Consider the following 233,748-nt stretch of genomic DNA (forward strand, 5'->3'; position numbering starts at 1 on the left):
GTTTAGCGTTCAAACGCTTCATCGACGTAACGACCAAATCTTCAGAAGATTTGCGTTTACCTTTGTTTTGACGCATTTTGCAAGCAAAGTTCTCTTAAAAAGATGGCTTCGTTTGTAAAATACAACAAAATTTCAGGTGGGGTTAGTCTTGAAAAGACTGTTTAGAATTTTGGAAAAAAAACTCAGGTAGTCTTTAAAAAGACTGTGAATTTTGTTTTGAAATAACTCTGAGCTTAGGTAGTAAAAAATACCGCAGCTCTAGTGTCCGTTCACCACGAGATTCGCAAGACACTGATCTTTTTTCATGTTTGCGATTTTCAAACAATGTAGGCGTATCAGAGGTACAAATACGGCCATATCATTCTTTTTCTAATATAAAGATTTCCGGGGAGTAAGTGCTGATTTGATGTCACGGGTTTTTTAAACAGTATTGCTGTCATTGGTGTTCTACAATTAAATCTGCACCAATGTCGCAGAAATTTTCACCCAGCATTTGGGACGGTTTAGATCATAATTGCTAGTAACCCCTTAACACATTGTTGGATATATTCGGTATCTTGTTACTTTAACGTTTTTTGCGTTTAGCTACCCCTTGAGCATGGCGCATGCGCCGTACTGTTTCTTAAAAGTGTAAATCTTTATGGTTCACCTTTCGGAATCAAAATCAAACTTTCAGTAAAGTTAAAGTATATACAAACAGGATTACATTAAGTAAGTTTTGCTGTAAAACTTCAGTGTATGAGTGTTCTTTTGCAGATCTGTGATAACTGTTGCATACCTGTTTTTAATTTTTCTTCAGCGAAAATCTTTGGCTATTTTTAGTCGTCGTAAAAATTACTGCTATCCTAGTTTTATACTAAAGCTATCGATGTGGAGTGTTGTTTTATTATCTAGTTTAATTCGATTAATTTGTGTAAATAACTAGTGAGAACTATCTGTTGAGCATAATGTCGAAATTCTCCTCGAAACATTAGCTATTGAGTGCAATGATTAAGTATCTATTACTTAATCAAGAAATTTTTTGGGTGGTGGTGTGCGGTGGGAGGGCGGTGATGGAGAGCAGAAAAATTCTTCGAAGCGGCTGAGTTTATTCTAAAATGTGTAGTGAGGATGGCGAAAACACCTGCAGAGTGTGTAGTTTGTGTTGAACGATTATCATTGAAAAATAAAAGTTTTCTCTTCACATCGGATGCTTTTTTACCTTTAGAAGAATAAACGGAACACACAATTTTCGTTAGGGTAAGATAGAATGAGTGTTGTAGCCATTCAATTTTCTACACCCTTTTTTCTGACGAATAAGTAGTATTTTCTTTACCATATATTACCACTTAAAAGTTGCACTTTTTTATGACCTCTGATTTTAATTGGTTTAAGATGGAATAAAAACACATTTCTTTCTTCAAACTATTCATAAATTGGTGTTAACCTCAAACCTAAGTGACATACATAAATATTAGTAAAATTTAAAGGAAAATATACTCAACCGTCAACTGTGCTGAATCGTCTGTAATCTGGAGAGGGAGAGCAGTATTAGGGTACTTTGTAGCTTCAAAACTACATAAGTTATGATAAGTGACTTAGTTATCACCAACTTAAAATAAGGGAAAGTGGTTAGACCTGATCTCCTTTTTTTGTATCGCAGAAAAATTACTTTGAACTACTGATTGGGAAGCTTCAATATTCATCTAACAACGGCTGGGATTTATGATTAGAATTGTTATGTGAGCTATGCCGTTTATGTAATACTCTTTTTTGGATGATTTTTTGGGGATCACCTCTTCAATGATTTGTAGAAATCTTTAAAAAAAAATATTCAAATTTGACCAAATTATAGGTTCTCCAGAAGTATCATTTTCACAAATAACCTTTTTGGTTTTGTGAAAATTATTTAGTTTTTTTTAAAGTTATTTTTAATGTAAACGTTGAGTGTATCTCCCCCACACCGTAAACCTGAGGAAGACTTTCTTCAAATAATTAGATTATTATCGAACTATCAAAAATCTAGCAAATCATCTACCACATTGATCACACAAAAAACTGTGGTAGAAAAGTATTTACCGCGAACAATGTTTGACAATTCGACGCCAACGAAATGTTTCAAGAAATTCAACCGCGGATCTACAAAATCTTTGTAACAGTACGGCTTTTATGTCAATGTCCATCATTGTAAACGGAATATGGTTAATGTTTACATATTATAATAGGACGTCATGAAAAAAAGACCAGATTTATTCTAAAAAAATGTTCCTCAGATAAAACTCCTACAAGATCCTTAACTGTCTGGAGACGGTGCCTGCAGCTCCCTTTACAGTTTATACGCATTCCAATAAGAATGTAACAGAAAAATCAGACTTCGGGTCCAGACTGTTAAGAATGAAATCATTCGGTTGAAGTTTAAGAGTTTTCCTTGAAAAGAATCTAAAAGAGCATACTGAAGCAGATATTCAGACGAGACTGGCACTACTTATAAACCAGATAAGCTCACATTTTAGCTTTGTTTAGTAAGTTTACATTGAAAATTGGTTTTAATGTACTTTTTCAGGTAAAGCTTATCAAAACATTAGTTTATGAACAACTATTTTTATAAAATTGTTATTTTATATTTTAAGAGTGCTGTGAATTGTGTGGTTTCGGACAAATAATTGACTCGCTGTAAACCCGTCAAAAAAATATAACAAAAAAAAACCTCCATTTCGACCCTAACATCTTTGCGTGAGACATAACACTTAATGAAATTTGATATTTTCTGGAGGACTCATTTGCACTTGTAGTATTTCATATATTGTTTCAAAAGTTTTTTTGTCACCTTTATGTTTAGAAAAAATCATAACAATAGCATGTTGGCTGTGAAATATCTCTTAGAATTGGTAGAATGTTCGATAGTTCCGTTAAACTTTATTATTGCCTAATGCACAAGCTTACTTAGCTTATAGGCACTACTTTTTGATTGATAATAAGAACATGCTGTGCGTTTAGTTTTGTAATATTTTGTAATCAATTGCATGCTTCTACACATTGCATAGTTCATGTGTGTCATTTGTTTTACAACATTTTCAAACCCGTGTATTCATTTTCGTCTACAGTTCATCAAACTGGCTCATCAGTTTTGGTTTTCGTTCCCTCCGCCGGGAGCATCTGGTGGGAGTTCTTCAAGTAAGTTGGTTTCCTGGAATAAACTCTTCCCCCTGGTCACTCACAATAGTTCCCCGTTTATGTTTTAATACTATTAAAACCTTCACTTGTACTGATTATCCACTTGATGTGTTGTTACATGTGATAAGAAATGTGTTTACTCAACAGCATTCAATTGATGGAAAGCACCTAGTTCAGGTTCAACATCTTCTAGTTACATCAGATGAAAAGCATATTTTCGTAGGAAAATTTGGCATTACTGAATTTCCGAAATACTATCTGGGTAATTCTCCGCCAACTCACACAGCAGTTGCCCCGACCCCTCTTCGATTTGCGTGAAACTTTGTCCTAAGGGGTAACTTTTGTCCCTGATCACGAATCCGAGGTCCGTTTTTTGATATCTCGTGACGGAGGGGCGGTACGACCCCTTCCATTTTTGAACATGTGAAAAAAGAGGTGTTTTTCAATAATTTGCAGCCTGAAACGGTGATGAGATAGAAATTTGGTGTCAAAGGGACTTTTGTGTAAAATTAGACGCCCGATTTGATGGCGTACTCAGAATTCGAATAAACGTATTTTTATCGAAAAACACTAAAAACGTTTTAAAAATTCTCCCATTTTCCGTTACTCGACTGTAAAAATTTTGGAACATGTCATTTTATGGGAAATTTAATGTACTTTTCGAATCTACATTGTCCCAGAAGGGTCATTTTTCATTTAGAACAAAATTTTTCATTTTAAAATTTCGTGTTTTTCTAACTTTGCAGGGTTATTTTTAGAGTGTAACAATGTTCCACAAAGTTGTAGAGCAGACAATTGCAAAAATTTTGATATATAGACATAAGGGGTTTGCTTATAACCATCACGAGTTATCGCGATTTTACGAAAAAAAGTTTTGAAAAAGTTGGTCGTCATCGATCATGGCCATTCATGGTCACCCGCGACAGACACGGACGACGAAACAAAGAGAAACGCAAAAATTAACTTTTTCAAAACTTTTTTTCGTAAAATCGCGATAACTCGTGATGTTTATAAGCAAACCCCTTATGTCTATACATCAAAATTTTTGTAATTGTCTGCTCTACAACTTTGTAGAACATTGTTACACTCTAAAAAATAACCCTGCAAAGTTAGAAAAACACGAAATTTTAAAATGAAAAATTTTGTTCTAAATGAAAAATGACCCTTCTGGGACAATGTAGATTCGAAAAGTACATTAAATTTCCCATAAAATGACATGTTCCAAAATTTTTACAGTCGAGTAACGGAAAATGGGAGAATTTTTAAAACTTTTTAGTGTTTTTCGATGAAAATACGTTTTTTCGGAATTCTGAGTACGCCATCAAATCGGGCGTCTAATTTTACATAAAAGTCCCTTTGACACCAAATTTCTATCTCATCACCGTTTCAGGCTGCAAATTGTTGAAAAACACCTCTTTTTCGCATGTTCAAAAATGGAAGGGTCGTACCGCCCCTCCGTCACGAGATATCAAAAAACGGACCTCGGATTCGTGATCAGGGACAAAAGTTACCCCTTAGGACAAAGTTTCACGCAAATCGAAGAGGGGTCGGGGCAACTTTTCCCGATTTCGTGTGAGTTGGTAGAGAATTACCCATCTGCTAAATATTATCTTTTGAATACGGCGAAAATATACTCTTACCTCTTCAATATTCGTCCTGCCAAAGAAATCTAACGTCAACATTTTCATTTTTTATACAACACCAGATGGACAGGCAACAGATTTCATGATATGCGGATCAGGTTGGGATTAAAATAAATTTAAAGTTATCGGTTATAGGAATGTCTCTTCTCATTATTTATTTTTGGGATGTGTTCACGCAGACCATTCTAGTCATGCTAGTCAATGAAAGGTGATATATAAAAATCGCATTAATGTTCAATGGACTACATAATCCTACGAATTTATTTTCCTTCTTCCATATGTTTACCAGCATACGTATTTATCCGTATTCAAAGGTATGAGCTGCATTGTTTATTTGATTTTGATTGACCGCGGTAAATTTTCTTGAAATATTTCGAACTGTCAAAAATCCACCTAAGCATTTACCACATTGATCACACAAAAAACTGTGGTAGAAAAGTATCGACCGCGATCAATTCGACGCCAACGTCGAATTTTCAAGGAAATTTACCACGGTTCGCCAAAATCAAATTAACAATGCAACTATGGTGTCTATTTTCGAAGTACTAATTTCTTCAAACTATTGCTCTCTCATGTTATTGTTGTATAAGTTTAAGAAACGAAAAAAAAGATACGTGGTATTCGCTGACGTGACGTGTTTAATAAACTGATGCGTTAAGGTCTTATGGCTGAGTGGGGCCAGCTGTTTTAAACATGTTATGTTCAGTGTAAAGAATTGAATTGTTGACCAAGTGAATCATATAAAAAAATAATTGGCATGCTCACGTTGTTTGAGCTTAATGTTAAAATTCATCTCTCTATACCCAAGCAGCCACTTTTCGCTTCAGTTTACGGTATTAAAAAAAGACTTCTCCCGATCTGCGTTGCCAGGCCCTTGGGAGCGTTCATAACTATTCCATACATTGTTCACTATACATCTAACATACTAACACTTTCGAGTCAAGCTGCATGAAATTTCACAGCATTCTAGCCTGCAACAGCAAGCATTAGTTAATGGCCTGTAATATTATCCTTACGCCGATTTAAACACTTTTTTTTGATCTAATATAAGTTCACTGTATAACAATTTTGAAATAAGTTTCAGGCCTTAGAATAAGTTTGTGTATCGACTTTAGAACTCCTCAAATCACGTTTCTTTGATTTGCTGCAGATTTTAACTAAGTTTACCTTTGAAAAAAAAATCTTCAGAAACAAATCTAAATATCCGAATGTTAAAGCAGATTGTTTCCACAAAAGCATATTTGTCTCATGTGCATTTTTAAGTAAATGAAAAACAAAAAGTATTTTTTCAACTGTTATTTACAATAAACGCATACTTGTCCCACCGTTCCACTATTTACAATTTACTGTATGCAGTTGAACAATTTTGCAATTGTTTCAAACATATTGAACAATTTGGCTTCAACATCCTAAAATTTTATTGTTGACGCTTTTTTAACAAAACTTGACCACAAATTTCCCGTGGGGCAGCTATGCGTTTATAAGTAGTATATTTATCAAAATAAACGAAATAAACCGAACGTGATTCGGGGAGGTATGAAGTTTATAATTAAAATTGTAGAAACAGTTCCAGAGTTTTTTTTTTAAAAGGACCAATAAACTATTGTCTTTTATATGTTTATAGGACCTAATAAAAAAAACTCTAAAGTTATAAACGGTGTTATTGGGCGTGTTCCTAAAAAATGCACGCATACGGTAGATTGCACCCCAATTTCAAATAAATTAATTAAAAATATTTTACCATCTTCAATGATACATAACGACCATAACAGACCTGCAACTTGAATCGAACTGTGTATTTCATTGTTGCAATAAAAAAATCAGAACAAAAAATCACGTTGCTTTTGCAGCTGTGATCGTTGAAAAAACAGATTCGTGAAGAGTTCAAGTTCATGAGTGTTGCAAAATAAGAACCTGTTAGTGTTGTGGGATGTTGCACTTGTTTTAGTTTGCCAACATGATGTCGTAAAATTGCATCTGAGTGTTCAAACAATGGAGTATCACAATTTCAGTTGATGGAATACACACAAACATTGGCCCAGAGATGTACCAGTAATGATTTGTTTTGAGCAAAAACTTGTTCTACTATATTTTCCCCCTTATCGATCCCTTTTACCCTCAACCATACCGCTCCATTCGAAACATTCTAATCAGATACCAAAGCAGGACCTACCGAGGAGGAGAAACAAAAGGAGCGCCAGAAGAATGAAAACGCTGAACGAGAGCAACAAAAGCATCAGAAAATTGAAGCTGCTATATTCAAGGTAATGTTCTATTATAAAATTTATATGTTTTTATGTATTCATGGTTCTAACATATTTTTTACAAAAACTTAACATTACTTATCATATAGATCTAATGTCAATGTCATTTTTCTAGCAGATTTTGTCATTCTATCGTAGTTTGCATAATTGGGTTCATCCAAATTTAAAGATTCTTACAACTCTGATCGATTGATTCGGCTTGCAGTTGAATTGTTTTAAAACGAGTTTCGTAGAAAAGAAAAAATAGGCCCTTTAGTTTTTTGATAGAAAGGTATTGAAAAAATTATCACTTTTTACTGGATACCCGTTAACTTAAAAGATATTACATTTTATATTATTAAGAAACATTAAACCGATGATGATCACTTTTTGCGCAAATCGAGGGATTTTGTTACCCATTGATGTAAACTGTGGCGAGTCAAACAGTCAAAGTTTTATCTTAATCAAATTCTACAAAAGTATTCTTGATAAATCTAACTAAATTAAACCGGACTAATTTTCAATGTTTCACAAAAAAATCCAAATCTAAAAATATCTTGAGCACGAAGTCTCTTGGATGAGTTTTGTGATGTTTTTTCTGATATGATGTAATTAGTCTTGATTTCCTATGTTGAGAAATTCTAAAAGTTTGCATCAAAACTTTTTTTAGCGTGAAGCCCGCGAGGTTCGCCAGCTTGATAACGAACTACTGAATCAACGTCGTGCCCAGGAAAGGGAACGGCAAGCGCAGTTGGGAACAGATCGACAGACAGCACCGTTACCGCTTGTAACAACCGCAACCACTCCTGGTAAGGCAGAAGGACCCAATTTATTTGAGTTGGAAACAAAAAGTTCGGATGAAAAATCTCCCGGTACGAAAAATGAAACTGATGCCACCACTAAAATGTCATTCAACGAGCAGGAAGAACTCACTAAAGATCACTCTGAGGTATGCTTACATTGTGTTTCTAAGACCGAATTTGTACAATTCTTTATTCAAATTTGATCTACAGGAAGAATCACCTCAACAAGCACCAACAATAAATGCAGCTATGTTGAACAAGACATCTTTCGTAGAGTATCAAGAGACGACACCAGCAATACCATTTGAATTTATACAAAACCGACAAGATTCTACTGAAAGTGAATTGTCAACTACCTACTCGCATTCACAGTCAGAGGCATATCAAAAGTTAATGTAAGTGATCATTGTCGATTTATCAGTGGTCTACCTAAACTTGTTTTACTTAACCACTTTTTCTCTTAGCATATTTCTGGAGTTTTTTTTAAAAGGTCCAATAAACCAAATTTCCAGATTTTGCTTTTTGGGTATTTTTAAAACCGCCTTTAGTCAGGAGTATTAAAAAACACCCAAAAAGCAAAAACTGAAAATTTGGTTTATTGGACATTTTCAAAAAAAAAACTTTTACTGTTGTTTCACGCAGCCATAAAAGCCCCTCTCCCCTCCCTTTGAATTATAATTGTCAACAGGGACAAATCGGAGCTACATTATGAAAAAGGACAGCAGTTTAAGAGCACATGAAACTTCAAATTAGTAAATAGTTGTACACTAAAAACCCCGTTGGTTTGACACCAATTGTAGTCAAACGAACGGGGTCACTTTTTAAGTTTGACATTCCCTTTACACAAAGCTCACACACACTACCAATCGTTTAGTTTGACTTTGTCAAACTACTGTCACTTTTTAGTTTGACTTTGTCAAACCAACGGGGTACAAACTACACGAAGAGACTAGAGCGTCCAATTTCCCGGGGTTATAAATTTCCCGGGAAACGGGAAATTTTCAACCAATTTCCCGGCAAATCCCGGGAATTCCCGGGAAATTTTAAATATATTGAAAAAAGTTCAGAAACAATTTTCAATATATTTAAAATTGTTTCTGAACTTAAGTTTGTGTGCGAGCTTCGTCGGAGGATGACAGGATTAGGCCTGCGCATCCTTTGGTGAAAAAAAGTCGTGAAAAAGTGAAAAAAATAAGAAAATCCGACGAGTTGGTCGGGCGTCTGGGCCAGGTTGTGTGCGAGCTTCGTCGGAGGAGGGGAAAAAATAATGAAGTGTTATACAAATGCCATTTATTAATCATTATATACGCGCTGATCCCTGTTTTGCCTGATGGGATTGGAAGTTTAAAGATAGTTCGAGAACCCGTCTGGTTCTTGCTCTACGTTTAGGCCGCTAGGATCTCTGCCATTCTGAAATGGGTCATTGGAAGCAGCGCGAAGGGTTTTAACCACCTAATACCCGGGACTGAGATATGTTGTATCAGCATAAACCAAGTCTGATACAAACTATACTTTCCCATAATTTCGCTGCCGTCCAGCGGGTATTGGATTGGACCACACACACACATTGAAAATTGTTTCTGAACTTGTTTCTGATAAATATTAAGCAAAAATTATAAAGGAACGTAATTCAAATTGTACTTACATCTCATTTGATCATGGTAATCAAAAAATTGTTAAACAAACTCTCTATCTTACTTTGGCAGTAAGGGGTTTATATATTTTATTAACGAAATAACACCAGTAATTCTATTAAAAATCATATCTACATTATAGTAAATCATTTTCATTATGCAAGATCTTTTTCCAGTTGTTTCAAAAATCAATATCATCAGAAAATATTGTCAATATGAAAATTTCTTATAATCTGATTAGAGCGTCCAACTTCCCGTCCCGGGAATTCCCGGGATTTCCCAGAAAAAATATTTCCCGTTTTCCGGGAAATTTGTAAATTTCCCGGGAATTCCCGAAATTCAAGCGGAAGTATACAATTTCTTAACTTTTTGGAACCAATATTTTGAAAAGGCTCTTAAAAAAAATTATGAGAAAACTTATCATTATTTTGTTTAATTATATTCATTGTTAAGTTCATAAATGTATCAGATTATAAGAAATTTTCATATCGACAATATTTTCTGATGATATTGATTTTTGAAACAACTGGAAAAAGATCTTGCAAAATGATTTACTATAATGTAGATATGATTTTTAATAGAATTACTGGTGTTATTTCGTTAATAAAATATATAAACCCCTTACTGCCAAAGTAAGATAGAGAGTTTGTTTAACAATTTTTTGATTACCATGATCAAATGAGATGTAAGTACAATTTGAATTACGTTCCTTTATAATTTTTTGCTTAATATTTATCAGAAACAAGTTCAGAAACAATTTTCAATGTGTGTGTGGTCCAATCCAATACCCGCTGGACAGCGAAATTATGGGGAAGTATAGTTTGTATCAGACTTGGTTTATGCTGATACAACATATCTCAGTCCGGGTATTAGGTGGTTAAAACCCTTCGCGCTGCTTCCAATGACCCATTTCAGAATGGCAGAGATCCTAGCGGCCTAAACGTAGAGCAAGAACCAGACGGGTTCTCGAACTATCTTTAAACTTCCAATCCCATCAGGCAAAACAGGGATCAGCGCATATATAATGATTAATAAATGGCATTTGTATAACACTTCATTATTTTTTCCCCTCCTCCGACGAAGCTCGCACACAACCTGGCCCAGACGCCCGACCAACTCGTGCACGAAGGCCGACTTGCAAAAAATTTATTCTTAGAAATCATTAAAAGTAAAAGCAATGAAATAATGACTGAATATAATTTAAAATATAAACGGAATTTTAGGGTTTTTTGAGTTAAAACTCGTATTTTTTTTAAGGCAAACTCGTCAAGTTGATTCCGTGAACATGACAAAGTTTATTTTAAAATCTTTGAAATCGTTTATTTTTTATTTTTTTGAATATTTTAAGTTAAATTTCAAAATCCGACTTCGTCGTGCAGACATGATATCAAGCAAAACAATGTAAATGGATCAATGTGAGTTTGTACGCTGCTCACTCCTAATGTAAACATCGTGTATAGAATACATTCTTCGTTTCCACTCATTGTCCCATTCAAAGTGTTTTTCTAGATGACACATTCTCTTCGGCGACAAAAACGACACGTTTATTTCAGCCTAAACATTTTAAATATTCATTCGTTTGTTTTATTTGTCCAATCATCAATCGCAACTTGTTTATCCAGTACAAATGTAATTACTTGTAGAAAATTAAATTTCTAATCCGAATCAGTAATATACACATTCCGGCGTGACGTTGCAACGCATTGGCTTTTCTTTTTTCAGTATTTCGGCTATAACTCAAACCATATTTGACCGGCGCCGGTATTGATCAGCATGATAGGGGCCTTTGAGAAGTTGCGAAGCGAGGAAAGATAGCACCCACTCATCTTCCACGGCTCGTGGATGTAACTTCTGGAGGTCCTGGTCAATAACGGAGTAGCAACTGCGGGTGGGCACCTATGCTTATGCTTATGCTTATGCTTATGCTTTTATAACTCAAACCATATTTTGAAAAGGTACATATGTTATCACAGATTCGGAAAATACTTTAAGTTTCCTAAAAAAAAACGAAGTTGACTTAATAGCTGTCGGCCACCATTGCTGGTACTAGTGTCTTCCTTTTTATCTACAAGGACTTCGCCGCCCTGGGCTCCTAAGTGTATGAAAGAATGGCACGGAGCGACGGCGCCGAATACCCATATTTACACAAAGAATTTCCTATAAGAAACAATATTGAAACGTTATTTTGAGCAAGTATTCTTTATCGAAAGAGGAATATGTAGCGTGACTTTTTCTCAATCCTGACCCAATTCATGTTTCGCCATTAATTCTGCTCTCATTTTCAGTGTAAAATTGGCCAACAAATCGGATGCAAACGTCACGAAATTCTAGTTTCAACATAAATCATAGTTTTTGTTAGTTTGAACAACTATAGGTTTTGATTTTATTAACACTGGAACGCCCAACGAATGTCCAACTTACACGGACGCTCAAGCCTCACAAAAAAAATTGGAACGGTAATTACATTTCGCTGGTTCTTGGGCACAACTCAACCAATCGGGACGATTCTTGTTTCCAGGGATTTGTAAGAATGTTAAGATGATCCTAAAATTTTGCAGAACTTGATTTGAACAAATATGTGATTCCTGCGACCTTTTTTTTTAAAAAAAAAAAACTGCCTCCGTGGAATTTTCGGCGATTTTTTTTACAAGCAAAAAAAAAAGTTGGAACGATGTTTTTGATCGCAAAAATTACAGATTTGATCAAATTGAGTTCTGCAAAGTTTAAGCATAAGCATAGGTGCCCACCCGCAGTTGCTACTCCGTTATTGACCAGGACCTCCAGAAGTTACATCCACGAGCCGTGGAAGATGAGTGGGTGCTATCTTTCCTCGCTTCGCAACTTCTCAAAGGCCCCTATCATGCTGATCAATACCGGCGCCGGCCACCACCAGTGGTAGGGTCACGGGGAAGTGGATGTTAGTCCGATACTTGAGTGATAGAGACCGCCCAATCGACTGCATCTCCGACAAAGTATCACATGAGTTTTGAGGGGGTTAGTAGATGGGTATGAGGTCAGGATTCACGAGTGGCAGTAATGTGACCATGAGCATTTTGTTTATCGGTTGAAAATTTTAAATCTTAGGCAGTCGGTTGCGGAAAGATAGATAGTTGATTATTTAAAAAGTTTTTTTGATCGAACGCGTGCCAGCCGAGCAGTAGTGCTATGGGCTGGAATTATCAGTATATTTTTACTGTTTTAACAATTTAGATAACGCGAGCAAATTTCAAAAATAGTAAATAACTGACGCTTTACTTTTCATAAAGTCGATAGTTTGATGAGTTAATACTAAAACTGCCAGTTGGAATAAATTTTTACGATCATTTACGACGAAAATTATCGCGAAAAAACAGGACTGCGCGTCCCCAGAAGCACTGCATTTATGAAGGCATTATTCAATTATTATAACCAATCACCCCATGCACACAAACAGCGACACAAAAGAGACGAAAATGATTGCGCGTATTCCCGAAAAAGACACGTGGCATACCAGCCTCGAAACGACGCGCCGCACTTTCGGCAAATGCGCGCTGTCAAATCCCAGTCTGTGCGTTTTGTTTTTGTTGATCTTCTTCTTCGAATTGCATGGCATTGTTGCTGGGTATGTTTTTTATTGCACCAAAAGTGCAGAAAATCGCTGGCAACAGTGTCTGCGGCACATTCTGATATGCCGCGTGGCGTGTACCTTCGAGAGAAACGGACAATATTGCGAAAAAACAGGACTGCGCGTCTCCAGAAGTACTGCACTTATGAAGGCATTAATTGAGTTCTGCAAAGTTTTGAGATTATCTAGACATCCTAACAAATCACTGGAAAAAAGAATCGTCTTGAAAAAATTTATGGGAAGTGTATTAAAAGGTGGTGTTGGGGGTCTAAAAATATAAATGTTTTGTTACGTAATGCAAGTACGCTCCCTTAATATTTTAATGGTTTTAGGGGCAATTTACAAAACACGTGAACGTTTAAGAAGGGAGTTGAGAAGCTTCATGTTTCGCCATCGTGGTACTGTCAGTGGACTTTCTGCCCCAACATTCCGAGGAATGGAGGAGAACGAGCGCAAAAGGAAGAAAAAGGACGATATCAAAGTGGAGCAGAATCTGCTCAACAACAACAAGTTCAGCCCTCAAGCGGAAAACAAAAACAACAACAATGCCAGCCCAGCAGATCTGATTTACAAACTAACCCGATTTGGAACCAAGGAGACCTGCTTCTCTGTCAAAGATTTTGACAAGTTGCAGGAGCTCCTCCAAAGGAAGAAAGTGGAATTTTACACCCACGGCCGAAGAAGCGAACGATTTCACTGGGTCGTTGTTCGTGGTTTACCTGATCAACTGAAACCGGATGAGGTCAAGTACCTGCTGAAGAGGGATCTCAAGCTGGACGCGCTGGAGGTGCATGTCATCAAGCGGAAGGAAAAGTCCACGGACGAAACTCCGTACATTGTGGTCTTCCCCAGGTGTCGAAAAATCGATTATTGGTCATATTTTGAGTTGAAATGATAATTTTAAATGGAAAAAAATGTGGCAGTAGAGGATTAAGTTTTGGAATGGTTATGATATCATACGAGACAAATTTCGATAATAGTGAAAAAATGAGTGAGCTACCGCTAGGCTAGGTGGCTTGGTTCAAAATATTATCGTTTTTATTGATTTTCGCAAAAATTACATTTTTCAATAAATCATGACTTCACGCCATTTTAACCGATGGAAAATCAAACGGCAACTTCTGGTAAGGTCTGGCCTACACGGTGTAAAAGAGATCCCAAAATCGTGAACAAGCGTTCATGAAAATGAGAACCTCAAACAAAGTGTTCAAATCCCATGGTACGATTTTGAACACTTTGTTCGTGGTTTCCATTTTCATGAGCACTTGTTCTGAGTTGATTTGGGCCTTCGAGTTGGCCAGTCGATCGTCGGGTTCTCTCCGTCGCGCGCGCGTTTGTTAAAAAACTGGAATTAACTGAAAAAAATACGAACAGTTTCGCGGTGAAATTTGTTCTCGTTCGTCTTTCGATAGAAGTTTCTTGAATCGATTAAGCTGTTGGATACAATTCGAGTCGTATTCGTACTAACTTTAATAATCGTAGTCGCCGTTTGTTTCTTAAACAGGAAATAATGTATTCTTTGCGAAAATTTTCGAGACATTTAATTAAATTTGTGGTAATATTATATTCTACATTGTTTCAAGTTCAATCCCTTTCCATAGCACCGCCGCTCGGAAGGTTCGTCGTCGAATAGTTAGTAAAACATGCATTTTCATTCTCAAAGCATCGTTGCTCAGAAAGCACGCCGGCGGGAAGATACACGAATACGCGTTTGAGGATTAAATTAGTACTTGCGAGGAAGTAGTGGAAGATTCTTGAATTTATTGAAAGAAGGATTCGTGTCGTCGTGTGTATGTTGAATTTCTATAGTTGAGCCGGCTGTTCGCGGTCCAAACTGGGCAAATTCGTGGTAAAGTCTGTTGCAAAGAAGTTTACATGATAACGAATAATACGTGACTAAAAATTTCATTTCGTTTTGAAAGCCCTTCCCATAGCATCGTTGCTCGGATGGCACGCCGACGGTAGGAAGTAAAAAATACGCGATTGATAAGTCCTTCTCACTTTCCGATCATATCATCTACCAAGATGAATCCTGACCTTCCCTTTCCTTCCCCTACTAACACAATTCCCCCACTTCCCGTGATGCTTGAAGGAGATGCTGTGGATTCAACGGTCTCACGCGGTGTCAACAGGTATAGAGCGACAAACTCTGTGTCTGATGAGTCTGCAACTTCAACTATCGGACTAACATTCCTACCTTTGTTGAACTGCATCTCCTTGGGGGGCGCCGGTATTGACTAAAAGCAGAGATCTTCAGGGGTTATACAGTGAGGATGATTAGCTCCCACTACTCATCTGTTGGTTCATTGTGTAACTTCAGCTGATCCGTCAATAACGGAGTAGCAGCTCATTGGCAGTCAACCATGCTCATGCTCATGCTCATGCTCCATTTTCATGAGCACTTGTTCACAATTTTGGGAACTCTTTTTTCTCCGTATATGGGGAATGGTCTGGAGAACACTTTTCCCGAAGAGAGTATAATCAACGGTTTTACCTGAAAAAGTATCAAATTTTCCAGCATGCTATGAAAGCTTGATGACCAGCCTGAAAAGGCTATCAATAAAAAAAAACTCTGCAATGTATGTGCATACAAACATATCAAAAATCAACGAAGAAAAACATTAAACCAGAGAAGTTATGTTTTTCGTGGAACAAAAGTTGCTCAAAATCGATGCCAAACAGCTTCCTGAACACGGGAAGTGTAAATAAAAAATTAAATTAAATATCTGTCAGTCATTTAAAAACAAGTTTCTGTAAGTGTCACACTTGATTAGACATAACCCACATTATTCACATTCAAATTTGACTTGAATTTTGTGTCAAATGAAAAGTTTTGGGAAAACCACAAAATTCAAACCGGGGCATTCAAACGGATGCACCAAAAGTTGCTTTCTTACTCTAATTTCCGCCTCAGACTTGCGCACATGGTGCTTTCGCGAGCACGCGAGAGTGTTTGCCTCCGACGTGAGACCGAAAATCCATGTGTGCCGCAATTCGCTAGCAGAACGAACTGGGAGCAGAAAGGATCGAGCGAGAAATGTGACCCGGTGCGGGAGAGAGCGAGATTCGGGAATTGCAGTATTTTCGAGAGATAGTTGAAGCAAGCAAGCAAATTGGGATAAAATTTTCACTTATTGCATCGCACCGCAGCAGTAAAGGCAGAATCGTGGCCCAGTGTGTTATGTAAAATTGAACTATCCCCAGCTACACTGTTTCTTTGCCATTAATTTTCGGTTAGGTGTTCTAGTGAATTAGGAAACTAGGAAGAAATTGTTGTTGAACTATTTCCGGTTCCGGCCAGTGGTGAAAATCTTGCTTACGTAAAGAATGAAGTGTTTAATTGCTCTCTTTACGAAAATAAAGGCACTATTTGACATTAACAATGGATTATGAACCGTATTACGAAAACGATTATAGCCAAAAAGCCCAGACGGGTCAGTCGCTGTCGATGTTTGAATGTTAATCAGTAGTAAAAATGTTTTGTGTTTGATTTCGTGGCAAACTTCCAAAAACATATAATTATAATCCAAAAACCAGTGTGAGCCAACCCCTTCCCTTTTAGTAACTACTGAAAATACGAACCAGTTTTAGTGATTAAAAATACATTCTGCATGTGAAATACCGCATTGAAAATATTGATTGTGTAAATGTCCATTCTTGTATTCTATCTATTCTTTCATCTCTTCTATGCGTAGTGACAAAGAATGAAAATATCCCCCACAGAAAGCCAATATATTTAATGTATCTCTACCATTTAATTTCCTTTCGGTGTTAGTTGTAGTTGGTAGATGTTTTATTGAACATTGTCATAGCTAAATCATATTATCGATTGATTCAATTTTCCTTACTTTGATATGATAGCCACATACAAAATTAGATTCGATAAAATCTTATAATAAATTTGAAAAAAAAACTTTCTTTCTTTTAATGTACATACAACAAAGCGAAATCGATTTTGAGATTTTTGGTGTTGTTGCTGGAGAGACTACATGAATAGGCGCATGATCTTGCGTTAAAATCGAAACAAAATATGAAATGAAAAAAAAGTCATTGCTTGTTCGTACAAAGAAGTGTCATGAACATGAAATTTAATTGTTCAGCGTTTATATTCTATGCTTGAAACTGAGAGACGCAGTCTCCTCCTCTGCATGGATTAATTGCTGCAGTATTTGATGACGAAAATATTTTTTTTTGTTCTTGTGTCGTTTCCCTTGACATGCCTGACACAGAAATGTAAGAGTGCAGTGGTGTATTTTTAATCAATTTGTTATAAAGTTGTTCGATATTTACCTTGTGATGGAAAACGAAAGTGAATTGTGCAATACGATTTTAAAGACTATGGCAGGGAAATGTAAAGCAATTGGTTAAACATTATAGCAAGGAGTAGAAGAGTTATACAAATCGAAGGTGTTGAAAACTGTTGGCAGGAAAGACAATAAAATACAACAAAATAAGATAAAACAAAAGATCCAGGCAATACTCCTGGCGTCATCAAGTTGAGCCCGTAAAATGTCGGTTGTATTATGTAATGTTGCTTCGGCAACTGGCAATGACAATAACAATAATAACGACAATATTAGCGAGGATTCGAATCCAGTAACAATATACAGGTATCTATGCGTATAACTCAGACCTTAAGCAGCCGGCTTACATACGTTCATTTTTGGCAGTAATCTTTGTAATGTTTGAACTTTTATATCGCAACACCTTGATAGTTTTTGGCAATGTTTAATAAAAGCACTTTTTCACTTTACATAATTTTCTAGAAGAACGCCAGTTTTTCATCGAAGCAATAAATAAGCTTTTAACCATTATATCTCACTTTGAAACCCTATCTCGAAGCACGTTTTTAGATTACGCATCTGTACACATTATCATGCAAAGCAATATTTTCTCCAATATACATATAAAAATACCGTTACTTCTCAAAACACGGCGCTCAATTAAAAAAGCAAATAGAGCAAAACTTAGCTTTAATTGCATGTGATAAGTTGAATCCGTTTCTTCACTAAACTTTGATGATGCAGCGGATTTAATTTACCTTCCCTTGCCGTAACATGTTAATCGTAGAACGTAGTGAGGTAGATTTTACAAGGCAGTGTTTTATAATATTTTGTCTATTTAAATAATGGGCAATGATCTATTTAAATAATGGGCAAATGATTAACATAAAGAAGAAACAACTACTCAACCCTACAATTCGAACAAAAAAATCGGATTTAATCCCACCAGGGGTAAGATAGAGCCTTTCTTACTTAAGAATATAACTTCTTTCAATTCATAACATCGACTTGATACAAAAAATCTTATGATGAAAGCAAGGTATTATTAATGATGTGTTTTCTAAAAGAAATTTAAAACGCAATTTTCACCAATAGAATATTTTTAATCGTACAAATTCTTAATCAAACAAGCGTTTATAACAAACGCAAGCATGGCAAGCTTCCCATGCGCCAGTGACGACACACACCGCGGTTTTGGTGTTCTAGTTTTGGTACGAGCCCAAAAACCGAACAAAGCAGGCGCAAAGCAAAACCGCACAGTGGGAAGCTTGCCATTCAGCATCTACGTAAGTGAGAGTGTCAGAGATAACTATTTTTACAACCGCACCACTACACACTCAATCGCAATACCTTAGGTAGATAGCCATTGGCGTCGCGAGCATTGAAAACTTTGAAAACGATATAAAGCTTAGAAGCTTCGAAACCCAGACGGAAACGGGGGGCGCGCGTCTGGCGTTTGTCTTGGGCATTGCGCCAGATTTCTGGCGGATTTTCCCCCAGATTTTTCCCAGATTTCTGCCAGTAATTCTGGCGAATATGACACAAACCGGTCGGGCGTGGTCAACCGATTGAACCGATTAAATCGGTTATGCGGTTTGACAGATGGATTCGACCAGATTTTCGCCGGATATGACGGACGACCTGCGCCCGATTTCGGGCAAAATATCTGGGGGAAATTCTGGCGGATTTCGAGGCCACTTCTTCTTCTTTGTTTTTATATCGGATTGTTGAGGTTATGTTTACTATTTTTAAATAATGAAACAAAACAACCAATGAAGAGCATTTTATTCGCAAAAATGTAGAAGGTACAAATTCTGAATGAAACAATATGTTAGTCCTATCTTGCTGGTTCTTGTTGAACAGCGCTCTCGGTCCCAAACGCCCGACAAACCCATCGTTAGCCTGTGACAAATCCGTTGGCCTTTCTCGTTTCGCCTCTACCAAATCTTCTCACCCGGTACCAGCGCGTAATCGCTTCCTCCGTAGGTTCGACAGATTTTGATCCAAATGTTATCCGGGCACGTTCAGCAGTCGTTCCGGGTGGACCGAATGACTCTGTTGATCCTGTTTATTCTCCGACTTAGTTCCGTGATTGCCTTTACTTCGGACGCGTTTTTGTCGAAGTGCTTTTTCAGGGTTATCTGTTAGGAGGGAAAAGCAGGGTTAGAATCGTTTGTGTAGTATTCCGGGATGTGATCTTACCTGCGATACCAGATACGGGCTGGACTGGGCGTTGAAGAGCTGGATCTACAGCCAGTCATGCAGTTGTTGGTGTCTAACTGGAAGTTGCACAGCACACACCGTTCCAACATCCGGTGTAAAACCATTCAACCGAACTTGCGCGTACCGTTCCGCACCGGGAAGTGAATCCAATGTCTTCCAACCCGAGGAAGAGCCCAGCGTGGTCGCTTTGTTGATCAGTTCCTGCATGAGGGAGGAGACTACCTGGATGCCGCAGCGGTCGTAGATTCGCAGCTGCGGTCGCGGAACATCCCGTGGAATCGTCGGAACGCGACTTTCATTTGCTGCTGCTCTGGGATTTTTGCTTGGGTGAGACCTTGCGCTTCAGGATGTCCTACACCTTCAGTTGGCCCGGGCAGTGGGATCGTGTGTCGTGGTAAGACGCGGCAACGGCCGAAGTGGCCGTCAGCGTGGCCCAGGCACCGGACGGGACTGAGAGTGGAGTCGTCAGAATGCCAAGTGTTCGAAAAGTGGGGTGCGTCTGGTACAGATGGTACTGCTTGCTGGAACCGGCTTCCGGCGCTCCGACCACTATTCTGAGATCGTTGGATGCCATCATGCCGTCAATGCGCGAGAAACTAGCTTGTTCTTGAGCACTTCTCGCAAGAGCGCATCGTTCGCAAAGTACACCAACCACTGCAGGGCACGTAAGCATTTGTACCGCACAGAGGATCCTGCCGAAGAACTGTACACCTCGTACAGAACCGAGTACAAGTTCCGGATGAATTCGGCACCAGTCCGCGCTCCTCCATGAGGCACGCAATCCGTACTTCTCGAGTGGCGTTCGGAGGTCGCGTAGCTAGATTGACACAACTCGTTCGGACGGCGAAGGCGCTTGGATCGCCAGTTTCGCTCGAAAGAGACGCGGCCGTTGTGAGGGTTGCAAGCGTGCCTGCGGTTATGATCATTGTTCCGTGTGGTTGCGCGAGCAGTGATTGTTCTTCCACTGCACGGTCCTCGTCTTTCCGGTGTCCTCGTTGATCCACTGCATTGAGTGAAAATCGATCGTGCAGGTGCGTCCGAGGGTGCGTTGGCACACATGACGCTCAGCATTCGCACCACATTGGCAGTTCCTCGATCCGGCGTTGTGTTAAAGTTTTTTTTCGAGGTGCTTTTTCAAGATTTTCTGTTAAGAGGGAAAAGTAGGGTTAGAATCGTTTTGAGATTATTCCGGGATGTAATCTTACCTGCGATACCAGCCGGTAATGCACGAACTATTTCCGGCTGCAGGAGTGTTTCTAGAACATCTTGCAGTTGCCATGGAGGTACACGTACGGGCTGGACAGTCATGCAGGTGCCGAACTGATGTTGCACTCGCTTCCGCAGCACACACCGTTCCAACATCCGGTGTAAAACCAAGCAACCGAACTTACGCGTACCGTTCCGCACCGGGTGAATCCAATGTCTTCCGACCCGAGAAAGAGTCCAGCGTCGTCGCTTTGTTGATCAGTGTTTGCATGACGGACGACGAGGTGGATGAACCGGCGCGGATTCGTCGTGAAGCGACTTTGATTTGCTGCTACCAGCGTGGCACCGGCACGAGACGGGACTGAAGGGGGAGACGTTAGAATGCCCTGCTCGGCGTTGTACGCAAAGGTGTCCGAAATTAAGGGTGCATCTGGTACAGATGGGACAGCTAGCTGGAACCGGCTTCCGGCTGATGATGATTGGTGGCGTGGTGGTGATGATGACCCGGTTGATTGGTTGAAATCGCTGAATTGTAGACTGCGTTCAGCGTAATGTTTCCGTTGTCTGGGGTCAACGACTTCAGGTGGAGCTTGCTGGTAGACATCTGCTGTTGGTGGTCTTGTGGTGCAGCGCTGGTTTGGTGGAGGCATTTTGGTTGATTGCGGTGAAGCTCCCGGACGACGAAGCCGAAGGTCCTGGCATTACGTTGGTCGGCGAGTGGAGCAAGGTCGAGCTGATCGAAAGCATGGACATGCTCATCTTACTGGCCATCATCTCCGCCGAGTTGAGGTTGCGACTGACGAAGGGGCGCTCTGGGCGACTGGGCCGCGTAAACGGACAGCTGGTTGATTTGATGCATCACAGCTTTTCAACGGAAATGCATTCCAACACTTCCGGTAGCTTCTGCATCAGAATCTCTGCCATCTGCCAATGCTCCGACCACAATCCTGATTTGTACTGCACCGACGGTTCAGCCGGGACATCTCGTACAGGACCGAGAACAAGTTCCGGCCACCAATCCACGTTCCTCATCCGTGCGCCTCGAGTAACGCGGCCGTGGAATGTGTTGCCAGCGTTTTTGACCTCGGCGTCGTCGGTTCCCTGCTGTTGCGTGCACGGTCCGAGTCGTTCCGGCGCCGAAAATCGGAAAACTGAAAAAACTACTGCTTCGACCTAGCAAGTTAAAACGTGTTTGTTTTCTTTGAAGTGTTTGCCAGCTCTTTTCAAACTACACGACAAAGATGTTTCAAGCAGTTCGAGCTCGAATCGGGCAGTGAACCGCAAAGCGGGGACCACAACCATGATTTTCTTTTATTTGTGTCTAAGCTTACCCCCGACAATCGTCCGCCGTCGCCAGACACACCATCTACGCCAGATGTTCTTCCGTGTGGGAAGCTCCTATTGGAATCCAATGAACTCCCCAGACGGAAAAGGGGGGCGCCTGGCGGGCGTTTTGTCTTGGGCGCTGCACTTAGCTGCGCAAGACGTCTGGCAGATTTTCCCCCCGACTGGCCCAAGAATGTTGCCAGAATTCTGGCGAATATGCAACAAACCGGTCGTGCACGGTTCAACCGATTGAACCGATTCGTTTTTGTGCCAGACAGCTGTGTGTTATTCCGCCAGATTTTTGCCAGATTCGTCGGGCGTCACGCAAAACCTGGCTAAAAGAAATGTGCCAAGTGTGTCTGAACTGCACGACAAACGTCCGCCTGCGCCAGACACTCAAATTTACCAGATTTTTTTCCGACCGGGTCTGTTAAATAAACTTACGAAATCACGTCAAAATGAAGCATACTTAAAGGCGATTTTAGGAGCACACGGGAAACAAATTGTTCGTACCCGGATGAATGTTCGTACCCGCGTCCTATGTCACAAAAGTCTTTGCAAAAACATTGGACAGTTATGCAAAAACGGACAGAACTAAAGAAACCGAAAAACTACGATACCTTACATGTTGAAGGAAACATCGGTAGACAAGCTACTACAAACGAGTATAAGTCGAGCCAAAACATATATGCACCAGCATTCCCGCGCCAGTATTCGAAGCTCAACTTGACAACTTGTCGACTTGGCGACGAAGCGTCGAAAATCAATGCAGTGTGATTTTTTGGCTATTTTTCCGATTATTATTCATACTGTATCGTCTTATTTACGAAGATGAAAATGACGTCCAGCCATAAAGTAAAACCTATCGAGAAATTAAAAGTGAGAGTGTGTGCGTGCAACATGGAGTTAAACTTTTTGAAAAGCCTTGGTAAGCTTCACAGCAACTGCACAGAAAGTTTAACTCCATGTTGTGATTTGACAGCTCGATAAGCTTTCTTTAGTAAGAAAGGCAAAAAGTAAATCGTTCTAAAAGTTGTTCGGGATTGCCGATTGATGTCAAATTTGTTTCAGATGCTCACTCATGGTCTGTACTATGAATGTAGGAAGAAACTTCGGATAAAATTAGAAACGAAAAATGTTGGCGAAGGTCACCAGGTGGGCTTTTACCATTTTTTAGGGATTTTTTTTCTTATGGTAGGTTAATCAAACGGCTCTAACTCCAGAACCATATTATGAACCTGGATGAAAATTTGGGAGGTTGTAGAGCTCGAAAAATGCAATTTTTGAGATAAATAAAAGATATGAAAATGCATTTTTTTACCTTTTTTTGCATTAGAAAACTGTGTATTTTGTTGAAAAGTCTGGCCACAGCCGAAAACAGATGGATATTTCGAAATTTTAACGGCAACTCGCCCAGGTTCAGCACATTAGCTTTCATCTGCATCCAGAAGAATCAAAATCGGATTCAGGGGAGCTGAGAACGACGCGACACAAAATTTGGCAACATTTTACCACACACGAACATCACTCGATCTCCACGGAATTTATTTTCTCAAAATTCGGAGGTTGGAAATAGACGAGTTCTGTCAAGATGAATCGATAGAGCGTCGAAAATCAATGCAGTGTGATTTTTTGGCGATTTTTCCGATTAATATGCATGCTGTATCGTCTTATTTATGAAGTTGAAAATGACGTCCAGCCATAAAGTAAAACCTATACCTTTCTTTAGTAAGAAAGACAAAAACATTAAAATAAAACTTTCAGATTTATAGAATTTTGGTCAAAATTTCCAATTTTATCGAATTTGTCGATTGAGCTGTAGGTTTTCTGCATTGTTTAGTGGAATGGATTTATAGGGTGTATGAACCAAAACTAGAATAAAACTAAATCTCAAGGAACTTAATGTCTTCAGTATTTGCTTTGTAAACTTTTTTCTTATTCTTTATTATTTGAAATGAGTGTGAGCTTAAGCTTCAAACAAAAATTTATCTTACCACATGATTTTTTTAACACCGCGATTAAATCATTGATAAAAATGTCCAAATGTGTTTGACTCGTATGAAGTAGTATGACTCTCCATACAAATTTGAAAGAAGACCTTAAGTTTGATCTTAGGAATCATTCAAATGCGACGTGATCCATAAGTGTATTTTCCCCCGTAATAATTAATGTGTTTGTTACCTTTTTATATGTTTTAAGAAGGATCTACAGTTTTTTTTTTCGAAAAGGTCATAAACATATGAAAGACAATAGCTTATAGGTCCATTAAAAAAAACTCTAGAATTGAATGTCTTCATTTCATCGCATGTGTGCTTTTTTGTGACAACGACCCTTTTGGTCGAAAATGAGTAAACGATAACGTTTTGTCAAACTCAACAAACTCTTCAACCCGATTTCGGAAATTTGCTTCTGTTTCCCTGATTTCACGATGCACACTTGTGACCAGGGATGGAATAATAATAAAAAAAAACAATTTCGCTTGCGAGCTTCTTCAACCGCGAAATAGAGAGGAGGAAAATCAAACAAAAGAAAATTGCTCCCGAATTTCGCTAAGAAAATCATTCTGTTGATGATTTCTTTGTGAATTTCCTTGTCAGCAACTATTTATTTCGCTTTGTTTACACACATTGTCCATCTACAAATAGTGACAGGTCATTTTTCGACGTGTGACGTTACACTTGCAAGTGTAGTATTGAAAAAGATGTTCCACCGAATAATCAAGATGATGATTTTTCTAGATTTTTTACCGATTTTTCGTGCACGAGAAAGGAGAGCCATGTTCCCTTCGGATTTTTGCTCTTGTAAACGTTCAAAGATTTTCTTTTGATGATGATTCTTTATCGCAGCTTGTGACATGAGCATTTTCTCATTAAAATTACCGTTCTATCTTGTGTCACGTCATACAAATTGATGATTTTTTTTTCTTAAATTTATTTTGATTTACATTTTCAAGGCAATTACCATGTACATTTTTTAACTTTCAAAGCACATTTGTGACACATGCTTTTTTATATTTTTGTTTACATCAGTTTTGAAAATCTTTTAATTTTTCAAACTTAAAAATCGATTCTCTCGAAAAGTTCTAAATGTTCGTTTTCAGAATGTAGCACACAAATGACGATTTGGCAGAGTGGACTCTGCAAAACACGTCAATCACATCTATAATTTGTATTTTTTACAATTTTTTATTAACTCGAATGGGGCCAAAGTGAATGTGAATTTACATCTGAAAACTTAACAACAGTGCTGTAGCTGGCTAGGGAATCCATGAAACTGGAGTAAACCCGCATAGCAAGATACTTAATGAAACATGTCCTAGTACGACCATATGTGATATACCCAAACCTGACACGGAAATCAAATCCATTTAGAGTTATTTGGACATTTGACAACATTTTACGTAACATTTTCGGATATTTTTCAGATGATTAAAAATACAAGATGGATGCATTTTGCAGTGTACCCAATTTTTTAATAAAAATATTGAAGGGTGTCAAGAAAAATTACCTTATTAGGTTAGGAGAAATTTGGACAGCATAATAAAATAATTATATAAATATTCATATAAAACACTTGGGCATATTTAAGGAAAAGTTGAACTGACTAAATAGATTAGATTTTAATGTTTTTTTTTTTGCATTTTATTTTTCAAAAATTGTTGCAATAAAGTTTTGAAATAGTATTTCAATCGTTATGTTGTTCTATTGCAAATGTTACAATTGGCATCAATCAACGTGTTAAAATGAGCTCAAATTTTGAATGCGGTTATAATCGTTGTAATCATTGTAATCAAAGCATATTAATCTGTGCGTATTTTTGTAAAACTTTCAAATATTATTCTCTTTTTCTTTCCAGGTGTCGTGCGCCGATAGCATCACTTGATTGTATGGAGGAATTCAGTGGTACGACTGCTCAACTAGATTTCGGTATACATCTTTTCATCGATTGTTTATTGTATACAACCTAGCCATTAGAGTTGTTTTAAATTTGATTTGTTGTATTTGTGTCCTTTTTTCAACCTCTTTGTCGAGGAATTAGTTATATCATAGTTTAATGTACACACATTAAGGTCGTATTATTTGCATAAAACTATTGTTGATATTTTTATATATTATTTGAAAAATGATTTTCTAGAGATGCCTTTTCTGTTTATTTATAAATTATTTATACTTTTCTGTTTTATTATAAACTACGATTCAAAATAATTCCACAAGTGCTGAATACTCGTGTTTCATTTCACATAACACACAGTTACAAAAGAGATTTAAGATAAACCGTTACGCCCTCGATCGTCAAGATGGCAATGTACTTTTTTCAAAAAGGCACAATTTTGAATTCTTTTAATCAGTGTTATAATCAGTCACCCTGGAATATTATTTCTTAAATTTGTTGCAATTTTTAACAGGTCGCTCTATAAGCTTGGGCTCGAACCCGGCCATTCCTGTGCGCAATAATGCCACGGCCACGCCCGGATTGCGTTACAAAAATCTCGGCAAAAGTGGCCTCCGCGTTTCGAACGTCGGCCTTGGAACATGGCCCATATTTTCGCCCGGAGTTTCGGAGGAACAGGCGGAAGCCATCCTGCGTCTAGCCATCGACAGTGGCATCAATTTGTTCGATCTTTCCGAAGCTCACTCAGGTATTCGGTGCTTTAAAATTTATGTGTTCAATCATCTTCGAAGTTTGTGTTTATTTCAGGCACGAGAGCAGAACTTGAATTGGGTAAAATTATTCAAAAAGCCGGGTGGAAACGAACAAGCTTTGTTATCACGACCAAAATTTACTGGAGCACCAAGTATGTGAATTGACAAAGGTTAAAATTATATGTAAAAGCTACATTAAATTTTATTTATTTTTTTCAGATCCGATGAACGAGGATTATCCAGAAAACATATAATAGAGAGTGTTCAAGCCAGTCTACAACGATTGCAATTGTCGTACATAGATATCATATTAGTGCATAAAGCTGACTCCATGTGCCCGATGGAAGGTTAGTATTGAAATAGCAAGATCATTGATTTGCATGATAAAGCTTGATCTTTTAAACTGCAGAAATTGTTCGAGCCATGAATTATGTCATCTCTCAAGGATGGTCCATGTATTGGGGTACAGCCAGGTGGTCACCGGTTGAGGTAACTCTTCCTTCACTAAATATTGTCTTAAAAGTTTCTTTTCACGAGGATTAATTTCGTTACTCAGATCATGGAAGCCTACACAAACTGCAGACAGTTCAATTGTGTCACACCGATTGTGGAGCAAGCCGAGTATCACATGTTTTGCAGGGAAAAGGCCGAACTTTATCTTCCCGAAATGTACAACAAGATCGGCGTCGGTTTCATGGCCTGGGGTCCTTTATCGATGTGTCTGGGGGATACGCAGAATTCCGAACGTCTCTGGTTGCCAAAAGGATCGTTCAAAACCAAGAGTCAAAGCTATTCCTGGACAGAAGACGAAGTAAACAAAGAGGTTTCTGCCGTATGCCGTAGAAATTGTACAGAACAAGATCAAACTTTTCCTCCTCTCACTAGGAACGATTGGAGGAAACCCGCCGCATTTTCGACAAAGCGAGAGATATCAGCACGTTAGCGGAAAAACTTGGATGCAACGCAATGCAGCTGTCGATTGCCTGGTCGCTCAAGCACGAACCCGTGCAGTGCTTGCTGCTGGGAGCAACATCTCCGGAACAATTGCACCAAAGCTTGCAAGCCCTGCAGGTACGTTTGTTGTTATTTATAGTGGGAAACTTTATTAGTAGCATATACTATAGTATTTCCATTTCCATGAACTTCTATTTTTTTAATTTATTAATTTACTGGAAGGAAATGTAAAGTTTTAGGATGATGAAGGATTGATGGAAATTGTGAATCTGTAACTTCAGAGAAATCTTTTCAATCTTTCACGAATTTTACATTAACTATGCTTAATGTCGATATCCCAACACTCTACATTGGTTCATGAATAATTTTAACACATTGTTTTAGAAATTATGTAAGCTTCATATGACGTACCTACTCTTCAGGCTGAGATTAGTCTAACTTCCAAATGATTGCCATTAAAATATATCAAAATATTTGTTTTGATCTTTTATGAATTGAATTCTGAGCTCGATTGGACTCGATTTTCCAAACGTTTTGGTATAGAAAAAGTCAGTTCTTAAATCATGGTAATTTTTAAGCATATTGGCCATATAAGCCATTATTAGCGACTTATATCAACATCATAGGCATGTAGGCAAACTTCTTGTAATAAAGTTGGCCCTTTGAAGTTAAAAATTGCGACCCAAACAAAAAGATTAGGCATTGTCAGTTGATGCCTATCTCCTTTGATGAGACATATTTATTATTTTGCAGAGCCTTTTAAATTTGAAAACAAAATATGTGGCAACCATGAAAATTTTAATAATTCGTCATAGACACATGTTTGTTTGGACTGTAGAGCAGGGAAGCCAAATGATCAAAACGATCGCTGTAGTAAACTCCAGTTATTGATCGCTCTAGAAAGCAAACAACATGAGTCGTAGATGACAATCACCAATGATGATCATTTGAGGATCTCACCTTATTTGCTTTCTAGAGCGATCAGTAATCAATAGTTAGTATATAACTGAAGTCTACAACAACGATGAGCAGCCGTTTGGTCGTTTTGATCATTCCGCATTTAGAGCAGCTCTAGAGAATGACGAAAGGCCGCCAGGTTATGGCCATTTAATTAAGAATACGTCAACAGGGGTGACATTGGGTTTGGGGTGAGATTGGGTCATACAAATTTCAGCATTTTTGTATAACCCAATCTTACCCCCCAGACCCAATGTCACTTCTGATGATGGTAGTTAAGTATCATAGAATAGTTTAGCTGTTTAGAAAAAGTACGTAACTGACGGACGTTAACTGCAAGCAACATAAACAAATTACCATAAAAAAAGTAAACCTAATCGCAACGCCTATGATGTTAAAATAAATCTTAAAAATGGCCAGTGATGAAATTCGAGTGAGAAGAAAGAAAGCTTTGCTCGCTCGCGAGCAAGGGAGAGAACTTTCAATCTTTTCCTCTCCTCGCTCGCTCTCGCCTTTTTGTCGCGAGAGCAAAGAAGAGCACGGGCAATCGGCGAGTTGCTCTCGGCAGCTAGGCTTCTAGGCTTAGAACCCCATACAATTTAGTTTTACACTTAATTAGTACACATGAGAAATCATTCCTAAATTCGAAAATAAACGTAAACATTGACAGTTTTAAATGCAACCTTTAATACAAATTTGAATACTTTCCCCAGCTCCTGCCACGGCTGTCAACGGGCGTAATGTTGGAAATCGAACGCATCCTGGACAACAAGCCTGTTAGACCGCCCCCAATCTCAACCCTGGCGCTTCGGTGACAATCAGCCTGCCCTCCGGGGCCTCCTAGTTCAACGGGAGTTCCCTGCGGGGCAGAGTCACCAAAAGAAGAAGACATCAGCATGGGAGAGGATCAAAAAGAGTCTCAAAAAATCAGCTTTTGCGAAATTCAGTGACAACAGGGGAATTTAGACAGCAACAAATTTTCCTCCAAGTCCTCGAAATATTCCGAGAATCTCAAAACCAGCTGTAGAAAAAATACCATTAAATACGCGAAAGTGTCTGAGTCGACTAGCAATTTGGAAATTTCTCTTTTGTCCAGTACTCGCTTAGATAGTAATCCGACAATTACTAAAAACGATAATAATTCAACCAGAGATAATAACAATGCACGCCAATTAGATCATAAAAAGTCAATTGATACAATGATAGTCAGTGTCAATGAGCAAGAAGAGAATGTAAAAAATAGCAAAACAAAGATTCGCCGCAATTCAAGTTTAATTAGTTTTAAATCTTTGGACATGAGTCTTAAGTCGATCTTGTCCTTTAAAGGTCACAAAAGTAATAGCGACAAGTGTCGCAATGATTCAATATCAACTCAGAAAACTAATTGTATCCTTCGCGCACCGTATCTCAAAGTAGAACCGGTTTCTGATGAATCTCAGAAGTTGCTTCTAACTTATGCTCAATCACCGCAGCATCGTCGTAGTTTTGATACCAGCTCACAATATTTAAGCACTCAAACAAACTATCAGGAACTGGCACAATCTCCTCACAGCAGTTCACCGTATCTGTCGGTCAGCACCGGTAACATCCGGCGGTCGTCCACGTCTGACATCCTTGGTGGTGGGAGCGCTGGTGGCGTCGGTGGCAGTTGTAGCCGAAAAGGCAGCGCTCATCAATCTTCCTGTGGCTCCGTACTGGAGAGCCGCAAACCAAGCACATCGGACCTCCTCCGGAAGGCTCGGGAACGCAAGGGTAGCGAGGGTAAGATTGGTCGGAGCATGTCCCATGGTGGAATATCCCGAGGGATGAGGAACCGTCGCACCAGCATGGCATATTAGAAGGACGGCCGGTTTGGACAAAGTTACACACTGCCACATGGAAGCAGTCGAGGTCGAAATAACAATTTACATTTTTTCAACATTTTTTGTCATTTAAGCAACTTGATTATGATTGGTATTTATTTCTCGCAATTTAGAGAATCTTACAAAAAAATATCACTTTATTTATGTGAATCGGAAAAAAGGATCGTTGAAGGGTCACTGTACAAACAGGTTCAGTGATCGCAGGTGCGAACATTTGAACTAAATTGCCGTTAGCTTCTCCAGAAAGTTACAAGCTTATTTCATGTTTGTTGGTATTTGTAGATTTACCTCGATAGTAAGCAACCTTGATAATAAGCAACTGTGATATAAATTTTTTGTACTTTTTGTTACTGGTTTTCAGTTTCCTTAGTTAGAAGGTTAATCTACAAAGAAAAACGGCTACTTTGTTGGAGGAAACCTTTTCTAGACAAAGCAATGAACTAGATAAAAAAATTGCTTGCTATCGAGGTACTCTTGTTTCTACAAATTGTTGAATTATCGAAAACTTTTTCTTACGAAATTTGAAATATTTTTTCGACTCAGATTCATCTAAACTTTAATTGGCAATCATTTTATTATCATTTCGTTTTCGCGTATGAAAAGAATGAACCTACGTCAAAACGTATCACGCAATACCAAACACTTAAAGAAAGAAAAAGATTATATTTTTTATTTACACGACTAGTTAAAAATAAGCCAAAACATATAGATATTTATTAATTTCACATGGAGAATATTTAAATACAGCGTAATCGCAAAATTAGAACTTTGTTTCAGACGTAGCTAACTAAAAATTGTGAAATGGTTCTGCTAAAACAAATTTACATTTTTCATCTGCCGAAGCACTCTGCCTCTAAAACAGTTCAAGGTATCTTCAGTTGGGGTGAGAATAAGTAAGAAACGACACACTCAAACTAATAACCTTTTACCTATATTTTATATTTTCATCTTTTTTAGGTTTTAAAATTTCTATTCATCTCTTCTGTTTTCTAAACATAATTCGTTGTGACTGATCCAAAAATAATTGGAAGTTAAAAATGGTCAAATCAAGTGATTTGGTAATTGATTATGGTTCATGTACCTTTTAACGGTATCGTGTTTCTATGATAACATAATATTAAACAAAGTTTATTATCTGAACACTTTTTTTAATTTTCTGTTGCATTTTTACCTCCACTGGCAAATCTCGCTGACAATTTTTTTACACTAAGTAACTGTAACTTATTCAATGATTAAAAACCGAAACTGATTTGGTATACATTTAGTTTGTCAGTAGTAAAACGTGTAATGTTCACATTTTTAATCATTAATACAAAGTGTATTGCAACCAAAGTTCAGAGCCCAGTAGGCAAAAAGTGTAGTTTTGAGGCATTGTACCGTCCGTTTATCCACTTAGCGGATATCAGATTATTTATTTATAAATTAGAGAAATCTCGATAAGGTGTGACCGTGAATCAAAAAAACTATACATAGGTAAAATTTCAGCTAATCTTGTTAACGCGATAGTTTTAAAGCTAATTTATTCTGCAGAAAAGCTAGAAATCAGCAAAAACGTACTGTTTACTCGCCTTTACAAGCAATGCCTGCAGTGCCAAACATAGTTTGTTTTATGCTCTGTTAAACAAATTCGAAGTCATGCCACAAAAGGCTTAAAACTTGTTTCAACGTAGTTTTTTTTTAGAAATATTACGCTCAATGATTACGAAACGTTGCAAATTATTTCATAACAAAGCTTTCAAAACCGATTTCTGTGAGAATGTACTTGAAAAGTTCCAGGTGCAGCTGACAAACTATCCTGCATAAAATGAAGCAAAATAAATCATTAATAAACACCAAATTTACTTCTAAAATTGCTGAATGAACTGTAGCATCTATTGAAAGCACTGTCCTACAAGAAAAAGTTACCAAAACACAATACAAACGTTGCAATAATTAATCTAAAACTACAAATTATATACATTTATATTTGAAGAAAAGCAATTCACACTAAGACGACTAGCTTTTCACACTTGTTTTTTGAAACTTGATTTCAAGCCAACAATTGAAGGCACACAAACAGCCGTAAATATCCTTGACGATTTTTTTCGCTTTGTGAGATCTTGTGACACGGCTGTTGTAAAAAGATCGGATGTGTCACAAGATTGCATACAAGCGACGGTTTGAGAATACACATGGAATGAAGTTAATTGCAATTTGGATCTTAATTGTTACATTGGTTAGGTACTCTTAAATGTTTGATCACACTTCATTTCTTGTTAAGTATCTTCTCTACACTAAGAAAAAAGAGTTCCCAAAATCGTGAACAAGCGTTCATGAAAATGGGAACCTCGAACAAAGTGTTCAAATCCCATGGTACGATTTGGAAAAACGTACCATAAAATTTGAACACTTTGTTCGTGGTTTCCATTTTCATGAGCACTTGTTCACGATTTTGGGAACTCTTTTTTCTCCGTGTACCTTGGGGCCATTCGTTAAATTATTTGTTGATACAGTTGTGTTATGAAATTGAAAACAAGTTTTGTTTTGATACAAAAATCTTTTTCGAAGGAGCATATGCAACGAGATGTCGTCTTAGTGCCAATCGCCATCAGTTTAAATACATCGTTCTTCAACCTATTCTTATCCCCAGGAGGTATTATTGTATTAAAAGAAGATATAAAACATATTTGAATATATAGCACATTCACTCTCTTTTAGCTATGCCAAAAGTGCATCTTTTAGATTAAAAAAGGCATTGTAATGAAATAAATCATTAAACAAAAATCTATAAAACTAGAGTAGATATCACTTAAAAAATGAATACCTACACGGCTACAACGTTTGCAGTTATGAAAGAAGAGAAGATATTTTCACCAAAAAAATATACCTGTAGATAACACATAATTTTGCGACACCAATTTAGCAATGGATTTAGACTTCAATAAGCAGATCTGAAGGAAGGGTTAACACGAAAAGTGTATAAATTAAGCAAAACGGAATTTTTCGCGTGTGAATGAAAAAAATATAGCTATAATAATACTCTGGAAATACTATGTCTCAAACGACGCGAGTGCCACTGCAGTGGTCGATTGTTAATAATAAAGAAGAAAAGTAATAATACATTATGACATAAGAATTTTGCAGCAAGTTTCGGTAGGGAAGAGTTCGTCAGTTGTGTGACATTCTATCAGGATGTTTGGAGCAAATTTTTACTATCTCTGTTTATAGTTCTAAAAATTCATGATCAGAATGTGACCAACTTTTTCAAATAACTAGATATCAAAGAGCAGCTTCTATTGTTAGCATATTTTAAAAATCAACGAAAGTTTACCAATATCAAGAAAACCTTCTATTATTCAGTAAAGAAAAGCATCTCCAATATTTAACAATAATGGCCTTCTCGCCTTTATTCGATATTTATCGTATTTTATATACTCTCAACACTTCTAGTTCAGCTGATTGTTTCACAGTAAAATATTTCAGAAATCAATAGTCGCTTGCGCATCATAAAACAGAGCAGGCTGGGCGTTTAACAAAATTGAATTGATTTCCCTGTGCCTTTTAATGCTATTCAGGACTCAAGCCTAGTCATGTTAGGTCAATTATGATTTGATTGTTAGAATACGAATTCGAAATAATACGGGCCCTCAATAAACTACATCAGAATCAAACATTTTTTTCTACGCTGTAACATTCAGCCTTTTTTTGAACTCCAAACTATGCACCATTTTATTGACTGTGAAACAATTTGTTACTGTAGATACCGTCAACTGGGGCGAATTGGGATTACAGTCTGAAAAGGAACAGTTATATTAAAACGAGTACGATGCACTATTTTTGTGGTTCAGCTGTCCCGTTTCGTCCCAGATGGCGGTAAAGGCGATTGTTTACTACATAACATGATACTCTAGCATCTGAAGAGTCGGAATACGCTAGGCTTGGTAAGTATTGAGATCCTTTGGTATTTCATTAGATTACACTTTGCAGCAACATTAGCAAAAATAATTTACACTTCAAGTTTATCATTCCACTCAACAGAAAAAAGTTTACTTTGAGAGTGCTAATAAATAAACTTTTTATAAAAACCATATTTTTACAAACAGCGAATTTTATGCGGATTCACGGATCTATTTGAACATTTGGTGGTCGTTTCTCAAGCAGGACGAGGGCTGAAATTTGAGTTTTATTTTCAATTGTCGATCAAAACAGGCGTCTTTAGCAAACACGTGGTCCTGGTAAAATTTTCGACGGATTTTGTGTAGAACAAAATCACGTTTCTTCAAATACGACATTTTTATCAAAAAAAAAAAGAACATTTTGTTCAAAAAATCTCCAAATCAGCACAAATTTTGGTGAAAGACCCCCTTAAAAATCTACTTTGATTGAAAATGAAAAATAAACGATAAAAAATGTTATCGACTTTCATACAATTTAGGCCATTAGCCTCAGCATAAGCCTAGCGTGAAATGCGCTAATTGTGGCGGTAACTACACCGCCAACTTCCGTGGGTGCACGTCTCAGAAGTCGTACATTGAGCAGCAGGAGAATAAGAGCCGCCTGCCAGTTCATCTGCCAAACCCGCTGCTGACAACAGTTCTGCGTATCCATCCCAGATGGTCGCGAACGTACGCAAGCGTAGCAGCAGCCAGCATAGAACCCGCCCCGGCGCAGGTCGATTGTACCGATGGAGACCTGTTCTCGCTGTCGGAGTTCCTCATCCTACGCGGGAAATGTTTCACCGTCTGAGTAGCTGTCGTAATAAGCAGCAACAATTCATGGCCCTATCGGAGCTCATGATGACATATTCGTGCTTGCCATTTCATTAAGGCATATTACTTTAGTAAACAAGAGTGTGTCCCTTTCACACCTTATGTAAAGTGTCAATTGAGTGAAAGGAATACACTATTATTTACAAAAATTATGTGCCCTTTTTAAATGTTAGGCTCCATATGTCTGCATAGTTTGAGTCCTCAACGACACATCGATCCACGCCGCCAACATAAATCTGACTTAATTTACTATGATATAGTCGTAAGCTTTTCCTTCTCCTATCCCCCTTCTTCAGTAATTGTTGTAGTTTTTTTGTGAACTTTTTCTGCCCTTGCTGACCTCATTATCCTCGAGATAAAAGAAATCATTTGATTATTGGGGCTACAAGCCCCAACGGGGTAAAAAAGTTGAAAATGCAACTTCACCGGCATGCCCTTTTCTTAGTAACTTAGGGTAGACGCGTCTGTTTTGGATCTACCTTGTTGGAGGTGATTTTTGACATCCTTCCGGATCGAATGCAACAAGTTTGAGTTTTCGCCGAGATACAGCCGGTATAAGTTGCATTTCCAACTTGTTTGACCCCCTTGGTGCTTCGCGCATGTTTTGACTGCGATGAACAAGCCAGAGTATGAAACCAATCATGCTTGGACTTGGAGTTGGAGATAGGGACATGTAACTTTAAGGGTTCCATTTGATTGTTTTTAACAATTATTAGAGGAGATCGCTTCTATATTATATTAGAGTGTAACAAAAATAACGTCATTTTCCCATTTTTGCGCGTGGCGCGTCGAAAAACTCAGTTTTTTTTCAAAAATTGTATCTCAGAGTATTTTTTTGATATGTTATGTGAAATTTTCCGAGGAATCCGATAAAAATATTTTCAGACATAGGCTCTTTGGTCCCGAGACCTTCAAAACAGCATATCAGCAGGAAACCCACAGAAAAATTTTGAGCCCGATCCGAGCACTTTTGTTTTTTTCCATGCTGTTTATATATATATATATATATATATATATATATATATATATATAAAATAAATCAGGAATTCGTTACTCGGTAATTTTTTTACTGAGATTGCTCAGTAAAAGTCATATTTTACTGAGCTATCAGTAGTTTTTGTCAAAATTACCATGCTACAGTAAAATAATTACTGTAGTTCAGTATAAATTACCAAACTACGGTATTTCATTCTGCTGATTAACTCAGTAAACTCATGTGTTCGGTTATTTTTAACAGCTCGGTAATTGAAGTACTGATTGCTCGGTAAATTTTGGTGAATTTTACTGGGAACTCAGTAAATATTACTGAGCTCTACTGTTGAAACTTAGCTGTCATTTAATGTGTTTTGCTGACGCTTAGAAAACGGTTAAAAATTATCGGTGTGATGAAAATTTGCTTAAATAGTTATAAAAACAACACATTTATGAAAAACTTTGGATCTCGCTTTGGATATTATTTTAGAGGTAAGGTTATTTTCATTTAAAAACAAATTGATGTTCTGATTTAATATAAACTTTCTTTCAGGCAAGATAAAATGCAGAGATATTCTTCAGACGATATGATTCTGTTAAAAAGTATTGTTTATTAAGAACTTGGTTCCGGACTAACTTCAAAACTATTATTTTGGATCTCTGAAACATGCTTGCTTTTAAATTTGTGGAATATTCGTTAATTTTATTGTAAATAAATGTTTTTTTGTTATTCTAACCTTCAAAATCAATATGAACAAAAAGGGGAAAAGGCATTACTGTAAGCTCGGTAATTGTTCCGAAATTAAACTGAGTGCCCGTTAAAATTTTACCGAGCTCCTCGGTACAGATTAACCGGAGCTGTCAAAAGCAAGTTTACTGAGCACCCAGTAAATCTAATTTTTACCGGGCTGGCTACCGAGCGCTCGGCTGTGGAGATTTCGGTAAAAATTTTACCGAGTACGGTAAAAAAAATCTAAGTGTATATATATATATATATATATATATATATATATATATATATATACAGCAATTCCATTTGAAAAGAGCCTAAACCGAAAAAAAAGTTCACCGATCGGGCTCAAAATTTTTCTGGGGGTTCCTTGGCCAAAATAATTAGACCCGTATTTTTTTGTTTGGCCATCAGGGTGACCTACATCGTGCTAGGGTGGTTCAAAAAATGGCAATTTTCGTCATTTTTCGCAAAAACCACTTTTTTTGAAAAATCATATCTCCGCGCCATTTCATCCGATTTTAGCTGTCTTAGACGCAAAAGAAAGGTGATGAGTTTGGCTATTTGAAAAAAATAGTATATATACAGCAATTCCATTTGAAAAGAGCCTAAACCGAAAAAAAAGTTCACCGATCGGGCTCAAAATTTTTCTGGGGGTTCCTTGGCCAAAATAATTAGACCCGTATTTTTTTGTTTGGCCATCAGGGTGACCTACATCGTGCTAGGGTGGTTCAAAAAATGGCAATTTTCGTCATTTTTCGCAAAAACCACTTTTTTTGAAAAATCATATCTCCGCGCCATTTCATCCGATTTTAGCTGTCTTAGACGCAAAAGAAAGGTGATGAGTTTGGCTATTTGAAAAAAATAGTAAGGAGTTCCAAAATTCTAGCTTAACTATTGAAAAAGTCGTATGAAAACTTAAAATGGCGTTTTGACCGTGTCTGGACCAAAGAGCCTATGTCTGAAAATATTTTTATCAGTTTCCTCGGAAAATTTCACATAACATATCCAAAAATTGGCGATGTCGAACCGTACGTTTCGGAGATATGATTTTTTGAAAATAAAAACTACGTTTTTTGACGCGCCGCGCGTAAAAACAGGAAAATGACGAAATCGGCAAAAAATCAACTTTTTTCACTAAAACCTATACATGTCTGGGTACCAAAAGTTGCGTCTTTCAATGATAAAAATTTTGGTACCCAGACATGTATAGGTCATCGCTGAAATTTTAAAGTTATCGCAGTTTTAGTGAAAAAAGTTGATTTTTTGCAAATTTCGTCATTCTCCGGTTTTTGCGCGCGGCGCGTCAAAAAACACGGATTTTATTTTCAAAAAATCATATCTCGGAATCCTGTTAATGAGCTCCTCCAATTTTTTTGTATGTTATGTAAAAATGTCCGGGGAATCCGATAAAAATATTTCCAGACATAGGCTCTTTGGTCCAGACACCGTCGAAACGGCATTTTAGTTTCATACGCCCTTTTCATATGTTGTTAGGCTAGATTTTTGAAACTTGTTACTATTTTTCATTGAAAGGTCAACTTATCACCTTTCATTTGCGTATAAGACAATTGAAATCGGTTAAAATGGCGAGGAGTTATGACTTTTCAAAAAAAGTGGTTTTTGCGAAAATCGACGAAAATGGCCATTTTTCAGACCACCCTAAGACGGCGTAGGACACCCTAATGGCCAAACAAAAAAATACGGTTATTTCGGCCAGTTGAGCCCGATCCGAGAACTTTTGTTTTTTTCCATGCTGTTTTCGTGGGGAATTGCTGTATATATATTATATATAAAATCAATAATTGCTGTCTATATAATATATATACAGCAATTCCTCACGAAAACAGCTTGGAAAAAAACAAAAGTTCTCGGATCGGGCTCAACATTTTTCTGGGGGTTCCCTGGCCGAAATAATTAGACCCGTATTTTTTTGTTTGGCCATTAGGGTGTCCTACGCCGTCTTAGGGTGGTCTGAAAAATGGCCATTTTCGTCGATTTTCGCAAAAACCACTATTTTCAAAAAATCATAACTCCTCGGCATTTCAACCGATTTCAATTGTCTTATACGCAAATGAAAGGTGATAAGTTGGCTTTTCAAAGAAAAATAATAAGAAGTTTCAAAAATCTATCCTTACTTATGAAAAGGTCGAATGAAACTTTAAAATGCCGTTTTAATGGTGTCTGGACCAAAGAGCCCATGTCTGGAAATATTTTTATCGGATTCCCCGGACATTTTTACAAAACATACTAAAAAATGGGAGGAGTTCATTGACAGGATTCTGAGATATGATTTTTTGAAAATAAAATCCGTGTTTTTCGACGCGCCGCGCGCAAAAACACGAAAATGACAAAATCGGCAAAAAATCAACTTTTTCCACTAAAACTGCGATAACTTTAAAATTTCAGCGATGACCTATACATGTCTGGGTACCAAAAGTTGCGTCTTTCTTTCTTTGGCCGATTATTCGAAAAAAATGTTTTTTGAAGGTCTGTCCCGAACTCCTGGGTACTCCAAACTGCAATGTAACACAGAAATAAAAATCATGGTAATATTAAATCTTTACCACTAATCTTTTATGTCAGAAAAATGTGTAATTTTACCTCTGAAAATGTGTAATTTTATCACTTTTCTGTTGAAATGTCGCTTTTTCTGTCTAAATCGAGTTTAAATTTCATCATAAAAGAAGTAAGTACCAACCTTCCAAAATTCATATACTGTTTATATAAACCAAAAGATGCGCAAGGATCAGGAAACGCCAGTACTGTTGTAAACAAACGCTTAAGTGGCCAAAGTGCTTCAAAAATTGACATTTTTGAAAAAGTCTTTTTTACGAGTTAAATCCCATTTGAAATTCAAATACAAAGCGCCAGCTCCTGTTACGTCCAATCAAGCTCATATTTGGGATTTGGGCTCAATTCAATATGCCCACCGAAACTGTGGAAACTAGCCACCGTCAACAGGAATTGCCCCGAGCCGTCGAGAGAGCGAACGCTTACCTACGTCCGCTTCGTCCAAAGGCTGCCGACCGAAAGAGGCCGAGCTACCTCGGTAGACACACACGTTCGTGTTCCCTTACAGCTGTCATTGCTCTCGGCTACCCTGTTTGAAAAATGTCGCACGTCGTACGAGTTGTCGCACGGTTTTGATTTTACCGTTTCGATATCGATTGGTCGAAAGGACGACAAACGTACGACAAACACTCGACCTGCCCGACATTGTTTTTTCCATCGATTTACCTTCAATTCGACGTCAATTATCGTCGACGCAAACAGTTTGACAGTTCTCTTCAGTTGATCTTGTTCGGACTTGATTGCAACCGAGTCGAACCGAGTTGTTGGTTTTAGGCTTTGGGAGGATTTTGGACAGTTTAAAGGTAAGTTGCGTTCTAGGTAGAACTACTTTTTCAGCTGGAAAGTTCCGGACGGCGTGGGCGACCGACCGAATCAAAGTGTCTTGTATTCCAGATTTCGGTCTTCGTAGCGGTATAGGAGGAAGAGGAGGAGGAGGAGGACGGGAAATATGGTTTACTCGGCGGGCCATTCCAGTAGACGGGACGGGAAGGAACCAGTTTGCGATCGAGGAAGCGGTTGGTGAGTCATGTTTTAGAAACGATGGAGGAGGTGTGCTGAAAGTGCGATTAGACGATCGAAATTAAAAATAAGATGAATAGAACATCACAAATTCTTAACTTTTCAATCCAATAATTTCAAACAGAGAAATAAAGAAATCTAAAATGCTGAAACTTAAAAAAAACTTCAACGCTGATTTGACTTGATAATTGTAAATTAAATTATAAAGTTGTTTTTCCTTATTTAAAATTCTAGCATTTCAGAACTTAAAAATGCAAGAATTTGAAAATTCTAAATTTATTTAATTTATTAATATTATGCAAATTTTTATAAATTTTATTTTTTTGAATTTATTATTTCTTAAAATTCTCAAAGTCTTCAAATATTAAAAAAAATGAAATTCTAAAATATGAAAATTAAGAAATTGACAAAAAATTAAATACTAAAAATCCCTTATTCTTAAATACTAAAATTCTTAAATTCATAAATAATAAAAATCTAACATTATAAAGTTCTTAAATTCCCAAAACGTTAATCGCACGAGTTTAAATTTTGAATTCGAAAATTCTAAAAATTGTAAATTCTAAAAATACTAAAATTCAAATAATTCATAAATTTAAATAAAAAAATACAAATTCTAAAAATTATAAAAATTTGAAAAATGAAAAAAATACAAAGTACAAAAATTATAAAAATAAAAAACAAAATATATTTTTTTAAGTTTTAAAAATGTTAAAGTTTTTAATCTCTTTAAAATATTTTTAATATTTAAAAATTCTTAAATTTTAAATTGGAAAAAATCTACAATCTATCATTTTTGAAAATTTTCAAGGATTTTACAATGTAAAAATAAAAAAAATGTTCTAATAGAATTTTAGAGTTTTAGAATTTTAGAAATTTAGAATTTTAGAATTTAAGAATTTAAGAATTTTAGAATTTTAAAATTTTAGAATTTTAGAATTTTAGAATTTTAGAATTTTAGAATTTTAGAATTTTAGAATTTTAGAATTTTAGAATTTGATGATGAGATGATGAGATGATGATTTGATTAATGAGATTGGGTGATATAAAAATGCTGATATTTGTAAACGTTTGATCATTAAATGTTTTTAGCTTTCTCAAATTTGTTACAATTAAAAAAAAAAATAATATTTTCAGATTTTAAAACTGTTTGCAACAAACATATTCCAATCTGATCCTGCCGGAAACCATGCGTCCCCGTGTGGTCCCGCGTGGCTTTCGTAGAACCTACGGAAGCAGCCACGTTTTCTCGTACTCGTACTCCACAAACCCACGTTGTCTCGTACTCCGGTAAACATCAATCCGTCGGAGATCCAAGATTGGCGTCGCATCCGGGTTTCGATCAGCTCGTCGAGGAGCAAAAGTCCAACACGACCAAGACCAGAAGAACACCAACATCCAAGCCGGAAGCTGCGGTCAAGGCAAATCCCGAAGAAAGCCAAGTTGGAGAAGAATCGGCGATTCGCAATTGAAATTAGGTGAACAAATGAATATTTTTGTAAAATTTTTACAGATTGAATAAAAAAACAACAACAAAAACAAAACAACACTTTTTTCAACTGCAACATAACCTAAAAATACGAAATGACAGCACACGACAATAGCACGACATTCTAAATAACAAAACCGTGCGACGTCAGTCGAATGTCGTACGACAATGTCGTATAATTTCGATCATCGATCGCACGACAAATACGACATTTTGGTGCAAAAACGTATGACATTCGTGCGAAAGTCGCACGACATTGTCGTGTGACGTCGTACAATTGCACGGACGACAAACGACGGACGTCTGACGGACTTTTCAGTCAGGGTACAGTTGGTGTAAACCCGCCTGTTCGTCAACTGACAGGCGGGATTATTCAGGGTGCATTCATGAAGGCCCATACGGTGCCCCACCGAAACAAACCCCTGAATGCCCGCCAAAAAGTCATTTTTATTACATCCTAATAGTATATGCTTCTCCGTGAACTGAGAAGGCTCAAACACTGCTTGCTTAGAGTATTGTAAAACATTTAAAAAAAATATAAAAAAAAATGAAAGAAATTTCATTTCTCGCAATTTTTTTGGCTTAAATAAAAAAAAACTAACTTAATCCACCTATATGGTTGAAGCCTGTTGTACAAAAATTTCATCTATTTTTTAGATCCGGAATAAGTAGACAAAGTACATAAATATCACTTAAGTGGCCATACCTCGAGACAGGGTTACCGATCATCAATGTTTTGGTTTTTTGGAAAGGTCTTTTGAGAACCTAACCAACGATGGGTCGGATGATGGACCCGGACATATTTTACATACATTTAAGTGAGATCCGGATATATGTGAAAACACATTTTTTTACATAACTTTTGAACTACTTATCGAAACTCCAATCTGTATACATACATACACACTAGGGTGTTTCATCCAAATAAAAAAGTTCTCAGAATCAGGCAAACCGAGGTTCCCCTAGTAGAGGATACCCATAGGGACTCTCATGCCAAATATCAGCCCATTTGGTTGAGAATTGGCCTGTCCCCAGCGGTTCAAAGTGTACATGTAAATTACTATGGGATTTTTCTGCTTTTCGTTCAATCGTTCCTACAGGTCTGGGGACAACATGGATTCACTAGGAATAAAGACAGGTGTGTAGGGGATGGTCCAATGAACAAATTCCAGAAGAAATTAGGGTTGTCCATTCTGTCCTCAAGGTGCGCATTGGATCGACGTCCGGTGTCTCCAGAATCAACGATTCACCCTTCAAATGTACGCATTGTCCTTAGTATGCTATGACGGCTAGCTGAAAATTACGACGCCCCATGTCAGACGGTGAACACGTGGAGAAGCATCGATTGCATTATAATTACAAAATCATCATGTTACGTTATTTGAAATAGTTCAAATTGTTACAGGAACATCAAAAGTTATAATTTTATTACTTTAAAGTATGTTTCTGAGCCAAAACTTGAGTAAATGCTCTGCCACGTGCTCACCGTCTGACATGGGGCGTCGTTATTTTCACCTAGCCATCATAGCATACTAAGGACAATGCGTACATTTAAAGGGTGAATCGTTGATTCTGGAGACACCGGACGTCGATCCAATGCGCACCTTGGGGACAGAATGGACAACCCTAATTCCTTCTGGAATTTGTTCATTGGACCATCCCCTACACACCTGTCTTTATTCCTAGTGAATCCATGTTGTCCCCAGACCTGTAGGAACGATTGAACGAAAAGCAGAAAAATCCCATAGTAATTTACATGTAAACTTTGAACCGCTGGGGACAGGCTAATTCACAACCAAATGGGCTGATATTTGGCATGAGAGTTCCTATGGGTATCCTCTACTAGGGGAACCTCGGTTTGCCTGATTCTGAGAACTTTTTTGTTTGGATGAAACACCCTAATACACACAGACATTTGTTCAGTTTTCGATTCTGAGTCGATATGTATACATGAAGGTGGGTCTACGAAGTTTTTATACACAGTTCCTTTTTAGAGCAGGATTATAGCCTTACCTCAGTGAGTAGCTTTTCTGATAATTGTAGTTGAGTTTAAACATATTTACCGATGTATTACACATAGAAATAAACTATTGTATCAAGCAATTAGCTAAAAACCGGAAATTTTCTTTCAATTCGATTGAGGCATGACTCTTTTTTTCTACGTATTGCGCTTTATTATTTCTATTTCGATATATTAACACTGTTGTGCTTACTTGAGAAATGTTTCAGCCTTAGCATATTTCCGATAATGTTTCATAATAAGTACTATGTATGTAGACAATCGCTAGTCTCCTGCTAAAGTACTCTTAACTGGAGTGAAAAGGAACTAAGGAATGTGGGATTAAAAACAAAACAAAAAGATAGTAATTGACTTACAAAGTATTTTTCACATTAAATTTCAAAATTTTATGTGGACCTAATATGTTAGATATTTTAGATTTCATTAAATTCGAAAGCTGCATTACATTAACCTTGTTTAAGTTATAAGACACTTTAAATTTTGCAGAAATAAATAAAAATAAAAAGTTTTCTTAAAACATAGATTGATTGCATACAAATAGATTTTGATGCTCAAAAAGTTCCTCTAAACTCCAGTTTGAAGTAGTTTTATAACTGATTTGACCAGATTGACATGCAAATGAAATACTTTTTTAATTGATAACAGACATTTTTACTACGACAAGCGTTTACGCTTGTAACGGGTACCGGATATGAAATGCAATAATACATTATTTTCGCTAGTTTAATGTCAGTATACTATAACCATACATATTCTTTACCGAACTGTGAAGACTTATAATTTCGATTCTGTTGATATACTGTTGTGTTGGATCAAAAAATGTTCGTTGACTATTTATGAGAACAATGTATAGAAACTTGTTTCTATCCCAGGGATATGTATGTAAGATATAAGTTGTTCCACAAATTGATTATTCAACTAAAAGTTTAAGCAGTTGTTGTATAAGGAATGATGCCACTCTGCTTGTGAAAATATTGGAATCACAATACCAACCGACTTGTTTGGGGCTTGCCGGGAGCACGAGCAGTCTTTCCTTATACATTTGTTTTGCTTCAATGCCAAGGTACATTTTATTGATATGAATGCTGTACTAAATTCAATGGTTTATGACACTGTCTTCAAGAGTGTGTTATACTTAGTGATTGTATACAGCTTTTTAATATTATTTATTGGAAATGTTAGTATATCGTTAGAAAAGAAATTCTTTATTCATGTGGGCTTAATTTAGAATTATGGTATTGATTGCAGAATTCTTGGATTAACTATATTATACAGTACAGTTTTTAATTATAAAATAAACCACCGCTCAATTGAAGCCGCGTGAAAATTTTTACCATTCAAATGTGTTTGCGATAAGATATGTGAGAGTTAAGATTACGTTTCAAACATGCTTGATAATTTCCTAGAATTTATTTATGTTAACGTTTCACGATTAAAAAAAGAGTTTGATTATCATTTTTATTTTCAGGGTGATAATAGCAAAGATTTAGTAAACGATCGTTTACTGCCCATTGAGTGACAAAAAAAAACAAAATTATTTGAGGAAATTTCATATTGAACGTCATTTTTCTTCACAAAAAGAAAATTCTTGTTTGATTAAATATACATTTATGATGTGTTCTATTTGATAAAACGCAAACATGGTTGACTAGCCTTTTTCTGACAATTTCACCAAGAATTGAGCGGAGGTTTATATTTGGGCCATAGTTTGAATATGTACTAGGGATCATTCTAAAATCACGTAACGTTATGACTACACATTTTGTATCTCCACATAAAATCCGCATATTTCCCTGTAACTTTTATTTTAAAACGCTGTAATAAACACACATAAACTGATATTGACATATTATCCAGATTGTTTGCTGATATTAAAAATAAAAACATGATAAAATATAATCAAACTAAACTTAGGCCTATCTTTTCTATTCGCGTTACGCAATCTAGAATGCTCCATCATAAGATACCGAGAAACAATATGTTTCTAACGCTGCATATTTTAATATGTAATTATGTGTTGGAAAACTTTGTGACATCGCCTCGATTGACAATCAACGCCCGAACACTACTAATCAGTCAAATCGTGAACCCCGTTGTCATTTTGTTGTTCGATTTCCTGCTCCGTTATTACGTTAACGAGCTCTTCGACTGCTTTGTTCAAATCACCTGAAACAATAATTTTCAATGCATTTTAAAATCATAGTTCGATTGCAATATTTTCATCATGCATTATTATAATTTTAAGAGTTACATTCTGAAATGATTAATTACCTTTTGCGCACGCAAATACTTAAATCCGTCCTTTTAGTAATGAAGTAGGTTAGGCATTAAAACAATGTGTATGTTGTTAGTATTAGTAAAATTTCGAATTTCAGTAGCTACACACTCTACAAACTAAACATGATTTCAATTGTAGCTTCATAGTAATGGTCATCCCAAACATTCGGAACTTCCACAAACCCGATTTTTTTTTTTGTATTGGTTTGGTAGTGTCAAGCAAAAGTTGACCTTACTAGTTTAAGGGGCTTTTTGAGAACGTTCTCGAGCTATTTCAACAACAAAAATAAAATAAATTTAACAAATTAAAAAAGTCAAAAAATAAATCCAATTATTCGCTCAACCGCATTACCTTGGCGTTTTCTTTTGCGAGATTCCTACTCGATAAAGGTGTCCGAAGGCTTGAAACGATGAGGTTATCCATCCATCTCGGGATGCGAACTGACGACTTTTGGATTGTGAGTCCAACTGCCGATCAGCGAATCTACCGACTCATACACCTGGACTGAACTATACCGAAAAAAGGTTGAATTTTGGAAGGTTCAAAATTTGGTTAGATGAACATAACCACTTTTTGAATAATTGTGTGAATTCATCAGTCCCTGATGTAATATTACAATTTTTTGACACAAAATCTGTAAGCATTCTCTGATGAATGTTACCATATTTTTTTCTGTGTAACGACCTAACCTCTTCTAGGTTAGATCGGGACCAACATTGATCTCCCGATCGGACAGAAGGCGTGATCAGACGGATCAGCCAAATCTCGTCTCGAAAAAAACAACCGGGGTCGACTGGTCACAATTATGAAACACCAGAATTTAACTGTTATTTTTGCTGAAAAATGTTCGTTCTACTTACGCAACTAAATTTTAGAGTTAACCCAATTTGTTCATACAATTAAAATTAAATTCACGAGAAAAAGTGATCCAAATTTGTGGATCTCAGGGACACTGCCGGTACCAGACCTGGGGTTCTTCAATTTATTCGAAATTTTCATGAGAACCATTAAAATTGACAGCCGGTCGATACATTAATCGAAAGATAACGTGAAAAGCTTTGAAAAAATACATTTTGGACAAATTTCTATCTGTTCCGAATTTGTGGGATGACTTGGGGAAAAATCAAAGCAACCTGAAAATGAGCTGAACCAAAACCTAAAAGTACTGTTTAAAGGCACACAAAAAACCAACTATTGTATGAATGTGTTATATTCACCCGCCATGTGCAATAGACTTGTATGTGGAGGAGGCGGTGGTCTCGCATCCGAGGAGGCGAAGCTGACCCCAATGTTATTCTCATTTTTGCCGACACCAGGCTTGCTACGATCGTTATCACCACCACCACTACTCAGGCCTGATATACCGGCGTTGTTATGAAAAGATCCCGACGATGTGCCATTTTCTAGACCTGCAAAGGAGTTAAATGCTATCTCTAATGTGTACATAACAAGCTTGCTTAAATTTGGGGGAACCAAAATTAACAAATTATAATACACTCAACCCCCGGTGGTTGGTCACTTTTTCGTTTGACACTTTTTTAGTTTGTACCCCGTTGGTTGGTCAAAGTCAAACTAAAAAGTGACCCCGTTCGTTTGACAACAGTTGGTGTCAAACCATCGGGGTTTGAGTGTATCTGTTAAGTGTCACGTAAAGTGGCCGTTTGAAAGAGTGTTTTGATTGATTTGGAACAGTTTCTTTCAAAAGTTTATAAATGAAACTTTACGTTACACCAAACATTGAGGTTACGTAATGACTCACTGGCAAACTGTTAAGCACGGCATTTGCATAGTTTTCCATGAAAAATTAAATTTTGCAACCTCTAAAGGGGCATTTCAACGACGATCAGAAATAAAATGTTTACTCACTTGATTTTTGATCATGATGACCATTTTGCTGGAACTTGACGGGCGATTCCGTATTCAGCTGGGATGCCGTCACAGACCGTGTCTGCAGTGTCGAAGCTTTAGAATTGTTTGGCTGGAAAGAAATTAGATTTTTTTTTGTAAAAATATATTGACTATTGAATGCCTGGTGTCAAACCTCATCGAGCAGCTGGCGTAACCGTTGCAACTGCGCCTCCAGTTGCCTGTTGTGATCTTCCAAAATTTGCATTCTGGCTTCCAACCTTCCTTTGTGCTGGCGCAGCAGCTTGGCTTCGGCAACCATATCCTACAAATAATAAAGAATTTGAGAGGATGTTTCAGAGCCATACAAATAAATCATACATTTCCGCCGTTGGCTCCTGCTTGATTTTCATCTGGGGTGGTAATTGAAGTTTGCTTGGACTTGAGCCGTTCGTATTCCGCTTGCAGGGAAGAGTTTTCATCCTCCAAATCCTTGATCATGGCTTCCAGCTCTTCACGCTGTTCGGCATCCATTGCTGCCATAACTTGAATCGGTGATTTCGGGCCGCCATTGTTGGGCAGGGACTGGCAATATTGCGCAATCAGCTGGTGCTCATCGTCACTGTCCGGAGTGGAGCTGCTGCGTGTCCCGTACTCGACCTGGGCCAACCGCGAGGCGTACATTTCCAGTCGTGAGTGCATGTCATTTTGCAGCGTGTGCGCCCCGTGCTGTGGACTAGGAGCAGGGCTCTCCAGTGCGTCCCCTTCCAGGACACTTTGGACGGGGAGATATCCCACACGGGGATGTTTCTTAAAATATTTCCGACTTTTGAACTTATTACGCAAGGCTCGGGTAAAGTCACGGACGTCTTCCGTCGATGTAGTCTAAAGTGAGACAAAAGTGAAATTTAATAAAAGAAAATAAATTTTGGTATTATCAAAAAATGTACCGTTGTGCAATATTCATGCATAGGATGCGACAATTTATGGTTTTTGGCATTGCGACCCAGAAAGAAACATTTCTGGCACATGTCGAAGTTGAAACATTTCAGACATCGGTACCGGAAGCCAACAATCGGATACTCCTTACAGATATTACATTTTGCTTGATGTTTTGCTGCTTCAGCTGCTACCAGCCGGTGTAAAACGGGAAGCCAAACCAAGCTCTGGGGCTCGTGTTGAAGCCAGTTTAGGAAGTGTTGCGCCTCGATCGCGGTCTCAAGCGGCTCGCCGTTCTGGTTGACGCCGGCGCGCTCGAAGCACGAACGTACCGATGGTTCAATGTTCGAACCTCCGAATGCGGCCACTTCACCGAGCTGGCGTGGAACTTGTATACAATCGTGCAGTAGCAGTCCCAGCTTCCGCTGGTCCACCTTTTTCTCCAGGTCGGCAATCAAGCGGAACAAGTAGCGATACTTTTCTTCGAGATGTCCCTTGCACAGTAAAATCAAACCAACCTGAAAAAGGGAACACAAATATGAATGACTTCATCAATTCAGTACAAGAAACAACCTACCTTAAAGCTAAGAACACGAATCTGGCCAGTACGTTGAGAATCATACACGTTCAAAATCCAATTTATTGCTAAATCTAACATCAACGGCATGTCAATAGGTTCAATGGTCACGTACAGCGAGTGCAACACTGTGGTCATGTCCGGGATGTCAATCAGCTTGTCATTCTGCGCCCGCAATCCGTGCCGGTCAAACGACTCTATTGCAACGTTCATGGTCAGCCGATCAAATGCTGGAATACACAAAAAATAGTGTCAAATGAAAATTGACCTAACTGTGCCAAACATTCTTACCCAATCTTTTCTGGACTGTGCGCAGCTTAAGCGCTGTTCTGTACGCAGAAAATCTCACATCGTTCAAATCTGCCAACGATTTCATCAACTCAATCATTTCCGGATGATCCCAATGCGTGTTTTCTCTCTCGTGGCTGAAAACGGAAGAAAATGTTTTTGTAGTGAGGTCAGGAATAATAGAGAGACGTTCATTCGCGATCGCCTTACTTGATGTAGTAAGGCACATTGGCTGGTGTGATAGCTCTCTCCCATGGTGGTTTTACACTCGTCGCTAAATTTGGAATGGGGCCAATGGTACCGGTACTAATGCCATGCGTCGATTTGTTACCATCTGGATCCGCTGTCGAGGATTGATTGGCTCCGTTTGCTATTAGAATTTTGTGTCGTTCATCCATAGCAATGTGTAGCAATTTCATTCTGTTGATAGAATAACAAAAAAACAAGTTTTAGTAAAACTAACACTATTAAATCGCCACATTGTACCTCGTATTCAAATCCTCTAGTTTGGCAAGACACTGATTCGGTACAAGCACGTGATTGGCCGTGAAGAAACCTTGCTGTTCGTTGCAGTCATCCAGCAGAGCCCCGGCAGTCTGGAAGTGGAAGAAATTTAGAGTATTAATTGAAAATTAATTGAAAACCGCAAAAAAAAACTAACGGTCATTTTGTCTTTCAAACGCTGCAGGTGTTGCATTTGCTCGGCCGAATCGGCAGTCGTGACCGGCGTGGTCCAGGATTGTGTCAACGTTTCGGCCGAAGCCACGCGGGAACTCAAATCGTCCAAAACCTTCTGAAACTGGCGCATTTTCTGTAATTGATGAAACGGAAAAAAATAGATCGTTAATCAGTGCAACGCGTACAGTGTAATAGTTTAAAAATATCCCAGAAAATAAAATCATAAAATCGATCAGCTAAATATACACAGAACGACGCGAAGAATGACAAACCTCCTCGGTGCGCAAAACTCCGACCACCTGAAGCAGCATCTGTTCCGCTTCGTTATTTGGCTGGTGGAAGCTGGCGTCGATATCGTCCATTAGGGTGAAATTGGTTTTATCGTACTCGATATCCGTGTCGGATCCCGCGCTCATTCTGTAACTCTCTCGCGAACAGCTGACATCCATTATATTGGCGGTTCGATATTCGGCCAACTGGTCAAGTTCCATTCTATTTATGTCCCGTTGGCGTAATTAAAAGCACGTGCGAGTGTTTTTTTTTCTCAAAAAGGTGCTGTCATGGGCAAAATTTACAACAATTCAACCACTGGCATGAATGTTGTCACACTAGCGTTTTTCGCAATAAAAGTGTTTTCATTAAGCCAACATTATTCAAGTGAAATACATTATGAGAGCAAACAATACGGTCTGACAAGAACTTGTTTTACCAACTTTGGGAAGCGTTTAATTGTATTTTAAATATAGAGTAGGTAGTAAGAAATTTGACTGTATGGTGGGAATTCATATACACTCAAACCCCGATGGTTTGACACCAACTGTTGTCATACGTGACCCCGTTCGTTTGACAACAGTTTAACGTTTTAGTTTGACACCCCTTTTACACGGAGTTCACACACACTACCAAACGTTTGTTTTGATAGTATGCGTGAGCGCAGTGTAAAAAGTGACAGTTCGAGACATTAAAAAGAGATATGTGAGCCATGGAGTTAAACTTTCTGTCAAGCTGTTGTGAAGTATTCCACGACAGCTGTGAAAGTTTAACTCACTGTTACCGGCTCACATCTCTATTTTTAATTTCTCGATACATAATGAGCCACCATAGAAAACAAGTCATTCAAACAAACAAACTCGCAAGCAAACAAACGTTTTAACTGTTTGGTAGTTTGCCTGCTTTCTTTGTTTGCCTGCTTTGTTTGTTTGCCTGCATTTGTTTACAAAGGGCAGCGAATGACCAAGAAGGTTAAAGCTGACAGAAATAAATGAATTAACAACAACAACAGCATTTGTTGCAGAAACGCCAGCCTGCATACATTTAGCTTTGTTCGCGAGTTTGGCAAACTGTCAAACATAAAAAAGTGTGAGTTTGGTTGTTTGTTTGCCATCGAGAAATGAAAAGTGCAACATGGAGTTAAACTTTCTGTCAAGCTTCTGTGAAGTTTACTTTAACAGTTGCGAAAGTTTAACTCCATGTTACCGGCTCACATCTCTCTTTTTAATTTCTCGATAGTCTAATCGAGAAATTAAAAACAGAGATGTGAGCCGGTAACATGGAGTGAAACTTTCACAGCTGTCATGGAATACTTCACAACAGCTTGACAGAAAGTTTAACTCCATTTTGTACTTTTAATTTCTCGATAGCGTTCTTTTATTACGTAACGCAAAAAAAAAAATATTTTTAGACCCCCTCACCCATCGTAACAAAATTTCAATACATAATTTAAAAAATTTGTATGGAGCGCAACACAGCTTCCAAGCCCCCACCTTAGAGACCCTAAATAGGGAGACTGGTCTAAGCTGGCTAAATCGATCTGGCAACGTATGTTTTGAGCTTGGCAACACTGATAAGTTTTGCTGGGCGTAAAGGCAAATGCTCGTTTGGATACGTCAAACTCGTGTCTGTTTGGGTACGTCAAATTCACTTCGACCAGTCTCCCTATTTAGGATCTCTACCCCACCTGCGTTACGTATACGTATACGTTACAAAAGCTCCCTTAGCGAGCAGGATAATCGAAACTTTGGATAATCGAGTGTAGTGTGTACGCTATTTTCACAAATAATCATCAAAATAGCTAAAAAATTAGCAAATGCATTAAACGTGAATAGTGAAGATGCCAATAGCTACAATTACCCTTTTTAAGTCAAATCACATAATTTGTTATTGTTTTTGTATGCCGTCATCTGGGGCGAATTAAGACTGTCGTTTTTAGAATAAATGGTTTTAAATTTGGAAATTGATGTACACTACGGTGACAATTAAAAAGAAGGACCTCAGGGATACCCCTTGATTCAATTCCTTAGGCAAAAATAAGTAACTGTGAAATTTTCGAGCGAAATCGGTAAAGGTTGAAAGGTCGCTTTTATCGTTAAAGATGGTAAAAAAATCTTTTCATGCAAAAACGTCTTCTTTAACCCGTTAATTTGGATCGTTTTGCGGTCTTCGACAAAGCTGTTTGTCATAAAATTCAACACCACTTTTTGATGTAATTTTGATTTGTTTGCTTTTCTCCATATATTTTCGCGGGTTTCCATATAAACTTCAACGATAAATAGCGACCCTGATACCTTAACCGATTTGGCTCAAAATTTGCACAGTTACTTATTTCATATTATATATATCTCAAGTTATTTTATACAACCTTGAATAGTTGAAATAAATTGAAACTTAAAGTCCAAAACCATTCTCAAGCCATCAGTAACATTCAAAAAATGACACAAAATCAATGTGAGAAGGATGAAAAAGCGAAAAACACGCATTCTCATATTACTCGATGCCGGCACTTTTTCCATTTTCCCCTTCGATTTCCCCATGTGTCTTCTTGCATAGACAACGTCGTTCAAAGACGAAAAAAATGAATGTCAAAAAAATTGTTTTTGCATTTAGCTTTTATGTGTTTCCATAATTTTAGCTGTTATTTAAAAAAATCGTTTTAAGTCAATAACATGATTAATTGACAATAAAAATAATCAAACTTGAACTCTAAATTTAAAAAAAATCCTCGTTCACCGAATTCATTGATCTACTTTGGGACCATCTATAAATCACGTAGACACTTTTTGGGAATCTGTAACCCTTCCTCCCCCCCCCCCTCTTCGTGGACAATTTTCCATATATAAAAATCTTTTTTGTATGGATCGTGGACAATCGCCATACCCCCTAAAGTGTCCACGTGGTTTATGGATGGTCCCTCTTGATCCTAACACGTTTTATTGTGTGCTGCACAAATTTATTGCAAAATTTTTGTTAAAGCCCAGGGTTCAAGGAAAGCGTTCGAATTCCTCATGGCTAAAATTTATCCATCGCTTCCTCATCGTGGCGGCGTTCATTGGGGGAGTCAACGACATGCTGCAGATTGCAAATCATTACCACGCCCGTAAATTACACCAAATAAACAGGGCATTCTCAATAAAGTCGCCAGAACCTCATCTGTTTACAGATTTCTAAGACGAAATTCTGAGACTTAAATACATATGTTATAAAGGAATGAATGGATTTTTTTTTAAATGTTGTCAAAAATCTGTTTCTCGAATTTATGTAGAAAACACACTCAGTGAAGCAAAAGTGCTGTATCGTCTTTATATTGCGAATTGTATCACAGTTGTCACTTAACATAAGCAAATTCTTCACATTCACATAAAGCCGGCTGTTTTGAGACCGTGGCGTTTGCGTTGGTATAAGAGAGCAGTCGTCAGCAATCATCGCGGTAATCCAGACGAGGATGAGCAATGTCGCCACTAACGAATAAAATATACAATGAACGTGCACTAAAGTAAAGCATTTCGTTTTAAGAAATGTTTTGGAACGTGATTTGCAGCAACAATTTTTGCCAACTGGTGACAAAATTTCTCCCGGAATATACCCAACTTTTGGATCATAGCACTGAGATTTTTCATTTATACCGGTTTTAGTTGATTAAAAAGTAACAAACAGTACATAAACTATCTTGTCAAAAATTAACATGAAACACGACCCGACCAAAATTAACAAGAACGCAACGCATGAATCACTTGCGATCCCGGCGTGGTGCGCGACAACTGCAACCTTTTAATACTCTCGTGAACTCGCGCACCAGTTTTAGCAAACGAGGGACTTGGACGACGTGACGTATTGCCGCGGCGATATTCAAATATGCACTAATCATGTCTGGTTCCTAGCCACATAAGACAGCAAGTTTTATTTTTACTTCCAGGCCAGGCCCGCACGAGTGAGTGTTGTTGTTATTTTGTTTTTGCTTTATCAAGCGCAAAGCATAACATTGAGTTGAGGCAGAGCTGCGTTCACTCGTTCGTTGGAGTCCATGGAGGAGTTGTGGAGTTTGCCAATGTCTACTTATTCTCCCCGCTCATTCTCGTGCTCTCGCTACAGTACACACGCACGCGTTTCGGGGTAGGATATTTGTCCCTATTTTGGGCCTAGTACCTATTTTGGGTCTATCAAACTTAATTCAACGAAATTGAGCATTTTTCACCAAATCTGGCAAGAATCTGCCACTGGACAATGATACGTGCAGTCATTATCTTTATTTTGGTGGGCAAGAATAATTTCCTTTTTCCTTCTAAATTAGTAATAAAGCAATAAAAAAAGCACTCTTCAATTTTTTCTTGGCAAATCGCTAATTGCCCACTAGGGCTAAAATTTTCACCACTTTTGCTTACCGCTTGTTGACACTCAGCGCCCGGCTTTCATCGCTCAGCACACGAATGAGAGCCGTCCCCCAAATCTCCAACCACCGGCAATATGTTTTTTTTTGGTGGGTTGAAAAAAAAATCACCAAACTGCCACCCAATCAATAAAATAACTAATTAATAACTTCGTCCATTTCTGAGAGAATGGCTCTATATTCAGTCCATATGACACTTCTACAAATTGTGACAGTGTGTGTGCGCTTTTCACAAGTTACAGTGTTTCTTGCATATTACGGGCTTGTTGTTTGGCTACGCAACAAATGCTTTATTATGTTTAAAACTTGTAAAGAATTATATAAATCATGTCCAAGCTAATTTTGCACGTTATGCAAGTGAAATCAATCGTTCTAATGTTGATTTGTGGCTTAAAACATCACAATGATTCAGCATGTTTGCCGACCGAATTTGAGCGGCTGTACTGTACGAGCTGGGGCTGAACCGAGGGGTGAGACACAAGCCCTAATTAACTAAAAATAATCGTTTAGTTAATCAGAATTTACAACTATTTGATTAGGATTATCGCTAATCAATTAGCGTATTCCTACCCTTCGAATTTTAACTTGGGTTGATGGACAAACGTCAAAACATCAATACAAACCAAAACATCACTCGTGGTTACGGCCGTAAAGCAACACCAAGAAATTGAAGTGGCTAATCTGGTTCTAACCTGGCAAATGGCCAAACGCGGTGCGATGTCCGACCTGAACCACGGCAACAGGAACGAAGAGGAGGAGGCAAACCGATTTGCCCAGACGTTACAAGCTGGAAAAAACGCGTCGTTAAAACGGAGTCGTCGTCACGGATTCCGCGGGCAGCGGTGGATCGTCGTCGGTGTTCGATGCGTTCAAGGGATTCGTCGGGGTGACGTCGACATCGGCTGTGAAGCCTACTGAAGCAGGAGCCAGTCCATTTTCGCTTCTCAGTGCCACCATCTTTGCCACGACTCACCCGAGCAAGAAGATCGTTGTAGGAAGCCGGCCGAAGGAGGAAACAGCAGGCTCCATCGGCAAGGACACCGGGGATGAGGAGTATGCGGCCAACGTGAAGGCGCTCAGTGTGGTCGTGGCTGCTTGGATTTCGGAAAAGGTCAAGGAGAATCTGGTGTGCAAGCTTAGGCCGATCTTCAAGGATCACGAAAAAGATTCTGGATGAGATTGAGGCCAAGAAGAGTAGCAGTAAGGAGTCAACGGCCGCAAAGTCGTCCACCAGCGGATTCACTCTTGGAAACGTTGCGCCAGCGACGACGACAAACACGGCCGCGGCACCGACTCCAGCAGCAGCCAAACAATTTAGCTTCGGGTTTGGCTGGACAAGTTCTACGCCCGGAACGGGTTTCATCTTTGCCAACGTGGCCAAACCCACCGAGGACAGCAAGTCGGACGAAAAGGCCGCCGCCGATGACGACGAGAACGAACCGTCCAAGGTGGAGTTCACGCCGTTCAAGGACAGCATCTTTTCCAAGCGGTAACTACTCGGACCGTGGCATCGGAACGCTGTACATCAAAGTGAACCGGAAGGTGCAGATAATGGTACTGGCCGACTCCAGCATCGGCCAGATTCTGCTCAACATCATTCTGAACGAGGCAGTGCCGGTGCAGTTGATGGGCAAGAGAAACGTCATGATGGTGTGCGTTCTGACGCCGGAGACGAAGCCACCGTCGGTGCTGCTGTGGGTCAAGACCTGCGAGGAGGCCGACGAGCTGTATGAAGCACAAGCCCAAAAAAGGGGTCGGCCATGGAAAATTGTTTAATGCTTGGTTTAATGTTTCATTGAATAGGAAATAAATTGATCAAAATTAGGAAAAAAAAACCTTGGTCATGTCACTGTGTCATGTGATCCCGCGTTTACTTCCACGACGGCCATCACTACCGCAGAACCTTCTCCAGTTCTCGCTACAGACCTTACTTTCACACCACCATGCACCTCAGCTCGACCGTAACCCTAATAATCCTTACTATCCAGGTATCTACTTGCAGATTCGCTTTCATCCGGCGCGTCAACGGCTGGACGATTTCTAGAAGAATTCCAAACGAATGAACTTGCAGACAATGTCGCCACCACCATAACTACCACGGCAACTAGGAACCAGCGGTCAATCAGCAAGCAGGTCGCAGAAGACCGAGTGCGACCCAGCTGATGATTAGCGATCTCGAGGGAGTGATGAAGACAACGCCGGTTGTAGTACGGGCGCCAGCATCCGAGGGGAGGGCAAAAAGTCAGTTGTCACCGGAAAAGAATAACAGCAGTACAACTTGCAACTCGCCATTGGGGATGATGAGAACGAGAAGAAGCGGCTGTTAAAGAGTGACATGGTCGAGGGCATGACGCTGGACGAACCGACATCGGTGGCTTAGCCAAACAAGAGTTGCAGCAATTGGTTAGAAAACCGATGGAAGAAAACTCCTACAAAATTAAATCCAAAAGAATAAAAAAGAAACCCCATAATAAAACCTTCCCCTTACTGCACCCATTCACACAGTTTTTATATTCGCAGCGCCTTCTGCCACTTCCCCTCTTAAAGTCGCCTGTCGGCCTTCAAGCAGGCCGATCTTCTTGCAAATGCATTGCCAAAGATGGACTATATCTCGTGATCGTATAAGTTCTCGTTCCGGAAACGGCTCTGACCGTAGCCGAATATGTCCTGGATGTGGTAAGTAATGGCTTCGACGGTATCCCGTTGCCGAAAAAGGTGTCCATTTCGGAGCCGGGGTCCTGGTCCCTACAACGTCATGCCCAAGTTCTGTTTATCGATCGCATCGTCTAGTTTCTGCATCTGGCGGGCCTGCTGCATTTTTCCGCGCTCCTCCTGCTTTCTATTGGCCAAAATCTTCAAAACTTTCGCCGACAGCTTTTTGTCCTTGATTTCTTCTCGGGTGCAGCACCAACTTGGCCGGAATAAAAAGGCCTCCAATGTGAGTTTGCTGCTGGTTGAGACCACGCCGCAATCCATTCTCCGGCTGTGCCCGGAACCTGCCTGCACCGGATGAAACCGCACAACAGATTATCCCGAGAATTTAGTGTTTTCCTGCGGATCTAATCGAAGTCACATTTTCAAGCTGTCAAAATGACATTTCTCAACGACAAGATATCTTGATATGAGATGGGAATGGAATATCAAATCAGCGCTAATCGATTAGCTAGTTGACGAAAATCAGCGCTAATCAATTAGTGTAAAGATGATTGATTAACTGTGTCCTGCCCCTAGGGCTGAACCGTACGTCAAAAAAGTTCGCCACATGCTTCGAAATTTCAACCAATCAGAAGGTAGGCCGAAGATATGTACAAAGAAGGTCGTATGCTAGAAGCAATATCCCCAACATAGGGACAAAAATGTTTCAGTTTCTCGGGCTTATACAGAAATATAAAGTATTTTCGTCGAAAATGTGATTAAGTAAGAGCATTAGCATTAAAAAAACAACTTACTCATGTAATAAAAGCAAGGCTGCCTCTAGCAGCCTTTGAGAATACATCAAATAAAAAGTGCGCTCGGCTTAGTAGGCCCAAAATAGGGACAAATAGCCTACTTTTATATGAAATTTTGCGAAACAAAACGAGTCCAGCAGGAGACGCTCTGGACTAGTGAGCCTATATGGAGAGGCGAAATGTCACTCTCAGGGTTCCAATCGAACTGTCAAATCGGGGTTCCAATCGAGCAACAAGATCATGCAAAAACAAGGTTGCACGGATAGAAATCCTGTCCGGGAAATCGACAACATTGTTCTCGATTCGTTCTGAAATTCGTTTCAGAATGTTGTCGACCAGTCGTCCGGTAACATTTGCAACAAAATCGAGAACAATGTTGTCGATTTTGAGTCGTCACGGTTGGTGACGCCTGTCAAAACAAAAAGCACGCAGCCATCCCGAATGGTTTAATCGGTTTTTGAATTGACCGTTGGTTTTGGTTTTTGAATTGACCGTTGGATATTTCTGTTGGTTCAGTAAAACAGTTGATTCGTTTTTTTATTTATTGAGGCAAAAAATACATAATTAATTAAAAAACTAATCTTTGTGAGTGTGTGTGTGTGTGTGTGAATTTGGGGATTTGGGAATTTAGGAATTTGGGAACATAGGAATTTAGGAATTTGGGAATATGGGAATATGGGAATTTGGGAATTTGGGAATTTTGGAATTTAGGAATTTAGGAATTTAGGAATTTGGGAATTTGAGAATTTGGGAATATAAGAATGTGAGAATTTGGGAATTTAAGAATTTAGGAATTTGAGAATTTAGGAATTTAGGAATTCAAGAATTTAGGAATTTAGGAATTTGGGAATTTGGGAATTTGGGAATTTGGGAATTCGGGAATTTGGGAATTTAAGAATATGGGAATTTGGGAATTTAGGAATTTGGGAATTCGTGAATTTAGGAATATAGGAAAAAAGGAATTTAGGAATATAAGAATTTAGGAATTAGGGAATTTGGGTATTTAGGAATTTGGGAATTTGGGAATTTGGGAATATGGGAATTTGGAAATTTGGAAATTTGGGAATTTGGGTATTTAGGAATTAAGGAATTTGGGAATTTGGGAATTTAGGAATTTAGGAATAAAGGAATTTAGTAATTTAGGAATTTAAGAATTTGGGAATTTGGGAATTTGTGAATTTGTGAATTTGGGAATTTGGGAATATAGGAATTTGGAAATTTGGGAATTTGGGTATTTAGGAATATAGGAATTTAGGAATTTGGGAATATGGGAATGTGAGAATTTCGGAATTTGGCAATTTGGGAATTTAGGAATTCAGGAATTTAGGAAGTTAAGAATTTGAGAATTTGGGAACATGGGAATTTGGGAATTTGGGAATTTAGGAATTTGGGAATTCGGGAATTTGGGAATATAGGAAAATTGGAATTTAGGAATATAAGAATTTAGGAATTTGGGAATTTGGGATTATGGGAATTTGAAAATTTGGGATACTGGGTAATTAGGAATTTAGGAATTTGGGAATCTGGGAATATGGAAATTTGGGTATTTAGGAATTAAAGAATTTGGGAATTTGGGAATTAAGGAATTTAAGAATTTGGGAATTTGGGAAATTGGGAATATGGGAATTTGGAAATTTGGTAATTTGGGTATTTAGGAATTTGGGAATTTGGGAATATGGGAATTTGGAAATTTGTGAATTTGGGTATTTAGGAATTATGGAATTTAGGAATTTGGGTGTTTGGGAATTTGGGAATTTAGGATTTTTTTTGGGAATTTAGGAATTTAGGAACTTAGGAATTTAGGAATTTGGGAATTTGGGAATTTGGGAATATGGGAATTTGGGAATTTGGGAATTTAGGAATTTAGGAATTTGGGAATTTTAGAATTTGGGAATATAAGAATGTGAGAATTTAAGAATTTAGGAATTTGAGAATTTAGGAATTTAGGAATTCAGGAATTTAGGAATTTGGGAATGGAATTTGGGAATTTGGGAATTTGGGAATATGGGAATTTGGGAATTTGGGAATTTGGGAATTTGGGAATTTAGGAATTTGGGAATTCGGGAATTTAGGAATATAGGATAATAGGAATTTAGGAATATAAGAATTTAGGAATTCAGGAATTTGGGAATTTGGGTATTTAGGAATTTAGGAATTTAGGAATTTGGGAATTTGGGAATTTAGAAATTTGGGAATTTGGGTATTTAGGAATTAAGGAATTTGGGAATTTGGGAATTTAGGAATTTAGGAATTTAGGAATTTAGGAATTTAGGAATTAAGGAATTTAGGAATTTAGGAATTTAGGAATTTAGGAATTTAGGAATTTTGGAATTTAGGAATTTAGGAATTTAAGAGTTTGGGAATTTGGGAATTTGGGAATTTAGGAATTTAGGAATTTGGGATTTTGGGAATTTGAGAATTTGGGAATATAAGAATGTAAGAATTTGGGAATTTAAGAATTTAGGAATTTGAGAATTTAGGAATTTAGGAATTCAAGAATTTAGGAATTTAGGAATTCAAGAATTTAGGAATTTAGGAATTTGGGAATTTGGGAATTTGGGAATATGGGAATTTGGGAATAAGGAATTTGGGAATTCGGGAATTTAGGAATATAGGTAAAAAAGAATTTAGGAATATAAGAATTTAGGAATTAAGGAATTTAGGAATTTAGGAATTTGGGAATTTGAGAATTTAGGAATTTGGGAATTCGGGAATTTAGGAATATAGGAAAATAGGAATTTATTAATATAAGAATTTAGGAATTTAGGAATTTGGGTATTTAGGAATTTAGGAATTTAGGAATTTGGGAATTTGGGAATTTGGGAATTTGGGAATTTAGGAATTTAGAAATTTCGGAACTTAGGAATTTTGGAATTTGCAAATTTAAGAATTTGGGAATTTGAGAACTTGTGAATTTGGGAATCTAGGAATTTTAGAATTTTGGAATGCGAGAATTTGGGAATTTAAGAATTTGGGAATTGGGGAATTTAAGAATTTAGGAATTTAAGGATTTGGGAATTTGGAAATTTGGGAATTGGGGAATTTGGCAATTAGTGAATTTGTTAATTTGGGAATTTGGGTATTTGGGAATTTGGGATTTTGGGAATTTGACAATTACGGAATTTGGGAATTCAGGAATTTTAGAAGCTAGGAATTTAAGAATTTGGGAATATGGAAATTTGGGAATTTTTAGAATTTTTAGAATTTTAGAGTTTTAGAATTTTAGAATTTAAGAATTTTAGAATTTTAGAATTTTAGAATTTTAGAATTTTAGAATTTTAGAATTTTAGAATTTTAGAATTTTAGAATTTTAGAATTTTAGAATCTTAGAATTTTAGAATTTTAAAATTTTAGAATTTTAAAATTTTAAAATTTTAGAATTTTAAAATTTTAGAATTTCAGGATTTTAGAATTTTAGAATTTTAGAATTTTAGAATTTTAGAATTTTAGAATTTTAGAATTTTAGAATTTTAGAATTTTAGAATTTTAGAATTTTAGAATTTTAGAATTTTAGAATTTTAGAATTTTAGAATTTTAGAATTTTAGAATTTTAAATTTTAGAATTTTAGAATTTTAGAATTTTAGAATTTTAGAATTTTAGAATTTTAAAATTTTAGAATTTTAGAATTTTAGAATTTTAGAATTTTAGAATTTTAGAATTTTAGAATTTTAGAATTTTAGAATTTTAGAATTTTAGAATTTTAGAATTTTAGAATTTTAGAATTTAAGAATGTTAGAATTTTAGAATTTTAGAATTTTAGAATTTTAGAATTTTAAAATTTTAAAATTTTAAATTTTAGAATTTTAGAATTTTAGAATTTTAGAATTTTAGAATTTTAGAATTTTAAATTTTAAATTTTAAATTTTAGAATTTTAGAATTTTAGAATTTTAGAATTTTAGAATTTTAGAATTTTAGAATTTTAAATTTTAGAATTTTAGAATTTTAGAATTTTAAATTTTAGAATTAGAATTTTAGAATTTTAGAATTTTAGAATTTTAGAATTTTAGAATTTTAGAATTTTAGAATTTTAGAATTTTAGAATTTTAGAATTTTAGAATTTTAGAATTTTAGAATTTTAGAATTTTAGAATTTTAGAATTTTAGAATTTTAGAATTTTAGAATTTTAAATTTAAATTTTAAATTTTAGAATTTTAGAATTTTAAATTTTAGAATTTTAGAATTTTAAATTTTAGAATTTTAAATTTTAGAATTTAAGAATTTTAGAATTTTAGAATTTTAGAATTTTAAATTTTAGAATTTTAGAATTTTAGATTTTTAGAATTTTAGAATTTTAGAATTTTAGAATTTTAGAATTTTAGAATTTTAGAATTTTAGAATTTTAGAATTTTAGAATTTTAGAATTTTAGATTTTTAGAATTTTAGAATTTTAGAATTTAAGAATGTTAGAATTTTAGAATTTTAGAATTTTAGAATTTTAGAATTTTAGAATTTTAGAATTTTAGAATTTTAGAATTTTAGAATTTTAGAATTTTAGAATTTTAGAATTTTAGAATTTTAGAATTTTAGAATTTTAGAATTTTAGAATTTTAGAATTTTAGAATTTTAGAATTTTCGAGTTTCAGATTTTCAGAAATTTAAAATTTTGGAGTGTTAGAGTTTTAGAATTTTGAAATATCAGAATTTGAGAATTTTTGAACTTTTTAATTGAATAGAACTGTAGATTTTTTTAATAAAAAAAATTGAAAACTTCCTAATTCTAGAGTTTATGATTTTCAGGTTTTGAAATATAGTTTTTGTTTTAGAATATTTGGACTTAGAATATTTGAATATAAAATGTTGAAAGTTCAGATTTGAAAATTAAAGAAATTTTTGAATTCTTGAATTAAAAAACTTTAGAGTTCTAGAATTAAAGATTTTTAGGATTAGAAAATATCAGTGCTTTAAAATTTGTTGTTTGTGTTGTTTAAAAAAATGTTAGTATTAGCATTTTAGAAATTTGGAATCTAAGAATTTCAAATTTTGGAAGGTTTGAATTCAAAATTTTAAAACTTTAGAATATTTCAATAAAAAATTTGTGAACTTCAGAATTCTAGAATTTTGGTTTAGGTTTAGAAAATTTCAGTGTTTTGGAATTAAAGAATTTTTGGAAGTAAAGAATTCATAACTTTAAATAAAGAAACTTTAGAACTGTAGAGTTTTCGATTGTTTATTTTTAAAAATTTCAATGCCTTGAAATTTTGAAATTTGAGAATTTTTTTATTTAAAAAATTTAAAATGTTAGAATTAATAACTTTATTACTATTGGATTTCAGAATTGAAAGTTCAATATCATTAGTTTTCTAGAATTATATATTTTTAGGTTTTGAATGTTTCAGTGTTTGGAATTTCAGAAATTTTGATATTTTTTCTTTTTGATTTTAAAATTTTGGAAAGTTAGAAATAAAAAGTCCAGAATTGGAAAAAATAGAATTTGAGATTTTTAGGTTATAAGAGTTAGTATTCGTATTTTAGAAATTTTAAATTATAGAATTTCATAAGTTCACAATTTTAGGATTCAAGAATAATTTTAGAATTTTAGGAATGTACAATTTATGAACTTTAGTATATTAGAATTTGCGATTTTCAGGTTTTAAGAATTTTAGGGTTTTGAAATTATTGAGTTTTTGAAATTAGAATTGAAGAATTTTGGATTAGAGTTTTGTAGAGGTAGAGTGTAGCAAAGTGTGTGTGTGTGGATATTCAGCGCCTTCTGTACGACCGACCGAAGCTTGACCAAGATCGCCTCCAGGATGCCGACGGAGCTCGAGTTCAGTAGATGCGTCTTATCGTGGAACAACCCAGACTGGTACGGATGATGTTGATGTTGGCCGGGCCGCTTTTCTTGCCGAGGTGGCTGAAGATCCAGTGGAAAAGGTCGGCGTCGCAGTCTGTGGTGTAATAAAGGTCGATTAGATCGATTGATTATGTATTTTGGGATTGAGGAGGAGGAGGAGGAGGAGGAGGAGGAGGAGGAGGAGGAGGAGGAGGAGGAGGAGGAGGAGGAGGAGGAGGAGGAGGAGGAGGAGGAGGAGGAGGAGGAGGAGGAGGAGGAGGAGGAGGAGGAGGAGGAGGAGGAGGAGGAGGAGGAGGAGGAGGAGGAGGAGGAGGAGGAGGAGGAGGAGGAGGAGGAGGAGGAGGAGGAGGAGGAGGAGGAGGAGGAGGAGGAGGAGGAGGAGGAGGAGGAGGAGGAGGAGGAGGAGGAGGAGGAGGAGGAGGAGGAGGAGGAGGAGGAGGAGGAGGAGGAGGAGGAGGAGGAGGAGGAGGAGGAGGAGGAGGAGGAGGAGGAGGAGGAGGGAGGAGGAGGAGGAGGAGGAGGGAGGAGGAGGAGGAGGAGGAGGAGGAGGAGGAGGAGGGAGGAGGAGGAGGAGGAGGAGGAGGAGGAGGAGGAGGAGGAGGAGGAGGAGGAGGAGGAGGAGGGAGGAGGAGGAGGAGGAGGAGGAGGAGGAGGAGGAGGAGGAGGAGGAGGAGGAGGAGGAGGAGGAGGAGGAGGAGGAGGAGGAGGAGGAGGAGGAGGAGGAGGAGGAGGAGGAGGGGTTCAGTTCTGGAAAGACGGACACCTTCAGAATTGCTTCGTCGGAACCTCCTACTCCTCTGTTAGCAGCCAGTTTTCCAGGGACGTCAATCAACGGCAGAACGGCAACGGCTCGTTGATGATTTCCTTCCGCTGGACAATATCTTCTCCTTGGCATGAGCAGGAGGTCTAGTGAGGGAAAAGGTTGATTAGGTTATGATATTTCGGGAGGTTTTTATTATTCAAACTTACCACAATTCATGGAGTAGCGCCGCTTCTTGTGGTACTTGTGCTTTAGAATCCCATGGCTGAGGAGGAGTTCCCTGTCTGGTCGCTCAGAAGGTCGCGCCGCGCGAAACCACAGTGGGAAAAGATTCCACGCGATATCCATCGGTTCGTGCCAGTAAAACACCGCTGGGGGAGCACATCGAAGCGGCGGAAGGCCGCTTAGGTTCGGCGCGGTTGTCAAGAAACGGCACTCGTGATTCCGAGCCGGCGTCGTTTTCGAAAACCGAACTAAGTGCGGCCAACGACGTCGGACGAGCTGCTGGTCAACACGCGGACCCGCCGGACAAGAACCACGTTCCGCTGGCCAATGCCGAAAAAAAACTACGGGCCGCTCCATCCTCGCCGAAGAACTACGTGTCGCTGGCCAACGTCGAGCAAGAACCACGCGCCGCAATGCTGGCGGACTTCCAAAGAACCAGGACGGGTCGTCCCCGTCATTCCGCGGCAGAAGAACCGAATGTGATCCGGAGGTCGTCAATTAACCACACGGCGACGAATTGTTCCTTCTCTTCGATGACACTTCCACTTCTGGCTAAAATCAAAACATAAACAAAAACAGTCGCACTCGCGCGTTGGAATTGGGTTGCGGTTTTGGGTGCGTTTGACAGTTGTTACGCTTCAGAAAATTTGAGAAAAGCGGGGGGCGATTTCGAACACAAATGTTTTCGAATGTGATGAAAATGTTGTCGTTTTTGAAAACATTTGAAACGAAATCGAAAACAAACGATGTTTTCGATTTCAAGACAGATTGATTTTGGATTTGCGGACCGGATTTCTATCCGTGTGGAATCCATTTAAAATAATTTTGGCAAAAAACGAGACTTATAACAATTACAAGTATTGTAAAACTGTTGTTGATAATAATCTAGTAGTTTTTATTATGTTTGTGCTTGTTCGGTACAAGAAAAGTGCCAACACCAAAGAAAAACTACAAAATTTTCAACCTTAAATTTAAATGACTTTGGATGTTTGAAATTTCTGCCAGAACAATTCATTTCCCTATGTAGGTCCCTACTCTGGACGACGAAGTCAAGAAGTGCGAAATTGGATTAATTTTCGATCCAGAAGAAATCTTGTATTGTATGATATTGAAAACATTACTGAGAATGACTTTTGAAGGTTCAGTTCAATTAATACATTTTAAACTTTATACCGTCATTTGGGGTGAATCTGGGCTCATGGGCGAATAGAGACAGCTGTTTCTACCTTGTGTCTGCCCAATATTTGGAACAGGCGCAGCACAAAAATTAGTGTACTCAGAGCCGTACCTTGAGTCCACGGCGCCCTTGGCGAAGCTTCAATTTGGCGCCCTCCCAAATTTACAAGCATTTTGATAAATTGATATTAATTTTCAATGATTGCTTGAATATAAGTTATGGTTTTATAATTGCAATTGGAGACCTTAATATGGTTAAATTCAGAAACACAGTTATGTTATGTTTTATTTTTCAAATAATATGAGATAGGTTGAATTGAAAATTTATTATAGGAGTTAAGTTGGCTGAATATTTTCTAAGAATTCATAAAACCGATAATGATAGCAGGTTTTTGTTTTTTTTTTTTAAATTTATTTTTCAGATGCACAGGATTAAATGCTCAATGATGATAAATTTTGCTAAAACTTGTTAGCTAATTTTATATTTTGAAGCCTGCATAATTTGATCTGATCTAGTATTGATTTAACTGTATTAGCAAAGAACTTTCCCGGATTGGTAAAATAATTAGCTGATTTGGCTTTGGATTTCATTTCGTTAATTACAACAAATAAAGCAAAAAATCCTTCTTCAAAATTTAAAAAAAATAATAATTTTATGCCCGTATGTTCTCTTGTTCTATCTAGGTAAGAATCCCAGCAAGCTTAGTTCAGAAGAGCACACCGGCATCGAAGTGTAATTTTTCAACATGCAGTGGCAGAACAACATTTCTGGATTTTTTTTTTTTTGAAGTGGTCCAATAAACCAAATTTTCAGTTTTTGCTTTTTGGGTGTTTTTTAATACCCCTGACTCAAGGCGGTTTCAAAAACACCCAAAAAGCACCTTTTCAAAAAAAAAACTCAAGATTTCGTCAAACCCGAACAGACGGTTAACTAAATTCAAAAAAGCAAAGTAATCCACTTGAGAATCATATTTTTTGTTATGGGAGAATATCTCCAAATGTTATTGGGATGATCGGATTAGTTGCTAAAATAACAATCAATAATAACAAAGATTTGTTCGAAAAATAATTTAAAATGTTATTAGTCTGTTATTATAATAACAATCCAAAAACAAAAAAAATCATAACGGCGAAAAACAAAACTTGTTATAAATAACATAAAATGTTATTGGCTTAGTATTTTCAAGCATAGCATAGCATAGCATAACGTGTTATTGGCTTAGTATTTTCAAATATCAAAAAAATGTTATTCCAAAGTGATTACCGTCTGCTCGAGAAATCAATTTAGGCCTTTGCAAATATTTTTCAAAGTTTATGTCCCTCAACTCGGACCAAAAAAAAACTAAAAAATGAAATTACAGGTCACTGTTTCAACTCTTGAATGAAAAAAGTGTTTTAAAATGCATTATACACATGTCCAGTTGTTTTGCAATCATCAGTTTCCAAAATTTTTAAGTATCGACGATTTTTTTTTGTTGGAATTTATTTTTAAATATGAAGTTACGACATTTTTATTCATTTTTAGTGATTTGCCCATACGATATTTGATAATATATTTCATAATTAAAAATTGTTTTTTTTTCGCGCGTAAAGTTGGACATTTTTTTAGTCTGGAAAGTATGACTTAAACTTCATTATATAACGGTCCAAACTTTAACGTGTATTTATTTTGAGAAGCTCTTCTAGAATTCCTTTAAGTGAAAAAATAAATTTTGCATTAAGTATGAATTTTCAAAAACACTTCAGTAGAAATATTAATGGAATTCACATTCTTTTTATATTTTAAACCAAATTATCCAGTTATTTGTTATTCTATGTTATAATTTTACACTTTTTCTGTTTCAAATATCTAATGAGGAGTCAACCGCGCCAACCCCTAGGTACGGCGCTGAGTGTACCGTTTCCAGATTTCATGCTCAATAGAGCATTCTACGTGCGTGTGTATTGCGTGTACGTACACGAAAAAAAGTGAGGTTAAATTTTGTCAGCCAGCAAAACCAAATGGTGCGCTAGTGTGCGTACGCGAAACGTCATAAAGCTACAGTATGTAAAAAAAGTATTACACCCCATGAGCACTATGCACTTTTTGTGATGAAACATGTAAACAATTTAAAATTTTACCAAAACCTAGTACTACGTTTTGTTCAGAAACTCGTGCCGAACATTTTGCTACAAAAAACTCATGAAAAGATGATTTCTATAAAAAGTTATATAACATATACTATTACAGAAATTAAAAATGTGCAAAAAAAGTTTGTACACCTTTCGAAAAATTAACATAAATAAAGTTATTTGTTGAAAAATCACCATAAATCTAGTCTCCCAACTCCAAATAGGCATCCTTGACTGATTAAAAAAATAATTTGGATTGAATATTAAGTTAACTAAATAATTAGTATAAAAGTTTGTATAACTCTGGAAATTTTATATGAAACTTATCGAAACTTAATTTTGCAATCTTTCAATTTATCTAAATGTCAATATATGACCATAGAATTGCTAAATAAATATTTTGGAGTGGGTATAACACCGTTTTGGGGGCCTTTGTATCGATAAATTGTCTGCCTGTGTGGATCAATCGGACCGCGCACTGGACTCACAATCCAGAGGTCGCTGGTTCGAATACCGAGGCGGACGCAAAAAAATCTAAGTGTAAATATAGGTATTCGGTGCCCTCTCCCCGTGCCATACCTTCACACTTAGGAGACCCGGGAGGCGGAGTCTTGTCGCAAAAAGAACGATACACACCTGTGGAACCGTTGACGAAACCGCAAGGTTTAAGAGGGCCACATTATAAGGTGATACGTCGATTCCGTTTTTGTATCGATAAAATAGATTTGGGCTCAATACGAAATACCCACACAAAGTGCTTAGTTTACAATTTCCATTCCTCCTGTGAGGAATGGAAATTCCTCTTGTGAGCGCCCTCCGGCTGGCAGTCAACGAAAAATGTTCAATGGTGTTGGTGACATGTGCTTCTTTGGATAAAGAAAAAAAATAAGGAAAAATAAGAAGAAGGAAACAATCAACAACCTGAATAAGCAGTCGAACTAAGCTGCTGTCCATACAAAAATTGTATGTAAATATTCAAACAGCTGTAACTTTTGAGTGAATTTTCTGAACAATTTGGTGTCTTCGGCAAAGTTGCAGGTATTGTTGAGGACTATTGAGAAAAAAATAGGTACACGGAAAAAATGCAGATTTTTTTATCAACTTTTTTTCACTAAAACTCAGTCTCCCAAAATACGTATTTTTTTTAATTTTCGAGATTTTTTTATATGTTTCAGGGGACAAAAATCCACAACTTTTGAGCCATAGAGAAACTTGTTAAAAAAAATTGCCGTCGAGTTATTAATTTTTGAAAAAACAGTGAATTTGGAAATAATCGAAGTTTCATGCAAAAACAAGTTTGACATTATTTTTTAATGCGAAATTGAAGTTGCAATCGAAAAGTACTTTACAGATTTTTTGATAAAGGGCTCCATTCCCAAGTAACCACGAAGCACTAAATAGCAGTATTAAATCAGCATTATATTGGCATTTAATACCAGCAAATAATGCTTCAAAACATTTAATCAGCACTTTTCCCTTGAGAAATATTTCAAGTGGCGCACAGTGATGCCGATTTAATGCTTCACCGAAAGGTCGAACAAAAACAAACTGCTTTATCGACGTCAAGGCTGGGGGAAAAAAATAACACACTTGGTGGTGGGCCTCCTTTGTTTTTTTTTTTCCTCCTGTTGCATTTCATGTGTGAGTGTGACCCTTTGATGTTATTCTTACATTTTTCTCGTCGATCTCAAGGATGCGCGCCAGCCAACTGATGTATTCTGAAATGAGTGTTTGTTTTGAAAGTTTTAATCGATGTGGTTGATGCATCGAACATTAGTTAAGACTTTCTTTCTGCTGTTTCGAGTTTCCGTTGTGATTTCGTTGGACGGAAATTATCGATTATCACTCAGCAAATTGCGGCCAGCTAGGCAAGTGCAGTACAATTAATTACGGTTTAAAAGGGACAAGCACTGGCTAACGGCTAACGGGAACTGCTTTTCCGAGGAGTGCTTGGTCCACGGTTGGCAAAATTTCACAAAGTGTATCAGACTTCCGGAAAGTAGCTTTTTGCTTGTGAGAAAAGTCATTCAATTTAACAGAGAACTTTTGATAATGTCCTTTGTGCTATGGGAATATGTATTGAAAAATTTGACCTCATTACGGGCTGCAGTTTTGTTGTAAAAAAAAAAAACAAAAAAAAAACACTTCAATCAGAGGGAATTGAACCCAGTTCACGCAAAAATGAAACTGATGCACACTGTGGGAACTGCGCCTTAGCCCGCACGCTTACTAGAACGGTATGACGGGAGAAGGATTAAAGTCAATAAGAGCGTGCCTGGTTGAAATGTTTCCCGTATCGATGGGTTACTTTGTTGATAAACATCAAATGCTTTGAAGCACATTTTCATGGTCGTAAATGGTGATTTAATGCCAGTTGTAATGCTGCAAAGTTTTGGTACTTTAAAGCATTCGCAAAGCTTATTTACTACTTCAAAACATTCAAGTGCTGATTTAGTACTGAATTAATACTTCAATTTAGTGCTTGTGGTTACTTGGGTTTTCAAGATATAGCCACCGAAAGTTTGATTTTAGCGAAATATTTGCAGTTTTTCAATTTTTAAAAATAGTGACCCTAAGTGACCATTTCGAAAAATATTTTTTTTAGAAGTTCAGAAAATTTGCTATAAAATTGTCTAAGAGACATTGAAGATTGGACCTTGGGTTGCTGAGAAAGAGCCGCTTTAAGAAAAAGAAACACGAAAATTGAAGTTTTCTTAATCCCACCAAAATAACCCACCATTTTCTAATGACGATATCTCAGCAACTAGTGATCCGATTATCAATGTTAATACATGAAACATTCATGAAATTTTCCGATCTTTTCGAAATAGTAGTTTATGCAACAAGTTGCAAAAAGAGGATTTTTTCAGCACGAGTTGTACATTTATCCAACGAGGTTCACCGAGTTGGATAAATACGAAGAGTGCTGAAAAAATCAAGTTTTGCAACGAGTTCCATACAACATTTTTTGCAATTCCAAAAAACACACACTGAGTGAAATTTTATGTCAAATTTTCATGTATTTTGTCAATACATCGTTTAAATCAAAAAAATGTTGAAAAGTGTTACTTTTCGAAACAAGTGCTGAAAAGTTCAACTTTTCAGCACCCATTTGAGTGCTGAAATAGTAGTTTATGCAACAAGTTGCAAAAAGAGGATTTTTTCAGCACGAGTCGTACATTTATCCAACGAGGTTCACCATTATTACACTCTAAAAATTAACCCTGCTGAGTTGAAAAAAATATGAAATTAAAAAACACCTGACTAGGTGTATAATGCATTTTAAAGCACTTTTTCATTAAAATGTTGAAACCATAAAGCTTTCTAGTCAGAAATTTACCAACACATTCAAAGTATGTATACATTACAGCTGGACGTTTGTTTGCATCAGGTTTCCTATCTCTTTCTAGCAAAATTTTTTTGTCAAGCGACTTCTAGCTGGTTTATTTGACTGACTGCCCGATATGTCAGCCAACATACTTCGCAGGGCTGTGACAGCTACAGCTCGATCATTGTTTGCATCAGGACACTGTGACGAGGAGTTCGTCATTTTTGAGTTAAATTATATTTTTTCACTGGGCCTAGAAAGCCTTCCCAGTCAAATCAATCCGAATTCTGAAACGGAGTCTAATTAGAATCGTATACAAATTCCGTTTCAAACGCAACAACCGGTTCGAACACGGAACCGGTTGTTGCGTTTGAAACGGAATTTGTATACGATTCTAATTAGATTCAGTTTCAGAATCCGGATTGATTTGACTGGGTTATGGCTCGTAATATCAATTATTATATTTTTGACGTAGACTACGTCTTACTCGAAGGTACTGGAGTGCCATTCCAAAAATCCCGGGTCAATTTCAAATGCTTATGGAAGATTTCCCTCAAATTGAATCGGCACGATTTTGGTTCCATTCGATTCGAAAATTATTCAGCAATTTGCTATTAAATTTTCATTGTGGGCAAAATAGTTTTACTATTGAAACAGTTCAATGTTTTAAAATGTTTTCAAAATGCAGAGATTTTGCAAGCAAAATGAGCGCTTCCCACACACGCCCGGTCACGGAAATTTCTAGCAGAGTTAGTTCTGCTAGAATCCTGCTAGAATTGTTCTAGCAGGCCTGCCAGAATTTTGTTAGAATTTTGCTAGAAAATTCTGACAGAGAAAAATCGATCAAAAATGACGTCATTTTCGCCAAATCGTTTTGCGGCGAATAAGATTACCGCCATCTTGTAAACTTTCTCTTTTATTTCTTTTTGTTGGAGGAGGATGACGTATTTTTCTGCGTCGTCAATTTTGGTAAGTAATTAAAATCAGATCATGGAAAATCAAAAATTGATAGCCTTTCCCATTCATTAAAACAGGAACCAGATCTTGATACAGATAGAGGCCGTTTAACCGGTGAATGCTAGGACATGTCAAAACATGTTCCAGCTCGCTGGCCATGGTGGTCGGAAAAACGTGGACGACAACACGGGGAGCATCTCAGAAAACGTTTTACACTCAAACCCCGATGGTTTGACACCAACTGTTGTCAAACGAACGGGGTCACTTTTTAGTTTGACGCCCCTTTTACACGGAGTTCACACACACTACCAAACGTTTGTTTTGATAGTGTGCGTGAGCGCCGTGTAAAAAGTGACAGTTCGTCACTTTTTAGTTTGACTTTAACCAACTAACGGGGTACAAACTAAAAAAGTGTCAAACGACGCAACCCCCCTCGATAGTTTTCAGGAAAAAATAGGGCCTTAGTGAATCAGTGATCAATAGTTAATAAGGAAAAGTTTGTGTTTTGTGTAGAAAATTGTTGCGAGATCTTTTTTATTGAATAAAAACATGTTTAAATTTGTTTCTTTTTGCTAGAGAAAATCTAGCAAACCATCTCAAAAAGCCCTTAACAAACTTTTCTCTTTAAAAAAAAACCGTATCCGTTCAAGTCTAGCAAAATTTCGGCAGGAGTCTAGCAGCAAATTTTTGCCATTTCTTTCTAACAAAATTCTTAGAGAATTCTAGCAGGTGGCCTGTCAGATTAGTTCTAGCTAAATTCTAGCAGGATTCTTACAGAACCGGTTGATTTCGCCGGCTCCTGCTAGAACCAGTTATTGCATTTGAGCTAGAATTCTTTAAGAATTCTTGCAAAGTTCTGGCCGGATGATGGCACAGTTCTAGTAAGAATATTTTCGCTCTGCTAGAATTCTGTAAGAATTCTGTGAGAACGCCGTGACTGGGCGGAAGTAGCTATTTTGAGGCGAAAATCACCCAAGCACCGCGACCGACACCCCTCCTTGTTCGGTCGCGAAAAAGGAGGGTAAGTAGTGAGCCGTAAACATATATAAGAAAGTGTGCCAGTCTTCAGAAAATCATCCACGTCTCAGACGTCGCACCGGCAGCAGCAGCAGGAAAGCTCAGCCCAGAGCAGCAGCAGCAGGACCCGAGCAGACGGTAATAACTTTGGAATAACATTATTCGATATTTGAAAATACTAGGCCAATAACATTTTATGTTATTTATTACAATTTTAGTTATTCGCCGTTATAATTTTTTTGTTATTGGATTGTTATTGTAATAACAGAGTAATAACATTTAGTAATTCTTCAAACAAATCTTTGTTATAATTTTTTGTTATTTTAACAACTAATCCGATAATTCCAATAACATTTGGAGTTATTCTTCCATAACAAAAAAAGTTATTCCCAAGTTTTTTTTTTTTGCTTTCAATCAATATCAGACCAATAACAAATTTTGTTATGATAACAAAACGAAACGAAACGATAACATAAACTGTTATTCAATTCTTATGCAGAAATGGATTTTTCAAGAAGAATCCATAACACCTTTTTGTTATTTTAACAGTATTTGTTATTGAAATGGCATGAATTTGGTTATTACCGTCTGACCGGGGAGAGAGACCAGAGCAGCAGCAGCAGCAGGAGAGAGAGAGAGAGAGGGACCAGAATTGCAAAAAAGCGCGCATCGCCTTCTCGTCAGCCAGTTGCCTCTCGATGGCCGGACCGTTTGGATCTTCTGAAGAAGGGGGTGAGGACTGCCCAACTCTTCGGAGTTGCCCTCACTTCCCGTACCTCGTCCCACTCGGGACGAGTCTGCAACGAGGCGCTCGTCTGCTGCATTCTCGCCGAACAAGTTACTTAGTAGGCCAAGCCATGGTTGTCAAACAAGCAGGAAGGGAGTGAGAACTCCTCGGATTTGCCCTCACTCCCTGTCCCTCGTCTCACCCGAGACGAGTCGGCAAAATGTCTTTCAGGAACAAATTTTGGTCTTCGGGGGTGACGGACCCCACTCCCTTCCCTATATTCTACTGCCAACAATCGTTCGTTCTTCTCTTTCCTTCCTCTCTTTGGTGTTGGTGTTTGAATAAGAATTACTAGTCAGAAATTTACCAACACATTCAAAGCATGTTTACATGGCAGCTGCGGATTTGTTTGCATCAGATGAGCTATCTCTTTCTAGCAAAAAAAAATATTGACATGAAATTCGACTTCTAGCTGTTTTTTTTTTAACTTCCGCCCGATATTTCGCAGGGGCTCTGACAGTTCAAGCTCGATCATTGTTTGCATCAGGACAGGACACTGTGGCGAGGAATTAGTCATTTTTGAGTTTATATATATATTTACTGGGCCTATAAACCCAATTTGTGTTTGGCATGAGTCTTTCCAGTCAACTCACTCGGAATTCAATTAGTTTATGAATTCTGTTTCAGAATTACTTTACTGGGTTAATTACTTTCCAGAATTATTTTACTGGGTTGGTCATAAGGGTGTGTAAGTTTTGTCGTTTGGGGGTTTCCATCTCCCATTCATGTTCTTATTCCGTAAATCTATTTAAAGTATCTAGCTTCTTCAAAATAAAGATATGGAAAACCCTATGTCCACATATCAAAACTTTACGTAGTCTTAGGCTTTCTAGGCCCAGTGAAAAAAATATAATTTAACCCAAAAATGACGAACTTCTCGTCACAGTGTCCTGATGCAAACAATGATCGAGCTCGAGCTGTCACAGCCCTGCGAAGTATATTGGCTGACATATCGGGCGGCCAGTCAAAAAAAAAAACCAGCTAGAAGTCGCCTGACAAAAAACTTTTGCTAGAAAGAGATAGGAAACCTGATGCAAACAAACGCCCAGCTGTAATGTAAACATACTTTGAATGTGTTGGTAAATTTCTGACTAGAAAGCCTTCTACGCCATTCCGGTTATGTCTGTGACATAACTAATTTGACTTTTTTTTTTTTTTTGCGCTGCGTCCTGTAGCTTCACCGACCCACGGTCGAACACTAAAAGGTAAAGTACGTGTTCGCCAGTCACCGACTCGGTACTGGACAGAACACGAATTTCCGGGGGATGCACGTCGTACGCGTCAAGGACCTCAGCCAACTGCGTTGCGGTTACTGGGATATATCCGGTGAAAACAAATTAAACCGGAAGCTTGTCCCGCGATGCATATATAAAATATGGTACGTTGCTTCGTCCTCAGTTTCCATACCGTCGGCTGGATTCTGTTTGTCCTCGTCGTCGTCACCATTGTCTTTCGTTCAGGTGACCAAGTCCGTTTGGTGGTGCCCGAGTTTTCGCAACTCGGCCTGATGAAGCACCACGAGCCGAATAAACGGATTGCAGCGCTCCGGGACGGGCTTAAGTCACCCCGGGGGAGCCATTCGCTGATAGTTTTGACACTTGAGTAGGAAAAAATCGAAAAAAAAAATTGCGGAGCACTGAAGATAGTGAACTTGCTGGCTCCAAGTTTCCAATGCTTCCGACATCGGATCATTTGTGACGTCGGACCCAAGTAACCACAAGTAAAAGTAAATCTTTCCCAGTTCCTGAGGGGAACACCCTTGAAGAGTATCGGGGCCGGCATTTACAAAGCGGATTCAGTGGCAGTTTCATTCTCAACTTAATGTTAACATGTTAAGGTTAATGTTAACATTCCATAGGTCGCCTCCCTAAGGTGTCGTGATAAGGTCCAGTTTGTGACGATACACTACCTTCCCTTTACTAAGCAATCGATTCCAGAAGGGAAAAGATCACCAGTTGTGTTGGTCCGAGCCGGGATTTGAACCCCGATCTACCGCTTACGACGCGGAAGCGTTACCACTGGGCTACGTGGCTCGGTCGAGTAACCACAAGCATTAAATCAAAACTTTGAATTCACCCTAACATAGCATACCCGGTACTTCGAAAAATTAAATAGTCTATTGAAATGCTTTGAAAGATTTATTGCATGAAACATTATAGCTTACCGTCATCAGGTCTGGGGGTGAGATTGGGTCATACAAAAATGCTGAAATTTGTATGACCCAATCTCACCCCCAGACCCAATGTCACCCCTGATGACGGTACACTATAATAACATATAGATCAGCCATTTAGCACAAAAATGTTCCAAAGCATTAATTTTATTTATTTATTGGAGAGATGCAGCCCAGAACCGAGTTGACTGGCAATGCATAAGAAAACAGCTCATAACATGAAAGTTGTCTGCAATATGCAATAAAAATAAAATTCAACAATGTTGTCTTTCGTACTTACCGTCATATATTCCTCCAGACGGTGCTTCCAGTTGTCTGAACGATCAATCAAGTGATTCCACTGTTCGGATAATTTACTAACTTCACGACGAATGCTACGCGTCAATTCTTTGTTTTGCTCTTCAGCGGACAGATATCGTGATTCACTATCAATCGCTGCAATGAGTACAACAAAGGTTGGACAGTGTTAGAAACAAACGGTCAAAATTACATTACAATTCTCTCTAATCCAAGTTAACATAACATTACTGACCTTCAGAATCACTGGTATCAGACAATGGTGGCTCTTTGGCAATGTATTGCCGACCTGTCAGCAAGTTGTTCTCAACCACAGGTCGTTTATCCTCCAACTGTCTCCGAAAAGCTCTATGATCGTCCTGTTATCAAAAAAGGTTGTCTTTAAAAATGCTACTACATATCTCGGTCTGTGGTCTCTTACCGTTTGTTTCTGCAAGCTCGCAGCATCACCTTTCATAGGTCCCAGGCCTAAGGAGGTCAACTCTGTATCTTTGCGAATGACCCATTCTGTGAGTTCCCTCAACGATAGCAGCAAAGCGTTCCAGTGTTCGGAATTGGACTCCAAACGGTTCCTGCGAAATTGCAAAAATATTCCATTTAAATAGTTTAAATACATGCTGTTGATAAAATATTAGGTTCACTACCTGATGGCAACACTTTTGAACTTCAGATGGTTCCATCTTTGGTTCATTTCATCCAAGCGACGCTGCAACATTACGGCATCTTCCTGCGAGGTCAGCGAGCCCAAGAGTTTTTTCCCTGTGCTATCGAGACGCTCGTATATTATTCGATGTGACTCTATTTCCGATTGTAAATCCTGTACAAAAAAAGAAAGAATTTTACGTATAAATTGATGTTACCCATTATGTTAGTAAAGAAAGTTTTGTATAAAATTTCACCAAACAAAGTTCTGTTTGTTGTACGGAATCGATTTGAAGGCCCAGAAATGTTCCAGGAATTCAATATTTGGAAAGGTAAAAATTTACTGTTTGTCAACACTAAGTTTAGTTTGGGAACATTGTAATAAACAACAGTTTACCATTTTTTTCAAATTCATCTTATAGATTTAAGATACCGAGATCGAGGAATACAAAAAAAGGTGAGCAAATCGACCCAATCATGCTATCTTGCCGTATGGCGCTTTTTGTCGTTTCAAGAAACAAGTGATTTGATGTTTGACATAGTAAACATTACTAAACTGATGCCCGTATGCTCTCTTGTACTATCTAGATAGGAATCCCAGCATGCTTAGTACAAAAGAGCACACCAGCATCGAAACACGTTTTGCTTGGCTGACCGTTCTTTGCATTATCCCCAAATTTGAATGCCGGAGTCCCGAGATATAGTGAAAAATGTTGACAGTAGGCGAATCCCGAGCATGGGTAAACAACAAGGGAAATGTGTAATAATACCTTTCACTGATATTAATAGGGGAAAGTGGGGCAAGTGTAACAAGCTAAGAAAATGCTCGTTATAACCCATTAAAAACGTCGGATTTTTTTATAATCATCTTATTCCAGGTCATGACTGAGACTTTAATAGACCAAGTTTTCAAAAAATCCTGTTTTTTTTTTAATGTAAAAAATGATTTTAAAATTTTTGATTTTCCGTGCGTTCTACTCAACTAGTGGGGCAAGACGAACAACCCGTTGGGGCAAGAGGAACAATGCATGACACAACGTGTTGATTTGCTAACAATTGAACTGTTAACACTTAGATACATCAGATTAGAATGTATTTGAAACGTTTCTTTCATTTTTAGATTAAAAACTAATATTTTACTAAAAATTTGATCGCTTTTGCGAAAAAAAAAAATTAATTAGATGATAAATAGTAAATTTTGGTGATATGGACTTTTTTTTTAAATTGTTTATCAGTTTTTAAGTACTTTTATGTATTAATTTCACAATAAAATATGTTGTTGCAGCAATTCGTTATTTTTTTTTTTTATTCTATGATTTTAAGCTTGAAAACATAATCAATATAATGAAAACATAGATTTTAAGACTGTTTCAAAAATTTCCCGGGATCCCGGGAATTCCCGGGATTTCAAAAATATTTTTCCCGTTTCCCGGGAAATTCAAAACCCGGGGAAATTGGACGCCCTAGTATTCCTGGATTCTTTAAAATTTATCTTAAGGATTATGCAATAGCAAAATTTGGCATCATAGCAATTTAAGGTATTGTTTTGATATTGCAAAATTGCAGAATTTGTCAACGGTCGGAAAACACATTTTGGGATTCTTTTGGTATTAAAGTGTTTTATCAAATTCCTCTGATAATGATGATAAAATAATTAGTTCTGCGCTAAAATGATGACTCAAAGCGAATGCTTTCATTGAAAACCAATAATTTCAAATTTGATTTTAAACATTTTTGAGGTTTCCTATCTCTTTCTAGCAAAAGTTTTTTGTCAGGTGACTTCTGGCTGGTTTTTTTGACTAACCGCCCGATATGTCAGCCAACATACTTTGCAGGGCTGTGACAGCTCGAGCTCGATCATTGTTTGCATCAGGACACTCTGTCGAGAAGTTCGTCATTTTTGGGTTAAATTATATTTTTTTCACTGGGTCTAGAAAGCCTTATACCCCCTAAAGAAATGACTTGAAATTGTGGAAAATTTTCTAAGTCAGGATACCACATTTTGGTTTTATATTTGTATTAAAGTGTTTTATCAAATTCCTCTGACATTATGGGAATATTTTGACCAATTCTGACAAGATAATTAATTTTGCGTTAAAATGACTTGAAAACCAAAAATGTTAAAGCTGATTTTCAATTTATGTTATATACCCAGTAACATTTTTTTTAAATCGTTGAAATTTCTCTAAGTCGGGATAACCATTTACTTAGAAAAACAAGTCAATCGACAGACTTTTGAAATTTGGTGAATTTCAATCCAATTTCATTTTAATAACACTTATTTTTCAATCTTCTTATTTTTCAGAAGCTTCAAGAACAAGCCGCTCATCAATGACAAATGTATTCGATGTGGTGAAGAATATCACTAAAAACAACATGGAATCATCAGTTGAGTAGATTTGGCTGTTGCATATGGATCATTTCCGTTTTTTTCACTAATTGCAACTGCTGCACTAAACAATTGCATGAAAATACCGAATTTTGGTATTCTTTGTGCAAATACCAGCGACCAAAATGTGCCCTTGGTTGCCCAGTAATAGATAGTAAAATACCATGAAATCATTCCAAAATCATGTATGTGGATGTGGAAGACCACAGCCTAAAAATAAAACCATGGCAATACCAAGTTTTGGTGTTCAAGCAATGTACAAAAATCCAGAAGGTTTTATTTTGTGGTATTATTTTACTCTTGGAATAACATGGTTTGGTATTGTTGTGCCCATCCACATACAAGATTTTGGTACACGCAGAAAAATAAGGCATATTTGAATCAACAAAACGTTTTGTTGATTTTAAAATCATTATTTTTGTTGAATCTACGCTAAACGTCAAAGCAGCTTTTTCGAAGCAACAAAAGACTTTAGTGGAATTGAGAAAGTCAAGGTTTGTTTCAACGCAAAATCGGCGTTGATTATATTCAACAAAAAATTTGTTGATACAAACCTCGTACAGACTGATTCTACAAAACATTTTTCTGCGTGTATGATTTCATGGTATTTTACCATCTACAGAGTAATCTACGTGCGTATGTATCGCGTGTACGTACACGAAAAAAAGTGAGGTTAAATTTTGTCAGCCAGCAAAATTAAATAGTGCGCTAGTGTGCGTACGCGAAACGTCATAAAGCTCTATTACTGGGCAACCAAGGGCACATTTTGGTCCTGTTATTTGCCCAAGTAATACTAAAATTTTGTATTCCCGTGTTATTTACCCCTGCTCGGGATGAGTCCTCCAAACATGAAACATAACAAACGAAACTATTGGCACTACGCCCCCCGGGGCATGGCCTTCCTCTAACGTGGGATTTCTGCTCCAGCGCCTCTGACGAGACAGGAGAAACCGGGACCGACGTTTTACTTCACCATCCGATAGAAGCTCAGTGGATAAGGCGGGAATCGAACCCGCGTCTCATAGCATCATCGGGATCGGCAGCCGAAGCCGCTACCCCTGCGCCACGAGACCCATAACAAATGTTTTGTAAATAATCCTTATATGACTCAGTATATGCGTACATATGAAACCTAAGGCGCATAAGTGAATCTTTCCATATTCCAGAGGGGAACACCCGTGATGAGTATCGGAGCCGGCATTTACAAAGCGGATTCAGTGACAGTTTTATTAATCGACGTAATGTTAACATGTTAAGTTTAATGTTAACATTCCATAGGTTGTCTTCCTAAGGTGTCGTGATAAGGTGACGATACACTACCTTCCCTTTACTAAGCAATCGAATCTAGAAGGGAAAAGCTCACCAGTTGTGTTGTTCCGAGCCGGAATTTGAACCCCGATCTACCCCGCTTGGGAGGCGGAAGCTTTACCACTGGGCTACGTCAGGAAGGTGATGTGTGCTATCCCTCGCCTAGACCAGACCAAAATCCATCATAAAGCTGTCAGACCAAATCTGTCAGACCAAGACTGTCAGACCAAAGAGCAAAAAGTCAACTATCTTGGTCTTCGACATAGGTGCACACAAATCGATAAAAGCAAATTTGAAAAAGAATTTTTTTTCCAATTCAATGAATTGTTTTAGACTGCAAAATTGAATGTAAGCCAGAAAACGATTAAACAGTGCGGCGTCATGTACACCGACAATCAAATAAGCAGTTAAAAGCCTTATTCTTCCACTTTAATTTTTGAACGCGTTTTTGGTTTACACCTGTACAATCTTGAAATTATTTATGCGGATATATGATTCCTCTCGTTCCATCATTCCATTGGGCTACGTGACTCATGGCTTTCTACCTAAGGTACTCGCGATTGAGTGTGTAGTAGTGCGGTTGTCAAAATCGCTATCTCTGACTCTCTCACTCCACTGACATTGACATTGTTTATGTTTTGGTTTTCCTGGCACGGTCCTTTGTTCTTTTGTTATTGTTTTGGTTTTAGTGGCACGGAGTCATGCACTCACACTAATGCAAAGCAAGATGACGAGTACCTTTGATATACAGCCTTGTACGTGACTCGGACGTAGGTTGGCGCATAGGTTGTTTTGAAAAAGTACTCTGGTAATAATTTCGAACATCACAATCAATTACCTGACTAAATCTGTCCTGCGTGTCTAAAATATTGTTAAACAGCGAAATTCGATGATCCATTATTTGAAACCCATTCCTGGGTTGAACCAGTAGCGTGTTCACCGCCTCTTGCGTGGTCCCCGGAGAAATACAGCACGTACTCTCATCAGGCTGGACGGTGGTAGTTCCGTTTCCATCGTAGCTGATTCCGCCGTAGGCCATGTTGAACAGTCGAAACTGTTCTGAAGTTTGCTTCAGTGCATCGGAGCACTTTTTGAGGTACTCCACAGAGTCCGAGCTCTTTGCGTTGATGGCAAGGATGTGAAATTTGTCCAATATCTGGTCGACTGTCTTCATAGTCTCGGCAATGTTCAGTGCAAGTTTTTCGTTGTTTTGAGATGATGGCAAAATGCAATTGTTGTTGCTGTTAATTGTATCCGAAGGCTCTGGATTGCTTCTAGTAGGGTGATTTGAGAAGGGATTAATCTTCGAAGATTTCGGATATAAAAAAGTGTTTTGATGAACAGGTTTTTCCATATTTTGGTTTACCGCTGAATTAAGAATTCTCTTGTCGTAAAATTGGTTGTTATTCAAAGCGTGTTTCAACTGTTCTGTTGGAGCTTTGATCTCGCTTGTAGAATCATCAATGGAACCCACTGTTTTGTTTGAAGACTCACTTGGTCCAACGCTCTTGATGATGGATTCATCTTTACCGTTCTCTTCGTCGCTATACTGGTCATCACCGTTCTCGTTATTCAAAACATCTGGTTCTCGCATAGAGCTACGGATGCTCTCCAGGAACAGCTTCAATTTATGCGAGGGAGTTTGGACCTCTTCATTTTCCAAATCTGCCACGGCGAGCGGCGAAAGTGGCTGCAGGAATTGCTTCGGTTTAGTATGACTGGATAACCCTTTATCGACACTTTTCGATTGCTGCAGCTGCTTCTTTTGGCTTTTAAGTTCCTGTAAAAGTTTGGCTTGCTCAGAGTAGCGCTTAACACTTTCTGTTATAGTGCGCAACTGCTCGGAGTATAATCGCAACTGTTTTTCAAGCATCGCTTGGTTTGGAGTGGCACCACATGCGGTTGAGGTTTCTGGCCGATTCAGTCTTCTATCTATCGAACCTACACTTTTTGCAGTCAATTCACTCATGTTACTATAAATAGCCTGATCAAAGGGCTGGCACATCGTAGCAGATTTACGCATTTCAATTCCATTCGTTGTCGTCCTCAGTGGCAATATATTAGATGCCCGCCTGGTTGGGACGCTTGGAGGCATTACGTTCGTGTTTCGATCCAAACTTCTGGGCCGTAGCACCACAATGGGATCATCTTGACTGCTCATGTTCCGAGGAATGCTCTGCGATCGTCGTTGAGGAACAGTTGGAGGAGTCAGCGCTACCGGGGTTGGGGCAGAATAAATGTCACAATTCCGTTTAATTGTATTATTCCCGTTGACCATCGTTCGATTATCTCCATTAGCTTGAACATTGGGGTAACAAGATTTGTACAGTTGCTCTCGATGTTCATTATCACTTGATGTAACATGAGGTATTGTTTTCCTTTCGTTGCCATTCGTTCGTTGTGCGTTGAGGAGATTTGAAGGAGAGTTCCATTTTTGTTGTGGTGTTACATACGGCATCATGGGCGCTTCGCTCAGATGCAGTGATATATTTGCATTGTCTATTCTCAACTCATTACCATCATTCAAGGATATTTTCCGGTTCATCATGAAATTCTCCAGATGAAGATCAATACTAGCCTTGTCTAGGATGGCTGATTTGGGCCTTGGAGAATTTTTTGGCGATACTTTGTACCCATTGGGAAAATTTCTTTCGAGGATGGAAAATTGTTTTGTTTTTGACAACGCTGTATTATCACTTCCAGCACAATTCATTTTCTCCCCAAAGTTGTGTTCCGGAGTCGATGCCATTTTGCCGCACTTCATTGTTGGTTTTGATCAGTGTTTCAATAAATCACTGTATATGTTATTGCCTGCCACTGTCTTCACTAGTATTGTTCACTAAACTATATTCAATACTTAAATTCTAAAATATAAAAACTGCCACTCGTTGTGGTAACTGTAGGATAATTCAAACACTATATTAAAATGTAATTTTCCTTTAATAGTGATTACCGGTAATGCCAAAATAGGTAGGTACTTAGACGAACGTTTGTAACGATTGGCATGTGATGTCAGCCCAAAACATGAAACTATCCAAAAAACAAATGTGATTTTAAAAATTGCGTGTTTAGAAAGTCACACCATCTCAGTTCCTCCCATAAATATTAATTTGAATAATGGCTCAATTTTCATACAAGCATAACAATATTCATACTATATTGCAAATAAAGAAAATATTAATATTTCCAACACATGCCACTCAATTAGATAGTCATCGTGATAACTCAGTAACAAGCTATACTTTTCCTTATCTAATCATGTCAAAAACACACACACACATCGCAACATAACTTTTTTGGTCAACACATTGCGTAGTTTATCTCCCAGCATTTTCATTATCGAATATTTTTCCTGCTTGTAACATTTCCTAACCATTTGAATGTTCTAATCACATTTATAATCATTCTAATTGTGAATTCTAACCACAGCTATGCAAAAAAATCCAGTATCCAAAGAAATTCAGGAAATCGGGAAAGCCCTATGCATAATCAAATTTGATAGATAATGCAAAAATCATTAAGTATGTCCGACATTGTTGAACATTGAAAACCCATATAAGAGCCCACAGACAGACACCAAATGCCAAAAGTTCCGCACGTTTGAATACTAAATCTGAGCTAACAGTGCCACATTTAAGTTCACAAACTGGTATTTAATTGTTCAATGTAATATCACACATCACACCCCTATTTTCGCGATCTGCCCGACATGAACGAAATATGTACAATAAAATTTTCACACTGAAGCATGGCGAAGCGAGCGCGGCACGAGGAACAAATGTTGCCGAAAGCATAGCGACGCTCAAACTAACAAAACACAGTGCAAGAGATTGTTGAGTTGGGATGCTGGATTTCCCAATTTTTCTTTCTCTCAGCCCTCCAGCAGCAGTAGCAGCAGCCGCGTTGAAGGAGCTAAAAGAAAAGCCAAAACAGCCCCGGCAGACTGCAGAGAGGCTCGTGCACTCTTTCTCTCACTGGAATTTGAATTTCGCTCATTTTCAATATTCGCTGTTTTGTTTCTCTCTTGTGTCGCTCCGCCTACAGGGTATATTTAATTTTATAAACATAAATTCTAAATCAAATTATTCGCTCTACAGCATTGCCTTTGCGTTCTCGATTGCGAGATTCCTACTCGAAACAAGGTGTCCGAAGGCTTGATTGTTGAGCCAATGAAGCACCCGTCGTCGAGCAGTTTTGCTTTTTTTTACTATGTATTTCTTATGAAGCTAACTGTCCAAAACTGCTAGACGGCGGGTACTCCATTGCAAACCTCTTTTTACACCTTAGCATCCATTCACCCCGAGATTCGAACTGATGACCTTTGAATTGTGAGTTTAACCGGTGCCAACATTTACTTCCCCGTCCGACGGAAGGCGTGATCAGACAAATCTCGTCTCGAAAAATGCCACCGGGACCTTCTGGGAACGAAACCAGGCCGACTGGGTGAGAGGCAACCACGCTTACCCCTACACCACGGGTGTTCTATGTAAATTCTACCGTTTTATACAGGAACGCTTTACTCGGTAAAATTTTAACCAAGATTGCTATGTAAAAGTCATATTTTACTGAACAGTCGATAATCTTTTTAAAAAATACTTAGCAACGGTAAAACAATTAAATGTTGTTTTTTTTCAGGCCACGCCACAGTAAAAGTATATTGAATCCAAAATAAAAATTTACGTACCGTCAGTGGGGGTGACTATGGGTCAAAAAACGAAACACCTCTCGAAATTTCTTAATAACAAAAACAATTTAAATAACATCGAAAATCTTTTAACGTAGATTTGTTCTTAGATAGTTTACTAACATTTTCCCAAAATATGGTCGATTTTGATGAACACTACCTTAAATGCCAATTGTTTGAAAATTGACCCAATCTCACCCCTTAGAGGGGGTGACATTGGGTCAAATGAAACTAAAATGATGCTGAAATACAAAGATATGGTAAAAACAAGTCATCCAACAGCGTTTCTTGTTCGAGGGAATCGTATTGACACGCTACAATGTTTGAAGTGGAGATTTTCAAACACTTGGGTAGTTTTCGAGCAATTCTAACAAAAATATTAGAAAAATGATTTTTCGAGAGGTCATTTTGGCCAAAAACGTACCCCAACTTTAGACATCTGCCAAAATAACAGGATATGTTCTAGGAACGAATTTTTTTCAGCGAAGTCATCTTAAGATGTCCCCTACACAACCCTTTTAACAGAATTCAGTTTCATTGAAAAGAATCTGAGAAATGGTAAAATCCGTAAAAAATCACTTTGACCCAATCTCACCCCCTAGACCCAATGTCACCCCCACTGACGGTAATTCTGAAGTTTTTACAGAGTCTGACCCGAACCTGCTCTAAGTTGATCTCAATCACAAAGACAAGTGCACTTCAAATATCTTGGTGGAATAAATAGTTAATAAATGACTTCAATAAATTAAAGTTTTACTGAGCTGGTTACCGAGTGCTCGGCTGTTGAGATTTCGGTAAAAAATTACCGAGAACTGTGAAAAAAATGTAAGTGTAAAATTGTCGTTACTGGGTTAAATTTTTTTAGGCAGCATACAGAAAATAAATATTAATTATTGGGTTTTTGTAAACGTAAACGTGCACAGCAAATATTCGATAGAAACAATTTTTTAATATTAATTTGAAATTGGTTTAGTTCACATTCCTTGTTATTTAGAAAATTTAACTTTCCAAGAACATGTCAGAAGTTTCAAATCTTGTTGAAGACACCAACATTTTTTAAGCATTCTACACATTTTTCTCAAAATCAGAATATGAACGTAGAAATCAAAGTTAATAGTAAAGCAGTCGATGTACCGGCTCTGTAGCCGCATATTTTATTGCTATGAAAAATGCCAAACTGTGAAGGGTTGTATAAGGACCTCAGCATATTTTATTGCTATGAAAAATGCCAAACTGTAAAGGGTTGTATAAGGGCCTCAGGAAGTTCAAAAATCCGACATCAACATTTCCCCCAGGAAGTCATCATCTACCATTAAGACGAAGAACGCAAAATCTCGGATCTACAAATAGACGCACGGCACGGTGTATTGTTCCATCCTCACAAGCTTTGAATATTGTTATTCCCTGTAAATTTCCCCGCTGTATTCGAAACTTTTCACAGGATTGAATTGAATCGGCAGCGTTTTGATTTGTGTTGGTATTTCAAAGATTTCTTTAGTAGCTTATGATTATTAAAATGCACTGTAGCAACTCTGGTTTGGCATCGACAGTTCCAGAGTTTTTTTTTGAAAAGGTTCAATAAACCAAATTTTCAATTCTTGCTTTTTGGGTGTTTTTGAATACCCCTGACTCAAGGCGGTTCTAAAAACACCCAAAAAGCATAAATTCAAAATTTGGTTTATAGGACCTTTTCAAAAATACTCTAGAGTTGTAAAAAATAAATTCTCCGATTAAGTTTTAGTATGGTTCCTCTTGTAGAGCATGCCCATAAGGGACTTTCATCGAAAATATCAGCTCATTTAGTTGTAAACTGGCTGCGCGCATCAGGGTTAAAGTTTACATGGAAATTACTATGGGAAATTGGAACGTTTTGTTCAAACGCTTCTACAGGTCTGGGAATATTACGCGCCAACGTCTGGTATGGTCAGGCCTAAGAGGAATGGTCTGGAGACCATTTTCCCCGAAGAGAGCACACGGATTCGTTGTACCCGGAATCAATAGTTTTCCCTTAAAAAGCATCAAATTTTCCTTAGCATGCTTTGATAGCTTGATGCACACCGCGACGCCATATGTCAGGTAGCTACTACGTGGGTGAGAAATGGCTGGAATATTCAATTGCAAACCGTCTTTTAACTAGAAAATGAACATTTCGAGCAATCCTGATATTATTTAGTCGAATTCATAATTTTGCATAGCAAATTCGCGTTTTTTCAGCACTGGCCGACCAACTCGATATGTACGACTTGAGGAGAAAACAAACTTCCTTTTGTAACTTGTCGTATGAATCACTTTTGGATAATGGATATATATTAAAGGGGCAATATTTACACATTACATGTGTAAAAATCGTGCCTTTTTATTTCAGCATTGACAAATCAACGGGGTACAAATTTAACAGTTTCAAACGTAAAAGATGAAAGTCAACAGGAATGACATTTATATTAAAGAAGTGTCTGTTCAAACTATGCTTTGTGATATTCCAGTGAATCCCTCTATACAGAACCTGTCATCTCAAATAAAACGTTTTTGTTTTGCTTATTAACATACCTGCTCAATACCCGAGGTCAATATTCTGCCAAGACGGGCGTCGTTAGTGGTCTGGATATCGGAACTGATAGACCCTACTCGACCACCCTGATACACCATTTAAATGGGCTCTTTAAACCGGTATTTAAGAGTCCGTGACAATTTATGTACATCGATCGAAAGTTACCGCACAATCCGCATACACTCAAACCCCGATGGTTTGACACCAATTGTTGTCAAACCAACGGGGTTTCGTTTTAGTTTGACAAACTGGTTACCCTATTCGCAACATTTTTTTTCCATGCTTGCAACCCTATCTGTGTTTATGTTTTGATTTGTGACTTGTTTATAAACAAATCCAGCTTGAGCTGAAGCATGGCTTTCTACCTAAGGTACTCGCGATTGAGTGTGTAGTAGTGCGGTTGTCAAAATCGCTATCTCTGACTCTCTCACTCCACTGACACTAGCATTGTTTATGTTTTGGTTTTCCTGGCACGGTCCATTGTTCTTTTGTTATTGTTTTGGTTTTAGTGGCACGGAGTCATGCACTCACACTCATGCAAAGCAAGATGATATACAGCCTTGGAGCTGAAGCACGTGGATAAATTTCTGCTCATCGGTGGGGTTCTTTCAACGTAAGTTTGCGGAGGTGCCTGTTGGACCAAGTTACGGTGGCCAAACGTGTCATGTTCCGGTGGTCAAACGGATTGTTTTGGAAATTGGTTCTAACAAAGTTTTGTTTTCTTGTAGTGTTTAAACAACCGAAAACAAGGGTGGGGGGGGGGGGAAGCGGTCATGGCTGGATGGTTACGATGTTCGCTTTATAAGCGAATGGTTCTGGGTTCGATACCCATCTGCTTCCAACGAGAAAGTTCTGGACTCATTGAATTTGGAATTAATGAAAAAACATGAAGCTAACGGCGGGGTTCGATCCCCTGTCCTTAGGTTTGGCAAGCAAAATGCTTTCCACTTAACCGTGGAGAACATTGGTAGCTTGAGGAGGAATTAGACTGGTATAGTTGAATCCAAGAATAGGATAAAGAGTCAAATTGAATGCAAGTTGAACATCAGAACTAAAAAAAAAAAAGATTGCAAGCGCAGATGAAATTGAATCTAAAAATACCTCGCTATAAATAGCCTGGGCGACTGGTAGAATTCATCCAATAAGAGATGAGAAGAATTGAAAACTTTCCCATTAGAAATGAGAACACACGAAGAATTCGAACAACAATGCAACGGTCGTTACCACTCGCCTAGGGTGGATCCTCAGACCATTCACCTTCCCAAAAACCGTCCAACTCCAAGCGAAACTTACTTGGGGACACCGTGGTAACTTGCCCTTGACCCCTTAAACAAGTGGAGCATCAACACTTCCCGTCTTCCAAATCCCTTTCCTTGTGGAGATGGGAGCGGCCGGAAATGGACGGCTGCCATGGTGGTGAGAATCTGGTTCAGGTGGAATTGGTTCTATTCCCAATTATCGATTCCTGGGCAACTTGGGCTTAGACAATCATCACATCACTTGGCGAAAATCCAGTCTACAATCCGCTAAAATCACCGTCTCCTAGCGAAGCGAAGCGAAGTGTTTAAACAACCAAAAACAAGCTCGATCGACAATGGCATCAGGATGATGGGGTCCAGTTGATTTTGTTGTTGTTAATTGAATAAACACCTTTGAATTTCTTTGTTTTTTTTTGTGGCTTTTAATCAAAGTTATCAGCTTCAAATAACTGCGTGCAGCTGTCCTACTTTTGCCGTCCTGAAGAAAGCGTTACCCGCCAAAGAACTCGAGCAGATACAAAAGCATGGTGAAGGGTGAACCTTTCGTAGTACAGACCGCAAAAATCCTTCAGCTCAAAATATTTCGCCTGAAGCAGCTTTTAAGTTCTCCTGTTCCGTTGTTCCTTCGTCACTTTTTAGTTTGACTTTGTCAAACCAACGAGGTACAAACTAAAAAGTGTCAAACGAAAAAGTGACCAATCACCGGGGGTTGAGTGTACTTAAAAAAACACGCACTAAATAATAATACATCTCGAAGTTCATGTTATTGTTGCAATTTTAAGTGTTGTGTACAATAATTGATGTGACTCGTCGCGAATTTTATGTTAAATTGCTAAAATTGTTGTTTAATTGTAAATTATTGTGCCAAGAAGACTTTGTGTTTGTCGACGGGAAGTACCAGGACGCCGCCCAGCAAGCAAGAAACCCGAAGCTGGAAGTACCACACCGTGCGTCGTTACCACTAGTCCATTGGGGGCCATTGGGGGTGGTAAATGTGCGTAATCCTTGAGGGTGACAAGATGAGGAGGAGATGGGTTGACGCGTAAGAGGGCAGAGGTTCAGGGTTTTGACCCGACCGGTTGCTTGGTCATTTAGTCCGGATATCGAGAAGTGGAAGGTTGTCGGCAAGTGCAACCGTTACCCACGAAGACCAGAGTTGGTGTAGTGAATCCTTGGAGGATTGTGAAGTGCCCGGAAGAGCTACATCCGTGGCCGTTACGAGAGAACAGGAGCTTCTTGTGTGAGAATTGGATATCCAGGTATGACCGACAAACCCCAAGCCTGACCATCCCCTAACTGCCATTTTGAATCCCTCATCCAGGACCCCTTTGTGTTCTTTTGTTCACTGTGTGAACACCAATTGGTTTCACCCGGGCCCAGCGACATCCGGCCGCTATTCCGTTACCGTTACATCAGTGTTCGACCGCAAGGCCGTTACCGTTACATCCGCGAACCCTAACTCCGGACTGTTCCGACTGAGTCCTTAGACACCGTCGAAGCCTGTTGCACGTCACCAAGCACAAGAAGGGCGCGGACGGCAGACAAGGGTCCTTGAAGGCGAAGCGTCGGAGGGTCCATTCGACTGACGTATAAGCCACCCCCTAGGCAGAGCGCCGGAAGAGCGTCGACGACAGCAGGAAGGAGCAGCGACAAAGGCAGAGCAACGAGAACGGGCCCCGAAGTAGTGCACCGGAAGTGCTAACAAAGGAAGAGGACGTGTGAGGTAGGAGTAGTAATAAGGAAGTTGGACGGGACGTGTGAGCTAGTGGAAATGGAAAGATGTTGCGTCTCGAAATTTGGTGGTCGAGGTGAAGAACAAGACACAAACAAAGAAGATGTACATATTCAAATTAACATTTCGATGCCTCTCGATGTGTTGTCACAGTATGCTCACTCGCATCGTGGTTCAAACGATACGTCATGACGCTCAAATGTGGTTCGCAGATTTTCAAAAAAGTGTCCACGTGAGTTATGGATGGTTCTTTGATAACTTTATCGTTAACAAATTTGAACAATTTTGTGGGAGTGAAGAATGAAAACAAATAAGTTTTTCTATCAGTGCCTACATTCTCCGTTGGTGAACCGTTCGCTTAATACTCTCTTTACTACGTTCAGAGCGGAGCGGTATGCGAGCAGAAAAATGATGATTGAGATTTTGGTTCGAGAACCGTTCAAACCCGCCGCTCTCAGCGTTCGATAAGCGCTCACCCGATAAGTTCGTCGATTGAGTGGTTATGATACGCTCGCATACGCGAACCGTGGCACCACTGTTTTTGATTAATCTCGAGCGTCACGCTGACCCTGGGTATTTTCCGGGAAGAGTCCCATCGGTTTTGTACCAAGGGAATGATGGAAAGAGAGGAATCACAAATCCGTATAAATAATTTCAAGATTTTTTAGGTGTAAACCGAAAACGCGATCAAAAATTAAAATGGAAGAAAAAGGCTTTTTTACTGCATATCGAATTGTCGGTGAACAGGACGCCGCACTGTTTAATCATTTTCTGACGTACATTCAATTTTGCAGTCCAAACCCAGTCATTGAATTGGAAATTTTTTTTTTTCAAATTTTCTTTTCTTGATTTGTGTGCACCTACTGCGAAGACCAAGATTGTTTACTTTTTGCTCTTTGGTCTGACAGTCTTGGTCTGACAGATTTGGTCTGTCAGTTTTATCATGGATTTTGGTCTGGTCTAGGCGAGGGATAGGACACAGCACCTTCCTGTTTTGTACGCCCTGACACCGGAAGCACATCTCTTTTAGAGTGTGTTCACTTCGAGTATGGGAGTAAACACCAGTTATTATAGCATGTAACAAAAAAACAGTCGTTTAGCTTGTCATACACACTAGCCTGTCCCATTTTGAAGTCATGTCGAGGAATTTCAGGAGCTCACTTCTTAAATGATAGATTATGATGTTAGGAACAATGTTTTCTTAGACAAGAAAAAATAATAAAATACTTTCTCGCACCCCCTAATCGATTTACTGAAAAAAGTCACTTTTTGCCTTTCTTACTAAAGAAAGGTATAGGGTTTGCTTTTGGCTCCGACGCCAAATCCAGCTTCGTTCCCAAATCATTTCTCGAGAAATATTCATTCGAAAAATCTGCAAAAAATCATGGACGATCGATTTTCGACGCCCGATCGATTGACAATGACAAAATTGGTCTATCTCCAATATCCGAATTTTGGTGCTTAATTTACTGTAGAGCACGCGTGACGTCCGTGTGTGGTAAAAAAGTGCTCAATTTTGTGGTAGGGGGTTTCTCAGAGCCCACATTATGGATTTAAGCTCTCTTGGGCGCATTTGAAAGGGGATGTACTGAACCTGAACCAGTTTCATTCCAAATTTGAATTTATCCATTTTTTATGGGGACTCGGAGTGTGTTTTCACCTGATCAGGCGGTTTTCAAGTGAAAATTCGGTCGAAAATTGAGGTATTGAAATCGTTAATTTATCCAAAAAATTGCATTTTTCGAGCCCTACATCCTCCCAAATTTTCATCCATGTCGGTAATGTGGTTCTTGATTTACAGCTTGAAGACTAATTCACTGAGAGGGGGAAAAAACCCCTAAAAAAGGTAAAAGCCAACTTTCACCAAATGCCAACACTATTCCTTTGGCATTTTATCTATTTTTTTTTCTCCATATCATAATCTAGACCATAATCGAGGTTCTGAAACAAATTTGACCTCATTCGGATTTACCGTTCAGATTTTAGAAAATTTCCATTTTTGCCTTTCTTACTAAAGAAAGGTATAGGGTTTGCTTTTGGCTCCGACGCCAAATCCAGCTTCGTTCCCAAATCATTTCTCGAGAAATATTCATTCGAAAAATCTGCAAAAAATCATGGACGATCGATTTTCGACGCCCGATCGATTGACAATGACAAAATTGGTCTATCTCCAATATCCGAATTTTGGTGCTTAATTTACTGTAGAGCACGCGTGACGTCCGTGTGTGGTAAAAAAGTGCTCAATTTTGTGGTAGGGGGTTTCTCAGAGCCCACATTATGGATTTAAGCTCTCTTGGGCGCATTTGAAAGGGGATGTACTGAACCTGAACCAGTTTCATTCCAAATTTGAATTTATCCATTTTTTATGGTTACTCGGAGTGTGTTTTCACCTGATCAGGCGGTTTTCAAGTGAAAATTCGGTCGAAAATTGAGGTATTGAAATCGTTAATTTATCCAAAAAATTGCATTTTTCGAGCCCTACATCCTCCCAAATTTTCATCCATGTCGGTAATGTGGTTCTTGATTTACAGCTTGAAGCCTAATCCACTGTGAGGGGGAAAAAAACCCTAAAAAAGGTAAAAGCCAACTTTCACCAAATGCCAACACTATTCCTTTGGCATTTTATCTATTTTTTTTTCTCCATATCATAATCTAGACCATAATCGAGGTTCTGAAACAAATTTGACCTCATTCGGATTTACCGTTCAGATTTTAGAAAATTTCCATTTTTGCCTTTCTTACTAAAGAAAGGTATAGGGTTTGCTTTTGGCTCCGACGCCAAATCCAGCTTCGTTCCCAAATCATTTCTCGAGAAATATTCATTCGAAAAATCTGCAAAAAATCATGGACGATCGATTTTCGTCACCTCGTCGACAAGTTGTCAAGTTGAGCTTCACATGCAGACGCGAGCAATGCAGACGCGAGCAATGCAGACGCGAGCAATGCTGGTGCGTATAGAGTTTTGATACTAGATTACCCCCTTTTAGTGCAAGTTGCTTTATCGATTGCTCGTTCATCACACATCGCCTTTCATGATTATCTATGCTAAGCTTCAATGAACGCATACTAGACGCAAGCAGCTATCCGTTCTGAAGCCCCATGTTCATTCTTTTGCCTTTCTTTTTTGTTTTGCTCATTCTCTGATCGATCTCTGAGTGAACGAATTTATATTGAGCGTCCAAGTTTCCCATGCACCAGTGACAACACACATCGCGGGTTTGGTTTTCTAGCTTCGGTACGAGCCTTTTTGTGTGTTAGTATTTTGGTTCATCGTATCGTCTCGTCGGCAATAGAGCTATCTAAGCCCGATCTCACGCACACTAGTGCACCATTTGTTTTGCTGGCGGGTACAAAATTTAACCTCAATCTTTTTCGTGTACGTACACGCAATACATGCGCACGTAGATAACTCTATGAACCCAGCGTGCGTTTGTCGTAGTGAAGTCTCACCGAGCGCTCAGTCGCAGTATGCTTCCCAAACCCAAAAACGCCTAAATGCATACTACATCATTTTCTGGCTGGTTTATTGAAAGCTCACAATTTTGCCTGACGCCTAAATGTCAGTTTAGTGAATTCCAGCAGGCGTTTCAAAGCTTTCAAGAACATTTATGCGGTTCAACGTTACATCGTTTACAACACGGCAAATTCTCGGGTGTGGTAACACTTTATGCCAGTCATTTTGTAACCACTTTAACGCTCTGGAGCAAGACGGAATTATTTTGTTTTCTCGTTAATTCTTGATATTTTGAAAAGTGCAAAAAACTCTCAGAGAATAAGAACAATTTAGAGATAGAAAGAAAACATTACGAACATCGCAAATTGTGAGCTAATTCTCTGCCTCACAGATAATTTGTTCTGATTTTAAAAATCGAAAATGCTTGTGTGCGAGCACAGCTTACACCCGGCCATGGCAAATGAGGCAAAAACCAGCTCATTTCAGTTTTATGAAAAAATCATGTTGAGTTTTGAATTGATTCATGAATGGACCATTCTTCATTGTGGTATATCTTTGAAAAAAAAATCAACTGCCGTTATCTTCCTTTTGTTAGAAAGGCTCTATCTCACCCCAGGTGGGATTAAATCGGGTTTTTGAACAAATTTTCTAAAATCGCTGGGAATCAAAACAGAAACTGATTCGATCTGGTCAGCATTATCTTCAAACGAAAGGTTTTTGTACATAGATTAAGATGCACTGTTAAGATGCAATATTCGACCAAAACCTAAGTTTTTGGACTCTCCCTGGCGGATTTTGTCGAAAAGATCGCTTTTTTTTCAAAAAAAAAAACAGAAATGCTCATTTAATTTAGGGTAGCCTATTTCTCCCAGTAAAACCACTACATGCAGCTTGTAGGAAATTTTACGACGAACATTTCCCTCTGAGAAAATGCAATTTCGACACTTCAGAGCCGAGATATTTGAGTTTTAGTGAGAAAAAAAGTGCTAATTTTCAAAATTTCTCGGAATTCAGAAGAGGCCCACTAATTACACGATGTTGCAAGCATGTGTCGCAAAGGTTTAGGTATGCTTTCTTTTAGTAATTTTGGCCGCAGAATCCGAATCTGAAATCAAATTTCGTGTAAACAGTGATGTTTTTTAGCTACACCCTTTTGGAATGTTATTTGCGAGATTAAATCGCTGCAATTCAAATTGCTTGCAAGTTCGGTCATACTTTTCTCGGTTTTCGTACCACTTTGATTGTTATTTTACTCACAGAACTCTTTATGTGTAATCTCTTTTACGTTCTGATAATGTTTTAACAATGTGTTTAGAAATTCGGAAATCGCATATTTTTATTTGGCGGGAACTTAAGCTAATATGGATTTATAAGAAAAAGAATACCAGGAGAAAATTTTAGGAAAAGTGGTTGCATTCGGTTTAATATGTTTGGAAAATTGCATTAAAATAAGTTCTAGAAGACTTTTTCGAACACTTTTCATAAAAAAAATATAACAATCATAAAAAATGCTTCAGAATTTTTAGTTTTCTCTATTTATTAATCAATCCTTAATTCTAGTAAGGAACCATTCATAAACCATGTGGACACTTTGATAGGAGGGGGGGGGGGGGGAAGGGTTCAGCGATTTTCCACGCTTAATATAAATAAAAAATGTTTTGTATGGAAATTGGGGGGGAGGGGGTCTGCGATTTAAAAAAAGGTGTCCACGTGGTTTATGCATAGTCCCTAAGCCCCCACCAAATAACAATATGTGATTTTTCGAATTGCTTAAGATAATCAAAACGTAAAAAAAGATCTGTGGAACGAAAACCGAGAAAAGTATGACCGAATCGAATTGGAGCGATTTAATCACGCAAATAACATTCCAAAAGGGTGTAGCTAAAAACATCACTGTTTTCACGAAAATTGATTTCAGATTCGGATTCAGCGGCCAAAATTACTAAAAGAAAGCATACCCTGCTTCAGAATTCTGAGTAATTTTGAAAGTTAGCACTTTTTTTCTCACTAAAACTCAAATATCTAATTTCCTACAAGCTGCATGTATTGGTTTTACTGTGAAAAATAGGCTAACCTAAATTAAATGAACATTTCTGTTTTTTTTTTTTTGACATATATCCGCCTGGGAGAGTCAAAAAACTTGGGTTTTGGTCCAATATTGATAGTGCATCTTAATCTATGGACAAAAACCTTTCGTTTGAAGATAATACTCACCAGATCGAATCAGTTTTTGTATTGATTCCAAGTGTTTTTAGAAAATTTGTTCAAAAAAGCGACTTTTTTCAGTAAATCGATTAGGGGGAGCGAGAAAGTATTTTATTATTTTTTCTTGTCTAAGAAAACATTGTTCCTAACATCATAATCTATCATTTAAGAAGTGAGCACCTGAAATTCCTCGACATGACCTCAAAATGGGAAAGGCTAATACACACACAACCTTTTTTGTCGTAGAGAAGAAGATGATATATAGAAAAAGAAAAAACTTTTTTTTTTGCTGTAAACAATCTGAATACAATTTTGGCACAAACGAACATAAATCTTACCTTAAATGAATGTGGATTTCTATCTATTTCAGATTCAGTATTCTCGCAAAGCGATTCTGCTTCGCTGAGCCATCCCAAAAACTGTAACAATGCAAATAAAAAATACGAGTTTTATTAAAAACTCAAAACAACTTGATAACGTTGAAAATACCTGATCCAATGATTTATCAAATGACTGCAACGAATGAACTGCTGCATGAAGTGATTTTCCTCGCGATATCACAGCATTATTCAAATTGTTATATCTATGTAACAATGAAAAACGTTTAGTACTAAGATATTTCATTTGAAAACATTATAATTACCTAAGATTTACAGATTCCGTCATCCGCTTGATCCGTGATGTGTCATCCGATGGATATACAGCAATCAATTTCTGCGTCAGCTGATTGAATAGTTCAATGTGATGCTTATACTGATGCAGCTCAGCGTGGAAGGATTTTTGCTCTTTCTGTTGAATTTCCAGCACGTCCGCTGTGGTGGCTACCACTCCCATTCGCTCCGATCGCGACTCCATGCGATTTAACCAGCTCTCGATGTCGATTCTCTTTGCTTCATATCTATTTTTAATAAAAGATAAATGTGAATCAAGAGGAAATATTCTCTTCAACGCTGAAAATATACCTCTGCGAATCACCAAGCATCGCTGTAAGCTGGGATTTACGCTCAAGAACGGATTGTGATGTGTCCTCCCACTGATCGCGCATTCGAGTAGCTACAAGAAAATGATATATCTGGTTAGTTTTGGAAACATGTTGGCTTGGACTACAACAAAATGAATAAAACATTAAATAAAAGTCTCTCAGGCGTTGAAAGTTTAAATCAAAAGTGGAACTACAATCGAGCTTGAAACAATTATAAAATCATATAAACATCAAAATTCGGATGGCTTGTTCCACAAACCTTGGTTATTTTGCTGAGAGTACTGCGTTTCGTCGTGAGAGGAGCGACGTCTAAGCCTAACATCTTCCCTCGACAAACCACTCTGTCTGTTAAGAGCCGCATGTTCATTATTGCGAGCAATGACTGGCATCAACTGTTGCCGGATGTACTCCATCTCCTGTGAGCGCTGTCTACCATATTGTACTTCTAGGGGCAAATGTCTATCCAACGAGCGGAAATGATGTTGCTGCCCAGCACCGTCAGCCATGTTCGATTTCGAAGAGTTGTTCAGCATCATCCGGATGTTGCTGTTCGATTCCATCGAGTTATCCAGTCGCATATGGTCCATACTGATTCCTCGTTCCATACCATTTCCCCGCACGTGGTTGTACTGCTGGTCAAGATTCAGGCGCATATTTTCCATTCCATGCATGGATTGGGATCCGTCCAGGGAGGTCACGGAGCCCATAAGTCTCATGTTTGATTTCAACTCCATTATGTTAAACTGTTGGCGTTGGTGATCCTGTCGGACAGCTGCGGCTGCTGCTTCGTACGACCGAAGATTCATCTGTTCCTGCATGGCTCGTTCCATATTTCGCAAACCACTCTCAATACCCCGTAATGCATCCTCAGATCCATACTCTTCTGTTGGATCTGGTTTCGCCGTATTAGATTGTTCTGCTTTGGAGAAATGTTTTTCATCGCCAGGATTAAAGGATTTTTTGTTGTTCATTTTTACTTCAGCTGTAGGAGCCTGTTGCAGAGAGACTTGAGCTTTTGGTTCTGGTTTCACAACGAGTCCACTGTTGTTCTGTTTATCTTTTAATTTCAGATTCATTATTGGAGAGTTTTGCAAGCTTGCCGGCTTTTGTGGAACAGGCGGTGCTTTTTGGGAGTTCTGGTTCCGTTGTGGCAGCGGTATCATATCATTTCTCTCGTACAATTCCGGATCGGGCTTTTTGAAGCTCATCCGCTTTGGTGGAATTTCAGGCGCTTTAGGTGTATCGTTCGACCTTGCCGGTATTTCAGGAACATCAATCGGGTCTTGCCCTAATGATTTCTTTTGCATAGCTTTTGCACGGTTGGCAACCTGGGTTGCCAGCTCTTGAGTGTTTTTCAGCAACTCTGGAGCAAAGTCCATCCTGGTTTTGTGAGCCATTTCAATGGATATGCGATAGACTATTTTTCTAGCTCTTATTCCTAAAGTTCATGCATTGTTATGACCTTGGCGACACTTAAATACAGGTGTTAAGCAGATAGCCGCCTCTGCAGATTTTCAAGGGTTAACACATTAGATATACATACACATTAGATATATATAGTATGTAAAAAAAAGTATTTACACCCCTTGAGCACTATGCACTTTTTGTGTTGAAACATGTAAACAACTACGTTTTGTTCAGAAACTCATGCCGAACATTTTGCTACAAAAAGCTCATGAAAAGATGATTTCTATAAAAAGTTTTATAGCATATACTATTACAGAAATCAAAAAGGTACAAAAAAAAGTTTACACCCTTCGAAAAATTAACATAAATAAAGTTATTTGTTGAAAAATCACCATAAATCTAGTCTCCCAACTCCAAATAGGCATCCTTGACTGATTAAAAGAATAATTTGGATTGAATAGTAAGTTTACTAAGTACTTAGTATAAAAGTTTGTATAACTCTGGAAATTTTATATGAAACTTATCTAAAATTAATTTAGCAAACTTTCAATCTAAATGTCAATATATGACCATAGAACTGCTAAATAAATATTTTGGAGTGGGTATAACACCTTTTTGGGGGTCTTTGTATCGATAAAATAGATTTTTCGTTGGATTTTTCGAAAACGTGGGTTTTATAGAAAACCTAGATGTATGGGTATCACAAGATCGGAAATTGTATGCCCTTTCTGATGCCACAAAGGTTGACTTGTGAATTGTGGACCGGTTCGGATGCCGGCGGATTTTCCGACGACGTAATTCCAGGTTGGTACGAAATTCCAACGAAAAATCTCTTCTATCGATACAAAGACCCCCAAAACGGTGTTATACCTACTCCAAAACATTTATTTAGCAATTCTATGGTCATATATTGACATTTAGATATATTGAAAGTTTACCAAATTAAGTTTAGATAAGTTTCATATTAAATTTCCCGAGTTATATAAACTTTTATACTAAGTAATTAGTAAACTTTATATTCAATCCAAATTATTTTTTGAATCAGTCAAGGATGACTATTTGGAGACTGGATTTATGGTGATTTGTCTACAAATAACTATATTTATGTTAATTTTTCGAAAGGTGTACAAACATTTTTTGCACCTTTTTGATTTCTGTAATAGTATTTGTTATATAACTTTTTATAGAAATCATCTTTTCATGAGCTTTTTGTAGCAAAATGTTCGGCACGAGTTTCTGAACAAAACGTAGTACTAGTTTTTAGTAAAATTTTAAATTGTTTACATGTTTCATCACAAAATGTGCATAGTGCCCAAGGGGTGTAAATACTTTTTTTACATACTGTATATGTATGATATCAACTTTAAAGACATTAGCAGAACATAACAAACATATTGCAATTTGGGAATTAGTTTCTTCCAACTCCGAAAATAGAACATTTTTTTATATTCTTCTAATGTCCTTTATGATGATGGCATTTTTATAGTAACAATAATTTTGTGTCTTCATAGCATAAAAAAGAGAGAAAGAAAAAAAACTGCTCTTTTCAAAGAAACATTTACTTGATAAAGCAAAAAGGTTTGAGCAAAAATTGCTGGAGCATTATGGAGTTTATGCCGGCATAGAGTGTTTATCTCGGCACAACTCGTTATACCAGGGAGGGGCATGTCCAAAATTGCCGTATTTTGAGCGGTGCTGCCTTACTGTTGAGCATGGCAGTAGTGACACAAAAACCATAGAAGCGAAAATTTTCCTTTTGTAGGGCTCAATGGTATACATACCATGCCTGTCTTAGATTTTTTTTTACTTTCTGTTGAACTTGCACCTCTATATTGTTGAACTAAGATAACTTCTGAGACTATTGAAAAAAAAAAAAAAAACAAATCTGATAAATGGTGCAAAAAATTAAAGTTTTTGTTTCCCGAAATGAATCAACGTTAAACCTTTATTTGTTTTTGGAGTTCTTTACACTTCACTGCTGGTAAATCTGATTTATAGTTACCATAGATTATAAATGCATCGAAATGATTGCCGAAGATCTAAAGCTGTATTTTTTTTTTTGTAAAGCTAATTCACTATGTCAAAGCAGACGGCAATGCACGGGATGCGTATAATGTTATGAATAAAATCGATTTATAAACAATTTCCTGCACTGATTACAGCTATCGGCATTTCTAGCTAGTTGGTGGTCAATTGATCTTTCTCTCATGCACTACACTGTTTCACACAACTTTATATTGTATATTCATTTAAAAAACTCCTCAACATTGGTTTTTTCCACAATCATTTAAACTTTATTTTATAAAAGACGTCTAGACGGAGATATGTCAGAAAATAATTCGCCCCACTCTGATTGGTAGCAAAGCAAGGAGTTGTGTATGAACGAGCGAAAAACGCTATAAGGACGTACGATAGAGCAATTTTCCGAGAGAGAGGAAAGAAAATTTTTCCCCCCATCAACTGCACACCCCTGGAACGAAAGGAAGAGCACAAGCGTGTGTAGAAAACAAACGCCGCACGATGCTTGCCAGTGAGAACCAACGTTAGGGTGTATGAAGTAAAGAAGGAACAATCGAAAATATCTTCGGTGAATATGTATATGTCACGCTCTAGGGGGAGGGGGTGGTCTGAGAAAGTGTGACATTGCGTGTTATAAGTATAGGGTAAGCGTGACAAAGGGGGGGGGGAGGGGGGGGGATTTTGGCTGATTTTAGCGTCACGTACTTTATGAATGAAGGCTTAGTGTGTGAGGTGCATAGTTACTTCAATCAAGTTTCATAAAAAAATAGGCCTCAATTTTGTGAGATTAGCCGGGAACCGTGGTGTAGAAGTAAGCGTGATTGCCTCTCACCCAGTCGGCCTGGGTTCGATCCCAGACGGTCCCGGTGGCATTTTTCGAGAAGAGATTTGTCTGATCACGCCTTCCGTCGGACGGGGGAAGTAAATGAAATGAAATGGCCCCGGACAAACCTAAAAAGGTTAGGTTGTTAGCTCTGTCCAGGTGTAGGAGTCGTCTCCCTGGGTCCTGTCTCGGTGGAGTCGCTGGTAGGCAGTTGGACTCACAATCCAAAGGTCGTCGGTTCGAATCCCGGAGTGGATGTACGCTAAGGTGTAAAAAGAGTTTTGCAATTGTCTCAACAATCAAGCCTTCGAACACGTAGTTTCAAGTAGGAATCTCGCAAACGAGTACGCCAAGGCAATGCTGTAGAGCGAATAATTTGATTTTTTGCCTTCCTCACCTCACTGAGGAAAGGCTATAAAATCACTCGAAAAATGAACTTCTTAAATAGGCCTTAACGTATACATATCGACTCAGAATCAAATTCTGAGCAAATATCTGTGTGTGTGGATGGACGTAGATTTTTTTTTCTCACTCTCTTTTCTCGGAACTGGCTTGACCGATTTTGTCCGGATCTGTTTTTTCAGATTCGTCTACAGGTCCCATAGGTCATATTTTCATACCATCATGTTTAGTAATGTACTTCAAAAGTTATGCTAAAAAACGATTTTGACTAAACTTCACAAGATTGTAAAAAGTGTGGTTTTTGTAAGAAAGGCCGTCATGCTAAACATTTTTAGACCTTTCCAACGAGTCCAAAACATTGAAGATCTGATAACCCTATCAAAAGTTATAAGCACTTAAGTGTTATTTATGCACTTTTTTGAGGCCGGATCTCGGATATTTTGATGAAAACGTTGTCCGAATCTTTCATGCGAACCATCGTTGGAAAGGTAATCAAAAGACCTTTCCAACGCGTCTAAAAGAAGATCTGACAAGCCTATCAAAAGTTATGAGCATTTTAGTGTTATTTATGCACTTTTCGGAGGCTGGATCTCATGATATTTTGATGAGAACGTTGTCCGGATCTACCATGCGACCTATCTTTGGATAGGTAATTAAAAGACCTTTTCAACGAGAACAAATTGGATTGGAGATCTGACTACCCTATCATAAGTTGTAAGCACATAAGTGCCCTGCAATATGAAGATCTGACTACCCAATCTAGTGGTATGACTAATGAGTCAAATTGATAAAAGACTGATAAACACCACCCTTTTGTGTCTATTTTGTATAGCACCCTTCAAATTTGAGGAAGGCACCAACCATCTAAGGGTGGATTAAGTAACGTTTTTGTGTGTGACCAGATTCCGTCTGGGAAATCGTCTGCCAAGGATGACCAGTGCGGATTGACATCCGATCTGGCCGTGCGTCGCTCGAGGAAAGAGGACGGGAGCTGGATCTGCTTTGCCTGCTGTCACCGGACCGTTCGTGTGGCTGCGTCCATGCGCTGTTAGCGCATGGCCGCGTCGAGCCCAGCGTACGAGGGGCCTATTCGACTACATCTAATGGAGTGCGTTCGCATTCACCGCAACAGGATGTATCCGATGTATCACGTCACACCACGGTGGGTAAGAAGGGGATTATTATGCAACTTGCATGCACCTCGGAAATTCTTTCTGGAGGTTGTTGGGGGAACTATTCTGAGTCAGAAAAAAACAACTCCCAAAATATTCTATCGGTGAAAACTGATTTTATCTCGATTTGAAGTTAAAAAACATAATATATATATCACCTAAAAACTCAAAAATACGTCTTAAAACTCGGTTTGTCAATGGACAAAGATGTACATTTTCATATAGATATCAATTTTTAGTTCACAAAATATATTCCTGACATACTACACCATAAAGCGATCCATTACTTGAATCCCAGCGTCATCAGGAGGTGTAAAATAATGTTATTTCTAAAAAAATATTTTCATTTTGCTCTGGTAAATAAACTGTCATGTCTGAATTCAAAAACTAATGTTGTAACATTGTTGCAAACGAAATGAAGATCAATTTTGCAGAAAAAAGTATGACATTTTATCCATTTACAGTAAAGTTATGTCTATTTTAGTGGGAAAATTTCGATATTTAACTCATTCCTGTTATAAAAAGCTACTATTTTTTTTTCGTAAAATTATTTTTATTAGGTCCTTTTCGGTACTGGGACCTGGTTTGGACCGAGTCGGCTTTTGTAATTACATTTGAATTAATAATTACATAGGATCTTGTGTGTAAATGTTAGTGGGAGGGGAGCCGATTACCCGCGGCCTACTCGGGGTTAGTAGGGAATAAAAAGCTACTATGATCATACTCAGGAGGATGTAACAAAAATTAAAGGGGCTGGTTACGGTGGGCATACTGAGCTAAAAATCCAAAACATCTGCAAGGATCTGTCCTACACGTTAATGATGTTGAAAATAAACGCTTCAGTGGCCAAAGTGACTAAAAAATCTACACTTTTGAAAAAAGTGAAAATTCAAAGGCAAAACGCTAGATCTTGATAAGGTCAATCAAGCTCATATGTGGAATTTTAGCTCAGTATGCCCACCGTAACCAGCCAAAATGTAATTTTTGTTACAACCTCCTGATTATAATCATAGCTGTTTATAACAGGAATGAGTTAAATATTGAAGAATTTTGAAAATTGGCAGGGTTATCAGATCTTCAATGTTTTGGGCTCATTAGAAAGGTCTTTCAAATACCTTTCTTAAAATGTATGATCAGACGGCTTTGCTTACAAAAACCACCCTTTTTACAATCTTTCAAACTTTAGCCAGAATCGTTTTTTTAGCATAACTTTTGAAGTACTTATCAAAACTTCATAATATTAACTAGGGTCTTGTGGGACCCCAAGACGGATCGAATGAGACCAGAACGGTCCAAATCGGTTCAGCCAGTCCGGAGATAATCGAGTGCATATTTTTCGGTGCACGGACTTACAGACATACACACGCACAGACATTTGCTCAGAATTTGATTCTGAGTCGATAGGCATACGTGAAGGTAGGGTCTACGAGGTCCAAAAGTAGTAACTTCCCATCGCAAATGCAACTGGACGAAAATGTAGGCAGTAACTCAAAAGAAATTTGCAATCTTTTTTCAAAATTTTTCAAAGAAGTATACACCTCATTTTCCGAAGAAGACCGCGACCGCGACTATTTTTCATATATATACCAGAATTTCCAAATGACGTATCAGTCAATTCTTTGTCAGAAACGGAAGTACGCCAGGCATTGAAGGACTTAGACTCATCAAAAGGACCAGGACCCGACGGAATAGCACCTGCATTCCTAAAGAACCTTGCAGAAGAATTGACATTTCCACTGCATCATCTCTTCAACATGTTAATAAATACTGGAAAATTCCCACAAACATGGAAAAAGTCTTTTTTGGTGCCTATTTTCAAATCAGGCCCAAAATCAGACATACGTAATTATCGCGGAATTGCCCTTTTGTCTTGCATTCCAAAACTTTTCGAATCTATTATAAATGAAAAAATCTTTCAGCAAGTAAAAACCGCATCACATGTAAACAGAACGGCTTTTTAAAGGCCGCTCTACTAGCACCAACCTTTTAGAATTTGTAAATTTTACACTGAATGCAATGCATAATCGCAATTTCGTAGAAGCAATTTACACAGACTTTAGTAAGGCATTTGACAGAATCGACATACCATTATTAATCTTCAAACTGCAGAAAATTGGAATTCAGCCGAATCTTTTGGAATGGCTTAAGTCATATTTGACTAAGCGCAAACAAATTGTTCGCTTCCAAAATGTACTATCGGAATCAATTCACGTCACCTCTGGGGTTCCGCAAGGATCCCATCTAGGACCTCTTCTTTTCATCTTGTATGTAAACGACATTTACTTCATTCTTAAAAAAATTAACGTACTTGTATATGCAGACGACATGAAATTGTATATGGAAATAGGAAATGCCAATGACAGTCATGTATTCCAAAACGAAATTAATCTTTTCTACACATGGTGTAGTAAAAGCCTACTCCAATTGAATGTAAAGAAATGTAATTCCATTGCCTTCAGCAGAAAACATGAAACACCAAACATAACAGTATTATTAGGAAACCAACCAGTAGAAAAATGCAAAGTAGTACGTGATCTAGGTGTCATCCTAGACTCACAACTAACTTTTGTAGAACACTATAACACAATAATAAACAAGGCAAAAAGTACATTAGGCTTTATAAAGCGCTTTGCATTCAACTCCCAGGACCCGTATACTATTAAATTACTCTATATAACGTATGTCAGGCCACTCTTGGAATAGGGTAGAGTAGTCATCAATGAGACACGGGGAACAATGATAAAATGGCTCTCACAAGTCGTAGTTTCAACCAATCAGGCTCATATTTGGGGGAAAGGAGTGTCTACGGGATACACGTCTGCCATTTTAGTGGCTTTGGTTATGGACGCTCCCTTGAAAAGTTTTTCATAAATGTTTGATTCTGAGGTGTAAAAGTAAATTATGGACAAAAAATACTTTTTCGCTCGTAGGCTGCCATTTACACCAAAACTAATATTTCTTCAAATTTCTTTCGACGTTCCATAGGGATTGAGTTGGGCTACAATGTCCTTTCATTAGGTTTGACCAAAATTTAGAATATACCCAGAATCCAGGGCTGTCTCATTGTTCCCCACTCATTTTAGCCCATGGGTAACAATGAGACACTTTGATTTTTCTTCAATAAACTTTTCAAAATCGATGGAAATCTTTCAAAACATGAATTGAAAGTGATTTTTGGCATATTTATAGAGTTTTAACTTCATTTAACCAGACATACAAAGTTATTTGGTATAAATATATGGATTTTACAAAATTTAAATACTTTTTAGTATAACTTTTGTTAATTAAAGTTTCATGTTGGCAAAATTGCTCTAAAATGTTCAAGACAAGTTACCTGTAATGGAACAATACAAAAACATGATGTTTTACTAGAAAAGTATTGATTTTCGTAGAGTGTCTCATTGTTCCCCAGCTGTCTCATTGTTCCTGCCAAGTGCGTCTACAATGAGACAGTTGAATAACTCTGGCTGTAGACGTCAGATCGATCTCATATTTTGGTCAATATTAGAACACATTAAAAGAAAGATAATGCAACTAATAGCTCATTAAAACATGCTGATTAAAAAAATAGAAAAATCGTTGAAAGTTGAAAACCAAAAGTGTCTCATTGATGACTACCCTACCCTACTGTAGTATCGTCTGGAATCCATACTATGCCGTACACCAAGCACGTATTGAATCTGTCCAAAAACAATTCTTACTGTACGCACTACGTAAACTTAACTGGACTGCATTTCCTCTCCCATCGTATCAAGCACGCTGCATGCTCATAAACATACAATCATTACAAGAACGTCGTAAATTTGCCATGCTCTCTTTCATCAACGACATTATTTCTCAACGCATACAGTCAGCAGCATTATTTTCAGAAATACGCAATAGTATTCATGAACCAAGCCGTACTCTTAGACATTCACCACTTTTTTGAAAAACTGCATACACGACAAATTATTTAAAAAATTCGCCATTAAATCAAATGATGCGCTTTTATAATGAAAATTCACAGTACATACATTTCGACATGTCTAAACCGGAACTACGAAAAAATCTATACAATAGAAATAATATCTAGTATGTAAGAAAATTGTAAGTAGTCTACATAAGCTTGACGAATAAACAATAAATGAATTAAGAAGTTCATTTTTCGAGTGATTTTATAGCCTTTCCTCAGTAAGGTGAGGAAGGCAAAACGCGCCGATCCCTGTTTTGCCTTATGGCAGCGATTCTCAACCTTCTTCTAGGCCGGTACCCCCTGCCATGTAAATCAAGTAGGCCCGGTACCCCCGTTGAGAATCGCTGCCTTATGGGATTGGAAGTTTAAAGATATGTCGAGGATTCGTCTAGTTCCTGCCACACGAGCACGTGAGATCGATCCGAGGACGTGGAGATGAGCGAGATTGAGGGGAAACCTCGTTTATTTTTGACCCATTTAGAGATCGTTACCGATCATATAGCCCAATCTTCAGCTCGAATTTTGCCTGAGAGCATAGGGGTATAGCATCGCTATTTTTAGACCACGTTTTCCACTTTTTCTCATCGAAACCGACTACTTTATCGACTTCATTTTGCTGGGCGAGATAGGACGCCGTCTATTTTCAGACGATGACTCAGCACTTTTCCACTCTTGCACTTAAAAAACCAGGTGGCAGCACGATGTAACTGCTACAGAGTTCTTCAACGCTCAGACTCAGTCGCCAACAGATCGTCCGAGAGATTGGATGTGATGGGTTTTGGGGAGGTTTAGGACTTGACAAAGTCCATTCCCGCAGCAGCCGGATTCCCCTCTCAACCGTCACCTACCCTTTTTGCCGATGGGTTTCAAGCCATCGACCTTCCGTTTACAAAGCGAAACCCGTACCACTAGACCACGGGAGCTCGGCGAATTACAGCCTTACAGTTGGTCTAAATCCATTCTAAAGCCCAAAACCAAGGGTGGCCCATAGGGACGTGGCGTTACATCGTGCTGCCACCTGGATTTTTTTAAGTGCAAGAGTGGAAAAGTGCTGAGTCATCGTCTAAAAATAGACGGCTTCCTATCTCGCCCAGCAAAATAAAGTCGATAAAGTAGTCGGTTTCGATGAGAAAAAGTGGAAAACGTGGTCTAAAAATAGCGACGGCATCCCCCTATTCTGCCCCCTGCCCCTATGAATTTATGGTCAGCTCATATTCACATAAGTGTTCCATATGAAATTCATCGCTTTTCAGTAATTTGATTCTAAAGCATGAGAACTTCTGGGGGAAAAAAAACAAACAAAAAATTACTGTAGCATTAAAAAACGTCTATTATCCACTTTCTGCAAAATTGAGATTTTTTTTAGCATAGAACGAAAACTCATGTCAATGATGGAAGTCGTTACCTTATGCTTACAAGATAAGAATCCTAGTACACAGAAAGCAGATAGAGAAGAAGAGAGCAATCTGGGCCGAACACGATACTACTCTCGGGTAGTAGAACCGAACGTTAACTATTAATAAAGCAGTCTCAACTTGAACTACAACCACGAAGGACGTATTTTGTTAAGCTATCCGAAAGGCACTCTTAAAACCCCAAACCCAAGATTCGCTACGGTTCTGGTTAAGGACGTAGCATTCTGGCGACGAAGATTAAAATCGACCGAGTGTGATAAGCTCAACTGAAGTTAGATAAGTTGCGTGCTCTGAAAGTGGGGGATAAGAGTAACCTGTAGTTCCACGTGGTGGTTGATTAACAGTGCACGTGAACGCTAGTGAAAAGCGTTAACTACGTGACCAGCGAAAAAGGGGCGTGAAAGTTTCCCGGAAAATTGAAATAAAAAAAAACGTGTAAAATTGATTAAAATATGCCAGATGACGAGAAAAAGCCCGGAGTGTCCAGCGCGTCACCTTCGGGATTAGACAAAAGAAAAGGAAAATTCCCTGTGTTTGTCCCGGGGCATAATGTGAACTCATACATGCAGACCGTGGACATGTACTTCACATTGAATAAAACTCCGGAAGATGAAAAAAAATTGGAATTTATTACAAGTGTGGGTCAAGATACGGCAAACCGCATAATTGGTAGTTTCAAGCCGACAAAAATTGTGGATAAAACGTATGACCAAATAATTGAAAAGTTCAAACAATTATATGAGGAAAAGAAAAACGTGTTTGCCGAGCGATATCGATTAATTACGCGAAAGCAAGCATTGGGCGAATCGTTGGACGATTTCGCTATTGATCTACAAGACATTGTGGAGCATTGTGGTGTTAAAACAGACACCGAAGCAATCCTAGTGCAATCTATCTTTATGGAGGGGTTGAAGAACGATAGCACTCGGGAGGCAATGTTACGCGACGGTAACGAAAAGCTTGATTTAGCACAATTGCTAGAAAAGGCTAAAGGGCTAGAAGTTGCGACACGTGAGTCGAGGAAAATGTCGCAAAACGAATTTCTGGAAGTGAACTATGTGGATCGCGGGGGCATGCACGTAGGGCATTCGCGGAACGTGGTGAAAAGAGGAAAATTTGGGGAAGCGGTTGCTTCTACCAGCAAGAATAGTGACCTGTACAGCCACCGTGGGACGTTCAAAGCTAGCAGTGCAACTGTATGCTACAATTGCTACAATAAGGGCCATTTGTCGTATGATTGCCCGTTCCCGAAGGCCAAGAAACCTAAGTCCAGTGTACCACCACAACGAAATGCTGGGTACAGGAAGAGAGCATTCGAGGAGCGAATTAATCAACTCACGGCGGAGATGGAGCAACTCAAATCATCTCTTCAAGACGACCTGGAGCTTTCAGAGAAGCTTTCGGAGACGGAGAGCGAGGAGGATTCCACAAACTTTATTAACAATATACTTTTGGGTGAGTCAAGTACAGCACCAGCTTTTGTGAAATTAAAAATTAATGGAAAAATTCATACCATGGAGTGCGATACTGGTGCTTGTGCTACAATATGTTCATTTCAAACTTACTATGAAAATTTCTCCAAACAAATATTATCACCACTAAATAAAACATTCAATGTTATATCAGGTGACAAAGTATCGGTATTAGGTACCTTGCCTGTAAAAGTCCAATTAAAAGACAAAATTGTTGAGTTAACCCTAGTAGTGAATAATACAAAAGAGATTTGTTTAAGTTCTGCACTGCGGCTGCCATGTACTCATAAGACTTCGAGATAATCACTCCAGGACTTCGAGATAATCACCAAAATCTATTACTTCTTGATAGGTGCAGTATTCAGATATTCAAACTTTATGACTCATCAGTAGGAAATTTCATTTCTCCATATACTATGGTTCTACGCATAATTGTTCCATGTTCAAAATTTTGTAACCGAGAAAAACGCCATTGATTTTTCTTATTTTCTTCTGCTGTGATTCTACGCATAACTGGCCCAGCTTTCCTAATTCGCCCTTATATGTCCCAATCCACCCTGATTATCAATTATTTATAACCATCTTGGTAAACAACAGGAAAACACGATCAGTTTGAAAAAAAAACTTGGTGTGGCGATTATGGAGTGTTCGAACAAGGTACTATAGATATCATGTGTCAAATAAGATGGCACTTACCTTTATTTTCTAAATACTGATAGTTGGTATCTGATTTTAAGTTGTCTACGACCGTGACTATTTCATCAATTTGTGCTTTCTTATTCTCTAGCTGTTTGATTGTGTTCTAAATAAAGGAATAACAAAAAAACAAAAAAAACACTAAGTACAATAGTTCGAATGAAAATAAAAAGGCATTTTAATCTAAGCAAATAATACACTTGAAGAATTCACAGAATATAAGAAAGCAAACAAAATACATACCTTTCCCTTTTCGATGGCAGAGAGCATCATATCGGTATCACCAAAAACTACGCAGTGCTTATTCAACAATTCATGTTCCAATTGAAGCCAGTTTGCTATCTGAGACATGGACTGTTCAACACTACTTGCAGATGTTTCGGGCACGGACCTTGCTCTAGAATTAACCGCATTCGAACCTTGCACGCTAGACTCGAACTCTAAAAATATTTTTATTGCTTTTAGATTGGAGAAAACATTCCGAGCAAAAGCTTTACTTTCTGCATTTTCATTAGCTTTGGCATTCTGGGCCTGCTGAGCGCCATATTCACGAGTACGGTTTAAGGCTGCCAATGCATTCACAACCTCATCACAATGAGCGGAAAGATCTTTCGTGACCTGCAATAGAAAAAAACAACTTTAGAAGCTGCAAACTCCTCACTGATAACCAATACGCACTCTCTCCAGAATATCCATTCGCCTTCTTATTAGCTCGTTCTGCCCGGAAAGTTTAACACCTTCAATAATCAATTTTAATTCTTCTTGTTTTTCCTGAAAAAAATAAACAAAAAGATCAAAAATAAGTTTGTCACTTTTCGTGCCCTTGCATTAGGTCAAATTTCTATTGCCTTATAGTTTGTTTTAACATACTACATTTATTACAAAGCACTCAAATGTGGAACTACAACAATACTTGTTGAATAATGAAATTTACAAAATATATAATTGTTAACCCAAAAAATCGAAACGTATCACATTTTTCAATTGTCCAGAAAATTAGAGTATAAATCTTCAACCAAATGCATCCACGCAGTGGATTATACCTGCTTTCGTTCTGGCTAAGTTTCTACGTGACAGAAATACGCATGCGTGCTTTTCTCACTGTCAGTTGGAATGTAATAATAATCTAAGTGTGCAAGAATACCAAACTTGACGAGCGTAGCACAGGCACTGGGTAGACTTAATTCCCATGTAAGGTACTTAACGCTATATTCAACCCAAGATAGCATCAATAATTTGTAAACGGATTTGTTCAACGTTCAAACTCAATTAAAAAAAAAATGTTGATATATTTTGAATTTAACGATTTTGATAATGGTTTCATCCGTAAAGTATGTCACGCTCTAGGGGAGAGGGGGTCTGAGCAAGCGTGACATTTTAACGTGTCGTCAAAAATTCTGAGCGCTATAGAGTTATCTACGTGCGCATGTATTACGTGTACGTACACGAAGGATTTCTAGGTTAAAATTTGTACCCGCCAGCAAAAACAAATGGTAAGCTAGTGTGCGTGAGATCGGGCTTAGATAGCTCTATTCTCGAAACGCCGAGTTGATTTACGGGTGCTACGATATCTCGAGAGTAGATGGACCAAAATGGCTTAAATTTGAGGTGACGACTTTCAAGACATATTCCACACGGAAAGAAGGTTTATCGTGAATCTTACTAATTTTCGGTTAAAAACCCTAAAAAAATTGGTTGTTTTTCCAACCACGATTTTTTTTAGCTGGAAATCCTAAAAAAAATTCCTGGATTTGACAGCTGGATCCAGGTCCTAAAAATGATAAATCTAGCTAAATTTTTAGTAAATTTTACTAATTTGCAAGCTGGAAAAATGCTGTCAGTCTCAAAAGCTGTATGTTTTGAGAAGGTCTGTTAGCTATTTTAGCTAGATTTTATGGTATTTTAGGAAGTTTTATAGTTAGCCTAGCGAGTTTTTAGGCTGTTTCAACCAGTTTTTTTGGAATCATTCTCAAAATTTTCCATTGATGGCTGCGAAGCCAGGTATTTTCACACATCTTTTTAGCTAGTTTAGCCAACTTTGCCACTATTCTTGGTAGGTGTTTTGGTTGGTATAGCTAATTTTTCCACTATTTCTACAAGTTTTCTTTCAAAAGCCTCCGTTTCTGCCTGCAAAGCACGCATTATTCACCCAGCCTTTTGGCTGATTTAGCTCGTTTCTTTTTGTTCTTGCTTCGTTTTTCGGTAGGTCCAGCTAATTTTTCGACTGTTTCAACTGGTAATTTCGAAATCATTTTAAAAATCCCTTGCTGCCTGTAAAGTTGTTTTTATTTTCAAAAAGACTTTTGCTGGTGTAGCATGATTTTCCGCTATTCTTGGTACGTTTTTTGGTAGTCCAGCAAGTTTTTTGGATGTTTCAATAGTTTCCAGGCTTTTAAACTATGTTATAGTTGATCATCCTAATTGTAAGGCTTTGTTGCGATATTCTATTGACAAATAAAAAAAAATGAAATACAGTAATACAAAAATACAAAAATACAAAAATACAAAAATACAAAAATACAAAAATACAAAAATACAAAAATACAAAAATACAAAAATACAAAATACAAAAATACAAAATACAAAATACAAAAATACAAAATACAAAAATACAAAAATACAAAAATACAAAAATACAAAAATACAAAAATACAAATACAAAAATACAAAAATACAAAATACAAAAATACAAAAATACAAAAATACAAAAATACAAAAATACAAAATACAAAATACAAAAGTACAAAATACAAAAATACAATACAAAAATACAAAATACAAAAATACAAAATACAATACAAAAATACAAAATACAAAAATATACAAAATACAAAATACAAAAATACAAAATACAAAAATACAAAATACAAAAATACAAAAATACAAAAATACAAAAATACAAAAATACAAAAATACAAAATACAAAATACAAAATACAAAAATACAAAAATACAAAAATACAAAATACAAAAATACAAAAATACAAAAATACAAAATACAAAAATACAAAATACAAAAATACAAAAATACAAAATACAAAATACAAAAATACAAAAATACAAAAAAATACAAAATACAAAAATACAAAATACAAAAATACAAAATACAAAGTACAAAAATACAAAATACAAAATACAAAAATACAAGTACAAAAGTACAAAAATACAAAAATACAAAAATACAAAAATACAAAATACAAAAATACAAATACAAAAATACAAAAAAAAAACAAAAATACAAAAATACAAATACAAACAAAATACAAAATACAAAAAAAATAAAATACACAAAATACAAAAATACACAAAATACAAAATACAAATACAAATACAAAAATACAAAAATACAAAAATACAAAAATACAAAAATAAAAAACAAAAATACAAAAATACAAAAATACAAAAATACAAAAATACAAAAATACAAAAATACAAAAATACAAAATACAAAAATACAAAAATACAAAATTCAAAAAACAAAAATACAAAAAAACTTACAAAAGTTAGTTTGGTTAAATTATAGTAAATTCATGTTAAATTTAAACTATGTTTTGCATTTAACAAAGTTTAAATATAACATCAAATTACTTTCACTTAAACAAAATAACTTTACTTTATCCAACTTAATTTAACTAAATTTAACTTAATTTAACATACTTTAACATAATTTAACTAAATTTAACTTAACTTGATTTAACTTAACTTAACCTAATTTAACTTAATTTAACTTAATTTAACTTAATTAACTTAATTCAACTTAATTTAACTTAATTTAACTTAATTTAACTTAATTTAACATAATTTAACTTAATTTAACTTAATTTAACTTAATTAAACTTAACTAAACTTAATTTAACTTGATTCAACTTTAATTAGCTTAATTTAACTTTATTTAACTTTATTTGACTTTATTTAACTTTATTTAACTTAACTTAACTTAACTTAATTTATCTTAATTTAGCTAAATTTAACTAAATTTAACTTAATTCAACATAATTTAACTTAATTTAACTAAATTTTACTAAATTTAACTTAATTTAACTCAATTTAGCTTAATATAACTTAATGAAACTAAATTTAACTTAATTTAATTTAACTTAATCAAACTTATTTTAGCTTAATTAAAGTTAACTTAATTTAATTTAATTTAACTTAATTTAACTCAATTTAACTTAATTGAACTTAATTCAACTTAATTTAACTTAATTCAATTGAATTTAACTTAATTTATTTTAGTTTAACCTAATTTAACTTAAATAAACTTATTTTAACTTATTTAAAGTTAACTTAACTTAATTAAACTCAATTTAACTGAATTTTACCAAATAACTTTAAATTTAACTAAATTCTACCAAATTACATTAAATTTAACTGAATTCTGCCAAATGTAATAACATTTGAATAAATGTACTTACATTTACCTATATTCATCTACATTTACCTAAATTCAACTACATTTTTCTAAATATAACCATTTTCAACTTAATTAAGCTCAATTTAACTGATTTAATTTAATTTTACTTAATTAAACTTGATTGAAATTAATTTGATATATATTCACTGAATTTAACATAATTTCATCTCAATTTTACTTAATTTAACTTTATTTTACTTAATTTTACATAAATTTACTTTATTTTACTTAATTTTACATAATTTACTTAATTATGCTTAATTTTATTTAATTTTGCTTAGTTTTACTTAATTTTGCTTAATTCTACTTAATTTTGCTTAATTTTACTTAATTTTGCTAATTTTTTTTAATTTTACTAAATTTAACTTAACACAACTTAATTTAACCAAATTTGGGCAAATTCAACTAAATCACACAAAAAATAACTAATTTCAACTGAATGTATCTGAATATAACTAAATTTTGCTTAATTTAACTATTTTTTTTAAATTCATCTTAATTCAACAAAATTTAATTGAACTTATCTAAACTTTACTTTATTTTACTAATTTAAACTAAATTTAATCAATTTTAACGAAATTTTACTAATTTCAACTAAATTTAACTAATTTTAATTAAATTTTATCAATTTAACTGATTTTAACTGAATTCTACATTTTTATTTAAATTTTACCAAATGTAACTTAATTTAAGTAACCTTAAATTGATTAAACTTAATTTCACTTAATTTAACTTAATTGAACTTAATTTAACTTCATTTCTAACAATATTTAACAATATTTATGGATGTGCTTAAAAGGCATTAGGCACCCTATTTGTTCGGAGCTGTCAAACATTGGCCAATCTATGTCTAGACATTCTGTACCCGCCGCCCCTCCAGGTGGACAGATGTCCATACAAAAAAGTATACTGTGGACAATCGCCAGCCTCCCCTTTCCCCTGCCAAAGTGTTCACGTGGTTTAGGGATGCTCCCACTTTATGTTAAGTACATGTTTTTACCTACGCATCATCCAAACAATAACGAGAGGCTCAACTTCTAACCACTTTCTCTCAACACAAAAAACTTCTCACCTTATCTACTGAAACTTACCTTCAGGTGCCGATCCGCAGAAAACCTTCCAGGCTTTTGATTTATTCACTCACACAACACATTCTATCACCTTTTGCACTTGCACTTGCACTCAAACAGCACACATAACCATCAAAAAACTTCGCGAACTGAGCGGCTCAAACAGGATCGAACACGATACAAGACGATGCTTTGTTTTGGTCTCGAACTGATGACCTGTCAAAAAATCCATGCTGCCGGTTCCAGCTAATTTTTTGGTAAAATTACGCAAAATTGTGCTGAAACACCATTATTTTTGGTAAAATCTCTCCTGTCATTTTGATTTGGGCTGTCAGTTTTGGAAAGCAAATCAGCAATCAGGGTTAGCTATTTCACCAATCACTGGTTGGTAAATTTAGCTGTAATTTTAGCTGATTCAACCAAAAAAATCACTGTTTCACCAATTTGAAGCCAGCTAATTTGAATTGTTAAATTTTGGATAGAACTCTTTTCCGTGCATGTGCATGAAGAAGCCCGATTTTAAAACTTGAGCACCTCTCAACGAAATCGGCCGATTTCGACCATTTTTATTGTTTGTACTTTTTGATTTGGCTCAAACTTTGTGGGGGCCTTCCCTATGACCAAATAAGTTATTTTGTGTCATTGGTTCACCCATACAAGTCTCCATACAATATTGGCAGCTGGCCATACAAAAATGGTACGTACATATTCAAATAGCTGTGACACTTTTGAGTGAATTTTCTGTCTTGAGCAAAGTTGCAGGTATTGTATTGAGGTATATGTATTGAGAAAAATATAGGTACACGGAAAAAAAATTGCAGATTTCCTAAAATACGTATTTTTTTTTATTTTCGAGACAAAAACCCGCAACTTTTGAGCTATAGAAAAACATGGTCAAAAAATCTGCTGCCAAGTTATGAACTTTTGAAAAAATAGTGATTTTTGGAAAAAAAATCTTTTTTTTTGCAAAAACAAATTTGACGTAATTTTTTAATGTAAAATTGAATTTCCAATCGAAAAGTACTTAACAGATTTTTTGATAAAGGACTCTGTTTTTAAGATATAGCCACAGAAAGTTTGATTTAAGCGAAATATTTGCAGTTTCTCAATTTTGAAAAATAGTGACCATGAGTGACCATTTCAGAAAATATTTTATTTGAAAAGTTCAGAAAGTTGGCTATAAAATTGTCCAAGAGACATTAAAGATTGGACCTCGGGTTGCTGAGATACAGCCGCTTGAAGGAAAATAAACAGGAAACTTAAATTTTTCTAAGTCTCACCCAAGTAACATTTTAGGCTTTATCAAAGCTGTCACAACCACTATAAAACCTATCAGCCAAAACCAACATTAAAACCCCTAAGTCGTAACAAACTCCCCAGAACCTTGATAAACCCCACTTAAAACCCAAGAGGACCTCCGCAAAAAGTTGTTACGGCCTATTTATAAAACCTACATAGGAGTTCAAGGCTTTACAACTGGATCCTAACAACATCCTCAAAGCCTTGATAAAACCTTAGTTAAAACCTAGTCAGGAGTTATGGAAAAATGAAATTTCATACGTCTTCAAACGTCTTATGCCAAATAGGTTTTATTTTGGCAAAAATAAGTCTTCGTCTTGCCAAATGAAATTATGGAGATGGTTGTCAAAAATGGCGATGATAAATAATAGATATTAGAGATAATCCAAATAATTTGAAAGCTTATTTCTCGCAATTGATGACTCAAATTCAGCTGCGGTTGAAATTTTATTGATAAATGTAGGGGAGATAGAGACTAAAAATTCAACTCGCTTCATCAAAAATCAATATTTTATAATCAAAGTGTTTAATGTTAAAATTTTTTTATTGCAATTCTTTGGAAAAAATGTTCGAAATATTTTTAATCATCTATCGCTATATTAATCATACCAGAAATTCAGCATAAATGTGTGTTTTCATCAAATTTAAATTAAATTTTTCAGTTTTTCATTTTTTCAATCAAGATGGCGGTCAATCATATTCAATCAATATTTATGCATTGCTATTTGTCCGCGATAAATGCCCTTTTAAGAGCTTATGGTTTTAAGTGAGCTTTTTACATGCCTAATGGCACTTGACAGCTACAACACCCTACAGAGCATGCGATAAAACCTTTTGGCATGGCATTTCCATCTGGTTTTCAAGCCTCTATTAAAACTTTCATAAAACCTTATTGAAAGCCAGTCGGCTTTTATTTCCACCCGGTTTTATGTCCGAGGCATAAAACCCTGTTAGAACCTATTAATTAGCTCTTGCTTGTTGGTTGCGGTGAATGTCCAAATAAAACTATTAAGCAATCAAGATGCTACAATAAAACCTCAATAAAACTTGGTGGTGGCTAGTTGGTTTAAAAATGTTACTTGAGCACCCAAACAACCCACAATTTTTTCTAATGTCGATATCTCAGAAATTCAGGTCCGATTTTCAATGTCAAAACATGAAACATTCGTGAAATTTTCCGATCTTTCGAAAAAAAATATTTTGAATTTTTTTAAATTAATACTTAGATTTTAAAAGGGCCAAACATTGAATATTAAGCCCATTTAAAATGCTAGTCTTGAGAAGAAAAGTTTTATGTAGAATTTCCAGAGTTATATAAACTTTTATACTAAGTAGTTAGTAAACTTTATTTTTCGAAAGGTGTACAAACTTTTTTTGCACCTTTTTTATTTTCGTAATAGTATTTGTCATATAACTTTTTAAAGAAATCATATTTTCATGAGCTTTTTGTAGCAAAATGTTTGGCATGAGTTTCTGAACAAAACGTAGTACTAGGTTCCTGTCAAACTTTATTTTTTTTACATGTTTCATCACAAAAGGTGCATAGTGCCCAAGGGGTATAAATACTTTTTTTACATACTGTATATTGTTCTCAATACATATACCTCAATACAATACCTGCAACTTTGCTCAAGACAGTAAATTCACTCAAAAGTTACAGCCATTTGAATATGTACGTACCATTTTTGTATGGACAGCTGCCAAAATTGTATGGAGACTTGTATGGGTGAACCAATGACACAAAATAGCTTATTTGGTCAAAGGGAAGGCCCCCACAAAGTTTGAACCAAATAAAAAATACAAATAAAATCCATTTCCGATTTTGGTAGAGAATTGCTCACTTTAGTTTTGGGAAAAATACAAAAATCAAAAAACGGTATTTTTTATATGGGTAATTCTCTACCAACTCACACGAAATCGAGAAAAGTTGCCTTCGATTTGGGTGAAACTTTGTCCTAAGGGGTAACATTTGTCCCTGATCTCGTGACGGAGGGGTGGTACGACCCCTTCCATTTTTGAACATGCAAAAAAGAGGTGTTTTTCAATAATTTACAGCCTGAAAAGGTGATCTGATAGAAATTTGTTGTCACGCCAATTTAACGGCGTACTTAGAATTTTGAAAAAAAACCCTATTTTTTCATTTAAAAAAACACTAAAAAAGTTTTACCCTGCCATTTTCCGTTACTTGACTGTAAAATTGTTTATTTAGAGAAAATTATTCATTTTAAAATTTCGTGTTTTTTCTAACTTTGCAGGTTTATTTTTTAGAGTGTAACAATGTTCTACAAAGTTGTAGAGCAGACAATTACAAAAAAAAAAATGATATACAAACATAAGGGGTTTTCTCAAAAACATCACGAGTTATCGTGATTTTACGAAAAAAATGATTTGAAAAAACTACATTTTGCAAGACATTTTGCGTTTTTCTTTGTTTCGTCGTCCTTGTCTGTCGCGGGTGATTATAGACGGGCATGATCAACGACGACCAACATTTTCAAAACATTTTTTCGTAAAATCGCGATTTTTTTTCTTTTTTTTTTTATTAAATTTCCCTTAAAATAACATGTTCCAGTCGAGTAACGGAAAATTGCAGAGTTTTTAAAACTTTTTCAGACCTCCGTGTACGCACGAGTGCAAGCAGCAGTCAAGTGCTCAGTGCTCCATCGTTTTTTCGAAAATTTTCGCCGTAATTTACCGTGATTAGCCGCGAGTTTGCTCCAACAGCATGCCAAGGGCCGGCCGTGGCCGTGGCAGTTCGAGTGCGGCCTCGAAAAACCCGCGAAGTTCGTCTACCGGCCGTGTGCAAAAAGGTAAACAAACCAACGCCGCGTCGACCGCCATCGCGCCGGGAGTGTGAGCGCCAAGGATTCGACCCCAAGTTACTACACGCTAATTACCACGTCCAGGATCGCAGCCCTATTAGGCTCCGTTCAGCTACTTCCGGCAATCCGTCGACCGATGGCGCTTCAACATCCGCCAACATTCCCACCAGTAACAAGTTCGCGAGGCTGAGTGACGAGGAAAGCAGCTACAACAACACCGACGGTAGCACTACCGACGACGACGACGACGATGGTCGTGCACGGAAAAAGTGCCGACGCCAAAAAAAGTAATTACTCCAAAGGAACGACGACCACCACCAATTTTTGTTTTGGACACGTTGGCGGACGATGTTGACGAGCAGCTGGAAGGCCTCGTGTACTGCCTCAAAATAGGTAAAGCGTCAGTGCAAGTGTTCACATTTGACCAAAGAACTTCGACCTGGTTGTGGAGAAATTTAAGCGTAAAAACTTCAAATTCTACACATTTGACCCCGCGCAGAAGACCGCTGTAAAGATTGTCTTGCAGGGTACCAAGACCGCCCGACCTCCGTCCTCAAGGAGCACCTCTCGGGTGCCGGAATAACGCCGCGAGACATAAAGTCCTCTCGCGGAAGACAACAGTCACAGGTACACACACACTGTACCTGTTGTACTTCGACCGCGGCACCGTCAAGATTCAAGACCTGCGGCGGACTAAGGCGTTGGACGGTTTTGGGTAAACTGGCGGTTTTACTCCAAAATCCGACGGACGCAGCGCAATGTCACCGTTGCCAGAAATTCGGCCACGGCTCGCGGAACTGCAACCTCCAACCCCGCTGCGTGAAGTGCGGTGAGTCACACCTCTCGGAGGTGTGCGCACTGCCACGAAAGGCGGACTTGGGGGAAAACGCAGAACAAACCAAGCCGCGCGTAAAGTGCGCGAACTGCGGCGGTAAGCATACCGGTAATTACCGCGGATGCGTCGCGCGCAAGTCCTACCTCGAGGAGCAGGAAAAGAGGAAGAAGAAAGCAGCAGCGTCCCACCCTCCTCAACGAAGTACGAGTGCAGCCGTTCCTGCAGCTGGCCAGCGTACGGTTCCAGCGGACAACCCAGCGATCCCTCCTGGCTGGGGGCGATCGTTTGCCAGCGTGGTCGCAGCCGGTAGCGGCAATGCGGCCCAGCAAGAAGTCACCGGGGAAGATCTCTTTACCCTGCCGGAGTTCTTTGCTCTCGCGGGGGAGATGATGACGCGGTTTCGGAGCTGCCGTAACAAGGCGGAGCAATTTCTAGCCCTCGGGGAATTAATGATTAAGCACATCTATAAAGGATAAAAAACTGTGATCTAGTTTTAAGCTTTCTCTATTTCTATCCCCTTTTCCTAGCAAGTTTAGTAAGTTTTTTTTTTAATTTTTCTTACTCTTGGTAACACCTTTATTTACAAGCAATAACTGTTCCAAAATGGATTATGATGTAACACACAGCTGAAAGGAACTCCAAAACCCTGTTTTGTACTTCAAAAGAACTTATTGTATCTTGATTATTCACCAATAAAACCGAATTTGAAATTTGAAAACTTTTTCAGTGTTTTTTCGATGAAAAATACGCTTCGGAATTCTGAGTAAGCCATCAAATCGGGCGTACAATTTCACATAAAAGTCCCTTTGACACCAAATTTCTATCTCATTACCGTTTCAGGCTGTAAATGATGGAAAAACACCTCTTTTTCACATGTTCAAAAATGAAAGGGGTCTTACCGCCCCTCCGTCACCAGATATCAGAAAACGGACCTCGGATTCATGATCATGGACAAAAGTTAACTCACACAGGTTGACTTGTGAATTGTGGACCGGTTTGGATGCCGGCGGATTTTCCAACGACTTAATTCCGGGTTAGCACGAAATCCCAACGAAAAATCTATTCTATCGACACAAAGACAGTGGCAGTGCGTGGCCGAATGGTTACGCTGTCCGCTTTGTAAGCGGATGATTCTGGGTTCGATTCCAATCTGCTCCAACCTTCCAACGGATGAGGAAGTAAATTTTCGGCCCCGGCCTTGGTTGTTAGGCCGTTATGTCATTCCAGGTGTAGGAGTTGTCTCCATGCCATAAGTACAAACTACACACCAAACCAAGCCTACTCCGGTGGAATCGCTGGCGGCGGTTGGACTCGCAATCCAAAGGTCGTCAGTTCAAACATTGGGGTGGAAGGTTCCTTGGAGTAGAAAGAGGTTTGGGTGCTCTCCCCATTCAAGCCTTCGGACTCCTTGGTTCGAGCAGAAACCCGGAGGACGTTAATGTTGATGGTTTGATTTTGATTTTTCGATACAAAGACCCCTAAAACGGTGTTATACCCACTTCAGAATGTTTATTTAGCAATTATATGGTAAAATATTGACATTCAGTTAAACTAAAAGTTTGCAAAATTAGGTTTAGATAAGTTTTATATAGAATTTCCAGAGTTATATATACTTTTATACTAAGTAGTTAGTAAACTTTATATTCGATCCAAATTATTTCTTTAATCAGTCAAGGATGGCTATTTGGAGTTGGGAGACTGGATTTATGGTGATTTGTCAACAAATAACATTATTTATTTTAATTTTCCGAAAGGTGTACAAACTTTTTTGCACCGTTTTTGATTTCTGTATTTGTTATATAACTTTTTATGGAAATCATCTTTTCATGAGCTTTTTAAACCAACATGTTCGGCATGAATTTCTGAACAAAACGTAGTACTAGGTTTCTGTCAAACTTTAAATTGTTTACATGTTTCATCACAAAATGTGCAAAGTGCCCAAGGGGTGTAAATACTTTTTTTACAAACTGTATCTATCAAGCAGGAGATATACATTATATTCATAATTAGTTAAAAACCTTAATGCAGGCCAAGGGCGAATGATACTGATGATACCTCTTCAGTTGACGCTCAGGCGAGGAACATCCTGGAAGGAGCGTCACTGACTACGTCCGTAGTCCTGTTAGATCATTCTTGATAAAGACAGTACAGCTCTGGTTCCTTGCAAGTGTCCTATTTTCTTACCTCCTCGTTGGCTTGGTTTTCATGATGACATAGCTGGTGGCCTGTGGAAACGGATCGTAAACCTTTGACCACCGCGGGTCAAAGTCGAGACGGCTAAAAGAAAGGGCGCGACAATGTGGGAAAGGGAAGTAATTTGTGATTGTAGACGGTATTGTTTTGATTCGCAGTATGTTGAGTCAACTGCTGTGGATGTACCTGAAACATCGCACAACGGGGTTTCTCTTCTTTCCATTTCAGCTACCACCTATCTCCTATTTTTATTTTGCTCTACTGATTTTCTAACGCGGCTTCTGTTTACTATCCTCTATTTGATTTCGATTTTACTCATTTGATTCTCTTATTTCTCAACGCTTTTCCATTCTATTTTACCAATTGATGCTGCTGTAACAAACTTTCTGCTTTCCCTTAATTTGGCAGCGTTTATCATGTGCCTTTTCTTTATTTATCTATTTCAATAATTTCTCAACTTCACTGTAAATTGCCCTCAATGCAATCTAAGGTTGTTTGTTACCTCTATTTATTAATTATTGTTAATTTCTTTATCTACTTCATAAATTACTATCTTTCTTTTACTATTGATTCTTCAAATAGTATATTTCTTTCACTGTCCATTGTTTTCATTCTTCACCCATTTCATGAAACAAATGAGGTTCGAGCCCTTACTCAATTTTTGGAATGGTTGAAGAATTAACACAAATATTACTATTGTACTTTTGAAAAACTTTTATAACATGCTTAGGACCAAAATATTATAACAAAACACCGCGACATAAGAAATAGCAACATATAAACACGACTCAACTATAGGAAAGATTTCAGGAGAAAACAAAACACAGTAAATAACAATTCGTTTTTGAATTCAAACTAAAAATAAAACAGTTTTTGCTTTAATGAAAGTTGTTAGGCACACTTTAAATGGTTAGGCGCTTATACTTGCATCAAACCCTACGTAATGTACCACCCCCGGCCGAGTTAAAATGCGTAACCGGAAAAGATGGTGTGCATGCCTGGCACGAACACTCAAAGCGTGTTCTAGCGTGTTGCTCGTACTGACTCAGAGCAAGGGTAAGATGTAGGTGTAAGGGCAGTGCGTGTTCGTCGGGAACCTACACTCAAAGTAAAAAGTATCCTTTTTTTCAAGTTCACCCGTCGTCACCCTTTAAAAGGGTATCGAAAATGTACTGAATTTGACATACCCTTTTAAAAGGGTGACGCCGGGTGAACTTTAAAAAAGGATAGAAAATATCCTTTTTGAGGATTGAAAGTACCCTTTTGAGGGATACTTCTGACTTTGAGTGTAGTGCATAAGATCGGTCAAGGCCCGTTCTTACACTGAAAATTGCGAATTGCGAATTGCGAATTAGTTAAAAACCTTAATCATGATTAATGTGGTCTAGGAAATGGGTGAATTTGGATTTTTTGTAAATATTTGAAATTTTCGCAAAATTTCTCTCCGAAAATTAAATTTAACCTGAAAATATATTCCGTCATCATGGGTGACATTGGGTCTGAGGGTGAGATTGGGTCATACAAATTTCAGCATTTTTGTATGACCCAATCTCACTCCCCAAACGCAATGTCACCCCTGATGACGGTTCTCGAAGTTTTAAAACGGACGGCAATAATAAACATAGGCAAGCATGGTTCTGAACAAACATATTATTTTCACTTTTGTCATTGTTATGTTTTAACATCAAATTCGAGTTCTAGTCAAATTTGAATAGTTGATTGCCTACACCCAAAACTGGGCAGCGCTAGTCCGAGAGAATAATGGCCTCGAGACGAGAGAATAGAGGTACCATTTTTTAAAGGCCCACCACACTTTCCCACACCAAAAAGCTCATAAGAACTTCCTGGTAATGGACGCAAACTATCCTTAGCTCGTACACACATAAACAAGAAAATTGAAAATAAAAATTGAGCCAAGGACTAATTAGATGTGCGGTGAGTTAAACTACAAAGATGGTGTCCCAGAGGAAGAGTCTTCCTCTTGAGGGATCCACGAAATTAAAATTTATTATTTAAAAGCTATTATTGACGAGTGATTACTTAATACTTAATTGTTTAATAAAATAGTTCGTTGAGTTTTTGTTTAAAATATTTTTAAGATGTTTGCATTACAAGTGGAGCGATTATGTACTAATTGCAAATTACTTGGAAGTAAATTATATAGCGTAGATCCTGTAATTTGATTCGTTTTTGGCCTCGTGTTGTAACAGCTCTAACTAATGCTTAGAAGGTTATTCGATTGGCGGGTTCTTCGTGACAGATTCGATTTTGTAAACTCTATGGTGTGATGAAATATAGGATTGTTAAATACATCATGGACAAAAAGTAATGTCTGTATTTCAAAGAGAAAAGCTAGTGGTAATATGTTATGACAACAGATTGATTTTTTTCTAAATCATTACTACCTCCATAAAAAAAACATTTTCACTCCGGATAGTCGAACCACGAAAAAAAAGTTTTTCGTTGTCTAAGTTTTGATTGTCGAGCTTAAGTATGACCCAATGAATAAATCTTTTTTACGATAAAACACTGATTGTTAGAAAATAAACATCATTTTCTTCATTTAGCAGTTTGCTTAAATTCTATGATGTTGAAATTGAAAAATGTTGTGCTTTTAAAAGATTATATTCTGAAAATGTAGCGGTAGCCCTTAGAACAGTGACTCAGTTTAAAGGGCGCGGCAGACAGTCGAAAACTGACAGAAGTCAATAGAATCATCAATTAGACTGTTCTAAGGAATTGTATAATTGATAATCTATTTCCCCCTTGTGATGAGATACAGGTTATCTACGTTACCACATCCAGTTTTCCGCCATTACAGCATGCTGTGCACTGCTCTCCAAACATCTTATTGAATGAAAATTATTTTATTCAAAGGAAATTTTATAAGAAGGAAATTTATGAGTAGAAATTAGGGCGTCCAATTTTCCCGGGTTTTGAATTTCCCGAGAAACGGGAAAAATATTTTTGAAATCCCGGGAATTCCCGGGATCCCGGGAAATTTTTGTAACAGTATCTATGTTTTCATTATATTGATTATGTTTTCAAGCTTAAAATCATAGAATAAGCTCAATAATATTAATTGATGATAATCTTCACTTGAATCGAAACAAGGACAGCAATTTTTAGATAGTTTAAAAGGAATTTCAAAAATATTATTTTTTTATGTGTTTTGCTTTGGATTATAAAATAACCACAACATCAAATACCGTCATTATGGGTCAACATTGGGTTGGGGGGTGAGATCGGGTCATACAAACTTCAGCTATTTTGTATGACCAATCTTACCCTCTAGACCTAATGTCACCCCTGATGACGGTACATTTTGATTCAAATTGATTTTTTTTATAAATAAATTTCTTTTATTTATTTTTGTATATGAAATGGCTAGAAATGCCAGAAAAAACTCTTTGAAAGTTTAATAAAAAACTAGAAGCAGAAACAAATAAAATAATACCGGTTAATGCAAATTTTAGATCAAAGTTCATGTTTTATTTCAAACGTATTTGAAAAGAAATCAACACTACACTCAGAATAGTTACAGGACATTTTAAAGCAATAAATTTGGAAAACGGTGTACTGATTGTTCTGTTCCTGTTTTAATGAAGACAATCAAAACATTATGGAAAAAATGCATCAACAGCTGCCTGAATTCGATGAAAAATAATGCTATATGTTTTTTTTTTCAAATTCAAAATCATAAATATACACAGCAAAAAATCCGTCGTTGGTAAAATCGCATGCAAAAGCATGCACATCACCTTCTTAAAAATAAACACTTAATATTGCACACTGCATGTACAATTTTTGCAAATACAAAAAAAAAAGTTGCAACTGACGGGATTCAAACCCAGCACCAACATTAAGAACAGGCACCTTAGCCCACTTGGCCATCCGACCGATGAAAAGCCGTTACCGTAAACTGGGGTCAATCGGGACACATGGGGCGAATTGGGACAGCAGTTTTAACCGTGTTGGAGCACAATATTTTGATTTTTCTGGTTGGTTTCGGAGACTCAGGCCAACAAAATGTGTACATCCATTTCCAAATTTAAAAGCTTTAAGTGGTCTAATAACTGCTGTCCCTATTTAGACTGTAGTCCCGATTCACCCCAGATTACGGTACGATAAACGCATATTTCAGCTTGACATTTCGGCCAAGTAGGTTTCCCATACTGATGGGCTACATATTTCAGGGCATAAAATTACATAAAATTGCATAAAATAATGCAATATTTATTTTACACCCAGCACTTTTAAACGCAGCTGGATTACTACATTTTTAGCTGTGTAGGGTAGAGTAGTCATCAATGAGACACGGGGAACAATGATAAAATGGCTCTCACAAGTCGTAGTTTCAACCAATCGGGCTCATATTATCCGCATACCACCAAACCGAAGTGCGCATCTCTTCTGTTCCGCAAAAAATCTGTTGCGCCATATAATAATTGAATGGTTTGTCGTAAGCGTGTACATCAGCCCGTGGCGCAACAGGCTTTGACAGGTTGCGCTCGTATTTTGATTTTTGTCTGCCTTCACAATATTTGGGGGAAAGGTGTATCTACTGGATACAAGTCTGCTATAATTGTGGCTTTGGTTAAGGACGCTCCCTTGAAAAGTTATTCATAAATGTTTGATTCTGGGGTGTAAAAGTAAACTATGGACAAAAAATACGTTTTCGCTCGTAGGCTGCCATTTACACCAAGATTTTAGTATTTTTGGGTTCGGAAGGTGAATGACAGATTCTATTGTGGCTCGATTAGATTCCGTGTTTTTTCGGTGAAATTTAAGTATTTCTGTGGCAAAAGTGGTATCAATCGGTTCGTCTTAATGTGAACTGAAGAGGGATTGTGAAGTTTCCCAGAAAAAGCGAGATCTTTGTGATTTTTTGTCATTTTAAAGTTAGCCATATTTTGAATTTTGACGTTTGCACGAAATCAACGCGAGAGAAAATCCCCACGCAGAGAGCTACTGCTTCCTACAGTGTGCGTGTAGTAGTGTGGCTGTTTAGGTTCGGCGTTGTTGTGTGAGCCGGCACAGGCGGCCACGGCCAGGCGCTCGTTACATGTGTGAAGGATTTGTTCTACGGTTGAGGAATTTTTGTTTGGAAGGTGTGCCAAGGAGGAAAGGAGTGTAACCCAACCTTAACCTAAGGTGACAGTTTTCGCGAGTGGTCAAAGACATTCAAATGTGTGTGATGAATGAAAGTGTTCATGGCCAACTAGGTTGGATTATGTTAAATTGATCATTTTTGAAGAAGATTGTTATAATACGGGTTCGGTTTGCCAATTTCACGCACAGAAATACGCAAAGTAATGGCATGTGAGAAGCTGGGGCCTTCGCGCGAGAGTTAAGTCGGTGTCGAGAAGCGAGAAAGTGAGAAGGCTACAAGCGACCCAAGCGGAGATGGTGTTGCGTGGCGTCGAGCAAAGGGGGTAGTGAAATTGATCGTGTGTGTTGGGAAGTCAACGCACAACATCGAGCATCGAGCTACTGAATTCTTCGTCGCTCATGTATGTATGTATGTGAGCGGGAGCGAGGGAGAATGTAGGAGCGTCAACATCGGCTGGGCTGGTTGAGAGTGAGAGAGGATCACAAATAATAATGGTAATGGTCGAAAATCGTTACCATTCGGATCAGGTAAGCGCACTGTGCATACAACTGTATATGCCAGCATTGCTCTTCATATTTTAAGGTGAGTGTGTTTATTGTTATTTTTTTATTTTTTGATTTTAAAGTTTTGCTTGAAAATTAGAAAATCAAATGAAAACAGCATAATCCTTGCGTAAAATTTGAATTCAAAATTTTAAATAATGTAATATTAATAACTTATCATATTACTAAAAACTGAAGCTATTTAATACTAATCTTTGTTCTATCATCAACAGAGAGCGAGTTGTGGCGCTTTAACCACGGCAAATAGTGTCCAGGGCATTTGTGGAAATACATTGCACAGTGGGCGAAATGGAACCCAAAATCGGACTTAATTGAACGCGGCTGGTTCCCTGGTATGAAAAATAGTGTTTCTTATGTAAAAAAATCCAAGGAATCGATTGATGATGGTTTCATCCACCGCACAAAACGGCAAAGGGTCCATTTTGCCCCAATTCCCTGTTTTTTAACATTTTTTCTTGAAAATTGGTCTGTATTTAGAGCGGAGGCTTTATGCGGCCATCAAAATGCACTTAACTTATGTGAAAATGTTCCAGGAATCCAGTAAAAATAACCACTTGCACCGCAAAAATCATCTAGGGTCCATTTAACCCCAATTCCGCTGTAAAAGCATTTTGGCCCTTTTCAAATGTTAGGTCAGATTTTAAAAATCTGAAAATATTTTATCGTAAAGATCAGACAATTTTACATAAGGATGACGATTTGCACTTGTTAGTTTGATACATTTATGTTGATATAGAAATTAAATTAAATAAAAAGATTGAAGAATCAGTTTCAAGCCAATTTTCCCAAACGCAGAATAAACTGCCTTTTGCAATTTTTTTATTTTTATCAGCATAAATGTGTCAAACTATCAAATGCAAATCGTCATTCTTATGTAAAATTGTCTGATCTTTACGATAAAATATTTTCAGATTTTTAAAATCTGACCTAACATTTGAAAATGGCCAAAAATGCTTTTATAGCGGAATTGGGGTTAAATGGACCCTAGATGATTTTGCGGTGCAAGTGGTTATTTTTACTAGATTCCTGGGACATTTTCACATAAGTTAAGTGCATTTTGATGGCCGCATAAAGCCTCCGCTCTAAATACAGACTAATTTTCAAGAAAAAATGTTATAAAATGGGGAATTGGGGCAAAATGGACCCTTTGCCGTTTCGTGCGGTGGATGAAACCATCACCATTCGATTCCCCGGATTTTTTTACATGAGAAACACTATTTTTCATACCAGGGAACCAGCCGCGTTCAATTAAGTCCGATTTTGGGTTCCATTTCGCCCACTGTGCATTGTCCCATCCCCGAGGGTCCCGGAGCACCAAAACTTCTTAGCATGGTGCTCCCAACGATTAATTGCTCTTAAAAACAGGAACGTGAGCGGGGGATCCCCACGTTTCTTCCTCCCCTGTAGATTCAGAACTGTATTGCTGTTTGAACATTCGTGCTCAAACTCAATCCACTTCAACGAATCATCTTTGCGGTAAACTTTACGCAGTTGGCCTGGCCGCTTTAACGTTTTGTGATGCTTCAAGGCAATTTATTGCATTGGGGCACTGCAAATGTTAATAATGACAAGAGGATGCTAGGCGTTAATCAACCTAAGGCATTTTCCAGGATGCCCTCGAAAGACTGGCTGCGCTAGGGTTAGATTAGATTAGATTAGATTAGTAGGCTGCCATTTACACCAAAACTAATATTTCTTCAAATTTCTTTCGACGTTCCATAGGGATTGAGTTGGGCTACAATGTCCTTTCATTAGGTTTGACCAAAATTTAGTATATACCCAGAATCAGTGGCTGTCTCATTGTTCCCCACTCATTTTAGCCCATGGGTAACAATGAGACACTTTGATTTTTCTTCATTAAACTTTTCAAAATCCATGTAAATCTTTCAAAACATGAATTGGAAGTGATTTTGGCATATTTACAGAGTTTTAACTTCATTTAACCAAACATACAAAGTTATTTGGTATAAATATATGAATTTTACAAAATTTAAATACTTTTTAGTATAACTTTTGTTAATTAAAGTTTCATGTTGGCAAAATTGCTTAAAAATGTTCAAGGCAAGTCACCTGCAAAGGAACAATACAAAAACATGATGTTTTACTAGAAAAAAATTGATTTTCGTAGAGTGTCTCATTGTTCCCCAGCTGTCTCATTGTTCCTGCCAAGTGCGTCTACAATGAGACAGTTGAATAACTCTGGCTGTAGATGTCGGATCGATCTCAAATTTTGTTCAATGTTAGAACACACTAAAAGAAAGAAAATGAAACAAAAAGCTCATTAAAACATGCTGATGAAAAAAATAGAAAAATCGTTGAAAGTTGAAAACCAAAAGTGTCTCATTGATGACTACCCTACCCTACGTAAAATACGTAAATATAATACCCACGCTTTTAAAAATATATATTAAATAGAAAATATTTAAAATTTTAACAATTTTTCATAATAAGCCAAATGAATGCTGATAAATGCCGAGTAAAAATTTTAATGCTTTAAAATTCTTATCGATTACTAAGTAATCAACTTGTTATCGTGGAAACCAAATCTGAATTTCCAGGATAAAATTTGAATTTTTGTCCCGGGAATTCCCGGGATGAACGCACTAGTAGAAATTAATACGGAAGTATACTTCCGTTCTACGCATAGTTGTCCCATGTAATTTTTGATCGATTCTGACTTTTTTTTCATTTTTAGGCTTAGATTTAAGTTTATCTTTCGAAAAACATATAAAATCTGTTCGGAAACTTTTTGAAAACAACACCAAGTCTGTTTGTCCCATCGTTGAACTTCTACGCATAATTGTCCTACCAAGTATTTTCTTTCACGAAATTATTAGTTTCACGAAGTATTGTGTCTTGTTTACCTATTGTATAGCACGAGGATTACAAATAAGAGTGATAAACTGCTTACTGGAATGATTAGGGACTTATGGAGTGAATAGCGACCCACGGGATAATTATGCGTAGAAACACAAAAAAAAACGGTTGAAAAATTTCAATCGTGTTTTTCTCAGTTGCTCTTTATTGAATATGGGACAATTATGCGTATATCACTAAAATGTTCAAACTGGAAAACATTTAACTACCGGGCCGGGGTGAGATAGGGTCATACAAATTTCAGCAAGTTTGTATGGCCCAATCTCACCCCCCCAGACCCATTGTCACCCCTGATGACGGTATTTTTAAAAATCAAATGAAAAAGTTTGGCAAATTGTTAGTTTAAGCTTCTTACTATTGAAATTTTACAAGTTTTAATAATTTTTATTTGTATCACATACGGCCTGCGATACTACGGCAAATTGCCGAAATGGCCAGCGAGGTCCAGCTAGCTGAGGACTACTGCCTTAGGGACGATCCATAAACCACGTGGGCATTTGACCTTTTGTCGCACATCCTCAAAAATTAAACGGAATAAAACGTGATGTTTTTTGTTTCTGATGATAAAGTGTTTTTTGTTTTTATAATTGTAGCAGTTGAATATTTTGCCAAAAATCAGCCAACCGCCCAAAACTTTAGGGTTTATAGAAAAAATCGGAAATCTTGAGCGAGTTGTGGCGCTATAACCACGGCAAATAGTGTCCAGGGCATTCGTGGAAATACAATGTCCCATCCTAGAGGGTCCCGGAGTACCAAACCTTCTTAGCATGGTGCTCCCAACGAATACAACCAAATCACGGAGCGTATGGTGGTGTGTCCCCACGCTTCTTCCTCCCCTTTCGATTCAGAATTGTGTTGTTGTTCGAACACTCAGTGCTCAAACTCAACCCAATTACGAATCATCTCTGCGATACGGCTTTACGCAGTAGGCCTGGCCGCTTTAACGCTTGTGATGTTTCAATGCATTCCGATGCAATGGTGCACTACAAATGTTAATAAACGACAAGAAGAGTGCTAGGCGTCATCTAACCTAAGGCACTCTCCAGGATCCCTTCGAAAGATTGGCTGCGCTAGGGTCTGATTAGATTAGATTAGATTATAGAAAAAATCGGAAATCTTGCCCAGGTCACGATCCTACTCAGCATCGTAGGGTAAATTTAGGGCAAAATCTCGCTTGAACGTTTACCTTTATTTCGTACAGTCTCTGTGAGAGACCTTCCTCCGTTCGATTCGTCAATGGTTCGGAAATAAGTTCTCTGGTACTCCGAAGCGTTCGAGTTAACGTGTCGTCAATCGGTCCTGTTTCACTGAAAAGAAAATTGAACAAGAATTCATGACATCATACTTTGATAAAACAATCTTGTTCTTTAAAAATACAAACCCGGTAAAAGAAAGTGTTTCTCCAAGCAAACTTTTTGCAAATTCGTGCTCGCTTAACAAACTTGAAACATCCATCATGTTTCCCTTTTTAATTGAAAATAATATGGCAATGATTTCGTCAAAATGAAGTGATAAATCGCGCATTCCCTGTAAATATGGAAAACATAAAGTTTATAAAAAAAGAAAAAAACTGTACCATATGCTTTGAGTACATTTCTTATAACAGTCATGATGTTGGACACTGATTCCGATGGTGCTGTTTGCGATGCAACATCAATGGCCAATTTGGCTTCCTCTTGCCTTTCTTTTATGTCCAAAATTCGCTTAGTCAGCTCTGCTTCGTTATCTTTGGCAATTGGTTTGACCAGCAAGTCATTGATTCGTTTGAGCACTTTCGTTGTAATCTCATCCAGGTCAATCGACTTGCTGTGAGTTGAATCGTTGAAGGAGCCGTCATTATCGTTCGTTGAATTCAGCTGCTGTGGAGTTGCATCCAGGTCTTGATAGTTCCTGGAAATAATTAAAATAAATTTTAATAACTTTACCTTACCAAAAAAAAAATCCCTACCGAAAGCTTTGAACACTTTTGAATTTATCTCTCAAATTGGCTTGCGTTTCCATCAAGCGCTGCGTTAGAGTTTTCGATTTACCATGCGTCTCCAGAATCAAAGTATCTCCCTGTGATATCAATGTGGCCGCATCCGGTGCTATCGTTAGCTTCAGGTTTTCAATCGTGTTTGTTCCACCACCGCACGAGCTTAGCTGTTCTCGGATTTGGTCGAGCTTTTTGATCATGTACTTGGCGGTTTTGTCAAACTCGTTAACACGCTGTTCGAGAGAGGTTAGTTTTTTGTATGAATCATACCGATAAACGTCTGAATTGAGAGGAGGGGATGGTAGTTCGTCTGGTTGGACCAATTCTACACTTGTTTCACTCATTTTTGTAATGTCCAACGTTTCGAGACGACTCTGGAAATGATAGAGTTTGGTATTTATAAACATCACAAATTATTTTAATATTTAATTCCTTTTTTATTCTTCAAATCAAAAACAATTAAACAATTTGCTGAATATTGAACATGTTCGAGAATATTTTTTTCAGATAATTAAATGTGTAATGTAATGTAATGTGTCCCTAAGTTGCTATGGGGCGCGGGTTCGATTCCCGCCTAATCCTCCTGGCCTTCTATCGGATGGAGAAGTAAAACGTCGGTCCATATACGTAAAAGAGGTTTTGGGTGACTCACCACACATAACCTTCGGACGCCTATAGAAATGAGCAGAAATTTTCAACAGAGACCACAAAAGACCCGGGGGTCGTGAAAGTGGATTGCTTTGCTTTTTAAACTAAATCTGAGGCAAATCTGAGCATTTTTTTATAAAGATTTCTGTAAAAAGGAGAAGGTGGGACAAGTGTTGCAAGCTGAGAAATTACTCAAAAAAATCATAAAACGTATAAAATCAGTGGAATTTTTTGACAAAGGACATTGTCTTAAAGCTCTATCTGCGGTGTCAATGCAAAAATTTTCGAAAATGTAGCGTTACCGTCGCATGCCCTCGGCGTGACATTCTGTTTCTGTTGCGTGGATGCCGTGCCAACTATTTAAGCTAAAAGTTAGCCTCTGGAGGATTTAGTGTCCATCAGACTTTCATCAAAGACAGACCTTACGTTGGGATTTTTATTGCTCACACACACACGCACACGTTGAAAGAAACAGGTGGTGAACGAACTTGAGAGGAGGTCCAAGAAGTTATTGACGGTTGCCAGAGCGGTTACCGGAATACCGAAATGATTGGGAACAAATTGGTAGAGTATCGGCCACACCCGGAGTGGCCATTGCCCTGAGGGAAGGTTCTCCCGGGAGGAAATTTACGGAACCATACAGATTTGGGCAATATGGGTATCAAAATTCATGGTTTTTGATACTGGTGATGAAAATGGCCATTTTGACAGGATTGGCCACACCCGGAGTGGCCATTGCCCTGAGGGAAGGTTCTCCCGGGAGGAAAATTACGGAACCATACAGATTTGAGCAATATGGGTATCAAAATTCATCGTTTTTTATACTGGTAATGAAAATGGCCTTTTTGACAGGATTGGCCACACCCGGAGTGGCCATTGCCCAGAGGGAAGGTTATCCCGGGAGAACATTTACGGAACCATACAAATTGGGGCCATATGGGTATCAAAATTCATGGTTTTTGATACTGGTAATGAAAATGAACATTATGACAGGATTGGCCACACCCGGAGTGGCCATTGCCCTGAGGGAAGGTTCTCTCTAGTTTTTCGAAACATGCTTGTTTTGGCAATATTTTCGTTTTTTGGCAATTTGTTTCCACAGAGGTGCCAATTATTGAAAATATTAAATTAGAATTAATTATTAAAGATTAAATAAATTGGCGAAGAATTTAAAAATATAAATAAAAATGGATTTACTTTTTAGAGTTTTGTACAAAGTTCTTTGTCATATTGGTCATGTAGAACATAACCACCTGCACCTTTTTACTCATATTTTGCCTTCCTCACTGAGAAAAGGCTATAAAATCACTCGAAAATTTAACTTCCTAAGTACACCTCTTAGATATACCTTCACGTATACATATCGACTCAGAATCATTTTCTGAACAAACGTCGATGGGGATGTGTGTAGACATGATTTTTTTCCACTCGCATATCTCAAAACTGGGTCTCGTGGCGCAGGGGTAGCGGCTTCGGCTGCCGATCCCGATGATGCTATGAGACGCGGGTTCGATTCCCGCCTTATCCACTGAGCTTCTATCGGATGGTGAAGTAAAACGTCGGTCCCGGTTTCTCCTGTCTCGTCAGAGGCGCTGGAGCAGAAATCCCACGTTAGAGGAAGGCCATGCCCCGGGGGGCGTAGTGCCAATAGTTTCGTTTTTCATCTCAAAACTGGCTAAATCGATTTTGGCCGGGTTTGCCTTTTTTATGACCGCTTTGGGGTTCAATAAGACCCTATTCAAAATTATTAAGTTTAGTGCAGTATTTTTAAAAGTTACCGTCAGGGGTGACATTGGGTCTAGGTGGTGAGATTAGGTCATACAAAAATGCTGAAATTTGTATGACCCAATATCACCCCCCAGACCCAATGTCACCCCTGATGACGGTATGCTATTAAAAAGTTTTTGTAGATATAAAAGGGTGATTTTTAGCATAACCTCAAAAGGCCGGGTCTTTTTGTTTACGTGCGAGAGTCGTGTCCAACCACCTAATAGTGAATTAAGAAACGTTTTTAGTTTATATGCAGTACACAGTATACACTTTTCCAAATCTTAACCAGCTTTTTAAGCGAAAATGGCGTTCGAATGAAGAACGCCCGAAATGTCAAAATCACGCAGTGGTACCAACATTACGGGAAAAGTGTGCAATTACATGACAGCCACATTTTATTCTAATGTTCGTGCTACACTCAAACCCCGATGGTTTGACACCAACTGTTGTCAAACGAACGGGGTCACTTTTTAGTTTGACACCCATTTTACACGGAGTTCACACACACTACCAAACGTTTGTTTTGATAGTGTGCGTAAGCGCCGTGTAAAAAGTGACAGTTCGTCACTTTTTAGTTTGACTTTGACCAACCAACGGGGTACAAACTAAAAAAGTGTCAGACGAAAAAGTGACCAACCACCGGGGGTTGAGTGTACTGGGCGATTTTGACATTTCGGACGTTTAACATTCGAACGCCATCTTCACTTACAAACCTGGATCAGAAATTCGAACAAACATCATTCAATCCAGCGTTTGGCAGCGTTTACGTTACTTTGATGGCTATGTCGCAGTAGGATGAAACAACGTTTGAATTCATCATATAGAGTTATCTACCTGCGCATGTATTGCGTGTACGTACACGAAAAAGATTGAGGTTAAATTTTGTTCCGTCCAGCAAAACAAATGGCGTGCTAGTGTGCGTGAAATCGGCCTTAGATAACTCTATTAGGTTTTACAGCGTGAGCACACACGCACACACATTTTTACTGAGACACACGTGCGAAAAATGTAAACAGTGCAGCCAAGCTGTCAAATTTCCAACCTAAAAATCGAGTCGCCGTAAAACCTAATTTTCGAAATAGGTACAATCATTGTTTGACATAACCACGCAGATGTGGTTTATTTGTATATTCAAATACAAACTTTCTGAGGGGGGTTTGATAGTTCGTTCTATGCTTTGAATGCTGAATTAATGATGTGAATAAACAACTACGGATCGATAAAATCTTTCAGATTAGTGGTGGCTGTATTGTTAAATTAAAAATCCTCTTGGGGAAGAATTGTAAACGTAAATCTCTTTTTACATTCCATCAACCAGAAATATAACGACTGATTTGAATTTGAATATTGTTCTCGGATAAGCCACTATCGAGATAAACATTAGGTTTTACGCCGACTCGGTTTTTAGGTTAGAAATTTGACAGCTTGGCTGCATTTTTTCCTTTTTTTTTCACTGTCTCAGTAAAAATGTGTGTGCGTGTGCGCTCGTGACGTCACGCTGTAAAACCTTATTGACGTCAGATGTTTGCGCGCCAAAATAGTTCCTTTTTTTGAATATTTTTTCTCAGAAAGAAGGGACCCGTGGTGCAAGGGAAGCGTGGTTGCCTCTCACCCAGTCGGCCTGGGTTCGATCCCAAAAGGTGGCATTTTTCGAGACGCGATTTGACTGATCACGCCTTCCGTCGGATGGGGAAGTAAATGTTGGCCCCGGTCTAACCTAGAAGTTAGGTCGTTAGCTCAGTCCAGGTATAGGAGTCGTCTCCCTGGGTCCTGTCTCGGTGGAGTCACTTGTAGGCAGTTGGACTAATAATCCAAAAGTCGCCAGTTCGAATCCCGGGATGGATGGAAGCTAAGGTGTAAAAAGAGGTTTGCAATTGCCTCAACAATCAAGTAGGAATCTCGCAATCGGAGAACACCACGGCAATACTGTAGAGTGAATAATTTGATTTTTAAAGATTTTCACAACGGTTGGCGAGTACGAAAAGGCTCTCTCAAAGATGTTTTTGTGTTTTTAAACCCATCACCACCACTCCGGGCATGGATTTGGAAGATTTTTGTACAGGTAATGTTGTAGAAAACAAAATGTTTTAGTTGAAAGACGGAACCGTAGTTGAAAGGCCCCATATTTTCTCATCAACCTGCTCAGGCGCTTTCTCGACTCGGTCAGGGACAGGCACTTCTCCGGTGGCCACTCGGGTTTACTACCTATACTTCCTTTTACCATCACCAAGAGCGGATTATTTCCAGCCTGTGTCTTGATGTTGCCATCGATGGCAGCACCTTGATTCAAAGGAAGTTGATTAATTATATGGAAATCCCATGGCTCAGGCTTAGCGGAATGGTTACGCTGTCCGATTTGTAAGCGGATGATCATGAGTTTGATTCCCGTCTCCCATCCCATCTACACCTACCATCGGATGGGGAAGCAAAACGTCGGTCCCGGCCTTGATTGTTGTTAGGCCGTTATGTCATTCCAGGTGTAGGAGTCGACTCCATAGGGACGTGGCGTTACATCGTGCTGTCATCTGGTTTTTTAAAGTGCAAGAGTGGAAAAGTGCTGAGTCATCGTCTAAAAATAGACGGCGTCCTTTCTCGCCCAGCAAAATGAAGTCGATAAAGTAGTCGGTTTTGATGAGAAAAAGTGGAAAATGTGGTCTAAAAATAGCGACGCCATCCCCCTATGCCATAAGTACAAACAACACACCAAACCAAGCCTGCTCCGGTGGAATCGCTGGCGGCGGTTGGACTCGCAATCCAAAGGTCGTCAGTTCAAACACTGGGGTGGAAGGTTCCTTGGAGTAGAAATAGGTTTGGATGCCCTCCCCATGCAAGCCTTCGGACTCCAAGGTTCGAGCAGAAACTTGCAATACAGACCACAATAGATCTGGGGGTCGTCATCATTCCTTTGTGAACCATCATTCAGTGAGGTACTCCTGGATTTTAGCTCCTGAAAAGTGCTTAAAAAGTGCAAAAATGCCTCAGGGCAAGAAAAAGAGGCGGTCCTCACCAGCAGGATCGGCAGATTTGAAGAAGCTAAAGAATCCCGAAGCGCTACCTGCAAAGCCAGGCAGTTTGGGCAAGGACGCTCAAAATTCGTCTGGAAACCAGTTCGCTACCCTCCCTGTGGACGTGAGCGAGAAGGAAGAATTTGAACGACGGGAAAAGTTGCCACCGAGGGGTGAGACACACCTAATCAATTATCGTATCACTAATCAACTAACGTAATTGTTGGTTGATTGGCTAATTGATTAGCGATTATTTGACATACTGTTCCCACCGCGCGTCTCCTGATCTTGGTATCTCGAGAGAAGTCATTTTGACAGATGAAGTTTCCGCATAAACAACAGTCAAGAGATCATTTTAAGGAAATTTTGTCGGAGATGGCTGCGGATGTGGAACCAGTACTTCGAGTTTCTGTGGATCAACCGGATGAGGTCATAAGACTGTTAGAGCGAAATCTTTTGGTAAGAGTTTTAGATTTTGTTGAACTCAAACAAGGAACTGATTATTTCGTCATTCCCCAGGAGCTGTGGCTTGATCGCTGACGACGACCGCTTCCTTACGCGCCGAAGGAGGACAATCAGCCCGACACGAACGGCGAAGAGATCCAGCTGACTGCGAAGCAGATTCTGGACCCTCTGCAGCGCGTCTGAATGGAGAAAAAAAGTATCCGTGTAACTCTTGCCATACGCGGAACCGATCCCGGACATTGTGCTGTGCCAGCTCTGGCCATTCCAGCTGCTTGAACGTGGATCCGCGACTACAGGCAAATGTACGACGTTTTGCTGAAGGCAACATAACAAGTGAGCACAATCTCTTGACTTTGAACTATTAAAAGCAAGTTGAACAACAATTCCGAAAATAATTTAGGGTCTTGCTGGCCGATGGGAAACTGCTGATGGCGGAGGCAACCGGAACACCGAATGACACTACTTCCCCGGATGTGGTACAGCAAGCATCGGCTCAATCACAGCAACATCTGCACCCGCGTCCTGCTGCGTCGTTTAGCCGGAAGTACACTCATCCTGGCCGGAGGTTACCGGCGAATACAGCGACAAACAGTCTGTCGGATAATCCTACGTGAGTTTGCACTCTTGACCCTGAAACGAGTGACTTATTTTGGTGTTCTTTCCACAGAACGATTGCAGGCAGAGTGAAAGTCGTTTTAAAGCGCTCCCACTGTCAGGCCAGTCTTGCGGCCCAGTTTGGAAACCCCAATGGATAAGTTCGCCATCAGTCCCGTTCGTGAGGCCGTTTTCTGTCCAACTCGGTCACCCGCGGGAGTAGTGGATGTGATTTCTGATTACTTCCGTTGCAACTCCGCGGCCAATGGTCACGTCAGATCTGGAAATACTGTCGGCAACCAAAAAACGTCAGCCTCAACAGACACGTTGCAAGAGACCACAGTTGGCGTCCGGTTTGCAGCTAAGCAACAGCGTAAAGACACGATCCGCCTCGCGCTCGGCTTGCCCATTAAGATGGTGAGGAACCCGCGTGTCCCATGTCCGGTGATGGATACCGCGAGGCTATCGAGGAGTTCGATAGCGAGGAGCTAGGAGCGAGAAGAGAGCGCTGTTGAGCGGAACTGAGAAGGCCGAGGCACACTCTGCCGAGAATGAAAAATGTATATTTCATTATATGTAATTGAATGTTAATGAAATAAAAATTCTGTTGTGTGCCTCTCTCTCTGGGCGGCACGATGTTGGGGTTCTCGATGGCAAGTCGCTTTCTTGTCGTTGATTTGGGGCGAGAACGGAAGGAATTTAGCAGGAAGAAATAAGCCATCTAGGCAAGTCTCTGTGATTTAGGCCAACTCTTAACGGTTCCCGGTGTGTACAAAATTCGCCAGTTTTCGTTTCGGTACATTGAAGATCGAGAAGCAGCCGATTCCGTAGCGCTTCTGGAACGTGAGGTGGTTTAGTTGGAAGCACATCCGGTCACCGAAAGAGGGGACCTAAGCCGTCATCTGGATCAACCAGCTAAGCTTCCGGCACTTGCCTGTTTCAAGGAAACCGTTTCTGTGGCCAAAGCTAACGCCTACATCTGAATCGACGAAATGACCGGCGAACTGGAAAAAATGTTGAACCGCTACTTCCGACTGCACAAATCGCTTCCAAATCGGACCAACTGGAAGTGCTCACCGGCACAACATGTTGCACGAGGACGTCACAATCAAATACGGCCACAACCGCATCCCAGCGCCATGATGGACCTGGACCGCCCTGGAATCTTACATTCAAATCCATCCGGTTTCAAAAAGTGACCTATACTGCGCTTCCGTTGTCCCGTGAAGATTATTTGGACGATCGTGGCAATCTTTCTGTTTCCAGGCGTCACAGAATTAACCGATAGATTAATCGATCCCAGAATCCGAGAGAAAATTGTGCTTAAAATATATTTTTGGTTAGATTCCTTCGTAAAATAGCCTCGTTTGTTTTGGTGGTTTGGTTTTCTGACGTTTGTTCGACAGCCCAAGATAAAATAAAATGGTGGGAATACTCTAATTGATTAGCGTAACCTTAATCAACTAACTAATAATTTCTAATCAATTAGTCGAATATTATAATTGATTAGAGCATGTGTCTCACCCCTCGGTTGCCACCCATTTTTGTGAAAACATCGTCATCGGATTCGGTGCGAAAGTGGCTGATCGTGTTTATCAAATCTGGTGCTTTACGAGCTTCCATTCGCTTGTGTGCTGATGGACTCAAAATTCTGCTACCTACCAGAAAGGATTACAACTACGTTCGGGATTTCCTGAACAACACAAAGATTGCATACTACAGCCATGACGATCCAGGTAAACGCCCCACGAAACAGGTCCTCCGAGGCCTGTACGACATGGATGTGAGTGTGCTGAAAGAAGAGCTCAAAACTCTGAAGTTGAACGTGATCGAAGTCTTCAAGATGACGAGACACAACAAGGACATCAAGTATCGTGATCAACTGTACCTGGTTCATTTCGAGAAAGGGTCGACAACGCCGTCTGAGCTGAAAGCAGTTCGGGCAATTTTCAACATCATCGTGACTTGGGAACGTTATCGTCCAGTGCACCGTGACGTGACGCAATGTTCGAATTGCTTGCAGTTTGGACATGGTGGAAGGAACTGTTTCATCAAGAGTCGTTGTGCAACCTGCGGAGGTGAGCACAAAACTCAAGCTTGCGAAACAATCAACGAGAACATCGAAGCGAAATGCTTCAATTGCGGCGGCGACCATTCTACCAAGAATCGAAGCTGCCCAAAACGTGCTGAGTTTGTGAAAATTCGACAGCAAGCGACGACGAGGCACCAACCAAATCGTCGCAAAACACCACCAACTTTCACGGATGTGGATTTTCCAGCTTTGGCGTCGCCAGTAGCAGGTTCTGTTCGAGTGGTTCCAATTCTGCAGCCATTGCCGTTGAATCAGCGGCAAAGAGTTGCAGAGCATACAACACCTCCTGGCTTCAGTCAGCAACCGAGGGAAAACCAACCAACATCAACGGGTGAAGGCAGTAGTGACCTGTTTTCACCACAAGAACTTCTGAACATTTTCATCGAGATGACAACAACTCTGCGTGGGTGCAAAACTCGCCAGGAACAAGTAAGAACTCTTGGAGCATTCATCTTAAAATACAGTTCGTAGTTTACTCGTTCTAGTGATTTTGAATATTTCAATGGATTTATTTGTTTAGTTTTAGGTTAGGATTAGTTGTTAAAGTGATTTTTTTTCTTTTTTACCCAAATGTATTCAATTCAATGCAATAATGTAAAACAATTTCAAGCAAATAAATAAATGTGATCAGTTAATAATAAAACGAAAAATACAACAAAGATGAAGAGCATTAGGCCATACCACTTATCATGTAAAAGAAATGTAATTATTATAAGAATGTTCAATAAAGACATATTTCATTTCAAAAAAACCTGGGGGTCGTTAATGTGAATAATTTGATTTTTTATGGCTCCTTCCCCTTTGCCATGGGGCAGGCCGGATCCATGATTTTATCGGGATAATTGAACTGGAGCTTTCCCTGAGTCAAGAGGTGGATGGCCGCAGCTGGGTCGATCGATTTCGGTCCTTAGGGGGAATCTCACGGTACCTATCCTGATCCTGCATCGTAATGTGATTGGGCACGGTCCGCATTTGTGAGGCAACGATTTGTCCTGAACGTTTGAATGGGTGGCAGATCAGAAGTGTTGGGAGAAATTACTTCTTGCTCTCACAACTAACTACAAAAACACCCGCAAGCACTCACACATAGATCACTTTTATATATGGAAATACTCAGTTTTAGTTTTGGCCACCATATTAAGCTAGATGCTGAATTTTTTTTATGATTGCTGTTTTTTTTTGAAAAATCTGTTCAATGATTTACGGATAAACGGAACAGAGTTCAATTCTCCGCCGGAATACAGTACACACCTTTTTACCTATCTTCTTTATTCAATGTTTATCACTTTGCAATGTTTCTCGCCTTTAGACATTCTATGATTTCACAATGACAAAATCCACTATGAAAAACAATGCTACAACCAAAGATAGCGTACACACAAAAAATATTTCCGAATGTTACATCATTTATGATGTAACACTTTTGACCGTCATTAAACATATAAATTTAAATTCAATTTGATGTAAATTTGCAACAAATTATTCGTTAAAACATGATTTTACGTGTGATTCAACCATTTACTTCGAATCTCAAGTTTACATCAACTGAGTTTACATGTGATTCATTTTTTCCGTGTTGAGTAAATTCACATATTTTTCTGTGAATCAAAAAAAGTTCCCTTGTACCTATAGATTAGGCAACGACCCATGTAGTCTACTTGTGTTTAACGAAATAAATAAATAAAAATAAATAAATAAATAAACATGTTTTGATCTAATTTACGTTGAGCCACCCTATTGGTGGTAACGTGATGATTGGCCTGTGGGTGGACGACAACTAGGCTAGGCTGATAAAAACGTGCAAGTCAGCGAAGGAGGCCTGGGAGAAGTTGAAGGACCACCACGACCAGCGTTCCGTTGTGTACCTCCTCAAGAAGCTGGCCCGGCTGGACCTTCCGGAGGGCGGCGAGGTGGAGGAGCACATCCAGGTGTTCAACGAGCAACGAGTTCGAGGTACCGGAAGCGGAACCATCGTCGGAGTCAACGGTGAAGGAAATCCGGTCGACATCGAGCTCCACGACGTCCTCTACGTCCCCAAACTCACCAGCGGACTGATTTCGGTGAGCACACTTGCAGCGAAAGGATTCAATGTTGTGTTCAACGGCGAACGCTGTGAAGTCCGGAACCGTGCAGGACTGGTAGCAGCACAAGGGACCCGTCACGGAATCCTCTACCGATTGTGCACTTCGGACCAAGCAATGATCACAGTGCAGAGGAGCCACACTGCTAACTGCCAACATACCTGGCATCGTCGGCTCGGTCATCGTGATCAAGAGGTGGTTCAAGCGATTCCGGGGAAGTTTGCGGAAGGGATCAAGGTTGAGGACTGCGGCGTACGGAAGCTCCGGAATAAGTCCGACGCTGCGGGCAAGATCGAAATTTTTGTCAAGTTCTGCAAGACCCAGATCGGAAAGACCCCGCGCGTCATTCGGTCCGATGGAGGCGGCGAGTACGTCAACAAGGCACTCCAGGACTTTCTGCGCCGAGAAGGAATCGTGAGCCAGTTCACGGCCCCGTACTCTCTGCAGCAGAACGGAGTTGCCGAGGGGATTAACCGGTACCTCAAAGAGTCGTCTCTGTGTATGCTGCGCGATGCAGAGTTGGAGCCGAAGTACTGGGGCGAAGCGGTAATGACGGCGACCTACATCCAGAACCGTCTACCGTCGCGGTCGATTGGGATGAGTCCGTTCGAGAAATGGTACGGGAGGAAACCCAGCCTAGAGCACATGAAGATCTTTGGGAGTGAGGCTTGGGTGCAGGTGCCTGCACAGAAAAGGAAGAAAATGGACGTGAAAGCGCGAAAGCTAGTGTTTGTGGGATACTCTAACGAACACAAAGCATACCGTTTTGTCGACAAACAAAGTGAACATGTGACGATAAGTCGTGATGTGAAGTTTGTTCAGCATCTGCGTATGCCGGACGAGAGAAAGTGCAGTGGATTCGAAAGCGAATCAGCGAAGCACAACATTGAAGATCAAGAAGTGTCCCCGATGGAACCCATCGTGCGAAACGAGCTGTCTGATGATGACTCTTTCGAGGATTACGAGTCCGCCGAGGATCTGTTCAACGGCGATGAAGCGGTGCAAGCGGCGGCGGCGCCGGGTGACCCACCTAGACCGGGCGGGGCGGATGCTGAACCGCCAGCGCTGGAGGCCGCACCACGAGTACCGAATACAGAGCCAGCAGGTCAAGGACAACAGCTGCGAGTGCTGCCGGATAGATATACGCGAGGACAGCTGCCGGCCAGACTGGAGAACTACGAAGCCGGCCTGGTGGTGATGGAGCAGGACGAACCAGCGGCGTATGATAAAGCTGTAAGTTGTCCCAAAAAGGAGGAGTTGATTCGAGCGAACAAAGCCAGCAACGAGAAGCAGACCAAAGTGTGCCGACTGCTGAAAAGCAGTTGTGGTCTCAAACAAGCGGCGCGATTGTGGCACCGGACGATCACCGGAAAACTGTCGCGGTTGAGATTCGAGCGGTGCAATTCGGATTCGAGCATCTACAAGCAGCCAATCGGCAAGGACTGGATATTTCTACTCATTTACGTAGATTATCTCGTTGCTTGCAAGCAGGAGGAGATGATCAACAGGATCGAGAGAGATAAGGTGAGAGCGTTGCCAAAACTGGTCGACGGAGGAGCCCAGGGATAAACCCGCGAGGAGGAGTGTTGAGCCACCCTATTGGTGGTGACTTGCGTGGATGCAACCCTGCGCACAACGGCGCTGCCGTTCAAGAGAAAAGTGAAACGTCACACACAGTTAGTTTTTTTTCCAAGCCAGCTTCGCAACAATAAAGGCACATTTAGTTGTTACTCGCGCGTATTTTATTTCCGGCAAAGTTAACTGGATCCGTCTCTCCTTTTCGCGCTCCCTGCTGCCGTCGGTACTCTGCTAATCCGGCCAACAATTTATACGGTTATACTTCTTCTGGGTCAATAACTCTAAATTACTGGAAACGGATTATTTTCTGAGGTGGCCCATTCTGCCCCGCACTCTGGGAATGTAGTTGTAAAATAACTTTTTTAAGTTTATCAAAAGCAATTTAAAGTAATTTTAATTCCTCAGCCAAGTTTGGAGTATGAAAAGAATATAAGTTTTTCAAAGGTTTTCAAATCATTTCACTAAGGAAGCTCTTTTTTGTGGTGAGTCATGGCGCGATATTTATCGCATAATCGACATCAGGGATACCCTCTGATTCGATTCCTTAGGAAAAAAAAGTATCTGTGCCAATTTTGAGCCAAATCGTTTAAGGTTAAGGGGTCGCTTTATATCGTTGAAGTTTATATGGGGAAAATCGTAAAAATGTATGTAGAAAAACATCGTTTCAGTATTTTCCGGCCAGGTGGCGCTGGTCTCGACCAAAATTGTCCAAGTGTGAGATTCTTATAGGAAATTCTATTCCCTACAACTTTGCCGAAAGGTGCAAAACGATCAGAGTAGATCCTGATTTTTGGTGATTTCTTTTCTTATATACTTCCTATGTACCCCTTATATACTTGCAAGTATATAAGCCGATTTCTTTTCATCGCATTGCTAATAACCCTAATAACTCTTCAGGATCAACTCGGATCTTATGGACCTTTCGACAAAATTGCAGGAAATTGAAATTCCTGGAAGAATCTCACACATTGGCAATTTTGGGCTAGACCAGCACCACCTGCTGCCAAAATCCTGAAACGATGTTTTCCCCATTAATTTTCGCGAATTTCCCCACGGCGACGCCAGCGCTGCCTGATGAGCTGATGCCGAAGCGCAGCCCAAACATACCAATACAAACCCATCACTGTCACGTGTCATGTCAGTGTATGCGTGACGTGAGACAATCAAGCCATAACGATTGTAAACATAAACATCATCAGCTGATTGAAATAATTTTGTTATTGCTGATCGTCAGTACCCGATGAAAAGCATAATGGCTAAATATGACGGTGGGTCGGTTCCACGGTTGGTTCTGTTTCCAGCGGCAGAACTTCATGAGCCAAATCATGCGGCAGCATCAGCAATGACGCACCGCAACCGCAACGACAGAGACCAAAAAACTGGTCCTCCCGTTGCTTCTAAGTTCTGTCGAAGATTCCTCCTCCACCGAAATCTCGATACCCCTGGTCAAACACCAGTAGTGGCCGCTGAAAAAGAAAAAATCCAATTCAAATCTACCAGAATTGGTCCCCATGATGGGCGTTTGGGCGTTTCCGCGGGGAACGTGTCCACGGAGCAGTTAAGTTGCGCCAAACAACAAAAGCAAAAAGTCGCAAAGATTCCAAAAAACGTTGCCACAAAATCTTACATCGAAACAGAATCAACAGAAGAAACTCAACTGTGGTAGAAGATTGAGTGGCGCCCACGATCGACGCAATATTGCCAAAAGGACGACTAGAAGCAGCAATCGGAGCAGCAGTCCACGAAGGATAAGCAGGTTGCTCCGATGGAGATGACTCCACCATAGGATTCGGCTTCCTCCGCAGTATCGGGTGCCTCAGCAGCTGCCTCAACATCTGCGGGCTGTTGAGGAAGCCTCCCGGGTTAATAGTGGGGCAAAAGGTATGTCCTCTCTAGTCAGCCGCTCATATGACCCTGGCCAAGACTTCCCCAATCTTGTCCAGCAAAGCCTGGATTGTAAATCACCGTTAGAATTCCTGAATTCCATCATAATTGTTTCATTTCACATCACACACACTGAGAAAAGACGGACGAGCTGTCACGACAGCAGCGCCATCAGCGCCGGGTGAGTGGATGCCGAAACAAAATTGCATTTGAAATAACCGTTTTAGAAGGAAGATGGTTCGGCACTCGAGTGTCCCGTCTGTTTGTCTGTGCCTTAACCTTAAACGATTTGGCTCAAAATTGGCACAAATACTTGATTTTGACAAAGAACTTTGTCCTAAGGGCACTGTCTACGGGTGTCAATCCAAAATTTCGCGAAGCGAAAGTGTAACGATTTGTGTAATCGTTTAAACGTTTATATCTTCCACCCAATTCAAGCAATCTGCATGCTTTATCCACCAAACGAAAGGGGAAGTCTTAAATTGCAAGTAGACTACCTCACAAAGTTGATAAAACTTTGTTAAAGTATTCAAAAGTTAAGATGAAAATAAAAATGAATGCAGGAAAAATCCCGGCTGCTGATTGGCTGAGAGCATTTTACAAATTTTGCCTTGCCTCCTGCTTTCGTGGAACTGTCACGCGAGAATGTTGCACCACTGTTGCCACATTTCATGCGAACTATTTAAGCTAGCACTTAGCCTCAGAAAATTTCAGTGCCTTACGAGGTTTCGTCAAAGACGGATCCACGGTGGTAATTTTATTGCTCAGACACACACATCCACACATTGATAGACACAGGTTGTGCACCAACTTGGGAGGAATTCTGTTCTTATAAAGATTGTTGGACGGTCACCCGAACACCAGAATGATTTAGGGCAATGGGTTTGGGACCAATCTGGTAGGATATTGGCCACACCCGGAGTGGCCAGTGCTCTGGGGAAGGTTCTACCGGGGGGACATTAATCGAACCATACGACTTGGGGCAATATGGGTATCAAAATTCATGGTTTTTGAAACTGGTAATGAAAATGGCCATTTTAACCGGATTGACCACACCCGGAGTGGCCAGTGCCCTCGGGAAGGTTCTACCGGCGGATCATTAATCGAACCATACGACTTGGGGCAATATGGGTATCAAAATTCATGGTTTTTGAAACTGGTAATGAAAATGGCCATTTTACCCGGATTGGCCACACCCGGAGTGGACAGTGCCCTCGGGAAGGTTCTACCGGGGGGACATTAATCGAACCATACGACTTGGGGCAATATGGGTATCAAAATTCATGGTTTTTGAAACTGGTAATGAAAATGGCCATTTTACCCGGATTTGCCACACCCGGAGTGGACAGTGCCCTCGGGAAGGTTCTACCGGGGGACATTAATCGAACCATACGACTTGGGGCAATATTGGTTTCAAAATTTATGGTTTTTGAAACTGTCAATAAAAATGGCCATTTTAACCGGATTGACCACACCCGGAGTGGCCAGTGCCCTCGGGAAGGTTCTACTGGGGGGACATTATTCGAACCATACGACTTGGGGCAATATGGGTATCAAAATTAGGCAATCAGTATCAAAAATGGTCAAAATGGCCATTTTTATTACCAGTTTCAAAAACATGAATGTTGATACCCATATTGCCCCAAGTCGTATGGTTCGAATAATGCCCCTCCGGTAGAACCTTTCCCAGGGCACTGGCCACTACGGGTGTGGCCAATCCGGTCAAACTGGCCATGTTCATTACCAGTTTCAAAAACCTTGAATTTGGATACCCATATTGCCCCAAGTCGCATGGTTCGATTAATGTCCCCCCGGTAAAACCTTCCCTTAGGGCAATGGCCACTCCGGGTGTGGCCAATCCTGTCAAAATGGCCATTTTCATTACCAGTATCAAAAACCATGAATTTTGATACCCATATTGCCCCAAGTCGCATGGTTCGATAAAAGTCCCCGGTAGAACCTTCCCCAGAGCACTGGCCACTCCGGGTGTGGCCAAAATCCTACCAGATTGGTCCCAACCCCATTGCCCTAAATCATTCTGGTTTTCGGGTGACCGTCCAACAATCTTTATAAGAACAGAATTCCTCCCAAGTTGGTGCACAACCTGTGTCTATCAATGTGTGGATGTGTGTGTCTGAGCAATAAAATTACCACCGTGGATCCGTCTTTGACGAAACCTCGTAAGGTACTGAAATTTTCTGAGGCTATCTGTTAGCTTAAATAGTTCGCATGAAATGTGGCAACCATGGTGCAACATTCTCGCGTGACAGTTCCACGAAAGCAAGAGACAACCAGTGTTACCACATGCTCGTCTGTATCAGAGGGTCCAAAAATCTGTCTTATCTGCACCAAGCATGGCGAATATCTGTACCATTATCTGTACGGTATATTTTTTGTAAAAAACTTTTTTTTAACATGCATTTTGAACAATCTTATGACAACACTAAATGCTGATATGCAGCTCGGAAGGAACGCAAAACTCCATATAAAAAAACACCCAAGAAACGGCCAAGGAAAGACGTTTCTTCGCGTGACGTTTCTTCGAGCGATGTTTGTTTGCAAAATGTTCTAGTGAAAAAACTAAAATATTCAGAATTGGTTTATTTTATTACAACTGAAAGTTATAAATGTATCAATAATTTTGTAATCGATATTATAATATTGAAAATTCCGAATTGCCTTATCATCACTGACGAACTGACGTGCCACCAAGAATTCAAATTTGACCGCACTTTCCCATCTTCCTTCTCACTCACTTGCAGCGATCGGCGATTGTCAAACACATGGTTTGACAGATGCACAGCTGCTGCTGCTGAGAAGCTTTCTGAAACAACATGTTGAAAGGGCGGAAATCATTCCTGTGTTGATTTATTTTTGCAAAATCCATAACGAAATTCAATTTTTGACACATTTTTCAAATATAAATGAAAGGTAGTTAGAAGTATTGATTTGCCATGAATTAATTGTCAATGATCATGATGATTTAAGATGTTTTCTAGCATTATACACTCAAACCCCGGTGGTTTGACACCAATTGTTGTCAAACGAACGGGGTCACTTTTTAGTTTTACACCCCTTTTACACGGAGTTCACACACACTACCAAACGTTTGTTTTGATAGTGTGCGTGAGCGTCGTGTAAAAAGTGACAGTTCGTCACTTTTTAGTTTGACTTTGACCAACCAACGGGGTACAAACTAAAAAAGTGTCAAACGAAAAAGTGACCAACCACCGGGGGTTGAGTGTAATTCTTATCCTTATCAGCCCTTTTTACTTGTTGTACTTGAATTCTTCGCAGCTGCAGGTGATTAAGTGTCAAACTCGAAATTTGACATTCACTCAAGAAGAGAAAAGCAAAAAGAAAAAAAGAAGAATGCGGTCAGAAATGATCGAGAAATTTGTTCCTGGTGGCACGTCAGTTCGTCAGTGTTATCATGCCGAATCTCAAAAAGCAGAATCTTGAAATTAAAAGGAAGGATTTTGTATTTTGCTTGAAAAGAAGTAAACCCAAGGGAAAATCCATAAACACACATATTTAAAAATACAAATATAAAAATGTATACAAAAAAATTATTAAAAATAACAAATTCAACAAATAATTTAATAATTCATATATTCAAAATCATTCAAATAAAAAAATATAATCCAAAAAAATTAAAATTCTAAATAATAATCTTGAATTTAAAACCATACCCAGATTTAAAATTTAAAAAATATCAAAGAATTTAGGAAATTAAGAATTTAAGAAATTAAGAATTTAAGAATTTAAGAATTTAAGAATTTAAGAATTTAATAATTTAAGAAATTAAGAATTTAAGAATTTAAGAATTTAAGAATTTAAGAATTTAAGAATTTAAGAATTTAAGAATTTAAGAATTTAAGAAATTAAGAATTTAAGAATTTAAGAAATTAAGAATTTGAGAATTTAAGAATTTAAGAATTAAAGAATTAAAGAATTAAAGAATTAAAGAATTAAAGAATTTAAGAATTTAAGAATTTAAGAATTTAAGAATTTAAGAATTTAAGAATTTAAGAATTTAAGAATTTAAGAATTTAAGAATTTAAGAATTTAAGAATTTAAGAATTTAAGAATTTAAGAATTTAAGAATTTAAGAATTTAAGAATTTAAGAATTTAAGAATTTAAGAATTTAAGAATTTAAGAATTTAAGAATTTAAGAATTTAAGAATTTAAGAATTTAAGAATTTAAGAATTTAAGAATTTAAGAATTTAAGAATTTAAGAATTTAAGAATTTATGAATTTATGAATTTATTAATTTAAGAATTTCAGAATTTCAGAATTTAGGAATTAAATAATTTAAGTTAGACTGTAATCCATATTCATACAGACTGCAGTCCCGATTGACCTAGTTGACGGTACAAAACATAATTTATAGAAAACTTTCAATAAAATTTACTTTGACCAGATTCCATTTATTAAATAGTTCAATGTGGCATAATGGCGTTACCTTTCAAGAAACAAATAATATTTTTTTTGAAAAACTAGGATTATTTTTTTAATATTCAGGCAACTAAAAGGCGTTAATATAATTTAAAAATATATTCAAATTAATAAAAAAAATACAATAAACTTTATGACTCATTATTTTCTGTATGATTCAGTACAACTTTTATTAAATTTTTGAAGTATTTTAGATTTTATTTTACCTGTGTTCTCCTTCATTTCAAAATCATTTATGAAAAGAATGGGAAATGCTGGAAATTATGTTATAACTTTATTAGAACGAAATGCTATAAATAATTTTTATTAGGTCCTTGTCGGTACTGAAACCTGGTTAGGAATGAGTCTGCTATTTATTATAAATGCAGTTTTCTCAAACCTAAGAAAAACCTAAAACTACAGAGGATCTTGTGTGTAAATGTTAGTGGGAGGGAGCCAATTACCCGCGGCGTATTAAGAGAGACTCCTAGTTCATAATATTCTAGCATAAATGGATCTAAGATCGTTAAAAATATAAGCATGATCCATTTCTAAACGTTTCAAAAGTTGAACTAGATTTAATCAATGAAAAGTTCTTAAATGTTGAGATAATTGCAATAACTTAACTAATCAATAATATCATTTTAAGTAAGAATCTTTTTTATCTGAAAATCTGTACAAATCAGTACGGTGACCCAAATATCTGTCATCTGTACGTACAGATTCTGTACTCAGATCTTTGCTGAAAATCTGTACCATGACAGATAAATCTGTACATGTGGCAACGCTGGAGACAACGCAAAATTTGCACCATGTTGCCACATTTCATGCGAACTATTTAAGCTAACAGATAGCCTCAGAAAATTTCAGTACCTTACGAGGTTTCGTCAAAGACGGATCCACGGTGGTAATTTTATTGCTCAGACACACACATCCACACATTGATAGACACAGGTTGTGCACCAACTTGGGAGGAATTCTGTTCTTATAAAGATTGTTGGACGGTCACCCGAAAACCAGAATGATTTAGGGCAATGGGTTTGGGACCAATCTGGTAGGATATTGGCCACACCCGGAGTGGCCAGTGCTCTGGGGAAGGTTCTACCGGGGACTTTTATCGAACCATGCGACTTGGGGCAATATGGGTATCAAAATTCATGGTTTTTGATACTGGTAATGAAAATGGCCATTTTGACAGGATTGGCCACACCCGGAGTGGCCATTGCCTTAAGGGAAGGTTTTACCGGGGGGACATTTATCGAACCATGCGACTTGGGGCAATATGGGTATCAAAATTCAAGGTTTTTGATACTGGTAATGAAAATTGCCATTTTGGCAGGATTGGCCACACCCGGAGTGGCCATTGCCCTGAGGGAAGGTTCTACCGGGGACTTTGATCGAACCATGCGACTTGGGGCAATATGGGTATCAAAATTCATGGTTTTTGATACTGGCAATGCAAATGGCCATTTTGACAGGATTGGCCACAATCAGGAGTGGCCAGTGCCCTCAGGGAGGTTCTTCCGGGAGGACATTTATCGAACCAAGCGACTTGGGGCAATGTCGTTTTTGAGACTGGACATGAAATTTGCCATTTCGATAGTGGTTGTAAGGTCCATGATTTCCGGATGCCGTTTTTTCTGGGGGGGGATAGACATTTTCTGAACCATACTTGTTTTGGCAATAGTTTCGTTTTCTGGCAATTTATTTTCACAGAGATGTCAATGATTGAAGACATTAAATTAGTTTTAATTATTAAGGATTAAATAAATTGGCAAAGAATTAAAAAATATAAATAACAATAGAATGATTTTTTAGAGTTTTGTACAAAGTTCTTTGTCTTATTGGTCATGTAGAACATAACCACCTGCACCTTTTTCCTTAGGAATCGAATCAGAGGGTATCTCTTCAAATTTTCCAAAAAATCCATTTTTCTTGTCACCCTAATGTTCATTCTACCTGCTGTCCCAAATCGTTATTTTTAATTCATAGGTGTTGTAAGATCTAATAAACCCTCTAAAACTCCTGATGAAAATTGTATAAACAAAATTGCATAAATTGCATATAAAAAAAAAGATTTTCACCGTGTCACTGTCCGAATCCGCAGCCAGTTCAAAAGAATATCTTGGAATATCTTCGTCTTCGGAAAACATGAGCGGTTCGTCGTAGTTTTCGTTGTCGGAATTGTAGAAACTGTCACGCTCCTCGCTAGAAATATTAAAACTCCTGCAAATTTTCGTCGAGTCGAAGAATCTCTTGCTCCCCATGAGGACACCGCAGTCATTTTGAGAAGTCGGTTTTCTTTTGGTGTTTGCAGTTTTGATTGTGGCTTCCATTAACAAAACGTCTTTCATTTTGTCACGAGATTCCAGCTTTGGAGATGGACAGCTGGTGTCAGACTCTGACGCATCGATTATGTTCACTGTTTCGACGAATTCTGGTTCGAAAGTTTGGCACATTTCCAGAACGTTAATATTATCTACCAGTTGACCATGCATAGGTTCGTCCCAGGGACAAATTTCTACATTCTGGACGGACATTTTCGTCGGAATATTCTTCTCTTTAATCTCAACTACTGAGCACTTGTTGCGTTCTATTTCGCTCTGCATGTTTGAGGTGAGTTTGGTCTCATTCAACGGCTCATTATTTGAAACCCGGGAAAAGAGGACACTTTTTTCAGCGAGTCTGAATGTGGCCGGTAACTGGAGATCCTTTTGTTGTGGTTCTTTTTTTCCTTCAGTTTGCTGTAGGTTCATGGTCCTCGCCCGACGCTGGCGTACCGTGTCACTCAAAACCACAATCTCGTGGTTCGTGTCTGCATGGGATTGGTCACCCTGTAATATTACGTATATGTTTCTTAATACTCTTCATAACAATGTACCAATTGACGGGACCTATGTACAAGTCACTGGGAATAGCTCTTCATAAAATTTATGTTTTTTTTAATGATACGAACCACCCAAGAACATTTCATTACGCGTGTCCAAATGGGGAGAGAGGAGGAGGATTACCCATATTATTCCCTACTACATTTAGAATGACAATGTTTCCATACCCAAAGTCGTGGAATTTATCGTTACCAAGCATGCCAAAAAAAGTCCAATGTGTATGTAACCTGAGGAGCATTTATTTATTTTTTCTTTTGTATTGTAATCTATTGTAAAGTGATGTTTAACGCAAATATGCTGTTGTGCTCTCTTGCACTATTCAAACTGAGCTTTTTATCTATATGGTACCATACAACACAACAACAACGTTTATTAAATTACAAATATGTTAATGCCTCAGAAATTAATACAAATAAAAAATAATAATTTGATTTATTTTGTATGCAAATTTAAATGATAATATTCCAAATCTCTAAAGAATCGATTGCCTGCGGTGGCATGTATTTGCTTTTTTTGAAAACATGATGTGCTAATGTGTTCTTTGAGAGAAATTCCTTTTATAATACACAGCAATTCCGGAGGATCGGGCTCAACATTTTTTCTGGGGGTTCCTTGGTCGAAATAAATAACCCGTATTAGTTTGGCCATCAGGTTGACTAACGACGCAAAAGGGTAGGCATTAGATAGACTTTTAAGGAAAAACAGTTTCAAGTTTCTAGCCTGACATTTGAAAAGGTCGTATGAAAATTTTAAATGCTTCTTTGAAGGCCTCAGGACCAATGAGCTCATGTCTGAAAATATGGTTGTCGGATTCCTCGGAAAATCTTCTTCTATATACAGTATGTAAAAAAAGTATTTACACCCCTTGGGCACTATGCACATTTTGTGATGAAACATGTAAACAATTAAAATTTTGACAGAAACCTAGTACTACGTTTTGTTCAGAAACTCATGCCGAACATTTTAACATAAATAAAGTTACTTGTTGACAAATCACCATGAATCTAGGTCTCCCAACTCAAATAGGCATCCTTGACTGATTAAAAAAATAATTTGGATTGAATATAAAGTTTACAAATTACTTAGTATAAAAGTTTATATAACTCTGGAAATTCTATGTAAAACTTATCTAAACTTAATTTTGCAAACTTTCAATTTAACTAAATGTCAATATATTAACATAAAATTGCTAAATAAACATTCTGAAGTGGGTATAACACCGTTTTGGGGGTCTTTGTATCGATAGAATAGATTTTTCGCTGGAATTTCGTTCCAACCCGGAATTACGTCGTCGGAAAATCCGCCGGCATCCGAACCGGTCCACAGTTCACAAGTCAACCTATGTGGCATCGGAAAGGGCATAAAATTTCCGATCTTTTGATACTCATACAACTAGGTTTTCTATAAAACCCACGTTTTTAAATACCTAGGTAAAAACGTTGTTATGGTTTCATTTGAGCAACCTGCCAAAAATGTAGTTTACACTTTGTATCAGGGCAAGGAAGGGTTTAAGGAGATTGTACATTTGGAGCCCGTGAGCTGCTGATCCTGCTCTACTCGCTCTACTGGGGATACATTTGTGTCCAGGAGTGGGTCGTCGATATTATTGTAGATGGTAGTTTGCTTTACCATCGCCGGAACGTGCGTCCTTAACTTCATCAGTTTGTATCAGTTTCCTGTGTAAGATTCTCGGTTATTTTTATGCAAAAAAAGTTAACTTACATAAATACAAACCGATTTTACATATAATGCCAAAAATCACAGTCAACTTGAGAAAATTTACTCAACACTTTTTGAAAGTCCAAAATAAAATGCAGAGCGAAATATTCTGAACAGTTGACAGTAACTAAACTGTTTAGAACGCAAATTAAAGTAAGCAAAACAAACAATCAATTTTGTCGATTTTGTCAGAGTTCATTGCACGAAAAACTTGGCATGACTACACCCTTACCAAAAATCATGATTTTTTGAGTTCCAAATCCCACTTTTCATACGATTTTTTGAGTTCAGGTACTACAACCATAAAAATGGTTATATGGGTTGAACTGAAAAATTCGTATGAAAAGTGGGATTTGGAACTCAAAAAATCATGATTTTTGGTAACGGTGTATAAAATTAATAAATACAAAACTCCTAAAAAGAGTACTCGAAATTGAGTAAAACTACACTGAAAGCCCGACCATGGTAATTTTAAGAACATTTGCTAAAAATGCTGCTTATTAAAATAACTGTGGCTTTTTAGTGAAAGTAAACGCAAAAACGGTAGAATGTACCATGCTTCCACAAAATTGCATGGTAGCAATTACGAATTCATTATCATTCTTTCCATATTGGAGGGTTGAAATTACCATACCGCTCTCGACATAGTAAAACTGACTGCGTTAATCAGTTAATTCAAGCACGGAATGTTTTTAGCAAAAATACGTCGGTGCGTGTTCTCAATTTAACCCTACAATATGGTAGCAACTACCATGGTTGGATTTTCAGTGTAAGCATGTTTGCTTTAATTTTCATTTAAAATTTACAATTGTTTTGCGTTGTGGAAACGTTGTTCAATCAATAGGATTTTTGTTGCTGTTTCTTTTTTCAAATTTATTTTTAAATTATCAGTACAAGGTATTTTTTCCAAGTTTCTTTTTATTATTCGGTTTGCATAATTGAGTCGAGTCGTCAGACGTCGTCGGTCAGACTCTAGTGAAAAGCTTGGTAAAAAGGATTTTCATAAAACGCGAATAAAAACAAATTCTAGAGTTTTTGTAATAGGTCCTCTAAACATATGAAACACTATAGCTTATAGGACCTTTTCAAAAAAAAACTCCAGAAATGCTATTATGAACAAGAATCAATCTAGTAAACTTCCTAGATTTTATTTAAATTTTAAAGTAAATTTTGGGTTTCTTCCGGAAACGTGCACCTAATTTAATACCTTTTCGTCTTAGCAAAGACACCCACCATACACACACTTTAAAAAATTGGTAAAAGAATTTGAAGGAATCGTGAATTTAGAAAAATATTACTTATTATTTAATCGTGCAATATTTATTTTGATTCCTTTATTAGCATAATATAAACAGCATTACACTTTTTTCAGTTCACTTTTACACACTTGTATGGGATTTTTCAGTTCAAGTATGATTACACCCTTTCGTGTTCAGACCACCATCAATTACCCAGACGGAAAAGGGGGGCGCCTGGCGGGCGTTTTGTCTTGGGCGCTGCACTTAGCTGCGCAAGACGTCTGGCAGATTTTCCCCCCGACTGGCCCAAGAATGTTGCCAGAATTCTGGCGAATATGCAACAAACCGGTCGTGCACGGTTCAACCGATTGAACCGATTCGTTTTTGTGCCAGACAGCTGTGTGTTATTCCGCCAGATTTTTGCCAGATTCGTCGGGCGTCACGCAAAACCTGGCTAAAAGAAATGTGCCAAGTGTGTCTGAACTGCACGACAAACGTCCGCCTGCGCCAGACACTCAAATTTACCAGATTTTTTTCCGACCGGGTAGTTAAACTAAAATACCAAGGTGAGTAATATCCCAGAGGTAGATTATAAGGTGTTGAACCGACTCATTCTTATCAATTTTAGATCGTTGTCCTCGATGGACCAATTGCTACTGGGAAGTTAGCCAAAATGAGCTGATGACAAACTTTTCGCAGCCTTGTGGTCTCCGCTTTACTACATCAACTCATACGTGTACGACCTACGCAAGCTTGGCACGCAGACAAGTTTCTGAAGTCTGAAACGTGTCCACTTTCCAGCTGCAGATGAAAATCCAGCATTCTTGACTGCAGATGAAGGTGTCGTTCTGGACAGCAGCGTGCACTCGGACATCATTTAGCGACAATGTTGACCGTGGAGGAAGGCATCAAGAAATGTTCCAGCCCGACCAAGGTCAACTCACTGGTCTTTCCGGGCAGTATCTGCCGAACATCGAGTACATCTACAAGCAGCATTATCTAAAATATATCATCAAGACCGAGAATGAAAAAATGCCCTCGGTGGTGGTCGGTTTCAGGCCTGAGTTCAGGGGCAAAGCACGCTCATACGATGAACTGGCTTCCTATTTAGACCCGTGACAGTGTTCTCCTAATAAGACAGGTAAGTTGAGCCGTAAAATTTCTTAGGGGCTATATTTTAAACTTGTTATTTCTTTTTTCAGAATCGCAAAAAAGTCTGACGGCATGATTATCAAGTGACTATTTGCGGGTTTAACTTTGGTCGAACGATGACGTTTCAAATGATATAGTAAGTAGAAACGTTTTAATTTTTTTATCAAACAAAATGCTATTTTTACTATACACGCTTGAATGGGTAAAAAATACATTTCCCGTTTCGACATACCCGTTGGATTTAGATTTTGATGTGTTTCTCATAAGTTCTAACTTGTGTTGATTTTTAACTATGGGTCATTCCATCTCAACTGTGCACGAAAAAGTGCAAATTTTAAAATTACCCTCTCCGATCCTGCTCAAATTTGGCAGGGCTGTTGATACTATCAAAACATGCAAGAATCCCGAATTTCATCCTAATCGGACCACCCCCTCCATTTTTGTACCTCCCCAAAAAATCGAATTTTTGGCGATTTTTGACCAAACCTCCTAGTTTCAAACAACGATAACTCAGGAACCACTAATCTTAGAGGGTCGGTCTTAGACTCAATTTTGAAGGAAATTGGACGTAGAATCCATTTCCGTGATCAAAATTTTGATTAATTTATTTTGTCTACCTGTATTGCGCAATTGAAAATTTTAAACGGCCGTATCTCAAAACACCCCAACTTATTATTTTTATTTGACCTCACCATCGTGTTCCCCGGCCAATTTTACATAAGAATCACTTATCGACAGAAATGAATATGTTTCGTTCCAGAGATATCGAATTTTAAAGCTATGTGTTTCCGAGATTACCTGCATCAGCTTCATTCGCCGCATCTGCTAGAAGCATACAGGCGGGCTGATCAATAACTGCTACCTGTTGTTCTGGGAGATGATTAATTTAATTTATATTTTTATAATTTTACGCAAATATTTATTCAAATGGCTAATAGGGGAAATTCTGGTATGTTTGGCAGGTTAAGTCCTCGCTCCTAGTTTCGTCCAATTTGCTCATTTTCACTATTCAAACAACAAATTTTGCAAAACTTTTGATAGAAATTTGCTTGTTCACTTCTTATTGAGCTATTCATCACTCGATTTCAGTTGAAAACGCTTTTAATCAGCTGTAATTGAATGCCAAAGCGCTGATATGGTAACATTAGAGAAACGCTGGAATTAGATGCTGTTCCCCTACCTTGATCAATCTATTTGTGTGAAAGGAATATTAATTGGGTTATTTTACGTGTTGCTAACCGTTTTAAAGTACCTCCGAGGCCATATGACTAGGGCCTTCATCATGGGCGGTAGCAAAATAGTGCCATTCAGCAAAAACCCCAAAACCTGCTTTATTATTATTATTATTATTATTATTATTATTATTATTATTATTATAGTTAATTATTGACACTTTACCATAATTTGGCAAATCCGATTTATGCTTTAAAAGAAATCAATTTTTATATTGTGAGCCAGCTCCATTTGATTCAAAGAATCCAAGAATGATGTAAGAAAAAATACTGTTGTTCGGACGGTGTCGAAATCATCGCAACTAAATTTGGGGAATTAGCCGCTTTTCAGCAGATCAAACTTTGTGATTTTCTTAAATTTTTCAGTTTTATACTTTCCAGAAATCCTTTTCCTACTCCTTGTGATCGTCCTTCACTAGAGTAAAACGTATCAACAAATTTTATTAATTCTAGTTCATATTTCTTACTCAGTAATGTATCGTGCACTTATTGTTCAGTGTTACTAACAAGATTAATTGCATTTTCCTGCTCGCTCCGTCGGAATCCAATTCTGCCCTTTACTGTGTGTCGTTATTGCTCTGTCCTGTGGGTTAGCACAGAAATTCATTTCATTCATTTTTTTGAACAGATAAACATTCGCGATTAAACTCCAGTTTCCTACAGTGTTACACAGTTAATTTTTGCCCAATTTGATAAAGATTATTTATGATGAAATATTATTTCAATAAATTGCCAGGTAGCAGTTATTGATCAGCCCGCCTGTGTGCTTCTAGCAGATGCGGCGAATGAAGCTGATGTAGGTAATCTCGGAAACACATAGCTTTAAAATTCGATATCTCTGGAACGAAACATATTCATTTCTGTCGATAAGTGATTCTTATGTAAAATTGGCCGGGGAACACGATGGTGAGGTCAAATAAAAAAAATAAGTTGGGGTGTTTTGAGATACGGCCGTTTAAAATTTTCAATTGCGCAATACAGGTAGACAAAATAAATTAATCAAAATTTTGATCACGGAAATGGATTCTACGTCCAATTTCCTTCAAAATTGAGTCTAAGACCGACCCTCTAAGATTAGTGGTTCCTGAGTTATCGTTGTTTGAAACTAGGAGGTTTGGTCAAAAATCGCCAAAAAGTCGATTTTTTGGGGAGGTACAAAAATGGAGGGGGTGGTCCGATTTGGATGAAATTCGGGATTCTTGCATGTTTTGATAGTATCAACAGCCCTGCTAAATTTGAGCAGGATCGGAGATGGTAATATTCAAATGGTGTTCCGCTTCAGATGGAATGACCCCTATTTGAATTGTACGCTTTTGGTTTGTACTGATCTAAAATAGATTCAGTACACAACCGTAAGAATGCGCTTCAAAAATACATGCATGCCAATACAAACCGCAATGCTTTTGAAATTTACATCAGATTCTAAATTCAACGGGGTAAAAAAATTTCGGCTTGGGTAAATTTACGTATATTTCATCGGAAATTTACATGTTTTAGAAGCGTTGTTTGTTCGGCTCGATTACATCGGATGACATTTAAATTTAAAATGAAGTTGATGTAAATTCGCATCATTACTGACGTGCACTTTTGGTACATCATAAATGATGTAAATTTACCCGATTTTTTTCTGTATGTATGGACTTTCGTAGTTTTTGATCTCGTGGATCAAACTTACTTTTTGCCCAGGTATTTAACCCGGGCATGGTCTTCGGGTCTATATGACCCAAGAGCATGATAAAAGTTATCGTAACTTTTGACCTTTGGTACTTACAGAGCTGAAATTTTATGACTATGTGTATCTTACCAAGACACACATTTGAGCCAAAAATGGACTTCCGGTGGCCACCGGAAGTACCCCCCAGAAAAAAAGTCACACTTATGGTACTCGGGTCTATATGACCCAGAAATGTTTTTGGCTGCCAAAATTCGGAACCTTGACCGATTTTGGATGTCTTGACCGCAAATGAAAGGTTAGAATGTCTAGTTTGCGATTCCGACTAGCAGAACCGGTTTTGGGCACTGTGGCCACCGGGAACCTGCTACAACCGAAAAAAGTCCTTTTTGAGGCCCCGACTTTGAGGACCTGTATCTCCGGAACGATAACACATAGCGGGTTGCTTCCAGTTGCATTTGACGGGTAATAACCTCAACTTTAAGCTCCCGTAGAGATTATTTGTCAAAAGTGGACACCGGTTCCGTTAACCCGGAACATCCGAAAAACATGATTTTTTCAGCTTTTGTTATAAAATCAACACATTAGTCAATTTTTTCAACCAGATTTTTTGTAAAACATTACATACGCACACTACATACTACCCCTGACTGTTTGGGATCGTTCCGGCCAACTGTGGCCAATCCGGAACCGGTTCCAGGGTACCACCAAAACGGTTCCAATAATGGTATCGCTAGAAACCCGTCATGTTGCATATCAAACTTCATGAAATTGAAAATTATGACCATCTGAGGTCATGCCGATATCCTCTGACTCAACCTGGTCATGCTGGAACCGGTTACCGGTGGCCAGTGGGGGACACTTCCGGAGTATGCAGGAAAGCATATCATGCGACATATCAAACGTCATGAAATTAAAAATTATGACCATCTGAGGTCTTGCCGATATCCTCTGACTCACCCTGGTCACGCCGGAACCGGTTACCGGTGGCCACTGGGGGACACTTCCGGAGTATGCAGGAAGCATATCATGCGACATATCAAACTTCATGAAATTGAAAATTATGACCATCTGAGGTCATGCCGATATCCTCTGACCCAACCTGGTCACTCCGGAACCGGTTACCGGTGGCCACTGTGGGACAATTCCGGAGTATGCAAGGAAGCATATCATGCGACATATCAAACGTCATGAAATAGAAAATTATGACCATCTAAGGTCATGCCAATATCCTATGACCCAACCTGGTCACGCCAGAACCGGTTACTGGTGGCCACTGGGGGACACTTCCGGAGTATGCAAAGAACCCTACCATGCGACGTATCAAACTTCATGAAATAGAAAATTATGACCATCTGAGGTCATGCCAATACCCTCTGACCCAACCTGGTCACTCCGGAACCGGTTACCGGTGGCCACTGGGGGACACTTCCGGAGTATGCAAAGAACCCTACCATGCGACGTATCAAACGTCATGAAATTGAAAATTATGACTATCTAAGGTCATGCCGATATCCTATGACCCAACCTGGTCACGCCGGAACCGGTTACCGGTGGACACGGGGGGACACTTCCGGAGTATGCAAAGAACCCTACCATGCGACGTATCAAACTTCATGAAATTGAAAATTATGACCATCTGAGGTCATGCCAATATCCTCTGACCCAACCTGGTCACTCCGGAACCGGTTACCGGTGGCCACTGGGGGACACTTCCGGAGTATGCAAAGAACCCTACCATGCGACGTATCAAACGTCATGAAATTGAAAATTATGACTATCTAAGGTCATGCACATATCCTAAGACCCAACCTGGTCACGCCGGAACCGGTTACCGGTGGACACGGGGGGACACTTCCGGAGTATGCAAAGAACCCTACCATATGACGTATCAAACTTCATGAAATTGAAAATGATGACCATCTGAGGTCATGCCAATATCCTATGACCCAACCTGGTCACGCCGGAACCTGTGGCCACTGGGGGACACTTACGGAGTATGCAGAGAAGCATATCAAGCGACGTATCAAACTTCATGAATTTGAAAATTATAACAATCTAAGGCGGTGGTCACCAAAATGCGACCAGCGGGCCGTATGTGGCTTACCGAGGTCTTCTGTACGGCCTTCGGGATAGTTTTGAAATTATTTTGGAATCCGGACCACTTTGCGTTCTCATATGAAGTTCGCCAGAGAAATCATGAACTAAGTTTGTTTAAAAAGAAAAAATATGTTTTTTTTTTTTGACGAAATAACCATAATTGATTTCAGGTTTCTACAATATTTATAAGGTCATGGGAAGTAATAAACTAATGGGGCCTAATTTTCCTGAAGAATTCATAAAACGATTAAATTACTAAATTTGGAAATAATGAATATGAAGCATTCATTCCTTTAAAACTATAAAATTATGAATGTGATAGTGTGACAAACACTTTGTATTATCTGGGAATCACGTTGCTAAAAATACTAAGAATAAATAAATATCCAACAGTTCTAAACATCAGATCACTTTCTGACTAAAACTTGTTAGAAATATTGAATTAAGAAATTATAAAATATGTATTCCGAGCTAATATTTTTTGGTTCAAATTTGTTATCCTAAAAAATCAACAGAAAATAAAAATTCTATTTGAATATATTTTTGATTTTTTTTTTTGTTTTTTTTTGTGCCCTAATCTTTGATTCAAAATGAAACGAGAAGATTATACTTCGTACGAAAAGATCTTAAAAAATATCAAAATCATTGAAAAAACACTTTTTTATCTTGTTCAATAATACAAATTTTTCGAACCAAAATAAACTTCTAAATTTCAATAAATATGATTTTTTCCTATAACATACAAATAATTCAAAACTTATTACTGTTACTTCAAAATTCACTCAAAAAATCATTGAAAAAAATAGCAAAACATTCAAATCTTAAATAGAACAATTAAACCAAATGTGTACGCAAAACCAAGAAAATAATTATCAACAAAAAAAATTATTATAAATACAACAAAAAAATATATTTTTTTTAAGTGAAATATTGTCGAATTGTACAACAATTATATTTTAAAACATGAAATATGATGAGAAAAATTTATGAAGAATGTTGAATTTTTTTCAATTGATTATGTATAATTGGTGACAATTTCTAAGTTGTCAAAAATTTAGTTGTTTGTCAAAAATTCAATTTCAAACTATTCTACTCTACAACTTATTTTTTATTTATATTTTACATGTTGCCCGTGACTCTGGGGCAAATTTCCAAATTAGCCCGCGATGATCAGCTGGCTGAGGACCACTGATCTAAGGCCATGCCGATATCCTATGACCCAACTTGGTCACTCCGGAACCGGATACGGGTTGCCACTGGGGGACACTTCCGGAGGGTCTGTAAGTTAGGTAATTTTGGAAAGTTCAACTAAATTTATCTACTACAGAAAATTCAAACCGCCATCAATTAAATGGTTCCGGAATGGTAATCGGGCTCGGTTGCGTAGCTGCTAGTGTGATTGCGTCCACATTTCTTGTGACGAGTAATGTGTCATCACGCCTTCTATCGGATGGGGAAGTAGAACGTCGGTTCCAGCCTCAGTTGTTGTACGGTCATTTGATCATTCCAGTTTTCTCCCTGCTATAAGTACAATCAACACTCCAAACCAAGCCTGCTCCGGTGGAGTCGCTGGCGGCGGTTGGACTCCCAATCCAAAGGTCGTCAGTCCGAACCCTGGGATGGAAGGTTCCTTGGAAAATAAAAAGGATTTGGTGCTCTCCCCATTAAAACCTTTTAAATCTTAGGTTCGAGAAGAAACTTCAAACATGGTTCTTTGCATGTTTCACAAATTTCCTCCATTCCCAACTCATTTTTGGTTCCAAATTAATCAGGATGGGCCGGAGGACATTGCCATCAGAAATTGTCTCCCAGTGGCCAGGTTGGATTAAAAAACGTGGGCAAGACCTTTGGTGGTCATAATTTGCAATTTCATGATATGCTTCCTTGCATACTCCGGAATTGTCCCCTAGTGGCCAGCGGCAACCGGATCTGGCGTAACCAGGTTGGGTTAAAGAATAGCGGCATGTCCTTAGATGGTCATTATTTGCTATTTCATGAAGTTTGATATGTCGCATGATTTGCTTCCCTGCATACTCCGGAAGTGTCCCCCAGTGGCTACCGGTAACCGGTTCCGGCGTGACCAGGTTGAGTCAGAGGATATTGGCATGACCTCAGATAATCGTAATTTTCAATTTCATGAAGTTTGATATGTCGCATTATATGATTCCCTGCATACTCCGTAAGTGTCCCCCCGTGTCCACCGGTAACCGATTCTGGCGTGACCAGGTTGGGTCATAGGATATCGGTATGACCTCAGATAAACGTAATTTTCAATTTCATGAAGTTTGATATGTCGCATGATATGCTTCCCTGCATACCCCGGAAGTGTCCCCCAGTGGCCACCGGTAACCGGTTCCGGCGTGACCAGGTTGAGTCAGAGGATATTGGCATGACCTCAGATGGTCATAATTTTCTATTTCATGAAGTTTGATATGTCGCATGATATGATTCCCTGCATACTCCGTAAGTGTCCCCCCGTGTCCACCGGTAACCGATTCTGGCGTGACCAGGTTGGGTCAGAGGATATCGGCATGACCTCAGATAATCGTAATTTTCTATTTCATAAAGTTTGATATGTCGCATGATATGCTTCCCTGCATACTCCGGAATTGTCCCACAGTGGCCACCGGTAACCGGTTCCGGCGTGACCAGGTTGGGTCAGAGGATATTGGCATGACCTCAGATGGTCATAATTTTCAATTTCATGAAGTTTGATATGTCGCATGATATGCTTCCCTGCATACTCCGGAAGTGTCCCCCAGTGGCCACCGGTAACCGGTTCCGGCGTGACCAGGGTGAGTCAGAGGATATCGGCAAGACCTCAGATGGTCATAATTTTCAATTTCATGACGTTTGATATGTCGCATGATATGCTTTCCTGCATACTCCGGAAGTGTCCCCCACTGGCCACCGGTAACCGGTTCCAGCATGACCAGGTTGAGTCAGAGGATATCGGCATGACCTCAGATGGTCATAATTTTCAATTTCATGAAGTTTGATATGCAACATGACGGGTTTCTAGCGATACCATTATTGGAACCGTTTTGGTGGTACCCTGGAACCGGTTCCGGATTGGCCACAGTTGGCCGGAACGATCCCAAACAGTCAGGGGTAGTATGTAGTGTGACTAGATCTAGATGTATGGGTATCAAAAAATCGGAAATTTCCGATTCCTTTCCGATGAAGATAGATTGACTTGTAAATTGTGGACCGGTTCGGATGCCGGCGGATTTTCCGACGACGTAATTCCGGGTTGGTACGAAATTCCTACGAAAAATCTATTCTATCGATACAAAGACCCCCAAAACGGTGTTATACCCACTCTAAAATGTTTATTTAGCAATTCTATGGTAATATATTGACATTTAGTTACATTGAAAGTTTGCAAAATTAAGTTTAGATAAGTTTTATATAGAATTTCCAGAGTTATATAAACTTTTATACTAAGTAGTTAGTAAACTTTATATTCAATCCAAATTATTTTTTTAAACAGTCAAGGATGCCTATTTGGAGTTCGTAGACTGGATTTGTGGTGATTTGTCAAAACATAACTTTATTTATGTTTTTTTTTTTTTTTTTGAATTAAATATACTTTATTGAATCTTTCTTATAATAATTACATTTGGTTTACATAATAAGTGATCAGCTGTGGCTCTTCAGCTTTAGTTTGCTTTTCGTGATTTAAACACTGTTCATATTCATAACTTTAAAAGTATATGATTTATCATTTTTGTAACACTAGGTACAATGAAGAAAAAAATAAGAAAACATAACCTAACCTAAAACTAACTTAATCTTACCATAAACTAAACCAATCCTTGAATCAAGGGGTATTCAGATATAGCACATTTTTCCCTGAATTTCAAACATTTTTCTTGAATCTTCTGATCCAACATTTTTACTTCTGCTAATTCATGAACCTCACTTGATCTAGTCCAGCCAGGAACATTCAAAACCATTTTGAGTACCTTGTTTTGGACACGCTGGAGCTTCAATTTATGAGTTCTAGCGCAACACTCCCAAACAGGTACTGCATACTCAATAACGGGGTAAATTATTTGTTTGTAAACTGCTAGCTTATTTTTCAAAGATAACTTTGATTTTCTGTTAATTAAAGGATACAAACACCTGATGAGAATGCTGCACTTGTTCAATATTTTATCTACATGCTGTCGAAACAATAGTTTCGAGTCAAGTATGAGACCTAAATATACAACTTCCTTTGACCAGGGTATTGAAACATCATTCATTTTAATCAAAACATCATCCTTTGGGACAAATCGGGCCGATTTGGAAAGTGGAAAAATGATGGTTTGAGTTTTGGCTGCATTTATGCGAATTTTCCAGTCGCCAAAGTATTCGGAAAGAACGTCAAGACCCTTCTGAAGACGGCCAACTAAATATCTGGTTATTTTACCCTTATAAATAACGGCAGTGTCATCAGCAAAAAGTGACAACACACCATTACCAGGAAGAGTAGGCAAATCAGATGTAAAAATATTGTACAGAAGTGGGCCAAGAATACTTCCTTGGGGAACCCCAGCATCAATGTTGAATAATCCAGAAGCAATCCCATTCAGAAAAACCCTGAACGATCTCTCCGAAAGATAGTGCTGGATAATTTTGATAAGATACATTGGAAAACCGTATAAATACAGTTTATGTATCAAACCATCATGCCAAACATTGTCAAAAGCCTTCTCAACATCCAACAAAGCCATAGCAGTTGATTTAGACTCAAGCTTGTTCTGCTTGATGATTTTAGTTACTCTCGTAAGCTGATGAGCAGTATTATGCCCTTTCGGAAGCCAAACTGCTCATTCAAAATTATATTATTATCGTTGGTAAAATCCAAAAGCCTTGAATAGATGACCTTCTCAAAGAGTTTGGACAGACTACTCAAAAGACTAATGGGACGATAACTTGTTGGCGATGTTGGATCTTTTGAGGCTTCAAAATTGGTATGACTTTGCCCAGCTTCCAATTGGTGGGGAAGTAACCAAGTTGCAAACATTTATTGAAAATATTGGCTAGATGTTGAAAGAACTGATCACTCTGTTTTTTCAACACTAGATTAAAATGTTATCAAAGCCTGGAGCTTTCATATTTTTCATTTGTTTAACTGCAACTTTGACTTCCTCACCAGAAACATGGGAATCTGCAGGAAATTCAAAGGTAGAGTTATTAATTGTTGAAATACTATTGGCAACTGATGTTTCTTTACGGCTGGTCATGGAAGCGCCAAGATTATGTGAACTAACAAAATGAAGCCCAAGTGCATTTGCCTTTTCCTCGGATGTAATCAAAGGAGAATCCTCAACAATAAGAGGAGGAATAGGCTTTGGTTTGTTTTTAAGAACTTTTGAAAGTTTCCAAAATGGTTTTGAATAATTCCCAAGCTGGCTTACATGTTTTGAAAATTCTTGATTTCTGATATTGTCAAGTCGGTCTTGTATGATTTTGTTCAAATTGTTAACTGAAATCTTTTGTCATAGTCCCCAGTCCGTTGATATTGTCTCCTATAAACATTCCTAAGTCTAATCAAGTGTTTAGTATCTACGTCAATATCAGTTACCTTAAAATTAACAGGAACCTCCCGAACGTTGGCAGCCTCTGCTTGGTTGATAGCCTGCTGGATCACCTCCAGCGAACGATCAATATCAGCAGAAGTTTCCGGGTGTTGATCATAGTCGATGTTGCTGTCTACCACTTGCTGAAACTGCTGCCAGTCAACGTTGTGGTAATCTTTCCGGGTTGGTTGCCGCTGCGGAGTAACGGAAGCTCCAACCTCCACAACCACCGGATAGTGATCAGAACTCAACTCTTCAAACACCTCAGGATGAGCCACGTTCTCAGCCATATTGGTAATGAAGAAATCGATGATTGAGTGATTCCCAGACCGAGCCACCCTCGTTGGACGATCCGGACTCACAACGTTGTAGTATCCGTTTTGCAGATCGTTGTGCAGAATCACTCCGTTCCGATTCCTCCTGCTGTTGCCCCAAACTTCATGCTTCGCGTTGAGGTCACCAGCGATGATGTACTTTGCGCTCCGCCGTGTCAGCTTCTGGATATCGCTCTTCAGTTTTGCTGCTGAACCATCTCTGGCATTCACCTGACGTGGGCAGTATGCAGCAATGAAGAGTACTGGGCCAACCGAAGTGGGAATTTCCACTCCAACGGCCTCGATGATGTCCAGCTTAAAGTGTGGCAGCCGGCGTGGCTTGAGATCACGATGAACAGCGACAAGCACACCTCCTCCTCCAGACGTGGTCCTGTCGAGCTGCGTCGCGATCTTGTAGTTTTGCAGATAAACTTTTTCACCGGGCTTCAGATGAGTTTCCGTGATGGCAGCTACGTCGATCTCCTTCTCGCGAAGAAAATCCACCAGCTCTAAGTTCTTCCTCCTAATGGAGCAAGCGTTCCAATTCAGCAGCTTGAGGGACCTACGATCCATACTGGATGACGAACGAGGTCAGCACTTCAATCTGCTGGGTCTTGGTTTTGCATCCACGCAGTGCAGCGGACATCTGTTTGAAAATATTGAGGAGTTCGGTTGAGGTGTAAAGATCATTACCATTTTCCTCAACTGCTGGTTCTTGGGTTGGTCTTGGCTCCTGGCTGAAGCCCGGTGGTGGCGGTCTCGGCTCCTGGCTGGAACCCGGCCGTGGATGATTCATCTCAGCTCTCTTCCTGGGATCCAACGGCAACGGTGCCAAGTTCGGGACCTGGCGTCGCGGTTGAAGAGGTGGAAAATTTTGCTCCACCAGGGCTGGAGGAGTTCTACGACGCTGAGGCTGATTCTTCGTCGATGCTTGCTGCCGAATTTTCACGAACTCAGCTCTCTTGGGGCACTTTCGGTCGGTTGACGAATGCTCACCGTTGCAGTTGAGGCACTTCACCAGCGAATCTTGGATGCACTGGGACGTGATGTGCGCATCAGTACCACATTTGGCGCAACGACGCTTCAGGTGGCAGTTCTTACCTCCGTGCCCGAAGCCCAGGCAGTTGAAGCATTGTGTGACGTCACGATGCACTGGTCGGTATCGCTCCCACGACACGATAATGTTGAAAACCGCTCGGATTGCCTTCAGCTCAGGAAGCGTCGTCGATCCCTTAGCCAAATGCAGCAGGTAGAGCTGGTCACGGTACTTGATGTCTTTGTTGCGTCGGCTCATTTTGTGCACGGCCAACACATCCAGTTTCAAAACTTTTAGCTCGGCAGCTAATTCCTCCACTGGCATGTCGTACAGACCTCTGACGACGATTTTGTACGGCTTATCCATGACGACATCATGGGTAAAGTACTCCGCCTCGTTTTCGGTCAAGTAATCCTTGACCAGTTGATAGTGCTGCCTGGATTGCACCAGCACCTTAAATCCGTCCTGACACAGACGAATGTTGCCTTGGACTTTCCCAGACTTGATGAGTTCAACCAGCCCCGCACGAAAGTCGATCGTTGCTGCTGATTGCCTCACATAAAAGGAGGCAGTTTCTCCTTTCGCTGTTTCACTTCATTCTCCTTTGCTTCCGCTACCTGGTCCTCGTCAGGCAGTCCAGCGAACTTGTTGTTCTTCAAAAGCTGCTCCTCGTGCGATGAAGAGTTCTCCTCCTCCTCATCCATCGGTACAGTACCGTCGCTCTTTTTCGTCTTTTTGCTGTTCGATGTCACTTCCAAAAGCACCTTCCTTTTGGAAATTCCCGGTTTTTGGCCATCAGTTGAGGCCTCAACCTTCCTTTTGGAAATTCCCACTTTTTTGCCTGCTTGAGCCGCAGGTAGGGCAATATTGCCGGCGTTTTGCGCCGGGACGCGACGAGTCATGTTGATTCAGACAACCTTCACCAACGAATGCTCGGATAACAATGACTTTATTTATGTTAATTTTTCGAAAGGTGTACAAACTATTTTTGCACTTTTTTTGATTTTTGTAATAGTATTTGTTACATAACTTTTTATAGAAAACATCTTTCCATGAGCTTTTTGTAGCAAATTGTTCGGCATGAGTTTCTGAACAAAACGTAGTACTAGGTTTCTGTCAATATTTTAATTGTTTACATGTATCATCACAAAATGTGCATAGTGCCCAAGGGGTGTAAATACTTTTTTTTCATATATACTATATATAAAAAATTTCGACGACGAGCGCGAATCAGTTCAACACGTAGCGTCGGATCTAGGTGCTCTTTGTTGCGTTGGGTTCGTATAAGCCCAAGAAAGGTTTATACGCTAAATAAAGCATCGGCAAATTGTATGGGGAAAGTTACGTAAAATCAAATTTTGATCACAGGAGGCTGAATAAGCAAATAAGCAAAAAACGTCAACAAACGGAAAAAGGCAGAACGAAGATTGTCGGATAAGGCTTGTTTTACATAAAATAATGAAGTAATAATTTCAGTATTCCAAGAAACCATTTTTCTAAATAAAAACTGGGGTTTTTGACACGCCACGTGCATAAACGAGAAAATGTCTAAGTCTAAGCCTAAGCTCTTTGGTCCAGACACGGTCAAAACGCCATATTATGTTTTCTTACGACTTTTTCAAATGTTTGGCTGGTTTTTCCGGATCTCAAATTATGTTACCACTGAGCAGTTCTCTCAGATTTCGGTCATTCGATTTTTTTGTATTTTTTAATCCGACTGAAACTTTTTTGGTGCCTTCGGTATACCCAAAGAAGCCATTTTGCATCATTAGTATGTCCATATAATTTTCCATACAAATTTTGCAGCTGTCCATACAAAAATGATGCATAAAAATTCAAAAATATGTATCTTTTGAAGGAATTTTTTGATCGATTTGGTGTCTTCGGCAAAGTTGTGAGTATGGATACGGACTACACTGAAAAAAAAATGATACGCGTTAAAATTTTTTTTGGTGATTTTATATTTAACTTTTTGTCACTAAAACTTGATTTGCAAAAAAAACACTATTTTTAATTTTTTTCATTTGTTTATATGTTTTAGAGGACATTAAATGCCAACTTTTCAGAAATTTCCAGGTTGTGCAAAAAATCTTTGACCGAGTTATGATTTTTTTAATCTATACGATTTTTTTCAAAAAATCGAAATATTGGTCGCAAAAATTTTTCAACTTCATTTTTCGATCAAATTTGCAATCAAAAAGTACTTTAGTGAAATTTTGATAAAGTGCACCGTTTTCAAGTTATAGCCATTTTTATGTGACTTTTTTGAAAATAGTCGCAGTTTTTAATTTTTTTAATTAGTGCACATGTTTGCCCACTTTTGAAAAAAATATTTTTGAAAAGCTGAGAAAATTCTCTATATTTTGCTTTTTGAACTCAATCAAAAAGGCAAATTTGATTTTACATCGAAAAATGAAGTTAAAAAATTTTTGCGACCAATATTTCGATTTTTTGAAAAAATCAGTATTGATTAAAAAAATCATAAATCAGTCAAAGATTTTTTGCACAACCTGGAAATTTCTGAAAAGTTGTCATTTGATGCCCTCTAACACATATCAAAAATGAAAAAAATTAAAACAAGTGTTTTTTTGCAAATCAAGTTTTAGTGACAAAAAGTTAAATAAAAAATCATCAAAAAATTTTTTACCGTGTAACATTTTTTTTCTGTGTAGTCCGTATCCATACCTACAACTATGCCGAAGACACCAAATCGATCAAAAAATCCCATCGAAAGATACAGATTTTTGAATTTTCACATATCATTTTTGTATGGACAGCTGCAAAATTTGTATGGTAAATTATATGGACATACTAATGATGCAAAATGGCTTCTTTGGGCATATCGAAAGCACCAAAAAAGTTTCAGCCGGATTAAAAAAATCAAAAATTAAAATTGAAGAAAAAAGACCGATTCCGTAGAGAATTACTCCACTTGAAAAGCAAACTAATCACGTTTCATGTGCTTCCAAGACAGCTAAAATCAGTTGAAATGGTACGGAGTTATAATTTTTTGAAAAATTTGGTTTTTGCGAAAATTTATGAAAATTGCCTTTTTTAGGACCACTCTAGCAGGGTGTAGGTCACCCTAACGGCCAAACAAAAAAATACGAGTCTAGTAATTTCGGCCAAGAAACTCTCAGAAAAATTTGGAGTCCGATCAGAGAACATTTTTTCGGTTTGAGTGACGCTCTATTCAAATGGAATTGATATGTATACTGTATGTAAAAAAAGTATTTACACCCCTTGGGCACTATGCACATTTTGTGATGAAACATGTAAACAATTAAAATTTTGACAGAAACCTAGTACTACGTTTTGTTCAGAAACTCATGCCGAACATTTTGCTACAAAAAGCTCATGAAAAGATGATTTCTATAAAAAGTTATATAACAAATACTATTACAAAAATAAAAAAATGTGCAAAAAAAGTTTGTACACCTTTCGAAAAATTAACATTAATAATGTTAATTGTTGAAAAATCACCATAAATTCAGGCTCCCAACTTGAAAAAGGCATCCTTGACTAATTGAAAAAACAATTTGGATTGAATATAAAGTTTACTAATTACTTATTATAAAAGATTATATAACTCTGGAAATTCTATATAAAACTTATCTAAACTTAATTTTGCAACTTTCAATTTAACTAAATGTCAATAAATTACCATAGAAACGATAAATAAACCTTTTTTAGTGGGTATAACACCGTTTTGGGGGTCTTTGTATCGATAGAATAGATTTTTCATTGGAATTTCGTACCAACCCGGAATTACGTCGTCGGAAAATCCGCCGGCATCCGAACCGGTCCACAATTCACAAGTGAACCTATGTGGAATCGGAAAGGGCATAAAATTTCCGATCTTTTGATACCCATACATCTTAGTTTTCTATAAAACCCACGTTTTTAAATACCTAGGCAAAAACGTTGTTAAGGTTTCGTTTGAGCAACCTGCCAAAAATGTATGGAACTTCGTAATTTTTGTTCTCGTGGATCAAACTTACTTTTTGCCCAGGTATTTAAGAACGTGCGTTTTATAGAAAACCTAGATGTATGGGTATCAAAAAATCGGAAATTTTATGCTCTTTCCGATGAAACATAGATTGACTTGTAAATTGTGGACCGGTTCGGATGCCGGCGGATTTTCCGACGACGTAATTCCGGGTTGGTACGAAATTCCAACGAAAAATCTATTCTATCGACACAAAGACCCCCAAAACGGTGTTATACCCACTCCAAAATGTTTATTTGTCATTTCTATGGTAATATATAGACATTTAGTTGAATTGAAAGTTTGCAAAATTAAGTTTAGATAAGTTTTATACAGAATTTCCAGAGTTATATAAACTTTTATACTAAGTAATTAGTAAACTTTATATTCAATCCAAATTATTTTTTCAATTAGTCAGGGATGCCTATTTCAAATTGGGAGGCTGAATTTATGGTGATTTGTCAACAATTAACATTATTAATATTTATTTTTCGAAAGGTGTACAAACTTTTTTTGCACCTTTTGTAATAGTATTTGTTGTATAACTTTTTATAGAAATCATCTTTTCATGAGCTTTTTGTAGCAAAATGTTCGGCATGAGTTTCTGGACAAAACGTAGTACAAGGTTTCTGTAAAAAAATTTAATTGTTTACAAGTTTCATCACAAAATGTGCATAGTGCCCAAGGGGTGTAAATACTTTTTTTACATACTGTATATTAGGATGTAACAAAAACGACTTTTTGGCGGGTATTCAAGGGTTTGTTCTGGTGGGCATACTAAGCCCAAATCCAAAATATGAGCTTGATTGGACGTAACAGGATCGGGCGCTTTGCATTTGAATTTTAAATGGCCCCGGCAAAAAAGATATGTGTCGCGCCTCGCGACGCCCTAGACGCCCTTTGATTTTACTGGGGTCAATTTTTTGACAAAATGCCAAATTTTGAAGGTCTGTATCGAGCTCCAGGTTGCTCCAAATGTCAATGTTACATATACCAAAAGATGCGCAAGGATCTGGCCTGCATGCCAATGATGTTGAAAATAAACGCTTCAGTGGCCAAAATGCCTCAGAAGTGACATTTTTGAAGAAAAAAAATTACGGGTAAAATCCCATTTAAAATTGAAGGGCGGAGCGCCAGCTCCTGTTACGTCAAATCAAGCTCATATTTTGGATTTGGGCTTAGTATGCCCACCGGAACAAACCCTTGAATGCCCGACAAAAAGTCATTTTTGTTACACTCTAGTATATATCATACAAATTACAAGTATGTACAATGAAAAATATAATTCTACAAAATATATACAAAAAGCATAAACAAAAACACCTTCAAAAAGCGGGGAATGATAGAAAATAAAGATGCGTTATTTGATGCAAATGCTCTAGCACACTAGCTCATACAATCTTTTGAGTACAACTTGTCAAACATTTAAAAAACAGCAAAGGGACTTTTTGTAAGCAATCTTATGTTAATTATGTGTACAACTGAAGGTGATTGGATTTAATTTGATAGTAAAGCGTACCCACAAACATGCAACTAGTGAAACATATTTCCTACCTCCAACATTCGTGAAACTTTCTCCAAGACATTCTCAACATCAACATCACTCTTGGTGTTTGTTTGGTTTGCATCCGTTGGAATAGTTCTAAAAAATAAATAAAAAAATGTAATTGCAGTTTCGAAAATTCGGAAACCATAATTACTTTGATTCATTATCACCAACTGGGTTTGCATCTTGCAAACCATTGTCTGCTTCTTGATTTTCTATTTTATTTCTTTCAGACTGGCAAAGTTTTTGAAATATATTTTGTGCATTCTTTATACGGTTTTCGAAATCTTCCAAATGTTTGCTATCACACGTTTTAGTATATTCCTCGTAAAGATTGTTGCATTCAGCTATTTTTTCCGAAAACGTATTTCTCTCATCATCCGTCAACTGTCCAGTTTCGCTCTCTCTGCACAACCGTTCGACAGTGATCAATTCTTCCTCCAAGCAACGCATAATCCTGAGGAGATTTTCCAACGTAATTTTCGACTGTGTTACAATCTCTCCCAGCGAGTTGTATAAATTTTTAAGCGTATCTATCCGTTGACTAAGCTTCGCCGCATTTTTTGTTGATTTATCCTCGCAAAGCTTGCGCCCTGTTCGAATGACTTGCTCAATCTCGCTCTTCACCTCCGACAACATTCGGTACATTTTCAGACAGTGCTGCAACTGATCCTGGAGGTTCAATGGACCCGCGGAGAAAGGATCCAGAATTATGGTACTTTTTTCCACATTTCTGAGCTTCACAAGAGCGTGGTTCAATTTCGTTTCAAACGTTGCCTGCGGTGATGTGAGCTGATCCAACTTCTTTTTACAAGCTCGAAACTGGGATTCCAATAGTTTTATTTGGTCTTGGTAGCGATTGGCTGCCTCCAACTTGCCCTCCTGCTTGTAGTGGTCAACCTTTTTCTTCGTCTCTAGCAGCATTTTTTCTTGAGTTTCAAACTCATCCTGAAGTTTTTGAAAATCATGCGGCACATCTTCAACCGTTGTATCATTCTCGAGAAATTCGTTCAATATACTTTCGATCCGAAAGATCCATTGCTGCAGACAAATGACCTGCCTTTCCGACGATTGCGCTTCCTTAACGGCTAACTCTAGCATTGTAGTTCGTTGTTTGGCCTAGGGATGTAAAAACTTTTATCAATCGAAACTAATATCTAAACTTTTAAACAGCTACCTGAATCTGTAGAGCTTCCCATCTATCGCTTATGGTTTGTAAATCTTTTTCGATTAACGAAACCATAAACTCTAAATTGCAAAGTTCGGTTCCGATCGCAATGATTTTATCAAAGCGTGCTTCTGGATGGTTCCGAATGTAGTTTTCGATATCCTGTTTGCAAAAAAAATAATCAGTTTGCCAGTAACCTTACAGCAAAAATAGCTTTACTTACGTCTAGTTCTTCTGAAATTTCTTCTGCATCCGCCGCATTTTCCGGACTTCGGCGCAAGAGCTTCTCGAGTTTGTCAAGGTAATTTGTTTCACCTACAACCAGAGTCTTAAACTCACCCAATTGACCTACGATCGAGGAGAAAAGTGCGTTAGTTTAAGACACACACAAGTCAAACCAGAAGTAAACTCACTGGAAATATGCTCCAAAAGCCCAGTACGTTGGTAAACACACGATGTTACCTAAATCAATAAAAGGTTCAGTAAGTAATAGGATGTAGCAAAATGGTCGATTATTGCGAGTATGTCAGGGCATGATCCCTTAGGTGTAATGAGATCGAATCCCAAATATGAGCATGATTGGTTGCGACAGGACCTGGCGCTTTGACTTTGAAGTTTAGCTGGGATTTCACCTGTAAAATCGTGGCGTTTTGGTTTTTGCCAGTTTTGAGCCGCTTAACGATTTTTGCATTTTTCAAAAACCTCATTCAAATCAAGATCAGCTCACACGGGAGGTGTATTAATGTACGTGGATGACCGCCTGGACTTCGAGACGATATCTGGTTTCGTTGCTGGTGACAACTGGTTCCTGGCAATTGATGTCTAAAGCCCTACACTGAACGGAATTTATGGAGGAATCTACCACTCACCTAGCAGCAGTGACATCAGTTTCATCGATAGTCTGGAAACATGGCTTCGGAGTGTTTTTGTAGACGAAAAGGCAAATGTTTTCGCTGGCGATTTTAACCAGGATTTTCACGGGAATTGAGAAACGTCACGGAGGCATTGAGAATGAAACAACTGGTTTCTGAACCGACTCGTGTTGGACCGAGCAGCAGCACGATGATAGACCTCGTTTTTTTTTTCAAACATGGAGGGTGGAAACGCACGTGTCTTGGAGGAGCTGAAAATTTCCGATCATGAAACCGTAGGAATCAACATTGGAACAAGCAGCATTCACCTGGCTGAACGCAACAAGACCCGGGTAAGTTGGAGCCGGTACTCTAAAGAGAAACTGCAGGAAATTCTTCGTTCGAACCGAAGTCGTTCGATACCTACGGATTCAGTCGACGACGCGGGAAAAGAGTTTGATGCAGGTTTGGTGGCAGCAGTTGGAAGTCTCATCGACGTCCGCATTGATGAACGAGTAGACCTAAACGACTGGTATGGAGATCATCTTAAAATGCTGAAAACCGTGAGAGACAACGCCTACCGGAAGTTTAAGATCACCAAGGCGGCCAGTGATTGGGATGCGTACAAACATTGCAGAAATCAATACGTCAACCAAATTCGCACATCAAAGAATTCGTCAATCAACAGTGAAATCAGGAGTTGCGGTGGAGATTCAAAAAAGCTATGGAGGTGTTTGAAGTCACTGATTCAGCCTGGAGGACAGCCAGCAACGGAGATAGTGTTCGGAAAGCCACGAGGAGATGCTGAAACGGCTAGGCTTTTGAACAACTTCTTTGTTCGGAGTGTGGAGGAGATACACGAAGGAATTCCACCGACGACATTTACTGATGAGTAAGTTTGAGCCAATCACGCTAAGCAAGCTGAAGGAAACAGTTCGGTCACTGAAGGATTGTGCTGGAGTTCGAAATGCCACAAAACGGGTCATGATGGATGCTCTGGACGTGGTTGCAGTAGATCTGTTGGATATAGTGAACAAATCACTTGCACGTGGGGAATTCCCAGGCGCATGGAAGAAGACTTTAGTGGTTCCCATCTCAAAAGTTCCAAGATCCAAGAAGCCAGAAGGCCACAGACCGATCAACATGCTGCCGCTGTACGAGAAAGTAATGGAGACAATCGTGAAGGAACAGTTAATGTCGTTCATTGATCGAACTGGCATGCTGCTGAAAGAACAATCTGGTTTCCGGAGGCACCATTCGTGTGAATCGGCGCTGAACCTCCTGTTGCTGAAGTGGAAGCAGTGCATTGAAGAAGGAAGCATTGTTCTTTCAGTATTCGTGGATTTGAAGCGTGCCTTCGAAACCATTGACCGGAAGAAACTGATTGGTGTTCTGCAGAAAAGCGCGATTCGAGGTACGGTGCTGAGATGGTTCATCAGCTACCAAGACAACCGGAAGCAGGTCACGAAATACAACAGCGCGGTCTCGCCAGAAACGTCAGTAAATCTTGGAGTACCACAAGGAAGCGTGCTAGGGCCACTGTTGTTTATACTGTACTTAATGACATCAAACAGGCATTGAGCTGATGACACAGTGTTGTTCGTGGTTGGTGACAGCTTTGATGAATGCTTCGATGTCATGAACGAAGAGTTGGTCGGTTTTTCGGAGTGGTTGAAGTGGAAGAAGCTGCAGCTGAACATTGCAAAGACAAAGTGCACGGTGGTGACGACACGGCAGACCAACGAGTGCAGGAGTCGGGTGCAGATGGATGGTGGAAGCGTCGAGCGGGTAACGACGATGAAATACCTCGGGGTCATGCTGGATGAAAAGCTGAACTTCGACGAACACATTGATTTCACCATTCGGAAAGCAGCACGAAAGTTTGGAGTTTTGTGTAGGATTAATCGCTACTTGACAGCAGAGACAAAGGTGTTGTTGTACAACTCGCTCATCGCCCGCACTTCGATTACTGTCCATCAATTTTATTCTTGGCAACACAACGGCAACTCAAAAGAATGCAAGTTCTACAGAGTAAGATCATGCGGCTCATCCTTAGATGTGATCAAGTAACGCGAATCTGGGCGCAGTTTAACCTTATGTGCTCATATGCGTGTGGAATAGCAAATGGTTCCAATACCCTAAATGGATAAATAATTGCTGCAATCTGATTGATAACAAAAGACTCAACATAGGATTTGTAAGAGCGCCTTGTGATGAGAAAAGAGAGATATGGATGGGCATACACGGAAGTGGAATAAGATTACAGGAAACTCTCTTAACACGAACGAAGAATTATCCTGGGATGAAAATCTCTTCTTGTAAGCCGAGCTCAATTTGAGCCAAGTTTTGCAGAATGCTTTTATGCTCAGCATAAAAGTGGTTCATGTTTTCAATCACTATGTTTTGCTCATAAACCTTCCATGCTACAAAAACTGTGTATGGGAGCAATTCTCTACCAAAACCGGAAATGGATTTTATTTGTATTTTTTGATTTGGCTCAAACTTTGTGGGGGCCTTCCCTATACCCAAATATGCTATTTTGTGTCATTGGTTCACTCATACAAGTCTCCATACAATTTTGGCAGCTGTCCATACAAAAATGGTATGTAAATATTCAAACAGCTGTAACTTTTGAGTGAATTTTTGATCAATTTGGTGTCTTCGGCAAAGTTGTAGGTATTGTTGAGGACTTTTGAGAAAAAATAGGTAAACGGAAAAAATTGAGGATTTTTTATCAACTTTTTTACTAAAACTCAATTTCCCAAAATACTTATTTTTGATTTTCGAGATTTTTGATATGTTTTAGGGGACAAAATCCGCAACTTTTGAGCCATAGAGAAACATGGTCAAAATCTGCCGCCGAGTTATGAATTTTGAAAAATAGTGATTTTGGAAAAATTGAAGTTTCATGCAAAAACAAGTTTGACATTATTTTTAATGCAAAATTGAATTTGCAATCGAAAAGTACTTTACATATTTTTTGATAAAGGGCTCCGTTTTCTAGATATAGCCACCGAAAGTTTGATTTAAGCGAAATATTTGCAGTTTTCAATTTTTAAAAATAGTGACCATGAGTGACCATTTCTAAAAATATATTTTTGAAAGTTCTGAAAATTTGCTATAAAATTGTCTAAGAGACATTGAAGATTGGACCTTTGGTTGCTGAGATACAGCGGCTTAAAGAAAAAGAAACACGAAAATTGAAGTTTTCTAAGTCTCACCCAAACAGCCCACCATTTTCTAATGACGATATCTCAGCAATTAATGGTCCGATTTTTAATGTTAATACATGAAACAATCGTGAAATTTTCCGATCTCTTCGAAAAAAATATTTTGAAAATTTTAAAGTCAAGACTAACATTTTAAAAGGGCCAAACATTGAATATTACGCCCATTTAAAATGCTAGTCTTGGCTTAAAAATTTTCATAATATTTTTTTCGGAAAGATCGGAAAATTTCACGAATGTTTCATATATTAACATTGAAAATCGGACCATTAGTTGTTGAGATATCGTCATTAGAAAATGGTGGGCTGTTTGGGTGAGACTTAGAAAACTTCAATTTTCTTGTTTCTTTTTCTTTAAGCCGCTGTATCTCAGCAACCAAAGGGCCAATCTTCAATGTCTCTTAGACAATTTTATAGCAAATTTTCTGAACTTTTCAAAAAATATATTTTTAGAAATGGTCACTCATGGTCACTATTTTTAAAAATTGAAAAACTGCAAATATTTCGCTAAAATCAAACTTTCGGTGGCTATATCTAGAAAACGGAGCCCTTTATCAAAAAATATGTAAAGTACTTTTCGATTGCAAATTCAATTTTGCATTAAAAATAATGTCAAACTTGTTTTTGCATGAAACTTCAATTTTTCCAAAATCACTATTTTTTCAAAAATTCATAACTCGGCGGCAGATTTTTTGACCATGTTTCTCTATGGCTCAAAAGTTGCGGATTTTTGTCCCCTAAAACATATCAAAAAATCTCGAAAATAAAAAAATAAGTATTTTGGGAAATTGAGTTTTAGTGAAAAAAAAGTTGATAAAACAATCCTCAAATTTTTTCCGTGTACCTATTTTTTTTCAATAGTCCTCAACAATACCTACAACTTTGCCGAAGACACCAAATTGATCAGAAAATTCACTCAAAAGTTACAGCTGTTTGAATATTTACATACCATTTTTGTATGGACAGCTGCCTAAATTGTATGGAGACTTGTATGGGTGAACCAATGACACAAAATAGCATATTTGGTCATAGGGAAGGCCCCCACAAAGTTTGAGTCAAATCAAAAAATACAAAAAATAAAAATGGTCGAAATCGGCCGATTTCGTAGAGAGTTGCTCATGGGTAAGAGGTGAGCCATCCAAGGTATTCAAAGTCAAAGCTCCAGGCCCTGTCACAACCAATCAAGCTCATATGTGGGATTTGGACTCAGTACACCTAGGCGATTATGCCCTGTAAATCGCGCAAAAATCGACCATTTTGTTCCATCCTAGTAGGTAACCAATACAAAAATAAATGTTATCGGATCAATCATGCGTCTCCATCACATACAGTGATCAAACTTTGATGGAGTCGTATGGTTGTTATCTGAAAACAATTAGTGTCGAAATATTCTACCTCGTTCCATCGGGCATTCAGCTTTGTGAACTTTTTTGCCAAATGTGACGCTTTGTTATCCGCCTTGCTCTGAATCATTTCGTCGATTTGCAGCAAAATCTCATTGCCAGCCTCATTCAGCTCACGAAACTTGGCGGTCTGCTGTTCACAGGTTTCTTTGAGCGCACAAAACTTCGACTTTATCTGGTAGAGCTCGTTCAAATTGTTGATTTCTGAGTTTAAATTTTTCGGTGTATTCTTTTCCAAGTCGTTTAACCACAGTTCAGTTTCGTGCACCTTCGTTAGTATAGATTCAGATATGCTCGTGATTTGTGTTAGTTTGGAATAGTTGTTTTTATAAAATGCGTTTACTTTCTCGTGCTGCTCAACAAGAATTTGTATTTTTCTGTGCAGTTCAGTTTTAAACTCAGATTCACACTTTTCAAACACAGTTTCAGCGAAATTTTTAATACTTATTATATCAATGTCAATTTTCTTCAACTCTGTTGCATGCTTTACGTATTCGACATTTTTCAGTTGAAGCGTTTTTATTTCTCCTGGGATGAAAATCTCTTCTTGCAAGCCGAGCTCAATTTGAGCCAAGTTTTGCAGAATGCTTTTATGCTCAGCATAAAAGTGGTTCATGTTTTCAATCACTATGTTTTGCTTGATAATAGTATCATTTAAGGCTTGTGGAATATTTCTCCAGCTCGTTACGAGTTCCGTGAATCTTCCATCGATCGAAAGCCTAGAAGCCAAGTCGTCATACCCTTCTTCACGCAATTTTGTATAAACTGCTTTAACGGAATGAAGTGCTTCTAAATTTTGATGCGTGTGCTCAATATCGCTGTACACAACAATTTGACGTTCTGCCTGGTCAATAAGCGCTTGCATTTTTTGAATATTTTCATCCGAGCTTCGAAAACTGCTTTTGTCGATTATTATCTGATAAATGGCATTCTTCATGTCCACCCAGCTTGCATAAAATTGATCAAAATCGGCCTTTGTTGCTTGGGATTTTGCGTCTGGATGTTTCAGCTTTTGACGACTCTCCTCAATATCGTTGGCAATTGAGTTCATGCTTAGCAGACGCTTTTCAAGCTCATCAACTGTGGACATTGTTGCGTGCTGCTGGTACCAATCACGTGTGTCTGCCAGCGAAAGCTTAAATCTCGTCAAATCATTGCTCAACTTTTCTTCAGCAAGTATCTGTTCCCACTGAACGTTGAATGTAGTTACTTTTTGTTCTATCGAATACAAAAGTGATCCCAGCTCATTCAGTTGCTGGCTCTCAATTTCCAAGTTAACGTTGCACATCCTTTCACATTCGGACAACTTTTGTCTTGCGAAATTGTGCTCTTCGTTACAGGTCTTCACACAGTTTTCCACCTCTTTCAACAGCAATCGATCCTTCATCTGAAATCTCTCAAATCGATCCAGTCTTGAAACACAATTATCCAGTGAACTCCGCAGTCCAAACATACACTCGTTCAACTGCACTACTCCTTCGGGTTGTTCAATTTTACGTTTCTTTTCCGACTGTGGAAGGTAATATTCGGAACTGTCCAAATTATCAACTTCCGGTACGGGTTTATCGACTTCTGTTTCCTCAGAGATCTTTATTTGAAAATCTTCCCACGAATTTGGCTTTACTAGGCTGCCGATGTTTGAAACTGGGGGTATCTGAAACCCCATGTTTTCAACCCGAGCACTCTGGGCTTGAATAATCTGGATAAGGGCGTCGCACATGTCTGTTAGATGTTCAACTTTTGTCAAAATGTTTAACGATGAATAACCTTCGTCATCTAGTTCCTGGGCAACGCTTTCTAGCTCTCGTAAACTTTTACCAAGCATGTTGATATCATTCTTGCAATATTGCAGGCAACTTATGCGCTCCATCATGGCACCCATCTCGGCCGACTCGTAGGACTCCATCTTTTTCAAGTTTTGCTCTCGGCAATCAATCCAACGACAAATTACTCTGTATCGCTCCGAAAGTTTCGTCCAGCGCTGGCTTAAACTTTGCAGTTTATCCCAACGGTTACCGATCCACTTGAGCAAATGCGACCAACGCTCTTCGAGAGCCGATAGTTTGTCCTCCAAATCACTGAAGCTTTCGGAATCAATGATAATTACCAAATTACTTAAACTTTCTACAAGAATTTCCTGTTTTTCCATATCATGCTGTAATCGTTTATGTTCCTCAAGCTGCACTTTCAGCTCGACGGGTGTCGGACCAATATTTTGCATGTGAGAAATCCTTTCTTCCGTCATCCTCAGGAAGTTACTCAACTCATCAATCTTTTGCATTTGGAGTGTGGCCAATCGTTTATGAATTTGCGCCTGTCTTTCTAAAGAATTTACACGTAACATTTCCCAACGTTCATTCAGCAGAAACAGCTGATGTTTGATTTCATTTTGCCCCTCTAGATCCAATCCATTGGATTGCGATTCGCTTATCAGTCTCGTGCCTTCGTCGAGAGCGCCACAAACGAAAGTTTGATACTCTAACAGTTTCTTCATAAACTCCTCGTGACTGTGGAATTGCTGTTTGGCCTCGGCCAAATCGTTGGAATCGACTACTTCTTTTGAGAAAAAATCTTCCGCCTCAAGCAGCATGGTCAACACTTCTTCGACGGCTATCTGATATCCACTAAATTCAGTCGAAAAATTTGTCGCCGTTGAAACTGGACGCGATGTTTTTGACTCCCAACCTTCAACTTTTTCTCCTAGTACAACCGAATCAGTAAGTTTAAAATTGGAACTGAATGATTCAGTATGCTCTATGGATCTCACAATGGGCATACTTTTTGGAATTGTTATTTTGTTATCACGATTAAAGTTTCGCAAATCGTCAATTGATTTCGCCAAAGATACATTCTCCAAGTGGGTATCATTGCCAGGATGGTTCACTTCACCCTCGTGTGTGGTTGAGACATTGTTTTGCTCATGAACGTTGTTGTTTCTCAGGTTATCATCGGTATCTGTTGCATCGTCCATTTCTTTTTCACTAAGGAGTTGAATTTCCTCCAAACTTTCGGCATGTTGTGCCAAATGTTGTACACTCTGTTGGCGAGCGATTTTCCTCGAATCTATGGCATTATACAAGCACATCACGTACATGAGAATAGATTTTTTGTCCGGTTTGCTGGTATTCACATCTTCCGGATCCAACAGCTGCTCTATGTTGAGATGATGATACGCCAAATCAAATGCCATACGAAGCCTTGCAATGGGATGCTTCTTCAGTGCCTCTTGTAAATTTATCGCTTCGATCACCTCCGAAAGTATAACCAGAAAGGCCGACCCATCGGACCAACTGGTGGAAAAATCATTAACCTACAAAAAAGAATACCGTTAAGTTGAAAGTTGTAAGCTTTTGAAACATCTTCATACCAACATACCTTTATGCCATATTTATCCGCCAACTGCCGAGCCCAAACCAAAAGAGACTTTTCAATGCCGCTTTTAGCTTGGGAATTAACGAGTTTCTGTCCATCGAACGTCAGCGCAATCAACCATATCAGTCCTAGTGTTAATTTAGCATTTCCCGAGTTGATGTCATCACTGGATATGTTAACAAGCTTAACTCCACATTCTTGCAGAACATTAAGTGCCTTATTCAGGTTGTTGATCTGGTGTACACGCATGGATCCTTTCTCGCGTTTCTGAGGAAAGATTTTTAAAATTATATTTTTGTTTTACTGCTCGATAAAATAAATTCTATGATCTGCCCTGGAATATATTTTTACAGAAACTAAATACAATGCGTTTCCCCTAAAACGTTAGGTACATTTAGAAGATCGTGGTATTGCCATTTAGATTGTTGATTAATATTTAAGATACCCCAACAAAATTAAAATCAATGTCAATGGCAACACATTTATTTACTCGGGAAGAATTGTGCTACCCAAAGCTAGATCAATCGAAATAATAAAATTTTCGCCCGAAATAAGAGCCAAATTTCAGGTATTCTTGATATGGATTTTTTTAACGTTGCGCCTCAACAAAATTTATATACACACATTTAACACAAAAATATTTAACTTACATAGCGTTGGTTAGTCAGCACTTCCAGAAGTGACAACAACTTATGCCCATCCTTAAGATCTTCGAAAAGGTCATTGATAGGCGGTGTGCCAGATTTTGCCAGATATCCGTTGATCCATTTAGTAAATGTCTTCTTCTGTATGTCTTGTCGCTCATCTGGAAGTATAAAAATGGGTAGGGATAAATTAAAAATTGAAATTCGTCACAAAATTAAAAGTGTACATCACAGAGAATAAAGTGATGACATGTAGAGTGACAATATGATGTACTAACATTTGCAATTTGCATTTAGTTTTAGTGCCGTTACGTCGAAGATTTGAATCTTACAGTGGTGTAGAACTTGTGACGTCATAGTTAAAGGTACAGGAAAAATGCGTGACTGGGGGAGGGTGGAGGTCTTAAATACCGTCAGTGGGGGTGACTATGGGTCAAAAAACGAAACACCTCTCGAAATTTCTTAATAACAAAAACAATTTAAATAACATCGAAAATCTTTTAACGTAGATTTGTTCTTAGATAGTTTACTAACATTTTCCCAAAATATGGTCGATTTTGATGAACACTACCTTAAATGCCAATTGTTTGAAAATTGACCCAATCTCACCCCTTAGAGGGTGACATTGGGTCAAATGAAACTAAAATGATGCTGAAATACAAAGATATGGTAAAACAAGTCATCCAACAGCGTTTCTTGTTCGAGGGAATCGTATTGACACGCTACAATGTTTGAAGTGGAGATTTTCAAACACTTGGATAGTTTTCGAGCAATTCTAACAAAAATATTAGAAAAATGATTTTTCGAGAGGTCATTTTGGCCAAAAACGTACCCCAACTTTAGACATCTGCCAAAATAACAGGATATGTTCTAGGAACGAATTTTTTTCAGCGAAGTCATCTTAAGATGTCCCCTACACAACCCTTTTAACAGAATTCAGTTTCATTGAAAAGAATCTGAGAAATGGTAAAATCCGTAAAAAATCACTTTGACCCAATCTCACCCCCTAGACCCAATGTCACCCCCACTGACGGTACTAAATAATCTTTGGACATAAAATTTTTAATACGAAGACGAAATTTTAATACATTATAGCTATCAACTACCAATAATAGAAATGTTTTATTATCCAAGGCTTAGAAGTATTTTAAATTAAACGACAAGTTACATAATGGTTATTGGAATTTTTTGTAGGAAAATAATATTTTTAATGTTTTTTTTTTTATCAAATGATTCAACTTTGCTAAATTGCATACTATAATTATTGTTAAACAAAGTGACGACTTTGCTAGACCATCTTGAAGTTATGGAAAGTTTAGGACATGGTCTTTTTGTAAAAAATATATTTATTTTAATTAGTCCTTTGCTTTTGCATTTGCTTAATTGGGCATTAAATACGAAACTATAAACACCATTATAAATAAAACAGTTTACCCTATCGCCCCTAACTGCCGATGCCAGTGTATAGTGTTTGAATCATATGATAATGTATAATTAATGAATTTCAAGCAATTAAATTAGAAACATAAAGCAAAAGCAATCATTTAGTCGATAAATGCGGGGAATGATATTGCAGCATCGTTCACAGTACTTTTCAGTCGATGATCTAGCTAGTGTATAACAAGCTTACCAACTACACAAAAAATAACTTAAATACTTTACTCACAACTCAGGACTTGCAGAATGCTGTCGATGTGTGCCATATTTTTAAAGTAGGGCTACTTTTTTGCATTTACACTTTTAAATTGTAGGTTCCTCCAACCAAAATCATTCACATCGAAGAACAAGATTAATCAACCGTGCGAGGCTGCGTCTGTTTTTGTATTACGTTATCAGTACATGCCGTGAGCGTTTGTGCTCTACAGTACGAATGTGAAGAGTGTTACTAAAAAAATGAGATTTGTGCTATTCATAAAGGGAAAAAGGCGACGCAAAGTAACAAAGATAGATTTTCTCAGCTCATCGTTGTTTTGATCTTACGAATCAAGTTTCTTTTTATTATCTGAGCTCTCCTAAAGAACGTGAGGTGAAATTGAAATTTGGTGCGAAGATGAGAACGAATCGTTTGTCAATAAACGTAATCGCGCTCTCAACGAGAGAGATAGCCATCGGTTGGTGTTGCACGTGTTGTTTGCAAGCGGTGCGTTTTCACAGTATTTTTAAAACGTCTGTAAGGTGGAGAAGGTAAATACACCAACGAGTTCGGTTGTATCCTTAAAGGTTGAGTTGTTTGATCTTTAGATACAGATGATCAACCCATCACGCAGCGTGTACGTCCGTACACGATTCTCAGAGTGATGTATATTTAAAAAAAAAACTTTACTTAATCCACCTGTTGAAAATTGGAGGAAGCTCACAGTCTTTTAATAAGAATTTTATATCGCAGTTTTGTAAGATCATCAACCTTTAACATTCAAGAAAAAGGGTTCCAAAATACAATGTACACCAGGGTGGCTGCCGGAAAGATCTTTCAAAAACTATTTCATAATTACCGTCATCTGGGGTGAATTGGGACAGCTGTTTTAGCCGTGATACTGCACAATATTCGTCATTATAATGGATTCGGATTATCATCAGAGCAATCAACATAGTGCGTTGTTGCAGGCCAAGTGCGAATGATGCTGATGATACCTCTTCAGTTGACGCTCAGGCGAGGAACATCCTGGAAGGAGCGTCACTGACTACGTCCGTAGTCCTGTAAGATCATACTTGATCAAGACAGTATAGCTCTGGTTCCTTGCAAGTGTCCTATTTTCTTACCTCCACGTTGGCTTGGTTTTCATGATGACCTAGCTGGTGGCCTGTGGAAACGGATCGTAAACCTTTGACCAAAGTCAAAGTCGAGACGGCTAAAAGAAAGGGGCGCGACAATGTGGGAAAGGGAAGTAATTTGTGATTGTAGACGGTATTGTTTTGATTCGTAGTATGTTGAGTCAACTGCTATGGATGTACCTGAAACATCGCACAACGGGGTTTCTCTTCTCTTCATTCTCAGCTACCACCTATCTTCTGTTTATTTTGTTTCTTTGATTTTCTAACGCGGCTTCTGTTTACTATCCTCTATTTGATTTCGATTTTACTCATTTGATTCTCTTATTTCTCAACGCTTTTTCACTCTATTTTACCAATTGATGCTGCTGTAACATACTTTCTGCTTTCCTTAATTTGGCAGCGATGTCAATTTTGTTATCATCTGCCTTTTCTTTATTTATCTATTTGAATAATTTTTCATTTGCCCTATAAATTGCCCTCAATACAATCTAAGCTTGTTTGTTACCTCTATTTATTAATTATTGTTAATTTATTTATCTACTTCATAAATTACTATCTTTCTTTTACTATTGATTCTTCAAATAGTATATTTCTTTCACTGTCCATTGTTTTCAATCTTCACCTTTTCTTCAAACAAATGAGGTTCGAGCCCTTACTCATTTTTGGAGTGATCAAAGAATTAACACAAATATTACTATTGTACTTTTGAAAACTTTTATAAAATGCTTAGGACCAAAAGTTGTAACAAAACACCGCGACAAAAGAAATAGCAACATAAAAACACGACTCAACACTAGGAAAGATTTCAGGAGAAAACAAAACACAGTAAAATAACAACTAGTTTTTGAATTCAAACTAAAAATAAAACAGTTTTTGCTTTAATGAAAGTTGATAGGCACACTATAAATGGTTAGGCGCTTATACTTACATCAAACCCTACTATAGGTTAGGTTTTCGGCTTTTCGGTCTTGGCGGGAAAATTCGAAACAACGCTTATTTTCTCGTATCCAACGTTTCAACCCTCTATGGGGTCTTCTTCAGGGAATTAAGAAGGATTGTTTCTCGTCCAGTGTAGTTTTAGTCAAAGTGTAAACTGTCGTTAGTGTCGTTTGTTGTTTCTGATTGGTATTCATCCGGGTAATCTGGATAAAACCAACGGTCAATTTGGACAGTGGAACCCGAGCTTGTTCCACTGTCCAAATTGACCGTTGGTTTTATCCAGATTACCCGGATGAATACCAATCAGAAACAACAAACGACACTAACGACAGTTTACACTTTGACTAAAACTACACTGGACGAGAAACAATCCTTCTTAATTCCCTGAAGAAGACCCCATAGAGGGTTGAAACGTTGGATACGAGAAAATAAGCGTTGTTTCGAATTTTCCCGCCAAGACCGAAAAGCCGAAAACCTAACCTATAATTTGTGATCCGGTCGATAGGAAGCACTCATCAAACCCTACGTAATGTACCACCCCCGGCCGAGTTAAAATGCGTAACCGGAAAAGAAGGTGTGCATGCCTGGCACGAACACTCAAAGCGTGTTCTAGCGTGCTGCTCGTACTGACTCAGAGCAAGGGTGAGATGTAGGTGTAAGGGCAGTGCGTGTTCGTCGGGAACCTGGTGCATAAGATCGGTCAAGGCCCGTTCTTACACTGAAAATTGCGAATTGCGAATTGCGAATTGCAATCAACATAGTGCGTTGTTTTCCAAATCCAAAGCTTCTAATTGCTCCAAAAACTGCTATCCCTATTCAGACGGTAGTGCTAATTCACCCAATTGACGGTTTAACATTATAATATTTGAAGTACTTCATCAACATTTAGAATGAAATACCCTGAAAAAAAAACGAAGTAGACTTTATAACTCTCGGCCACTATTGCTAGTACCAACCACTAGTGTCTTCCCTTTAACCACAAGGACTTCGCCGCCCTGGGCTCCTAAGTGTTTGAGTACGGCACGGAGCGACGGCGCCGGATACCCCCATATTTACGCTTAGAATTTTAGAGCGCCCGCCGCGGGATTCGAACCAACAACCTCTGGATTGTGAGTCCAGCGCGGTCCGATTGATCCACACGTACGGGACAAAAAAAATAAAAACCCATGATAATGGCTAATTTGCCTTTATGATAGGATTCCCTAACGTTTTTTGTCAATTGAGTCAATAAAACAATATTTGTTCTAAATAAAGGCTCTAGATCAGAAACAAGCTTAAACTAGACTAGGACTCACAATCCATAAGTCGTCAGAGGCGGATGGGAGCTTAAGTTTAAAAAGATGTTGGGATTGCCTCACCGTTTGAAGCCTTCGGACACCTAGTTTCGAATAGGAATCCCACAATATGAAACGCCAAGGTAATGCTATAGAGCGATTTGATTTGATTTAAACAAAAATGTTAGTACATCGATTTACACATTTGAAGCCTTTAAGTGCTCTAAAACTGCTGTTCCAATTAAGAATTTTGTTCCGATTCACCCTAGTTGGTGATACTTTATATATTATGATTCAATTTGGTGACGATTTTCCTATTCTTTGTCAGTAATCAATGATTGTAATCAAATCAAGATCATATTCATGAAATTAGATAAATTTTGAGGCAAATTTGTTTTAGTACTGTTCTTTAAACTTCTGCATTCCTAGGGGGTTATAGACGGATTTTTAATTTCTAAAAGCTAAAAATAACCAGTACTTAGTACCGTAAACGGAGCTAACTTTGATAGCCCGGGGTGACATTGATATAAATTTGATTTGGCCTCTATTTTTGATACATCCAATATAACAGTCACATTTTTGCATATATGTTCGATAATAAGATATCCCTTAATGCTTACGGGACCGTGGTGTAGGGGTAAGCGTGATTGCCTCTCACCCAGTCGGCCTGGGTTCGATCCCAGACGGTCCCGGTGGCATTTTTCGAGACGAGATTTGTCTGATCACGCCTTCCGTCGGAAGGGAAGTAAATGTTGGTCCCGGACTAACCTAAAAGGTTAGGTCGTTAGCTCAGTCCAGGTGTAGGAGTCGTCTCCCTGGGTCCTGTCTCGGTGGAGTCGCTGGTAGGCAGTTGGACTAACAATCCAAAGGTCGTCAGTTCGAATCCCGGGGTGGATGGAAGCTAAAGTGTAAAAAGAGGTTTGCAATTGCCTCAACAATCAAGCCTTCGAACACCTAGTTTCGAGTAGGAATCTCGCAATCGAGAACGCCAAGGCAATGCTGTAGAGCGAATAATTTGATTTTTTTTCTTAATGCTTACATACTCAAAATTCTCAAGAATGTTTAGATATTAATTTATCCAGAAGGATCTCTAGATACACGGAAAAAAATCAATACTCGAAATCGTGAAATTAATTCACGAATGTGAGAACCACGAAGGAATATATTCATGTTTATAGTGCAAATGCACCATACTCATGAATAAATTCCTTCGTGGTTCTCACATTCGTGAACATAATTCACGATTACGGGAATGTTTTTTTTTCTGTGTATCCATCAAAGTTGAGTCGGAATAAATACATGATGTACCCAAAGTACCAAAACAAGAGCAATTTCTTTTGTCAGAATCGAGAATTTGGTCAAAAAATTAGTATTCATTCAACAACCATAAATGTAGTACGAAATTGTGGTTTGGTTGAGCGTTTAGCAGAATTCATTACTGTGAATACAAAGAGACGAGTTGTTCCTTTTAATTCCGCTATATATATTAGAGTGTAACAAAAATGACTTTTTGGCGGGCATTCAAGGGTTTGTTCCGGTGGGCATACTAAGCCCAAATCCAAAATATGAGCTTGATTGGACGTAACAGGAGCTGGCGCTCCGCCCTTCAATTTTAAATGGGATTTAACCCGTAAAAAAAGATTTTTTCAAAAATGTCACTTTTTGAGGCATTTTGGCCACTGAAGCGTTTATTTTCAACATCATTGGCGTGTAGGCCAGATCCTTGCGCATCTGTTGGTGTATATAACATTGAAATTTGGAGCACCCTGGAGCTCGGTACAGGCCTTCAAAGTTTGGCAATTTTTCGAAAAATCGTCCCCGACAAAAAAGATATGCGTCGCGCCTCGCGACGCTCTAGACGCCATTTGATTTTGCCATTTGAATCAGCTCCTGTTACGTCCAATCAAGCTCATATTTTGGATTTGGGCTTAGTATGCCCACCGGAACAAACCCTTGAATGCCCGCCAAAAAGTCATTTTTGTTACATCCTAATATATATATTTTTTTAATATCTTGACAGACACGTATTTCGTCTACTACTTGCAGACTTCATCAGTGTTCTGTTCTCGACTAGTCTATTAAAAAAATATATATAGCGGAATTAAAAGGAACAACTCGTCTCTTTGTATTCACAGTAGTACGAAAATTATTTTAAATGAATGAATGAATGAATGAATAATTCTCATACCCGCCGGCAGCTTGGTCCAGTTCACAGGTGTTCGCTTGATCAAACAGTTCGTCATCTTATGTTCAGTAATCTGTACACTAGGGGAAAAATGATCTCCTACTCCACAAGCGTAAAACGGTTTATTGGGTTATTTTAAGCATCTTCAAGCAAATTTTGAGCGAAATTGGTTCAGATTAACCCATTGATACCCGAGCCTAAAATTGGTGAAAAAAATGTTTTTCATACAGAAATGACTTTTTGATTCGCTAATACCTTTTTTGGTTCGAGTTTTACAGCTTTGGTATGATCTACAAAGTTGTTGTTGCGAGCACACCGTGCCGACTGCGCTGACTGCGCCGACCGTGCCCTTCGGAATATCGCCCAAACGCGACCCAGCAAAAAGACTATAGTAAGATCGGTCACGTTGACAATGTCACGCTGACACCGTAGGTAGAGATAGAGACAAAACAAGAATTTACATTATCATTCCTCAATTAGACACTGGAAGGAAATTACTGATTTAATTTGCGGTAACTTAAAATTATATATTATTTGAAGCTAAAGTTAACTTATTTAGTATTTAGATTTAAGTGATTTGATTATCAGCTCCATCCGTCGTCTTCTGAAGAATTGACTCTGTTTGTGACAGATTTGAACTAGGAGACTAAATGTGAGTAGAAAATTGAATTCTGTTGGGCAAAACATTAATTGGACTAAATACATCTTTCAGCTTCGAGCTACACTGCTTAAAAAAGCGTTTGCTAAAGATCCTCCGAAAACTTATTTGTCGTCGCGAACAAAAACTCGAAGATTTACATACGATGGCCTCGAATCCCCGCAAGTCGTTCGTTCGCCAGACACGCTCGATGACGCGCGCGGCTCAAGAAGCAGCTAACCTCCAAATTGGAGACGCTCGAGATGATGCAGCGAAACCGTTCGAGCCGTCTGTCGTCGAACCCGAGCGAGGAGATGATCAGGATTGAGCTGGATGTACCCGGCCCAACAACGCCGAGCTGTACATGGTACGGTGTGAAGAGTGCGAGCTGTACTTCCACTTCTCGTGCGCGAACGTCACCACCGCAACCGTCAATCAGCCGCCTTTTGTGTGCCGTACTTGCGTGCCCTTTCGGCCAAGATCTGCCCGTTCATCGGGCTCCCATGTGATCAGTACTCGTTCGGCACGAATTGCCCTAGAACTGCAGCAGATGGAGGAGCACTTCCGGATCCAAGAAGCGCTCACGAAGGAACGACTCGCACAGTTGGAGCGACAGTACCTGTACAGCTCGAAGAAGTACGCGCTTCTTCGGGAACAGGAAGAAGAAGATGGGGGACGTAGTGTCCGTAGCAGAGACAGCCGCGCTTCGACGAGCAGGGTTGAGAAGTGGATCAATGCTTAGGCTGAGACCGGGAACACCGGTCCAGGCGTCAACAAGGAGACGACCGAGTCTGACGATCACGTCCAGCCACTGAGTTAGGACAAGGCCGATAGTCTGCACGTGAAGTTCACGTCTACTCCGCTCGCTTCGCCAAATGCTTCGTTCAACGAATCGCCGTACGTTTCCCTCTCCATTTCCTCCCTATTGCCGGACAGTCTCGAGAAAAGCATCGAAAAATCGATCTCTGAGGGACCCAAGGACCCTGGACAGACCGCGGCTGAAATTCCACCCAGCGAGGTTCTAGAACCACCTACCAACATGGAAAGCATCCTCAAACTGCTGCAAATCTCACTGGGGAAGCCACAGAACACCGGTGCTATCCCGAAGATTCTCAAAGTCACCTCGACCGCTTTCGAGGAGTGGCGAAACAGCATGCAGCGGAAGGATCTCGACCCGATTCCAGAAGAGCTAAGCGAAGAGACGAAGAAAAACGAGCAAAACTTGCTTGTGCCCCTTCAGCAGCTCGAGGATCAGCGCGCTGAGGACCAGCAGTTGCAGCGCCAGCGGGAAGAGCAGCTCAAACGCAAGCTGCAGCAGCAAGAACGTGAGCAAGCGAAGCAGAAGCAAGAACTGCAGCGCCGACTTCAGCAGGTTGAAGCAGAGCAGAAGGAAGAAATGCAGCGTTTACTGCAGGAGCAACAACGCGAACTGGCCGAGCAGAAGCGGGAGCTGAAACAGCGTCTCAAGGAGCAGAAGCAACAGCATGCCAAGCAGCAAGAAGAGCTTGACCGTTTGCGAGAGCTCGAGAGGCTGCAAAAGCTGGCAGAATCTCGGGACAAGAACCACTCGTCGGCGGCGGGCCGCAACGGCACGGTCGAAAACAACAAAAGCCGATCAACAGAAAGCATCCGATCAAAAACAACATCTGTACCACGCGTTGACGATGTCCTGCCACCTCCATCTAACGAGCGATCTCGCGCCTCTGCAAACTTGGCAGTTCTTCCGTAAGGAGCTTTCGATCTTCATCATCAAGGTCGTCTACTTTGACAACACCGTCGGTCGTACCTTCCGTTGAGTCATTCCTCTCTCTCATGCCGCCGCTGCCGGCACCGCCTCCGTACCAAGGACCAACTTCGCAGCAGATTGCTGCACGTCAGGTGGTCAACAAGGAGCTCCCAGTTTTCACAGGAAATCCGGTTGACTGGCCGATCTTTATCAGCAGTTATAACCACTCTACGCTGACGTGCGGATACACCGACAACGAGAACCTGTTGCGACTGCAGCGTGCGATTCAGGGGAGGGCGAGAGAAGAAGTGAGCAGCCTGCTCCTCAGTCCGTCGACGATACCGCAATTGCTGACCTCTTTGAAGCTGCTGTACGGACGACCGGAGCAGATCGTTCACACAATGATCGAGAAAGTACGCGCGACCCCCGCGCCAAGAGCGGACAAGTTTTTCGGTCTAGTGGTCCACAATCTCTGTGGGCATTTGAAGGCTATTGGCATGGAGAAGCACCTGTCGAACCCCATTTTGCTGCACGAGCTCGTTTCCAAGTTGCCTTAAAACGTAATGTTCAACTGGGCACTCTACCAGGAGCAACTGCCAGAAGTGGACCTCAACGTGTTCGGTGAGTACAAGTCAAAAATAGCAACCGGTACTAGCGGCGTGACATTGTTCGCTGCGAAGGCTGCCAAGGACGATTTTCGGCCCAAGAAGGAGAAGGCGGCGTATGTCAACACGCACTCAACTGCCGAGCAAGGGCGGCGCAAGGGTGACGACGAGATCAAGGAGAAGCCGACGGACCGTCCGTCATCGAACATCAAGGTGTGCCAAACTTTGTCTCGACGACCGTTGGAAGCTGGTCAAGGAGAAAAGACTTTGTCGTCGCTGTCTGGTTGCCCACTCGCGCTGGCCGTGCAAGAGCGATCCCTGCGGAGTCCAAGGTTGCCAGAAAAAGCATCATCCGCTGCTCCACTACGAACAAGCACCCACGGAAGCGAAGCGCAGCGAGCCTGCAACCAGCGGTGTAGTCGCACTGCACCGTCAACCGACGACATCAACGTTGTTCCGTATGTTACCCGTCACGTTGTACGGAAAGAAAGGGAAAGTAAACACGTTCGCCTTTCTCGATGACGGCTCGTCGGTGACACTCCTGGAGCGGAAGTTGGCGGCAACCCTTGGCATGGAAGGAAAGCAAGCATCTCTGTGCATCCACTGGACATCCGGCATCAAGAAAAACTTCTCGGAGACGCGGGAGGTTGAGCTGGAGATTTCTGGCGCTGATCGTTCGCAGCGGTTCGTCGCGTTTACACGGTGGACAAGCTCGGACTTCCGGAACAAACGATGGACGTCGCGGCCATGGCGGAAGAGTTCGCGTATCTGCAGGATCTGCCGCTATCAAGCTTGCAGTCTGCGGTTCCCGGAATACTCATCGATCTGAACAACGTGCACCTGCTCGCAACACTGAAGCTGTGGGAAGGACGCAAAGGAGAACCGATCGCTACCAAAACGCGTCTCGGTTGGACGGTCTACGGAAGTATGCCGGTGGCTACACAGTCTTTCGCTTATCGCCTGTTCCACATCTCTGATGAACAAGCCGAAGTTGACCTGCACGAATACGTCAAGAGCTTCTTTGCGGTTGAAAGCCTCGGAGTCATGGCAGTACCGAGCGAGGAGAGCGTCGACGACCAGCGTGCCAACAAGATTCTGTCCGAAACTACCAAACGAGTCGAAGGTGGGCGGTTTGAAACTGGCCTTCTCTGGAAACAGAACTACGTGGAGTTTCCGGATAGCAGACCGATGGCGGAGAAGCGGATGAAGTGTTTGGAGCGACGCCTGGGACGAGATCCAGCACTGTACGATCAAGTACGAAAGCAGATAGCGGACTTCCAGTCGAAAGGTTTTGCGCACAAGGCGACCGCTACGGAACTAGACACTTTCGACCCTCGCCGGACCTGGTGCGCGTGATCTGGGACGCGGCTGCCAAGGTTGACGGCGTGTCCCTGAATACCATGCTGTTGAAGGGACCCGACCTGTTGACGCCGCTATTGTCCTTGCTTTTCCTGTTCAGGACTCGCCGCACGCAGAAAAATAAGGCATATTTGAATCAACAAAACGTTTTGTTGATTTGAAAATCATGATTTTTGTTGACTCAACGCTAAACGTCAAAGCAACTTTTTCAAAACAACAAAAGAATTTTGTTGAATTGAGAAAATCAAGGTTTGTTTCAACGCAAAATCGGCGTTGATTATATTCAACAAAAATTTTGTTGATTCAAACCTCGTACAGGCTGATTCTACAAAACATTTTTCTGCGTGCGGACAAGCCGCTGGAAACCATGGTGACCGACGTCGCTATCTTTGGGGCGACGTGCTCCCCAGCCCACTCGCAGTACGTGAAAAACCTCAACGCTGACGATTACAAAGCAGATCATCCGAAGGCGGCAGCAGCGATTCGCAACAAGCACTACGTCGACGATTACCTCGACAGTGTCGATACGGTGGACGAAGCAGTTGCGATGGCGCTAGAGGTAGTCGAGGTTCACGCGAAAGTCGGATTCCACATCCGGAACTGGATCTCGAACGACAAAACCGTGCTGGCGCGGATCGGAGCGGTCAACCCTACGACGGTCAAGAAATTCGTGATCGAGAAGGAGAACGGATTCGAGCGTCTGCTGGGAATGGTGTGGCTGCCCGACGAAGACATGTTCTCGTTCGCACTGAGCCTGCGAGAGGACAACATGAAGCTGCTGACTGGAGAGGTGGTGCCGACGAAGACCCAGCTTCTGAGCATCGTGATGAGCATATACGACTCGAACGGGTAAGCTCAATCCGACGCTTATCCGGACGAGGTCGCCACGCTGAACCAGAACCTGCTAGTGCCAGCCGGGAAACGTGAGTGTCTGGAGATATCAAGCAGCATCTTGAAGTTATCCCCTGTGCTGGACGACTGTGGAGTGCTTCGAGCTGGAAGTCGCTTGGAGGCCGCCAAGTTCGATTCTTTCGACGCCAAGTTTCCCGTGATTCTCCCGAACAAACATCGCGTGACCTGGCTGCTAGTGGACTCATACCACCGTAGGTTTCGCTAAGCAAACAACGAGACGGTGGTCAACGAGATACGGCAGAAGTTCAACATCCCAAAGCTGCGCGTCCTGATCCGGCAGGTGGCAAACAAGTGCTGTTTCTGCCGCATAAAAAAGGCCATCGCGGTGGCACCCATGATGGCACCCCTTCCACGAGTGAGGCTGTGCCCTTTCGTGCGCCCATTTACGTTCAGGGGCGTGGACTACTTCGGCCCGGTCAAGGTTGGACGCAGTGCTGCGAAACGCTGGGTTGCGCTTTTTACCTGCTTGACCTGCTTATCGCGAGACGTGGAGCACCGCAGGAGATATACTCGGACAACGGTACGAATTTCCAAGGAGCCAGCGGAGAGCTGTCGAAGGAATTAGCCAAGGTCAACCACAACGAACAGCACATTCAGCACATTCACCGACACCCACACTCAGTGGCGATTCAACCCGCCGGTCGCGCCGCACATGGGTGGCTGCTGGGAACGAAAGGTAAGATCCGTGAAGGACGCATTGGGCGCAATCCCGGTAGAACGCAAGCTGGATGAGGAGTCGCTGGTCACCCTATTAGCTGAAGCGGAGCATATGGTCAACTCGCGCCCCCTGACTTTCGTACCGCTGAGAGCGCAGATAGCGAGTCCTTGACCCCCAACCATTTTCTTATGCGGTTGCGGAGTTCGAGCGGTGTTCAGCAGGCCGTCAAGGATCCGGTCGGCGCAGGCGCGGCCATCAAAAACAGCTGGAACAGTATCCAGCACACAATGGACGAGTTCTGGAGCCGCTGGGTGAAGGAATACCTGCCGACGATCGCGAGAAGGACTAAATGGTTCGATGAGGTGAGACCAATCAAGGAGGGTGATCTCGTGCTTGTTGTGGACGAAGGACATCGGAACGGGTGGCTGCGAGGACGCGTTGCAAGGACGTATCCCGGCAAGGATGGCAGAGTACGTCGAGCGGATGTACAGACATCGAAGGGTCTGATGCGAGAGCGAGCAGTCGTCAAGTTAGCAGTCGTCAAGTTAGCTGGACGTTGGTGACGCTGAGGATGCTGGTGCAGATCATCATGCGACATGTGGGGGAGGATGTTGCGAGCACACCGTGCCGACTGCGCTGACTGCGCCGACCGTGCCCTTCGGAATATCGCCCAAACGCGGCCCAGAAAAAAGACTATAGTAAGATCGGTCACGTTGACAATGTCATGCTGACACCATAGGAAGAGATAGAGACAAAACAAGAATTTACATTATCATTCCTCAATCAGATACTGGAAGGAAATTACTGATTGAATTTAAGTGATTTGATTATCAGCCCCATCCGTCGTCTTCTGACGAATTTACTCTGTTTGTGACAGATTTGAACTAGGAGACTAAATGTGAGTAGAAAATTGAATTCTGTTGGGCAAAACATTAATTGGACTAAATACATCTTTCAGCTTCGAGCTACATTGCTTAAAAAAGCGTTTGCTAAAGATCCTCTGAAAACTTATTTGTCGTCGCGAACAGTTGTAGAGCATTAAATTTTCAATAAGAATCTCACTTTTGGGAATATTTGAATGGAAGTAGCGCACCCTGCAGATCAAACAGTAAGAAAGTTGGGTTTTCTATGCATTGTTTCTATTTTTCCCATAAAAACTTCACATTCGAGTATCAATGGGTAAATGTTGACCGATTTTGCTCATATTTGGCCCAGAGTCCTAAAATGGCTCAAGGAACAATTTTCAGCTTGTGGAGCAAGGTTTTGAGCAAAAGGGATCGCAGTAAGCTATGGTCGCGTCCGGTTTGTTTGATTTTTGCTCCGCGTTTTTTTCGTCTTCTGAGGATTTCCGTCAAATTCTTATCGGCTAGTTCTAGACAAACTTGTGAGTGGCAGTGGACAAGGTGGAGATGGTGGAGATATCCGGGATTCGCGTTGCGTTGCTGCATGTCCGGGAAGACGTCAATGACCTGGGATAGAGCCTCAATCGCGCAGATGACGAGGAAATCTTGGCTGATTTGATGCGGCCGGATTGGCGGCTCCTAAGAACTTAGGAGCTGCAGGTTGGGACACAATCTGGCTGTGTCTTTCGAAGATTTTAAGATTTGCTGATTCTTGGTGAGAGCTTTCCATCATTATTTGCTAAATGATTATATTCCCTTATATTATTATACTATAAATTCAATAGCCCTCCTACCCCTTCCTCACTTTCCCATTCCTTAATCCCATTTTGCCCAATTATCTGCCAAATTTACACACACCTAATTGATCCGGAGCGTTTGGTACGGTATGTCCACGCATCCTTCCTCCCCTGTAGATTCTATGGAATGTGATCCATTCACAGAATCCTCTCTGCGGTAAACACAACGCAGTAGGGCTGGCCGCTTTAATTTTTGTATTACATTTTCGGGTGATCTCGGATGTATTGCAATTATTAATATTGACAAGAAAAGTGCTTGGGGCGTAATCTAATCACAAGACTTTCCAGCATGCTTTCATCGGACTGGCTGCGTTTGTGTTAAATTAGATTAGATTAGATTAGATTAGATTGTGGAGCAAGGTTCTGGGCAATCTACTGCACACCCACGTACATATGTTTTTTTTTTGTACGAATTTTGTTGTTACAAATACCAGTGCTTATATCAAAAGACATTTCCCATCCCCCCAAAGCAACAGTAATTTGTAACGGGTTTATGGACACAAAATTAATTTAATTATTTAATGGTACATTATAAATCGAGCCGGGACCGTGATTGTCTCTCACTCAGTCGGCCTGGTTTCGTTCCCAGAAGGTCCCGATGACATTTTTCGAGACGAGATTTGTATGATCACGCCTTCCGTTGGACGGGAAGTAAATGTTGGCCCTGGTCTAACCTAATGGTTAGGTCGTTAGCTCAGTCCAGGTGTAGGAGTTGTCTCCCTGGGCCCTGTCTCGGTGGAGTCGCTGGTAGACAGTTTGACTCACAACTCACAATCCAAAGAGGTCCATACAAGAAAAACTTTTTTATATGGAGCGTGCGTATTGGACAATCGCCAATCGTGTTAAAAGTATGGCATATATTTTTTACCTTTTTTATATTTTCTTCCTCACGGCTTCGATCAGAGTCGAGTAAAAAAAATAAAAATATGTGCTTGCAATAGCCTTATTTGATCAGCATACCAAAAAAACACGCAGGCAACATAGGCTACTTAGGCCGTTGCCAATATTTTTTGAAGTTTATGTCCCTTGGCTGTGACCATAGTCGAAGGGGGAGGGGAGGGGGCAAAAAAAATATAAAAATTAAAATTACAAGCCGAGATTTCAACATTTGGATAAAAAAAAGTGTTTTAAAATGCATTTTACACGCATCCAGTTGCTTTTCAATCATTAGTTTTTAAAATATCGAGGTATTGACGTTTTTTTTTGTATTTTATGAAAATTTAAAATGTGTTCAAAGGAGTTCAAACATGCATTATAAACGCAGGAAAATGCATTTTAACTGGTTTTCAGTTGATTAAACTTTAATTTTCATTAACATTTGGAAGTTTTTCGAAAAAAAATATGTTTTTGCCCCCTGATTATTTAGGCCAGCTTTAAACGGGGGGCGACATTACCTTTGGAAAAATATTTGCAACGGCCTTAGAAATTAATACAAAAATACTCACCAATAAAAACCTGATCCATGATTCAAAGATGAATGTATCCACCGTCGCTGCTATGAATAAAATATTCTTTCACATGGTTTGCATGATGGTTACTGTGAAATGAATTGAAAATTAAAGTTACATTTGAGGGTACTTGAAACAAAAGCAAATAAATTTTAGACTGTTGTAAATTGTAATCGTAGAGTATAAAAGCGGAAGGTATATTTGCGGCAAACGCTACTGTTACACACCAGGGAGTTCCTGTTCCTCCAGTTGGAATGAGGTGATGCGTGCTATGGGCAACGCACCCCAGGAGCCCGACATTACGCAATAGCTGAGTTGAATTCAACGAAATAGATTTAGTTACAAAATATTAAACACAAATATTCTTATTCAGCAATTCCATTTGCAAAGGGCACAAGCCGAAAAAAAAAGTTCTCCGATCGGGCTCAAAATTTGTGTGCGGGTTCCTTGGTCAAAACAATTCGACTCATATTTTTTTGTTTGGCCATTAGGGTGACCTACACCGTGCTAGGGTGGTCCCAAAAATGGCAATTTTCGTTAATTTTCGCAAAAACCACATTTTTCAAAAAATCATAACTCCGCACCATTTCAACCAATTTTAGTTGTCTTAGATGCAAATGAAAGGTAGTTAGTTGGCCTTTCAAGGGAAAATAATTTGATTACAGATAAAACTAGCCAAACATTTGAAAAAGTCGAATGAAAACTTAAAATGGCGTGTTGGCCGTGTCTGGACCAAAGGGCTTATGTTTGAAAATATTTTTATCGTAACGCGTGCAAAATAAAAAAAAAAATATGAAAACGGGAAAAATCAACTTTAAAACTGCGATACCTTTAAAATTTAAGCGATGATTTATACATGTTTAGGTACCGGTTTTGAAGGCATTTAAAGAAAAATTGTTTTGTAAGTAAATTAAATTTTGTATTTATTTACTTAACCTCAAATTTACATTTGATTTATTCAAAGCTAATTAATTTTAAATATATATATAAGACAGCTGGCCTAAATGATCGATTAAACATATAAATTCACTTGCTCACTTTTAGGCTGACATTTATAAGAAGCACAGTGACTATCAAAGTCACCTTGTTTTTAAAATACAATTTGAAACGAAACTATTTTTTAAAGCTCCATTGATTTTTTTTAAGACGTAAATGGACATCACGCCATGGGGAGCGTTATTTTATTACGTAACGCAGTAGGGGGGGAGGGGGGGTCGGAGGTCGTGTTACGCTCCATACAAATTTTTTAAAATTTGTATGGAAATTTTGTTACGAGGGGGGGGGGGTCTAAAAGTCCGATTTTTCGCGTTACGTAATAAAAGAACGCTCCCATGGCTGAAGGATTATTTCAAATTATTACAAATCAATGTATATACAAATTTTCTTCGTGGAAAATACGCTTAAGGGGTCCTGTTCAAATATCCGAGACCTAGAAAATGTTTTACCTAGGAATATTTGATTTGTATAAATTTTATTTTTTTATATATTCAAAAGGAGGCGCGCGAATCTTCCCCTAAAACGAAGCTTTATGAATGATCGTTCCGTCATATTGGCGTAGGATATACAGTATAAGAAAATTATTACCGGTTGAAAAATATTTTGATTTTTTAATAGTATTTGAAAAATAAATGAAAATACTATCATTTTTTTCTATTCATTTTATTATAAGTTCCTTTTTGGTACTGAAATCTTGAGATTTGTTTAACGATAATTTGCAACGATATCAATATAGTTTGCTTGAGGATCAACATTCTCAGATTTTAGTATAGAAAAAAAAAGATATATTTATCATATTCAATGATTATTTCAAAATTAGTTGCAACTTTTTTGATATTTTTTGTCAGTTTCAATTATTTTAAATGCAACACTCTGATTTTTTGTACTTAGTTTTAAACACAATGAGCATGTTGAGTTCCAAATAATAGATTGTGATAATCATTGATTATTTGTTGGAAGAGTTATACTGATTATTATACTTTCAGTGACATTTTACAATTTCCAAATCCAGTGATTATTATTTTTAATCTTTTTATGTACCTCGTAACTTTTTTCCTAAAAAAAACATTTAGTAAAAGCTCCAAGACATTCGGTATCGGGGTGAAAGATGATGTGAGTGTGTACTTTTTTCAGAAAAAAAACTGGATTAAATTTGGTCAAATTTGAATTGAAAGGGTACGGCAAAACGGTATAGGCAAAACGTTGCTGTCAAGAATCAATTAAATAGATTCGATTACAAAAACAATATTGTTTATTATTTTTTGAGTTATGATAAAACATACTTGGGTAAGAGGGGATTAACAGGTTATCATTTAGTGAAATAACACAATTGGAGCTTTCCAATCACAATAAAGAGCTTCAAAATTATAATGGCATCCTATAAATCACTTAAAAAATGAGAAAATAGCAACGCAGTGCATGCGACTTAAAAAACAATCAAAAATATAAGAACTTTTGTAAATTAGGCTGTTTTATATCAAAAACTAAACAATAAAAAAAATATGTTTGGTTGAATTTAAGATAGCTTTGACTCCGACTCCGGCTCCGGGATACCAGAAATGCTTGGCTCCGACTCCGACTCCAGCTATTCGTGTTTTGACGACTCCGACTCCGACTCCAGCGACTCCGGCTCCGACTCCGACTCCGACTCCACATCCCTGGATTATTTATATATTTTTGCTTGGTCAAACTCAAACTTATCAAAGGTGACACCCTAGTTTTCGGCGATCATCCACCAACTGTGTTATGTTTACAGTACATGTAAATTAGACTGTCTAATAGAATAGTAACGCCATGAGGTCTCTTATAAGAACAGCACATGAGTTTCGAATTTCAGACAGGTAGTGCACATATCTATTGAAATCATTCTAATAGGAACATAATCTTTTCTTCTTTTTCAATTTGTTAGTTGCTAGAAAATGTCGAAAGACAAATGTATAGTGTGTATTCAAACTCAGAGTAACCACTTTAATTTCCGAGTGTGTAGTTAACCAGGAAAACCTAAGTCTGTGCTAAGAAAAAAAAAACATTGAAGAATACTGATAATGAAACATCTTATAGTTTTTGAAATTATAATCGTTCAGCATGAGCATGAGCATGAGAGATCACCCATGGTTGCCCCTCCGTTGCTGAACAGAACCGTAATATCCTTTCAGCACTACTGATCATATGCTTCGACGATCTAGTGGTGTTTCCCTTATCAACAGCATGTATGAATGCGCTGAAAAGATAAAACACCATGATTGCTAAAGCTAGATCAGTTGCGAATAGGTAACAGTCATTGGCCACCAACGGCGCCCGCCATGTCAGTTTGTAGATCTCGATTTTAAGGGACGGGAATGTTAGTTAGCGCAGGTTGCTACTAGGGCAGCTGATTTACTCTGTGCTTACACCCCACAAGCGCCAGGAACCTGAAAATTTGTTAGTAGGATAGGGTGTTTGGTCAGGATTCATCATAGAAGATGATGATGCGACCCAAAATCATAGTGTTTGTTGAAAGGTATTATGTTTTATTCTCAAGGCAAGCAATCGGATGCTGCGGATGAGACATTTCCCGTTTATCGGCTGTTAAGTTTTAATTGAAATGGTTTAATCTTAGACAGCCGGCTGTGGAAAGATAGAACCAAAATTGTTGGTAATTACATGATGAAGGATTTAACAGTCTGACTTTTTAATTGAGATGTTTTTACGAGTTTTACATGATTCATGTTTAGTGGGGTACTGATTAACAAAGCGAACGACGAGTTACGATGTTTATCGAGCTGAAATGGTATGATAAGGTTTTGTTGTTATTGCACATCGACGACGAACGAGAAAAACCCTGCGACCCGACCGAAAGGCACCGCAAATCAGACTGGCTCAATTGTCATCGATGACAACCAGAGCCAGCCGCACCTTTACACAAAAACACGCACGCGAAAAAAAAACGAAAAACACACCGACGACGAACGCGAAAAAAACACGACCCGACGGAAAGGCATCGCAATTCAAACTGAGGAAATGAAGAGAAAGAAGATAACATAAAAAAAAACCCAATCACCTAAAATCTAATCACATAAAACCAATCATCCCATGTAAACAAATAGCGACACAAAAGAGACGAAAATTATCACGAAAAAACAGGACTGCGCGTCCCCAGAAGCACTGCACTTTTGATGGCATTATTCAATTATTATGCCCAATCACCCCATGCCACAAAGAGCGACACAAAATAGACGAAAATTATCACGAAAAAACAGGACTGCGCGTCCCAAGAAGCACTGCACTTTTGATGGCATTATTCAATTATTATGCCCAATCACCCCATGCACACAAAGAGCGACACAAAAGAGACGAAAATTATCACGAAAAAACAGGACTGCGCGTCCCCAGAAGCACTGCACTTTTGATGGCATTATTCAATTATTATGCCCAATCACCCCATGCACACAAAGAGCGACACAAAAGAGACGAAAATTATCACGAAAAAACAGGACTGCGCGTCCCCAGAAGCACTGCACTTTTGATGGCATTATTCAATTAGGGGGAGAGGGGGTAATATGCACCCCCTAAGGGAAAACTGTGATTTCTCAACCATTGCAGCATTACTGTGGAAGAATTTTGTTCGATGTTCTAAAACAACTATTATTCTTCGTCATCCATGTGAAAAAAGTATTAAAAAACCTCAAAATTGTTCGAAAATATCAAATTTCTAAAAACATTTTTGATTCATTTCAAACAACCATGCGGGGCAATATGCACTGCAACATTGGGGCAAAATGCACTACAACAACGGGGCAAAATGCACCACAACATGGGGCACAATGCACCGGGTAAAAGCAGTTTTCACTAGTCACCACTAGATGACACCGCTGTTTTTACAAAGGAGCTTCACAGCGGTGCATTTTGCCCCGACCACGCTTTTTGCAGAAAATTCAATTAAAAATGCATTTTTTGATGTTTTTGAACTTAACTATCTACAGAATAATGAAGATTATGGCAAAAACTATATACCTCAACACTTATAATATCAATAAATGCTTTTTATACTGTCCAAAAATTATAATGAAAGTTCAATGAAAATTAGATGAAAACACAACATTTTAATGTTTTGCAAATAACTTAAGCTGTTTTTATACTACGATGCTCAAATTTTACCAGCATGGTTTAGCAATGTTAAGCTTCCAATTTCTATGATTTTTTCCCGGAAAATTCTTCCAAATACCGAGAAAAGCAAGGGGTGCATTTTGCCCCGGGGGTGCATATTACCCCCTCTCCCCCTATTATGCCCAATCACCCCATGCACACAAAGAGCGACACAAAAGAGACGAAAATTATCACGAAAAAACAGGACTGCGCGTCCCAAGAAGCACTGCACTTTTGATGGCATTATTCAATTATTATGCCCAATCACCCCATGCACACAAAGAGCGACACAAAAGAGACGAAAATTATCACGAAAAAACAGGACTGCGCGTCCCAAGAAGCACTGCACTTTTGATGGCATTATTCAATTATTATGCCCAATCACCCCATGCACACAAAGAGCGACACAAAAGAGACGAAAATTATCACGAAAAAACAGGACTGCGCGTCCCCAGAAGCACTGCACTTTTGATGGCATTATTCAATTATTATGCCCAATCACCCCATGCACACAAAGAGCGACACAAAAGAGACGAAAATTATCACGAAAAAACAGGACTGCGCGTCCCCAGAAGCACTGCACTTTTGATGGCATTATTCAATTATTATGCCCAATCACCCCATGCCACAAAGAGCGACACAAAATAGACGAAAATTATCACGAAAAAACAGGACTGCGCGTCCCAAGAAGCACTGCACTTTTGATGGCATTATTCAATTATTATGCCCAATCACCCCATGCACACAAAGAGCGACGCAAAAGAGACGAAAATTATCACAAAAAAACAGGACTGCGCGTCCCAAGAAGCACTGCACTTTTGATGGCATTATTCAATTATTATGCCCAATCACCCCATGCACACAAAGAGCGACACAAAAGAGACGAAAATTATCACAAAAAAACAGGACTGCGCGTCCCCAGAAGCACTGCACTTTTGATGGCATTATTCAATTATTATGCCCAATCACCCCATGCACACAAAGAGCGACACAAAAGAGACGAAAATTATCACAAAAAAACAGGACTGCGCGTCCCAAGAAGCACTGCACTTTTGATGGCATTATTCAATTATTATGCCCAATCACCCCATGCACACAAAGAGCGACGCAAAAGAGACGAAAATTATCACAAAAAAACAGGACTGCGCGTCCCAAGAAGCACTGCACTTTTGATGGCATTATTCAATTATTATGCCCAATCACCCCATGCACACAAAGAGCGACACAAAAGAGACGAAAATTATCACAAAAAAACAGGACTGCGCGTCCTAAGAAGCACTGCACTTTGATGGCATTATTCAATTATTATGCCCAATCACCCCATGCACACAAAGAGCGACGCAAAAGAGACGAAAATTATCACAAAAACAGGACTGCGCGTCCCAAGAAGCACTGCACTTTTGATGGCATTATTCAATTATTATGCCCAATCACCCCATGCACACAAAGAGCGACACAAAAGAGACGAAAATTATCACAAAAAAACAGGACTGCGCGTCCCAAGAAGCACTGCACTTTTGATGGCATTATTCAATTATTATGCCCAATCACCCCATGCACACAAAGAGCGACGCAAAAGAGACGAAAATTATCACAAAAACAGGACTGCGCGTCCCAAGAAGCACTGCACTTTTGATGGCATTATTCAATTATTATGCCCAATCACCCCATGCACACAAAGAGCGACACAAAAGAGACGAAAATTATCACGAAAAAACAGGACTGCGCGTCCCCAGAAGCACTGCACTTTGATGGCATTATTCAATTATTATGCCCAATCACCCCATGCACACAAAGAGCGACGCAAAAGAGACGAAAATTATCACAAAAAACAGGACTGCGCGTCCCAAGAAGCACTGCACTTTTTGATGGCATTATTCAATTATTATGCCCAATCACCCCATGCACACAAAGAGCGACACAAAAGAGACGAAAATTATCACAAAAACAGGACTGCGCGTCCCCAGAAGCACTGCACTTTGATGGCATTATTCAATTATTATGCCCAATCACCCCATGCACACAAAGAGCGACACAAAAGAGACGAAAATTATCACAAAAACAGGACTGCGCGTCCCAAGAAGCACTGCACTTTGATGGCATTATTCAATTATTATGCCCAATCACCCCATGCACACAAAGAGCGACGCAAAAGAGACGAAAATTATCACAAAAAACAGGACTGCGCGTCCTAAGAAGCACTGCACTTTTGATGGCATTATTCAATTATTATGCCCAATCACCCCATGCACACAAAGAGCGACACAAAAGAGACGAAAATTATCACAAAAACAGGACTGCGCGTCCCAAGAAGCACTGCACTTTGATGGCATTATTCAATTATTATGCCCAATCACCCCATGCACACAAAGAGCGACGCAAAAGAGACGAAAATTATCACAAAAACAGGACTGCGCGTCCTAAGAAGCACTGCACTTTTGATGGCATTATTCAATTATTATGCCCAATCACCCCATGCACACAAAGAGCGACACAAAAGAGACGAAAATTATCACAAAAAACAGGACTGCGCGTCCTAAGAAGCACTGCACTTTTGATGGCATTATTCAATTATTATGCCCAATCACCCCATGCACACAAAGAGCGACACAAAAGAGACGAAAATTATCACGAAAAACAGGACTGCGCGTCCCCAGAAGCACTGCACTTTGATGGCATTATTCAATTATTATGCCCAATCACCCCATGCACACAAAGAGCGACACAAAAGAGACGAAAATTATCACGAAAAACAGGACTGCGCGTCCCCAGAAGCACTGCACTTTGATGGCATTATTCAATTATTATGCCCAATCACCCCATGCCACAAAGAGCGACACAAAATAGACGAAAATTATCACGAAAAAACAGGACTGCGCGTCCCAAGAAGCACTGCACTTTTGATGGCATTATTCAATTATTATGCCCAATCACCCCATGCACACAAAGAGCGACGCAAAAGAGACGAAAATTATCACAAAAACAGGACTGCGCGTCCCAAGAAGCACTGCACTTTGATGGCATTATTCAATTATTATGCCCAATCACCCCATGCACACAAAGAGCGACACAAAAGAGACGAAAATTATCACAAAAAAACAGGACTGCGCGTCCCCAGAAGCACTGCACTTTTGATGGCATTATTCAATTATTATGCCCAATCACCCCATGCACACAAAGAGCGACACAAAAGAGACGAAAATTATCACAAAAACAGGACTGCGCGTCCCAAGAAGCACTGCACTTTGATGGCATTATTCAATTATTATGCCCAATCACCCCATGCACACAAAGAGCGACGCAAAAGAGACGAAAATTATCACAAAAACAGGACTGCGCGTCCCAAGAAGCACTGCACTTTGATGGCATTATTCAATTATTATGCCCAATCACCCCATGCACACAAAGAGCGACACAAAAGAGACGAAAATTATCACAAAAAAACAGGACTGCGCGTCCCAAGAAGCACTGCACTTTTGATGGCATTATTCAATTATTATGCCCAATCACCCCATGCACACAAAGAGCGACGCAAAAGAGACGAAAATTATCACAAAAAAACAGGACTGCGCGTCCCAAGAAGCACTGCACTTTTGATGGCATTATTCAATTATTATGCCCAATCACCCCATGCACACAAAGAGCGACACAAAAGAGACGAAAATTATCACGAAAAACAGGACTGTCCCCAGAAGCACTGCACTTTTGATGGCATTATTCAATTATTATGCCCAATCACCCCATGCACACAAAGAGCGACACAAAAGAGACGAAAATTATCACGAAAAAACAGGACTGCGCGTCCCCAGAAGCACTGCACTTTTGATGGCATTATTCAATTATTATGCCCAATCACCCCATGCCACAAAGAGCGACACAAAATAGACGAAAATTATCACGAAAAAACAGGACTGCGCGTCCCAAGAAGCACTGCACTTTTGATGGCATTATTCAATTATTATGCCCAATCACCCCATGCACACAAAGAGCGACGCAAAAGAGACGAAAATTATCACAAAAAAACAGGACTGCGCGTCCCAAGAAGCACTGCACTTTTTCGTAGGTTAGGATCATGACTTTTTAGATAGTAAAAAGCACACGGAAAACAAAATTTTTCGACTTTTTTTTTAATTCAGTTTTTGAAATTATAATCGTTCAATGTAATAAGTTTTGTATTTTTGCTCAATGTGTAACTCGTAATTATATGTACATAAGAACATTTTTTTCCAGGTAACTCTGCCGAGATATGTATTTCACTAACACATTCTTAACCGCGAAAAAGTCATGAAAATAACGCATGTGTTACACAAGACAGAAATAACCGATATAGGGATGAACTTATTCAATATCTAAACTAATACGAAAAATTGTTTCAAAAATACTTATTTCAATCGATTTTGATTTTTCATATATGTTGAACTATCTATAAACTTTATTACAAGTTATTCGATCCTGCACTGCTTATTTATTTTGTTTACTCACACAAACAAAGGCTATGCGCAGAAGAAAACCAAAATTCAACAAGTGGTTTCTTGTTTTCGTTGTAAAAACAAGTATAGGATGATTCAGACAGTTAACTTCACTATTTTTCTGTTCTACCAATAACAGTGCATATTTTAATCCATGAATCAACACATACCTATTACACTGAACACGTTAAAAGTTGTAATAAAAATTGATCTTGTCCTAAGTCAACCTGCCATCCAAAAGTAAAGCGATTAAACTGTCTGTATAATGCAAAGTGGCATAAGCGCCATATTAAGATTGTTTGAGTAGCCCAAATCTGGTGTTTTATTGTGAACGTTGTATCGATCAACTATAAACATTTAGTTTGTCATGTTCAGCGAGTTTCACTTATTTTTTATATTTAGGACGTTTAGAAAAGAAAATGATACTAAGAGTTATCTCAGCTGGACCTAATCTCACGCACATTTTAACAAACATTAATTAGAGAACGGCCATCTCAAACCAAAAGTACCAATCGAACACAGGTACCAATCGAGCAAAATGTTTGACAGTTCGATGCCAACATTTCAAAAAGCATCATGTACAAACCGTGCGTTTTGAGAAAAACGCATTTGAATGTTGAGCATCTATTTTCAATTCCCATTTTAATATAAAAGCAAAATAAGATGTTCTTATGATGACAAACGATGAAAAAACCTTGCTTTTATTGATACTTGATCATCCAAATTCAATAAAACATTATTTCCGTAATTTTATTTAAGAAAAACAAACATAACTTCTTTTGAAATCAGCAACGTCTATATCACCCTGCTGTTATTGAGGGGGACGCTTTGTTATGATTCGTTTTTCTTCGCCGAATGTACATGGCGCTTTGTTCATGTTGCTTTTTTTTCGTCACGAGGTTCATGTAGTCTTTTGTTTGACAGGTTGACAGGGCTATATAAACAGGGACTGCTGATGGCAGAGATTTTGTTTATGTTACTTTATTTAAAATCATGATTAAACAAACTTTATCGAAGTAACTTTTGCTCATTTTTGGTGGAGAGGTAGCTTATTTGGAGTACTTTCAGAATATGCAATAACCCAGAAAGTGTCAAGTGTCGAGTTCTCTTGCTTCGATTGGTACTTTTTGTTTGAGATGGCTGTTCTCTACTAAGCTCCAGTTTATCTAATATTAATTGCTGGGTAGGGATTGTTCAAATATTACGTCCACGGATTTTCAGGATTTTCAGAACCACCCCCCTCCCTTCCCCCTGTCACGCACTTTTCATATACCTTAAACATGAGCTGTCACAAACCTCAGATCCCCCCTCTCCCTGTTCATGGACGTAATTTTTGAACGAACCCGTACAGAAAATGTTGAAACACTTTGTTATAACTTGTCGCTTACGTCACTTATTATTACTATTATTATTACGACTGTTAGCCAGTGGTGCCATTTTTATATTTCAGAATTCTGCAGAAACTCTTGTGTTAATCATGAAACATCATGATATTTACACGAGCTGAAATAATAAATAATATATTTAAAGCAAAGTAAACCACATCAAAACTTTTGGGTTAAGGGTTGCTTTCATTTCATTTTCATTTTCTTTATTAGGAGGTGGACAAAAGCCCCCTTGAGATGTGTCTAGCATATTCCAAGACACTCTCTCAAAGAGGCACAAAACCACCTCGTCTTTTCGCATCAACAAGTACACAAAACTCAAATGATACAAGACGGGTTACTTTAAAACTAACTCAATAAATTAACAAAAATATCACAGTGTTCTAATATCTACGTGTGTATTGTCAGGGAAGGGACTTGAGGAAATTAAGGAAACGGATTTTGATTTTGTCGCGGGACAGGTCAAAGTCGAAATGGTCAGAGCACAAGTTAAAAATACGACACATACTAGAAACTGGTTCGTTATGTCCGTAATTAGTCAGAGCTCGGCGAACCGTCAAAAAAGAGTGGTTGCGAAGTACACGCCGGCGGGTGTTAATATTGATCAGTTGCAAAACAGCGGGACAATCAATGGACGACTGCAGGAGGTCAGCTACAAACACTGCCTTTGCAACATCACGTCTTACCGAGAGAGGATCAAGGTTTAGCATTTTGCAACGCTCAGCATAGCTCGGAGGATTTAAAGGATCAGGCCAGGTGATGTGACGTTGGGCATATTTGACGAACTTTCGCTGCACTGACTCCACGCGTTGAATGGCGTTCTGGTAGAAGGGAGCCCAAACCGTGGAACAGTACTCGAGCGTAGAACGAACCAGCGAGCAATAAAGAGCTTTGAGACAGCCTAAATCTCGAAAATGCTTAGCTATCCTAAAGACGAATCCTAATGTTTTGGAAGCTTTGGAAACCATATACGTAATATGGTCAGTAAACGTCATTTTGCTATCCAGCATCACGCCTAAATCTTTCACACAGGACGTCCGAGGTATGGTGGTGTTTGAAAGAGTATAGTCAAAGGAAATTTTGTTGCGTTTGCGGGTGAAAGTGATTGCTGAGCACTTAGTTGCATTTAGAACCATTCTGTTATCGGAGCACCAGTTGGCAAACCGGTTGAGCTGCTCTTGAAGAAACTGACAGTCTCCGGTCTCCTCGATAACAGTGAAAAGCTTTATGTCGTCCGCGTAAGACAGCTTGTGACATTTAAGCAGAGGGTGCACGTCGTTCATATAGAGGAGAAAAATCAGGGGACCCAGGTGGCTGCCTTGGGGGACGCCTGAAAAAACAGCAAATATGGCAGAAATTACGTCACCCACTTTCACGCTCATTTCTCGTCCGGTGAGGTAGGAGCGAAGCCATTCGAGCAGAGAACCGCTGAAGCCCAGTCGCTCGAGTTTAGCAACAGCAATACGGTGGTTTAGCTTGTCGCTTTGTTATACGTTTACAGTTTGTGCACAATAGGGTGCTTAAGCCCTATGTAAATTTTGATGTATACAATGATTAAAAACACGCTTAAAAAATTGCTAATCACATTTTTTTTTAATTTAATGCAAAAAAAGTTGACAAGAGAACATTTTTTCGATGGATCAACTATGGTCCCCTTGGAAAGAGCTGTCAAAAAGGACCGCGTGGTTGATTTTTCAAAATTGATTTAAAACTTGTAACTTTCTTCTTGCGCGGCCTTAGAGTTACATGCTACCAGGCAAGGGCATCGAAGCATAAAACTCAGTGAGGGTTGTGGGAGGTCCGAATGACTCCCAATTTCTCTCAAGGGTCGGCATGCGCTCATGCTCACGAGGCAGGAAAACACAATGTGTCGCTTCAAGATAAACTCCTCGGTTTATTCTCTGACGTCACTTTATTACACCGGCTTCCTCTTCTACCTGACCTCCTATCCTTTCCCACTATCCCACTTCCTTACAGGCTACCTCCTACCTCGACCTGCTTCTTCCCGGATACCGTGGGTGGATCTTCTGCTGATGTGGGGCCCTCAGCTACGCCTGCCGCTGCTCTGCTTCCGGATCTCCGAACCGACCTCCGGCCGTCTCGTTCTGCTGCTCGCTGGCCTGGGGTGGACGTTGAACTCACCGGCGTCCCGGTGTCGTTGTGGTTGCTGCTGCAGACTTCGCTGTCCCCTTCGTGTGCCTGTCCCTCGCGCCCTCGAGTATAGTGACGGACTCGAGCTTCCACGTCACCGAAGTTCTGTGGGAATTGCCCGGTTTCCGGCGCTGGGTTTGAGTCGTGGGACAGGTCTTTCGGAACCAGGTGGTTCTCTGGGTGGCTTGTGGTTCGGAGGGTTCCAAAATGGAGGACGCAGACGACCTAGCGATGCCGGCTAGTCGCTGCTCGTCGATACCGCAATTGACGACGGTAGACGGTGACGCTCACGGTCACGGATGTTGGGGTGGAACCACGACCGAACCGGGGGATGTTCCGTAGCGAAGCTACGCGAACTTTAGTCCTAGACTAAGGGGTTCTGTGGATGAGATGAGGGGGGGGGGATTGTAATGGCGGTCCTATCTAGTCTGGTCACTCGCGGCACGGATCAGGGTTGTTGGAGGGTTCGCGGGGAATTACCTGGAGTTCCTGGAGTTCTCGCTTCTCCCAGTCTCCTCTGTCCTCCGTGAAGTCCTTTAACCGCTTCCTGGCACTGGCACTTCACAACACTCCGTCGAGCTGTAGTCGAAGCTACGACGGCTTTCGCGACTTGTCGCACTTCAATACACCGGGCAAATGGCCGATGAAAATCCGGGCCTCATCCCGCGAACCTCTGATCCGGCGAATCCTGGAAAACCCGCCCATCATCATCATCAGTTTCGCCACCCCCAATGGCCGCCCATTCGTTGATCCTCGGCCCTCTGGTGGTGGCTAGCAGAACTGCTCCTCGTTATAGGCGCTTTAGTACGGAAATTGCTGCGTCCGTACACGGGAGACATAAACCGACTCGTCTCACTATCCACGAACACACGCATTCCCCTGCCTCTGTGTCACCGGAATTCTCCCACAACACACCCACTGGTTACAAACTCCATTTTAAACTCATTGTGGTCGTACAAAAGGTCATTGTTCTTAGAAATATAAGCTTTGTCGCTGTAAACAATAATATCAGGAATCTAAGCTTCATTTTAGGACCCAATTAGTTTTTTTAAATCAAATTAAATATTGTTTATTTGTCAAGCTTATGTAGACTACTTACAATTTTCTTACAAACTAGATATTATTTCTATTGTACAGATTTTTTCGTAGTTCCGGTTTAGACATGTCGAAATGTATGTGCTGCGAATTTTCATTATAAAAGCGCAGCATTTGATTTAACGACGATTTTTTTAAAATAATTTGTCGTATATGCAGTTATTCTTAAAAGTGGTGAATGTCTAAGAGTACGGTTTGGTTCATGAATACTATTGCGTATTTCTGAAAATAATGCTGCTGACTGTATGCGTTGAGAAATAATGTCGTTGATGAAAGAGAGCATGGCAAAATTACGACGTTCTTGTAAAGATTGTATGTTTATGAGCATTCAGCGTGCTTCATTAGGGTGTAATAACAAAACCGATTTTCCAGCACAGCAATTTTTCGGTTCCTTTTGAGGTCCTAAACAACTCCCCAAAGTACGAGAAAGATTGGCCAAGTCACTTTTTTCCATATAAATTTGTATGGGAAAACCCATTTTTAAACATTTTGATACTAAAACTATCAAAACCGAATTCATATTCGGATGCTCTGGAAGGTGCTCTACAAATTTCCCGAAGAGAGTTTGGTGCTAAGTTGCTCCTGAAAGAAGATACAGCGTCCTCAAAATTTGTCTAAAACGTGATTTTCGAGCAAAAAAAAACGAGTTTTGAACAAGCTGTATCTTTTATAGGAACAAGTTAGCACCATACTCTCTTCGGGAAAGTTGTAGAGCACCTTCCAGAGCATCCGAATATGAATCCGGTTTAAATATAGCGTGAAACGTGGATTTTTTAAATATCAAAATCCAAAAAAAAAAATTCCCCATAAAAATTTCGCAATTCGCAATTCGCAATTTTCAGTGTAAGAACGGGCCTTGACCGATCATATGCACCAGGTTCCCGACGAACACGCACGGCCCTTACACCTACATCTCACCCTTGCTCTGAGTCAGTACGAGCAACACACTAGAACACGCTTTGAGTGTTCGTGCCAGGCATGCACACCTTCTTTTCCGGTTACTAATCTAATCTAATCTAATCTAATCAGACCCTAGCGCAGCCAATCTTTCGAAGGGATCCTGGAGAGTGCCTTAGGTTACATGACGCCTAGCACTCTTCTTGTCATTCATTAACATTTGTAGTGCGCCATTGCATCGGAATGCATTGAAACATCACAAGCGTTAAAGCGGCCAGGCCTACTGCGTAAAGCCGTATCACAGAGATGACTCGTAATTGGGTTGAGTTTGAGCACTGAGTGTTCGAACAACAACACAATTCTGAATCGACAGGGGAGGAAGAAGCGTGGGGACACACCACCATACGCTCCGTGATTTTGGTTGTATTCGTTGGGAGCACCATGCTAAGAAGGTTTGGTACTCCGGGACCCTCTGGGATGGGACATTGTATTTCCACGAATGCCCTGGACACTATTTGCCGTGGTTATAGCGCCACAACTCGCTCGCACACTTTCTTTTCCGGTTACGCATTTTAACTCGGCCGGGGGTGGTACATGACGTAGGGTTTGATGTAAGTATAAGCGCCTAACCATTTATAGTGTGCCTATCAACTTTCATTAAAGCAAAAACTGTCATATTTTTAGTGTGAATTCAAAAACTTATTGTTATTTACAGTGTATTGTTTTCTCCTGAAATTTTCCCTATTGTTGAGTCGTGTTTATCTGTTGCTATTTCTTTTGTCGCGGTGTTTTGTTACAATATTTTGGTCCTAAGCATTTAAGAAAAGTTGTTCAAAAGTACAATAGTAATATTTGTGTTAATCCTTTAATCATTCCATAAATTGAGTAAGGGCTCGAACCTCACTTGCTTAAGAAAAAGGTGAAGTTTCAAAACAATGGACAGTGAAGGAAATATACTATGTAAAGGATCAATAGTAAAAGAAAGATTGTAATTTATGAAGTAGATAAAGAAATTAACAATAGTTAATAAATAGAGGTAACAAACATGCTTAGATTGTATTGAGGACAATTTACAGGGAAGATGAGAAATTATTCAAATAGATAAATAAAGAAAAGGCACATGATAAACAAAATTGACATCGCTGCCAAATTAAGGGAAAGCAAAAAAAAAGGCTCGACAAAGAGAAAGCAGACAGTTTGTTACAGCAGAATCAATGGAGCACTTCCATTCGAGCAGTTTTCGCTTTTTTCTACAAAGTTTTTCTTATGGAGCGAACTGTCAAAAACTGCTCGACTGCGGGTGCTCCATTAGTAAAATAAAGTGGAAAAGCGTTGAGAAATAAGATAATCAAATAAGAAAAATCGAAATCAAATGGAGGATAGTAAACAGAAGCCGTTTTAGAAAATCAGTGAAACAAAAAAAAACAGAAGATAGCTGTTAGCTGAAATGGAAAGAGGAGAGACCCCATTCTGCGATGCTCAGGTACATCCACAGAAGTTGACTCAACATACTGCGAATAAAAACAATACCGTCTACAATCACAAATTACTTCCCTTTCCTACATTGACGCGCCCCTTTCTTTTAGCCGTCTCCACTCTGACCCTCGCTGGTCAAAGGTTTACGAGTCGTTTCCACAGGCCACCAGCTAGGTTACACCTTGCCATCATGATGACTAAACCAAGCCAACGTGGAGGTAAGAAAATAGGACACTTGCAAGGAACCAGAGCCATGCTGTTTTGTCCAAACAGCACTACGGATGTAGTTGGGCTCCTTCCGGGATGTTCCTCGCCTGGGTGTCAACCGACGAGTATCATCAGTATCATGCACCCTTGGCCTGCTGTTTTCCCCATAAAAATTTATATGGAAAATTGAATCGCTTTGCGCAAAGTGGGGAGTTAACCAATGGAGCATTTCCATTAGAGCAGTTTTTGCTTTTTTCTACAATGTATTCCTTATGGGAGATCTCGAGCCAAACATTTCATTAGGGCACAAAACTAAAACGTAAAAATTCGGGATTATTCCACTATTCCATTCATTAGTACACTCCCTACAGGCCCTCCAAGAGTCAGATTGATAACAAACAATTTCCTATTGAAAAAATCAAAAACACAAAAGGGCACATAACCATGTTCACTGCAAACCAAATAAAAAAGTTCAAATGTTCCCTTTTATTTTTCGTTAGGTTCTCGTACTTGAGGAACTTTGTGTGTTATAAAATGAACTTTTCATACATTCTTAACACTAATTCACTTCAAAAAAAGTTTGGTTTACTTTTCACCAAAGATTTCTGCAGAGAAAAACTTCGTCAAAAAACAATATTTAATACGGTCCCGCGGCTGCCGTTCAGTACACCTTTGAAGAGTTTTTATGTTTCACATACCTTATCTACACTATTCAATCACAAAACTTTACCAATAATCAAATTTTCTACTGAATTCCTCATTATTTCTAACCTGGGTGCTGAATAGTGGTTCGCAAAACGGCCTCAATTTTGAACTGTCAAAGTGGAACCAAATTACCGTTCGCCAAAAGTAGAGAGTATTGTTATCAATCATTAAAAATTGTTTTTTTTTTTTCAAGAATGATTTTTTTGGCTTTTGAGGACCTGAAGTTGAAGTCAAGAAATCGTTAAAAGTTGAAGGCGAGAACGTCATTTTTTATAATTATGGATTGAAGTTGTTTATGGAGTCGATGCGGTTGTATCCATACAGAAGCTGTCTTAATCTTGATTTGATTCCGTTTGAAAACCTTCAACACACACAATTTTCCAGCAAAAAATATCAAAAAACTAGCCAAAATGAAACACAAACAACTAATTATAAAATAGCTTATTTATCAGTAAGAAAAAAGTCATGCTTGTGCTTGAACAGCTTCCTAATTTGTAGATGTAAACAAAGTGGGATCATTCAAAAATCACGTTACGCATTCGCTCTATTCATCACCCAGTTTTTTACCACACACGGACGTCACGCGAATGCGCCCAAGAGAGCTTAAATCCATAATGTGGGCTCTGAGAAACCCCCTACCACAAAATTGAGCACTTTTTTACCACACACGGACGTCACGCGTGCTCTACAGTAAATTAAGCGCCAAAATTCGGATATTGGAGATAGACCAATTCTGTCATTGTCAAACGATCGGGCGTCAAAAATCGATCGTCCACGATTTTTTGCAGATTTTTCGAATTTATATGTCTCGAGAAATGATTTGGGAACGAAGCTTGATTTGGCGTTGGAGCCAAAAGCAAACCCTATACCTTTCTTTAGTAAGAAAGGCAAAAATCTGCAATTTTTTTTTCCTTGTACCTATTTTTTTCTCAAAAGTCCTCAACAATACCTACAACTTTGCCGAAGACACCAAATTGATCAGAAAATTCACTCAAAAGTTACAGCTTTTTGAATATTTACATACCATTTTTGTATGGACAGCAGCCAAAATTGTATGGAGACTTGTATGGGTGAACCAATGACGCAAAACAGCTTATTTGGTCATAGGGAAGGCCCTCGCAAAGTTAGAGCCAAATCAAAAAATACAAATAAAATCCATTTCCGGTTTTGGTAGAGAATTGTTCATATGACAGACTTGGTTTTTCAGTCTCGTAAATTGTTTAACCGGAAAGCTCGTCCAATTTCCCATAAGTTTGCCTTTGACAGCTTTTTGATTTGACTCGTTTTGATGTTTACGTAAGCTAATTTACTATCCAGGTTTCTACCACACTGAAAAAATATTCTCTTTTCAGTTATTAACAATGTAATTAAGCTTATAACTGTAAGCCCTTACATCCAATTGAAATGCTGTCAAAGGCAAACTTATGGGAAATTGGACGAGCTTTCCGGTAAAAATATTAATGAGACTGAAAAACCAAGTCTGTCATATAGAAATTGCCAAAAACCACCGAAAACCCCATTTTTTCATCATTTTTATTTTTAAAACCGCTGTATCTTCCCAAGGATTGGACATAGGACAATGGCAATATGGAGACTTTTTTGTAAAATTGTCTGGGGAATCGATTTCCACTATGGGTTTTTTTTAAATTTTGACGTTTAGACCACTTTTCAAAAAAAAAACAGTTTTAGTAAATGATTTTTGTGTTTTTTAGGAGAGACATACCATCCTGCATTTTTCGTCAGTCTTTTTGTAACATCTTAGGGTATTTCCTCAAAAATTTTGACCGAAAAAAAATTCGTGACAACACTTTTAAATTTAAGTTTTAGACCTAAAAATCAAAAAATCTCATAGAAGTGGCGTGTATTTTTGTTTCAGTGTATTTTTTCAGAAAGTTCGTCCAATTTCCTACAAGTTTGTCTTTGACCACTTTTTGATACGACGCAATTGCTTCGAGATACAGTAATTTTTAAATTGCAAAATACAAAAATATTTAAATAACTTACGCCCTTCTCAAATGTTATTTTCCAAAAATGGCTTATATAGGCCTAGGATAACATGTCTAAAAAGTTTCATTGAAATTGGAGAGGGTCGGGTACAAAAGTACTAGAAAAATTCCTGATTTGAGCTGGAATTGCTCTATGGTATTTTACCATCTATTACTGGGCAACCAAGGGCACATTTTGGTACCTGTTTTTTGCCCAAGAAATACCAACATTTGGTATTACCGTGTTATTTACCCGTGCTCGGGTTTTGGGCTGGAATTGCTCAAATGCAAGAAATCTCCATTCAAACTCACGTATACGGGTACCAAAATTTTCGTAATTAAAAGACGCAACTTTTGGTACCTAAACATGCATCATCGCTTAAATTTCAAAGGTATCGCAGTTTTAGTGAAAAAAGTAGATTTTTTCCCGTTTTCGTCATTTTCTCAATGTTGCGCGCGGTGCGCCGAAAATACAAGTTTTTATTTTCAAAACGAAATCATTTTTCGGAATCCTGTTAATGGAATGCAATAACAATATTTTCAGACATAGGCTCTTTGGTCCAGACACGGTCAAAACGCCATTTTGAGTTTTCATACGACTTTTTGAAATGTTTGGCTAGTTTTATCGGTCCTTAAATTATTTTTCCTTGAAAGGCCAACTAATCCCTTTCCATTGGCATCTACGACAGCTTAATCGGTTGAAATGGTGCGGAGTTATGATTTTTTGGAGAAGGTGGTTTTTGCGAAAATTAACGAAAATTTCCATTTTTGGGACCACCCTAGCGGCCAAACAAAAAATATGGGTGTAATTGTTTTGGCCAAGGAACCCCCACACAAAAATTTAGCCCGATCGGAGAACTTTTTTTCGGCTTGTGCCCTTTTCAAATGGAATTGCTGTATTTGTGTGAGACAACTTTGTTTACAATTTTTTATCAGCTTTTATGCATTTCCAAATTGAGTTCGATTTGCGATGCCTTTCTGCCGGGTCGCGGGATTTTTGTCGTTCGTCGTCGGTGTGTTTTTCGTTTTTTTCGCGTGCGTGTGTTTGTGTGAAGGTGCGGCTGGCTCTGGTTGTCTCGCTGACAGTTGAGCCAGTTCGATTTGCGATGCCTTTTTGCCGGGTCGCGGGATTTTTGTCGTTCGTCGTCGGTGTGTTTTTCGTTTTTTTCGCGTGCGTGTGTTTGTGTGAAGGTGCGGCTGGCTCTGGTTGTCTCGCTGACAGTTGAGCCAGTTCGATTTGCGATGCCTTTCTGCCGGGTCGCAGAATTTTTCGCGGTCGTCGGTGTGTTTTTCGTTTTTTTTCGCGGGTCGCAAGATTTTTCGCGTAGGTCGTCGGTGTGCAACAACAACAAAACCTTAGGATACCATTTCAGCTCATCGTTCGCTTCGTTAATCAGTATCTAACTAAACATCAATCATTTAAAACTCGTAAAACATCTCAAAAGTCAGACTGTAAAATTCTTCATTCTTTAATTACAAATGATCTGGCTAAGGTTAAACCATTTCATTTAAAATTTTACAACCAATAAACGGGAAATGTCTCATCCGCAGCATCCGATTGCTTGCCTTGAGAATAATACATAATACCGTTCAACAAATACTATGATTTTGGGTCACATCATCATCTTCTATGATGAATCCTGACCAAACACCCTATACTACTAACAAATTTTCAGGTTCCTGGCGCTTGTGGGGTGTAAGCACAGAGTAAATCAGCTGCCCTAGTAGCAACCTGCGCTAACTAACATTCCCGTCCCTTAAAATCGAGATCTACAAACTGACATGGCGGGCGCCGTTGGTGGCCAATGACTGTTACCTATTCGCAACTGATCTAGTTTTGGCAATCATGGTGTTTTATCTTTTCGGCGCATTCATACATGCTGTTAATAAGGGAAACACCACTTGATAGTCGAAGCCTATGATCAGTAGTGCTGAAAGGTGTTACATTTATGTGAATCACTTGTAAGAAATGTGTAGTTGTTACTCATTGTGCCTAAACATCGTCCGCGCAAGCTGCAGCAAAAACAAAAATGCCGATAGGGCACACGGCGATGACACTTGAAAGCGCTTCAGCTGCGAGAATTTTCTTGCGCTGTCAAACGATCGCAGCGTGAGAGCGAAAAGGAGAGGAACATCTACTTCCGCTGTGGCTCGTCGTGCAAATCGTCCTCTGCAGCGGCGAGGCGTCATTGCAAAACGAGTGGTCGACGGTGAAAGGTGCGTGCGTGCCGTCGCGAGCGAGACACGCGGAAAAGTGGTGCCGGTCCGTCGAAAAGCAGAACAACTAAAGTGGGCTCGAAGCCAAACCCGGAAGATCAAACGCGGCAAGGCGGAGCCCGGCGCAAAATTCCGCGACAAGAAACGTCTCCATCGCTCGAAGGTAAAAACCACCGCAAAGTCCCCAACTCGTGCTGATCTTGCTTGATTTCTCAACAGGCACGCCACGCAATCTCAAGATCTGTCCCACACTCGTCATTCAGCGCTTGGTCGGTCGCTGCTGAACGAATAAAAGGTAACACTTGATTGCTTTGCAACTGGTCCGTGCTAAAAGAGCGTTCCCAACAGGTGCCAGTCTCGCCCGGAATCTGGCCAACACCGAACACCCCCCCGTCGAGTTCAAGCACGTCAAGAAGACCCATCCGGAAGAGGAGCAAAGCGAAAAGACCCTCGCAGGAGGGTCTTTTTTTCGCACACGCTCAGCGCGCACAGGGCTCGACGGGCGTAACGAGGCGGTCCAGGATCAACTACGCCACACGCCTGGAGCTGCGCCGAGGATCAGCAACCGTGCGGACGGATCGCGGACAGCCGATCGCCTTTGAGAACCCACGCGCTGGAGAAGTCCACGCGTACGCACGCACGGGGACCAGCACGACACGCACAAGATTTGGGGAGATTTGGCATCGGGTTCGTGCATGAACGCGGCCACGCCGCGCGACTCAAGCACACAAAAGAAATATCAACACGCCAGCCAGGGAGAGACACACACGCACCAGCGCGCTCGTGATTCGTCCACGCATCAGGCAGCACAGTCGCCGCGGCCGATTCGCCACAGCTGCGCGCCAACAAGAATCAGCGCGTGAAGCAACACGTCTACGTTCGCGCGTCGGCATCCGGCGGCCAGTTGCTGCTCGCCGATACGCCTGGGACTGCAGAGAGTGAACAATTCGTGAGTGCTAGTTGTAAGTTTGGGGGTGCACCTACCAAGGACGCGAAGCGTCGAAGAACCCACGCGAAGCACAGGCAGGTTGAAAATTGTGAGGCGCAAAGCGCATGAGTCTGCTCACGCGCGCATGAGGGAACCGTGAGCGCACGAAGGGGCGCACGAGCGCATGTTAGGCACCGCGAGCGTATCGCAATTTTAGAATAAGCAAATTTCACACGCTGATGTAATGTTGGGAAGAATAGAGTTGGGTTTTTGGATGTAATTTAGCTTTTGTTTCGCCTTTATTTGGTACCGCATTTGTTTTGAGCTTACGGAGTGTCGCCTCCCAGTTTATACCGTAACAAAATGGCGCCCAACTTAAAAACCCACACTAGGCCTAGGCTAGAATTGTAAAACCATTGCGTGCTTATTCGTAGAATATATGTTTTTTGTTGTTCTTGGGATAAATTTTTGCTTTTTTGAAGACTTTTGAGAGTTCAGCGAAGATGATGGAGGTAAATCCCATTGATCTGAGCAATGAAGAACTCAACTTTGAGTTAGAGCTTCGTGGTGTAGCAGGCCTTGGGCCGATGACGCACAGAATTAAATGTACAACCTTAGAGAAAGTTATGCAAGATGATCTAAAGTCGGGGAGAGTCTACGCTTCCTCGTCTCACGTGGTGGATAGCTTGTCGGAGATAAGAATCTGTCAATCGCGGATCAAGCGCTTGTTGCCCCAAATTATCTCCGGGATAGAACGAAACAACATCGCTTTTCTCGAACCAATCGTGTCACGCTTGAACCATTACTACAATCGGCTCACCCTGGTTTCGCCGCCGTCCGCGGACATGCGACAAGAATGGACAGAAGTGCGAGAAACGATCGCGCGTACGAAACGGCAAATCTTCCGAATTCTGTACCCAGCCAACCAGTCAACGAATCAGTACAGTGTCAGTTCGGTGTCAAACTCCACAGCACCGGCGCACAACAGCACAGCTGTCAGCAGCGGTAGCGCCCAGCAGAACGATCAGCTATCGCTAGCAGGTGCAGTTGGAGGTGAATTGTCGGGTAGTTCTGTTAGTGTACGAGGAGCTTCAACTGGAGCCATCCCAAGGAGAACTGCGAATCAAAGCGTGGACGATCTGTTACTACTGTCGGGTCAAGCTTCGGCGCAAGCCGGCAACGGAGCAGCACAAGGACATGGAGGGCAAGGCCTACCGGTCGACCCAAGACCACATTCGCTAGGTCGAGGACGAGGACGGCCAATCTTCAACTCGAATCATCCTCAACGCGATCCACAACCTCGACCACCGAACCTAGGACGAGACATCACTCCACCCCCAAGACTGCCAAACGATGACGCAGAGTACAACGAACTCAGGGATCGGGTACTGTGTGACCTGCTTCGCCGCGAACGTCAACCAGCCGAAGGCGCACGCATTCCAAAGGCAATCCACAACTGGCCGTTCAAGTTTCGGGGAACGAAAGACTCGACCAACCTGAACACGTTCCTGGATCGAGTGGAATCATTCGCTTTCTCGGAAGGAGTCAATAACGCGATGTTGCTGCGGGCGATCAAACATCTGCTGCAGGACGATGCTCTAGATTGGTACAGTCGTGCGCTGAACGAAGGAGAATTGGACACCTGGGAGAACTTCAAGCTGATGATCCGCCAAGAGTATCTGTCGAGCCACTACGGTCAGCTGTTGCGTGAAGAAGCGTCGTCGAGATACCAAGGAGCAAACGAGAAGTTCCAGAAGTACTACCGGGATATCTCTGCGCTTTTCCGCTTCGTGCAACCACCGATGTCGCAGGAGGACAAGTTTTTCATACTGAAAAAGAACATGAATCCAGAGTACGCAACCATCCTAGCGTCGGCAAGGCCGCAGACAATCCAAGACATGGTCGAAGTTTGTAACGCCTACGACGACACGCGCACGCTTCTCACGCACCAGCGTCGAACGCCGATCCCGCACAGCTCGCTTCTCGAGCCAAATCTGGCCACACCCAGCAGTTCGCAGCGCTCACACGCAAACAACGCAGGATGGCAGAGGTTTGGCGGCAGGGTCAACGCGATCGACAGTCGGGAAGAGAACCAAGACAGGCGAGGGAGATACGACGCAACAAGCGCGGACCAGCGGGACAACCTGGACGAGGACGATTGGACGGAACAGATAGAACAACTGACGCAGCAGATTTGTGCGATCCGTACACAGTTTCAGAAACGCAGCAACGAACAGTACAGAAGAGGAGGAAACTATGCGGGACAGCGTTGGCAACCTCAGCAACAACAACCGGTAGCAGAAGAACATCAGCCGATGTTGGCAAGAAACAACCATCAGCAAAACGAGTCCGCGCAACCGAGAGCCAACCAGCGTAGTCCAGAACAAGTAGCGACAAGACCAAATGCGGAACAAAGACATGGCACGTTGTTGTGTTGGAATTGCGACGAAGAGGGACACCGTTTCACTGATTGTGACAAAGCGCAAGCCGTGTTTTTCTGCTACAGATGCGGCCGCAAAGGATACACGCTCAGAAACTGTCCGGAGTGCTACGCCGAGCAGGGAAACGGTCAAGCGGGGAGCCAGTAGCAGAGGGTTCAACCTCCTCGCGCCAATTCTACAATCCCTCGAATTATCCCGAATTCCAATACATCAACTCGATCATCATCAACGCCGGAAGCGACAACCGTCCCCACGCGACTATCAACATATTGGGTAAAGAAATCACCGGTCTGCTGGACAGCGGAGCGAACTGTTCGCTTCTCGGAGGAGCTTGGGTGGACATCGTAGACGAACTGCAGCTGAAGAGAGGAACACTCAAGGGCGGCATCCAAACAGCGGACGGAACGAACCACGAGATCGAGGAGTTTGCGAACCTACCAATAGCGTACAACGGAAGACACGAAACGATTCCAGTTCTGCTGATCCCTTCGCTACCAAACTCGTTGATTCTCGGCATGAACTTTTGGGAAGCCTTCGGAGTCAAAGCAATTTGCTGTTCGATCACGACAAAACCGATCGAAACCGAACCGGATCCGGAACCCATGCGAGAACTCAACAAGCAGGAACAGTGGCAGCTGGACAAGGCGATCGCGAAGTTTCCGTGTAGCCGGGAAGGCATGATCGGACGCACTACAAAGTACGTTCACCGGATTGACATTGGAGAGGCGAAACCGAAGAAGCAGAGGGTCTACGTTATGTCGAAATACGTGCTGGATGAGGTCAACAAGGAGGTCGACCGGATGCTCGCGCTGGACGTGATCGAAGAAGCAATGTTCAGTCCCTGGAACAACCCGCTGGTGGCGGTGAAGAAGAAAACGGGCCAGTACAGAGTTTGTCTGGACGCGCGCTACCTAAACTCGATCATGCAGAACGAAGGGCACCCGATTCCACAGATCGCCAACATCATCAACAACCTGGGCGGCTGCAGGTACATCTCGTCGATCGACTTGAAGGACGCATTCTGGCAGTTGCCGCTGGAAAAGGAGTCAAGACCCATGACAGCGTTCACTGTACCGGGACGTGGCCACTTCCAGTTCAAGGTTGTACCGTTTGGGTTGTGCACAGCGAGCCAAGCCCTGGCGCGCTTGATGACGCATCTGTTCGCCGATCTCGAGCCGCATGTTTTCCACTACCTAGACGACGTTATCATCTGTTCCAGAAACTTTGACGAACACCTTAAGCTGCTGAACATTGTTGCCGAACGACTGAGGGACGCAAACCTTACGATATCTCCGGACAAGTCGAAATTCTGCCGCAGCGAGATGAAGTACTTGGGGTACGTCCTGAACGAAAACGGTTGGAAGGTCGACGAAGGCAAAGTAGCGTGCATTGTGAAGTTTCCGAGACCGGAGAACAGAAAGGACGTCCAACGTTTCTTAGGTCTTTGCGGTTGGTATCGTCGCTTTATCGCCAACTTCTCGCGCATCGCAGTGCCGCTCACCGAGCTGACGAAAGCGAAAGTTAAGTTCAAGTGGACTCCGGCCGCCGAGGACGCGTTCGTGAAGCTGAAGTCGTTGCTAGTGTCTGCGCCCGTTCTGGCCATGCCGGACTACTCGAAGCCGTTCAACATAGCGTGTGACGCAAGCGACACGGCCATTGGTGCTGTACTCGCGCAAGAGATCAACGGAGAGGAACACCCGATTGCGTACTTCTCGCAGAAGCTGTCCACTTCGGAGCGCAACTACTCGGTGACAGAAAGGGAATGCTTAGCGGTCATCAGGGCGATAGAACACTTTCGTGGCTATGTAGAAGGAGTGAGATTCACAGTGTACTGCGACCACTCGGCTCTGACGTACTTGCGATCGATCAAGAACCCAACCGCGCTGATGTGCAGATGGATTTTGCGGCTAAACGCGTTCGACTTCAAGATCGAGTACCGAAAAGGATCGTGCAACGTCGTCCCCGACGCGCTCTCAAGGATTGTTGCGTCGTTGGTGTTTGCGGTGAAGGCGATGGACGACAACTGGTACAAGCGACTGAAGCAGAGCGTGGAAAAACAGCCGGACAAGTTTCCGGACTTCAAGATCGCTAGCGGTGAACTGTACAAGAATTGTCGCTGCAAGGACGAGTTTGGGAACACGGTGCACAAGTGGAAGAAAGCGGTTCCGTTGGGCGAAAGAGCAGACGTGATCAGCAAGTTCCACGATTCGGTGACCGGTGCGCACTTGGGATTCCAGAAAACGTGGCAAAAGCTGCAGAACTTCTACTACTGGCCAAAGATGCAGCAAGACGTTGGTCGTTACGTTCGCTCCTGTGCGGTCTGTAAGGCCAGCAAAGCGCCAAACACCAAGATGATGCCGACGATGGGGAAGCTCAAGCCAGCGCGCGTGCCCTGGGAACTCATCTCGATCGATTTTGTAGGTCCACTGCCGAGGTCGAAAGACGGGAACACGGTTCTGCTCGTAATTGTAGACTGGGTAACGAAGTACGTGATCGCGCACCCCATGCGAAGCGCTGACACGTGCAAGATGGTGGCGTTTTTGGAGAAAGAAGTCTTTTTGCGTTATTCCAGGCCAAGGATCGTGCTCAGCGACAACGGAAAGCAGTTTGCGTCAGCAGCGTTCAAATCGCTTCTCGCACGGCACAAGATCGAGCACATGACCACCGCATTCTACTGCCCGATGGTCAACAACGCCGAGCGCGTCAACAGAGTGCTGGTCACCTGCATCCGAGCACTGCTCGACGAGGATCACCGTTCCTGGGACGAGAACTTGCCGTCGATTGTTGCGGCGATCAACAGCGCGAAGCACGAAGCCACCGGGGTGAGCCCGCACTTTGCGAATTTCGGAAGGGACCTAATTCTGCATACCGACCTGTACAAACAGCAAGATCTGAACGCGCCGGACGATCCAAAGCTCGCACAGGACTTGCGGCTGGCAAAGCTCAAGCGAATTCACGAGTTCGTCTTCCAGAGGATCAAGAACAACCACGAGAAGTCCAAACAGCGATACAACCTGCGCACTCGAGCCGTGTCGTTCAAAGTGGGAGAACTTGTTTGGCGGAAGCTGTTCTCGTTGTCGTCAAAAGCAGATCACGTCAACCAGAAGCTCAACCCGAAGTACGTTCCAGCGATCGTGAAGGCGGTGCTCGGCCACAACTTGTACGAGCTGGAGGACATCTCGAGTGGCAAGCGAGGGCGCTACCACGCCAAGGACCTGAAATCCGACTGATCCTAGTATCCCAAAGCTATGTCTGCAACCAAAGGTTGCGAACCAGATCGACAAGAACAACAAACACGCAAAGCGGTAAACATGTCGTCTGAGGAACGAGGAGGAGAAAAGTCATCAAGCTGTTTTGCAGCGGTATGACCCAGCCAGCTATGTAGCCTTCATACCACGAGAGGAGGACAAGTTCAAACAACACACGGTGCCAAGTACAGCACAAGCAACCGGGATGGTGAGTAACCAGCAGGAGAGTCCGGAACGTCGAAGCGCGCCGAGGACAAAAGTAGCAGTACTGGCTGATCGTGTAGTGCAGTGCCGAACGAGACAAGCCTCGTGCAGAGGTTCTGGACGCAGCACGCACCCAACGCAGGAAGACACGACTGGAGCAGCTTTGACGCAGGACAGCCG

The 233,748-nt window shown here is 39.2% G+C and overlaps 4 protein-coding genes and 2 long non-coding RNA genes across 12 annotated transcripts; 2 read left to right on the top strand and 4 right to left on the bottom strand.

Moving 5' to 3' along the window:
- Positions 1–600: 600 nt before the first annotated feature.
- On the top strand, positions 601–34,184 carry LOC6045828 (voltage-gated potassium channel subunit beta-2). The gene is made up of 13 exons (XM_038251737.1): positions 601–711; positions 3,084–3,153; positions 6,951–7,060; positions 7,710–7,988; positions 8,053–8,237; positions 25,974–26,044; positions 26,524–26,757; positions 26,817–26,913; positions 26,981–27,108; positions 27,171–27,250; positions 27,318–27,584; positions 27,647–27,832; positions 29,386–34,184. Exons 4-13 carry the CDS (start codon positions 7,944–7,946, stop codon positions 29,485–29,487), a joined length of 1,395 nt encoding a protein of 464 aa, XP_038107665.1. The 5' UTR covers positions 601–711; positions 3,084–3,153; positions 6,951–7,060; positions 7,710–7,943; the 3' UTR covers positions 29,488–34,184.
- On the bottom strand, positions 20,044–21,336 carry LOC119766645 (E3 ubiquitin-protein ligase TRIP12-like). The gene is made up of 2 exons (XM_038251739.1): positions 20,792–21,336; positions 20,044–20,730 (listed from the first exon to the last, which is right to left on the bottom strand). The coding sequence occupies exon 2, from the start codon at positions 20,655–20,657 to the stop codon at positions 20,160–20,162; it is 498 nt and encodes a 165-aa protein (XP_038107667.1). The 5' UTR covers positions 20,658–20,730; positions 20,792–21,336; the 3' UTR covers positions 20,044–20,159.
- A 10,032-nt stretch (positions 34,185–44,216) lies between the features above and the next one.
- LOC6045837 (dystrophin, isoforms A/C/F/G/H) lies at positions 44,217–214,901 on the bottom strand. 7 transcript variants are annotated; one of them, XM_038252468.1, is made up of 38 exons: positions 214,800–214,901; positions 205,037–205,128; positions 188,832–188,986; positions 188,185–188,448; positions 184,802–188,119; positions 179,743–179,791; positions 179,553–179,677; positions 179,339–179,491; positions 178,316–179,280; positions 178,170–178,257; positions 155,791–156,540; positions 135,124–135,524; positions 134,768–135,065; positions 134,557–134,702; positions 134,362–134,482; positions 112,669–112,761; positions 112,488–112,608; positions 112,234–112,430; positions 111,991–112,096; positions 98,613–98,703; positions 98,294–98,548; positions 98,140–98,233; positions 97,989–98,069; positions 78,074–78,246; positions 77,851–78,001; positions 77,665–77,788; positions 77,413–77,567; positions 50,676–50,825; positions 50,501–50,610; positions 50,225–50,434; positions 50,018–50,151; positions 49,727–49,956; positions 49,161–49,667; positions 48,592–49,095; positions 48,407–48,535; positions 48,232–48,343; positions 47,583–47,774; positions 44,217–46,253 (listed from the first exon to the last, which is right to left on the bottom strand). In XM_038252468.1, exons 2-38 carry the CDS (start codon positions 205,053–205,055, stop codon positions 46,156–46,158), a joined length of 10,869 nt encoding a protein of 3,622 aa, XP_038108396.1. In that variant the 5' UTR covers positions 205,056–205,128; positions 214,800–214,901; the 3' UTR covers positions 44,217–46,155. The 7 variants fall into 7 exon arrangements, with proteins under 7 accessions (XP_038108396.1, XP_038108397.1, XP_038108398.1 ...); XM_038252469.1 differs by lacking the exon at positions 214,800–214,901 and adding an exon at positions 214,643–214,661; XM_038252470.1 differs by lacking the exons at positions 205,037–205,128; positions 214,800–214,901 and adding exons at positions 46,359–46,388; positions 190,492–190,595.
- Positions 64,321–65,785, bottom strand: LOC119766763. Its single transcript, XM_038252473.1, has 3 exons — positions 65,567–65,785; positions 65,361–65,503; positions 64,321–64,691 (listed from the first exon to the last, which is right to left on the bottom strand). The coding sequence occupies exons 1-3, from the start codon at positions 65,703–65,705 to the stop codon at positions 64,587–64,589; spliced, it is 387 nt and encodes a 128-aa protein (XP_038108401.1). The 5' UTR covers positions 65,706–65,785; the 3' UTR covers positions 64,321–64,586.
- LOC119766764 lies at positions 180,204–181,820 on the bottom strand. Its single transcript, XR_005277111.1, has 3 exons — positions 180,762–181,820; positions 180,510–180,709; positions 180,204–180,452 (listed from the first exon to the last, which is right to left on the bottom strand). It is a non-coding gene; the product is annotated as an uncharacterized LOC119766764 (long non-coding RNA).
- An 11,581-nt stretch (positions 214,902–226,482) lies between the features above and the next one.
- LOC119767643 lies at positions 226,483–227,138 on the top strand. The gene is made up of 3 exons (XR_005277628.1): positions 226,483–226,910; positions 226,967–227,042; positions 227,096–227,138. It is a non-coding gene; the product is annotated as an uncharacterized LOC119767643 (long non-coding RNA).
- The last annotated feature ends 6,610 nt before the right edge of the window (positions 227,139–233,748 follow it).

Source organism: Culex quinquefasciatus, chromosome 2 (assembly GCF_015732765.1).
Source record: "Culex quinquefasciatus strain JHB chromosome 2, VPISU_Cqui_1.0_pri_paternal, whole genome shotgun sequence".
NCBI classification, from domain to species: Eukaryota; Metazoa; Arthropoda; class Insecta; order Diptera; family Culicidae; genus Culex; species Culex quinquefasciatus.

What these genes read in the sequence shown, in the direction of transcription:
- LOC6045828 (XM_038251737.1), top strand. Translation starts at nt 7,944, where the DNA reads ATGTCATTCAACGAGCAGGAAGAACTCACTAAAGATCACTCTGAG. An exon ending in GACTGCTCAACTAGATTTCG is followed by an intron (nt 26,045 to 26,523) that starts GTATACATCTTT and finishes AATTTTTAACAG; the next exon opens with GTCGCTCTATAAGCTTGGGC. An exon ending in AAAGCTTGCAAGCCCTGCAG is followed by an intron (nt 27,833 to 29,385) that starts GTACGTTTGTTG and finishes TACTTTCCCCAG; the next exon opens with CTCCTGCCACGGCTGTCAAC.
- LOC119766645 (XM_038251739.1), bottom strand. Translation starts at nt 20,657, where the DNA reads ATGCTGAGCGTCATGTGTGCCAACGCACCCTCGGACGCACCTGCACGA.
- LOC119766763 (XM_038252473.1), bottom strand. Translation starts at nt 65,705, where the DNA reads ATGGATATCGCGTGGAATCTTTTCCCACTGTGGTTTCGCGCGGCGCGA. An exon ending in GCGCTACTCCATGAATTGTG is followed by an intron (nt 65,504 to 65,566) that starts GTAAGTTTGAAT and finishes TTCCCTCACTAG; the next exon opens with ACCTCCTGCTCATGCCAAGG. An exon ending in CCGACGAAGCAATTCTGAAG is followed by an intron (nt 64,692 to 65,360) that starts GTGTCCGTCTTT and finishes ATTACACCACAG; the next exon opens with ACTGCGACGCCGACCTTTTC.
- LOC6045837 (XM_038252467.1), bottom strand. Translation starts at nt 190,528, where the DNA reads ATGGCACACATCGACAGCATTCTGCAAGTCCTGAGTT. An exon ending in CGGATTCGGACAGTGACACG is followed by an intron (nt 135,525 to 155,790) that starts GTGAAAATCTTT and finishes TATCATTTCCAG; the next exon opens with AGTCGTCTCGAAACGTTGGA. An exon ending in GAATGGATATTCTGGAGAGA is followed by an intron (nt 112,609 to 112,668) that starts GTGCGTATTGGT and finishes TTTCTATTGCAG; the next exon opens with GTCACGAAAGATCTTTCCGC.